The sequence below is a fragment of the Anolis sagrei genome, chromosome 4 (assembly GCF_037176765.1).
Source record: "Anolis sagrei isolate rAnoSag1 chromosome 4, rAnoSag1.mat, whole genome shotgun sequence".
NCBI lineage: Eukaryota > Metazoa > Chordata > Lepidosauria > Squamata > Dactyloidae > Anolis > Anolis sagrei.
In genome coordinates, this window is record NC_090024.1 from 236,646,340 (window position 1) to 236,934,697 (window position 288,358).

General features: G+C 42.2%; 1 protein-coding gene across 6 annotated transcripts; it reads right to left on the minus strand.

Moving 5' to 3' along the window:
* Positions 1–17,593: 17,593 nt before the first annotated feature.
* On the minus strand, positions 17,594–199,617 carry MYT1 (myelin transcription factor 1). Of its 6 annotated transcripts, none has more exons than XM_067468240.1 (24): positions 199,017–199,617; positions 126,706–126,806; positions 110,235–110,289; positions 103,105–103,135; positions 97,789–97,851; positions 94,047–94,297; positions 87,596–88,411; positions 86,555–86,689; positions 81,157–81,247; positions 77,645–77,758; positions 76,110–76,324; positions 71,720–71,844; positions 69,367–69,636; positions 66,651–66,805; positions 62,329–62,373; positions 55,072–55,134; positions 54,845–54,913; positions 47,923–47,985; positions 43,261–43,344; positions 31,137–31,358; positions 25,228–25,319; positions 24,146–24,249; positions 21,984–22,127; positions 17,594–18,948 (listed from the first exon to the last, which is right to left on the minus strand). In XM_067468240.1, the coding sequence occupies exons 3-24, from the start codon at positions 110,287–110,289 to the stop codon at positions 18,808–18,810; spliced, it is 3,348 nt and encodes a 1,115-aa protein (XP_067324341.1). In that variant the 5' UTR covers positions 126,706–126,806; positions 199,017–199,617; the 3' UTR covers positions 17,594–18,807. The 6 variants fall into 6 exon arrangements, with proteins under 6 accessions (XP_067324341.1, XP_067324339.1, XP_067324343.1 ...); XM_067468238.1 differs by having other exon boundaries at positions 71,720–71,925; XM_067468242.1 differs by lacking the exon at positions 62,329–62,373.
* Between the last annotated feature and the right edge of the window lie 88,741 nt (positions 199,618–288,358).

Genomic DNA, 288,358 nt, shown 5'->3' on the forward strand with positions numbered 1-288,358 from the left:
GGATTAGATTGTGATTTCCAAGAATCATGGAATCGTGTGGATTGTAGTCTTCAAGATCTTAAGCCTTCTCTGCCAAAGAGTGCTGATTCCTCACCAAACTACAAATCCCAGGATTCCATAAGCATTGAGCCAAGGCTCTATTTTGTCTCCCATGCTTTTTAACATCTACATGAAACTGCTAGGCGAAGTCATCCGGAGTTTTGGAGTTGGGCACCATCTCTATGCAGATGACACACAACTCTACTACTCTTTTTCACCTAACTCCAAGGAAGCCCCTCGAGTGCTAGACGAGTGCCTGACCGCTGTGACTGTCTGGATGAGGACGAACAAGCTGAAGATTAATCCTGACAGAGGTCCTCCTGGTCGATCGTAAACCAGACCGGGGTATAGGGTGGCAACCTGTGCTGGACGGGGTTGCACTCCCCCTGAAGTCACAGGTCCACAGTCTGGGGGTCCTCCTGGATTCTTCATTTACGTTTGAGGCTCAGGCGTCGGTGGTGGCCGGGAGGGCCTTTGCACAACTAAGACTTGTGCGCCAACTGCGACCGTACCTCGGGAAGGTGGATCTGGCCAAGGTGGTCCACTCCTTAGTCACCTCTAGACTGGATTACTGCAATGCACTCTACATGGGGCTGCCTTTGAAAACGGCCCGGAAATTTCAGATGATCCAACGGGCGGCAGCCAGGCTGTTAACTGGGGCTCCTTTCAGAGAGAGGTCATCCCTCCTGTTCAAGGAGCTCCACTGGCTGCCATTCATCTACCGGACCCAATTCAAGGTGCAGGTTCTTATCTACAAAGCCCTGAATGGTTTGTGACCCGCCTACCTGCGTGATCGCATCTCTGTATACGAACCCACACAATCCCTTCGATCATCCGGGGAGGCCCTGCTCTCGATCCCACCAGCTTTGCAGGCTCGATTGGTGGGGACGAGAGAGAGGGCCTTTTCGGTGATGGCCCCTCGACTCCGGAACTCACTCCCTAAAGACATCAGACAGGCTCCACCTTTGGCAGTCTTCAGGAGGAGCTTGAAGATGTGGCTGTTCCAGTGTGCCTTCCCGAAATAATGACCCATAGCACCTTGTCCTCTAAAGCACTTTACATTTCTTTAAGTCTGCTCGTATGCCCTTCCACAAACACCAGTATCACCTTCTGTTCATGTCCCAGCATTATTTCCAATTTTAAGTTAACATTTGGCCTCCCCACTGTTTTTAACTATGTGTTGTTTTATTGATAATGTTGTTTCTTATTGTCTATGTGTTTTTAATTGCTTGTATTGTTGTTATTATTGCTTGTATTGTTATGTTTGGGCTCAGCCACATGTAAGCTGCACCAAGTCCCTTGGTAGCGGGGTACAAATAAAGTGTTATTGTTATTGTTATTATTATTATTATTATTATTATGGCGGATAAAATGGTGTCAAACTGCATTCATTCTACAATGTAGATACATCCCCCGTTTTTACATGAGACATGTTGAGGGTTGTCCTTTGCATCACTCCATCTCCAGTGAAATTTCCAAGGGGCCATGCAGTTGATTCAATTGCAATGGTGTGTGCGCGCATTCATGCATATGCAAACACCTCTGTCCTTGTGGTATAGTCCCTGGAGGACTGTATCACATGCTCTTTCCCAGACATTCGAGCTCAGAGAAAAATTTGCTAAATGACTCTGATGTTCAGTTGGCAGCTGTTTCCATATGTAACTATTGGTTTTAAAATCCCATTTGTCGATGCTTGTGTCGGTAATAACAGGTTAATGATGATTAGAAAGTATATGGGACGATACTTAGGACACGATCCGTCATTTTTGTCTTTGAAGCAGAAAGAGATTGTTTTGAGGATGTTTCCCCTGAAAGGAGATTGGAACAGAGGTAAAGAGTTCTCCAAAGCAGACGTGATGCCTTCTTATACCGATTCAATTCCCTTCCGTACAATAAAGGAAGCCGGTTCCAAGCTGAGAGTGTTGTGCAAGAATAGCTCCCACGACTGCCGTCGGAAACACAACATCGGTGTTCAATTATTCAGCATGTTCAGCCAATTTGTTAAGAAAGGACAAGTTACATTGATCACCCCTGGGGCCATAGTACTATACTGCAAAATATATCAATGCAATGCAATTTAAAATACATATATGTTGGAAATATATATGCAAATAGGGATGAACTGAATTGTTTGAAGTGATAGGTATGGTTCTAGGGGTGGAATGAAATATATCTTTTAATACTTCTTTCATTATATATTGTTTCTATTTATGGTTTCCTACTTTCTCTACTGCGTGGGTACCATTTTTGTGAGTGTGTAATTTCTTCTTCCTGGCCTAGGAGAAGAATTTAAATGACCATATCTCAAGAGAGCTTTAGTTGTGCATTTTATATGGCAGTAGGCTGGACTAGATTGCCTCTTTGATCTCTTCCGACTTCCTTGATTCTATGAATCTAAGTACCCCTCCTTAAATTGCAAATCCCAGATGTCTAAATATCAGCAGGGATGTTAAACAGAAGATGAAGCAATGTGTTGTTGAAGGCTTTCATGGCCAGAATCACTAGATTGCTATGAGTTTTTCGAGCTGCAGGACCATGTTCCAGTAGCATTTTCTCCTGATATTTTGCCTGCATCTGTGGCTGACAACTTCAGGGGTCTGTTGGAAGTGAGGCAAGTGGAGTGTGTATATATCTGGAATGCCCAGAATAATATTGAGTATTTGTGCCACGTTTGGTCCAGATCCATCATTGTTTGAGTCCACAGTGAATGATAACTTCAAAATTCAATGTCAATGCCCACCAAACCCTTCCAGTATTTTCTGTTGGTCATGGAAGTTCTGTGTGCCAAGTTTGGCTCAATTCCATCATTGGTGGCATTCAGAATGCCCTTTGATTGTAGGTGAACTATAAATCCTAGCAACAACAACTCCCAAATGACCAAATCAATCCCCCCCAATTCCACTAGTATTCAAATCTGGGCATATTGGGTATTTGTGCCAGATTTGGTCCAGTGAATGAAAATACATCCTACATATCAGATATTTACATTACGATTCATAACAGTAGCAAAGTTACAGTTCTGAAGTAGCAACAAAAATAATTTTATGGTTGGGGGCCACCACAACTCAAGGAATTGTATTAAGGGGTCATGGCATTAGGAAGGTTTGGTGCCGAACACAAATTTGGGGTGCCCTGCCTAGGCAGAGACTGGCCAGACCCAAAAAGAGGATCAGGAACACCTGGCAAGACAGCAAACACCAAGAAAGATTTTTCCCTAATTTTCCCAAAATAAAGTCTCACCAAGTTGAAGAAAAGCCACCAAAGTTTTTATTTAATTCTAGCTGGAACAAATGACGACTGCAGTTATCTCACCCGGAGCCAACATAACCACTGGGCTAAGAAATACAATTTTTATAGAGCTGTCAAATTCAAATCTCCCGTGCCCATCCCCTGGACCAGCTTTGTTGTGATTGGCTGTGATGTCAGCAAGCTGGGAGGCAATCCAATGAGGGCCCTGGTCCTGCTTTGGTCGCTCAGCCAATGAGGTGGAAGGGAGGCGGGCAACAGGGAAACAATGAAGAAATGTCTAGGTGACTGGATTACAAATGACCAGTGTTTGCCAAGCGACCAAGCGATAGCTTTAGGCTCTCAAGCCTGGTCAGGGTTATTGTTCTGATCTTTGAATTAACATTTTTGTCTGGCCTCGAGAGGCCAGGTCCATTGTTTTACTGTCCTGCAATACTGATTTAATTATTTGAGTTAAAATTGGTTTCGGAGACTTGGGATATGACACAGCAGGGGAGGCAGCGACAATCCCCGGTTCCTCGCAGATGGGGGGATGTCCTTTGTGTTGGGTGATTCAGTAAATCCATAGACTCCATTGTCCTGGATGGCCTGGCCATTGGGCCCTCCAAGGTCCAGAAAAAAAGGAGCCATTTACTTATTGTCCATGCAAATGGTTTTTGGTCAAGTCCTTTCTGTGGGGATTAGTGGCTCAGGAAGTTGCTGGTTCATGAAACTGGTGCTTTGTTTCATAATTTTCTCATATAGACATACATACATATAAGGATATGGGAGCATACACAGAGTTCATGGGGAAAAGGGGGGATCATGCAGGGTTGAAGGGGAACTCATGCCAGCCCCCCAAAGTCCATCAAAGTTCATAAAATTTGCAAAAAGTTCATTAAAGTTCCTATAACGTTCATGAGAGTTCATAATAGTTATAGGGGATTATGGGATCATTCCAGCCTAGTGTCCTTGGCAAAACCACAAATTCCCTGATTCTAAACTATCTTTTACGGAGCCCTGGGCGCCGGGGGGGGGGGGGGGGGTCACCTCCTATTACAGGTTGAGAACCACTTCCCTAGGCCATGAATCGATGCATGTTAATGACAAGAAAAGGAACTTTCTAACAGTAAGAGCTGAAATTCCTGCCACTATTGTTGTGATGTCAAGGCAAACCCAGCCAGTTCTTATACCTGGCTTTCTGCCTAGCTCCAATTTCTAAATAAATATTCTTATAAGTGTTTTTGATCCAACTGAAATGCCCACCTCTCTGCCAATTTGCTACAAGTATTTAAGCAAAATAAGTGCCCCCGTCTAAGCTTTAGATCTCTTCTAAAAACAACAGCAAAGAAAGAAGAAATAATAATAAAAAACCCTCCATAGTCATAAATGTGTTCGGCTTTTTTATTGATGCCAGTAAAAACCACACACAACCCCCTGCAGCCTTCTTTTCATCAGAATCTTCCACTGAAGAGCACTAAAGAGAGTCTCTCCCAGGAATCACCATTATTCAATGAATTGCTCCACACTGGCACGAGGTGGGGTTCACTGAAAGGATAAGGACATTTAAAAATCATAACGAGCAAACGGTGTAAAGCTTCTCGAACAAAAGGCTCTGTTGTCTTGTGTTTATGCTGTGCTTTCCAGAGAGAGGAGTGTTTTCAAAAACCCGTCCTTGTCCTTGTAGTATTTTGATTCTGCAGACCCAGAGAACAAATATTTTTTAAACTCTTTAGAGTCTCAAAAGCTGTTTTGTTTTCCCCCAAAGCAGTTGAGAACTCGGGGCAGTTTAGAATGAAAAATATTCTGTTGTTGTGAGGAGCCGTGGGGCAGCTTGGTGTTCATTTCACAAACTGTTAACTCCCTCCTGTTGCTTTTCATGGAGATGCGTAGCTTTGGGTGAAGGAGAAATGGGACCTTATTGCATGGAGGTGGTGAATTGGCGCACAAACTAAATAATGACACGGGTTTTTTTTCGTGTCAGGAGTGACTTGAGAAACTGTAAGTCCCTTTTGGTGAGAGCGACTTGGCTATCTGCAAGGACATTGCCCAGGGGACATCCGGATGTTTTAATGTTTTACCATCCTTGTGAGAGGCTTCTCTCATGTCCCCGCATGGGGAGCTGGAGCTGACAGAGGGAACTCATCCACGCTCTCCCTGGATTCGAACCTATGTCCTCTCGGTCTTCAGTCCTTCAGCCCACTATGCCACCAGGGGCTCCTTATGACATTGGGGATGTTGTATGATACCAGTTGCCAGACCACCACTTCCCCACAATGAAGTAGTCAGAGGCTAATAGGCTATTGATGGGGAAGGTAAAGATAAAGGTAAAGGTTTCTCCTTGACATTAAGCCTTGTTGTATCCAACTGGGGGGTGGTGCTCATCTCCATTTCTAAGCTGAAGAGCCAGCATTGTCTGTGGATACCTCCTAGGTCATGTGATCGACAACTGTATGGAGTGCAGTTTACTTTCCCACCAAGGCGGTACCTATTGATCTACTCACATTTGCATGTTGCAAGGTCATGTGGCTGGCATGACTGCATAGAGTGCCATTACCTTCTGTTGGAGTTCAGTCTGTGATTGTGTCTAATGATCAGGGTATTCTGGATGTTGGGAATGACAATGAGGTTCCTCGGAAGCCTTTCCTTGGATAGATTCATGTCTAAAGTGGGTTTTTTTCTGATTCATGATACAAGTTTTGGAGTATTACCTTGGATAATTTGTACCTAATAATGATGGTTGCTATTGATGCAGAAAATGAGAATGGGATTCCTGTTCAAAGTGTCTTTTCTGATAAGAATGTTCTTGAATGGTTTGGAGATGATGGTGTGGTCCCTGGAAGAGCGTCTGAATTGCTACCAGAAAATTCCTATGACATTGAGCCTGAGTATAGTTCGGCACCTGGGCCAGCTGCAGAAATTAATGACCCAGTAGACAGAAGGCATATTTTTAATCAGTACAGGCAAACAACCCAAACTCTCAGATGTTCTGCCAGTCCGAGAGAAAGATTGATAACAGAGTCAAGGCTGAAATGAAATCTGTTCCTTGCCATTTGAGACAATGAGCAGATTAGTGGATAAAAGTGCCAAGTACAGAATCTGTAGTTTAAACGAAGCATTGTTGGAAATTGAGTCAAGACATCTTTTCTGTTCCTTGGAAGCCTTGCCTTGGCTTCCTTGTCTAAAGTGTTTTTTTCTGATTCATAATTCAAGTTTTGGAGTATTACCTTGGATAATTTGTTTTTCATGAACTCTGATGGACTAATTTCCTGGATGGTTTGTTCCTGATTATCTTTCTACCTAATTGGATTTACCTTATTTTTGTGGAGTGCCTTTTACTTCTACTGCTTTTAAACTATCTTCAACAAACTGCTTGCATTTCTATTCAGCTGTGTGGGCTTTCCTGGCCTGGAGTGCAACACCTTCCCACCGAAGCGATACCTATTGATCTACTCACATTTGCATGTTTTCGAACTGCTAGGTTGGCAGACAGGAAGACAGGAAAGCTTGGAGAAGATAATGATGCTGGGGAAAATGGATGGAAAAAGGAAGAGGGGCCAACCAAGGGCAAGGTGGATGGATGTTATCCTTGAAGAGACTGGCTTGACCTTGAAGGAACTGGGTGTGTTGACAGCTAATAGGGAGCTTTGGCATGGGCTGGTCCATGAGGTCATGAAGAGTCGGAAGCAACTGAACAAATAAACAAGGTTGGCAGAAGCTGAGGCTAACAGTGGGAGCTCACCTCACTCCCCGGATTCGAACCGTTGACTTTTTGGCCAGCAAGTTCAGTAGCTCAGCGGATTAACATGCTGCATCATCAGGAAAGCCCATCAATAATCCCCGATCACACCACAGTCCCAGGACTTTCCTTGTGCAATAGGGCCTATGGCTTCCATAGTGGCATACACAAATTAATTTTTTTTTTTACAGCAAAGCATTTTGCAGTTGCAGAGCTACTCTGCCACCCAGAAGTGTGGCTTTGCACTGCCAAGGCATCACAATTGCTCTATAACAGTGGTGGTACAAATTGTTCCTATTACACATTGTAGAATAGTGACTCACATGGTAATGATAGGTTGGACGCTGAGAAATCTTTTGGAAAAGGGCAGAGCATTAATATTTCTATAAATAAACATTAAATGATGAGTTAGACATCCGGGATGAGCAAATGCCATTAGATAAATTGTAGCACTTATTGAGAAAGTGGCTGTGATCATAAGCCTCTAGTTCAGAACTTTCCAATCTGTGTGTCACAACCTGTCAAGCCTCTTCTACACTGCCATATAAAATCCAGATTATCTGCTTTGAACTGAATTATATGGCAGTGTAGACTCATACAATCCAGTTGAAAGCAGATAATGTGGATTATCAACTTTGATAATCTGGATTATATGACAATGTGGAAAGGGTCTCGGTGTGTAGCTCGAACATAAGAAGAAATGACAAAAATCATGGAAATGTTTTTTATCTTTCAATTCATGTGATTTAATAATATAAATGAAAGGTTTTCATGAGATATGCTGAATCCCCTTACAGCTCATTATTACAATGTATGAAATATCTATTGGACCCCTTTTACTCAGCTGTATAAAATCCATATTGAACTAGATTATGTGACAGTGTGGACTCAAAAGATCAATTCAAAGCAGATATTGTGGATTATTTACCTTGATATTCTGGATTATATTGCTGTGTGGAAGGGCCCTTATAAAGAGTTGGTTTGACCTTCAGGTTGTTAGTAAAACCAAATTACGGTTTGGGATTCCCAGTTTTCCGGGCTAATTTAGCCCGAAAAACTGTGGGAATACTGTCTGGACTGCAGTATTCTGCAGTCCAGAACTGGAAATAGTGGGTTTATCATGGGCCTTTCAAGAAGGCATGGAATAAACCTACTATCCAATTAATTCACTACACACCAGGGTTTTCTTGGTTTGTAGTGAATTAATTTGTGACTCTCCAGAACGTTGTCTGGACAGCCCCTCCTTTATTGTGGTAGATACAGCAATAAAGGTACTGTCTGGATGGGCCTTAAGATAAGGAGAAGCACTAAACCGCATCTCCATCTACGAACCCACACGCTCGCTCCGGTCATCTGGGGAGGCCCTGCTCGTGATCCCACCTACGTCGCAAGCGCGCTTGGTGGGGACACGGGACAGGGCTTTCTCTGTGGCGGCCCCCCGACTTTGGAATGCCCTTCCAAAAGAGCTTCGTCAGGCCCCTACTCTAGCAGTTTTCAGAAGGAACCTAAAAACTTGGCTGTTCCGACGTGCCTTCGCAGATTAGGAATCCCCATCCCAAGTCCTAGAAGCACTTTAGCACAACCAATGTTGCTGCACACCGCATTTTTAATCCTACGTTCCTCCTGCCATCTCAGCACTTTTAACCCTGTACCCCATTGCGCCGGCCGAACCAGTTTTAATAGTGTCTGTCTTGATGTATTGATGTATTGTCATTGTTGTTATTTTGCTTAATTGTTTTGATTTGCTTTGTTTTGTTGTGTTATGTTTTCCTCCACCACACTCCATCACATGACGGTGTTTTTGGTTTAAATTGAGCAAGATTTATGAACCCAACTCAGTTTTTTAGAATCTAAATTGGAAAGGATAGAATCATAAAGTTGGAAGAGACCTCATGGGTCATCCAGCCCAACCCCCTGCCAAGAAGCAGGAAAATAGTGTTCCCAAGCACCCAGCAGATGGCCATCCAGCCTCTGTTTAAAAGCCTCCAAAGAAGGAGGCTTCACCACACTCCGGGGCAGAGAGTTCCACTGCTGAACACATCTCTGTTAGGAAGTTCTTCCTAATGTTTAGGTAGAATCTCCTTTCCTGTAGTTTGGAGCCATTCTTCCACATCCTAGTCTCCAGGGCAGCAGAAAGCAAAATTGCTTCCTCTTCCTTATGACTCCCCCTCACATCTTTATCCATGGCCCTCGTCATTTCTCCTTTCAGCCTTCTTTTCTGCAGGCTAAACATGCCCAGCTCTTTAAGCTGCTCCATACCCCTGATGATTTTAGTCGCCCTCCTCTGAACATATTCCATCTTGTCACTATCTCTCTTTTTTTGTGGTGCCCAGAATTGGATGCCATATTCCAGGTGTGGTGTAACCAAGGCAGAATAAAAAAGGTAAAGGTAGTCCCCTGACATTAAGTCCAGTCATGTCTGACTCTGGGGTGTGGTGCTCATAGAATAGAGGGATGTATTTCTGAAACTGAAAAGAGATAGCCATCAAGCAAAACCAGCAATTACAAGGCTTGTTAAATAAGGCAGCGTGGTGTCTCTTCTTAAAATGAAGTACAGCTGAAACATTTGTTGCATGTTGTTACTAACAGATTCATGTAAATGTCTGAAGCAGTCACTAGGTGGCAAGTTACACAAAGGGACCCTAAATTTGGTTTTGTGGCCCACAGTTTAAGAAGTTTTGCTTCAGAAGACCCTGATGGATGTCAGTGGATGATGTTACTGCTGTGTTTCTGATGATGAGAATGTAGCTTTTCTATCCCCTTTCACTCCCCAGGAGTCACTGATGGCCATAGCAGATCCTGCAGTGGCTAAACAACGAGTCCAGGGTGGAGATTTTGGTACAAAAATGGAGCATTGCTCCACCTAAAGTTCTGCCTCTGGTTGATTTGGTTTTACAGTTATTGAATCTACATGACAGGAGAAGTTCCTACCTTGATGGCACATGTTGGGACAAAGGAAGACCCTCAAAACTGAGGTACATCTACACCATAAAATTAATGCACTTCAATGCCACTTTAACTGCCATGGCTCAAAGCTATGAGGATCCTGGGAGTTGTCGTTTGGTAAGGCACCAACACTCTTGGGCGGAGAAACCTCAAGACCTTGCAAACAACAACTCTCTTGATTCTGTAGCATTTTAACTATGGAAGTTAAAGTGGTATCAAACTATATTATTTCTATGGTATAGATGCATGCTTGGTGGTAATTGTAAGATTGGTGGAAGTCTTCACAAATCATCTGCTTTCAGCTGAACTTCACTCCTGGTGGAAAATTAAGTGGTAAATCCTCATTGAGTCCCTGAAAAATTGTATTTCTGCTGCAGATACAATAACCAATGTCATTTTTGTGATGGTATCCAATTCCTGAGCAAAGAAGCTCACCACCATTGTAATACTGGTTGTGCATCCCTTATCCAGAATTCCAAAACCTTAAATAATTCTGAGATAGTGACATCTTCGTTTTCTGATGCAGTGCACACACTTTGCTTCATGTACAAAAGTATTAAAATATGGTATAAAATTCAGATTATTTGTACAAGGTGTATATGAGACTTGGATTTAAACCCACATTTAGACTTGGGTCCCATCTCCAAGATATCTCATTATGTAAACAGAAATATTTTAAATCTGAAAAAAACTAAAATAATGTTGACCCTACCCATTTTGGATAAGGGATACTCAACCCATACCGCAGAAGAACACATAGCCAAAGGTACACTCCCCCTGAAGACACAGGTTCGCAGCTTGGGAGTGATCCTGGACTCATTGCAGAGCCTGGAACCCCAGGTTTTGGTAGTGGCCAGAGTAGCTTTTGCATAACTAAAACTTGTGTGCCAGTTGAGCCCTTTCCTTGAGAAGCCAGACTTGGCCACAGTGGTCCACACTCTTGTTACATCCTGAATGGATTACTGCAATGCACTCTACATGGGGTTGCCTTTGAAGATTGTTTGGAACTTCAAATGGTCCAATGGGTGGCAGCCAGGTTTTTCACTGTAGCAGCAGACAGAGAACATACAATCCTGTTACATTGGCTTCACTGGCTACCAGTCTGCTACTGTGCACAGTTCAAAGTGCTGGCTTTAGCCTATAAAGCCCTAAATGGCCTACCTGTCTGAATGCATCTCACTGTATGGACCATCTAGGACAGCGTTTCTTAACCTGGGGGTCGGGACTCCTGGGGGGGTCACAAGGGGGTGTCAGAGGGGTCGTCAAAGACCATCAGAAAACACAGTATTTTCTGTTGGTCATGGGGATTCTGTGTGGGAGGTTTGGCCCAATTCTATCGTTGGTGGGATTCAGAATGCTCTTATATTGTAGGTGAACTATAAATCCCAGCAATGACAACTCCCAAATGTCAAGGACTATTTTCCCCAAACTAGTGTTCACATTTGGGCATATTGAGTGTTTGGTACATATCTAACATTGTTTGAGTACAGAGTGCTCTTTGAATATAGGTGAACTACAACTCCAAAACTCAAAGTCAGTGCCTACCAAACCCTTCCAGTATTTTCTGTTGGCCATGGGAGTTCTGTATGCCAAGTTTGGTTCAATTCCATTGTTGGTGGAGTACAGAATTCTCTGGTATTGTAGGTGAACTATAAATCCCAGCAACTACAACTCCCAAATGACAAAATCAATCACCACCCCAACCCTACCAGTATTCAAATTTGGGCATATCAGATATTTGTGCCAAATGTTGTGCAGTGATTGAAAATACATCCTGCATATTAGATCATTTACATTATGATTCATAACAGGAGCAAAATGACAGTTCTAAAGTAGCAACGAAAATAATGTTATGGTTGGGGGTCAGCACAATATGAGGAACTGGGTTAAGGGGTCGCGGCATTAGGAAGGTTGAGAAACACTGATCTAGGAGATTACGGTCTTCTAAGGAGGCCCTGCTCTTGGTCCCACCTCCTTCGCAGGTGTGGTTGGTGGGGATGAGAAACAGGGCCTTCTCAGTGGTGGCCCCTTGGTTGTGGAACTCCTTCCCCAGAAAAATCAAGTCAGCCTCTTCTCTCCTGAATTTCAGAAAGCAAGTAAAAACATGGCTCTGGCACCAAGCCTTTGGCCAATAAAGCAGTACAATAAGGGAAGATGGAAAATTTGTGCAATAATGACTGGAATGGCTTTCTGACTATGATTCTGGATTGCCTGGTCTTAATCATGTGTTTTAATGCTGGTATGTTTTTAATTCTAGTTTTAATGTATATGTTATTTTATTGTCTGTATGAGCCCCCGGTGGCGCAGTGGGTTAAAGCACCGAGCTGCTGAGCTTGTTGATTGGAAGGTTGCAGGTTCGATTCTGGGGAGCGGCGTGAGCTTCTGCTGTCAGCCCTAGCTTCTGCCAACCTAGCAGTTCGAAAACATGCAAATGTGAGTAGATCAATAGGTACCGCTCCAACGGGAAGGTAACGGCGCTCCATGCAGTCATGCCGGCCACATGACCTTGGAGGTATCTACGGACGACGCCGGCTCTTCGGCTTAGAAATGGGGATGAGCACCACACCCCAGAGTCAGACATGACTGGACTTAATGTCAGGGGACAATCTTTACCTTTATCTATGTTTCTAAGGCATCAAATTGTTTCCTATCTGTGAAACCTCCCTGAGTCCCCTTCAGGGTGAGAAGGGTGGTATACAAATGTAGTAAATAAATGAATACTCTCTTTTTTTCCAATGTGATTCTTTATTATTTAAATATGAACAGTATTCCTTCACATAAACAATTACTCAGTCATCACATAACTGACACACAAACATGACAAAATAAATATACAACAAGAGCACAGATCATTTTTATGTTTAATTTAAATATTAAATAAATAATAAATTACAGGTTTTCTTTTTTTTTAACCATTATCAGTGCCTGAAACAATAAGAACGCCGAGAAAACAAAAGAAACAAACAAAGAAAAGGAACCAATCTCTCTCTCGCTCTCTCAATCTCTCCCTTTCTGCATTTTGCCCCCACCCGAAACAAAAGCAAACAAAAAACATTATTTTTTTTCTCATTTAAAAAAGCACTTCAGTTATAAAATATCTTTAAAAAAATTCCCATTGGTAAAAGAATAAATAACAAAAATATATAAAAAATAACTTGGTTGCATCAAAACTACACGCAAAAGTTAGATTTTTTTTCTTTCATTTCTTTCCTTCTTAGAGGGATTATTAATGTTTTATTGATCAAAAATTTTCTATTACTTTTGGGATTATTTTTTTTTCTGTGTCTCCTTTCCTATCTCATGATGTGATGTCCAGTTTTTAAACATAAATATAAATTTAATAAATAAAACAGATTCAATAAATAAGTAAAGAAACCGAAACGTAAGGTGTTGCGAATATAAATTACATACATTTTCCCCCAATTAGGGTGCGCACGCACAGAAAGAGGACTCACTGTGTTTTTTCCCCCCCAAAAAATTATTTCCAGTACTTTTAATAGCTTTGCAAACTTGAATCAAATGCTTATTGGCTTTCCATGTTGGTCTACCTGGATTTTGAATAGTGTTTGAATAGAAAAAAAAGAAAAGGAAAGGCACCCCATTTGTTGAAAGTTGGAAAATCACCTTGGGGAATTAAATTCATAAACACATAGCCATAAACATGATGTTCCAGATCCTGGGCACTTGGTGCTGTGTCTATTTTGCCAAAGGGAAGAAACTGCTTTCCCTCTTAGCTTGATCCTGGGGAAAAGACTGTCTGGATAGACAAAAAACACAGTGAGTGCATTTCTATAGCGGTTCCACCACTCAAAAGTATGTGCATTTGGATGCACCCTCAAATAATTTACAGGATAATTCAGCTAACTACTCCCTTCCCCACAACCCTTCTTTTTCTTTTAAGGAAGTGCAATTTCTCTACGCTTAAATACTAAATGAGCTGCAATTATCACCAAGTTGGACTCTATTTACACATTGAAAGCATTGCATTTTTAAATACTTCATTTCAATCTTTTCCCCTCCTTCCTTTGCTTTCTTCTTTGCACTTTCCACAGGTTGACTATATCTGCCAAGCCAAAGAGCCCATCATTTTAATCATTTTGAGCACTCAGTCCTGTTTACTCCAATGACCAGTGCAGTGGTTTTTATATCCACCACCAAACTAGGCATCTGAGTAAAGTCACCCATGTGCTTCATTTGCCCCCCACTTGCTCCATTACTTGTTGGGCCCTTTCCATTGACTTCCAAAACTTTTCCTCCCATTTATAGCCTAAGTATATGCAGGATTAGGCTTTTAAGGCATTTTCACATGGAGGCTCTCTATGGTTGTTGCTTCAGGCAAGGTTTCCACATGAATATAAAACCCCCATTGGCCAGAACAATCATTCTACATTTCTAACTCCTCTCTTATCGCTTTGTTTCTGCTGTAAAAATGAGGAAACGGAATGAGAGGGTCAAAAGTTGACACTTTTTGAAACAAAGCCTCAGGATGAAAACGTTCTGAGAAACCCAACATTTCCACTTCAAATACAATCTCATTGGAGACCCAAAAAGTAACACTTAGACCAAGGTTTCTTAACTTTCCACCGTAAGCCCCTTGTATTCCCCAAAAGACATCTGTGATGATGGAGAAACCCAGTCAATCACAAAGTAAACACGAGCCAATACTGTGATGAAGTGGCTGAAAAAGCCAATGCATTTCTAGGATTCATCAATGGGAGCGTAGTTTCTAGATCTAGCAAAGACACTCTATGCAACTTTGGTCAGACCACGTCATGGATTTTGTGTCCAGGTCTGGGCAAAACAGTTCATGGAGGGTATTGCCAAGGTGGAACATATCCAAAGGACTGGGAATCCCTATGAAGAATGGCTTAGGACATGGGGTATCTTCAGCTTGGAGAAGAGAAGTTGAAAGGTGATGTGTTAACCATCTTTAACATCTGAAGAGATGCCATGGAGAAGATGGAACAAACTTATTTTTTCCTTCTCCAGAGACTAGGCCATGGAACAATGGGTTCAAATGACAAGAAAAGAGATCCTACCTAAACTACAGGAAGAATTCCTTGCTTGTAAGAACTGTTCGGGAATAGGAGAGGCTGTCTCAGAGGGTAGTGGGCTCTCATATTTTTCAACCAAAATTGGATAACCATCTTTTGGGAGTGCTTTAGTGTGTTTGGCAGTGGGTTGGAGGAGCCCTCAGTGGTGCAATGGGTTAAACCCGTGTGCCAGCAGGACTGAAGAGGTTCAAATCCAGGGAGGGCGCAGATGAGCTCCCACTGTCAGCTCCAGCTCCCCATGCGGGGACATGAGAGAAGCCTCCTACAAGGATGGTAAAACATCAAAACATCCAGGCATCCCATGGGCAACATCCTTGCAGATGGCCAATCCTCTCACACCAGAAGCGACTTGCAGTTTCTCAAGTCGCTCCTGACACGGAAAAAAATGGGCTGTCATTTTAATGTGAAGAACCACATCTTGAAAAGTATAAGCAGCACATTCGAAGCACTAAGTTGAACACAAGGGGCTCTTAGGCTCTTGTTTCCATAGAAGTTGTATTAATTTTCAATGAAACCAAGACTCCATGTTGTGTTTTCAGGGTAAAACCTGACCTGACTAACTATCCTACCTGTCTAGAAAATACATTTATACCTTTTATTTTCTTGGTAAAAAGTCCCATTGAGTTCAGTGGGCCATATTCCCATGTGAAATGAGCATCAGGTTGCAACCTCAGAATTTGTCAGGGGGTTTAGTTTGGAAACCAAATTATTGCCATAAGAAGTGACCTTTCAGCACCAAAAATATATATTTTAAGAACCCTTGCAGAATTTTTCCACTTGAATTTTATCAAACACCTCTTCTGGCTCTACGATTTGCTGGAATAACAGGTGTGAATGAGGTATGAACACGTGAAAGTCAGAAGGGAGAGATATGATGTCTTCTTTCTGATACTTCACAACTGTATTTTCATGCTTTCCTCTCTCTTGATCATCACTGCAGCATAGACAGTCTATGTCAGGGTACTATGAATCTGCTCCGTTCATAGTGCAGAATTAAAGTGCTATAATTCCACTTTAACTGTCATGGTTCCCTCCAATGCAATCCTGTGGGCTTGGTAGAGAGGAGCATTTAGTTAGGGTAATCCACAGGTCCATCAAAGTATAAATTCCAGGATTCCATAAGATTTTGTAACAGAAGTTACAATGGAATAATAGCACTATGAAGGCAGTCCCCGAGTTACAAACATCCGACTTACAAATGACTCCTAGTTAAGAATGGGGGTCAGACAACGGGAAGTGAGAGAAATCTACTCTTCTGAAGGGAAATTCACTCCTAAAAGAGCTATCATAGGGGAAAGGTGTCTCCGCTGAAGCTTTAGCACCAATTCTTGTTTCCACAACAAGCCAAATTTCTCAAAATCCAATTATCACAGGGACAGAAAGTGAGGTGAAATCTGCTGAACTGGGACATAGGCACAAAACAAACATTACAGGGGTGTTAGCTCTTCCCCTTGCTATCCAAAGCTTTTTTTTTTAAAAAAAAACCCCAAAAATTGATGAACCAACCTGGGCACAGCATATTATTTGCGAACACAGAAATGCTGGACCATTCTCACAACCACCATGTCAGAATACACAGAGAAGCCACTGCAATCCATAAACATGTGGACAATTTCAACAGAAAGGAGGAAACCATGAAAATGAACAAAATCTGGCTACCAGTATTACAAAAACTCTAAAATCGGGACAGTAAATAAAGAACAACACTCAAAAAGCAGGGGAATTCCAGACAAGAGACAATCAGGGCCAGCTAACACCTCCTGACAAAGGATTCCCCCAGGGAGGAAGCAGCCAGGCTTTGAAGCTACAAGGCTATTCAATGCTAATCTAAGGAGGTCAATTCCAACATTCATACCTGCCTCAAGCAGACAAGAGTTCTTTCTCCCACCCTGGACATTCGACAGATATATAACCCCATTTGCCTAGTTTCTAACAAACCTCACAATCGCTGAGAATGTCTGTCATAGATGTGGATGAAACGTCAGGAGAGAATGCTTCTGGTACATGGCCAAACAGCCCAGAAAACTAACAGCAACTCAATGATTCTGACCATGAAAGCCTTCAACAACATACTAAAAAAATGTTGCTGTTATTTTTAAAAACATACCTGTTCCGACTTCCAAACAAATTCAGCTTAAGGATAAACCTACAGACTCTTATCTTGTTTGTAACTTGAGGACTGCCTGTAATTCTGCAGCATTCATGGGTCCCAGGTTTTACTACAAGGAGCAATCCAAGGTCCTGAACTCATTCCCAAAAAAAAGTCCAGTGCCTGGAGTACCTCCTGTAATGTTCAAATTATCAATCACATTGGATTCACCATCCATTTGAGATGGGCACCACTAGCTATCACTGCCACCCACCATTTCCCTTAACTCAGTGTTAGACGTATGTCCTCAACATGGTAGTGACAAGCTTCAAAATAGTTGATTTTCTTCCAATTTAGAAGTGGTTTCCTAGAACCATTTGTTGACCCAGAGGCGGAATCAATATTTATATCATCCTCTTGTCCCTCTTACCTCCTTTTGCAAATCCAGCCAATGCGTTTGTGGGTGAAGGTGGTGCTGAAGAAATTCTTTTTAAAGAGACATTCACTTCACTGTGGTTCTTTAAGTGCACAGCGGACTACATATACCGAAGGGTTAACAAAACATACATACAAACAACCGAAACTAAAAGCAAGTGGTTCTTTGGAAGATCTATACCCAACTGTTCCTTTTGTAGAATGATGATCACTCAGTTTTGTGAAACGTTAACGAAAACGTAGAAAAGAAAGCTGAGAACCCAAAACCATGTATGTATCAGCCAAAGGTCCATAGTGAAGAGCAAACGGCCCTTCCTAGACACCTTTTTGTTCCTAATCACACTTTAAATGTGTCTCGCGCAATGACGCCTTGCCAGGCTTTGCGGCTACTCAACGATGACCACAACGACGAACAGAACCAGAACAGTCAGCAAAAGGACTTTCCAAAACTCATGTACACTGGACCATGACACACTTAGAATTCTTCCATACAAAATGTTCCAATGTTGGTCTGTTCATTAATAGCTATTATCATTTTTTTTTCAAAGACGGACAAAGGAATACTGTAGTTGCAAACTCCAAAAAAAGCTTCCCTGAGAACCTTTTGTAATTATTTTTTTCCATTGCGCTTTCCACTGGAGATCCAGAGCTGCTCTTTTGGAAAATAAAAAATAATGCTACTCTATAATACTTGTAAGAGTTTTTATGTCCAGTAAGTATCAGAATCCTTGATGGAGTAAGAATCCCCGTCCAGGCCGAGATGGACACATAGTCTGCAGCTCCAGCTTCACATGAACAATACAAGTCGCATAATGCATGTGTTATCTGAGGACACAACCAGGGGCAACATAGCGTTGTGGAGTCTGTTGTATTACAGATGAACACCTCGAATGCATTAAACCTTGGACTAATTCTACCGTGGAGCCTTCTTTGTGCCTATCGGCTGGTGAAGATCCTTGATTCTCATATGCATCCAAGCCCCACTTTGAACAGCTATCTTGCGGAACAGGACAAAACGTTGTAAGAAAGCCCCTGCCACTGGCCAAAGGGATGCCACCAAGTAAACAAAAACATCTTGAGTTCAGTTCTGTTTGTGAATGGCCTCTTGGTTACGGTTTGGTCCGTTGATTCATTCATTCGACAAGTTTTGTCACTTGTAAACCTGAAAATGCAGAGTGAAGGTCCTCTATATTCTTCCAGTAATTTGTATTTCTATTTTTTTTTACCTTCCCCCTTTTTTCTTCTGGTTTTCTTCCCACTTTTCTGTTGTTTCTCTGGACTTAGACCTGAATTCCTTTAATGGCCTGTTTAATACTTTCCAGCAGGTCCTTGTTTTCAGGATTCTGGTAGCACTCTTGGTTTGTGTACATGTCGGTAAGGGTGTTGACATATGCATCAAAGTTCTGCTCACTGATTGGCTCCTGGGTGCAAAAGAAAACAAAGGAAAAGAAGGAAACAATAAGCAAAACAACCCACGTGAATCCTAAATAGACTCAGAGGCACAAATAGAAATGCCTGCACTCAATTCAGGGCTCGGTTCAGGTGAGATCTATTTCACATACTCATGTATACATTGAGGAATTCAGAGTTTGAGTCTCCATTTGGCCATGGAAACTCACTTGGTGTCTTTGGGCAAGTCATACACTCTCAGCCTCAGAGGAAGACCTGGCTTTTAGAAAAAAAATTAAAATCATGGTTTTAGGACCAGGCCTACAGGCAATAGAAGTAAATGTATGCAGCATTTCTGAAAGACAATGACTGGAACGGTGATTCGACAGACGAGACTGTTCTATTGTTTTAATGATTGTTTTATTGCTCATGGATGTATTTTTAATTTGATTTATGTCTAATTGTAGTGTATAATTGTAATTGTTTGTACTGGCATTGAATTTTTGCCATTACTTATGTGTAAACCACTTTGAGTCCCCCTCGGGGTGAGAAAAGCGGTATACAAATACTGTAAATAAAATAAATAAATATATGTGTCTGGTCAAGTGAAGTAGATTGACCACCAGGTTTACCTTGATCTCAAGCATTTAGAAATAGTTTAACACAGGCTAGTTCTGCCCTAATGTTTCATGTTTAAGAGTTATTAATTAATATGTTGTAAGTATGAAACATTGTGGTGGACCCCTTCCAAGGGCAATTTCTAAGGTTAAATCAACTTTATTTTAAATTGACCGCCCATGCAAATTTGACGCCACCATGAGCTGGAATGCACCTTTGATTCCTTTTCTTCTGAATTCTCTGATACTTTAAGAAATATTAATACATGGCACATGGACACATAAACAAATGCAAGAGATATTTTAGCATCAATAATTATAAATTCACTATTGTGTTACTTATTAGGACATACGTTTCAGTGAAGTGAATGGGACCGAGTTCAAAATAATTGTATTTTGAAGCAAGACTTTTTTTTGGATCAAGCTGCTAGTTTCTATGCTTCATTATTGTCTGTCTGGCTGTGTTGTTTCACAATACAGGCTTAATGTGTTTAACTGGTGATAATGTGCCATAGAACTCAATTAACTTCTCAACAACAGAAAGGAGGTAATTAATATCTTCTTTCAGCTGTTCTATTTTCAGTGCAGCAGTCTCACCACCCCTAATTCCACAGCAATACTGTGGCTGCATGCTGGGCCCTGCTAGACCTTGTTATGTTAAATATAATATACTCTCTTCATGGTTGAGATTGTTCAGCTGACAGCTATTCGGAACAAAACGGAAGCTCCATGAGTTATAATAGGATCTGAAATATCTTTTTGATGCTAAAATCCAATCCTGTCCTATCTGCACTCATGCTGTCTTAACTTTCAAAAGGCCACATGGATTCTTGATAAAGGTCCTTTTATTATTTTCTCACCTACTTAGGCCATGAGGTGTGCTGCACCAACAAAAAACACAAAAGAGATTAGTGCACAATGATAGCAAAGGGAGAATGATAATCTAGTCTCCAGAAATATGATGGAAGGCTTAGGTGCCACTCAGTAGGTAGAATTCTGATTTTTTTAAATAGCGTTTAGATCAGGGGTAAGGGAAAATTGGCTGGCATGTGGTCTCATTTTGTGTCCCTCCCTTTCTTCATGTCAGGAGTTGGGTTTGGATTGGTTTGGGAGCAAAACTATACTGGTGCAAAGACCGGTAGCCAAGCTCCTAACTGAAGTTGGTCATAGGGAGCACACAACGCCCCTACTAAAGCAGATCTATTGGCACAAGCGTGGTTGGTGGGGACGAGGGAGAAGGACTTCTCGGTGGTGGCCCCCCAGCTCTGGAATGCCCTCTCCAGGGAAATTAGACAATCCGCAACATTGTCCTCCTTCTGTAGGGGCCTCAAGACCTGACTGTTTAAGCTAGTTTTTGAGAATGCCTAATCCCTGTTTGACCTAGGCAATTGTTATGCAGCCTAGCACTTTATCTCATGCCCTCTTTCCATTGTTAAAGATTTGCACTTATCCCATTCCCAGTTCAATTGTTTACAACAGGGGTCCTCAAACTAAGGCTCGGGAGCCAGATATGGCCCTCCAAAGTAATTTACGCAGCCCTCGCTCAGTGTCAACCTAAGTCTGAAATGACCTGAAAGCACACAACAACAACAACAACAACAACAACAACAACCCTATTTCATCAGCCAAAAGCAGGCCCACACTTCCCATTGAAATACTAATAAGTTTATATTTGTTAAAATTCATTTTAATTATTGTATTGTTTTTAAGTGTTTTTGCACAACAAATAAGATATGTGCAGGAATTCATGTTTTTTTTTTCAAATGATAATCTGGCCCTCCAACAGTTTGAGGGACTGTGACCTGGCCCTATGTTTAAAAAGTTTGAGGACCCCTGGTTTACAGCCTGGCCCCATTGGTAATGAGCACTGTTTTTCACTGATTGTTAGTTGTTATTTATATTCCTATATGTTTTATTTAATTTTATTTTAAAATTGTTTTCATTTTATGTTCTGTTTTTAGGCACCTTGCACCATGTGTAAGCTGCCTCGCGTCCCTTTGGGGAGATTGGTGGTGGGGTACAAGAATAATGTTATATTATATACTGCAAAACTATAACTCACAGGTTCCATAGTACTGAACCATGGCAGTTTAGTTGATGTCAAGCTGCATTAATTCTGCAGTGCATAAGTTTCCAGTGAGAATGGTGCCGAGTGAAACACCTCAAGACCAAAACAGATTTTGATGTTTCTAACTTACATGTAAGCCGCCCTGAGTCCCTTCGGGTAGATGGTGGCAGGATATAAGAATAAAGTTATTACTATTGTAGTATTACATAGATGTTATTTTCCACAATACTTAATTTTATAAAAAGTAAAAGGAATGGATGGCTTTAATATTTCTCCTCCCCTTCTGTGTAATATGCAAAGTCTTCCCTCCTCAGTAATGCTGTCTGAAATGGGTTCTTTGTCACACGGATAAAGACTAAGTTCATGCAATAGAGCTGCTCACCATGTGTGGAAGGCGGATATTGGCAAGACTTTGGATAAGAGTCTGGCTCAGCCCTGAGAGCTCAAGGAAGAGGGCTTCGTTCTGCTCCTCAATGATCTTGTTCTCCTCCTCAATGTTCTTGAGGTTCTTCTCCATGCTTGAGATCTGCAGGTAGGAATAGTGTGGGTTAGAATGGAAATGATCTGAATATGCCAAAGTTTCAAGAACACAGTGGGGATCCTCTCTCGAACCACCATTTTACAAATCTCCTTCCCCTATAGTTGGCTAAAACCAATGGTGGTATAGATACACATACATGACCTCTTTGCCTATTTACATATACTTTTGGTTGCTGCAGAGGGTGGCATTTCTTTTCTCTCTCTAAACTTAGCAAAACTCCCCACTCATGGCCATTTGTGCTTGGAGGAGAGCCAAGAGGGGGTAAATGAGAGAAATATCAGGCTATGCCTTCATAGCCAGATTAAAAAAATAGTTACATCAGTTGTTGAGACCTCCAGAATTGCAGACTCCAGAAAACTATGTCATTTCTTCATGTTTGATCAGAGGGATCAAACATGAAGTCAGATGCTTCTGTTATTGACCCTGGCCTCGTCCATCAAAACGACATAAATCACATAATAGTAGATAGCATGCCATAATAGTAGTAACATGCCAATTACTAATAGCCAACGTAACCTCAGAGGACACATAAATTGTGGACATTGTGAATACTGCTGTCAGTCACTCAAAACTAAACTACATTGAGAATTACAATACCACTAAATAGTTTCACTACTTGTACAACAGACAAGGTTATATATGTCATCCAATGCCCATGTGACCTTTTGTATGTTGGAATGACCACAAGAGCTTTAAAAACTAGAATTTTTGAACATTGCTCTCATATAAAAAATTAAGCCACTGAGTCCACCTTATATTCACACTCCACCTTATATTCACAGCTAGAGAACATGTGGAAAATGCACACATGTTCTCTAGCTTTAAATTTTGTGTTTTAGAAAAGATGTATATGAAGCCCCATATAGACATGAAGAGATACCTTTAACAAAGGGAGGCATTCTGGATCTTTAAATTGCATACTGTGCATACTGTGTTCCCCTTTGGACTTAATGATAAACTTGACTTCAGCTGTTTTCTGTAATCAGCCTTCACTTTATATGTCTTCCATCCTCAATATGATGTGCTTACTATTGAAAGCCTGACAGTAAAATCAAATCCATGTAACAGCGAAGTAAGTAACTATGTGCATACAACCTTGTATTTTGCAATCTGTTTATTGTTGACCATTCTCATTAGTATTAACTGCAATTGGGTGCTTTTCTTAGCATATCTATTATGTTCTGTTAACATCTACACAGGAATTTATTGAAAAAGTTACACTTTTGGTGAAGACAGCACAGAAACCTGATGAAGGGAAAGCTTTCCGAAACAAGTTTTAAAACAACCTGGGGACCCTTGTCATCTTTGTTTTGCTTCTTCAAGAACATTTTAGTTGAATATTTACTATTTGAATTCAAGATATAGCAGAGGAGAAAACCATGGAGCTTTGACTGGACTAGAAACCTCCCATGGGACTGAGAATTTACAACAGCATTTATCTTTGGTCTTTAACTCTGCTACTATTATGTGATTTATGTCATTTCGATTGTTTAGTCACATTAAACTGATGTTTACATACTTTAGAACAATTTAGAATCCATGTTTACAGCAGTAAACAACATTTGTTTTTTCTCTGTATATAGATATCTGTGATATTAGATACCTGGCCTCCTCCAGCCATGAATGTTTGTGTATGGGAGACTTCATCAGTTATGTAGTTGGTCTGAGAGTGGTAATAAATAGTAACATAGTTCTGTATGCAGAATTCCTCTGATATGCTGAACCATCCAGGATCATAGCCAAGGGTATACAAACATTTCCTCACATACCCAAAGAGCCACACTTTTCCCACACTTGCTGTCACCAAGATCTTTAATATATCTACTTCCACTATTACAAGGAAAGGCTACTGCCAGGAGACCCTGGATGATCTATTGCATTCTGACCAACAAATAAATAAGTTTCTTAAAAGCTTTGGGGACATTCCATTGACCTCTGTTGGTCTAACATTAACATACAAGCATAGGATGACTAAGGAGGAAAATGGATATGAATGCACATACCTGTGACTGCAGCTTCACCATTGCTGCTTCCATCTCAGTGTTGGATTCATTCAGCTCACTAATTTCTTTGTTTAACTGCTTAATCTCTTCATCGTTTTCTAGAACTGTAAGAATTAAAGGCAACAACTCAATGGAAACATTCACTTTCTCCCCACAATGGGGAAAAAATGAGTGGAAATGACGAATCCTTAGTCAAATATTTACATTGCTGTTGCATGGTCATGGCTGAGAAATGATGGGTCTTCCACACTGAAATATTCTATAAATCACACATGACAGGAAAGCAGGGGATATTTTAAACTACTATAATGGTAGTGCATTGGTACATTTCTAGTATTTCAAAGCTATGCCAGCTATATGTGCAGGAATGTGCATTTGTTACAATGTCTGATTTGTTCGAATATTTTAAATGATGCATTGAGAACTTAAACAGTATATTCAGGGTTATGGGAGATCATCAATGGACAAGAAATATTGGATATTAGAGCATTCTTAAAGCACAAATTAAGAAGGACTAATTTAATGTGAGAACCACTATGGTGTAATTGTGTGAGCATTGGATTAGTACTCTGAAGCCTAGGGTTCGGATCCCTGCTCAGTCATGGAAATCCATTGGATGACTTTGGATAAGTCACACCTTCTTGGACTCAGAGGAAAGCAAAAGTAACCCTCCACTGAAGAAATCTTGCCAAGAAAACTCTGTGATAGGTTTATTTAGGGGTCCTATAAGTCGGAAGTGACTTGATGGCACACAGCAACAAAATAAAATTCCAAATGGATTGTCTATTAATACAATTTATGGTGTGGGAATGCACAGGTTGTTTGTTCCTGCTGTTGGCATGTGTAATTCCCTGCCTCCCACACCAGCTCCCCTGGTTGATAGGTTGATAGGTTTCTGTGGAATGGGATGAACAATTGGGATACATAAGGATCATCTCAAATTTAGGAAGTTGATCTCCTGCACCCAGAAGTCTTCGGCTCTTTAGAAGCGGGATCCCAAATCCAACTGGGATGTGAATTTATAAAATTATTTTGCACCAAGATTGTACAACTTAGCCTGGTGATAAATGTCATTTACTTACCATCGCTGGTCTTGAATTTAGTGTTGAGAATTTCATCCCCTGAGATTTTTCCCTTTTTTCCAGCAAAAGTAGCTCTTGGACACCCTGAAAGGCTAAAGGACCAAAAAAAAAAAAAAAAAAAAAAAAAAAGGATTTGGTCAGAAATTCTGCATCATTCAAACCAAACAATAAAATCAGTACGGAAATTACATGCCACCTCTTAAGCAGCAGTGTACAGCCATTCCTTGCAATATGAAGTTCAACATTACTTGAAAAAAAGAATGTCAGTTCATACATTGACTTTGTCCTCATTGGCCTGACTCACTTGCCCTCTTTTGATTCTCAGGCCCCGTTTACACTGACCCTGGATTGACCATGATGCAAACTCTGGAACATCCCCCAAGGTGAAAAACACTGTAATCTTGGTGGAAGTTGTAATGCATCATAAAAACTCCTAGAATCAATTCTGGAATGAGACTTCGCCACAGTGTCATTATTGTGTAGCTGAGACTAGATGGCTGTCAATAGGAGATGGATGTGATCTTGCGATGTTCTTTACAGGATCTTTGATGGAACAAGACTACATTAATGAGTGTTTGAGGACTGGAACATCTGTAGGGAGACTAAGGTGCCGGTTTATAAAGCTATTGTCCTCCCAACCCTGCTATATGCCTGAGAAATGTGGACTGTGTACACACGTCACACTCAACTCCTGGTATTATTCCATCATTGCCTCTGAAAAATCCTACAAATCTCTTGGGAGGACAGGCAGACAAATGTCAGCATGCTGGAAGAAGCAAAGACCGCCAGCACTGAAGCGATGCTTCTACGCCATCAATTCTGCTGGACTTGACCACGTTGTCCAGATCCCCGATCACTGTCTCCCAAAGCAGTTACTATACTCCCAACTCAAGAATGGGAAACATAATGTTGGTGGACAGAAAAAGAGATTTAAAGATGGGCTCAAAACCAGCCTTAAAAACTGTGGCATAGACATCGAGAACTGGGAAGCCCTGGCCCTTGAGCGCTCTAACTGGAGGTCAGTTGTGACCAGCAGTGTTGCAGAATTCGAAGAGGCACAAATGGAGGGTGAAAGGGAGAAACATGCCAAGAAGAAGGCGCATCAAGCCAGCCGTGGCCAGGACCGCCTTTTGTCTGGAAACTGATGTCCTCACTGTTGGAGAACATGCAGGTCAAGAATAGGGCTCCACAGCCACCTATGAACCCACCATCAAGACACTAGACTTGAAGGACCAACATTCTCAGACTATGAGGGATCGCCAAAGTAAAGCAAGAAAAGTAACATTAATGATTATTTCCAAGTAGCAGTGGTCATATGAAAAAAGAATATAGTTTGGATTAGAGGTGAATTATATTTTTCTATTATGTGTTTTTGTTTGTTTGTATGTGTCAATGTACTTTTCTGGAGGTTCTGCACTGCCACAGCAACTTCTTTTGATCCGGAAACTGAAACTGGCAAATCTGGAAAAAGAATTGTTTTTGAAATTTGTCCCACTTTTTTTGACTTGAAATGTTTGCATAAGTTTTGAAAACCAAGTGAAAAGTGTGTTTTCCTTTCCCGGAAGAAGAATAAAAAGCCACTATTTCTCTAATTTCTGCTTTTTTATTATTGTTTCCTCCATTTGTTCTAAGAGGGAGAAAATGACAAAAAGAAAACATCTATTTTATGATCATTGTAAAATCGTTTCCCCGAGGCAGCTTTTTCAGTGGATTCTCTAAGCAGTGTTTTTTTATACATCCATCAGGAATTTGCCGTCATTCAGACAAGCTTGTGTTTGAATAGTTCAAAAACAGAAATGACACTCATCTGAAAGAAAGAAATTCCCTTGTAGGTTGCTCCATAAAAGATTCAGCTATAAAATGCAGATTTTAATCAAAGTGCATATTTTATGTCCCATAAACCTGAAGTGATCTTAATCCTGAAAACTGCTATATTGGGAAGATAGCCTGTTCTACTGTTCAGATAACTTGTCCAACTTCCCAATGGTGTAGCTACTGGGGGCGAGGGAAATACGAACCTTGCTCTCCCTATATCAATTCTGCCCCCCCCCCCAATGAAACATTCCTTCTTTAAATATCTAGCATTCCAGAGAGAGAAAACTGAAAACCATTGACACTTAGAACACTTGTATTTGCTATTTTTCTATTCCCTTTAGAACAAATAGATTACTGCAATGCGCTCTGCGTGGGGTTGCCTTTGAAAACTGTTCGGAAACTTCAGTTAGTCCAATGGGCGGCAGCTAGATTAATCACCGGAGCGTCATACAGGGAACATACCACCCCTCTGTTGTGTCAGCTCCACTGGCTGCCAATCCAGTTCCGAGCACAATTCAAAGTGCTGGTTTTGACCTATAAAACCCTATACGGCTCCGGCCCAGCGTACCTGTGCGAACGTATCTCCTTCTATATCCCACATTGGAGTTTAAGATCTTCTGGGGAGGCCCTGCTCTCGGCCCCACCTCTATCACGAGTGAGGCTGGTAGGGATGAGGGACAGGGCCTTCTCAGTGGTGGCCCCTTGCCTGTGGAACTCACTCCCTGGGGAAATTAGGTCATCAACATCCCTCCTCTCCTTCAGAAGGAAGCTGAAAACATGGATATGGGACCAGGCCTTTGGGTAATCTGGCAGACTGACAAGGTAATGACGACCAGAATTTGGAAAGGACTATGATAATGCTGAATGGACTTACGGATTTTAGAACTCGGTGAATGTTGGCCACTAGATTGGCTTTTTAGTTGTTATTGTATTAATTGAATGTTTTAACTATTGTGGTTATTGTTATGTATTTTATCTGTTGAATTGTTGGCATTGAATTGTGCCAGTTGTAAGCCACCCTGAGTCCCCCCTTGGGGGTTGAGAAGGGCGGGGTAGAAGTGCCTGAAATAAATAAATCAATAAATAACTTTGCCTGTTGTTATTGTTATTATTATTGTGTTGTCGAAAGCTTTCATGGCCAGAATCACTGGGTTGCTATGAGTTTTCCAGACTGAATGACCATGTTCTAGAAGCATTCTCTCCTGATGTTTCACCCACATCTATGGCAGGCATCCTCAGAGGTTGTGAGGTATATTGGAAACTAGACAAGGGAGGTTTATATATCTGTTGAAGGTCTAGGATAGGAGAAAGAACTCCTGTCTGTTGGAGGCAAATGTGAATGTTGCAATTCATCACCTTGATTAGCATTGCAAAGCCTTGCAGCTTTAAGACCAGGTTGATTCCTGCCTGGGGGAATCCTTTGTTGGGAGGTGTTAGCTGGCCCTGATTGTTCCATGTCTGGAATTCCCCTGTTTTTAGAGTTTTTTAATGCTGTTAGCCACATTTTGTTCATTTTCATGGTTTCTTCCTTTCTGTTGAAATTATCCAAATGCATGTGGATTTCAGTGGCTTCTTGGTAGTCTGACATGGTGGTTGTTAGAGTGGTTCAACCTTTCTGTGTTCTCAAATAATATGCTGTGTCCAGGTTGGTCCATCAAGTGCTATGCTATGGCTGACTTCTCTGGTTGAATGTGTTTGCAGTGCCTTTGGATTTGATGGAATACAACAACAACATGCAACACCAACTTGTCCATGAAGAGTTGATGCACATTTGGTCCCTAGCACAATACATTTCAAATAAGCTGGTGGTATACTGGTTGTATATGCTGGTGGTATACTGTCCAATCAAGCTCTCCGCTGTTAGGAATTGTGGGAGTTGAAGTCCAAAACACCCAGAGGGCCAAAGTTTACCCATGTCTGCTCAACAGGATACAAAGTCAAACCATCATGTATTATCTGTGTCACCCAGAAAATCTTCTCAATCTTCACTATCCACAATGCGATTAAGAGTCAACACAAATATTAACCTCTCACCAGTTTCTATATTGCCGAGACTGAATGTGGTTCTTAGAACATTTTATCTAAATTGGAAAAAGGGTGAATTTCCAGCATTCGGAAATTAGAAGCCAATGATCTTTCTCTGTCCTTGGAGTCACACCAGCTGTGTTTACACTTTTGAAGGAAGCAGCTAATTAACTCACTCTCCATATCATTAAAACATCCACAATAAGAAGGAGCTTAGCGTAGGTGATTTAGAAGAGATTCGGGCCATAATCTTGCTGGATTCCTATGCCAGACAACTCAGAGGTAACAGCTAGGAGCTTTGTTGGAATCTTGAAGCTTGTACCTCTTGGGCCTTCTCCAGATGTCCAAATCTTCTTTTCCATTAGTGGTTTGCTTAGCAGTGCAATCAAGCCCTATATGTTGACTATACTTGCATTGGAAACATAACAGTGAATATCACTGGAAGACCTAAACAAGCACACATTTTTTGGAGGGTGGGGATAAGTGAAGCTGGGATAAGAGGGTTTTACTGTTGAGGCTGGACAGCTACTTGCTTGGGTATTCTTTAGTTGGGGATCCTGCAGTAAGCAGTGCTTTGGATTTTATGGCCCACGAACAACTCTATGATTCTAATTTTTCTTCAAACCCAGCTCTGTAATTGGTTTCCTTCAAATTGATATAGTACTGGTGGCTGTGTGATGGTGGTTGGAGTCTAGAAGGATGAGTATGTTGTTTTAATGATGAGTGTTGGGGAAAAGCATTTAATTTCCTTGTACAATGTACAATGACAATACAGCTATTCTATTCTATTCTACTTTCAGACTGTGAACTGAGATAACATGTTCTATTTACTGCTTCCTACACAGTGAATTACCAAACAAGGAAGTATTAGTGGCATTCATGCAGGTATCCCTCTTTGGATGTGGAGGAAGAGGGCTATTCTATTGCACTTGTACTCCATTCCCAAACTTCAACTCCAGACCCTGACAGGAACAGCTCCTATTTTTCCTTACTAGTAGGGAGAAGAAGGAAGGGAAAGGCAATTCAGATCTTCCTCCTTTGGGAAGCAAAAGGAGCTGACTATACTTGCATTCCGTCTATGACCATATCTTGTTTCTCTTCCCTATCCTAGTCTACCCACTAGGCATGGATAGAGTTGCTCGGCTAACTCTTAGTTCATAATAATTTAGTTAAAATTATGTTTTTGAAGCTATATCAAAGCTTCTTAAAAACTGGAAGTCCCTTTGCCTTTCTGAAGCTTTTTCCACCATTTTTGTTACGACTCAGCAAGGGAGTCGGAAATGATTTAGCTTTTCCCTGCTTCTTGTCCCTGACCTTTGATCAAGCCAGAGAATCCAGTTTTAAACCAGAGAAGGATAGAATTTCCTGATCTCAGTTCAAGCCAGAGAAGCCAGTTTTAAACCAGAGAAGGAAGGAATTTCCTAGCCTCAGCTCAAGCCAGAGAATCCAGTTTTAAACCAGAGAAGGATGGAATTTCCTGGCCTCAGTTCAAGCCAGAGAAGCCAGTTTTAAAGCCAGAGAAGCTAGTTGTAAACAAGAGAAGGAAGGTATTTCCTCTAGTTGGTTTTCCCCACATCTGGAGTAAAACAACTACTTTCAAAGTAAAGACCACCCATGAAAGAGGAAATAATACTTTCAAGCCATTAACGAAAGGATTCGGAAATCTCAGAAGTATTGAAAATTTTGAATTTTTTTTCTTAGAAAATCGGTATTGACTTTAGAATTGAATCACCAGCGTCCTCTACATCCAAAATGAGTTTTGAACCATTTTTTAAAATCAACCAAGCCTACTACCTACTACTTAATGGTCTGAAATGCTTTCCCCATACCAACAGGAAGTTGCAACAGCCCTTCTTGTGGCTGGAAAGCTGCCAGAAGATAGGGAAACTGTGTCAACAGTGTGATGGTTGGAATTTGCAATATGAAAAAGCAACTTTTCCAGATGTTCCATAGGTATGGTATAATCAGGAAGAAATATAGAATCTGATAAGTTTGTTAGAGAATCAAGAAGGCTTTCAACAGCAATCTCACTGCCATGTTCTGCTTAATACTGCATGCACAATGCTTACCTTCTGTGGGTGAGGAAACTTCCATTTGCATGACCTGAGCCATCACAACCTGGGGTTGGGCAGGTTGGGCCCTCATTCTTGAGTGACTTCCACGAAAAGGAGGAGCCATTGAGAGACCCTTCTTTCTGTCTCCGGGCTGCGAGGGGACACCCTGAGGCACTGCGATGGGAGGCATATTTACCACTGATGTGTCCGAGCCCAACACAGCCAGGAACAGGGCACCTAGCGGGTAGAAAAGTGGACAGACATAAGGATGGAAACTCTGAACATATATTCCCCACCTTCCAAAAGGACACAGCTGATTAAAATTGCCAGAAAGTGGCAGTATGTGTGGGACGGTCCTAGTAACATGGTATCGTTCCCTCTTCCTTCTATTATTTAAACTGTTTGGTTGCAAAGTTTTGAATCTCTGCCTCAAGTCATAGAGTTAGAAACCAAAAGGGCCATCCAGTTTAATCCTCTGCCATACAGGAAAACACAAACAAAGCACTCCTGACAGATGGTTAAAAACCACATGAGAAGGAGACATCACCGAATGCAGCATATTCCACTGCTGACCAGTTCTTGCCATCAGGAAGTTTAGGTGCAATATTTTTCCTGGTGTTTGAACTGATTGCTCTGTGGCCTAGTCTCCAGAGCAGCAGAGAATAAGCTGGCCCCCTCCTCAATGTGACATCCTTTCAGATATTTAAACATGGTAATCATGTCCCCTCTCAGTTAGAATCATAGAATCATAGAATCAAAGAGTTGGAAGAGACCTCATGGGCCATCCAGTCCAACCCCGGGATTGTGGTGCAGCTGGCTGAGTGTCAGCTGCATTAAGATCACTCTGACCAAAAGGTCATGAGTTCGAAGCCAGCCCGGGCTGGAGTGGGTGTCCAGCCATTGTGTAGCCCGTTGTCGACCTTTGCAACCTGAAAGACAGTTGCATCTGTCAAGTAGGAAAATAAGGTACCACCTTGTGTGGGAGGCTAAATTTAACTAATTTATGAGGCCATAAAGAAAAAAGACTCCGGGGAATGTGGAATGCGGAAGAACTTCATCGGTGTCGTTGATGGACGATGAAAAGCAGCAGGTCCCCTGGTGGCCAGAAAAAGGTTAAATAGCCTTGATGCATTTGTCTGTTAAATGTTGTTTGTCAAACTGGCATTGAATGTTTGCCATATATGTGTTTACTGTAATCCGCCCTGAGTCCCCTGCGGGGTGAGAAGGGTGGAATATAAGAACTGTAAATAAATAAATAAATAAACCCCCTGCCAAGAAGCAGGAATATTGCATTTAAATCACCCCTGACAGATGGCCATCCAGCCTCTGTTTAAAAGCTTCCAAAGAAGGAGCCTCCACCACACTCTGGGGCAGAGAGTTCCACTGCTGAACGGTCAGTGGAACTCTCTGTCAGGAAGTGGAACTCTCTGTCAGGAAGTTCTTCCTCATGTTCAGATGGAATCTCCTTTCTTGTAGTTTGAAGCCATTGTTCCGCGTCCTAGCCTCCAGGGAAGCAGAAAACAAGCTTGCTCCCTTCTCCCTGTGGCTTCTTCTCACATATTTATACATGGTTATCATATCTCCTCTCAGCCTTCCCTTCTTCAGGCTAAACATGCCCAGCTCCTTAAGCCGCTCCTCATAGGGCTTGTTCTCCAGACCCTGAGGATGCCTGCCATAGATGCAGGTGAAATGTCAGGGGAGAATGCTTCGGGAACATGGCCATACAGTCCGGAAAACTCATAACAACTCAGTGATTCTGAACGTATCTATGGGGAGAACTGTTCCAAGACACACAGAAGACATCAGAACCTCTGAGGATTCCTGCCATTGATGCAGGGGAAACGTCAGGACAGAATGCTTCAGGAACATGTCCATACAGCCCGGAAAACTCGCAACAACTCAGTGATTCCAATCACGAAAGCCTTCAACAATATGTGCAAAATCTGAGAATGTATCCCCATAAATATGGAGGCTGTACTGCACATACAAGTCAAATAAAAAACATCAAAGCTGAGTGAGAGCAAAAATACACACACACACACACACACATATATACACAGAATTTTCAAGCCGGTGCACTTGCCCTACAATTCCTCCCACTTCCTCTAAGAACTGGTGAAAAGGACCAAGACCTGAGATCTGGCAACCCTAACACTTTTCTATAGAGTAGTGTTTCTCAGCCTTCCTAATGCAGTAAACACTTAATACAGTTCATGTTGTGATGACCCCCCAACCATAACATTATTTTTGATGCTACTTCATAACTGTAGTTTTGCTATTGTTACAAATCATAAATATCTGATATGCAGGATGCATTTTCATTCCCTGGACCAAATTTGGCACAAATACCCAATACTCCCACATTTGAATACTAGTGGGGTTGGGGGGGGGGGGGATTGATTTTGTCATTTGGGAGTTGTAGTTGCTGGGATTTATAGTTCACCTACAATCAAAGAGCAATCTGAATTCCACCAACAATGGAATTGAACCGGTCCTGGCACACAGAACTTCCATGACCAACAGAAAATACTGCAAGGGTTTGGTGGGCAATGATCTTGAATTTTGGAGTTGTTGTTCACCTATGGAAGTAGGTGCACTGTGGACTCAAACAATGATGGATCTGGACCAAACTTGGCACAAATACGCAATATGCCCAAATATGAACCCTGGTGGAGTTTGGGGAAAATAGACCTTGACATTTGGGAGTTGTAGTTGCTGGGATTTATAGTTCACCTACAATCAAAGAGCATTCTGAACCCCACCAATGATAGAATTGGGCCAAACTTCCCAAAGAGAACCCCTATAACCAACAGACAATACTGTGTTTTCTGATGGCCTTTGGTGACCCCTCTGACACCCCCTCGCGACCCCTCCAGGGGTCCCGGCCCCCAGGTTGAGAAACGCTGATATAGAGGCTAAGACCTCAGCAGTTACTTTTTTTCTTCTTCTGCCATTGTTTGCAATAGTTTAAACAGTTATGTCAATTATAAACACATCTAAAAGTCTGTTAGTGCTCAAAGCTGTAAAACAAACAAACAAACAAAAGAGTCAATGGGAAGCCACAGAGCCAACTGTTAAAGTAAGGCAGCAATTAAGAATGTCAAAAGATGGCTGTCAAAACAAATGCCAGTCTGTGCTTGACATTCACAGCCTACATTTCATTGTTATCATCATTATTTTATTATCCTTCCATAAAAAAATTCCCCACAACAACACAGGAGTTGACAGTCAGGGCTGCACCAGGATTATTTCATCCCCCCTTGGAGGTAATTTGAAAAAACGCTGATCCTGTTTTTAATCATCTGCAAATGCGGCACAATTCACTTATTGTACCGCTGCCAGCAGGATGCACACTAAATTCATAACAGCGTCACTGTTTATATGATCGCAAGCAAATTATTGAAACCTCAGGAGAAAAAGCGAACGAGAGGGAAAGAGAGATTGGGGAGAGGGGAAAGGGGGTGTGTGTGGAAAGACAACGATTAGCATGCGGCGTTTATGGCCTGGCCGTTACATATTTTACGCTGTTAATTTAACTTTCATTACACTTTTATTGTAAAAAATAAACCAGAGCCTTATTGTAGCAAACAGCTGGCTTGGGATGTGGGGTGTGCATGTGTGAACATGTTTTTAAAATTTATTATTGCTGTTTAATTGATGCTGTCGGAATGGTTGGCCCACTGAATACCTATCACCCTGAATTGCCTTCTCTCCTTTGAAGAGGGAAGAGAAGGGGCCAGGATGATCGGATGAAGTGTCAGTCTCTTCTTGGTGCGCCACTGCCTAGTTAGGAGCAGGACTCATACTCTTCCATGTACGCCGTGTGGTAAATGGTGTGAAGAAAGAGCAATAAGGCACTGGGGAGGGTATTAGTTTCTTCTCAGTGGCAGCGCTTAGTTCTCGGACTGCAGCCAAGCCGCTGTCTGCCACACAGATGGAGACATGGAATTACTATTGAGCCTCTTTAATACAAACCTGCAGGGACCTCCGAGTGAGAGGAATACCTTGTTAGGGAAGACAAAACGCCGCTTTCCAAAGACTAGAAGAGTTTGGCCACGGGGGAGTTGAAAGCTTGTCTCACTTTATCATTTCTCTGGGTGCATCTCTGCTGCAGAATTGATGCAGTTTGACACCACTTGTATTGTTATGGCTCAATGCTATGAAATCATAGAGTTGGAAGAGATTACAAGGGCCATCCAGCCCAACCCCCCCCCACCACCACCACCACCATGCAGGAACACCCAACCAAAGTCCTCCTGACAGATGGCTATCCAACCTTAAGCTGTATTTCTGGCATTGCAAATGGGTTGGTTGGTTAAGCGATCCCTCGTCCAAGTAAGATTGTCCTCCAAGTTCGGTGTCCTGGAAGTGGGTCTGTAGGTGACTGTGGAGCCCTATCCTTGACCTGTATGTTCTCCCACAGTGAGGGCATCGGTTTCCAGGTGGAAGGCGGTTCCCGTTGGGGTTGGCTTGATGTGCCTTCCTCTTGGCACATTTCTCTCTTTCGCCCTCCATTTGTGCCTCTTCAAATTCTACAGCACTGCTGGTCGCAGCTGACCTCCAGCTAGAATACTCAAGGATCAGGGCTTCCCAGTTCTCGGTGTCTATGCCACAGTTTTAAAAGTTGGCTTTGAGCCCATCTTTAAATCTCTTTTCCTGTCCTCCAACATTCTGTTTTCTGTTCTTGAATTCAGAGTAGAGCAACTGCTTTGAGAGACAGTGATTGGCATTTGGACAACATGGCTGGTCTAGCGGAGTTGATGGCAGAGGACCATGGCTTCAGTGCTGGTGGTCTTTGCTTCCTCCAGCACGCTGGCATTTGTCCGCCTATTTTCCCAAGAGATTTGCAGGATTTTTCAGAGGACATGCTGATGGAATTGTTCCAGGTGTTGAGTGTGATGCCTGTAGATAGTCCACGTTTTGCAGGCATACAGAAGGGTTAGGAGGATCCTCAAACACTCTGTACTTCATTCAGGCAGTGTTGTATTTCAGTGTGAATGTTGACTTTTGTGGAGAGGTGGCTGCCAAGGTAGCAGAAATGGTCAACATTTTCTAATGTTACACCATTAAGCTGTATTTCTGGCATTGCAAATGGGTTGGTTGATGACTGCTGGAATAGCACTTTGGTTTTCTTGATGTTCAATGACAGGCCGAGTTTCTCGTATGCTTCTGCAAAGGTGTTCAGAGTAGCTTGTAGGCCTTCTGAGTGCGCACAAATGACATTGTCATCAGTATATTGGAGTTTTATAACAGATGCTGTTGTGACTTTGGTTTTGGCTTTCAGTCTATTGAGGTTAAATAGCTTGCCATGTGTCCGATAGATGATTTCTACTCTGATGGGAAGCTTCCCATCAACAAGATAAAGTATCATAGCGATGAAGATGGAAAATAAGGTTGGGGCAACAACACATCCCTGTTTGACACCCGATTCCACCTTAAATGGGTCACTTTGGGAGCCATTGCTGTCCAAGACTGTTGTCATCATGGAGGAGCTGCAGGATGTTCACAAATTTGTCAGGACACCCGATTTTTGGAGGATGGTCCAGAGAGCGCTGCGATTCACTTTGTCGAATGCATTTGCAAGGTCAATGAATGCCATGTAGAGGTTGATTTTGTTCCCTGCATTTTTCTTGAAGCTGTTATGCAGTGAAGATCATGTCTACTGTTCCTCTGGAGGGCCGAAAGCCATTCTGGGATTCTGGGAGGGTGTTTTCCAATTGAGGTAAAGGTGGTTTGCAAGGATTCTTGCGAGGATTCTCTAGAGCAGACTATCATGGCGTATAGTGCCAGTGTCTCAACAAAGAACAAGTCTTATCTGTTCAGAGGGAGCCACGGTGGTGTAATCGGTTAAACCCTTGTGCCGGACTGCTGACCTGAAGTTTGGGTTGCTGACCTGAAGGCTGCCAGTTTGTCACTGTTGAATGTTTTTATGTTGAATGTTCTTATATTGTGTAAATGCTATTTTAGATTGTAAGTCGCTCGGACTTATTAAGAATTAAGAATTAAAGTGAAATGAAGTGAAGTGAAGTGAATCCACGAGACAGGGTGAGCTCCCATTTGTCAGCTCTACCTTGTGGGGACATGAGAGAAACCTCCCAGCAGGATGGTAACACATCCGGGTATCCCCTAGGCAACATCTTTGTAGATGGCCAACTCTCTCACAACAGAAGCAGCTTGCAGTATGTTCTCAAGTTGCTTCTGACACAATAAAAAAATCAGTTCAGAGAGCATCTTATTTCTTTCATATCTGTCGCCTACGGAAGGGGCACCAATAACATGTTTTCCATTCTATTTATGCATTACTATACAAATACAGTGGGTGCTTGGAACCCACTGGGATTTGGTTGCAGGGCCCTCAGGCCAATATGGAGTGTTGCTATGTGTGGGCAAGCCTTCTGAGCTTTTTATTTCGGCACACTTGCAGAATTTACAACTTGCACTCCTTTTTGGCACCATCCTTGTCCCTTCCAGGCTACCTATGGTTTGGCTTTTTCTGTCTTTTACCTGTTAGTTTGTGTTTGGACCCACTTGCTGAGAAAATAGCACCCTTCTAAATCAAGAATTGGCAAGCTTAAGTAACATGTGGACATGTTTACAGCCGGCATTGATTCTGCTGTAATTCTCCAGAAACCAAACAGAGAGGAAGTCAATGCCGTCCTGTTAGTTGCCCTGATGGGCTATAAACTGCACAACGCAGCACTTAACTTTGGCAGTGTGATCCATTTCTATTCTCTTTTTTCCCCTCTCCTCACAATATCTTTGGACCGTAGAATGGCCTTATGGATTATGCATGGTTCCACCTGCCTGTGTGATTTAAAATACAATGCTCAAAAAAAGTGAAGGTTTTTTTTTCTTCCCTTCGGCAGTTTGGAAAATTGGGGTTGCTCAATCTTTAATAAACTCTGCTTACTCCTGCTAATTGTGACACGGCTCATTGAATGCAAATGCTCTCCTTCCTGGGGATAGAAGGCAGAACAGATGGCTCCCAACGTCATCTGGTTCTTGCAAAGACCTTTGGATCACTTACAACATCGCGGTTACAGCGGATGCTTAAGTGTACAGACTCCTTGCCATGCTGTTTCCTTTCCTCCCAAACGAAAACAGGAAAATCCAAGGGCAGTAAGACAACAAGGGGGGAGGAGGAAGGATCAGAGCTGGAAGAACCGTCACAGTGTGTGGTACAGATGATGAAAAAAGTTATTAATGAGGAAGAAGAACATATAAGTGAAGAGAGGCTGCAGTGGTTTGTTTATTTATTTCGAGATTTTATATACCGACCCTCTCACCTTCAAAGAGGGATTTGGACCGGTTCACAACATTTGGCTTTGCCCTTCTTCTCCTTTCTCCCCATTCAGATAATTGAGTGCTTTCCATTTGACTCTTGTATTGTTTTAACTCAGTATTGTTTCAACCTTCCTAATGCCACGACCCCTTAATACAGTTCCTCATGTTGTGGTGACCCCCAACAATAACATATTTGTTGCTACTTCATAATTGTAACTTTGCTACTGTTATGAATCGTAATGTAAATATCTGACATGCAGGCTGTATTTTCATTCACCGGACCAAATTTGGCACAAATACCCGATATGCCCAAATTTGAATATTGGTGGGGTGGGGGGGTGGGGGCATTGATTTTATCATTTGGGAATTGTAGTTTTTGGAATGTATAGTTAACCTACAATCAAAGATCATTCTGAACACCACCAACAATGGAATTGAACGAAACTTGGCACACAGAACTCCCATGACCAACAGAAAATACTGGAAGGGCTTGGTGGGCATTGATCTTGAGTTTTGGAGTTGTAATTCACCTATATCCAGACAGCACTGTGGACTCAAATTATGATGGATCTGGACCAAACTTGGCACAAATTCTCAATATGCCCAAATATGAACCCTGGTGGAGTTTGGGGAAAATAGACCTTGTGACATATGTTCTGCAGTTGATGGTGCTTGGTAATGGAAGGGTTAATGTAAGTATTAGTTCTAAAGGGTTTAGTAATCTGTAAGTAAGAGTTCATGGGTGAAAGCTATTAAGGGTGGTGGTATGCAAGAGATGGGTTGCAGCTGGGTGTTTCTGGATATAAGGAGCTAGCCTTGGCACTGATCTTCGGGAGAAAAGTATTGTCATATTTTGGTGGTGGATGCTGCTGGTTTTCCCCCCAGGTCTGTTGGATTTTCGGTATCCTGACCGGTCTCCTGTAACCTTGGAACCCTGGAACCTTGGACTGGCTTTTGACTATGGCATAGACTCTTGATCCCTGGACTCTGTTATTGAACTCTCGGTGTTTGACCACTGGACTGGACCCTTTTGACTACGGAGTTGTTTTTGCTATCAGTTTTTGTTTATTCTGTGGCTGAATGCTATCTATATGTTTTATATTTTGGTCTATTAAAACAGCCATCAAGTAAGTGCTGTTTTAATTAAACCTTTTGATAAAACTGGGAGTTTGCTTCATCTTTACCTAAATAAGGCAGAGCCCTGGCAATGTGACACCTTGACACTTGGGAGTTGCAGTTGCTGGGATTTATAGTTCATCTACAAAGAACATTCTGAACCCCACCAAACTTCCCACACAGAACCCTCATAACCAGGGGTCTTTGGTGACCCCTGTGACACCCCCTCGTGACCCCCCTCTGGGGTCCCGACCCCCAGGTTGAGAAACACTGTTTTAACTTGTTTTACATATGTTTTTAGCTGCCTTGAGTCCCATTATCAGGGTAAAGGAGGGATGATGATACTCCTACCACTAAAAAAGGTAAAGGTTTCCTTTTAACATTAAGTCTAGCCATGTCCGACTCCATGGGAGCTGTGCTCATCTCCATTTCTAAGCCAAAGAGCCAGTGTTGTCCATAGACACTTTCAAGGTCATGTGACCAGCATGATTGCATTGGGTGTTGTTACCTTCCCAATGAAGTGTTACCTATTGATCTATTCACATTTGCATATTTTGAACTGCCAACTTGGCAGAAGCTGGGGCTAACAGTGGGAGCTCACCTTGCTCCCCGAATTCGAACCACTGACATTTCAGTCAGCAAGTTCAGCAGCTCCCCGGTTTAACCCACTGCACCACCGGAGGCTCCAATACTACTACTACTACTAATATTAATATTAATATAGTAATAATAGGAAGAAGGAGGTGGTAAAACCAAGATGGCAAATATTATGAAGAATACATAAATTAGGAAGAAAAATTATGATGGAGAGGCTACAGTGTTTTGCTTTTGCTAGAGCCCGTTGGGAAAGGCATGGATTTTGTTCTTTCACCCAATTAAATTAGAACAATAAAATCATAGAGTTGGAAGAGACCTCATGGGCCATCCAGTCCAACCCTCTGCCAAAAAGCAGGAAAATCATACTCAAAGCACCCCTGACAGTGCAACTAGTATTGCACTTTCAACTCAGTTTGCAGAAAGTGACAAACGAGCAATGTGGGATAAAAATAGGGAAACCTTTATATATTTAAAACAGTTGGAAAAAAGTGGGAGGTTCAAACTACAAGAGAGGAGATTCCATCTGAACATGAGGAAGAACTTCCTGACTGTGAGAGCCGTTCAGCAATGGAACCCTCTGCCCCGGAGTGTGGTGGAGGCTCCTTCTTTGGAAGCTTTTAAGCAGAGGCTGGATGGCCATTTGTCAGGGGTGATTTGAATGCAATATTCCTGCTTCTTGGCAGGGGGTTGGACTGGATGGCCCAGGAGGTCTCTTCCAACTCTTTGATTCTATGATTCTATGATTCTATGATTCTAGGTCAGATTATATTTTCTTTGCCACACTGGAATAGTTTGGGGGTATACGCTTTCACGACTAGTGTTTTCTTTGTTTGCATTGATTTGGTATATCTACCACAAATGGGATCCAGAATTTCTTAGACTGAAACAGCACTAACATAATTAAAAAGCAAATAGGTAAAAGCACACAGCATTTAAAACACAATTCAGAAGCATGCCAACAAAAGAAAATATAGTCTTCATCCAGTTAAAAGCCTGTTCCTGAGAGAGTTGAGTGGCCAAACGCCTGCATGAATATAAAGGTCTCTGTTTGCCGACACACAAACAAAGAGATGGGAAATTCTACCCTCCCACTCATTCAACATTAGTCTTATAAAAGAGTAAATGAACCAAGAGCAGGGAGGGTTTGCTGGAAACAGAAGTGTTGTTGTTGGTATTTGCTCTCAAGTTGTCTTCAACTTATGGTAACCCTAGAAACAAGAACTTTCCAAAATTATTCCCAATCATCAATGGCTCTGCTCTGATCTTGTAAACACGGGGTAGCCATGGTTTTCTTGACAAAAGCAATCCACCTGTACTGCAATCTCTCTTTTCCCCCTACTGCCTTCTACAGTATTCTACCATATCTTCCAATTGTTCCAATTGAGCAAGGACAGGCTAGATTAATTCTGTTTTCCCATCATTTGGAACAAAAATATAGCACTCTATCCATGTCTGGAGAGAGAATGAAAGTCTCTGAAATGGCAGGAACGTGCTGTAATGTAAAATAAACCACGCGTAGTCCACGTTTGATCAGCCCACACACTGCCTTGCCAGAGAAAGAAAATATGCCATGCAGATGAACAATGAAGAACAAGTAGTTTACTTTTCACAAATCTGGAACAACATATGCACAATGTGATCGGTTGCATCGACTCACATAATGTCCTTTTTATGAGAGGTTTAAAATAGTTTTTCTTTGTCCATTTGGATCAACTCTTTCAGCAGCTCATGAAGCAATAGCACAGACCAAACTCTCTCTCTCTGCTTCTCTCTTTTCCCCTTTGCCTGTTGAACACCTGCATAGGTCAAGCCTGAACAAAAAATGTAATAGTATCCAAAAGTCCCAGGCTCCAAAGTATCCCCCAGGTTGAGAAATGCTGCCTTAAGGACATCTAGTCCAACTACCTTCAACAGGGCAAGAAAATACATATAATCATCTCCCCAGGCATTGCTTCATACATCTTATTTTACAGTTGACACACACACACAGATTCCTTGCATACTCCAACAGAGCTCTGCTATCTGGCTGAACAATATACTTGAATTCCCATCATTTCACAGATGCTCGGTCTCTCTCCAATCTCTCTCCAATCACATGTCTTTCTTCAGACTCATAAAGACATTACATACTATGCTGCTTGTGTTGTGAATTGTGTAAAGAGACTGAGGATCTGAGAAATAATAGGAATCCAAGCATAATGCATATCTATACCACCTCCCATTTCACAGATCCCCAGTCTTTCTTCTACTTTGCATCTTTCCAACTTCACGTCCCTCTCCACCTTTGCCAACACAGTATGTACTACACCATTTTATATTATGCGACTTCATCATTCATGGATTTCAGTATCAATATAGGAGCCCTCAGTGGTTAAACCCTTGTCCCAGGCAGGACTGCTGACCGAAAGGTCGGTGGTTCGAATCCAGGAGTGGGATGAGCTTCCGTTTGTCAGCTCCAGCTTCCCATGTGGGGACATGAGAAAAGCCTCCTACAGGATGGTAAGACATCTGGGTGTCCCCTAGGCAACATCCTTGCAGACGGCCATCTCTCTCACACCACAAACGACTTGCAGTTTCTCAAGTTGCTCCTATCATGAAAAAAAAGTATCCATATGGATTCATGGAACCACTCCCCTATGGATACAAATGGATGGCTGCATTTGGCTGTAGCCTTCATGGTACTCTGATTGTAGCAACATCTGGATGAAAGTTCTGAGACTGATTTTCTAGTACGATGTATATTTTGTTTTCTGCTGATTTTGAGACTAAGACTTGGAGCAGTGGATTCAAATGACAAAAGAAGAGAGATTCTATCTAAACATTGGGGGAAAAACTTCCTGATAGTAAAAGCTGTTCAAAAGAGAAATATGCTTCCTGGGAATCCGGTGGAGTCTCCTTCTTTGGAGGTTTTTAAGTGGATGGATGGCCATATTTTTGGGGTGTTTTGATTGCGTATTCCTGCATGGGATTGGCCAGAAAGGCAACGGGGGTATCTTCCAACTCTATCATTCTATGACAGTTTTAGTTCAATGTCTTCTAAGAGCCTTGTATAGGTACATTAAGGTGTGGGAGCTGTTTCTTAAATATTGATGTTTTGTGTAAGGCATCCACAAAAAGATAATTTAAGAGACCCACTACTTACTTCATCAGCTCTGGATCCTCTTTGTCATCCTTTGTGGGGGTAATCTTGATTCCACTTTTCTTGGCACGAGGGCAGCCTGATAGACTATTTTTTCAAAAGAGAATAAGAAAGGGCATCATATTTGCAGCTTGTCCAGCAGCACATATGTTGGCATCAAACCTCAATCAACCCCCTCCCTCCTTTGACTTTGATTAATGGTTTGTCTTATCTCATGAACACACAATAGGAATAGGCAAGCTCCCAAAAGCACATATTCTGAATTAGAGTAGGAATGCAGGATAAACTAAATTTAGGGAGTGAAATGAAGAATGAGGGGAAGGAAAATATAAAGTTCTGGACTTGGTGCAAGGGATTTCCCACAATCTATAACAGGTATGGGCAAACTTCAGCCCTCCAGGTGTTTTGGACTTCAACTCCCACCATTCCTAACAACCTCAGGACCCTTCTTTCCCCGCCTCAGTTTCAGTGGAAATTGGAGGACCTAGAGATTCCTAGAGAGATTTTTTAAACCAAATTTCACAAAGGTCAAAGCCAGAAATGTAGAGGGTCAATTGTGTTTTGGTTTCTGGAATTCCTGATAATCTGTACTAGAAAACAACTGTTTCCAGGTGTGATATGTGTTTTGTAATTTCTAAACAAACTGGCAAACCACCTGAGTGAAATCACCACAGGATCACAATCACACAATTCCAAAAAATTGATACTACTTGATAAAGACCATATTGTCTGATGATACCCAACTGAGTTTTTGATTCAGATAGAATGTGAACCACTGATAGTTTAAAAGTTCATCTAATCACCTCTCAACAACAGTTTGCTCTAGGCACTGTCAAGCTATTATATGCTAATCAAGGTGGTCAGTTGAAACATTCACACCTAGCTCCAGCAGACAAGAGTCTTTTGTCTCACCCTGGTCATTCCACAGATATATAAACCCCTTTTCCTAGTTCCAACAGACCTCACTACCTCTGAGGATGCTTGCCATAGATGCAGGCGAAACGTCAGGAGAGAATGCCTCTAGACCATGGCCATATAGCCCGAAAAAACCTACAACAACCCAGTGTGGATTATTTTGCCGCTGTCCATTATGGTAGGAGAAACTGGACACACAGAAGCATCAATGCAGATTGACACCACTTTATCTGCCATGGCTCAATGCCATTGTATCATTGGAGTTGTATGTATTGTCAAAGGCTTTCATGGCCAGAATCACTGGGTTGTTGTAGGTTTTTTCGAGCTATATGGCCCGAAAAAACCTACAACAACCCATTGGAGTTGTACTTTGACATCTTTAGCCATCTCTGCCAAAGAGCGCTAGTGCCTCACAATATCATAAAACCGAGTTATGGCAGTTAAAGTGGGGGTCAAACTGCATTAATTCTACAGTATAGATGCACCCTATGGAAACACTGATTGTAAATGTGATATCCAAGGAATCGTGGAAGGCTTACTTTTTTGTGACATAAAAAAGAAGCCCTGCACCTTGTTAAAGCCCGTGGATGAGCAGATAATTGAACCTTTGCATATTTCTCTATTGCATAGAACCAGCACCTTTCTGCAAAACCCTCCCTCACCTCAACCCAGCAAAAAGGAACAATTTCTGCCTTTGATTCCTCCGGCATGTGCTTTGATCTTGATAATTCTGTTTCCCACACCTCACAAGGGGGAACGTGGTGGTGAAAATTAAGAAGAAAAAGAAAAGAAGCTGTTCACTTTGAAGGGGAGATACTTTGCAATTAATAGTGCCTAGATAAGAAGGCATTTGCTAGCAGGCAGCAGCTGTTAATGGAACTGTTCAAATGGGAGACTGTGAGGTCCCCATTAATGTTCACGGAAGATAATAGAAGTCATAAATAGGCAATGTTATTAACAGGAATTATGTGTCAGCTAAAATCTGACCCCTTTGTCTTTTATTTTGCTGAAGAGAGAGCTTCTAATCTGATTCTGGGAAATGTTTTCCTTTTAAAAAATCAGATTAGAGAGATGAAAGTAAGGCTCACTTGTTTCAAACTTAGGAACACTCTGGAAATACATCCATTGTGTTTGAGGAAAAAGACATGCCTGTGGGACTGGAATGATGACACATAAAATACACATACTGGATATGCATCTCTTTTGTTACATAGCTTGCATTGTGTAAAGGATCCAAGGAAGACAATGTGGGAGAAATAGACACAAAAATAATATGTTAATGGGAATGTTTTGTAGGTTCTTCTGGCTAAGTCGGTCATAGAGCTGGTAATGTTCTTTCATATCTCCTCTCAGCCTTCTCTTCTTCAGGCTAAACATGCCCAGTTCCTTAAGCCGCTCCTCATAGGGCTTGTTCTCCAGACCCTTGATCATTTTTGTCACCCTCCTCTGGACACATTCCAGCTTGTCAATATCAATCTTGAATTGTGGTGCCCAGAATTGGACACAATATTCCAGGTGTGGTCTAACCAAAGCGGAATAGAGCATGGGAAGCATTACTTCCCTGGACCTAGACTCTATGCTCCTATTAATGCAGGCCAAAATCCCATTGGCTTTTTTTGCCTCCACATCACATTGTTGGCTCATGTTTAACTTGTTGTCCATGAGGACTCCAAGATCATTTTCACACGTACTGCTCTCAAGCCAGGCATCCCCCATTCTGTATCTTTGCATTTCATTTTTCCTGCCAAAGTTGGAGGAATTACCATAGGTTATTTGCTATCAAGTTGAGTTGGACTCATGGTGATCCTATGAATGGGAGACCTATTATTCACAGCTCTGCTCAGACATTGAAAACTGACTTCTCCGATGGAATAAAGTAATCAGTAATGCAGTCTTCCTCTTTTCCTATTGCTTTCTACTTTTGTATGCATTGTTGCTTTTTCCATTGAGTCACATCATCTTGTGATATGTCCAATATATGAAAGCCTCGGATTTGTTATTTTAGGTTTTAAGAAGATTTAGGCAATTGCTTATCACTAGGCATGTGCAATCCGGGTAAACTGCAATCTATTTTGGTGTCCTGGATTTTAGTGGGGGTCCCAATCAGGAGGAGTTTTTTTTTTTGGAGCCTCCCAAATTCAGGAGGAGCTTTTGATCCGGCCCATTATTGGGGGGGGGGGGGAATGTCCAGGCTCCCCATCCCATCATTATAGGCATTGTTTGTCCTTATATCCTTAAGACCTCGATTAAAAGCATCAGAGTTAAGATACCACTCTCTCTGTGATCCTTCCCCTTCTGTCTGTAGAGGAGACCTCAGTTTAATAAAAAGCTTAAGAAACCTCACTTCATGGGAACCTTTTGCTTCTGTTTTTAGAGGAGACCATCCCAAGGAAGGAAAAGTAATCAACCTGGAGCTATCCTACACTGGGCTTCCTTGAAAAAGCCTTCTCTTTTCTCTTGATTTGCAGGCCCTGGCGTGGTGCCTTTTCCCACCTCATGCTTTTTCTTCTAGCAGCTGCCTCCCTTCTGCACTCCACTTGTAACCAAAGTCAGCTAGCAGTCAATGTGTAAAGTGAAGTGATAACCAATGCCTTTGAAATCAGTGGAATAGTGAATCTGGGTTTTAAAGGACCCATCTGAGGTCTAACCTTTAAAGGGACCTATCCAAGGTGCTGAATGTGTTTGAGGAACAGGCATTTTGCCAATTCCACTGGTCTACAGGCATCAGCAGCATTCTTTTATTAGCCCTTTAATGTAGTTTCTGCTTCAATTGCAGTTATATCTTTTGTATGTGTTTCAGCATATCTTATACCTTACATATTCCTCCCAGACCGGTGATGCCCTGACTCATTAACAAAGTTCATCATACCATTGGCCACAGTTTTGGACAGAACAGGTCATCTTCCTGGACAACATGTGCATGCAAAACCCATCCATTGCATAAAAAGCCATCATGTAGCAGAAGGTATAAAGTGCTAGATGAAGTAAGCTCCATTAAAGTCAATGGAGCTTGCTTCTGAGTAAACATTTATGAGATATCTCAGAGGAAGGAACTGATAAAACCACTTCTGAGGATTCAGTGCCAAGAAAATTCCATGAAATCTAAGGAGTTACCATACGTCGACACATGACTTGAATGCACACACAGAAACACACACACCACAAAATGTTTGAAAATGCCACGAGTTATTGGCAAATAAGCATCTTTCCACTTCCTTTCCACCCATTTTCTGTGCTATTTACTTTTTGGAGAAAGCTCTAGAATGGGAGTTTTGCATACATGTGTGGCAGCTTCACAGAGCCTGGTCACACATGTTTGCATATGGAAAGGATCACGAAATATTTGGCCAAGTTTAGACTGTGGATACTTTGATACTTTTGGAAGTACATTTTCTTTTCTAGTTCCAAATCACATTTCCTGTTTTTATGCTTTGTCCTGTGGCCAGTCTTTCTTTGCCTCACAGTTGGCAGGTTATCTGAAGGGCCCTCAAATACTTAGTTTTTACTGTTGCCTCCTATACTTTTTGCCTCACTCTTTGCCTGATTATTATTTATTTGGAATGCTTGTTCAGACCACGAGTCCCCCTATTGCTGCCTACAACAAAGGATTGAAAAGCCTACTGGAAATGCCATCTTCTGCCCTTCCTCATTCCCCTACATTTGCACCATCTGAAGCACCGTTGACACATTTTGCAATTCCGGATGAGCCCCCAGTTCCCACTAATATTTCCATACACCCATCCGACTTACCTCCTATGTGATGCATAATTTCCTGTTATATGACCGGAGCCATCACAGCCAGGAGTTGGGCACCTGGGAAATGACAAAAGAAAGAAAAGCAGTAAGGACTGCAGGCCAAAATCATTTCCAACATTTGGATAATATTATTTAGGGAAAAAGTCAACATAATACTAACATGGCTACACAACCAAGTAAATATAAATGAGTAAATGATTTCACGGACAATTGTTACACCATAGATTTTTGCTGAACAGTTTTCTGTCTTCCATGCAATATCATCAATAATTTGTCACTGAGGATGTTGCAGACTGAATGTGGATTTTCAAACATCATTCTGAATAGCCAGCTGATAAAAAAACAAAACAAAAAACCATCCACAAAAGCAAACATGGATAACACTCCTGTTTCCATCACCATCAAAAGAAGATGAGAAGGGTGGTACAAGCAAGGACTGTAAATGGCTGGAATGAAAAATTCAACAGTTTTCCCACACTCACTGTTACTAATTCAGACTTGAATGAATTTATAAATAACCTTTATAAAAAAGCGTTGGATGAGAAGCCTCTGTTCGAAGAAAACCAACAAAGAATTTGACATTAGTGACTGAATGATTCACTCATATGCTTTCCTCTTTAGTAATGACAGGTCCTTATGCCCTCTTGTTCCAGAGGTTCAATTTTTGGAAAGTAAAATTAGTCTTTCATTGCTAAACTTTCCATTTTTCCTGTGCAACTTTAACACACATTTCCAGTTATACTAACGATTTGTTGCTTCCTTTTGCTGTCAGAGATGTTAGTATTCCATTTCCCCATGGATAATAATGCATTCTTTACAATGATCCAATATTTATTCAAGATGCATCCATTTACTGTGTCTTTGTTCAATGGCTTATCACCATGTCTTACTCTTAGTGGGCTGGCAGGATTTCTTAGGTTGCTTCTGATACAAGTTAGCAAAAGACATTAACAATATTATGAAAAGGCACCGGGATTGTGGTGCAGCTGGCTGAGTGCCAGCTGCATTAAGATCACTCTGACCAAAAGATCATGAGTTCGAAGCCAGCCCGGGTTGGAGTGGGTTTCCAACCAATTGTGTGTAGCCTGTTGTCGACCTTTGCAACCCGAAAGACAGTTGCATCTGTCAAGTAGGAAAATAAGGTACCACCTTAAAGTGTGGGGAGGCTAAATTAACTGATTATGAGGCCATAAAGAAGACTCCAGCAAAGCATTCCAGAAGGGAAGCATGCGGGAAATGCAGAAGTGCTTCATCAGCATCGCAGATGGACGATGAAAGCGACAGCTCCCCTGGCGGCCAGAAAAAGTTAAATAGCTTCTGTGTATGTCTGTATATGTTTGTATGTCAAACATTGCCATATATGTGTACACTGTAATCCGCCCTGAGTCCCCTGCGGGGTGAGAAGGGCGGAATATAAATACTGTAAATAAATAAATAAATAAATAAATAAATAAATAAATAAATTTCACAGCATCCTAAAGCTCCACAAAAATGAAGTATGAACCCCTTATCCACAGATTTAATATCCATGGTCTCTCTTACCCAAGCTGCAAAAATCTTTCCCTGCAGAAGTGTTTGTGAGGCTCTCTAGATCCTCCAGTGTGATTCTATGGAACTCTTCCAGCCCAAGTATAGTTTTAAAAAGGATTTCAAATTATCCATAATTTCAGGAACCCATGAGGTCTTGGAATGTACCCTTCTGGATGGATACAAGAGTCATACTGAACATGCCCAGACAGAAAACCCATTGAAGGAAAGTCAGTTTTGAGGAGACAGCAAAACACCAAACTTTACCAGTTTACCATGGATAGGTGGAAATTTTTTTAACAGGGGCCTGTAGCTTTTGAACTATTCCAGAGTGACAGAAGCGAGGCCTACAGAATAAACCAACTTCAAATATGTAATCAAAATATTTATCAAAATGTTTATTTACATTTCACATAAAAATTGTCGAAGGCTTTCATGGCCGGAATCACTGGGTTGTTGTAGGTTTTTTCGGGCTATATGGAGAGAATGCCTCTAGACCATGGCCATATAGCCTGAAAAAAACTACAACAACCCACATCAAGATTGTTATAGAATTTGTTGACTGTCTTATAGACAGGTGTGATTTAGCCTAACTAGATATGAGAGGGTAATAATACAGTGGTCACAATCAACAACAACAACAACAACAACAACAACAACAACAACAACAAAACTAATATTAGTAATGTCAAAGGTATGGTGTTAGTAGGAATGGGAATTCAATTTTTTTTGAAGAACATGTTTTTCAAATGTTAGGAAATTCTCACAAGATGAATTCTGCTAAGATTAGAATATTTGCAGGTAAGGACTTATTCTACACAAAATGGTCATCTAGTTATTTTTCTCAGAAAACAGTTTTCTGTGTATGAAGCAAACTTTCTGCATATAAAATAATATTTTCGTGTTGAAATATAATTTTCTGCACAGAAAAAATAGATGTTTGCTATGGAAAAATGGCTGTTTTCTGCACAAAACATTGATGTGTTAATTTTTCGCAGAATAATTCTTGAACTTCAAAACTTGCAGCAGGAAGAAAATGGATAAAGTAACTTGTTATTTGGTTTGAGAAGAAATTAGCAATAAATTACCTCACTACATATTAGTTTGCTTCTGTGTAAAGTGAAAAAAGGTAAATAAAAGAAATTAAGCAGCACTTTCAAGACTAAAGGTGCATCTACACTGTAGAATTAATGCAGTTTGACACCACTTTACCTTCCATGATTCAATGGTATGAAATACTGGGAGCTGTAGTATGATGAGGCACCAACACCTTTAGGCAGAGAACACGAAATACCTTGTAAAACTTAAAATCCCATAATTCCATTGCAATGAATCAGGACAGTCTTTGTATAAAACAGTGTAGATGCACCCTAAGTGAAGTGTATCTGAAGCAATGAATTTTGTCTGATTCCGTAATTGTTCTTCCCATTACCATTTTATAATAAGTATTAAAATATACATTATACATTCACACACAGAGATGGAACCATTATTATCATGACTGGATTCCTGTATCACAGTTGTGAATGCACAACCTGGAGTTGCACACTTGTGATAGCTATGTTTTGATGGTCCCTACTTAGTCCCTAGTTTAGGAGCTACTTAGGAACAGTAAAGGTCCCCCAATCTCCACTTAACCGGGCAGCAGCTACTACAATTGGTGGGAATATGTTCCCACCTCTTCCCCAATGCCAGTCATCTCCAATGTGAAAGGAAATCATGATAGGGTTCCCATTTATGCTTGTTGTAATGAGAAGCACCTCAAAGGGGATAGAAACAGTAGCCAACTCCTTCCTCAGTGACAGGAGAACAGATATCTGTTGATCGCAACAACTGCTTCCTTGAAAATGTGGATGTGGAGGATCATGCTGGGGTTCAGTGCGCACTGCTACTATGATGCTTACATGTAAGGACCATAAAGTATTGACAACATTATGAAAATTTCTTGGCAAGTTTTTCTCTTCCTCTGAAGACAATGACTTGCCCAAGGTCACCCAGTGGGTTTCCATGGCTGATAATTTGTTTACATAAACCCATACTTTACTTCTTTCCCAGCAATCATTGAAACTTCTGTAGCCACCATCGATATTTCCTCAAGCTTCATTAACTCCTCATTAAGACACGTTGCACTTCCCAGGGCAATGATCTGAATTTAGCACTTTGTCCCACGTGCTAGTAAATAAACAAAATGCAAGTACATCTTGTTGATTTCTCCAAGCTGAATGACTCAACCTTTGATTATTTGGTAGCTGAATTAATGAGTTGACACCACTAAAAAAACTATGTGAATGTGATATGAATGTTCTACCTGCAGTGTTAGATCTGATCATGCGTTCACACATGCAAGTCACTACTTAATGCTGCAATGGAGAATATTGGAGGAAGTCACAAGCAGGGCTTTTTATGAACAAACTCTAATGAACATAAAGTTGTGTTCCATTCTACTTTTTGCTCACTTGCCAAAAATAATCCACCAGACATCTCTGAAGGGAGAAGAATGTTTTTGGACTGCAAAGAACTTACCTTTCTGGGGAAGTTAGTTGCTTATAACATATGAAATTCTGCTATTAAAATATGTGGAAAAAACCCCAACAATACTGGACTGATTGAGGCTTTCAGACATCATGAACAGCACTGCATGACCAAAGTCAAAGCATGGAAAAATGATTTTGGATTACAACTCTTATTATTCCCCAGCTAACATGGTGGTTATGTGTGCTTGAATCAAAATAACATTTTCAAGCTCTGACTACTGGTTGATAGCTCTGAAGAGTTCAAACTACATGTTAAACATGACTTTGACATCACAGTTTATGTCCAAGTGAACAAGTCTAATGGATGTCTTTGGGGATTCTTCAGAATCAGGGACTTCTTTTTGCTAACATTCAAATCCTTTACATAAATAATTTTGAATGATCCATTATTTTTCCATTGAATATGTATTTTGAAGGCTTTGTTTCCAAGCTGAATTATAGCAAGCCTTCCACCTCTGCAAGGGTTAGGGATGCAGAACCCCTGTAATAGTGGAAAACCTGTAAATAAAAAATAACCTTTAAGCTGAAATAACACCTCTTTGGGAATCTCTAAATCCTTCAATGTGACTCAATGGTCAACTTCTGCCAGAAGTTGTCCATAGAGTTATGTTGGAGGTTCTGCAGTGGTTCCCAACTTTTGGATCGCTAAGTGTTTTGAACTTCAACTCTCAGAAATCCTAGCTAGTTTACCAACTGTTAGGAATTGTGGAAGCTGAAGTCCAAAAGACCTGGGGAACCAAAGATTTGAAACTACTGCTCTAGAGATTTCTAGAGAGGTGTTATATCTAGGAATATTAATGCCCTCCAACTTTGTAGTCAACTTATGGCAGAAGTTGAACTTGGAATCACACTTGAAGACCAAAAGATTCATAGAGAGATCATATTGATCAAATCTGCAAATGCTATAGTGTTTACCTTCAAGTAAACACAGATAGTATTAAGGTAGACAAATATTTCTTGCCATGCTTTTCCTACATGGCAGGGAGCTGGACTAAATGGCCCACATGATCTCTTCCAACTCTATGATTCTATGAATGCTTCTGTTTTCTGGAGAACGTATTCTACCATCTTGTAGTAGACTGCATCTTGATATTCCTCACTGTTATGTGTTTTTGATAATTTCCTGCCTTAGACTCATTCTCAATCAACGCCATTCTTCTGGACTGAATATTAAAGAAGTGTGAATTCTTCTACCAACTCCAAACCACCCCATATTCCAGTTTAATGCACTCTGGCAAGTATTTTGTACAGATCTTGTTTATTGGAATAATAGAACATGAGGCAGATCTATGTTAGGAAAAAGACTGGATGATTGTTGCAACCAATTGAATATTCTGTCCAGGCCGACCAAGAAAGCAAACTCAGTCTTGTAACAGTTGAAAAATAAGTTTAAAAAATAATAATCACGTAAACTCAGATTTACCAAGAACAAGAGTTAAAGCAACCTTCAAGAATGAATATAAGAATGGGACCAGCAAAAGAACGATCGGATTTGCCTATACATGAGGGCTAGATAGATGCGTGATTTCAAAATTATTGAGTCCCCATTTCCTCCTCCCCTCCCTCTTTCAAATTACTATTATTTTTACTAATTTAACAATTACTAATATTATTTTTCAGTAACTGGGACTTGACATTAACATGCAACTCAAATGCAATTGACTTGATTCTGGGATAGTGTTGAAATAAACTCGATTCAGAGGAATAGCAACATTGAATAATATGTAGGAAGAAGTTGCATTGTCATCCATTTATTGTTAACAGAAATGAGTAAAACATGGGATGTATGTTCTCAACCTGACAAAAATGGTGTTGCTTTATTATGCAAGGAAAATACTAGTGATGTTGCAATCTCTAGAAGATCATGAAGGAAGACGTGGGAGGAAAAGAGGATAGCATATTTCCATGAGAGCCAATAAAAATCTGCCTGTGGTTCAGAGGAACACATGCGCAAATGACATTGGATCATAGATTTGGAAAGGATTAAAAGGGCAATCTAACCAATTCCCTGGCCAGGTAGGAATACACAACCTGGAGATGTCCACACATGTTTTCTTTTAAAGACCTCCAAAGGAGACTCTACCATCCTCCAAGACAGTCCAATCAAAATCAATTTGGTTTTATGGAATACTCTTCAACGTATTTTTTGGAATATTCTTCAACGTATTCAACAAAATATGGCCTATAGAATGTACACAGACTTTGTGTCCATTTTTCTTGCCTCTAAGCCTGACAGGGGGTCATTTTCTTTGCATTTTTAAATTTGTTTTTCTCTAAAATGCTCAAAAGAAGGTTAAGAGGGTATTTCCCACTGCATTTGGAAGTTACCTGGGTATCTTGAATGCCAAACAAAGATTTTGCAAATTTTTTTCAAAACCATTTTGGCTCCAAATGCCTTCTGGGATTGTGGGGAACATGCCCACCACATGCTGACATTTCTGTATGAATTTAAACATTTTTGAAACAAGAAGCAAATAGGAAGCAATGTCAATTCACTTCCTTTGTTTATAAAAAGTCTTCTCCTGGTCTCAGGAACATCTTGAAGGTTTCTCAATGATCCTAGAGGATCTTTGATGGCATTTGGGGCAAAAGATATATATATATATATCATGGAAGTTCATTATGTCCTTCATCTTCCAAAATTTGTCCTCCACTATTCTACAACATGATGCTTTCTCTTCTATTACAGATGTGTTTGCTGGCCAGATTAGGATAGATCTCATTAACAGGCAGGTTTCTGATTGGTTTTTTTTCTAAAGGAAAAGTGCAAGGAAAGGAGGAAGAAGCAAGAGCCATAGCAAAAGGGAAAGAGAAAGAGAAGAGGGAAGAGAGATTCCAGTTTAGCGCAAACATACTTGAGGTCAGCAGAGTGGGCAGCCATGAGATTTCTGAGGCTCTTGTCAGCAAGAGGGCAACCAGAAAGGCTGAAAAAGAAGAGATGGAATATTTGGGTAAGCTAAAAAAAAAAAAAAAGGAAGGGAGGTAAAAGAAAGGGGGGAATAGAACCAAAGCAACCATTTTTAAAGAGATTTTTAAGAGACTGTCAGAACCTGAAAGAATAGCGTAGGTAAGGTCAACTAACCTGCGGTGAGAAGCATAATTCCCCGTGATGTGTCCGCTGCCATCACAGCCTGGGGTTGGGCAACTGAACAAAAATAATTATGGGGAAAAAATGTGAGTGGCAAAAAAATTAAAGAAATCAGTAAGATTCATGCATATGTAAAAAAAAAAAATAAAATATAAAAAAGGAGAAGAAAATTCTTCTTCTGTAGAACTTGGGTGGAAGAGAAGTTACCAAAGGGCTTGCAATGAAACCCATATGTGGTCTTGAAATGAGGCCATTGGTCTCTAGTAAGACCTCCGTAACCATACTCATGATTTCACTTACCCACACCCAGGTGAAAATGATCTCTCTAGGAATTTCCTAATATCCTCCAAGCATTTTATGGTATGATCCCCACAGAAGTTACCATAGAATTGCATTGGCATACCTAGTGAATTCCTTGTGAGGTTAACTCTTGAGGAATTTCTACATCTTCCAATGCAACTCTATAGTATGCCAGGACCAGAATTCACGTAATTTAATAGCATTTGATTGTGTCCACAATTACAGGTCTGGCTGGCACCTATTCCCTGTGGGGTGATTTAAATGCAATATTCCTGCTTCTTGGCAGTGGGTTGGACTGGATGGCCCATGAGGTCTCTTCCAACACCTTGATTCTATGATTCTATGAAGGTATTACCATATTATGCTTTCATTCATTTTACATAGTCCTCTCATCCACCTTCTTAAGTGGCTGGGATATTCAATCGATTGTAAGGACATTCTACTCTCCAGCAAAAATAAAATAGGTATAACATTATTTTATTGGTATATGACCGGGGTACTTGAAGGACTGCCTGCCTCCATCCATATCCTATCCACCCATAATTTAGGATCTTTTTCTTTAAAAGATGTTCCAAGATATGGTAGGAATTGCAGTGAAACTACCAAAGTAAGGGACTTCTCAGTGGTGAAGGCCCGATTTGGAATGCTTTCAACTGAAAGGTTCATCTGCAATGATACAGCTGACTGTTTGGTTCCAGGCAAATATTTCAAGCTATATATAAATATCTGACTTTGGGAATCTAAAATCCTGTTGATTTTTAAATTTTATTATTACTGTCATTATGGTTTGCTTTTTACATAAGCCACATTAGGAATTAGGAGTGAAGGGTGGAGAATGAATGCCCCTAAGTCCTTAGGGAGATTGGGTGGGAATGTAGAATAGGTCATTCTAAGGGCCCATCCAGACAGGCCCATAACACAGGATCTGTCTGAATTTTTACTGGTATATATGTGTGTGGGGAGGGGAGGGAGCGGCAAACAATACTTCCGATAAATATGATTTAATTCAGAATAACTTAATCCAAATTAGTTAAATACCCATTGGATTTGGGCCTTCCTGAAAAGCCCAAATCTATTTGGGTATTGGGCCTGTGGGGGCTCATTTCTGCGTAATCCTGGGACTACTCAGGGGTGTTATGATGGCCAGGTAAGCTTAACTTTATTTTTATGGGGAAATGGGAGGAAGGCTTCATGGTGGCTGCATGTCCTCCCACTTTGAATCAGGATGGCATGTAGACACCTCCCTGGGAAAGTTCGGGGTTTATGGCCAGTGTGGGGACTCCAAACCCACTTTTAAAATCCGCTTTGTTGTGGATTTGGAGTCTGTCTGGAAGTGCCCTTAGTGGCTGATCCCTGAGACTAGAAGTCACTTTCTAAAAAAGGATTTCTGCTATACAGTAGAAATCTTGTAGCCAGTGGGGATATATTTTAAGACCTCCCATGGATACCTGAAACCAAGGATAATAGCGAACTCTATCTTTTGACTATATTTGTGCATAAAATCACACCGGAGGACCTAGATAGGCCTACAAACACTTCCTTGGGTGAAAATTGTGTTTCGGAGAATGGGTAAGTGAAACCGTGAATATCAAATCCATGGCTAAAGGAACAGCAATTGTATTTCCATCAAGAAATGAAAACTTTTCTATTCCAATAGGATTTTTAAGGAACAGCAATAGTGCACTGTGTTAAAAACGACTTTTAACCTTTTGTAAAATGGACTTTTTAAAATGACTTTTATTTTTTGTCTTTTTGATTGAAATATTTTCAGTGGTTTTAACTGCATAATGGCAGTCCATGTGCCAATGGAATTATTGATTGTGCTTTGTGGCACAGTGGCTGCTCCTTGCCTATTTTGCCAGGCAAAATGTGGATGTCAAAGGCTTTCATGGCTGGAATCACTGGGTTGTTGTATGTTTTTTTGGGCTATATGGCCATGGTCTAGAAGCATTCTCTCCTGACGTTTCGCCTGCATCTATGGCAAGCATCCTTAGAGGTAGTGAGGTTACCTCACTACCTCTGAGGATGCTTGCCATAGATGCAGGCGAAACATCAGGAGAGAATGCCTCTAGACCATGGCCATATAGCCCGAAAAAACTGACAACAACCCAAAATGTGGATGGTTTATAAAAATATGTCCTGTTATGTGAAAATAGATCATGTGTAAGGAAAGAGACTGTAATGGGATGCTGGGTGGTTCATCATACTGGGTACTTTCTTGTTGTATCTGTCCCCCTCTCTTTTTAATCTACAAGTACAGCTGGGAGAATGATGTTTGGTTTTCATCTATACTGTAGAATTAATGCAGATTGACACTATTTTAACTGCCATGGCTCAATACTATGGATTTGTAGTTTGGTGGAGCACCAAAACTCTTTGATAGAGAAGATGAAAAAACCTTGGAAGACAATTCCCATGTTTTCATACCATTGAGGCATGGTAGTTAAACTGAATTAATTCTACAGTGCAGATATGTCCTAAGTCATTATCCGGCTTATGGCCTTAGCCAGCCATATCCTCATGCAGAACATGAGAATGAAAGCATCCTCAAAGCTGGGGAAATGTGAACATTTTGGACTGCCATTCCCAGCATGCTGGCTTGGTGATTCTGAGAACTGTGGTTCAAAACATTTTCAAAGCTCTGATGGTATCCTCCTATATTTGTCCTTGCACCTGCTGCCTTTGGACCTGGAAGTTATTTTGTCTTGACATGGTTGACAGGAGGCATTTGGGAATAGGATAGGTAGGAGCTGATTTGGGTTGAGTTGCGGGAAAGTGGGGGAGAGGTAGCTTGAAAGGAGTAATGAAGCTCGAGGGAAGCTAAATGCATAAGCACATCTGGTCTTTTTCCAAGAGAAGCATCTTCAGTTGTATAATCCAGACTCCACCTTGATTGAGATTGTGTAAAAAACTCCCCTTCCTTCTGCGATGTCACTGGGGATCCACTACACGGTAGTGTTAATGCATTTTGATTTCACTTTAACTGCCATGGTTCAAGGCTGTGGAATCCTGGGATTTGGTGAGGCAACACCACTCTTTGAAAAAGCAACAGCAAAATTTGACAACTCCCATGATTCCATAGAATATTGCCACAGCAATTAAAGTGGTACCAAACTGCATTAATTCTGCAGTATAGATTCACCCTGGGAGTTGGAAGGTCTACATTGCACTCTAGTAGAGGTAGCTGATCTATGTTGTCATAAGGATCAAAAAGCATGCTTGCAATGAAATGGTGAGCCACATCTTTAGTTATTTGGCAAGGGGCAGTAGCTAAAGCCAACTGATGTGAGTGGCTTGCCTTAATACATCAATACATCAAGCACCCCTTATCCAGAATGCCAAAATCATCCAACATTGTCTATATGGATAGCTGGGATAGTGAATCCTTTGCTTTCTGGTGGTTCAATGTACACAAGCTCTGTTTCATGCACAACATTATTAAAATGAATGTGTTATAAAACTACCTTCCAGCAATGTTTAAATATGAAACACAAATGAATTTTGAATTTAGACTCTGCTTCCGTATCTAAGGTCCAGGCCCGTAGCCAGGATTTTGTTTCGGGGGGGGGGGGGCTGAATTTTTTTCAGGGGGGGGGGGTTCGGAGGGACCGAGTTTTGGGGGGGGGGCTGAGTCTGAGTGAAAGAGGGTCTAGCCTAGCAAACCTTTTGTATCATTACCCCAATACCCCCATGCATATGGGATATATTGAGTAGGGTGATCAGATCATGATATGAATAAACATAACAGTTTAAATAATGCACCAGTAAGGCCTTTTCACGAACCACCATGAGAATTTCGGGGGGGGGGGGGGCTGAAGCCCCTCAAGCCCCCCCCCCCCCCCATGGCTACATGCCTGCTAAGGTCCATTCTACACTGCCATATAAAATCCATATCATCTTTGAACTGGATTAAATGGCAATGTAGGCTCATATAATCCAGTTCAGAACAGTTAGTGTGGATTATCTGCTTTGATAATCTAGATCAGTGGTTCTCAACCTGTGGGTCCCCAGGTGTTTTGGCCTACAACTCCCAGGAATCCCAGCCAGTTTACCAGCTGTTAGGATTTCTGGGAGTTGAAGTCCAAAAACATCTGGGGACCCAAGGTTGAGAACCACTGATCTAGATTATATAATGGTGTAGAAGGGGCCTAAAATATCTCATTATACATATGTAAGTTTTCCAAAATTGGAAATATGGAACAATTCTGGAATCTGGCATTTTGGATAAAGGATACTTGACCTTCAGATAGCCAATTATTTATTTTAAAAAGAATTCCTTCCATTGGAACTTTTGGAATTTACAAAAGGATTTGCTTTCCACCCTCTTCTTGGATTTATAAAAACATTCTCCAAAAGCTACTCAATCCTATGATGCCCCCCCCCCAATTATAAATTAAGAAGGAAAATAAATCAACAACCTTTACCACAAATATTCAAATCAGAAAATCAGCATATGCGCTATATATATATATATATATATATATATATTCATTTGGATCTCATCTTTGCAGTGACCTTTTAGAACATTACAACAATGCAATCTGAAAGCTACAAATGAAGACAATAAAAACTGTACCATCTTTAAAAATTCACTGAAGTAAAATTGTCCATTTTAGCAATGCCTCTAATATTCAAGACCTTTAATTTGTTTGCAGTTTACAGGATTTAAATCGTTTATTATACAGAAACTCCAGGACAAAAGTAGAGAAGTGTAGTGAGTAATCTCTTTGGAAACAGAAATATCTGCTGTATTTGCTTTTTTTGCTTGCTGGTTTCCACCGGGTTTTACAGCTAAGTGCAGTCTTCGGAAGCAAACAAATTTGTGCCTCTGGGACACTGAATTATTATCTGAATTATTTATAACCAGTCACTATAGTCATGTACATGAGATGTGATGATGAGCAAGTCCAACATTTCTCCTGGCAGTTGCCTATATAACCAAGAGTTGATGTACAATTAAAGCATAGCGCTATGAAATATAGGACTGGGAGAAGAATGCATTGGGCACTTGGTATCCACTGGGGTTTGGTTCCAGTAACTGCCGTGGATGCCAAAATCCATGGATGCTCAAGTACCATTATATACAATGATGTCGTAAAATGGTGTCCTTTATATAAAATGGCAAAATCAAGATTTGCCCTTTTGAAATTGATTTTGAATATTTTCCAGCCATGGATGGTTGAATCTGTGGATGCAGAATCTATGGATACAGAGGACCAATTGTACCCATTGCTCAGGATGATGAAATCTGGAGCATTTGGATACATATGAGTGATGTCATAATACATGACAGAAATACATTTCTTTGAACAAAGCTGGATCCTTGTCATCCCAAGCCTGGTCTTCAAATATCTCCTGAAATTACTGGGAAAGGAAATTCATTTTCAAGGGCTAGGACATTTGACTGGCATGTAGAAGCCTTTGGGCTCAATTTCCCATAACTCTGTTCCCATACAATATTGTCTTAGGTAGCAAGGTTGGAAAGATTTCCAGCTGGCTTATGGGGAAGCCATTATTAAACAAAATTCAGGCTCCAGCGGTCTGATGCAATATGAGATAACATTTTTACTCATGTCTTAGGAAACTCAACCTTTCCACTCATTTTGCTTTTCCACCCCAAGCAGACCTCTGCTAAGCACTATTAGCTGTCCTTTCTCTTTTTTGTGTGGGTTACTTCTGATCAAGGGATCCCACAGAAAAGAAATCTGGTTTTAATTACTCTGATGGAATTTGAAAAACGTGTGTCAGAAATTGTTCAGGTAGCATATGATCTGAGTTAAACAGAATGAAATGGAGGCTGGTGGCTCTGATGGAAGTGGAGCAGTGTATTTGGTCCAGAGCTTGGTCCATATGTTAAAGGACATACCCAAAGTCCCAGAATCCCAACTTAGATTCAGCATCTCAATTGGCCCCTAAATTTTAAAGGTAGTGTGGATTGATCACTCTAGTGATATGAATGGTGATGCACCAGCTGTCAATGGCATGCGGGACTGTGTGATTTGGATCAAAACCATGGTGCTTGGAAAACAACACTTTGCCTTCTGTGCTGTTTTTCTGATGATAATCATCTGCTAGCAAATAGCCTTCTTTCTCTCCCCTCCTACTGTGGATCCTACATCCATAGACAGGAGCACATCCCTGCTAATTTGATTGCTTGGAGTTTGGGAAGGCAGGCCCGTAGCCAGGATTTTGTTTCGGGGGGGGGGGGCAAAATTTTTTTCAGGGGGGGGGTTCGGGGGGGGGCTGAGTTTCGGGGGGGGGGCTGAGTCTGAGTGAAAGAGGGTCTAGCCTAGCAAACCTTTTGTATCATTACCCCAATACCCCCATACATATGGGATATATTGAGAATGGTGATCAAATCATGATATTAATAAACATAACAGTTTAAATAATGCACCAGTAAGGCCTTTTCGCGAACCACCATGAGAATTTCGGGGGGGGGGGGGCTGAAGCCCCCCGAGCCCCCCCCCCTGGCTACATGCCTGTGGGAAGGTCCAGATTATCACCAGGAGAAGTCAACAGGCTTCCTCAAGAAGCCAACCTGCTAACTGGAAAAAACCCCACCTAAACATTTGGCAGTGGGATCCACTGCTGCATTGGTGAGTGGTGAAGTCTCCTCCCAGTGGTTTTTAAATAGAGACCAGATGGTTATCTGTCAGAAGTGCTTTGATTCCTGCACGTCAAAGGGTTGACCTTATAATTTCAACTTTATAATACCATGACTCACTAAAGCATTCTGCTGAAAAGGTCTGGCTACCTCTTTGTTGGGCCTCAATTAGCAGGTGAAGACCTTTGTATTCCTGGAAACAGACTTTTTTTTTTGCAAGGAAAGGGCTTTTCTTAGTGTAATCCTGAAGTTAGGATGATCCATGCCATTGCATTCCCCATTTCTGTGTATTGCTACGAAAGGTGGACAGTGAAAAAAAGCTGATAGGAAGAAAATCAACTCACTTGAGATGTGGTGCTGGAGAAGAGTTCTGCTGATAACGTGGAGTGCTAGACAGACAAATAAATGGGTCTTAAAGGAAATCATGCCTGAAGTTTGCTTGAAGTCAAGATGGCTAAACTGAGACTATCATACCTTGGCCATATCATGAGAAGACATGGCTCACTAGAAAAGACAATAATGCTTGGTAAGGCAGTAGGAAAAGAGGATGATCACAATCCAGAAGGATAGACTCAACTAGATAAGCAGTGGACCTGAGTCTGCAAGACCTGAATGGGACTGTTGGGGATATGGTGACCTATAGGGACAGTCATAAGTTGAAGTGGACTTGAAGGCAGCTAACAACAAAGCTGAAAACTTCTGTGATTTTGCCTGCTCTCTGCAAAGCAGATAGACCATGTTGGGAGAGGGTGGCTTCAGAGGAGTTCTAAGGGGGTGGTGTGTGGCTCAGATGAGCATAGGTCCACATATGAACCTACTATGTTATGTTGACCTGTACCAGACTGCATCCTCCATTGCACAATAGGACATTAACCAGATAGTGCTGCCAATTAGCAACTATGTGAGTGTAGATATACCCAATGCAAATACTGCAAGATCTCAGCATGCTTTTGTGCTGAAGACTATGTTTTGCAAACACAATGATTATTCTGTAAATTGTTCAGAGATCTTACAGTATGCAGTTGGGTAGAAATATTATCTGTGTGTGCACATCCCAAGAAGTGAAAAATAATTAAAAATGCACCAACACTTGCATAATCTCGTTGTGTAGGGGCAGTTGACAACATGGATAAAACATCTGAACTTTTTGTTTTTGCATCTGAAAATGAAATAAGTCAAAATGTACATTTCTATTAGATACCAATACACACCATACTAGTAGCAGTGCTACTGTTGTACCACGAGATTACATTCATTTACAGGGACTGTTTCTACACTGCAGAATTATGGCACTTTGATACCACTTTAACTGCCAAGACTCAATGCTATGGAGTTTCAGGATTTGCAGTTTTATGAAATATTTATGTTTCTCTGTCAGAGAGCTCTGGTGCCACAACAAACACTAAGATTCCATAGGATGCAGCTTTGACAGTTAAAATGATGCCAAAGTGCTATAATTCTACAGTGTGGATGTAGTCAGTGGGTTTCCATGACTGAACAAGCAACAAACCCCTATTCTCCAGAGTGGCAGTCTGATGCTCAAACCACTACATCATGCACTCTTAATGTTAATTTACATGAATTCCACCTTAGCCTACCTTAAGAGCCAGCCACTGGATTGGACGAAGGAGATCCATTCAATGTATTGTCGAAGGCTTTCATGGCCGGAATCACTGGGTTGTTGTAGGTTATTTCGGGCTATATGGCCATGGTCTAGAGGCATTCTCTCCTGACGTTTTGCCTGCATCTATGGCAAGCATCCTCATAGATAGTGAGGTCTGTTGGAACTAGGAAAAAGGGTTTATATATCTGTGGAATGACCAGAGTGAGACAAAGGACTCTCATCCTGGTCATTCCACAGATATATAAACCCCCTTTCCTAGTTCCAACAGACCTCACTACCTCTGAGGATGCTTGCCATAGATGCAGGTGAAACGTCAGGAGAGAATGCCTCTAGACCATGGCCATATAGCCCGAAAAAACCTACAACAACCCAGAGATCCATTCAGCTTGTAAAAACTGGAGAAGGCTCTTATATTTTATAGTGGTTGTGTAGATGAGGGAATTCAGTAGTTGTTGCTTGTCATGCAACCAGGTAACAAGAAACACCTGCTGAGATTTCCTCCTTTACACAGTCACTGAGGATACAGGATTGGAGCTTCCTGATATCAGATCCTGGTTCTGAGATTCCAGTTTTCATAGGCCATCTCCAGATTGGAGATGACGGTGCAAATCTAGTTTTGGTGAACTTAGATTCTGCCCCCTTAGCTAGCAGAGTATCATATTGCCATAATTTGCAAATCGTTCTATTGTCCCAACTTAGTTAGCTTTCCATTTCATTCCCAGTAATTGTGATACTAAGATCCACTTTCCATTTTGCTTTCCATTGATTAGAAATAAGGAAGTTAGATTAAATATTCATTTTCCTTCCTCTTTACTATAGAATTAATGCCGTTTAACCATCATGGCTCAATGATATGGAATTCTGAGATTTGTAGTTTGCTGTGGCACCAGCACTTTGTGGCAGAGCAGGCTAAATAACAATTAAAACCACAACTCCCCTGATTCCACAGCACTGAGCAATGGCCGTTAAAGTGCATTAATTCTACAGAGCACCTTAAGTGTGAAGGAATAATTCCCTTACTTCACCTTCATCGGAGAACAGCTCCTTTCCATTTTAATTTCCCAACTGGAAAATATGTTTTTCACTCTCCTTTCCTGAGATAGTGTTTGAATGACAAGCTGTAACAACGGTGGTTGAAACTGAATGAATAATGTTTATTAATAAAACATCAGGGGCAATCGACAGGTCTTAGGTTTTGGCCCAGAAATGTCACCGTCTGACATGATCTGCAACTGGCAACTCAGTACAGGAGCAATTTGCAGTTTTCATTCAGGCAAACCTACTTTGGGTGATCTACAGTCCAAAACCAGGAACTTAAAAGCCATTGCCGGGGTTTCCGTTGCCAATCCCGGGATGTTGGTTAGCAGAGGATGCATAATAGGAAACATTTCCAAATGTCGAAGGCTTTCATGGCCGGAATCACTGGGTTGTTGTAGGTTTTTTGGGCTATATGGCCATGGTCTAGAGGCATTCTCTCCTGATGTTTTGCCTGTTTCGCTCTGAGGATGCTTGCCATAGATGCAGGCGAAACGTCAGGAGAGAATGCCTCTAGACCATGCCCATATAGCCCAAAAAACCTACAACAACCCATTTCCAAAGGGTATTGGGAATCCTACTACAAGGAATGTCTGAGTGCCCTTCTATACTGCCATACAACCCAGATTATCAAAGCAGATAACCTACATTATCTGTTCTGGATTATATGAGTCTACACTGCCATATAATCCAGTTCAAAGCAGACAATCTGGATTTTATAAGGCAGTGAAGAAGGGGCCTGAGAATCCTATTGTGTTGTCGAAGGCTTTTATGGCTGGAATCATTGGGTTGCTGTAAGTTTTTCGGGCTGTATGGCCATGTCCCAGAAGCATTCTTTCCTGATGTTTCACCTGAATCTGGAGACCCTGGTGGCGTAGTGAGTTAAACCCCTGTGCCGGCAGGACTGAAGACCGACAGGTCGCAGGTTCGAATTCTGGGAGAGGCGGATGAGCTCCCTCTATCAGCTCCAGCTCCTCATGCGGGGACATGAGAGAAACTTCCCACAAGGATGATAAAAACATCAAATCATCTGGCCGTCCCTTGGGCAACGTCCTTGCAGACGGTCAATTCTTTCACACCAGAAGTGACTTGCAGTTTCTCAAGTCACTCCTGACATGATAAAAAAAAACCTAAAAAAATATATCTGAGGATGCCTGCCATAGATGCAGGTGAAATGTCAGGAGAGAATGCTTCTGGAACATGGCCATACAGCCCAAAAAACTTACAGCAACTCAATTCTATTGTTTGTTCCAAATCAGAATAGACCCACTGTATCAATAAGATTTACCTATGTCTGATTCACTAATCAGTAATTAGTGATTCACTAATCAAACATGGACTTAATAGGTAAACTATAGTTGGGAGTCACCTATTGGATTCTCACCATGTTTTGTGGAAGCTGTTTGCCATTACAATGCTTCACTGGAAAAGCTGTCCTAATCATAAAAATACTTAAGGGGAAGGTGATCCTTTTATAGTTATAATCAGATTAATGAATCCTAAGATTCTGGTACTTAAGTGGAGCATTCCCTCCTCCACAAGATAATTAATGGTATAGGAGACCACACAAAGCAACATCTCATCTTAAAAATCAGGAATATTTGGAACATCAGGTTTCTCTTTAAAGCTTTTTTCATTGAAGATCAAATAAGACTCTTGAAGTAGGAAACATCAACAAACTTTAAAAAAGAAACACCCAATTTATCAACAGGTTTTTTTAAACACTACATAATCATAGCACTTTAATGCCACTTAAATTCCTATGGCTCCATCTTAAACAATCCTGGGAAAGTGAAGGATACTTGGAAACTCCTGCCCAAGGGTTCCAGCGCACCACCAAACTACATATCCCAGGTTTCCACAGGAAACAGTCGTAGCAGTTACAATGTAATCAAAGTGCCATAACTGTGCAATGTGAAGAGCCCTAAATTGCCCCTTCTTTTTTTTTGCCCCTTCCCGTGTATGTTGCTTCTTACATGGCTTCATAACCCAAGCAACAAAACTCACGTAAGCAGCTCTTTCTTGATCTCCTTGGAAAGAAATTTAAGCTTGAAGTTGGTTAAGGTGATTTCCCCAGGATACTTCCTTTCTTCAAAATTTTCTTCAGGGAGTTCCTGGTCATCTGCTTCGGAAGAGGCGAAGGAACGCATTGCCGGCTCCGACTGGAAGAAACCAGCAAAAGGGTTGTGTAGCACATGGGAATGGTCGAGACATGAATACAGTGATCCCGCCACATTTGCGGTTTTGACTTTTGTGGATTTGGTTAGTCATGGATTGGAATGGAAATCATAGAATCATAGAATCATAGAATCAAAGAGTTGGAAGAGACCTCATGGGCCATCCAGTCCAACCCCCTGCCATTCAAAAGAATTCTAGAGGATTCTTTCTAGAATCCTCTAAGTCAGAGTTTCTCAAACTGGGGGTTGGGACCCCTGGGGGGTTGCAAAGGGGTTTCAGAGGGGTCAGCAAAGACCAAAATGAAAACACATATTTCTGATGATTCGGGAGGGGCTGAGTTTAATTGGGGGGGGGGGCTCAGGATCTGCCCTAGCAAACCTTTTGTATCATTATCCCAATACCCCCATGCATATGGGATATATTGAGCACTAGCTGTCCCCTGCCACGCATTGCTGTGGCCCAGTCTGTTGATCTGGAAAATAAAGTAATGAGAAAGTGTTGGTTTCTAATATATGTATTTTTGTGCTTGTGGGTAAACAGTATTTCTTGCTGTTTCTTTGTCAGTGTTGATGTGGAGAGTGTCTGGTTTGCCTCCTCTGGAACATGCAACATATCATTGTCTTTCTTTAGGGGTCCCTTTCAAATCTATGATACTATATCTCTGTGTGCGTAAATCATATCAATCTATCTATCTCTATGGCTGGATGGCTCTTTGATTATGTTTTCTTGCTCTGGTGAAGGGAGTTGGACTGGATGGCCTTGAGGCTTGAGTATTTTCTGTTGGTTTTGGGGGTTCTGTGTGGGAAGTTGGCCCGATTCTGTCGTTTGTGGGGTTCAGAATGCGCTTTGATTGTAGATGTACTGTGAATCCCAGTGACTACAACTTCCAAGTGTCAAGGTCTATTTCCCCAAACTCCATCTGTGTTTATATTTGGGCATATTGAGTGCTTGTGCCAAGTTTGGTCCAGATCCATCATTGTTTGAGTCCACAGTGCTCTCTGGATGTAGGTGAACTACAACTCCCAAACTCAAGGTCAATGCCCACCAAACCCTTCCAGTATTTTCTGTTGTTCATGGGAGTCCTGTGTGCCAAGTTTGGTTCAATTCCAAACTGATGGAGTTCAGAATGCTCTTTGATTGTAGGCTAACTATAAATCCCAGCAACTACAACTCCCAAATGACAAAATCATAATTTTTTGAGTGATGGTCACTCCCTGTGTGAGATGTTTTGTTGCCAAATTTGGTGTGATTTCGTTCCTTGGTTCTTTTCTTTTTAAGATACTCATTATGCACAGAGCCTTTTTTTTATATATAGATGGTGATCAGATCATGATATGAATAAACATAACAGTTTAAACAATGTACTAGTAAGGCCTTCTCACAGACCACCCTGAAAATTGGGAGGGTGGGGGGCTGAGGCCCCTCAACCCCCCCCCCCCCCCGGCTACGGGCCTGGTCTAAGGAATCCTTTTGGCAGAGAAGCCTGACGATCTCTCCACCTGTCCTTCTTTTTGGAAACAGACGGCGAATCCTCCCACCTAAAGCCCTCCTCCGTTGTGATTGCCTGGCCTCTCAATCGGGCTCTCAGCCAAGGAGAGGGCTATTTCTGAGTCTCCAAGCAGGGAGGAGAGAGCAGATGTGCTTGCCGCATGGCAGTGTGGTGTGCATGTGCAGGCAAGGGAGAGTGTTCAAGGCTGGAGGGAGGCTTGTGCTAGCGAGTCCTTTCAAGGCATGGGAGTTCTGGGTGGAAAGTTTGGCTGAATTCTATCATTGGTGTGGTTCAGAATGCTCTTTGATTGTAGGTAAACTATAAATCCCAGCAACTGCAACTCCCAAATGTCAAGGTCTATTTTCCCCAAACTCCACCAGTGTTCACATTTGGGCATATTGAGTATTTGTGCCAAGTTTGGTCAAGATCTATCATTGTTTCCATTCACAATGCTCTCTGGATACTATAACTCCAAAATTCAAGGTCAATGCCTACCAAACACTTCCAGTATTTTCTGTTGGTCATGGGAGTTATGTGTGCCAAGTTTGGTTCAATTCCATCGTTGGTGGAGTTCTGAATGCTCTTTGATTGTGGGTGAACTATAAATCCCAGCAGCTACAACTCCCAAATGACAAAATCAATTTCCCCCAACCTCATCAGTATTCAAATTTGGGTGTAGCAGGTATTTGTGCTAAATTTGGTCCAGTGAATAAAAATACATCCTGCATATCAAATATTTACATTACAACAGTAGAAAAATTATAGTTATGAAGTAGCAATGAAAATAATGTTTTGGTTGGGGGTCACCACATCATGAGGAATTGTATTAAGGGATCACGGCATTAGGAAGGTTGAGAAACACAGCTCTAGGTCCTCCAGTGTGACTCTATGTTCAGCTTCCACCAGTCATGCTGAAAGATCTAGAGATTTCTGGAGAGAATACCTTTCTAGAAACCTCTACTACATTATTGCAGCCCAATAACATCCAGAGAGCAACACATCCCCTTATTGCAAGCAATGTGAGAGCTGTGCGCTTTTGTCCCTGTTGTTATTTACCTCTTCTGGCTCCTCTTCCCGCTGCCGGTTTGGTTTGGTGTAGTCAATGGGGCCGTCCCATTCGTCCTGCCGGGATGTGTGGCTGGACTGGGGTGAGGTCATGGTGCTGCTTGTGGCACTGGTGCTGTTTTGGCGTTGGGACACATCTGGGGATTTGATGCTGGGGCTACTGCTGCAGCTGCTGCTGCTGGGGAAGGCGCTCTCTCGTTTGCGGTGCTTGTTCATGCTCAAGTCCAAAGTCCCATTTTCATCCACTTCAATGTCCATTGACTGAAAAAATTAAAACAACAACCTTGACTACACATTTGCAATTAACTCCTTTGGCACCTCTGCATCAAGACACCATAATTCAAGAAGCATCTTTTAAACAGAGACTGGATGACCATCTATTGCTGTGCTGTCGCACGCTGGGCCTGTGCATCAGACTGTAGACAGGACATAAATTCCGTGTGCCCAACGGGACGCCGGGGCTGCCTCAGATTAAAGGCTCTTGGATTTCCTTAAAACATAGTCTCTAGAATGCTTAAAGGTTCAACAAAGTTCTTTATTAATGAAAACAAACAGGTACTTCAAGGCTTTCTTAATAGTCTATTGGTTTTCTCAATCTTGTCCACAGGGAACAGGCACTATCTTCATAAACTGTAATTTAACTAATGGGGAAATCCTTAACTTCTAATCTGGGCAGTCTTTCTTTGCCTCTGTTGGCGTGGAGCCCCAACACCCAGTACCAAATACTTCTGGCTTCCGCGAGAGACCCTTACCAAGCAGAGCTTTGTAGACTTCCAGGGGAAAAAGGAGTTCAGGTTTCAGTGATGGCTGACTGAAGTCCCTCAGCAAAGGAGCTGTAAGGCTATATGATCCTCGGCCAAGCTGTAGGGCTGTATAACCCCGGCCAAGCTGTAGAAGACGAAGCTTTCTACAGGAGCTCTTGGTATTATGTCCTGCATGGAAAGCTCCTCTGTGTGGACTGACCCAAAAAGGCTCCTATTCCCTCTAAAAACCCAAAAAGGGGGCAGGACCAGGGAACCTAACTATAATTGACAGGTGGCTTGTCCTATGATTGCAGCCAAAAGAAGCCACCTATGTGCAGAGTCCCTGAAACTTAGGACTATAACAAACATTAAATGCAAAGCAAACAAAATTGGAGCTCCTGGTACAGCTGTACCTGCAGAATTGCAGTGGTTCTCAACCTGTGGGTCCCCAGGTGTTTTGGCCTACAACTCCCAGAAATCCCAGCCAGTTTACCAGCTGTTAGGATTTCTGGGAGTTGAAGGCCAAAACATCTGGGGACCTACAGGTTGAGAACCACTGATCTGTTGGAAGTGGGGGTTGGATTGGATGGCCCTTACAGTGTCTTCCAATAATTCTGTGATATATCAACATTGCATGTAATAGCAACACTTGAATTGCGATAGCTGTCAGGGACAATTTAAATGTGGATCACAGCATTGATGGGGAATTTGGGGTACATTCCAGTTCTACAATCCTGTTGGAGTTAAGCCTTTGATTGTGTTTCGGGATCAGGCTGCTTTGGATGTGGGGAATGATGTTAATAAGGTTCAAGATGAGTTTCAAGATGGCAATGGTTTGGTCAGTGATATTGATGCAGAGAATAAACAGGAGATCCCTGTAGTTTCCCATGAGAATGTCTCTGAGGGGTGTGGGGATGATGGTGTGCTTTCTGAATTGCTACCAAAGAGTTCTCATGAGAGAGAACATGAAAATACCTTGGCACCTGGCCCAGCTGCAAAAATTAATGAGCAAGTAGATAAACAAGCCAAGAGATAGATGAAAAGAGATCAGTCAAAACAGGAGAGCTGAGCAATGGCTTAGGCGCTCTGCCAGGCTTTGACAGAAAACAATAACAAAGCCTCAAGTAAAGAGAAACCAATTTCTGACCGCTAGTAACCTAGCTAATGAGGGGATAAAAGTCTCAAGTTTAGGATGTTTAGTCAGTGAAGCATTGTTTAGAATCACGTCAAGTTCTTGTTCATGGAGGCCTTGCTTTAAAGATTCATGCTAAGATATTTCTTGTTTCATGGTTTTGATTCTTGGATGTCATGATTGCTTACCGAAGCCCTGGATCAATTTATTCCTGATTTTCTGGATTATATTAGAGTTCTGCGGACTTTTGTGGTCTTTGCTGATCTCCACCTTGGACTAATTTGTTCCTGCTTTCCTTCTTACCTAATTGGATTTACCCATTTCTTTAAAGTGCTTTTTGCTTTACTGTTGTTTTTTTTTACTTATCTTCAATAAAAATATTGTTTTTTCCTATTCAACATGTGGTATTTAAAGTCAGAGGATTATGCCTGTCCTGGAGTGCAACAGATCTTATGACTCATGTGCTTACCTTGCTAGGCAGATCTTGCTGCTTGGTGCTGAGATTCTCAGGCATCTCCCAACAGCGAGTGGAGAGGTTCAAAATGGCAGTGGCAGCCATATGTGCAGCTTCGGCATCATGGGAGTAATCGAAGCCTGTGGATGAAGATGAAGTGCTCTTCACGTAACTGCTGGAGGGACTGTGGCCAGGGGAAGAGGCCTTTGGAAAAGGTTTGGCTGTAAAAAGGGAGTAACACAGGGCGGGTGATGTATGATGGTTGCCGTTTGCAAATAACTCAATCCAGTACAGTTGGCTTCAAGGTCAGGAGCCTCTTTTTGTTCCAGTTACATGTGCATGTCTGGGGGTGGGGGAGGCAGAGTGGGGGTGGGCAGGTGACAGAAGGAACTGGGACATAAGATCACAGTGAATGAAATGCACATTTTGGAAGGAGGGGTGGCTACTTGGTCTTAGGGGCTTAATAGCTAGTAGTGGCCATGAGATTTCGCTAGGATTTCTACATGACATCCAGAGACTTCCGATCGTTATTGGGGGTCAAGTGGGTTAAATTAGTTTGGCCCCAAGCTAAGGAAAGCAGAGGAATGCTCAAGAGCTTGGACAAAACTCCAGAGCAGCCCTGCACTTTGGGCACAGTGTGGACAGTACAATTGGGTCCAATGCAGACTGTTAGCACTATAGTGAGATCCAAACCTCTGGTGAGCCTATCATCCACACTGTAAACTTTTAGCAATTTGACACCAATTTAACTGCCACAACTCCATCCTATGTAACTCTGAGATTTGTAGTTAGTTATGACACCAGCGTTCTCAGACAAAGAGGGATAACAGTCATGGCACTTAATGTGGTGTTAAACTTATATAATTCCACAGTGTGGATACAGCAGTGGTTTGGGTCTCATGTGGATAGCTACCAGATCCATTGGAACTGTTTAGTTTAAAAGGACAGTAGTCAGATTTCTGTAGGATAGTTCAGAGCAGATACATAAAATGATTATATGAACATCTGTACAGTGGTAAAGCTGTTCATACAACCATTTTAGGTATCTGCTATGAATAATAATAATAATAATAGCAACAAGAACAACTTTATTTTTATACCCCGCCACCATCTCCCCAAGGAGACTCAGGGCGGCTTACATGGGGACAAGCCCAATCACAGTAAAAATAATAGCATTAAATTAATCAATAAAAACATAACACAAGCACAACAACAGCATCATAAAAATAATAACATGGCTGTAAACATAGTCAGGGCTGGGTCCGGGCTCAAGTAAATGCAATAAATTCCTAAGTAGAGCTGAGAGAAGGTGCAAAAAGTATCAATCTAGAGGGAATACCTCTGGCCATAAAGCATCAAAATTAGTGGAGGTGGGCAAACCTAAAGTGCAGGAACTTAGGTTAGATCGAGTCAGATCTCTAGTGAGCTGCCTGATCAAAGGAACAATGGAAAATTGAAGTTTTCAAATCTTCACAGAAGGTGGCCAAGGTGGGTGTGTGTCCAATCTCCTTAGGGAAGGTGTTCCACCACCGAGAAGATCCCCTCTCTCATCTGCATCAACCATGCTTGAGATGGCAGCGGAAGTGAGAGAAGAGCCTCTCCGGCTGATCTTAAGGCATGAGCTAGTTCATAGGGAATTAAGCAATCACAGGGATAGGCAGGTCCTGAACCGTTTACGGCTTTGCAGGTAATAATGTGCACCTTGAATTGGGACCGGAAACTAATTGGAAGCCAGTGGAGGTGTTTAAAGAGGGGGGTTGACCACTCCCTGTAGCTAGCTCTGGTTAACAACCTGGCTGCAGATCTTTGGACCAACTTCAGTTTCCGAGCTGTCTTCAAAGGCAGCCCCACGTAGAGTGTGATACAGTAATCCAACCTGGAGGTAACTAGAGCATGGACCACCATGGCCAAGTCAGACTTAACAAGGTATGGGCACAGCTGGAGCACAAGCTTTAATTGAACTATCCTACAGGGATCAGACTACTGTCCTTTTAAACTAAGCAGTTCCAATGGATCAGGTAGCTATTGCCCTCACTTGCTGAGAAGAGGGCAATATTACCATGCCATGCTTGTGGGACTACCTAGATGCATGTGTTTGGCAACCATGAGAAACAGTACACTGGTGGGAATGGACTGTTGGGCTAATCCAGCAAGCTTGGAAATGATCATGTAAACTGATGGGAGAAGGAGCTGAACTGCTGAAGAGTAGGTGTGGAGGGAGGGAAAAAGATTGATGAGCAGGTCTATATGGAGGTGAAAGGTCTATCTGCTAACTGAGTGCACCATCAAGTTCCCAGAACACTATAATCTTCTCCATTAAAACTGTATTGCTGTATGCCTCTGAGAATTCAAAGGAGTGTGGGGCAAATGATAGCTTCACTGCTTTGTTCTTTTTTCCTTTCCACATTCACCGGAATGTGTCTGGCAGGATGAAAACATGTAGATTTCAAATTGATGTCTGCCTCGAAGGAAACAAAATGCACCCCACACACACATTTGGAAAGCATTGAGTTTGCTTTCCATCAATAGAACAATTGTTCAGGGATGTCGTTATGGAGAGGAGGGGGAAATAAGGGCATTTTCTTCCAATAAGGATTCTACACTCTCTCCTGGTGAAATTCTCCAAATTTCCAGCACTTCAGTAACCTAAGGCATCATGTGAGCATTTAGAAATGCAGGTGAGACATCTAAAGAAAAGGAGATGGCAAAGTTGACCGAGGGTTTGTGAAACATAACACATATGAATTCTAGAAGAAAATGCTGTTCATTCTCTTCAGTGATAGAAATTTGGTGACTGAAGGAAAGTGTCAAATCTAGACAAGGTGTGTATGTGTGTGTGTGTGTGTGTGTGTGTGGGGGGGACTCATTTGGAGGGGCAATGCTTTTATTCCCACTCCCCATTCCTGTTTCACATGGGCATCTTTTTGCAAAACCACTGACCAATATTATATCACATTCTAGTATGATAAAAAGCAGAACTGAAGATGGGTCTGCAAAGACAATGACATGCTTGACTCTCAAATGCAAGAGTCTAAAGCTGCCCTTCCAACTTTTGTTTCAGACTTTGTGGTGGCTGTAGGGGCAGGTATCTAGAATTTAGAGTGGATATTGATAGGAAAAGGATTACTACTCCTCCATCTCTTTCTCTCTTCTCTTCCAACAGCTCTACCAATTGATAAAACCACTCCCATCAGCTGTTTTATCAGGATAATAACTATACAAATGGATAACAGGCTGTCTGCTTATCTGCCATTTATACAATCATAGAACAATAATAAAACTTTATTTATATTCTGCCCTATCTCCCTGAGGGTACTTAGCATAGAATTGGAAGAGACCACATGGGCCATTCAGTCCATACCTGATCACAGGAACAGTCAAATTAGTATGTTATGTGATAGGATATAAGAAAGTCCATAGCAAAATTTTGGATCTCATTTGTCTACAACTTTCTGATAAAACGTGATATTCATACTCAAGTAGAGGTCCCAAATAAGGAAGTTTAGAGTTGATTGTCAATGTATTGTCAAAGGCTTTTATGGCTGGAATCACTGGGTTGTTGTAGGTTTTTTGGACTACATGGCCATGTTCTAGAAGTATTCTCTCCTGATGTTTTGCCTGCATCTATGGCAGGCATCCTCAGAAGTTGTGAGGTTTGAGGTTGTGAGGTTGTGAGGACCTCACAACCTCTGAGGATGTCTGCCATATATGCACGTGAAATGCCAGGCGAGAATGCTTCTAGAACATGCCATACAGCCTGAAAAACCTACAACAACCCATTGATTGTCAATTTTTGTCTCTTCTGTTTTGGAAAATTCCTGTGTTGCTGTTGGTGGTGAAGCTTGCATGTGACTTCATGTGATACAATTTCTCAAGATGATAGTGCTACCAATTCAAACTTTGGCTTAACTCAATATCGGTCTGGGCAGTGCCTGAGAATTTTCCTGGATATATATATTTACAGGCAGCATCTAATCTGCTCCTTATTGTACTGGAATGTAGGGTTTTAAGTTGATTAACAGGAGATGTAGTTGGAAGATAAATAAAGGTAGTTCTTGAGATAATAGTTGGCTCATGGGATTTAATGCATACAACTAAGTTTCTTTAAAAAAGGGTTACAATTTCATGGAAGATGAGTCTGTTGATCAAGGACTGCCAAACAAGACAGTCCAATAGGAAGAGGCAGCATGCCTCTAATTCCTCATATTTGAGATAAACAACATGGGAAGGCTGATCATTTGCTTCTGCACCTCCCTGAAATATTTAGTGGACTCTTGCTGGAAACTTGATCTAATGGGCAATCGGAGCAATCCAAACAAATAACACTTAATGTCACAATCACAAGGAATTACAAGACACCCTTCAGGGCCTCCCAAACTGCCGTCCATGATCAGCCCCAACTTACATTTAAAGGCTTTAGGTGAGGTTTCGCTAGTCTGAATCTTTGGGGCAAGCATGCGTTTGCCAAAAACCTGAGCATCAAAACTTGCATAATCGAAGGTGACCTTGGAGTATTTCTCCAGCTCCTTGGCCAAGTTGGCCCTTGGCGTGGTGGGAACCATATGGGGCCGGTAGCTCCCATACTGAGGCACCTCCAGTTGCTTCACAAAGCACATCGGCCTGAGGAAGAGGAAGAGAAAATGCACATTTTTGTCAATCTGTTTCCATCTGTGGATAAATTCTTATGGGGCAAAGTCTTAGGTAGAATTATTCTGTGGGCAGGTTGATCCGTGTTTTGAAAGACAACAAGTGAGTTCTCAGTTTTGTAAAGTTTTGTTAGAAGCAAAATAATTTACAGAGCGCCTTCTGGAACTGCTTGGTACAGATCTGCAAATTCAACTGAATGTGGATTGCCATTCTCCATATTATCAAATGCTTTGGATTCCAGCATGGCAAGGTGTTGAACCAGATGAAAAGATGGTCCCTTCCAAATGAGTTAGGAGATCATGTGTCTTCATTGTATGGTGCAGTTTTGTTTTCAAAAACTAACATGAAACTCTCCGTTATGGACAACATGATTGTGATAATAGTGGCAATGGCTACATGATTGTGATAATGTTTTCACCGTTTTTAATCTATTGTTTTATTACTGTGTTATATTTCTGTTATATTTGTCACATTTGTTGCGGCATCGAATTGTTGCCAGTGTAAGTCACTCTGAGTCAACCCCCCCCCCCCTTGAGGGGTTGAGAAGGGTGGGGTAGAAATGTTGTAAATAAATAAATATATTCTAATACCTGTTGTGGATACCGTAACCATGAATTATACTGAACCTTATACTTGGGCCAGAGGCATACCATAGAATTGCATTGGAGAATCTTGAGGGGCCCACAAACACTTCTGGACTGGGGATATTTCTTTTGGAGTGTGGTTGAATGAATCTGTGGATATCAGATCCAGGGATAAGGCACTTGCACTGCATTTTAAGCCATCATCCTATTAATCCAGGCTATGTCGCACTCCTAAAGGATCACAGTGGAAGAAGCTCAAAGGACAGATCATTTTGGGTTACCATGAACCAGAAAGAGAAGCATTTGATGGTGGCTTTCCAGCCCCGCTGCCTCACAATGTCAATATAATAGCTGTAATTCTCTGGCAGATTGCATTGCAATGTAATCAGTATGGATGCTGCTCGGTGCACTGTTAAAACCCCTTTGGCCTGTTGTTTCAACATTAATTGATGCTCCAGAAGCCGTTCCCTGTCCTGCGTGCCCTAATGAGAAGCATCAATTAAATTCTTACCGTCTGTTTTTCTAACATTTGGCAATAAGGAAAGCATTCGCAGGAACAAGACATGCTGGTAGTGGAATATAAGGAGGGAAACTATTTCTACTTTGAGAATTAATTATATTAACATCAGTGGGAGTCTGTGTTGGTGGAAGAAATAGGAGAAGAAAACCAGCAGTTTGGGATCCATGTTGTCCGACTTCAGTGACCAACCTGAGTATCCGATCAGAATTGGAGTTATTCTTTGAAGGGTCACCCGTCAAGGGTTGCTGCTTTTCGTGGGATTTGGCAAGCTTTTCAGCAGCTGCAATAGGGCACCCGGATAAGCTGTTGGTTGGAAGGAAAGAAAGGAAGAAATGATAGAAAAAAGAAGTGAGAAAGGTTGATAGGAAGGACGGAAGCAAGGAAGTCAATACAAGACTACTGTAAACTTGGTTTTACATTCTACTACATAGAATAAATTAAGTTTTGGACAATCCATGATGCTACCCAAGAATCTAGAAATCAGTGAGATAGCATCAGAAGATAACACAGTCCAATAAAAATCGGTGTCTTGGTTTTTAGGCCTATTCTTGGGGGGTTTTTTTGGCGGGGGGGGGGGGGCAGCACTGATTCAGAAAATTGCATTGGATGGACCACATCAGCTCTGATTTCTTAGATATGATGCGTCAAATAGCTGGAAAGTTTTTATTATAATAATAACTTTATTTTTACAACCCGCCTCCATCTCCCCGAAGGGACTCGAGGTGGCTTCTATGGGGCCAGGCCCAATAGTACACTTAAAACATAACACATTAAAATCACATCAACAAAACAATAACAGAAGCAATATCTATATAAATAAAAATGTAATGTTCATTTGTGGGATTAACAGAACTCAAAAACCACGGGATGAATTGACACCAAATTTGGACACAATATGCCAATGTATGTCCTTCACTCAAAAAAATGGTTTTGTCATTTGGGAGTTGTAGTTGCTGGGATTTATAGTTTTTTAAAAAAAAATTATTTAAAGAAATATTTTTATTGAGTACTGAATCCTACACTACTCCTATCTTTGAAACTCAGTTGACTATAGGTAACAGAAGTCACAGATAGCAAAACATCAGATGAGGTTGGAACTATGTAATATTTTCATGCTATGATTTACTGAAACTGGGATTTATTGTTCACCTACAATCAAAGAGCATTCTGAACCCCACCAATGATGGAATTGAACCAAATTGGCACACCGTTCTCCCATGACCAACAGAAAATACTGGAAGGGTTTGGTGGGCAGTGTCCTTTGGTTTTGGAGTTGTAGTTCACCTACATCCAGAGATCACTGTGGACTCAAATAATTATGGATCTGTACCAAACTCTACACGAATACTCAATATGCCCAAATGTGAACACTGGTAGAGTTTGGGGGAAATAGAATCTTGACATTCGGGAGTTGTAGTTGCTGGGATTTATAGTTCACATACAATCACAGAGCATTCTGAATCCCACCAACGATAGAATTGGGCCAAACCTCCCACACAGAACCCTCATGTGGGCCACAGCAACGTGTGGCAGGGGACGGCTAGTAATAGAATAAACAACAACATTAAACAATATATAAAACAAAACATCAGGAACACAACTAGTGAGTAAGGTGCAGTATTAAAAATAGTAAAATTTATCAATAAAGGTTGGCGTGAAACAGTGGTAAAGTACTTAATGACAGATTTGTGTGTGCGTCCTAACTGGGACCAGCTATCCAAGGAATTGTCCAGTCGAAGGCTCAGTGGAACATTCAGGTCTTTAAATCCTTGTGGAAAGTGGACAGGGAGGGTGCTAGATGGATCTCTCTGGGGAGGGAATTCCAGAGCTGGGGGCCCACGACTGAGAAGACCCTTTCTCTCATCCCCATCAATCATGCCTGAGATGGAGGTGGAACTGAGAGAACAGCCTCCCCAGAAGATCTTAGAGATCATGTGGGTTCGTAGGGGAAGAGGCAGTCATGAAGATAGGTAGGTCCCAAACTGTTTTTATCATAATTCTGTGCTTTTGGTATGAAATAAGTAGATTTTCATGCAGTACACTTTTCTTTTAATTTTTAATATGTTTCCTTCCTGCGTAAGATGTATTAATTTAAACATTACATTAAAATATCCTGATTTTTTATGGGTGAGCAGAGTGAAAAGTGGAAGATGTCACATTTTATGTATCTCAAAAACTAAAACTGATAGGGGAAAACTGGTGCCATTTTTGGAATCAGCAGGTCAAATATACCCAGAAACAGGCCCAACATTAGAGGCACCAAAATGTGTGTTGGCCACATAATGTGGCATGGAGCAAGTAGTGTCCCTTTTTTAAATTCTGCTGTTAGGATCCTATTTATGGCAGTTGGATGCTTTGCTGACTTATTTAATAATAATAATAATAATAATAATAATAATAATAATAATAACAACAACAATAATAATAATAAAATAAATAAATAATGCACTTTATTTATATTCCGCCCTTCTCCCCTAGGGGACTCAGAGCAGATTATGTCTGTTAGCAGACAGAGGCAAACACTCAATGCCTTACAGTCACATACAATGAGACACACAAACACAGAGAAGGCAAATGCTGCTCCTTTTTCATTTCTGGCTTCTGGAGGCAGTGCTCAGTTCTTCTCCATTTTCAAGCTGAGGAGCCTGAGTTGTTACTTCTTTTTCTAAGTTTTCTAAGATCTACAGAGACACTCGCTGGGACACCTCAGCAAGTGAGAGTCTAAAAGTGGCAGGCTCAAACCCAGAACCTCAATCAATGGCTGATACCAAATGAGAGACTCCCCCCTGGGCACACAGAAGACTGGGCGACTTGGAAGGCACTGAACAGACTGCACTCTGGCACCACGAGATGCAGAGCCAACCTCAAGAAATGGGGCCACAAAGTGCGAGTGTGGAGAAGAGCAAATCACAGACCACCTGGTGCAATGCAACCTGAGCCCCACCACATGCACAATGGAGGACCTTCTTGCAGCAACCCCAGAGGCCCTCCAAGTGGCCAGCTACTGGTCAAAAGACATTTAATCAACTACCATTGTTGGCTCATGTTTAACTCTGTTTTGTCTGTTTGTTAAAAATTTGTTAAAAATGTAATACAAATGTCTGGTTGCTACTGACACAATAAATAAATAAAATAATGTGGCTGGAGCATCTTTAGCCTTGCTCCCGTCTAAGTGGTACCTATTTATCTACAAACATGTGCATGTTTTTGAACTGCTAGGTTGACAGGAGCTTTGGCTAACAGCAAGAGCTCACCCCATCTTGAGGATTTGAACTGCTGACCTTCAGTTCAGCAGCACAAGGTTTTAACCCATTGCACCACCACAACCCCTAGTTGGGTTTTCTCCCAGAGTACCTATCACAGCAAGAGTCACAGATATTTTCTGTTCCCAGAAGTGCTGAATCTCAGTTTGTAGGTCTCAATATTTCATAACCTTTTCTTTTGTTTTTAATCCTGCAGGCCATGCCTTAACCACAAGATAGTAGCCACATCTCAAGGTTTCTATTTATGTTTGTCCCAGTGGCGATAGTGGTTAGAGTTGACCAATACATTGGTGGGTTTTACCAATGTATTGACTCACCATTCCACAACTGAATCCATGAGTTCACTCTATTTGGTATTAAAATTAATTTAATTTGGTTTTATACAACCTGCACTTTAGTGATGTTGGCATGAAACACCTCTGCTGAATTCGCACATACCTTCGGTGAGTATTGCGGTTACTGTTCACATGGCCTTGTCCGGTGCACCCAGGGGTTGGACATTTTAATACATTCTCATGCATGGCCAGGACTTTGCAATGCGGAAGGAAAAGAGAAAATTGTGAAAAAATCAACATCATTTTTTTTAAGGAGAGAAAACATATCTCATGATCTCAGCATTACCTGCTTCCATATTTTGAACTCATCATAGAAGATATTATTTATTTATTTACTTCATTTCTACCCTTCCTTTCCCAACCTGGGAGGGAACTCAAGGCAGCTTACGAATCAAGCAAAAATTCAATGCCACTGTAGAATTAATGCAGTTTGACACCACTCTAACTGCCATGGCTCAATGCTATGAAATCATGAGAGTTGTATACAAGTACTTAGAATCATAGAATCATAGAATCAAAGAATCAAAGAGTTGGAGGAGACCTCATGGGCCATCCAGTCCAACCCCATGCCAAGAAGCAGGAATGTTGCATTTAAATCACCCCTGACAGATGGCCATCCAGCCTCTGTTTAAAAGCTTCCAAAGAAGGAGCCTCCACCACACTCCGGGGCAGAGAGTTCCACTGCTGAATGGCTCTCACAGTCAGGAAGTTCTTCCTCATGTTCAGATGGAATCTCCTTTCTTGTAGTTTGAAGCCATTGTTCCGCGTCCTAGTCTCCAAGGAAGCAGAAAACAAGCTTGCTTCCTCCTCCCTGTAGCTTCCTTTCACATATTTATACATAGCTATCATATCTCCTCTCAACCTTCTCTTCTTCAGGCTAAACATGCCCAGCTCCTTAAGCTGCTCCTCATAGGGCTTGTTCTCCAGACCCTTGATCATTTTAGTCGCCCTCCTCTGGACACATTCCAGCTTGTCAATATCTCTCTTGAATTGTGGTGCCCAGAATTGGACACAATATTCCAGGTGTGGTCTAACCAAAGCAGAATAGAGGAGTAGCATGACTTCCCTAGATCTAGACACTATGCTCCTATTGATGCAGGCCAAAATCCCATTGGCTTTTTTTGCCGCCACATCACATTGTTGGCTCATGTTTAACTTGTTGTCCACGAGGACTCCAAGATCTTTTTCACACGTACTGCTCTCGAGCCAGGCGTCCCCCATTTTGTATCTTTGCATTTCGTTTTTCCTGCCAAAGTGGAGTATCTTGCATTTGTCACTGTTGAACTTCATTTTGTTAGTTTTGGCCAATCATCTCTCTAATCTGTCAAGATCGTTTTGAATCCTGCTCCTGTCCTCTGGAGTATTGACTATCCCTCCCAATTTGGTGTCATCAAACTTTATTCTTCTCAGCTAAAAAATTGCTGGTGCCTCACCAAATGAGAAATCCCAGGATTCGATAGCATTGAACAAATAGAGGGGCACGAGCTCACCAGCACTCCAAATGCACAAATGTAGATGCACCCATTGTCAATGGCTCAAATATCAATTGACCACTATTGCAAATAGCACAGTCTTTGCTAAGTGGCAACATTGGTATTTCCACCATTGGAGTTCAGATGATTCAGTGGAGAACATTAGCTGGATATGAGCAGTTCTGATATCCTTGTAGAAAGAGAGAATACATATGTTTATTTTTAAGTGATCTTTCAAAATGAATTTTCCCCCTTTGCAACTTCATTACATTTTTCCTGCCCATCTCGTTCAGGTACTTTTATGTGATTGGAATTGTATTTGCTTTTATCCATAGACTTTGATGGTTTTTTAAAAAAAATTTTAAAAATGATTTTAATCCTACTGCCTCCTGTGGCGATGACCTTACAACCAAAGAAAATGATGTGTTTAACTTCTTCTCAGAAAGTACATGGCTAGCATTTTTATTTGATTTGATTTATTTTTTTTAAAAAACACACCACACATGAGAGAAATAACAAGATGCCCCCTTGTCTTGTGGTTTCTCTCAGGTCTGTCCCCTTTGAAATGAACTGATAAGGCAGTATTTTGCATTATTGGCATAAGCACACACAGTAAGGCTTGTGAGGCTGCTTAAACATGTATTTCTGAGCTATAAGTACTGGTACCTATGTTTAATTGTTGGGAGCAGACTAGTACGGACTAGTCTGATTTTTAAAAGTTCTTGTAAAGGCTAGCAATGATGTGTTGTTGAAGGCTTTCATGCCTGGAATCACTGGGTTGCTGTGAGTTTTCGAGGCTGTATGGCCATGTTCCAGAAGCATTCATAGAATCATAGAATCAAAGAGTTGGAAGAGACCTCATGGGCCATCCAGTCCAACCCCTGCCAAGAAGCAGGAATATTGCATTTAAATCACCCCTGGCAGATGGCCATCTAGCCCTTGTTTAAAAGCTTCCGAAGAAGGAGCCCCCACCACACTCCGGGGCAGAGAGTTCCACTGCTGAACGGCTCTCACAGTCAGGAAGTTCTTCCTAATGTTCAGATGGAATCTCCTCTCTTGTAGTTTGAAGCCATTGTTCCGCGTCCTAGTCCCCAAGGAAGCAGAAAACAAGCTTGCTCCCTCCTCCCTGTGGCTTCCTCTCACATATTTATACATGGCTATCATATCTCCTCTCAGTCTTCTCTTCTTCAGGCTAAACATGCCCAGCTCCTTAAGCCGCTCCTCATAGCGTTTGTTTTCCACACCCTTGATCATTTTAGTTGCCCTCCTCTGGACACATTCCAGCTTGTCAATATCTCTCTTGAATTGTGGTGTCCAGAATTGGACACAATATTCCAGGTGTGGTCTAACCAGAGCAGAATAGAGGGGTAGCATTACTTCCCTAGATCTAGACATTAGGCTTCTATTAATGCAGGCCAAAATCCCATTGGCTTTTTTTGCCGCCATGGCACATTGTTGGCTCATGTTTAACTTGTTGTCCACGAGGACTCCAAGATCTTTTTCACATGTACTGCTCTTGAGCCAGGCATTGTCCCCCATTTTATATCTTTGCATTTCGTTTTTCCTGCCAAAGTGGAGTATCTTGCATTTGTCACTGTTGAACTTCATTTTGTTAGTTTTGGCCCATCTCTCTAATCTGTCAAGATTCTCTCCTGATGTTTCTCCCACATCTATGGCAGTCATCCTCAGAGGTTGTGAGGTCTGTTGAAAACTAAGCAAGTGAGGTTTATATATCTGTGGAATGATGTCCAGTGTGGGAGAAAGAACTCTTGTCTGCTTGAGGCAGGTGTGAATGTTGTAACCGGCCACCTTGATTAGCATTTAATGGCCTTGCAGCTTCCAAGCCTGGCTGGTTGCTCCCTAGGCGAATCCTTTGTTGAGAGACATTAGGTACTTGTCTGGAATTCCCCTGCTTTTTGAGTGTTGTTCTTTATTCACTGTCCTGATTTTTTTTTTTTAAAAAAATGGTAGACAGATTTTGTTCATTTTCATAGCTTCCTCCTTTCTGTTGGAATCTTCCACATGCTTGTGGATTTCAGTGGCTTCTCTGTGTCCTCTAACATGGTAGTTGTTAGAGTGGTCCAGCATTTCTGTGTTCTCAAATAATATGCTGTGACTTTAAAATCAGGACACTAAATTAAAAAAAAAACACCCCAAAATCAGGGGAATTCCAGACAAGAATTAAACAGGGTCAACTAACACCTCCAAGCAAAGGGTCCCCCAGGTAGCAATCATGCAGGCTTTGAAGCTACAAGGCTATTCAGTGATTATCAAGATGGTCAATTGCATCATTCACACCTGCCTCGAGCAGACAAGAGATCTTTCTCCCACCATGGACATTCAACAGATATATAAACCTCACTTTCCTAGTTTTCAACAGACCTCACAACCTCTTAGGATGCCTGCCATAGATGCAGGCGAAATGTCAGGAGAGAAAACTCACAGCAACCTAGTGATGATGGCTGGGATTCTGCAACAACTATTTTGTTGGGTTGTATTTTGTTGGGTTGTTGTAGGTTTTTCCGGGCTATATGGCCATGTTCTGGAGGCAATTTTTCTCCTGACGTTTCGCCTGCATCTATGGCAAGCATCCTCAGAGGTAGTGAGGACCTCACTACCTCTGAGGATGCTTGCCATAGATGCAGGCGAAATGTCAGGAGAAAAATTGCCTCCAGAACATGGCCATATAGCCCGGAAAAACCTACAACAACCCAGTGATTCTGGCCATGAAAGCCTTCAACAATACATTCAACTATTTTTTTTCTTGTTGTCAACCACCTTCAAGTCAGCTTTGACTTATGGCATCCCTATGAATGAAAGGCCTCCAAGGGCTCTTCCAGACAGAGCCTGTATCCCAGGTTTTCTGCTTTAAACTGGATTATATGAGTCCATTCTGCCAGATAATCTGGGTTAAACAGAAAACCTGGGATATAGGCCCTTTCTGGAAGGGCTCCAAGTCTACCCATCTTCAGTAGCCCTTGATCAAGTCTTGCAGACTCAAGGTCATGGGGTCCTTGATGTTCACATATTAATCTACTTCTCTGTCTCTATCTACTTCTCAACCAGATGACTCCTCAGATCTGGGACTGTCTGGAGACAATGCTTGTGGGTTTCTATCAGATTATATAGCCTCCTTGGTTTGCTGAACTAGCTGCTTTCTTCCTCTTCTTCACTTTCACATATATCATGCTTTACCTGGATTGTCCCATTTTCACGAGTGTCTGAGCTTCAAATCTTTGTCACTAATGCGTTCCTTCAAGTTGTTTATTTGTTATGGTGGTCTAAGGCAACCCTATGATGGGGTTTTCTCTTGGTAAGATATGTCCAGAGGGGTTTATGATTGTTTTCCTTTGAGGCAGAGGCCATCCAGTGAGTTGCTATGGCTAAGTGGGGAACTGAATCCTTGTCCCCAAATCTGCTGTCCAACACTCACATCATGACACCAAATTGGCTGCAAATCTACCAACAAAATATTAGCCAAGATCCTATCTTAATCATAGAATCATAGAATCAAAGAGTTGGAAGAGACCTCATGGGTCATCCAGTCCAACCCCTTGCCAAGAAGCAGGAATATTGCATTCAAATCACCCATCCAGCCTCTGTTTAAAAGCTTCCAAAGAAGGAGCCTCCACCACACTCCGGGGCAGAGAGTTCCACTGCTGAATGGCTCTCACAGTCAGGAAATTCTTCCTCAGTTGTGTGGTGCAAAACTCTTTACATGGGATGACAGACTGATTGTGCCATGCAACCCTTAGGGTGAATGGCAATATTGTGTAACTCAGCACACAACTGGATGCACCACAGTATGCAACTAAATACACAGCTGGAAAAGTTCTTGGACACTTTGAGCAGAGACAGACAGCTCAGCACGGGTTGAGAACGCCATGGTTGGTGCAACTCTGTTTCCATGAACCTGAATAGAAAATGGACACTATGCATCAGATCCAGAACTGGATTAATTCTACAGTGTAGATACGCCTTTCGCAGCCTAGTTGTGTTGTGTGAGTTGTCCCACCAAACCCTTCTTACTCTCTGGAGGGATCCTGTCTTTGTGCGGACAGCCGGACAAACTGCGATGGTGAGGGTAGAGCCCTGTCACATGACCCGTCCCATCACAGCCGGGAGTTGGGCATTTGATCTCACGCTTCTCTGGTCTCGATGGATCTGGAGAGAAGTGGAGAAGATGTCGCAGAATGAAAACCATGGGCCAAACAGAGGCAAGCAACATTTCACCAGAGATAGTCAACAACACAGATTGAAATCCTCCTTGTTTCCCTGCAAACTCATCACAAGGATTGCCTCCAGGGAAGAACCAATACATTGAATTGGTTTGTTCTTTTAGATGGCATTTCATTGGCAAGTCTCTGAAAGAGTCATGGAGTTTTCTAGGGGAACAGGATAGGCACATTTGGACTAAAAGAGTATGGAAAATGGAAACTGATGGGGAAAAGCAGTTCTGGGAATATTACCATTGTTGCCTTCTCTGCTTACAATATAATAATATTGTAATATAGTAATACTAATATAATAAATATAATTACTACTGATAAAATATGGTAATATACAATATCCTGTTTTATTATTGTATATTGTTATATTTTTAAGTTGTAATGTTTTTGATTGCGAGCTGCTTTGAGTCTCCATATGGAGAGATAATGCAGGATAAAAATAATACAACTGATACAAGAAGACTGGCCAATGTTCCAGATGGATGCTAGTTAGGAGATTGAGGTCATCTCCATTATCTGTCTCCCTATTTTTTTTTACTATTCTGATGTTTGGGTGCTTTTTCAAATATGTGGAGCTCCTGGGGAAGTGTAGAGGCCAAACTTCTGCATTTTGAAAATTAATTAAACCTACCCAATGGTATGCTGTTGTGTTCTACTATCTGAGCTGGTGATTACTACACATCCCTTTCCGTTTTCCCTGGAGCTGAACTGCCAGCAATGGAGAATTTGCAGCCTGGAGATGTTCCCTGAAAACTGAAGATTCAGGTCCAGACTTTGAGATCTGGTTGTGGCTCCCAGGCCCTTCCTACCCTCAGGTACTTAGTACAAAGTCCTCACTTACCTTTGCTGTAGTAGCTCTTCCTGATGGAGTCCAGGGCTTTGTTCTGCTTCTCCTCAACCTGGTAATGCTTCACATGCTCCCCCATCAGTTGCTGGCCAGGCTCCTTCACTACCTTCACTTGTTCCGCTTTCAGCGCAATTGCCTGTTCCAAGAGCCCCAGATTCCCCCGGGTCATCATGTCGTACATCTCCGATTCGTCCGTCACAGTGGATTTCTGGGAATGAGAATCATCGTCCTTGTCATCGTCTGACCTCACTTCCACAATTACAGAATACTCCGGCTTGGGACTGACAGTCGGTCCTTCACAGTGTGTTTTGGGGGAGTCCTGAGATGTATGAGGAACTTCTTCAGAGACCATTTCAGTTGCACTTTCCTCCTCCTCTTCCTCCTCTTCCTCATCTTCATAATCTTCCTCCTCCTCCTCTTCCTCCTCTTCATGCTCCTCTTCGTGCTCCTCTTCCTCCTCCTCTTCCTCCTCCTCTTCATCTTCATCTTCTTCGTCTTCTTCCTCCTCCTCTTCTTTTTGCAGTTTTAATGATTCCTCACAGCTCACCTCACCGTCTCGATGTTCCAGGCACAAATCACTGCTCCGTTCACTGGTCAGCTCAATGACTTCCTCGGCATCTTCCGTCTGGATGATTATCTCCTTCTCACATTCCTCCTCCCCTGCTTCTTCCTCTTCCTCTTCCTCCTCCTCCTCTTCTTCCTCTGTTGCCCCTTCATGAAGTGAATCGACCTTTTCGCTAACGCTGGAGACTTGCCCGTCACTTTCAGATCTTTCTTCCTTGGCTGCCAGATTGTCTTCTTCTGCTTTATCTAGGATGAAAAGAGAGGGGTATCTTCTTATTGCATAGGAACACACAAAGCTGCCTCATTCTGAGTGAGACCATTGTGCCTTCTAAACCAGTTCTGTTAAGTTTGAAATATTCTCCAACTGGCCCAATTTGACAGGGATGGTCTTGATTCATTTTCTGTCGTACCACTTTTTCAGCTGCTTTTTCCTCCTCCTCCCACCTTCCTCATTTATCCAGAGAGTACTTCTGTTCCTACAAGCTAAGTTCAAAGTACACACATAGTTTGCACTTAATTTACTCATCAGGTAGAGAGGGGAAGACCCAGGCAAAAGCAAATTACCCAGTAGGCCCAGGCAAAAGCAAATTACTTCAGCAAATCCTAGCGTGTTTATTCTTCCTCATTAATAACTTTTGCCATTTTAAGCACACTCCGATTTTGGCTGGCTGCTTTTGCCTTGGCTTTAATATATTTAATCATATTGGAGGGTATGTTCTAACTGGCAGCAATAGGTCTCCAAAGTTTCAGGTGACCATACCTGGGGATTTCTGATTTTCTTTGAGTACCATCGATCCAAGTACAAACTACAGGAAAAGGATTCCACCTCATCATTCCTGACAGTAAAAGCTCTTTGACATTGGCATACACTGTCTTGAAGGATGGTGGATTCTCCTTCTTGGGAGGTTTGAAAAAAGGAGACTAGACGGGTATCCACCAGGAATGCCTTGATTGTGCACACCTACATGGCAGAATGGGGTTGGATTGGATGGCCCATGACAGAATGGGGTTGGATGGATCTCTCCTAATTATATGACCAGGGCTAGATCTGCTTCCAAAATCGGACAAGATTGCATTCAAGATGGTACAGTATATCTTGAGAGCCATTCTCATTGGCCTTGAGCTGGCCAGATGTAAAAGTAACTACAGTTTAGCCATATGATTCAGCCTCTGTGAGCGTAAATCTGAAATGGAGATGGCAAGAGGTATATATGGCATTGGTCCAGACTATATGACAGATCACATCTCCCCACATAGAATCAAAGAGTTGGAAGAGACCTCATGGGCCATCCAGTCCAACCCCATTCTGCCAAGAAGCAGGAATATTGCATTCAAATCACCCCATCCAGCCTCTGTTTAAAAGCTTCCAAAGAAGGAGCCTCCACCACAGAGAGTTCCACTGCTGAATGGCTCTTGCAGTCAGGAAGTTCTTCCTCATGTTCAGATGGAATCTCCTCTCTTGTAGTTTGAAGCCATTGTTCCGCGTCCTAGTCTCCAGGGAAGCAGAAAACAAGCTTGCTCCCTCCTCCCTGTGGCTTCCTCTCACATATTTATACATGGCTATCATATCTCCTCTCAGCCTTCTCTTCTTCAGGCTAAACATGCCCAGCTCCTTAGCCTGCCATGAGCCTGCCAAAACCACTGAGCTCCATAGGAAAGGTTCCTTTCTAAGTCCTATCACATTCACAGGTAGAGTTGATGGAAAATGAAAGAAAGTGGGTTGTTGTGAGTTTTCTGCACTGTATGGCCATGTTCCAGAAGCATTCTTTCCTGATGTTTCACCCACATCTATGGCAGGCATCCTCAGAGGTTGTGAGCCTGTTTATATATCTGTGGAATCCAGGGTGGGTGAAAGAACTCTTGTCTGCTTGAGGCAACTGTGAATGTTGCAGTTGGCCACCTTGATTAGCACTGAATAGCCTTGCAGCTTCAAAGCCTGGCTCCTTGTTGCCTGGGAGAATCCTTTGTTGGGAGGTGTTAGCTGGTCCTAATTGTTTCCTGTCTGGAATTCCTCTGTTTTAGTGTTGCTCTTTATTTACTGTCCTGATTTTAGAGTTTTTTTTTAAAATACTGGTAGCCAACTTTTGTCCATTTTCATAGTTTCCTCCTTTCCACATGCTTGTGAATTTCAATATCTTCTCTGTGTAGACTGACATGTGTAGACTGTGTTGACTACACCAAGAAGCCATTGAAATCCATAAGCATGTGGACAATTTCAACAGAATGGAGGATGCCTGCCATAGATGTGGGCCAAACGTCAGAAGAGAATATGGCCATATAGCCTGAAAAACTCACAGCAACCCAGTAATTCCTGCCATGAAAGCCTTTATCAGCACAATGAAGGAAAGCTTTCTCAGTGGCTGCCCTTGGGTTCTGGAACTCCTTTCCTAAAAAGCTCGAATGCCTTCCTTCTTGTATTCTTCCATCAGCAACTGAAAATGTTTCCTTTGAGCAGGCTCTTAGAATTGGAGGCTTTATAGGAAAAGGCTTAAATGGCTGTATTCTTCTAAATGGTATTTAACTTTTTAAAAAATCTTATTTTAATATGTACGTTTGGAATTCAGTATTGGACTTGTGTCTATGTAAGTGGGCTTACACCTGCAGAGAATTGAATGAAGCAGTTCTACAATGTGATTATTCAGCAAGGAGCCCTTATGACATTCCCTGATAGAGGAGCCAGTGAAGTGGCCATTGCATGTATAGAATCATAGAGTTGGATGAGACCTCATGGGCCATCCAGTCCAACCCCCTGCCAAGAAGCAGGAAAATCACATTCAAAGAACCCCTGACAGATGGCCACCCAGACTCTGTTTCAAAGCCTCCCAAGAAGGAGCCCCCCACTACACTCCGGGGCAAAGAGTTCCACTATTGAACAGCTCTCACAGTCAGGAAGTTCTTCCTAATGTTCAGGTGGAACCTCCTTTCTTGTAGTTTGAAGCCATTGTTTGTGTCCTAGTCTCTAGGGCAGCAGAAAACTAGCTTGCTCCCTCCTCCCTATGACTTTCTCTCACATATTTATACTTGGCATATTGATGCACAAGTGGTCAATGCACAATTGAAGCCCATTGCATATATGGACCTCCTGATTCCCATCTGGACAATGTTTAAGGACCACCAATTTGGCTCAGTAGAGCCCAATGCACATCAAGACACCAGCTAGGAAGTGCAGATGTGCATTGGTAGAGTCCAGTTCACATTGAGTACTATTGCATCTTTGCATTTCCCTGGGATAATTTGTTAGCACCTATACTATATAGTGAAATATGTGTACATTAACACAACCTAGACTCAACGGCCTATGTTTTTAATATGCTTAATAGTTTAATTCGGTTTTAATGTTAACTTCTTGCATGTTTTAATTGCAACCTTTCAAATGTGTAAACCTCCTGGAACCCCAGGCTTGGAAAAAGGGCAAGATATAAATTAAGTCAATCATCATCATATTCTTATAAATGGCTAAATAGTCAATTTCAAAGATTTAATTGAAACCCACATCTAGCTATGAGAGTGTAGTTGTGTTTGTGCATATAACATTCAGGAATGGCAGGTAAACGGGTAGTTTTCTCTCCAAAAATTGCTCCCTCTGATGAAATGAATGTCAACGGTTGACATTTATTTTCCCCAGGATGCGGCCAGAAGCCATCCGCTAGACACTTGTGTGCTTTGTCTTGTGTTTTTCTAGAACAATATTTATGTGCTGGAAACATTAGGCAGAAGGTTAACGCCAATGAAGGCATTCATCATTAGCTACATTTACACAGAGAGAGCATTGAGGCTAGGTTCCCGAAGCTACAAAAGCAGCAGATGGGGTGTGAGTGAATAGAATATTTCTATCTGGAGTTTGCTTAGGATGTCGCTGGATCCTAAACTAAACTGGGATGATTTGGATAGATTTGGGAGATGTCCAAATGGAGACAGGGTTCCTCCAAAACAGCCTGAATCCAAATGTATATTTGCCCAGAGCTTTGTTCATGATTTATATTAGAAGAAATAAATATTGAGAATGGAAGTCTACAAAACGTGATAACATTTCTCAGCAAGGTCTCCATGTAAAGAAGGTGCCAGTAAAGGGACATAAGGGGAAGTCATTGTGATTGACAGCTTTATCTTCTCATCACAGTGAATAATTTCAGCAGGACTCTGCAAACCCTAACATGATATGGAAGGAAAGATGAACCAATTTACTGCAGGACTATTTCAATGCCAGGCATTATTTCATAGGACTCTTTCCCAAAAGAAGCAATGTCAGAAGAGTTTTCAGGACTCCATGAGACCCAGAAGAATGTATTCTTGGATTTGTACTTGGAAAATGGTAGGTTTTCAGATTTTTCTGCCTTGCCTGCAACTATATGTTCCACATCCTATCACCCAGTCTCCCCTGTTGCTCTTTGTGTGGTTTGATGTCAAAGGGAGCTATTTTTTTGTATTTGAGGACAAGCCATCTACTTCCAGAACAGTAAACACCTTCTACTAACTCGCTGATATGCAGACTGATTCATAGAATCATAGAACCAAAGAGTTGGAAGAGGCCTCATGGGCCATCCAGTCCAACCCCCTGCCAAGAAGTGGGAATATTGCATTTAAATCACCACTGACAGATGGCCATCCAGCCTCTGTTTAAAAGCTTCCAAAGAAGGGAGCCTCCACCACACTCTGGGGCAGAGAGTTCCACTGCTGAACGGCTCTCACAGTCAGGAAGTTCTTCCTCATGTTCAGATGGAATCTCCTCTCTTGTAGTTTGAAGCCATTGTTCCGCGTCCTAGTCTCCAAGGAAGCAGAAAACAAGCTTGCTCTCTCCTTCCTGTGGCTTCCTTTCACATATTTATACATAGCTATCATATTTCCTCTCAGCCTTCTCTTCTTCAGGCTAAATATGCCCAGCTCCTTAAGCCGCTCCTCATAAGACTTGTTCTTGATCATTTTAGTCGCCCTCCTCTGGACACAGAAATGTGAAGTAAACATAAACATTTGATGGTTGAAATATATGCAAGCAGTCCTCGAGTTGCAAACATCCAATTTAAGAATGGGGGTGAAACAACAGAAAGTGAGATAAATCTACCCCTTGGAAGGGAAATTCCTGGAAGAGTTATCATGGGGAAAAGGTGTATCCAATGAAGCTTTAACACCCATCCTTCTTTCCACAAGTCAATTTTTTTCAAAATCTACTTTTCATAGGGATAGAAAGTGAAGTGAAATCCTCTGAACAGTGGAATAGACAGCAAAACAAACACCACAGGGATGTTAACAGTTCCCTATGATATTAAAAGCTAATAGATAGATAGATAGATTTAGCTGGCATTACACTTAAAAATGTACCTGTTCTGACTTACATGCAAATTCATCTAAAGAACAAACCCACAGAACCAATCTTGTTTGTAACTCAGGGACTGTCTGTACTAGATTCATACAGCACTTGGAATCAGTAGCCAGATATTTTAAAGGAAAATAATATTGTTGAAGGCTTTCATGGCTGGAATCACTGGGTTGCTGTAAGTTTTTCTGGCTGTATGGCCATGTTCCAGAAGCATTCTCACCTGATGTTTTGCCTTCATCTATGGCAAACATACTTTGCAACCCAGAAAAGAATATTTTCTTCACAATATTAAGAAAAAGGGAAGTTATCCCATTATAACACCATCCAATTCAAACACAAATATCAACTGAAAATGTTTCTGCTTTCCAAAGCTTTGGGAATGTTAGTTTGACATTGTTTTGTAGTCTTGTATGTTTTGACTACATAGGTTGGCAACAACCTGAAGGCATACAAAAACAACAGTTTCTATATTACTTAAAGTGGCTGCAAATCTTGATCATAGATATACATTCTGTCTGATTCTCAGCAACAACAATAAACCCTGTGGTTACTAAATGAATGATGTACCTTCTTGTGGGAGAGGGCTGTTGTAGGCCTCCTCTTGGTCTATCGTCTCAGCCTCTTCCTCCTCCAGGGTGCCTTCCGAATCATCCGTCACAGAATCCTCTTTCACCCCAGCCTCATCACTTCCATCACTGTCCACGTTGTAGCCTTCATCCAGGGCTAGCTTAAGGGGGTGGGATTTCCTTTTGGATGCTGGATGGTCTGCGTCTGCATGCTCAAGCTTCCTCTTCTTTGCAAGTGGGCAACTTTGTAAACTAGAAGATGGTTGGAAAGGAGGGAGGAAGCGTACAGAGAAAAGAAGGTTTCATTGTAAAGGATACTCTAAAGGTAAAGATAAAGGTTGCCCTTAACATTAAGTCTAGTTGTGGCCAACTCTGGGGGGTGATGCTCATCTCCATTTCTAAGCCAAAGAGCTGGCAATATCCATAGACACCTCCAAGGCCATGTGGCCGGCATAACTGCATGGAGCACCATTATCTTCCCACCTGAGCAATACCTATTGATCTATTCCAAATCTGTCCAAATCTGATCTATGTCCAAATCTGTCACTCCTTTCCACTTGTCACCAAGGAGGCTGTCCAGACCCTAAACCGGTGCTTGGCTGCTGTGTCGGACTGGATGAGAGCTAACAAATTGAAATTGAATCCAGACAAGACAGAGGTCCTACTGGTCAGTCGTAAGGCTGAACAGGGCATAGGGTTTCAGCCTGTGTTAGATGGGGTTACACTCCCCCTGAAGACACAGGTTGGGAGTGATCCTGGACTCATCGCTGAGACTGTAATTCCAGGTCTTGGCGGTGGCCGGGAGAGCTTTTGCACAATTAAAACTTGTGCACCAGCTGCGCCCGTACCTTGGGAAGTTGGATCTGGCCACGGTGGTCCACGCTCTTGTTACATCCCGATTAGATTACTGCAACGCACTCTACGTGGGGTTTCCTTTGAAGACTGTTCGGAAACTCTAACTAGTCCAGCGGGAGGCAGCCAGACTGCTCACCAGAGCGTCATACAGGGAGCATACCACTCCCCTGTTATGTCAGCTCCACTGGCTGCCGATCCAATTCTGAGCACAATTCAAAGTGCTGGTTTTGACCTACAAAACCCTATATGGTTCCGGCCCAGTGTATCTGTCCGAACGGATCTCCCTCTATGTCCCACCTCGGAGTCTAAGATCTTCTGGGGAGGCCCTGCTCGTGACCCCGCCTCTATCACAAGTGAGATTGGTGGGAACGAGGAGCAGGGCCTTCTCAGTGGTGGCCCCTCACCTGTGGAATTCACTCCCCGGGGAAATTAGATCAGCGACATCCCTCCTTTCATTTAGGAAAAAATTGAAAACTTGGATTTCGGACCAGGCATTTGGACATTCTGGCAGCTAAAGAAAGGACTTGACGATGGAATTGACAAAACGGAATTGAACTATGGAACTCTGAACATGAGATTAGTTTTACTGATTGTGTTATGTATTGATTATTTTAATTCGCTAATTGTTTTAACTGCTGTTTTGTATGTATGTATATCTTGTGTAGGCATCAAATTCTGCCTTTTTGTAAGCCGCCCTGAGTCCCCCCCCCCCGGGGGGTTGAGAAGGGCGGGGTAGAAGTACCAGAAATAAATAAAATAATAAATATTCACTGATTGGTTGGCAGAAGCTGGGGCTAACAGCAGGAGCTCACCCTGCTCCCCGGATTTGAACCACCAACCTTTTGGTCAGCAAGGTCAGCAGATCAGTGGTTTAACCCACTGCACCATTGGGCCCCCCATAAGGATAGTCTGCACACTTCATATCGTTTATTGGTCCCACATTGTGTTCATCCTAACCCTGATTTGTTTTTGAAGGATAGTCTACACACTTCAAAAACAAATTGAGGTTAGGATGAACACAATGTGGGACCAGTGAACTATAAGCAGCAGAGAACTTGTCTATACTTGCAACATCCCTTCCCCCCACAACAACAACAACAACAACAACCCCAGGTTCACACTGAATGGGAGGCTAGCTGCATTCATGAACTATAGCAACTTCTGGTGAGTTCTTTAGGTATTTTTGTTTTAAACTTACTTTCACCAGCTTTACCCAAAATTGCTGGAAACTCCAGGCTATCCTGCTGCCTCAATATAGGAACATAGAATGAATTACGACTGTATCACTGCCATTCCTGGTCATCACAGGCCTGACCTCTTCCTTCTAATGTCAGCAGACATGCCTGTGATGACCCGGAGCTTTCATGGAGCTTCATGGCTAGCTAGGAAAAGGAGCAGTGGTGACACAGAGGAGGTGAGAGATGGCCTTCCCCAGCAGGACAGATGCACTCCTGGACTGTCTGAAAAGCATCTTGCATGGTTGTGTTAAATCCAGGGCTACTCTGGTACATTATTTACACCTGGCTAAACTGTCCTATGTAGATGAGCCCATAGTCACTAGGAACTGCAGCAGCAGCAGCAGATAAACATATTTCCTGAATTAATGGGATGGCAATTCATTACAGGGTCTAGTTTGAATCCTAAGTACTGAACTGATGCAATTCTATAGTACATTTCTGCTTCAGTCAAAATATAACTCATGGTCTCAGACATCCATGGTGTGCGTATGACTTGGAATATATTCTTCATGGATATGAGGATCATACTGTATATTGGTTATGAAGGATTAATTGTTGTTGAAAAGTAATTTCTACATTGATACCTTATAAATGTAGTGTCATCATGCATGGGCATGCATTGCACATGGATGTGCATCACACAATCTTGTGCACTGATGTAGAATGCCCATTATTCTACAATGCATGCATAGGCATGCATTGCACATGGTGTGTATCACACAATCTTGTGCATTGATGTAGAATGCCCATTATTCTACAATGCATGCATAGGCATGCATTGCACATGGTGTGCATCACACAATCTTGTGCATTGATGTAGAATGCCCATTATTCTACAATGCATGCATAGGCATGCATTGCACATGGTGTGCATCACACAATCTTGTGCACTGATGTAGAATGCCCATTATTCTACAATGCATGCATGGGCATGCATTGCACATGGTGTGCATCACAATCTTGAGCACTGATGTAGAATGCCCATTATTCTACATCTCCAGACCCTTGATCATTATTAAAATGATCAAGGGTCTGGAGAACAAGCCTTATGAGGAGCGGCTTAAGGAGCTGGGCATGTTTAGCCTTAAGAAAAGAAGGCTGAGAGGAGATACGATAACCATGTATAAATATGTGAGAGGAAGTCACAGGGAGGAGGGAGCAAGCTTGTTTTCTGCTTTCCTGGAGATGTGGAACAATGGCTTCAAACTACAAGAAAGGAGATTCCATCTGAACATGAGGAAGAACTTCCTGACTGTGAGAGCCGTTCAGCAGTGGAACTCTCTGCCCCGGAGTTTGGTGGAGGCTCCTTCTTTGGAAGTTTTTAAGCAGAGGCTGGATGGCCATCTGTCAGGGGTGATTTGAATGCAATATTCCTGCTTCTTGGCAGGGGGTTGGATTGGATGGCCCATGAGGTCTCTTCTAACTCTTTGATTCTATGATTGTATTTGTACTATGCCACAATTCTTTACTGAGAAGGTGTTGTACAACTTCTGTGTAATTTCAAGTGTGATGTAGATTCTCTAAAACTGTCACGAATGTGGGATCTCTTTCCATTAACACACCAATATGTCTCTCTTGGGATGGATGCAATTGTATTCAATGAGGACAAGAACAGCGGCAGAGGAGCTGGGAATGGGCATCGTAACTCACCTCCTGTGTCTTGCGTACTTTCCCCGGATGTGTCCTGATCCGTTGCATCCTGGAGTAGGGCAGCTATGTTAGAAGGGTAACATAACCAAGAAATAGAAAAAAGGCATGACTTCAAGGGCAGAAAAAGAATGATTTACAGATCAAAGATCTCAATTATGGAGGAATGTTTTGAACCAACCCGACAAATCCTATGAAACCGAAAGAAGCCACCTAAACACCCTGCACACGAAAGGATAATTCCCTTTCAAGAGTTCATCTCTTCCCTTTGAATTCCACCAGAGAAGGGCAACGCAGCGGCTTTGCAGTTTGCTAAAAATTAATGAAATGACTCACCCCATTTAATTAAATGAACGGTTCATTATAGTTTTATGAGTATGTTTAATTAAAGATTTGCATGTGTTAGAGCAAGGCTTTTAAAACCAAACAACTCCCATATCCACCTCAAACGGATGGGGCTTTTATTTTGTTTATACATTCCTTACTGACATTCATGTGCATGTGTGTGCACACAGACCAGGGTGGACTTTCCAAACAATTGTATGACTTGCAAAGAGTGTTGAGCCCACAAAATCCAAGATAGTGATATGATAGTATTTCCTACTAATTTTAGTAGGTTCATGTTACCATAACATTTATGATGGGTTTGCAATTCTCATACCATATTATTCAATATTGGCACTGTCATTTGCTGTCAAGTCTGCTTTGACTTATGGAGGTCCTATGAATGAGGAGCCTCCAAGATCTCTGGTCATCAACTGCCCTGCTCAGGTCTTGCAAACTCAGGACTTTGGTTTCCCTTATTGAATTAGCACACCCCTAAAGCAATCTTCCTACTGCCTCCTACTTTCTCTGGCATGATCATCTTTGCTGTTGCGCATACCCTGCTGCTGAGTATGCATGCCCGGTGTGGAACACATCTCACCACACTAAAACACTGGATGTGGCTCTTAATGAGACATGCCGCATTATCACGGGGTATCTGCGCCCTACACCACTGGAGAAATTACACTGTCTAGCTGGTATCACACCTCCTGACATCCACTGGGAAGTAGCAGCCAATAGTGAAAGGACCAAGGCAGTGACATCTCTAGCCCATCCCTTGTTTGGGTGTCAGCCAGCACGTCAACAACCTAAATCAAGAAATAGTTTTCTAAGATCTACAGAGACACTTGCTGAAACACCCCAGCAAGCAAGAGTCCAAAAGTGGCAGGCTCAAACCCAGAACCTCAATCAATGGCTGATACCAAATGAGAGACTCCCCCCCTGGGCACACAGAAGACTAGGCGACTTGGAAGACACTGAACAGACTGCGCTCTGGCACCACAAGATGCAAAGCCAATCTTAAGAAATGGGGCCACAAAGTGGAGTCCACGACCTGTGAGTGTGGAGAAGAGCAAACCACAGACCACCTGCTGCAATGCAACCTGAGCCCTGCTACATGCAAAATGGAGGACCTCCTTGCAGCAACACCAGAGGCACTCCAAGTGGCCAGATACTGGTCAAAGGACATTTAAACAACTACCAAGCTTGCAATTTCTGTGTTTTGTCTGTCTGTTTGTTTTTGTTAAAAATGTAATACAAATGTCTGGTTTCTGATGACACGATAAATGAAAATCTTTGCTATTGAGACACATCATCTCAAAATATGTCCAAAGTACAACAGCCTCACCTTCACTTGTAATGAGATTCCAGGCTTCATTTGCTCTAAGACACATCTACCTGTCATTTTGGCAATGCATAGCAGTGCATCCCCAGTACCACATCTAAAGTATTGACCAGACTTGACCATGAAGAGTTTCCAAGGCCAGACAGTACCCGATGTTTTCAAAGTGTTGTGGCAACTTAATTACCACATCAAACTCCAGATCCCAAGATCTGGAGGAAATTATGTCAGTGGGTTCTTGTGGGTTTTTTCAGGCTATAGAGCCATGTTCTAGAGGCATTTCTCCTGACGTTTCGCCTGCATCTATGGCAAGCATCCTCAGAGGTAGAGGTCTGTTGGAATTAGGACAATGGGTTTATATATCTGTGGAATGGCTGGGGTGGGGCAAGGAGCTCTTCCCTGCTGCAGTTAGTTACTGAACATTCTCACCCTGGTCATTCTACAGATATATAAACCCATTTTCCTACTTCCAACAGACCTCACTACCTCTGAGGATGCTTGCCATAGATGCAGGTGAAACGTCAGGAGAAAATGCCTCTAGACCATGGCCATATAACCCGGAAAAACCTACAACAACCCTGTAATATTATTGTTTAAATCTATTTTTATAGTCTTGGGGAAGGCTCCATAATAGTATTTGAGACAGCTTAGCAATACTAGTTCGTTGTGCTGTTTGTACAGGGAGGACTATAGGCAGTTTACTCCTTGTCCTTGGGCTGAATACTAAGAAATGGTGGGAGTTGAAGTTTAACAAGGTATTTAGACTTCTCTGCCAAAGGGTGCTGGTGCCTCCCCAAACTAGAAATCCCAGGATCCCATAGCATTGAGCCTTGGAAGTGAAAGTGGTGTCAAATTGCATTCATTCTACAGTGTCCAGCCAGTGTAGATCCATGCTCCTTACACAACACTCAGAACTCCAATGCTCCCTCTGACTGTGCTAATGTCTTTCTTAAAAACCCATGGCATCCTTGAATTTTGTCACACTCAGACATAGCCCAGGCTTCAATTAGTCGATTAATCGTCCAGTTAATCAGGCAATTAGTGGCCAGCTGCAGCATTGGCTGTGTGCAGCCCTGCGAGCTGCCCCCTGAAATATGTCACAGGCTTCAATTACTACCACCTCCGCTCATGTGCTCAGCTATAAAACAGGCAAGTGGAGCGCCTGCCGCTTTCTCTAAATGGGTACCTCAAGAGGAAACAGCAGGTGCTCGGAAGAGAAACACCTTCGGTAGCTGGGTCACGCGAGGTCCAATTGCATTTGATGCAGGGGGCCTTTCTTAATCAAAAGGGAAGGGAGAGACAACCCCTTTCATTTGCACCATACTATGAATTCCTTCTCACTGGAGTGTTCGCTGTGTTTTGAACAGCGCTCGCAGGTTTCCTGAGCATATAATTGATACCTACTGGTGAGCTTACAGTCTGCAAGGTTTCCTTCTGTTTTTCTTATCTCTAACTTAGTGTGGAGGAGGAGAGGGTCAGGTTAAGGATTGTCGGGTACCTACAGAACATCCAAATCTTAATGCTGTGGGAAGCAAAGGAAATAAAATCTAAAAGTGTTCCCCAAATGGTTGAAAAAAAATCAAGAAACTCTGATGGGAAGATTCCAGGATTGTTCAGACTAAGATCCACTCAGAGGAAAAGTGTTCTTGCCGTACATCAAGGGAACCACTGACCGCATAGGGAAGCTGATGAGGAAACACAACCTACAAACTATCTACAGACCCACCAAGAAAATCCAACAAATGCTCCATTCACCAAAGGACAAGAGGGATCATCTCATCTCTGTAAGAGTCTACCATAAACTATGCAGCTGTGGACAAGTCTACTTAGGGACCACGAAATGCAGCATTTCCCAAACATGAATCAAGGAACATGAAAGGCACTGCAGACTACTTCAATGAGAGAAGTCAGCCATAGCAGAGCACCTGATGAACCAACCTGGACACAGCAGATTATCTGAGAACACAGAAATGCTGGACCACTCTCACAACCACCATGTCAGACTACACAGAGAAGCCATTGAAATCCACAAGCATGTGGACAATTTCAACAGAAAGGAGGAGACCATGAAAATGAACAAAATCTGGCTACCAGTATTAAAAAAACTCTAAAATTATAATTGTAAATAAAGAACAACACTCAAACACAGGGGAATTCCAGACAAGAAACAATCAGGGACAGCTAATCACCTCTCAACATTTCCCCAAGCAGTAACAAGCCACACCTAAAAACTGTCAGGCCATCAAATGCTAATCAAGGTGGCCAATTGAAACATTCACACCTAGCTCCAAGAGACAAGACTTCTTTCTCCCATCCTGGACTTTCCACAGATAAATAAACCCAATTTTCCTAGTTTCCAAGAGACCTCACAACCTCTGAAGATGCCTGCCATACATGCGGTCAAACGTCAGGAGACAATGCTTCTAGAACATGGCTGTAGAGCTCGAAAAACCTACAACAAATCATTGCTCAGAATCATAGAATCAAAGAGTTGGAAGAGACCTCATGGGCCATCCAGTCCAACCCCATTCTGCCAAGAAGCAGGAATATTGCATTCAAATCACCCCTGACAGATGGCCATCCAGCCTCTGTTTAAAAGCTTCCAAAGAAGGAGCCTCCACCACATTCTGGGGCAGAGAGTTCCACTGCTGAACGGCTCTCACAGTCAGGAAGTTCTTCCTCATGTTCAGATGGAATCTCCTCTCTTGTAGTTTGAAGCCATTGTTCCGCGTCCTAGTCTCCAAGGAAGCAGAAAACAAGCTTGCTCCCTCCTCCCTGTGGCTTCCCCTCACATATTTATACATGGCTATCATATCTCCTCTCAGCCTTCTCTTCTTCAGGCTAAACATGCCCAGCTCCTTAAGCCGCTCCTCATAGGGCATGTTCTCTAGACCCTTGATCATTCTTATATTCAGAAATATAATTTTCTAAATATTTATGTACAGAAATACATTCTGAAAAAGATGTTTCCAATGCAGACAATGCTGTACTCAGAGAGTTAGGATGCATCTACACCAGACAGACGCAAACTTTGGCCCTCCAGGTGTTTTGGACTTCAACTTCCACCATTCCTAACAGCCTCAGGCCCTTTCCTTTTCCCCCTCAGCCGCTTAAGCTTAAGCGGCTGAGGGGGGAAAGGAAGAGGCCTGAGGCTGTTAGGAATGGTGGAAGTTGAAATCCAAAACACCTGGAGGGCCAAAGTTTGCCCATTCCTGATCTACACTGTAGAATTAATGCAGTTTGACACCACTTTAACTACCATGATCTAGTGCTATGAAATCACAGGCAGTTGTAGTTTTGGAAGGTCTTTTGCCTTCTCTGCCAAAGAGGGCTCTGCCTTTCCAAATTATAACTCCTGGGATCCCATAGCAGTGAAAGGCATGTCAAAATGCATCAATTGAACAGTATAGATGCAGTCATTGAGTTTGCCCTGATACATTCAAATACCATCAGATAAGTATAACTGACACATGTGAAAGACTCAGGCTAGATCAAAGACCACATAGTTTCTGTATCAGGAAACACCACCCAAGATGCAATAGTTCTCAGTCAGGACAGTGCACATGCTTTACCGAATCATTTAGTGGGGATGCATCAATACAATGGATGTCTGATCTTTTGTGGGAATGAAAGAAATTTTTTTTTTTCCTTACCTCACCTCCTGACCGATGAGTTCTGTAGGTACTGCAGAGAGTGACAGATGAGGAGAAACAGGTAAAACAGAAGAAAATGCCGTGAGTAAAACTAGAAATATCAATTTTAGTATTGTCGAAGGCTTTCATAGCCGGTATCACTGGGTTGTTGTAGGTTTTTCTGGGCTATATGGCCATGTTCTACAGGCATTTTCTCCTGACATTTCGCCTGCATCTATCGCAAGCATCCTCAGAGGTAGTGAGGTCTGTTGGAAGTAGGAAAATGGGTTTATATATCTGTGGAATGACCCGGGTGGGGCAAAGGACTCTTGTCTGCTGGAGCTAGGTGTGAATGTTTCAACTGACCACCTTAATTAGCATTTGATGGCTTGGCAGTGCCTGGGGGACTCTTCTGTTGAGAGGTGATTAGATATGTCTGATTGTTTACTCTCTGTTGTTTTGCTCTTGTAATTTCATTGCACAGATATATAAACCCATTTTTCTACTTCCAACAGACCTCACTACCTCTGAGGATGCTTGCCATAGATGTAGGCGAAACGTCAGGAGAAAATGCCTCTAGAACATGGCCATACAGCCCGGAAAAATCTACAACATCCCATCAATTTTAGTGATTTTGGAAATGTGGAACCAAGTTTTTCACCTGCCAAACCTTAGCCAATAAAAACTGCTTCCCAACCTTATTATTTCAGAGCTGTTACTGCAGTGATCCAGCTCACTGGTCCATCAATCATCATCGCCATCAGTGAATTTTTAATGGAAACACTGTTTTCAGGGTGTGTTTGGATTCTATTTGTTACTCATTATTGGTGTGGATATGGGAAATTTAGCTTGCTTACTCAAACTGACAAATAGGAGGGAAGGATGGAATATTATATTGGAGTATAGTGCATGTGTGAAACATTGCTTTGCAATGTTTATTGTCATGTCTTTTGCATTCTTTGCAGAATTTCCAACTTGCAATATCTGAATTGGACACTTGGGGGTATTGGAGAGCACTTTCCTATATTCTCCAATGGCACAATGGTCTTAATGAAATATCCTTCTGGAGTGTAGTAACAACAAGTCAAAACCTACCGGATTATTATTATAATGATATAATAATAATAATAATAATAATAATAATAATAACAATAATAACAATAATAACAATAATAATCATATACTTTATTTATATTCCGCTCTATCTTCCCGAGGAGACTCTGAGCAGATTACAAAATACATATATGGCAAACATTCAATGCTGTTATACAATTAACAACAAAGACAGACAGTACATAGAGGCAAGTCTTCTTTTTTCATCTCTGGCATCTGGAGGCTTGCTCGACTCAGCCATGGGGAGGTGCTGTCATTCCATTTTTCCACACTATGGACACCTTCCTGATCAAATTGCTGACATGCCTTCAGGGGCGCCTTCTGCCTCTCCGCCAAAGCAGTACCTATTTATCTGCACACATTGCTGTTTTCGAACTGCTAGGTAAGCAGAAACTAGGTCTGACAATGGGAGCTCACCCTGACCCACAGCTTGAACTGCCAACCTTTCAGTCAGCAAGATTTTCTGTAGCAAAAACCACCAAGTTCAACTTAAAGGGGAAAGTTTAGCTTAGTGATGCTGGATACACTAGCAGTTGTGTGTCAAGCACAATATAGTTACATCCCCTGAAACATGCTTTGCTTTCAAGGAACACTGCTAGCATGAGCTATTTTGCAATTACGGAGAATTTTGCTGGCAGAATATTTCAAGATCAAAAGATAAGTAGTAGACTAGAAAACACAGATGGCCTATGACAAGCCAATGTATTAAGTGTGATAAGATTTCAAAGCATGCTGAGATATTCTGCTTTCCTAGGTGTTCAGACTGATTGGGGCACTCTTAAAAAGATCTGGACTTCAAGCAGTTTCCTTTCATGGAGCATATTTTACTGAACTAAAGAAGCTAAATTCTTTGAGCACAATCCAGCACCTCTACATCTCATTAGATACAGTAGGAGGGATTCAAATGCGCACTTAACTCTACCGTTGTAATCAACACACTCTGCTTTAATTGAGTCATGCTCCTCAAATTCTTTTGATTTTTTGTTGTTGGTGGAACTAGAGTACATTTTTGTTGTTGTTCAATGTCTTCAAGTAACTTCCAATTAATGGCAACCCAAAGATGAAACCCTCACAGCGTTTCTCAGCAAGATTTGGTGAGCTTGGTGAGTTTGTCAATGCCTTCCTCTGAGGCTGAGAGTTTGTGACTTGCATAAAGTCATCCACAGGGTTTCCATGACCGAGCAGTGATTCAAACTCTGGTCTCCTGGAGCTCTAATTTAATCCTCAAAAACTACACTACACTAGCTTTTATGAATGTGTTTTCCCCACAAATGCATGTTTAGACCAAAGAGATATACCATGAGAACATGGAGTGATTAAACGTAGTGGGTGGAAGGAGATACAACTTTATTTTTGAAACAGTTTTTCCTGTGAGCCACCCCGAGTTCCCTAGGGGAGATGGTTGGCAGGGTATAAAGATAAAGTTATTATTATTATTATTATTATTATTATTATTATTATTGACACAAAAGCACAGTATGTCACAGCAAATGAGATCTATATGCTGGATTTCGTATCACAAAATCACAAGTCGAACACTTCCCAAGCGTCTAGGACTGTGTGAAGTATTTTCAAATGATGCGCGCAGATCCAAGTCAGGTGGCCTTTTGCAGTTGACAGATCGTGATTTTGTCGATGTTTATTCTTTCCAAATGCCAGCTGAGATCTTTTGGCACGGCACCCAGTGCGCCAATGAACACTGGGACCACCTGTACTGGTTTATGGCAGAGCCTTTGCAGTTCAATTTTGAGGTCTTGATAGCGGCTGAGTTTTTCCTGTTGTTTTTCGTCAATGCGACTGTCACCTGGAATGGCGACATCATTTTTTTTGTCATGTCAAGGGTGACTTGAGAAACTGCAAATCACTTCTGGTGTGAGAGAATTGGCTGTCTGCAAGGACGTTGCCCAGGGGATGCCTGGATGATTTGATGTTTTTATCATCCTTCTGGGAGCTTCTCTCATGTCCACACATGAGGAGCTGGAGTTGATAGAGGGAGCTCATCCGCCTCTCCCCGGAATCGAACCTGCGACCTGTAGGTCTTCAGTCCTGCTGGCACAAGGGTTTAACCCAGTGCACCACCGGGGGCTCCGGCGACATCAGTAATCCACCAGACATCACGATTGTGGAAAAGAAAAAAGTCTGGTGACATCAATAATCCAGACTTTTTTCTTTTCCACAATGGTGATGTCTGGTGTATTGTGTTCCAAAACTCTGTCAGTCTGGATTCGAAAGTTCCACAATATTTTTGCATGTTCATTTTCCATGACCTTTGTGGGTTTATGATCCCACCAATTCTTTACTGCTGGCAAGTGGTCCTTGTGACATAAGTTCCAGTGAATCATCTGGACCACAGAGTTGTGTCTTTGTTTGTAGTCTGTCTGTGTGATTTTCTTGCAACAGCTGAGGATATGATCCATGGTTTCATCAGCTTCCTTGCACAGTCTGCATTTTGGGTCATCCGCTGATTTTTTCAATCCTGACCTTAATTGCATTGGTTCTGATGGCTTGCTCCTGGGCTGCAAGAATCAGGCCTTCTTCTGTCTCCTTCTTCAGTGTTCCATTTGTGAGCCATAACCAGGTCTTCTCTTCAACTTTTCCTTCAGTCTTCTCAAGGAACTGCCCATGCAAGGCTTTGTTGTGCCAGCTGTCAGTTCTGGTTTGTATTGCTGTTTTCTTGTACTGACTCTTTGTCTGCTGTGCTTTGTGAAGTTTCTGATTATTGACTTCAATTAAAGCAGCTCCTTGGCTTTCCTTGACATATTCTGCCTTCTTCTGTCTCCTTCTTCAGGGTTCCATTCATGATGATGATGATGATGATGATGATTACAATTATTATTATTATTGTTATTATTATTATTATTGAGCCCCCTTTGAGGTTGGGAAGGGCAGGGTATAAATATGATAAATAAATAATAAATAAATACATGAGCTCCTCACCATTCATTTTAACAGAGTTAAGTAAAAACTTAAGTAGAGAGTGGAACAGGAATCTGGGTCTCCCCTGCAAACACCCCTGATGTTTGCAGGGTACACAAGAGAGTAAGGAAAATTGGGTTTGAGATCTCTGTGTGTAATAGTTGAATAAAGCAAGTCAAATGCACTATTTTCAGATACCAGCTGAAAACAGCACACCGGGTGAGACCGTTGTGCTGTTTTCAGCTAGTATCTGAAAATAGTGCATTTGACTTGCTTTATTCAACTATTACACACAGTGATCTCAAACCCAATTTTCCTTACTCTCTTGTGTACCAGACACAATTCAATCAAAAGACAGGAAGCCAGATTTAAACATCATCATTTAGATCTCAGTTGTTGAGAATCATTTTTTTAAAAAATGTTCAAGGTGAGAACCTGGCATCCCGGTCTGATATGTCAGGCTTCCTTCCTTCTGCCAGGTGGGAGCACAGAGGCATTTTGCTTTCAAAGTCAGAAAATAAATAGCAATCAAGCTTTGAATTAACAAGTCATTTGTCTTCAAACCCCTTCCCTGAGACAGCCTTGTTTGCTTCGGCAACATGCACAGCCTCTGTCTGGCTGCCTCAGATGTATGACTTCAAAGCTTCGGGCCGAGCGCATGCGATAAAAGTGATCTGAAGCTATCAAGATTCCTATGAAGCAGAGTATGCAAGGCTGCCTTTTCAAGAGGAAGAAGGGGTGGGTGGAAGGGGGAAGAATCAGAAGGTGGGTTGGAAAAGTACAGTGCTGGAGTGTCCAAGTGTGTCGCAAGATGAACAGATTATCTGGTGAAGTTGGGGAAGATTTGTATATGTATATGTGTGTGTACATCAGAAGGAAGCTAAGTACGATCTGTGGGCTACAAGTGGACCCAGGAACATTTTTTATAGTTGTGAGCCACTTTGTCTCTTGATGAAGAGAGAGAAAAAGGAGGATACTACTATTAAGTCTGTCCAGGAGAATGCGAACATTTTTTTGCAATTTCTTTTAGTGCTCATTGTGAAATTACTTTTGCTTTGTAGTGGCCCCAAATGCTCTATAAGGTCTATCTGTTAGATGGCCTGGCCTTAAGTCATATGTGCTTCCTCCACCTCCAATCTGTGTTTCACATTTCCAGGGTGAAACTCTAATGCCTACACATCAGGGACAAAGTACGGATACTTTTACACCTGGACAGCTGAGGGCCAGACAGAATGACTCCCAATAAATACTGTTCCATTTAGACTTCAATCTTGTATGATTTTGGAAATAGGGCTAGGCCTGGTTACAATCCTAGGGTTGGAAGGGACCCCAAAGGTCATCCAGTTCACCCCCATTCTGCCATTCAAAAACACATAATCCAAGCATTCCTCGCAGATCGCCAGACAGACAAAGATGGAAATGTTACTTGGAAGATCTGTGCTTTAAAGGTAATTTTTGATATGTGTGTGTGTGTGTGTGAGAGAGAGAGAGAGTATCCATCTCTCTCTCTCTCTCTCTCTCTCTATATATATATATATATATATATATATGGGTGTCACACTGGTGCAATGGGTTAAACCTTTGTCCTGCAGAACTGCTGACCTGAAGGTTGGCAGTTCGAATCTGCAGGAAGGATGAGCTCCCTTGCTCTTAACAACTTAGCAGTTTGAAAACGCAAATGTGAGTAGTTCAATATGTACAGCATTGGCAGGAAAGGCATAACACATGCAGAACAATCATGTCAGTCACATGACCAAGAGATGACAACGCAGGCTCCTCAGCTTGGAAATGGAGAACAGAACGTCCCCCAGAACCAAAAATGAGCACCTCCGCCGAAACCGGAATTGAAAGGAGAAGCCTTTGCCTTTGTTTGTGTTTGTGTGTCTCATTGTATTGTCACAAGGCATTTCATGTTTGCCAGTATCTGTTTATACTGTAATCTGCTCTGAGCCCCCATGGGGAAAAGGGTGGAATATAAATAAAGTGTACTATTATTATTATTATTATTATTATTATTCAGTTCTTGTGGGTTTTTTCGGGCTATATGGCCATGTTCTAGAGGCATTTCTCCTGACGTTTCGCCTGCATCTATGGCAAGCTTCCTCAGAGGTGAGGACCTCACCTCTGAGGAAGCTTGCCATAGATGCAGGCGAAACGTCAGGAGAAATGCCTCTAGAACATGGCCATATAGCCCGAAAAAAACCCACAAGAACTGAGTGATTCCGGCCATGAAAGCCTTCGACAATACATTATTATTATTATTATTATTATTATTATTATTATTATTATTATAAAACAACAAGATGAGTCCACAGCAGAAAAGATCACTCTGCTGGCTGTTGTATTGGATCACACATTGGACACTTCCCAAGTGTCTAGGACTGTGTGATTTATCAGCGAATAATGCGTGAAGATCCCAGTAAGGTGGCCTTCTGCAGCTGGCAGATGGTAATTTTGTCAGCACCGATTATGTTTAAGTCCAGGCCAAGGTCTTTAGGCACTGTACCCAGTGTGCCGATCACCACTGGGACCACCTTGACTGGCTTGTGCCAGAGTCTTTACAGTTTGATCTTTAAATCCTCATATCATGGCAGCTTTTCCAGTTGTTTCTCTTCAATCCTGCTGTCACCTGGGATTGCAACATCGACGATCCATACTTTTTTTAACACTATTATTATTATTATTATTATTATTATTATTATTATCCATTCATCCCCAAGAGAAGCCTTTTTTAAAAAAAACAGGAAGTAAAGATGAAGTTACTTCCACCATTCACTTCCTCTTGTCAAAAAAATTAAATGTATCTTGTGGCCTTAACATGACCAAGGAAGACTGAAAAATGCATGGCAATGCCTCACATGCTCTAGAGCGCATTTGGGTAGAAAGAACTTTGGGTAGGGGTATTTGGCCATTCAAGTTCTACCAAACATTCTATAGTTCCCACCCCTGGTATACAGTGTTTGAACACAAACATGCACATGTTCAAAGGCACATATATGAAAACTAAAAACCTTTGGCCTTGGAGATAAATAGTTTTAGATGACTCGCACTGAGACCCATTGATGGGGTTGATTTGCTTCCCATACATATTTCCACATGAGGAAAAATAACAAAGTGCTCACCTCTGATTGCCTTTGATCGCGTGCGTGCTCGCTTGTCGTCATTCTCTAAACTCATCTGGAATCAAAACAACAGAATTAACATTTTAGTTAATGAAAACCATTTGCAATCAAAGCTAATGGGCCTCTGGAAACCATGAGCCAGGGGTGCACAAAAGAGATGGGAAAGATCTAAGCCACGAGCCACCTGAGAAATAGCTTCAATGCAGGGCTAATAAACAAGAAGACCACTTTGTTGTTACAATTTCATATGGGGTTGGCAGAGACTTAGTTTGCCACTTGACACCCTGCTGTGCAGAGGCAACTCTACCTGGCAAACCACTTGGGTGAACAGACTTGTTTTGAAGTTCTGATTGTCTCCATTTTAGTGTCCTAAAATGAACCCTTCCCACACAAAATATATGTTGTTTAGGGCAAAGATATTTAAAATTTCCACATCTGAGATATATTCATTGGACTACTGAGGAAGTAGTCTTGAACCTCTGATGCTTCAGATCCATCTAAACTCTGAGAACTGATCATGTTGGCTAATGCTTCTGGGAGTTGTAGTTCAAAACATCTCACAGGTCAAAGGGTGTGGACCCCTGAATCTACCAAGGCGTTCTCAAGATGTTCTAAGCTTGGTGGGTGTGCTGTCAGGCGCTGGGCCTGTGAAAGAGTCTGTAGGCAGGATGTGTTTTCTATATGCCCAGCGGGACACCGGGGTGCCTCGGCTGAGAGGCCTTTCGGATTTCCCCACACAAAGTTCTTTTAAAGACAGAAAGTTCAACAAAGTTTTTATTGTTCAATATTCAATAAATCAAACATTCAATAAATCAAACAAATACTTCAAGGGTTTGAATCAACTGGTGGCTTGCTTAAATCTTGTCCACAAGGGACAGGCAACTTTCTTCATAAACTGTTTCTTCCTTTTACAGGGGAAATCCTTGACCCCTCCCTGGGCAATCTGACTTAAGCTCTGCTGGTGTGGGCCCCTACACCCAGTCCAAATTGCGTTATGGCTGCTGCGAGTGGTCCTTACCAAACAGAGTCCTTTAGTAGATTTCCAAGAGGAAAGAAGGCTTTCAATTCCCAGCGAAGGCTGGCTGTAAAATAGGGCTGTCCAACCACGGAAAAATTTGTTTCTAAAATCGATTCGTTTTTTTGGGGGTTTTTGCGTTTCGATTTTTAAAAGAATTCCGAAATTTTTCTTTTAAAAAGTTCGATATTTACGAAATTTCATAAATTACAAAACAATTACGAAACAATTACGAATCGATTCGTTAATGGCGGACGCGACCGTGCAATACGCTAAAAAACCTCCAAATGGGACAGGGGGAACTTCTGAAGCTTCCCTCTCCCTCTGTTGTTGACTGTTGGTGTGATATTTATATTTTTTTTCACTGATTAAACAAACAACAACTATAAAACTTGCCCCAGACATGCGGAAATAATAACGAAACGATTTCAAAACGATAACAAAATGAATACATAACAAATTCGAAGTAATTACGAAATGAATTTAAAAATTCGTTTCGTTTTTTAGTTGCTCCTGAATGGTTCGTTATCGCTTCATTATAAAAAAAAACGAATTTTTAACGAATTACGAAATTACGAAACGAAACCGCCCAGCCCTCCTGTAAAACCGTGGAGCTGTATTTCTCCAGCAAAGAGCTGGCTGTAGAGTTGTGGAACTAAATTCCCTAACAAAGGCTATGCTGTAGTTCTCTGTAGAGCTGTGGGACTGGATCCCCCCAGCAAAGCTGTAAAAGACGAAGCTTTCTACAGGTGGAACTGATTCACGTCCTGTATGAAAGGCTTCTCTGTATGAACTGAACTAGAGGTCCCCTTTTTCCCTCCTTAACCCAGAAAAAGGGGTGGAAGTAAAGAACATAATGATAATTGATGGGTCATTGGCCCTATTATTGCAAAGCAAGGGAAGCCACCTTATTGCAAAACGCATGGAACTTTGGAATACATGCAAACACTCAATAGAAAGGAAAAGAAGTTGGAGCTCCTGGTACAGCCGTACCAGGACACTGGGAGACTTTATTTGTCCATGATCATCTTTGATTTTCCCCAGAACCATGGAATCTATCGGCCAAAGGCTGGAGTAAATTAATTTGGAATCAATTTGGAGTGATGGATGTAGATCTAATGCATGGCAGAATCCTCTGGAACATTTTACACAAAATGAGAAATTTCTCTTGGAAATGCTTTTCACTATATTCTAAAATAGACTTGAAATGCAGATCTGCCATGGAAATAAATGGATGATTATTTACTCTCTCTCAAAGAACATTTTGTACTGAAAGACTCCTGACAACCAAAACTGAGATGGAGTTATTCTCTAAATATGGCAGTGTTTGCAGAATCCTGCCCAAATATTTGACATATGCCTTTGACACCTGAGATTTAATTTCAATACTACATGTTTGGCTTCCATATTTGATTTCAATATTTGATATTTGACAGTATAAGATAGCAGGCATGTAATGCAGTTCTGTATTTGACAGCTGACAGCTGAAGAGGTTTCATGCTCTTCATCTGAAAAATAAACCGTAATAACCAAGAAATGCCAACAAATCCTCTTTTTGCTTTTTTTAAGGAGGCCCTGAATATTTAATTTTGACAAATAATTTTGCAATTGAAAAGAACTCTGTAGTTGGAAATTTAGGGTGAAAGCTCAATATCTAGAGAGAAAATGTGGTTTATTTGGGGATGTACATTTCATCTCTGTTGTCTATTCAGGAAAATCACATTCAAGCTACCCCCTCTGTTTAAAGCCTCCAAAGAAGGAGCCTCCACCACACTCCAGGGCAGAGAGTTCCACTGCTGAACAACTCTCACAGTTAGGAAGTATTTAGCTATGTGCCAGTTCATTGATTTTTGTGCTGTTTATTAATACTTTGTATTTACTCTATTGATTCAATAGGCTTTCTCCATTTGGGAAGAACTAGCAGGACTTGGACCCATATCTCTGGCATGTAGGATCCCAAGTTCAGTGTCCCACTAAACAGTGTCCAGCAGTTCCTGTATGCTGATAGAACTCCCCTGTGTGATAGATATGCATAAAAATGACATTGTGGAATGAAATGGGGGGAAAGGGGAGGAGGGAAAAGGGGGTGGTGAGGGGGAAATGGTCAAGCCAAGGGCAGCAGCTGGAATGCGAGCCTCATGGAATGGCACGCGCTGCTTCCCCTCGCTGTCTCTTTGTTGGCAGAGCATCTTAATAAAAACAATGTGTATTGCTGTCCTATTGGCACCGAGTCATGACTCAGTGCCAGCTGCCAGCCATGTGATCCGTTGTTCTTCAATGAAGTGGAGGAAGGGAGAGGAGAGGGAAAGAGAGGCTATTTTGACATGATGATTCTCAATATATTCACAACACAAAGTCATCTGGGCTTTCTTCCCTTTGGGCACCCCTGGGAGTTGAGAGCCTCCAAAGAAGGCAAAGGCCTTCACTAGAGTTTCTTAGAACCAGGAGGAATTGGAAGCGATGTAGTTTTAGACTTCAGGTGTTAAAGGAGCTGTTCCAAGTGCTGGATTGATTGAGGAATTAGGGTTCATCACCTCGGAGAGCTCATTTAAAGTCTAGAATCACATAGAGTTGTTTATCTGCAGCTCAGGGCCTTTCCAGACAGAATATCAAGGCAGATAATCCACAATATCTATTTTGAACTGGGTTATCTGAGTCCACATTGCCATATAATCCAGTTCAATGTGGATTTTATACAGTGGAAGGGGCCTCAGATATGAAAGTTAGTGTACGCCTCTGTTTTAGCACCTATGGTTAACTAGAATTCTTTGGTGAAAAAAACATGAAACTAGATTAAAACTCTTTCAATTATTAGAATAAATAAAAAGTTTTCTGGAACACATCCAGAGGAGGGTGACAAAAATGATAAAAGATCTGGAAGCCATTCCTCTTAGGAAGGCATTACCATGGCGTATCTTATAATCAGACCAAAGGACAGCCAAAAAGGTCTGGATTCCAAGCCTTATGAGTACTGGCTTAGGGAGCTGAGTATGTTTAGCTTAGAGAAGAGAAGGTTGAAAGGGGACGTGATAACCATATTTAAATATTAGAAAGGATGTATTTTCGAAGGCTTTCATGGCAGGAATCACTGGGTTGTTGTAGGTTTTTTCGGGCTATATGGCCATGGTCTAGAGGCATTCTCTCCTGACGTTTCGCCTGCATCTATGGCAAGCATCCTCAGAGGTAGTGAGGTCTGTTGGAACTAGGAAAAAGAGTTTATATATCTGTGATATGACCAGGGTGGGACAGAGGACTCTTGTCTGCTGGAGCTAGGTGTGAATGTTTCAACTTTTGTTGAGAGGTGATTAGATAGATGTCTTTGTTTGTTTCCTCTCTGTTGTTGTGCTGTTGTAATTTTAGAGTTTTTTAATACTAGTAGCCAGATTTTGTTCATTTTCATGGTTTCCTCCTTTCTGTTGAAATTGTCCACATGCTTGTGTATTTCAATGGCTTCTCTGTGTAGTCTGACATGGTGGTTGCGAGAGTGGTCCAGCACTTCTGTGTTTTCAAATAAAATGCTGTGTCCAGGTTGGTTCATCAGGTGCTCTGCTATGGCTGATTTCTCTGGTTGAAGTAGTCTGTAGTGCCTTTCATGTTCCTTGATTCATGTTTGGGCAATGCTGCTGTGTTTGGTGGTCCCTATGTAGACTTGTCCACAGCTGCATGGTACACGGTAGACTCCTGCAGAAGTGAGAGGATCCCTTTTGTCCTTTGCTGAACATAGCATTTGTTGGATTTTCTTGGTGGGTCTGTAGATAGTTTGTATGTTGTGTTTCCTCATCAGCTTCCCTATGCGGTCAGTAGGCCTGTTTGATCAAGAAAAAATTTGTTTCTAAATTCGATTCTTAATTGGGGTGTTTTTTTGTTTCGATATTAAAAATATTTACAAAACTTACCAAAAAAATGTTTTGTTATTTACGAATTTTCGTAAATATTTACAAAACATTTTAGAAAAAAATTTTTTCTTGATCAAACAGGCTAAGTGTGAATGTTGCAGTAATGGTCACCAATGGCTTTCTCCCACCCTGGACATTCCATAGTATTAGAGATGATAACTCACCATTTGCCTAGTTTCCAACAGACCTCTGAGGATGCCTGCCATAGTGGGCAAAATGTCAGGAGAGAATGCTTCTGGAACATGGTCATATACAGCCCTGAAGTCACACAAGCCGGATGGCGCGCGGAGGCCGCTTGTGAGCGCGCGCGCGCCATCCAATGGGCTCCGGCTCCTGCGCCCCCCTCCTCCTCCTCCTCCTTCTCCCAGCTGGCGCGCGCGCGCTCACAAGCGGCCTCCGCGCGCCATCCGGCTCCGGTTCCTGCGCCCCCCCTCCTCCTCCTCCTGGGAGGAGGAGGAGGAGGAGGGGGGGGCGCAGGAACCGGAGCCGGATGGCGCGCGGAGGCCGCTTGGATGGCGCGCGCGCTTACAAGCGGCCTCCGCGCGCCATCCGGCTCCGGTTCCTGCGCCCCCCCTCCTCCTCCTCCTCCCAGGAGGAGGAGGAGGGGGGGCGCAGGAACCGGAGCCGGATGGCGCGCGGAGGCCGCTTGTGAGCGCGCGCGCCATCCAAGCGGCCTCCGGCTTCTGCGCCCCCCTCCTCCTCCTCCTCCTCCTCCTCCTCCTCCCAGCTGCACTTCCTGCAACACAGCTGGGAGAAGGAGGAGGAGGAGGAGGGGGGGCGCAGGAACCGGAGCCGGATGGCGCGCGGAGGCCGCTTGTGAGCGCGCGCGCCATCCAAGCGGCCTCCGGCTTCTGCGCCCCCCTCCTCCTCCTCCTCCTCCTCCTCCCAGCTGCACTTCCTGCAACACAGCTGGGAGAAGGAGGAGGAGGAGGAGGGGGGGCGCAGGAACCGGAGCCCATTGGATGGCGCGCGCGCGCTCACAAGCGGCCTCCGCGCGCCATCCGGCTTCTGCCACGGTGCACTGCTGGTGCTGGGGTTCTTGGGAGCGCCGGATTGGCTCCCAGGCTCCAGCACTGCAGCACCTCTCAGCAGCAGCCTCCATGCCATTAACGAGCGGAGCTTCAGCTCGTAAAATACATGGGGCTGCTGCTTCGATATTTTTAAACCCTTCCGGGTTTAAAAATATGTTTTGATATCGCGTCGGATATTCAAAAAATAACGAATAAAAAACGAAAAACGAATTAACGAAACAAAACCGACAGGCCTAGCGGTCAGTGGTTCTCCTGATGTATGGCAAGAACACTTTTCCTCTGGGTGGATCTTCGTCTTTATTCTCATGGCTTGTTCTCGGTCTTGCAGCTCCTCTGATGTCTGAGGTGGAGTCTCCATTGGCCTGTAGAGCCCAGTTTAGGTGGTTCAGTTCATCTTGGAGGAGGTGGGCTTCGCAGATTCTTTTTGCACGGTCTGCCAAGGCTTTAATGGTGCTTCTTTTTTGACTTGGGTGATGGTTGGAATTTTTATGTAGATATCTATCTCTATGTGTGGATTTTCTGTTAGAAAGGGTTTTATATTGAGGAGGGTGGAACCTGGTTTTCTGCTGCTCCAGTGACTGAGTCATGGAGCACCAAATTCAAATGACAGGAAAGGGAATTCCAACTAAACATTAGGAAGAACTTCCTAAAGGCAAGAATGGTTCAGTAGTTGAGTATGCTGCCTCCAAGTGTGGTGGAGTCTCCTCCTCTGAAGTTTTGGCTGGATGCTTTGATTGTGACAGAATGGAGTTGGATTGGATGGCCCTTGGGATCTCTCCCAACCCTATGATTCTATGAGTCTATGAATCCCTCCTGTCCAGATTCCTCTTTTTAAAGCATCTTTTCTCCTGCACTTCACAAGAGGAAAGCTGGTGGAGTTTCCAGGATCTGTTTTGTTTCCAGTGCTGATGGATGACAAAGAACCTCAAGAGTGTCGTCTGTGAACCTGTGTCTCAGATGGAATTTCCATGCATAATATCCCACCACCCCCTTTGCTGTAATGTGAGCACTAACACCGAATGATTTATCCTGTGTGATTTGCGTGTGAGGCCTTTGGAGAGGGGGAGGGGAACAGAATAAAAAACAGGGGTAATTTATGCATCCTGTCAGCCCTGGTCTTGCCATGCCATTGCCTTACGAGCCCCGCGTTTATTGCAACCTTCCCAATAACCCAAGAAGACAATTACTATAATTTCTATTTTTAAAGCCTCCATTCCCACCGGACTGATGGCTCACATTTAAAATGTGGAGAGGAGCAGGTGTCAAAAGGACTTCATTACATTTACGAGCCTTTCAAATATGCCATTCCTGGTGTTAGCCCGAGTTAATGCCTTCCGATGCACGCCTCACAATAGAATTAATATTTTTGATCGCTGGATGGCTAAGTTTATTCCCCCCTCCCTGCGTAATGAAATCCAGAATTGCTTCCTTTTTTCTGTTTTGCCAGAGAAATTGGCAAACATTCTCCTGGTTTTTCAAGCATGCCTGGGCAATTGAGTTCACACAGAAAAATGATATTTTTAAGAACAAATGGAACAAACAAAGAGAACAGAAAAGGTTTGAGAAAAAATATAATGGTTCAGCATGGAGGCTGCTACCTCCTTTGGATGGATGTCAATAGCTGTGGCTTTCTCTTTTATCAGCGTCCTCTTTCACCATTTGTAATTGAGAAGCATAAAAAGCAAATGGAGAGTGTGATTCTTCCTTCAGAAGAAAGGCATAGAGAACGAGTGGAATTGATTTATAAACTGCTCCGAGTCGCCTTTGGGCTGAGAGGGGCGGTATAAATATGGTAACCCCTCTGCAATGCCAGCAATACAGCTTAATGGTGTAAAATTAGAAAATGTTGATCATTTCCACTACCTTGGCAGTCACCTCTCCACCTAAGTCAACATCGACACTGAAATACAACACCACCTGAGCTCTGCGAGTGCAGCATGTTTCCAAATGAAGCAGAGAGTGTTTGAGGACATCTGTAGAGATACCAAGGTGCTTGTCTATAAAGCTATTGTCCTCCCAACCCTGCTATATGCCTGCGAAACGTGGACTGTCTACAGGCGTCACATGCAACTCCTGGAACGATTCCATCAGCGCTGCCTCCGGAAAATTCTGCAAATCTCTTGGGAAGACAGGCGGACAAATACCAGCGTGCTGGAAGAAGCAAAGACCACCAGCATCGAAGCAATGGTCCTCCGCCACCAACTCCGCTGGACCGGCCACGTTGTCCAGATGCCTGACCACCATCTTCCAAAGTTGCTCTACTCTGAATTCAAGAATGGAAAACGGAATGTTGGTGGGCAGGAAAAAAGATTTAAAGATGGGCTCTAAAGCCAACCTTAAAAACTCTGGCATTGAGAACTGGGAAGCCCTGGCCCTTGAGCACTCCAGCTGGAGGTCAGCTGTGACCAGCAGTGCTGCAGAATTTGAAGAGGCACAAATGGAGGGTGAAAGAGAGAAATGTGCCAAGAGGAAGGCGCATCAAGCCAACCCCGACCGAGACCGCCTCCCACCTGGAAACCAATGCCCCCAGAACTGAACTTGGAGGACTATCATCCTCAGACTACGGGGGATCGCCTAAGTAAAGTAAGTAAGTAAATAAATATGGCAAATAAATAAATAAATAAACAAACAAATGTAGATCTCCAGTAGCAACACTTTCTGATGGTATTTATTTATTTGTTTATTTACTTCATTTGTATACTGCTCTTCTCAGCCCTTAGGCGTACAAAAAACACTGAATTTTCTGTGTCATAAATTAGTTGAGATGCTTCTACCCTTTTCCTTTGGAAAGCTTCCTTTGGCTGCCAATAAATTGCCGGGGCCAATTCAATATTCAGGTTCTGACCTACAAAGCCGTAAACTGTTCGGGCCCCACCTATCTCCGCGATTGCATCTCCCCTTATGAACCAGCACAGGCCCTAAGATCTGCCAGGGAGGCCCTCCTTTTGCTCCCACCATAATCCCAAGTATGGTTGGTGGTGACAAGGGAGAGGGCCTTCTTGGTGGTCGCCCCCCAACTCTGGAATGCCATCCCCAGAGAGATAAGACAAGCCGTCTCACTGTCTTTCTTCTGCAGGGACCTGAAAACTTGGTGGTTCCTGCAGGCCTTTGGAAATGATTAGTTCCAGGCACTTTATCCATCTCCCTGGCCCGATGCTGCTCATTGCTCTAGAGCAGTGGTTCTCAACCCGTGGGTCCCCAGGTGTTTTGGCCTACAATTCCCAGAAATCCAAGCCAGTTTACCAGCTGTTAGGATTTCTGGGAGTTGAAGGCCAAAACATCTGGGGACCCACAGGTTGAGAACCACTGCTCTAGACCTTGCCCAGCCCTGTCTTAGTTGACTAGATCCACTTTGCAATTCCTGGACATGGGTAATTGAATTCCTGTTGATGGAGAAATACTGATACTGTTTTAAATGTTGTGATTGTTTTTATAGAATTTATGTTCATGTTTTAAAATGCCTATTTTTTAATGGTTTTTGTATCATTCGGCAATTGAATGTTTTGCCTATGTTGGAAACTGCCCTGAGTCCTCTCAGGGAGATAGAATGGTTAAAAATAAAGATGATGATGATGATGATGATGATGACTACATATTTCTGATCCATCTCCAACTTTTAAAAGGAACCTAACAATCTTCAGTATGGGACACACTTTTAACTTTATTTAGAAAAATATAAAGTTTATGTTTATTAAAAATGTGAAGTTTGATTGTATTTCTAACGTGTGTGTGTGTGTGTGATGTAATTTGAAAAGTATTTAGCTATTTTCTCAGCTATATAAACCCAGTGGGTAACTGGGGTGACATCACATTCTCTCAGCCCCAGAGGAAGGTCATGGCAAACTCATTGTGAACAAATCTTGGTTGCAGTGGTGATTGGTGGCTACCATGCCGGTTAGGCTCTAAATCAGTGGTTCTAAACCTTCCTAATGCCGTGACCCCTTAATACAGTTCCTCATGTTGTGCTGACTCCCAATCATAACATTATTTTTGTTGCTACTTCATAACTGTAATTTTGCTACTGTTATGAATTGTAATGTAAATATCTGCTATGCAGGGTGTATTTTCATTTACTGGACCAAATTCGGCACAAATACCCGATACACCCAAATTTGAATAGTGGAGATTGTTTTTGTCATTTGGAAGTTGTAGTTGCTGGGATTTGTAGTTCATCTACAATCAAAGGGCATTCTGAACTCCGCCAATGATGGAATTGAACCAAACTTGGCACACAGAACTCCCATGATCAACAGAAAATACTGGAAGGGTTTGATGGGCATTGACCTTGAGTTTTGGAGTTGTAGTTCACCTAGATCCAGAGAGCACAGTGCACTCAAACAATGATGGATCTGGACCAAAGTTGGCATGAATCCTCAATGTGCCCAAACTGAACACTAGTGCAGTTTGGGGAAAATAGACCTTGACATTTGGGAGTTGTAGTTGCAGGGATTTATAGTTCACTTACAAAGAGCATTCTGAACCCAAAAACGATAGAATTGGGCCAAACTTCCCACACAGAGCACCCATGATCAACAGAAAATACTGTGTTTTCTGATGGTCTTTGGTGACCCCTCTGACACCCCCTCACAACCCCCTCTCCCAGGGATCCAGAATCCCAGATACAGAAATGCTGCAATAAATCCACTCCAGGTTAAGGGAACTATTCAAGCTCTTCAATCTCATGTACAGAAAATGTTCAAGATCTTGGATAAGTTATTTAAAGTTGGGTCTAAAACTCTGTGCACCATTATACTGGCATGGAAGTCACTTGCTGCCACTAGAAGGCTGGACTATAGTCAGAAAAAAAGGTGGCACCTCCCTCTGCCATCCCATTGACCACCCATTAGTTGAATATGCATACACTGGATGATCAAAAGAAATGGCAGACATTGCACCTCCTAGTGGTTGCACATTTTCTTCCCCCCCTTAGCTATCTCTTCTTAAAGGGGACCAAACCAAGGCCCATCATGCATGGAAGAGAAAGAGCTGTGAAAGAGAAGGGAGGAAGATCCTTAATTGGGTGGTGCAAAGAAACCCAAGGGGAGGAAATGGAAATGTACCCTAGCAAAAGGAAAGATATTTTGCCTCTAGCCGTAGCATGCATGACTTTTAAGGAGGCAGGTTTTGTTTTTAAAACCTGCATGGAATGACATTGCTATTGCACATCCGTTTTGTAGCTCCAAGCCATTGTTGCATAGATATCTTCTGAATTTCCTCCATCTCCTCCCCCTGCTTTTTCCCCCTTTAGGGTCTTCCCAGCTGCTTGATCTAAGTTTTCCTGACATCCCACCTCTTCTGAGTCTCATTCACAGCTGAATTAATTGGAAGTTTGCTTTTTTAATCCTTCCCCGACCTTCACTGTTGTTAGAAAAAGACTCTGTGGATGTGGCATGTGTGTAGCATTGACCAGATTTGCATCCCGGGAGCATGTCTCCTGACATTTTCTCTCCCTCCCTTTTTTGTGGCCTACCAAGGGATGCAGTTCACCCCTCCTAAGGCTTCAAATTAGAAATTACTGCTGTGTAATAAACAAACCTAACGAAGTTGGCTTGTCAGTTTCCATTTGCAGAAGTGAAGGGCGCAAATGAAACATTTAACTACATGCAATTGAGAGAGAGCTTCCTTCTGGGAGAGAGGAGTGGATCGGAAGAGCTGCTACAAGACATTGGAATGGTTTTGCACCTCAGTTGCAGAGTTGGCACTTAAGCGGGAGGGCAATGTAGCAAAACAGCATGCAGTCTTCTGGTCAACACGGAGCTCCAAACTGAGGCAGCTGACAAATTAATGGAACAGGAAATCCACGCCAGGTTTTACAGATGCTTTAATGGACCTCTCCAAGATGTTGAACCTATCTACAAAGAATATTTTCCACTTTCATGGGAGTATGAGGTGAAGGACACCTATGAAAATGGAAAAGACTATTGTTATCTGAGAAAACCAGGAATTTCCAAGTTTTCCAGCATGACTCTTTGCCAAGCTGCCACCATAGAAACATGCTGGAGAGCCTAGAGCAGTGTTTCTCAACCTGGGGTTCGGGACCTCTGAGGGGGTCATGAGGGGATGTCAGAGGGGTCACCAAAGACCATAAGAAAACACAGTATTTTCTGATGGTCATGGGGATTCCATGTGGGAAGTTTGAGCCAATTCTATCGTTGGTGGGGTTCCGAATGTTCTTTGATTGTAATGAACTATAAATCCCAGCAACTACAACTCCCAAATGTCAAGATCTATTTTCCCCAGACTCCACCAGTGTTCACATTTGGGCATATTGAGTATTCGTGCCAAGTTTGGTCCAGAACCACCATTGCATGAGTCCACAGTGCTCTCTGGATATAGGTGAACTACAACTCCCAAACTCAAGGTCAATGCCCATCAAACCCTTCCAGTGTTTTCCACTGGTCATGGGAGCCAAGTTTGGTTCAAATCCATCGCTGGTGGAGTTCAGAATGCTCTTTGATTATAAATGAACTATAAATCCCAGCAACTACAACTCCCAAATTACAAAATCAATCCTCCTCCAACCCCACTAGCATTCACATTTGGGTGTATTGGGTATTTGTGCCCAGTTTGGTAGTGAATGAAAATGCATCCTGCATATCAGATATTTACATTACGATTTACAACAGTAGTAAAATGACTGTTATGAAGTAGCAATAAAAACAATATTATGGCTGGGGGTCACCACAACATGAGGGACTGTATTAAGGGGTCATGCCATTAGGAAGGTTGAGAACCACTGGCCTAGAGATTCCAAGAGAGAATGTATTAAGGCATCTGTAAATAGTCAGATCTGCAACAATTAGACCTGTAATTATATGTGGATAGGTCCTCTAACAATTAGATCAGTGGTTCTAAACCTTTTTTTTTTTGACCAGGGACCACTTAACCAGAGACCACTTTGACCAGGGACCACTCTCCAACATTAGTACCAAGAAGTTTTTTGTGAACTTTAGATTTGGTTTGGTTATTTGGGGTGCTGATTCAGAAAATTGCATTGGATAGACCACATCAGCTCTAGTTTCTGATACAGAACATATGCCAACCAGTAGTCGCCAACTGCTCACCCACAGAAAACCATATTTCACAATCTAGAGCTGATGTAGTAGTAGTAATCTTTCATGGGTAGGCAGCCTCTCCCCTCCCAACATCTCTGTTGCCTCGGCACTATAAGAGGGTTTCACAAGACCATTCGCTCTTGTTGCTACATGTTTTTGAGACAACAATGTAGTAATGGTGAGGCCGCAGCCCACATTTTTGTTCTTGTGGACCACTGGTGCTCAACGGACCACAGGTTGGGAACCACTGATTTAGATTAACATCTAGAGCAGGTTTGCATTAGGAAGGAAGCCAATAGTTGTTGAGGTCATTCAAAGAAAAGTGGCTTTCTTTGAGTGACCCCAACAAAATTCTCTTACATCAATATGATTCCTCTTTGGGTTTTCAGCACTGTTGAAATACCCTGGTTGTGATGGAGTAGCTCTGTGCTTTGAGAGCTGTTCCAAAGGGAGAATTCCCTGAAGTGCTGCTTCTCCTGTCAATGCCACATTTGGATGCCAAATATCACACCTGGCAAAACTCTATGCAGGGGACCTCTCAGGGGTGGATCAAGTCGGTTGAAGAGAAGCCGTGCTTGGGCTCTTGCCACTCTATAACTCGCAGACAGTCTTTGGACAGAGGCTGTCTCAGCTGCCTTAAAGGGAGACCATCCCTGCCATCATGAGATGGGTCCTTGTTACCCGGGGGACACAGGGCACCGTGTTTCAGCAGGACCAAGATAAGGCCGGAAGTTTTCTCCTCACAAAAGCCTCCCCTGATCTCCTGGCAAGAGAATATCAGCCTGAACTTTTGACAGTTCCGTCTTTCCTTTCCTTTTCGAAAAGTTGCAGCTGGATCCCTTTCCTTAAATACCCTCCTGTGTCCAAACAACAGCGCCTACTTTCTTTTCCCAACTTACTTCCCTCTCACTAGGACTTTTAATTAGGCCTTCATTCATCATGAATGGAGTTCATTCAACACGCTACAGCATCTCTGGCTTTCACCTGTCCCGTCAGGAGCATCTTCTTCTTCCGAGAAGCCTCTGTCTTTGGGAGCAAAGGAAGCCTTTTGTGAACTAATTCCTCAATTGAGAGCTTGTCCGCTTGGTATTTATTGTGCCTCTTTATGGTGTGGGAGAAGCAAAAGCTCTTTGGTGAAGACCCTAGGGATTTTCCAAGCAACATTAGAGTGACTTGGTGATTGGGGGAGGGGGGGGGGCAAGGAAGCAATATGTGATAAATCCATGCTGGGTTTTGTTCCAAAATTTTAAAGGCATGCTAAAGGGGTAGACAGACACGTCTCCAATATTATTCAGTGCTTTGAATAGCACAATTTTTTTTTCATGTCAGGAGTGACTTGAGAAACTGCAAGTCACTTCTGGTGTGAGAGAATTGGCCATCTGCAAGGACATTGCCCAGGGGACCCCCAGATGTTTTGATGTTTTACCACCCTTGTGGGAGGCTTCTCTCATGCCCCCCATGGGGAGCTGGAGCTGACAGAGGGAGCTCATTCACACTCTCCCCAGATTCAAACCTCTGACACGTTGGTCTTCAGTCCTGCTAGCCCAAGGGTTTAATCCATTGCACCACCATTGCACCACCAAGGGCTCCTAATAGTACATTAAAGTTCAGACTAAAATCCAGAAAGTGTTTACATCGTCTTAAGATACAGGAGGAACCAAACACTCCATTTTCCTCCCTTTTTCTTTCTATAGCCATAAAATTACAGAGTTGGAAGGAGCTTCGTGGCCAGGTTCAAGTCTTTAGCCAAAACATCTCTAGCAGGTAACATTTTTTAAAAAGACATCAGGAGAAGGCAACCACACCAACTCTCTAACCCAATAGTTCCATTACTCTTTTTGTCAAGGTGTTCCTTTTCATAATAAATTGAAATGTACCATTTTGTATTTCAGACCATTAGACCTGCTCCGTTTCTCTGGGGTAGTAGAGTAGAGGTCTGCCCTATCCTCTCTATGAAAGCTCAAAGAAGAAAGGACGAAGGGCCAAAAGCTTTCGAGGAAAAAGGCTTTTAGAAACTCACTATAGGATCAGATGTTTAGCCAAAGTGCTTTCTCCCTCTCTTGACAACATTAGAAAAACAGGATGAAAGAGAAAAAAAAAGCAGAAAAGGAGGACCCAGCAGTGTGATGCTGCAGCAAAGAAGGTGAATGCTATTTCAGTCTGCAAGTTGAGGAAAGAAATGGCCCTGTACTGGTCAGGCCTAATCTGGAATGCTGTGTTCAGTTGTAGGGGTCTCATCTCAGAACACAGACAGTTTGGCACATGTTCACAGAAGGCTCATAAGAGGTAGGACAACAAAACCTATAGTGAGGGATTGATGATTCAGTTTGGTGAAGAAAAGACTGAAGGGACATGAGTGTCCTATTTAAATACTGCAAAAACAAAAACAAACAAACCAATGGTTGTGTGTGCAACACAAAAGGTGTTGTAGCCTATTAACATACTCAGTGGTTTCTGAAACAGTGGTTATGTGTGCAAATGCAGGTTGTATGTGAAAATGACAATTGCCCATTTTCGTGTAAGGTTTACTTGGAGTTCATCTATGCTGTAGAATTACGTTTGCATGTATGTATATGCATGTGTGTGTGTATGTATGTGTGTGTGTGTGTATCAGGAGCCCCCAGTGAGCTGCTAAACTTGCTAACCAAAAGGTCACAGTTTTGAATCCGGGGAGTGGCATGAGCTACCGCTGTTAGCCCCAGCTTCTGCCAACCTAGCAGTTCAAAAACATGCAGATGTGAGTAGATCAATAGGTACCGCTCCAGTGGGAAGGTAATGGCACTCCATACAGTCATACTGACCACATGACCTTGGAGGTGTCTATGGACAGCGCCGGTTCTTCGGCTTAGAAATGGAGATGAGCACCAACCCCCAGAGTCGGACACGACTAGACTTAATGTCAGGGGAAAGCCTTTATCTGTGTGTGTGTGTGTGTGTGTGTGTGTGTGTGTGTGTGAATGACCAGCACCAAGCTGTTTGAAATCACTTTAACTACCATGGCTAATTGCAATTGGATCATGGGAGCTGTAGTTTTACAAGGTCTTTATCCAACTTTGCCAAGGCATCCTGGTGTCTTACCACACTGCAACTTCTAAGATTCCATAGCATTAAGCCTAAGCAGCTAAGGTAATGTCAAACTGCATTAATTCTACAGTGTAGATGCACCCTAAGTCATGTTTCAAAAGCTTCCAGATCTGTGCATCTAGGTTCCCTAACCAATGAGGTACCAGCATTTCCTGCTATGGCTGGTATTTAGTTATGCTGCCAATGAGCATGGAGAATTTGTTAAACTCCTTTGACATATAGATATATTAACAGATCCATCTCTTCTTCCACTTTTTTTCTTTCCAAAGCTCATCTAAACCACTAAATTGCCATTTCTCTGGCTCCTGGTCACGTGAGGGAGCGTTGCATGTATTATGACATTCTCAAATTTGCTCATTTTAACCGCTGCTTCCCTTTGAGCCTTCTCACCTTGATGTGCCTGCTGTGGAGGCTTTTTGCTGTCTCGCAACTGCTGATCTTTTCTCCGCGGGTCCACTTTTGACTCAGCAGTTTGCCTCGGAACTCATTTTCTGAGGAGAGAAGAGAAATATAGCACATCAGCAATGCAGGTGGGGCAGGAAGGCTATGAGCAATACTCAAGCACGTGTCAAGCAAAGGACTTTTGGGGGTGATACCAGTCAAGATCCAATAGAGATGTCTCCTGCTTTTTGAAGACCTGCCTTAAAGAACATTTTGAACCATTCCCCAAGTTGTATATTCAATGCATGGTGCACTGTTTCACAATTTATTACAATAAATCTGAATTAAAATTCAACCAATTTAAAACGCAACTGAATAAAATCAAATGAAAATTCAATAGAATTAAAATGCAACTGAATTACAAATAAAACCACTTTTAAATGGAAGCATAACATCTGGCTTCATATTACAGTCACATCAATAACGAAGAATAATTGGGTGATATCAGGGGCGGCTCGTCCATTACGCGAAGTAAGTGGTCGCAGAACACTTTTTTTTGCCAGGGGCGCAGAGGCGCCTCTGTAAATGCCCCTCAACCACCACTTGAGTAGCGCCCCCTCAGCTCACAACAGCCCTAGCAGTCCGGGGAGAGATTCGGCTTTCTTGCCTCGCTGCTGGGCGACCCTCTTCCCAAAGGGGCTGAGCCCTTGAGCCGCACCTAGCCCCTCTCGTTCCTGCTCCACCCGGCCACCAGGTGCGCAAGCAAAGCCAGCGCTCAATCGTTCTCCACGTTCGATCCCTTTCCCATGACCGGTCCCTTTCCCTTTCCTGATCCCCCGGTGCTCCACCAGCCTCCTCTCCTCTCCCCAATCCACAGGTGGGCCAAGGGGCGGAGCCGCCACGCCTGGCCCACTTCGGGTCCGGAGGCGTGTCTGAAGAACCCAACGTGCACACCAAAAGTCGCCTCTTCTCCTGACTTTTTCTTCAGCCATTGGGACTGAGAGAGAGAGAGAGAGAGAGAGAGCCCCTCCGGCTGGAGGTATCTCCCACCTCCGCTCCCTCCTTTGTTTTTGTGCCTACCTTCAGGAAAGGTGAGCATCTCCACCTCTCTCTCTCTCTCTCTCTCTCACTTGGTCCCAATAGCTGAGGAGAAAGTCAGGAGAAGAGGTGACTTTTGGTGCACACGCCGGGGTCTTCAAGCATGCCTCTGGACCCAAAGCAGGCCAGGCAAGGGAGCAAGTGCAGCAAGTGTAGTTACTGGGATGTATAGTTCACCTACAATCAAAGAGCATTCTGAACTCCACCAATGATGGAATTGAACCAAATATGGCACACAGAACTCCCACGACAAACAGAAAATATATATCAAAGATTGGTGGGGGGGGGGGGGGGCAAAATACTGTTTGCTTACCGTTGAAAATTACCTAGGGCCGCCTCTAGGTGACATTTATACTGTGTGTGAATTTCCACATGAGGAGTAATGCATGGATTGTGATTTTTTTTTAAAAAAAACCTTAAATTGTATTATAATATCATGTGAAAGAACCACGCAACTGAGGCCAGATCTACACTGCCCTTTATCTCAAGATCTGATCCCAGATTATCTTCTTATCCCAGATTATCTGACAGAGAAGACTCATTTAATCCAGTTCAAAGCAGATAATCTGGGATAAGATCCTGGGATATAGAAAAATGTGGATCCAGCCTAAATGCACAACCACATGTGTATTCTATCCATGTGTGATGATCTATTCATCCATCCATTTATCATCTATTGCAGTAGATCCCAACCTGTGATCTGTGGACCACCAGTGATCCAAAAGAATGAAAATATGGTCCATGGCCTCACCATTACTACACTGTTGCCTCGAAACCATGTGGCAACAAGAGTGACTCGTCTTGCTAAACCCTCTTATATTGCTGAGGCAACAGGGATGTCTGGAGGGGAGAGGCTGACTACCCAGAAAAGATTACTACTATCACATCAGCTCTAAATTATTAAACATGGTTTTCTGTAGGTGAGCAGATCAGAACTATGGGATGGCATAGGTTCTGTATGAGAAACTAGAGCTGATGTGGTCTATTAAATGCAGTTTTCTGAATCAACACTCCAAACAACCAAACCGAATCTAAAGTTGACCAAAAACTGATTTGTAACCCTTTTCATACTAATGTTGGAGAGTAGTCTGTGGTCAAGTGGTCCCTAGTAAAAAAAAGTTTGGAAACCACCGATCTACTGCAGTTCCCTATCACTTCTCAGTCCACTATTTAAAACATTACATGCAAAAATAAAAGCATATTAAAAACAGATTAAAACTATTCCTTGAAAAGCATTTGACAAACCACGCACAATTCAAACATCTTGAATAGTCACACCTGGTTGTGATCCTAGGTAAGGAATAAAGGTTCAGAGAAGACATGTTTCAATATTTGAAAGGTTGTCCCATTGAACATGGATCCAGCTTGTTTTTGGCTGCTCTTGAGACTAGTCCACAAAGGGGCAATGGATTCAAATGGCAGGAAAAGAGATTCCAGGAACCCTTTCACATTACATAATTAGAACATTACGGCTTTTCTGTAATTCCAATGGGATCCTGGAGTTTGAAATTTAGAGAGGGAGTGAAATACCATAAAGCCAATAGATCCTGTCTGATCTTGGAAGCTTAGCTTGGTACATGGATGAGAGACCACCAATGAATGCCAGCTGCTCTAGGTTATATTTCAGAGGAGGAAACTGGCAAAACTACCTTTGAGGATTTCTTTCCTAAGAAAACCCTTTGAAATTCAAGGAATCACTATTAGTCACGCACATGAACGCACATTTTGACTTCTCAGCTAGAGAATTCTAATCCTTTCCTAAACTACAAACCCCAAGATTCTCTAGGCTGCAGTCATGGGAGTTTAAGTGAAATTGTAGCGTTGCAAGTGTGCCCTATGAATGAGGCCCCAAAACATAAGTTGAAATAAGTGCAGAATCCTATCATTCTTTCTTGGAGGTTGCACAAGAATGTTGTCCTAGAGCAGCGTTTCTCAACCTGGAGGTTGGGACCCCAGTGGGGGGTGTCATGAGGGGTTTTTCAAAGGGGCTGCCAAAAGCCATCTCTGCCTGTCCCACTCTTCCATTTTGGAAACAGACAATGAATAATGTATTGTCAAAGGCTTTCATGGCTGGAATCACTAGGTTCTTGTGGGTTTTTTCGGGCTATAGGGCCATGTTCTAGAGGCATTTCTCCTGACGTTTCGCCTGCATCTATGGCAAGCATCCTCAGAGGTAGGAGAAATGCCTCTAGAACATGGCCCTATAGCCCGAAAAAACCCACAAGAACCTAGACAATGAATATTCCACCCTAAAAGCCCCCCTCTTGCTGTGATTGTAGGTGAAATATAAATCCCCACAACTACAACTCCAAAATGTCAAGGTCTATTTCTCCTAAACTCCACTAGTGTTCACATTTGGACGTATAGAGTATTTGTGCCAAGTTTTGTCCAGATCCATCATTGTTTGAGTCCACAGTGCTCTCAGGATGTAGGTGAACTACATCTCCAAAACTCAAGGTCAATTCCCACCAAACCCTTCCAGTATTTTCTGTTGCTCATGGGAGTTCTGTGTGCCAAGTTTGGTTCAATTCCATCGTTGGCGGAGTTCAGAATGCTCTTTACTTGTAGGTTAACTATAAATCCCAGCAACTACAACTCCAAATCGGCAAAATCAATCCCCCAACCCTACCAGTATTCCAATGTGGGCGTATCGGGCATTTGTGCCAAATTAGATCCAGTGAATGAAAATACATCCTGCATATCAGATATTTACATTACAACTCATAACAGTAGCAAAATTACAGTTACGAAGTAGCAACAAAAATCATTTTATGGTTGGGGGTCACCACAACATGAGGAACTGTATTAAGGGGTCACGGCATTAGGAAGATTGAGAATGACTATCCTAGAGGCCACCCCCACATGGGAGCTTAGCAGTCAGACACAACTTTAACCACCATAGGTTTATCTTATAGAATTGTGGGATTTGCAGTTGGCACCAGAGGTATCTGACAGTGAAGGGTAAATGTTTCACCAAACTAGGAATCTCAAAACTTTGAGCTATGGCAGCTAAACTGTTATAATTCTGCAATGTGAATTCAGCCAGGTGGTCAACAGATGAGAATGAAGCACTGCTACTTCCTTAGCTGATTAGTTGTTATGAATGTAAAATACAACTCTTGCATAGCATAAAGCTGGTGTGGCATTCTACCACACTACCAAGGAGGATTTGAGTCTAAAAATGTGTGTTCCTGTTCCTGAGTTTTTTTGGAGGAAGGGAAGAGGTCTTCCTATTCACCCATACAAGAAAACTATGTCCAGAATTTCAGACTTGCTAGAGTCAGGTTTTACAAAATTCAAATGCATGGTTGCTAGGAGACAGCCAGATCCTCCATCTCTGGACTGGTCCAAGGTGTTTTGCAGCCTTAGGCACGGAGTTTGGCAGCACGGCTCTGAAAACTGCCATTGTGTCCCAAAGCTCTCCAAATTCTGGAAATGCTCTCTAATTACAAAGGAGACCATCAACCCAGAAAATCCTGAAGCAGCAGGCAGTCTTGGGCTGATACACTAATTTCTTCATTTGCTTATGACATTTACATTTTCCCCTCTTCCATGTGGAACTCAAGGCAGCACACACAAGACTTTCCAAGTAGTGTCTCATCTACTTGGAAAGCTCAGGCCCAGAGCTTCTTAGCTTTAGAAGCAGCAGTAAAAAGTAATAGCTTTGATATAATTGGGATCATGAATCCACTCTAGGTTTTTTTTTTTTACTGTGCAGTCACCCCTTCACATCTTTGGATATAACTTTAACAAATTTGATTGAGGAATTTATTTATTTATTTATTTATTTATTTATTTATTTATTTGACTTGTATACCGCCACTCCCAATTTGGCTTGGAGCAGTTTACAGCAGTAGATTAAAAACAATACAACCAACTTTAAAATACAATAAAACGAGAACAGACATAGTCCCGAGTTATTCACCCATCGAAAGCTTGTTGGAAAAGAAAGGTTTTACAGGCTTTCCAAAAAGCAAGTAGCTCTCGGATGGTTCGGGTTTCAACTGGCAAGGCATTCCATAAATAAGGGGACACAATCGAGAAGGCTCTCTGCCTAGTAGACGACACATGGTAAGTCCGGATGTTGGGGACTTCAAGCAAATTTTGGTCTTCGGACCGAAGTAATCTCTGGGGTTGGGGTTATCTCTCAAAATCTCTAGGTCCTCCAATGCAAATGTATGATCAGTATCCTCCAATGAGATTCTATGTCAGGCATCCTCAAACTGTGGCCCTCCAGATGTTTGGGCCTCCAAATCCCAGAATCTCTGGCCAATGAACAAGCTGGCAAGGGCTTCTAGGAGTTGGAGGCAGTCTGAGGATGCCTGTTCTATGTCAACTTCCAACTGAACTTCACACCTTGTGTTGGCTTGTTGGACATGGAAGTCTACCTCATCAGCTGTCTAACTTTCCCTATATATACGAGCCATTCTAGTGGTATCCATGTACCTTGTGGCAATTTTACAATGATATCTGGATCCTTCCTGCTCTCCCACACAATGATATCAGATGAGGTGCCTGGGTGTCATGCAAAAATATGCCAATTCCAACCTTCTCACATGTCAAATGTCAACATGGGATGGGAACTTTTAATGCATTGCAACACCTATTTATCTCCCCCCCCCCCCAAAAAAAAGATTATATCCTCTAAAGGAGACCATATTCACAAGCAAGAAGCTAATGAAGATATGTTGGAGGCAAGGGTGTGTGTGTGTGTGTGTGTGTGCATATGCATTGTCAAAGCTTTCATGGCCAGAATCACTGGGTTGTTGTGAGTTTTTTGGGCTGTATGACCATGTTCCAGCAGCATTATCTCCTAACATTTCACCTTAATCTGTGGCTGGCATCTTTAGAAGTTCTGTTGGCAGTGAGGCAAATGGAATGCATAAATACTTGTGGAATGTCCAAGGTGGGAGAAATAACCCTTGTTACAGGTCACACCTCCCAAACAGAGGGTGCCTCCAGGCCACAAAGGCCAGGCTACCTCTATGCAGATACCCTCACTGATTGACTTTGCAGCTTCATGGCTACTCAATGCTATTTAAGCTTGCTAATTGCAACATTCACACTTTCTTCCACCCTGAACATGATTCCCCATTTATACACACTCCACTTGCTTCACTGCCAACAGAACCTCTGAAGATGCCAGCCACAGGTGCAGGTGAAACATAAGGAGAAAATGCTGCTGGAACATGGCCATACAGCCCCAAAACCTCACAGCAACTGAGGGATAGATATAACATAACAAGACCAAATATACAAGAACATACTTTTATACACAACTTCGTTGTTCCATTCTATCTCAGAATCAGTGGCACGGATGGTGGTTTCCATATAACACTCATAAAGACACATTTAAAGGGTGGCTACAGGATTACTTACTAATGATCCAGGTTGACCTTTTGACATGGTGAATTGGGGTGATTGTTTCACATAGCAGTGGAGGGTGCATTTTATGCCAGGAAAGCAGTGAATTCATCCTAAGGTTTAATCTTAATTTAAAAGACATTATTCAATGTGCTGAACCTGTTTTGAGTCCAGGGTTGACTAGCTTCCTAAATCTTGGGGCAGATTTGGTTCCCCACTACCAGTGGTTTCAATCTTTCTCTGTATTCAAAGAAGTGCCTTGAGTACTCTATAGTGCTAGATATATTGTTTCTTTCCATACATTAGACAGCTGCATATGAACTAAATGCCTCTCATTGTTCTCATCCTGAATTGTTGAACCACCATGGCATTTCGTTTGGACTGGCTTCCATAAAAAAGCTGATTTGTGCTCCACTTGCAGCAGGACTTTGGCAGTTGACAAGTCTACTAAAATAAACACTGTCTTCTTTATATCTACATCACCTATACCTATATTTATATCCATATCAACATCTATTTATATCTCACTATACTAAATGCATCATTATTCTGGTGGTATCCACATACGTTATGCCAGTCTTACAAAATTACCCTTGAGGTATTCATTTGTCTTCCTTTAATGTAGACATACAAGACCTATTAAATGTTAACAAGGAGTTCACAAGGGAAAGAAGACAAAGAAAATTCTCTTAACAGCCCTTCACTACTCACAAGGGGAGTCTTCTCAGTAGGGAAAGATCTAGATAACTCGAAAACAGGGGTCAGTGAAGCTCCACTTTCTTCTTTAACCAAAGGTACAAAAATTCCTAGCAGTGTAAAGGGTGAAGTATTTATGAAATGCTTATAATTCATTTCCACAACGATCAGGTTAAGTGTTACCTGGACTATATAATGATATATTAAAGTTTTGCCTTTAGGATTATATCTTGGATGACTGTACACCAGGCATCACTTGATGTTATGGTCATTGGAGGGATAATTGTTTGTAAACTTAGTGACAGTGTGCTCAGTAACTCTCCGAAAATGTGTGAATTATCTCAGTGGAAAAGCTCTGAGTACAAGTCATAATTCACTGTTGAAGTCAGTAGCTCCATCAGAGTTGCATGTAGATTTAAACAGTCGGCCACTGATATCCATTAGGGATTTAGAGATGCCAAAATCCATGGATGCTCCAGTTCAATTATATACAATGGCACAGAAAAAATATATTCTTCATATAGGATGGCAAAATCAAAGTTTGCTTTTTGGAATGTTTTACAGGGGACTATTTTCAAACCATGGGTGTGTTACCATTGGTTTCTGCAGGGGCAGACACATTCACATTGACAAACAGTGTGCACCTGTGTATGCAACAGTAGTGTTCGTGCAACTCCATTTCCATGACCTTGAACTGAATGCGGACATTTCACACTGTGCTAAAGTGTCCACCCACTTCAGCAAAGAATGCAAGCTTGCTTGCATCAGATGCCAGCAGGACTCTGGCCACCATGTGAGGATCATCATGCATATCTGAATGCCCTCCTGCAGAGTCTGATGCTGCAGCTCCAGTGAACAATCTTCAGACTCTACCAACATTTCAATTCACTTCCTTGAGATGCTCTGACTTGATTACAGCAATATTCTCCTTACGGATCCCCTTGCTTTACTCTCCACACTGCCTTAAAGGTTGCTGGCTGGGGTTGCAAGTTCAGTAGCATCCCATTTCTTGAGATTACAGAACCCAAATATGGATCCTTATGACAGGGAGGGCCATTGTGATGTCAGGGGGATGGTCCTGGTGATGTCATAACGCTTACAAGGATTGGGAGGGGGGATGAAAATAGTCCTGGTTCAGCTGACTATGGAAGCAGGGATGGGGGAAATATGGATAAACAGTGCATTTGGTAACATTGGTAACATTTGGTAACATGGCAAATCAGAGCTGAGAGAAGGGGCAAGTTTGACACCTAGACAGCATGGAAGTTTTTCTAGGCCCTTTGCTGCTTGCAAAACAGTTGCATTAAGAAAGCCCATGGCAGTGCACCAGTTCTTGTCTAACTCAAAATATCTTGCAAGGCCCAAGTAAATGGATCACCTCTCCTTGCTCCTGGCTGTTTCATGGGCCAACATAGTCGGAGCCCATGAAACAGCCAGGAGCAAGGAGAGGTAGAATATTGAAGTGTGTTTTGAGTGATGAGTTACCAGCCCTCGGACCATTGCCTGAATTCTCCAGAAATGGTTGTGGTTTCCCATTCATTGGGAGACCATCGAAGTATTTCCTTTGATTCCAAGATTAATTAGAATTTGGTGCCTTTAGGGTAGTTGGGCCATTCAGCCAAATGTAGAATAGCCCAACATGAGGCTAATATTCTAACCCCGAGTTTTCAGGGGAGGACATTAGCGCTAAAGAACATTTTTTGTGAGTTGCATCAGGTCTCATTAAAATCTGAGCATCCATCTCTCCTCGCTCGTAGTTGACACCAGGGCTCACTCATCCGCAGTCCAAGGCACTCTCAGAACTTTCCTCCAACACCACAGTTCAAAAGCATCTATCTTCCTTCGCTCAGCCTTCCCTAAGGTCCAGCTCTCACATCCGTACACATAGACACATAATTATACATGAAAACAAAGGGGGCATTATTAATCGGACTGTTTTTATTAATTGTTGGATGGGTTTGAAGTTGGGTAGGGAGCAACGTGATGTGGATCAAGGCCAAGGGACAGGTATTAACCAGTGATTGACTCCTCAGTGCATGCTTGGGCATAACCCCTGATCCACCTGGCAATATGTTTCCATAGGTTGCTCATCCTGGCCATCCCAGGGGCACACTGGAGAGCTCTTTTTTATTTCAGGAAGCCTCCCATTTAGAAATTTGATTTAAAATCTGGCCATTGAAATTTGAGTGGTAAGCAAAAACACTCTGAAGTGTCTGTCTACCACAACATCTGAATGAATTATGAGTTCAACTGTAAGAACAGAGTTTCCACCTAAAAATTAGAAAGAATGTCCTGAAAATAAACCTCAGAAGTTTGCAAGAGAGAGAAAACTCCTACTTTAACTCCAAGCCCTTTACACAGCTCTCCAAGCCTTAGAACCTAGGGGACCTCCCAGAGACCTGCAATTCACTCAAAATGGGGTGCCAAATATTAATCTCCCCTCAATTCTGCTTGTAACCACCTACACCATCCTAGTACACTCAGATTTTCCTCATGTATGAGATGGAGTAATCTCACATACAGGAGGAGGGGATTTCTATCAGACCATATCCTGTCTGATTTTGAAAGCAAAACAAATGTTTGAATGGGAGACCACCAATAAATACCCGGTGCTATAGGATATATTTCCAAGGAAACAACAGGAAATCACCTTAGTATTTCTGTCAAAGAAAATCATACTGTGAGCATAAGTTGACAGGCTACTTGAAGGTGCACAGACACACAAACACACATGTGCCCTGTTGTTCCTTTCTCTTTGATAGCTGTCTTCTCGATCCCATCTTCATTTTAAGCTTCTTGTTCTTCTAAACCTCTTTGTGCTCATTTCTTACATTGAACATGATAAGGAAGTAAATCCTCAATTATTCTGTCCTTGCATGGAAGGACAAATAATGACTCAATTTTTTTCTCCCTGCTGGGGGATATAGAGTGAGTATTTCTGTATAATGTTCTCTTGATATTTGGTGTCTTGAAATGTTGTGGATTTTTATTCTGCACAGAACATGTGGCTTAGGGTTTTTTTTTGTTCACACACACACATTTTTTACACAATAAGTATGTTGGGTTGTTGTAGGTTTTTTCAGGCTATATGGCCATGGTCTAGAGGCATTCTCTCCTTGGCCATATAGCCCAAAAAAACCTACAACAACCCAGTGATTCCGGCCATGAAAGCCTTCGACAATACAATAAGTATGTTTCCTGTTCAGAAAACACTGTTTGCACTGTGTGTTTCTCTTGGCAGAAAAATCCTCTAGGACATTTGAAAACTGGGAGAAATGCACACAAAGGTATCACTGCTTTACCATCCTCTGTAAATAATTTCTTAAATGCCAAGAAATATATTTTTGAATGGAAATGAAGTGTATTTTCCCATACCTGTGATAATATGTACACTATGAGAATCTGTGCAAATGTCTAAATTAGCAATTTGTGTAGAAGTTTTCACAGAGTACAAGAAGGAACTTGTCCAGAAAAAGGTGACTGATATAAACAAAGTTTTGAAAATGAAGCCTGAGAAGAAGCAACTTAGGGAATTATAGTATTATAGAATCATAAAGTTGGAAGAGACCTCATGGGCCATCCAGTCCAATCTCCTGCCAAGAAGCAGGAAAATCTCATCAAAGCACCCCCGACAGATAGCCACCCAGCTGGATATGTTTACCTTGGAGAAGAGAAGACTGAGAGTTGACATTAAATATCTGAATGGACATTTTGTGGAAAATGAGTGAGGTTGTTTTTGATGCTCTGGAACCAAGAACATAAATTAATGGGGTCAACTGTAAGAGCAGAGTTTCCACTTAAACATTTGAAAGAACCTCCTGACTATAATGACTTGTCCGAACATATCTCCTGACATGAAGCATCATGAAGTTTAAGATCTTCAGGAGAGGCCCTGCTCTGGATCCCACCACTATCGTAAACATGGTTGATGGGGACGGGAGACAGGGCCTTCTCAGTAGTGGCCCCCTGCCTATGGAATGTCCTCTCTAGAGATATCATATTGGCCACCTCCCTCTTGTCTTTTAGAAGGAAAATCAAGACCTGGTTGTGGGACCAAGTGTTTGATCAGTGAGCAGCAAGTGGAAGAAGATCACACAACTTATGGCAATGAATTGACCTGGACTAGTTTTTGGATTTTGATTTTAATTTATGTGTCTTAATTTTAATTGTTGTTTTACTTTTTAATATTTTGATTGTACTGTGGTTGATAGCATCGTATGATGCTTTTGTTAGGCCACCCTGAGTCCCCCTTTTGGGGGGAGAAGGGCAGGGTATAAATATAAGAAATAAATAAATAAATAAATAAATAAATAAATAAATAAATAAATAAATAAGAGTTTGAAAGAAGGAGAGTGATGGACACTCCATCCTTGGAGGTCTTTAACCAGAAGTTGCATGGCCATTTCTCAGGAGTGCTTCAGTTGTATGAACTTGTACGAGAGAGTTGGAGCAGATGACCCTCTCAGATTCTTCCAACTCGATGACTCTATGATACACATGTTGTTTTAATCTTCTCAGTCCTTTTCTAACTTTTATCTTAAAGATTACCCGTTTATTCTTTCTGTTCCTCATTTATGTCCTTTTTCCTATAAAGACAATCTGCTTTCAATCTCCTTTCAACTTGAATTCTGGTGTGATTCTATCATAGTATTTTATGTCTACTGGCTTCCTTACAATCACTGGCAGTTATTGGCTTCCATAAACCTATTTTAGGGATGTTTTTAGCACCTTGGAGAGTTCCATTGGAGTTTGGACTAAAATTCAGAGAGGATTCATAGCACAGTTCCTGAAGAACAAAGCTCCTCATTCCAGCTTTTCCTTGATCTCACTTCCTTTCCCACAGATATGCGTTCATCATTAAGCATTGAAACACTGCATGTTTGTTTCTAACTTTGGATAGTACCAAACCTTAATTGGCACATCACATAAAAAGAATGAAGGTAATAGCAAGAAGACATTGGGCAAATTTTCTAACTAACTACGTTGAAAGTCTCATCCACCCTGGTCTATCAGGGAAAGTGAAATCCATGATTACAAAACGTCATTTCTGAAGCGGCTTAAGCTGTCCTCTGCCCAGCAGCCTTTGTCTTTTTACTCTCTGAGCAGAGGTTGCAGCCACTTTTTGGGATTGCATTTTCACATTATTGCTGGATTTCATCATAATCTCTTTGGAACACTAGCATGATAGTTTTAATGTCTGGTGGATCTCTTTAATTCTCCATTCCCTGCCAGCTTTCAGCTGAGCATCCAGCCCTGGAGTGAATGGCCCACAGCAATGCCAGATCTTTCTCCTAGAAGAGGATATACGTACCCAGATATGTCATGCACATGGACCCTCATGTCCAGGTAATGGCAAGTATTGTAGTATTGTTAGTGAAATGTCCAACAACAAATTGTGAATCTGCTCTGAGTTTTAACCTGCATGGTAAAGGACCTGTGCAACTTACTGAACCTGTTTCAGAGATAGGATCCAGCTCCTTTGAAGCCTATACCAAAATCTGTAATGGAACCACTAGTCCCCAGATAAAATGAACGTGGGAGAAGGGAAGTATAAGTGTCACATTGAGTTTTCTCTGTGTACAACGATAGACTAGGCCCAGTTGCATGTTCAATGGCTCTATCTAATGATAGGGCTGGCCCTGTATGGACCTGAGCAGGTGCTTGTTGTAGTCGCCCCATTGAATCACGTACAATAGGATCCCTGTACCTACAGAACCAGTACTCAGTTTCACCTATCTGCACTTGACAAAATATGTCATCTGTAGGAATTTTCTAGATTCTCCAGGTGATTCTATGATATGCTTTTTCCAACAAAGAATTTAGCTGGAATCATAGTATCACAGAGTTGGAAGAAACCTCGTGGGCCATCCAGTTCAACCCCCTGGCAACAAGTAGATAAATTGCATTCAAAGCACCCTCAATAGATGGCCATCTAGCCTCTGTTTTAAAGCCTCCAAAGAAAGAGCCTCCAGCATATTCTGGGGCAGAGAGTTCCACTGCTGAACAACTCTCACAGTCAGGAAGTTCTTCCTCATGTTCAGGTGGAATCTCCTTTCCTGTAGTTTGAAGTCACTGCCCCATGCTCTAGTCTCCAGGGCAGCAGAAAACAAGCTTGCTCCCTCCTCCCTGTGGCTTCCTCTCACATATTTATACATAGTCATCATGTCTCCTCTCAGCCTTCTCTTCTTCAGGCTAAACCTGTCCAGCTCTTGAAGCTGCTCCTCATAGGGATTGTTTTCCATACAATTGGTCATTTGAGTTGCCCTCCTCTACACACACTCCAGCTTGTCAACATCTCCCTTCAATTTTGGTGCCCAGAATTGGACACAGTGTGATTCCAGGTGTGATCTGACTAAGACAGAATAAAGGGGTAGCATGACTTCCCTGGATCTAGAACCTATGCCCCTATTTATGCAGGCCAAGATCCCATTGGCATTTTTAAACTGCCGCATGATATTGTTGCCTCATGTTTAACTTGTCGTCCACAAGGACTCCCAAGAGCTTTTTCACACATACTGCTGTCGAGCCAGGCATCATCTCACTTTCTGTATCTTTGCATTTCACATTCTGTATCTTTCTCTATCTGTGTAGCCACATTCTGTATCTTTGCATTTCATTTTTTCTGCCTAAGTGGAGTATCTTGCATTTGGCCCTGTTGAACTATAGCAGTTCTTCTCAACCTGGGGGTCAGGATCCCTAGTGGGGTCGTGAGGGGAGTTTCAGAGGGGTCACCAAAGACCATCAGAAAATTTTATTTCTACAACTCCCAGAATTCAATAACAGCCCCCCCCCCCCCAACCCTACGAGTCTTCAATGTTGGCCATTTAGGAAGTGTGCTAAGTTTGGTGCAGATCCACTCTGGGCTGGATTCAGAGTACTCTTTGATTATAGGTTAACTATAAATCCCAGCAACTACAACTCCCTAATGTCAAGGTCTATTATCCCCAAACTCCACTAGTGTTCACATTTGGGCATATTGAGTATTTGTATCAAGTTTGGTCCAAATCCATCATTGTTTGAGTCCAGTGCTCTCTGGAGGTAGGTGAACTACAACTCCAAATCTCAAGATCAATGCCCACCAAACCCTTCCAGTATTTTCTGTTGGTCATGGGAGTTCTGTGTGCCAAATTTGGTTCAATTCCATTGTTAGTGGAGTTCGGAATGCTCTTTGGTTGTAGGTTAGCTATAAATCCCAGCAACTACAACTCAAAAATGACAAAATCAATCTTCCCAACCCCAAATTTGGGTGTATTGGGTATTTGTGCCAAATTTGGTCCAGTGAATGAAAATACATCCTACATGAAAATACATCCTACAGCCCCTTCGTTGCTGGCGTTTCGGAAGAAGCTTAAAACCTGGCTCTTTGAGCAAGCGTTTGGCTAATCAGCGCAATCGAACATAGGATGATGGTAAATTGAACATAGGAACGGCACAAGGATTATGAGACTGGATCTTGCTTGTGATCGAGGCACTATGTATGATTGTTGTGTGTTTGCTACTGTGTATGCTGTGTTTTAATTGTTATTGTTGTGTTAATTAACATTGTGTAAACCGCATTGAGTCGCCTAATTAGGTTGAGAAACGCGGTATAGAAATAAAGCAAATAAATAAATATCAGATATTTACATTATTATTCATAACAGTAACATAATTACAGTTATGAAGTAGCAACAAAAATAATTTTATGGTTGGAACATCACAACATGAGAAAGTATATTAAGGGGTTGCGGCATTAGGAAGATTGAGAAACATGGAACTAAAGGATCGTGCCAATTCCTACAGAGGATACCTCTTTATGGATTTTCTAAAGATTGATTTATGGTGACGATATGGTAAATTCTGGCAGAAGGAGTTCATTTCAATAGCTATTATCCCCAAACATGATGGGAAAAGAGAGGAAAAGAAGGAAAATGGGAAAATAGAAGTCACACTACTGGTTTTTAGCAATGTATCCAAGTTTGTATTTTTAGCAATGGCACCTAATTACTTTCATGCCAGTGCGGTACTTCATCTGATCCAGGCTTTAGTCCAGATTTTAAAGGTGCACTCCAAAGTATTGAATCTATTTTGGGGATATGGTTCAGCACCATGGATAGCAATTTCAAAGCACAGATTAAAGGCTGGAATGAATTCCCCATCAATTGATTTAGGAAGCCAGCAGCTATCACTTTCTGTTAACAGCTTCTTCTCAAGAAATTATGTGTAATTCTCCCCCTTATTTCTAGAGAGTGGCTGCTATCGCTTTTACCCCGGTCAGATATTACATCATATTTACTAACGGAGGGAGCATGCTGTATCTCTATTACACAGTTGTTAAACCTCAATTAATAGGTTTTAATGATTAGCCATTAGTGGTGCAATATACAGTTTAACATTCTGTATTAGGATTTAAATTAAATGCACGCTTCAAGGGCTAAATTTTCCAGGCATCGCTCAGTGCGTCGCTTAAGTAAATAATATTCACAAGGGACAGAAACTATAGACGTGTAGCTTCTTTCTGAAGGAATAGGAGGGGAAAAAACCTAATTCAACAAAGAGCAATTAGGCATTGAAGCTTTTCACAACAAAAAACACACAAGCAAAGGGTAACGCTGTATTAAGAAAATGAGTCCTGCCTTGTTTTATTTTACCCTGTAAGATGCCTGGATTAGCTATATATTATAGGCAGGCATGTAGCCAGGGGGGGGGGGGGGGGGCTCGGGGGGCTTCAGCCCCCCCCCCCCCCACGAAATTCTCATGGTGGTTCGCGAAAAGGCCTTACTGGTGCATTATTTAAACTGTTATGTTTATTAATATCATGATTTGATCACCATTCTCAATATATCCCATATGTATGGGGGTATTGGGGTAATGATACAAAAGGTTTGCTAGGCTAGATCCTCTTTCACTCAGACTCAGCCCCCCCCCCCCCGAAACTCAGCCCCCCCCCCCCCGAAACCCCCCCTGAAAATTTTTTAGCCCCCCCCCCCCCCCCGAAACGAAATCCTGGCTACGGGCCTGATTATAGGCATTGGATGATGCATCTTATCATGCATGTAACAATGCTTGACTTGGCCACAGTGGTCCATGCTCTTCTTACATTGAGAATAGATTACTGCAATGCATTCTACATGGGGTTGCCTTTGAAGACTGTTTGGAAGCTTCAAACAGTACAAGGGGTGGCAGCCAGTTTTCTCACTGGAGCAGCAGCATACAGGGAGCACACAACTCCCTTGTTACGTCAGCTCCACTGGCTGCCAGTCTGCTATGGAGCACAATTCAAAGTGCTGGATTTAGCCTACAAAGCCTGAAAGCGTTTCGGCCCTGCTTACCTATCCAAACATATCTCCCTCTATGAACCATGACGGAGACTAAGATCTTCTGGGGCGGCCCTGCTCTTGGTCACACCTGCTTCGCAAGTGCAGTTGGTGGGGACGAGAGACAGGGCTTTCTCAGTGGTGGCTACTCAACTCTGGAATTTTCTCCACAGTGAGATTAGATCAGTGCCCTCCTCACTGGCATTCAGAAAGAGAACAAAACATGGTAATGGAACCAAGCTTTTGACTAGTAAAGTAACACAGTGCAAGAAGTAAATATAGAATATGTGTAATCAACACCTGGAATGGCCCAGTCTATGAGTTTGGATCATGTGATTTTAATGTTTTTATTAGGTGTTATTAATTTTTATACTTCGTTTAAATGTCCTATTATCTTATGGTGAATTTATCCAATTGTATTGTATTATGCTTTGTGAGTCCTAGTCATGCTCTGAGAACCTTGACTTCTAGATTTTTCATTATCTTGGCCACTCCTCTCTTGGAGGAAGGAGAAAAAGCTCCACTGGCTGCCAACTTGCTACCGGGCACAATTCAAAGTGTTGGCTTTAGCCTATAAAGCCCTAAATGGTTCTGGCCCGACTTACCTGTCTGAACGCATCTCCTCCTATGAACCAGCTAGGACATTAAGATCACCTGGGGAGGCCCTGCTCTCGGTCCCACCGGCATCACAAGCACGCCTGGCAGGGACGAGAGACAGGGCCTTCTCAGCGGTGGCCTCTTGGCTGTGGAATGCCCTTCCTACAGATATCAGATCTGCCCCCTCCTTATTGGCATTTTGGAGGAAAATGAAGACTTGGTTCTTCGAACAGGCATTCGATTAGGCAGTGTAATTGATTACAGGAACATAGAATAATGGATGATGAGATTGGATTCTGATTCTATTGAAGAGGCATGAATGATTTGTCATATTGATGTTTAATTGTTGTTATGCTATTGTTTTTAAATGGTCCAATGGTTTTGCAATATGTGCATTGAAATTGCTGCTGTTAACCGCTTTGAGTCGCCTAAGGGCTGAGAAAAGTGGTATATAAATGAAGTAAATAAATAAATAAATAAATAAATGTGATAGGAGGACAAGCCAGTTTGGAGATAAAGGTAAAGATTTCCCCTTAACATTAAGTCTAGTTGAATCCAACTCTGTGGGGTGGTAGGCAAAGGTTTTTCCCTGATATTAAGTTCAGTTGTGTTTGACTGTGTGTGTTGGTGCTCATTTCCATTTTTAAGCTAAAGAGCCAGCGTTGTCCGTAGACACCTCCAAGGTCATGTGGTCAGCATGACTGCATGGAGCACCTTTACCTTCCTGCTGGAGAGGTACCTATTGATCTACTCACATTTGTATTTTTTCAAACTGCTACGTTAGCAGAAGCTGGGGCTAACAGTGGGAGCTCACTCTGTCCCATGGATTTGAAACACCGACCTTCTGGTCAGAAAGTTCTGCAGCTTAGTGGCTGAACCCACAGTGTCACCATTGCCACAATTTGTAAATATTTTTTTAAATTACATTCTAGTGAGGTATGAACAGAACAGAATAGAACTGCTTCTTTTGATCTGAACACTATATTCCTGTTGACGCAGGCCAGAATCACACTGGCTTTTTTGACTGCTGCATCACACTGTTGAGTCAGGGTTAGCTTGTGGCCTACTAGAACCACAAGATCTTTTCACACATACTGCTCTGATGCCAGGTGTCACCCATTCTATATTTGTGCATTTCATTTTCTCTGCCTAGATCAGTGGTTCTCAACCTTCCTAATGCCGCGGCCCCTTAACACAGTTCCTCATGTTGTGGTGACCCCCAACCAGCAAATTATTTTCATGACAACTCCACAACTGTAATTTTGCTACTGTTGTGAAGCATAATGTAAATATCTGATCTGCAGGATGTATTTTCATTCACTGGACCAAATTTGGCAAAAATACCCAATACACCCAAATTTGAACACTGGTGGCATTGAATAGGGGATTGATTTTGTCATTTGGGAGTAGTAGCTGCTGGGATTTATAGTTCACCTACAATCAAAGAGCATTCTGAACTACACCAATGATGGAATTGAACCAAACGTGGCACACAGGACTCCCATGACCAACAGAAAATACTGGAAGGGTTTGATGGGCATTAATCTTGAGTTGTGGAGTTGTAGTTCACCTACATACCGAGATCACTGTGGACTCAAACAATGATGGATCTGGACCAAATATGGCACAAATACTCTATATGCCCAAATGTGAACACTGGTGAAGGGTTTGATGGGCAGTGATCTTGAGTTTTGGAGTTGTAGTTCACCTGCATCCCAAGAGCACAGTGGACTCAAACAATAATGGACCTGGACCAAATTGGGCATGACAATCAATATGCCCAAATGTGAACTCTGCTGGAGTTTGGGGAAAATAGACCTTGACATTGGAAGTTGTAGTTACTGGGATTTATAGTTCACCTACAATCAAAGAGCATTCTGAACCCCACCAAGATTAGAATTGGGCCAAACTTCCCACACAGAACCCCCACAACTAACAGAAAATATTGTGTCTTTGGTGACCCCTCCGATACCCCCTCACGACCCATCCAGGGGTCCCGACCCCCAGGTTGAGAAACGCTGGCCTAGATGTAGCAGCTAACATTTATCTCTTTTTATTTACATTATGCTCTTTTCTCCCCAATCTTTCAAGCAGGGCTGTAATAGCCGAAGCTTTTCCATGACACATCAGGGACTGCCCCCCTTCCCACCCCATATTCTTCTCATTCCTAATCGACATAAGAAAGAGGGCGGGGGCGAAGCTGCTGATTCAGACAGGTCAGATCTGGTGTGACTTCGCTCTAGAGCGGATGTTCCCGGCTCAGCAGAAACACGCCTCCGAGGTGTTTTCCGCTGACAGCTGAGCATAATCTAGTTCAAATCTGCTGGCACTGGGTGAAGGAGGAGGGGGAGGGAGGGTAGGAAGACAGCACAAGGTCTCCTTTCAGGGCACATCAAGGGGAAATAAAAGCTCATTCTCTACCTCTCAGCTGCTCTTTTAGCATCAGCAAGGCCTTCCCTGTGATTTATGCATGCCTAAACGGAGCGCGCCCCTCTCCACATGATCAAATAGGACAGAGAAGTTGCATTTATTCTGATACTATTCTATGAAGCAACATGCTTACTCTGGTTAAATATCTTTCAAGTCTATCTATCATTATGTATCCATTTACCTACTTACCCACCACAATGCTAAATTCAATTTCTCATTGCAAATTATGGTACAAACATAACTAACTGGCACCCTGCAGATGAAGATGCGAATGGAATTAGATCTTGGACACATTACTATTGAATGCTATTTTCCAGAATTACCGTGCCTACTGGTCTTGCTGGCTTGAGGGATCCTGGAAGCTGTAGTCAACAAAGTGACTTTTCAAGCTGCTGGAATTCAGAATACAAGAACTGGAATTTGATTATTCACTCATTTTCACATGCTTTCCATAAATGCTCCTATCTGCTTCCTCTATATCTGCCTAATGTCATAAACAATATTTTTATGTTATTCATTGCCTTGGGAGTCCTGGCAGGTTGACAGATGATACAATCAGTAAATCAATCAAATATATATGGATGTCTGAGATGAAGCCTCTGGAGACCTGAGTTCAAATCCTCACTCAGTCATGGAAACTCACTGGGTGACCTTGGGCAAGCCATACTACTTGGACACAGAGGAAGGCAGGGGCACATTGTAACCTCATGATAAATTCATCCTAGTGTCACCATATGTCTGGAATGAACCGAAGGTACACAACAATACAGTCTTTTCATGTATATTAATGGTTCTGATGCTTTTGAGCTGTGGTGCTGGAGGAATGTGCTGAGAGTGCCTTGGACTGCGAGAAGATCCAACCAGTCCATTCTCCAGGAAATAAAGCCCGACTGCTCATTGGAGGGAAGGATACTAGAGACAAAGTTGAAGTACTTTGGCCACATCATGAGGAGACAGCAAAGCTTAGAGAAGACAATTTTGTTGGGGAAGGTGGAAGGTAAAAGGAAGAGGGGCCGACCAAGGGCAAGATGGATGGATGGCATCCTTGAAGTGACTGGAATGACCTTGAAGGAGCTGGGGGTGGTGACAGCCGACAGGGAGCTCTGGCGTGGGCTGGTCCATGAGGTCACGAAGAGTCAGAGGTGACTGAACGAATGAACAACAACAATGGTTCTGACTTCATAAACTGTTTAATTCTCTTTTCTGTAACATTTATATTGGTACTTCTTATAGATCTTTCCATACAGTTTAAATTGGCATTTATAGTGTGTTATAAGTTGCCTTGCATCCCATTACTAGGAAAAAGGTTGGGATATATATATATATATATATATAACCCAAACCCAATAAAATAAATAATTAACAATAAATATTGACCAGGATTCTACATCTGATTTGTTCGGTGCCAATTTGCAGATGTGTCATTAAACATGGGTTGTGCCACTCCATACTTCTGCTGAATACAGACCTTGTCCAGTTGGCTATATGGGTTTCCTAATGGTTCCACTTATTTCTGGGAAAGCACAGTGTCTGTTTCTGCAATCCTAGAATCATAGAATCAAAGAGTTGGAAGAGACCTCATGGGCCATCCAGTCCAACCCCCTGCCAAGAAGCAGGAATATTGCATTCAAATCACCCCTGACAGATGGCCATCCAGCCTCTGTTTGAAAACTTCCAAAGAAGGAGCCTCCACCACACTCTGGGGCAGAGAGTTCCTGCTGAATGGCTCTCACAGTCAGGAAGTTCTTCCTCATGTTCAAATGGAATCTCCTTTCTTGTAGTTTGAAGCCATTGTTCCTTGTCCTAGTCTCCAGGGAAGCAGAAAACAAGCTTGCTCCCTCCTCCCTGTGGCTTCCTCTCACATATTTATACATGGCTATCATATCTCCTCTCAGCCTTCTCTTCTTCAGGCTAAACATGCCCAGCTCCTTAAGCCGCTCCTCATAGGGCTTGTTCTCCAGACCCTTGATCATTTTAGTCACCCTTCTCTGGACACATTCCAGCTTGTCAATATCTCTCTTGAATTGTGGTGCCCAGAATTGGACACAATATTCCAGGTGAATCGAGCGATACACCAAAGGCACAGAAAGGTAGCTATGCCCCATCCAAGCATATGTGATGAAAGGTGCAATTGCTGCACTTTCAGAAATCTTCTTAATGAGTGTGAACTGAATACAGACATTGCACTATGGCCAAAAGAAGTACAGCTGCATGTATAAAAAAACTTGTGAGTGCAGAAACTATTGACAGGATACCAGCTAGTCCTTCCAGTTCAGGATCATTCCAGGCTTTGAGATTTCTAGGTCAAAACCAAAACAGTCCCTTCTGATACTATACATTATCCACTAAGTCCCAACTACAGTTGCTCACAGCTTGTCATTCAAATACACCCACGTATGTACCCACACAGAGAAAAACATGTTTTCCTATTTGGAAATTAAAATAGACATTGGTGTTAAAATATTGTTCTTAGCTCAAGGTGAAATGAGGGAATAATTTCCTTGTGTTTATTTTGAGATATAGGATAGGGAACTTTGAAGTTAGCTCACTTGCAGAGTAGGGTGGAGGGTGAGTCCTGGCACTCAAATGTGTGGGTAGCTATCTAACTAAGTCACTACACAGAATACTTGGAGAGCCCTTGCTAGTTGCAGTAACAAATCAATTAAGCTTGGCACAATTGTATCAAACTGCTCAGTGAGCTGGAGATTTGCACATGATCCTTCCCTCTCACCTGGAGCAGAATCCATCAAAACTGGAGAATGTATACCCTCATCTTCCACCTGGAGAGGAACCATGAAAACTGGAGACTTGGGGCCAGGCCATGAGATTTGAAAACATTATTGCTACCAGCCTTCAAGAATTGAAAATGGAGATCAGGAGACCCCACAAATTCATCACATTCATCACACCAACATACAGTAGTCGGTAATTTTGTGCCAGCTTTTTCAATGGAAGTATGCTTCCACTTATGCATTGAATATCTCCTGGTCCTCAGGTTCCCTTCCACAACTCCCAATTTTGCACCTAGTTGGTCACTTTTGGATTTGGGCTGTAAAAGTAAATTACTAGCAAGATACAATTTAGCAGTTGTTTTTCCAGCGCCGGTAAGGTTAAAAGACATAATAGTAGTAATAATACCACACGAAAGCCTCAGCCGGAGCAACTGGCAGAAACATGCCATTTGCATTTTTAAGGAAATACTTCTTTGAGACAGCCTGGGTGAAAGGTCGGCATTTGCATATAAATGGAAAAGAAAGTGTATGATGCTGGAAGTTACATCTATATCATTTTCTCAGCGGTGAGCTGCTGTTTTGGAGATTAAGGGACACGCTTTGCATCTCGCCTTTTATTGAAGACAGAAGGTGGTAGGAGAGTCAAATGGAGATGAAATCACATGGAGAGGGAAGCTGCGGTGAGCCCCGGCATTTCTCCCCTCTCCTCCCAGGCCCACAAATGTTGCAGAGGGCCAATTCATACTTGACTTTTAGAAATTCAGCAATGAAAATCATCCTTGCTGAAGTGCCCAAAGTCAGGGGTTGTGCTTTGAGATGGGCCAGTTTTCCTGCATTTCATTTAGAAGTGGCTCCAGTTTAATGGGTTTTGCGTGGAAACCCTAGCCATCTCATAAAGATAAACAATGGCTACACCCAAGGTATAGATTTTCAAATATCTCTTTTCTTCCCAATGATCATTTAGCTGGCAAAGTCCACACCAAGATGCCGTTTCCCAGCTTTGAGGTTGGTTTCTATCTTTGAAGGAACTAGCCTAACAGGTTCAGCACCATGGACAGTCTAAAATGAAACCACAAGTGGATTCATGACATCTCTGATTTAGAAGTCAATGACTGCCTTAGTCATTGGCCTCATATTCCTGTTCCAATTGTAGGATATGACTGAAATATCAACCCTACAGTATCCTCCCAGGAGGGGTACAAAGCTAGGATGAGCCCTGAAACTGAGTAGGAAGGCAAGCAGACAGTAAACAATAACTTTAAACAAAGATCTGTAAAGTCCCAGTGCTTTTAGTCCAACGTACTCACAGGACTGGTTGAGATAACTAGAAATTATTTCAGATATCTTTATTTTATAGAATGCCAGAGCTATGCAAAGTGTGCATTGAGCAATATCTAATGCACATGTGGTAATTCTTATCTAAGGTCTTTGTGACCTCTGCAGAATGTAGACAGAGATTGATTGTTGTATTACAAGGAAGTTCTCAAGGTCTGGCACTGGATCTGCTTCCGGGCCCAATTCAAAGTGCTGGTTATTACCTATAAAGCCCAATATGTTTTAGGTCCTGCCTATTTATGTGAAGACATCTCTCCTTATGAACCTGTTTGGGCCCTAAGATCAGCCGGGGAGGCCCTCCTCTCAATCCCATCTCTCTCACAAGAGAGGTTGGTGAGGACGAGGGAGAGGTCCTTCTTGGTAGTGGCTCCCTGACTCTGGAATGCCCACCCAAAGGAAATTAGACAAGCACCCACCCTCATAAATTTCAGTAAGGAGTTGAAAATCTGGCTATTTAAGAAGGCTTTTGATAATGGCTAAGTGTATCAACTATGTTATCGGACAAGAATTTAAATTGTTATTAGAACAAGAATTTATAATGCTGGATACCCTGACCATAAGAATTGACTGTTTTTAAATGGTGTATACACACACACACACACATACACACACATACACACACACACATACACACATATGCACACACACACATACTGTTTTTAGAGTGCTAAATAGTCTTTCAAACTGTTTATTTATGTTTATGCCATCATGCTATTTTGTTTTTATTAATTGATTATGATTATTATTTGTGTTTAATTATTTACTGTATTCATTTGCTTTGCTGTAAGCTGCCCTGAGTCCCTTAGGGGAGAGGGCGTGGGAAATAAATAAGGTTTAACAACAACAACAACAACAACAACAACAATAATGTGTAATCAGGTTGGTGGCCCTGGGCACATGATATTGAAATTACAACATTTCTAGCAAAGCACAAATGGCAGAGCTTCAGAAAAACAATACAGGGTATGGGTGAAAAGTCAGTCATTTACAAAACAGAGTTAATTAGGATAATTACAAGAGACCACTTGAACTTATAATTCTTATTTATGCCAACACAACAGCCTTGCAGAGTTGATCCACACAGTCACGTGTAAGCTAAAACCCACAAGGAATTGTCAAAGGTGAAGTGATGGCATGTGGAGATATCTTCCCCAATTCTGATATTTTTTTTTTAAAAAGCAATAGGAAATTCTTCTGAGTTAAATATGGAAGCCCGCAGTCCCAAACCAAGAGTGTTTTCTGCATGGATCTTTCTGCTTTCTTGCTACATCTGTCATGAAAACTTAAAATATAAACAGAGGCCAGGAGCAAAGAAAAATGTTAGCTCACTACGAAGGCTCCGTTGCCACTGCCAGCTTGTCGTCCCAATATTGAGTCCCCTCTTCCTTCTGTCAAATGAGAAGTGAAAACTTGACACAGAATGTGTATCACGCGGAGTCAAAGAGACAGAAGCAATAAGGCGTAATGAGGAGGCAAAATCGCTCTGAAATCAGCCACCCCCCCCCCCCTTGGGGTGGTTTCACACTTCCCAGTGCCCTTTGACAAGAAAGACATTTTCTTCGATGGCAGGAATAGACACGCTGACAAACACACATAAAGGCACATGTTGGAAACCCAACAAAGCCCCCCCCCCCCCCCAACTTATAACAATCCACTATTTCACATTCTTTCGGACCAATGGGAATGTGATTCCACCAAAACCCAACCAAATACAGAAAGATGTTGAAATGTATTTTCTAAGTACAGGCAGTCCCCGAGTTACAATCATTTGATGTACGAATGACTCATAGTTACAAATGGAGATGAGACAGCAGGAAGTTGGAGAAAATCTACTCCTAGGAAGAGAAATTCACTCCTGTGAGAGTTACTCTGGGGAAATAGTGTCTCAAGGGTAAAGGAAAAGGTTTTCCTCTGACATTAAATCTAGTCATTTCCAACTCTGGGGGTTGGTGCTCATCACTATTTCTAAGCTGAAGAGCTGGCATTGTTCATAGACACCTCCAAGGTCATGTGGTCAGCATGACTGCATGGAGTGCCATTACCTTCCAGCCAGTGTAGTACCTATTGATCTACTCACATTTGCATGTTTTTGAACTGCTAGATTGACAGAAGCTGGGGCCAACAGCGGGAGCTCACCCCACTCTCTGAATTTGAACCAGTGACCTTTCAATCAGCAAGTTCAGCATCTCAGTGGTTTAACCCACTGCATCACTGGGGGCTCCGAAAGGTGTCTCAAGTAAAGTTTTATTACCAATTAATGCCAATCTTCAGATATGGGGATACAAAGTGGAATCCATGACATGCGAGTGTGGAGAAGAGCAAACCACTGACCACCTGCTGCAATGCAACCTGAGCCCTGCCACATGCACAATGGAGGACCTTCTTGTGGCAACATCAGAGACACTCCAAGTGGCCAGATACTGGTCAAAGGACATTTAATCAACTACCAAGCTTGCAAACTTTGTGTTTTGTCTGTCTGTTTCTGTTTTGTTAAAAATGTAATACACCTGTCTGGTTGCTCCTGACACGATAAATAAAATACCAATTATTGTTTCCACAACAAGCCATTTTTTTAAAAACCCGGTTATCACAGGGATAGATAATGAGGTGAAATCTTCTGAAGAGGGGCACAGAGAGCAAAATAAACACCACAGAGGTGTTATTCCTTCCTAGGCTATCCAAAGCTTATACACACACAGGCTGGAGTTAAACTTAATATGTACCTTTTCCAACGTAGAAACCTATTCAACTTAAAAACAAACTTACAGAACTTATGATAGCCATGTATAAATCTGTGAGAGGAAGCCACAGGGAGGAGGGAGCAAGCTTGTTTTCTGCTTCCTTGGAGACTAGGACGCAATGGAACAATGGCTTCAAACTACAAGAGAGGAGATTCGATCTGAACACGAGGAAGAACTTCCTGACTGTGAGAGCTGTTCAGCAGTGGAACTCTCTGCCCCGGAGTGTGGTGGAGGCTCCTTCTTTGGAAGCTTTTAAACAGAGGCTGGATGGCCATCTGTCAGGGGTGATTTGAATGCAATATTCCTGCTTCTTGGCAGGGGGTTGGACTGGATGGCCCATGAGGTCTCTTCCAACTCTTTGATTCTATGATTCTATGATTATCTTGTTTGTAACTTGGGGACTGTGTGTGTTCATGGAAACAAAGTCAGTTTTGCTCCTTAAAGACTATGAGGATTGTCATGCTTAGTTAGGAGAATTCTTTAGTGGCTTATAGTGGCTTAACTAGGAGTAAAGGTTTTAAAAGTGTGGTGTAGTAGTTTGAAAGTTGGTCTAAAACTCTGTGAACTAAGGATTGAATCCCTGTTTGGCCATAGAAACTACATGGATGACCTTGAGCAAGCCTTAATATCTCAACCTTGGAGCAAGGATTATTTATAACTGGGAGACCACCTCTCAAGGAAATTCTCCAGTGCATCCAGTACACTCCAGTGCATCTCTGTGCAGGAGGTGAGCACTGATAACCTAGACATTCCTGGAGAGATCTTATATGAAGCTATATGGAGAAGGCTTTTCTAGGTATCTGTAGGTTATACAACACAACTCTACAGCCAGTCTGAAAGCTCTGTGAGTATTTTGAACTTCCACCATGAAGACATCAATACAGGAGACACCGCAACAAGTCACAGACAAAATAGTTACAATACTAAATATGAATGAGTTCATTTTTCTCTAATTTAGTGTTATCCAGATGGCTTAACTACAATTCCCATTGGCCACACATGCTGGAGGTTGCTGTCCAACACTTGGGAAAAACACCAGGTTAGGAAAAGCTCATTCAGATTATGAGACGATATGATAATGATGGCTGTTGCAGAAGCAGGGAAGAGGAAAGCACAATCCTCCAAGAGCACATAGCCCACAGCATTCTGTTGGCAAAGTCAGAGGCAGCCAGGATGCCTTTGGCTTGCTGTAGGGAATCACTCTGAAGGGGCTTAGAGAGTTCCATTTAGTCCTGAAAGCGTTCAGGTGACAAAAGCACTTTATTTTGGGAACGAATAAAATCGGTGAGCAAACACAAAAGGGTGGCTGTTTAAAGAGATATTGGCTGAGATCCGACCTCACAGTCCACTTTTTGGAACTTTACATAGCCATAGTTATGTCGCAGAAATGCAACCAAACCCTGGATGGAATTCAAGGTGGGACTTATGTCTTTGTAAGTTAACTAATATTAATAAGAACTAAGCCTTTTCATCATGTCTGTATTCAGTTAGATGTCACTGTGATGTTACTACAGATGGACATCTGTTACTTAATAGTGGAATGACTGATGTAACATGGCTCAATGTGCAATGGGCACAAATGTAAACCTGGGTGGTCATTCAGAGAGAAGGTCCTGGAGCACAACAGGAGTACCTGCATATTCTCCTGCAGTGAGATCATTGGTTTCCATACGGAAGGTGGTCCCGGTCTGGGTTGGCTTGACGCACCTTCCTCTTGGCACGTTTCTCTCTTTTGCCCTCCATTCGTGCCATTTTAAATTCTACAGCACTGCTGGTCTCAGCTGACCTCCAGCTAGAGTGCTCAAGGGCAAGTGCTTCCCAATTCTCTGTGTCTATGCCATAGCTTTTAAAGTTGGCTTTGAGCCCATTTTTAAATCTCTTTTCCTGTCCTCCAATTTTTTGTTTTCCGTTCTTGAGCTTGGATTAGAGCAACTGCTTTGGGAGATGGTGGCTGGGCATCAGGACAACGTGGCTGGTCCAGCGGAGTTGATGGCGGAGGATCAATGCTGGTGGTCTTTCCTTCTTCCAGCATGCTGGCATTTGTCTGCCTGTCTTCACAGGACATTTGCAAGATTTTTCGGAGGCAACTCTGATGGAATTGTTCCAGGAGTTTCATGTGACATCTGTAATTGTAATTCTATATTGTTGTGTTTTCACATGTTTTATGTAATTATGTTGTTGTTATTGTTTGCGTTTTCGGTTTTATTTTATTGTAATTTACTGTTTGGGATTGGCCTCATGTAAGCTGCTCCGAGTCCCCATCGGGGAGATGGTGGCGAGGTATAAATAAAGTTTATATTATTATTATGTTTCGCAGGCATATAGCAGGTTTGGGAGGACAATAACTTTGTAAACAAGCACCTTGGTTTCCCTACGGATGTCCTATAGTATGTCATAGTAACATAGACTGTGATGTAGAATCACTGCCCCTTTCAGTGTCTTGTGAAGATGTACATTTGGGCACGATGCTCCAGTTCAGTTGAGGCACTTCTAATGTAGATTAGGCTTTCCAGTTGTGCTTCGGCACTTTCTAGCTCATGTTTGGTGCCCATTGTACATTGGGTCATTGCACTTCAGGTCGTGTTAGTTACTCCACTATTACACAATGGTAGCAATGTCACAGTGAACTCTAGGCAAATACAGAAGTTGAAAAATTGCTCAATCCAATTTTGTTTGCCCATCAGACATTTGCAAAAATGATAGAATGTCAGCAGTCATCATCCCCAGAGAATAGTCAAACCAGGGAAGAGGTGGTTCATTTATTGAAAATGTTCATGCCCCTTGTAAAGTCTACTCTCTCTTAGCTCCTTTTTTGTGACTGTGATGGCAGCACTCAAAGCATGGAAATCTCTTTTAAGCTGAGATCATGAAGTGTACTTGTGTAGCGTAAATCTAATCTATGCTCATGTAGTTAAGTGGTGACTGAGTGACATCTTCCTTTGGCTGAATACCAGAATTGTTCGACCAATTGTCTATCTATGAATCTGCTTGCTTTTACTGCAATCCCAATAGATCAAGTGGCACATTGAAGACCTTGACAAACAGTGACACGCCAACTGAGAATGCACCACTGAATGTAAAACAGTTACATTTACAGAATTCTGCTTTTGTGTTTGGGAATAAAATACATATGTTCCATCCTGGCCAAAAAAAAAAAAGTACTATCATGTGCATAAAGGAATTTGTGTGCATCTAAAACACAAAGAAGATGCAAAACTTGATTTCTTTCTCTTTCTCATATATTCGGTCTGTGTATGTAAATATATTCACACACACAAAGACAAGCTTTGGAATAAGAATTGTAAGCAATGGGCAAAATTCTCTATGACAATTCAGGTTGCATAACTCAGATGCATCTACATTGTAAAATGAATGCAGTTTGACACCACTTTAACTGCTATGGCTCAATGCTCTGGAATCGTTTGGTCAAGAGAACTCTATAACTGGGTTGACATTTTTTTTTCATGTCAGGAGCAACTTGGGAAACTGAAAGTTGCTTCTGGTGTGAGAAAATAGGCCATCTGCAAGGAAGTTGCCCAGGGGACAACAAGATGTTTCGATGTTTTATCATCTTTGTGGGAGGTTTCTCTAATTATCCCAACACGGAGAGCTGGAGGTGTCAGAGGGAGGTCATCCATGCTCTCCCAGGATTTGGACCTTTGATCGGTCGGTCTTCAGTCCTGTCGGCACAAGGGTTTAACCCACTGCACCACTGGGGGTTCCAGTTGACATAATAGAATCATAGAATCATAGAGTTGGAAGAGACCTTGTGGGCCATCCAGTCCAACCCCCTGCCAAGAAGCAGGAAAATCACATTTTAAGCACCCCCGACAGATGGCCATCCAGCCTCTGATTAAAAGCCTCCAAATAAGGAGATTCCACCACACTCCGAGGTAGGGAGTTCCACTGCTGAACAGCTCTCACAGTTAGGAAGTTCTTCCTAATGTTCAGGTGGAATCTCCCTTCCTGCAGCTTGAAACCATTGTTCCACAACCTAATCTCCAGGGCAGCAGAAAACAAGCTTGTCCCCTCTTCCCTATGACGTCTCCTCACATAAGTTGGAGCAGATTTGAAGGCACATATGAACAGCAAGAAAATGTGACACATTTTCTTGTTGTTGTTTATTTGTTCAGTTGCTTCTGACTCTTCGTGGCCTCATGGGCCAGTCCACGCCAGAGCTCCCTGTCGACCATGGCTACCCCCAGCTCCTTCAGAGCCAAGCCAGTCACTTCAACGATACCATCCATCCATCTTGCCCTTGGTCGACCCCTCTTCCTTTTTCCTTCCATTTTCCCCAGCATCATTGTCTTCTCTAAGCGTTCCTGTCTTCTCATGATGTGGCCAAAGTACCTCATCTTTGCCTCTACTATCCTTCCCTCCAGTGAGCTGTTGGGCATTATTTCCTGAAGTATGGACCCATAATTTTACATTTGTACCCAACGGCGCTCCATGCAGTCATGCTGCTGAGCTGCTGAACTTGCTTACCGAAAGGTCGCAGGTTCGAATCCATGGGGTGGTGTGAGCTCCCACTGTTAGCCCTAGCTTAACAGTTTGAAAACATGCAAATATAAATAGATAGATAAGTACCACTCCAAAAGGAAGGTAACGGCACTCTATGCAATCATGCCAGCCACATGACCTTGGAGGTGTCTACGGACAACGCTGGCTCTTTGGCTTAGAAATGGAGATGAGCACCACAACCCAGAGTCAGACATGACTGGACTTAATGTCAGGGGACTACCTTTACCTTTACCTTTACCTTACCCAACTTCCACTAAAAATAATGTTCAAAGTTATTTACAAAAATCCCTAACAAAATAAATGATAAAAACTATTGTTACCACAGGTTGTAATTGTTGTTGCTTATTTGTCAATAAAAAATGTGGGAGGATGGAACTGTTGCCCATTATATTGAATGCCTAATAGGGATTCTGTGTTGCCAGTTTGTAAACACTTTGATTGCATAGAGGAGAACCAATGTGCCCTTGGTCAGCTTGGATTACTCACTCGAAGTATTGCGATATACCAATGGCTTAATTTGCCCCCAGAAACTCCCAACATGCTCCCTGATTGGTTGGGATCTTTCAAAGAATGCACCCAGAAGGAGGGAAATGGCAGTGAAATAGGAACAAGCCAGAAAACTATGATGATCTGGAAAAACAAGGGCTTTTCAGGGAAAAAATGGCTCTCTCAAGAACACAATGTGCATCTTGAAATATATTCATGATTGAACATTTGGCAGAGACCTACGTGTTGATATTTTTTTCGTGAGACGGGCTGGATGACCAGAATGGTACACAGTGTTCCAAATGTGGATGGAGCATATATTAATATCATACTTAAAATTATATATTTGTTTCCTTTCTTGGTAATTCTAAACACAAATTTTGCTTTTGAAGCCATTTGAAAACAGCACGTAGGTGTTGCGCAGGGAGGAAAATATTTTGACAAGCAAACTTAGCAGGCTGCTACGTGAGAGAATCGGAAAGCCATGCAAACGGAATGCAAGAATTCAAAAGCAAAAAATCTTGCTTTTGAGGAATTCTTGTTTCTTTTACCAACCCCTTTCTTTTATCAAATCAAAAAGCCCCTCCTGGGTCACCTGCAGATTAAGCCAATGGTACTTCTGGATTTAAGTGCTGTATGTATGCACCCACCTCCAGAGATATCTTGTGTACGTTGCAATAACATTCACTGTGGGAGGATTGTAAAGCTGCCTTACAAATCCGTATGTGCCCAATAAACCTGACTTTCTTCTTAAACCAGCAGCGAGCACTTAGATATACAGGGCTCGAGCCTCCAGGGGCAAAAGGAGATGATTCACTCTCATTTCATCAGGCCATGCAGCTCTGAGCTCAAAAGATACGTGAAGTAATCCAAGAAAATAGTGTTTTGTTGCTGTTATTATTAATGTCATCAAGTTGAATTTGACCGTATGAAGGAGAGAACTCCAAGTTACTCTATAGCATCAACATCCCTGCTTAGGTCTCGCAAACTCTGGACTTTGGCCTCCTTAATTAAGTCTCTCGATTTGCAATGGGGTCTTACCCCTTTCCTACTGCTTTTTCAATTTCAGAGTGGAATATGGCCTGTGAGACACCCATGGTCATGTCATTTCTGACTCTTTGTGACCTCATGGACCAGCCCACGCCAGAGCTCCCTGTTGGCCATCACCACCCCCAGCTCCTTCAAGGTCAATCCAGACACCTCAAGGATGCCATCCATCTATCTTGAGTCTAGACTACCCAAGCTCTGGCTTCTCCTGTGTACACCATTACAGGCAGCAGCAATAGTAATAATAATAATAATAATAATAATAATAATAATAATATCTTGCCCTTGGTCAGTTCCTCTTCCTTTTTCCTTCCATGGTCATGTCTACATGGGCCAAATAAAGTGGACAGACCTTGCAACTGCTGGGCGAAGTCCACATGATGCACAGCTGGATTCGCAGCAGAAGTGCTGCTTCCAGCTTTTGATCTACAACAAGGAGAACTGGAATTGACTGGGATTAATCCCAGTGTTTCTGAAGTATAAATGGATTAGGTTGAATCTGGCTTGATCCAGTGTCCTCAAGTCAATATATTCACTATTGTATCATTAACTAGAAGTTGCTCCACAGCAGAGCCTTGTTGGTGGTGTTGCTTCTGCTCTTCACATCACTGGGGATCCTGTTGTCAGAAAGGCCCTGCTAGGGAGTTGGTTTCAGTCAACAAAAGAACAGTGGTGGCCTCAATACACTCTCGGCCTGTCCACCATCTGGATACCAAAGGGTTCTGGGAATGCTCCTGTGCTGCATTCAGAGCAGCTCTAGAAGAACATACTCTGGATAGTTTGGGTAAAAGTAGATGCAACCTATTTATCTTCTGGTCCCAATTCAAGGTGCAAGTTATTACCTACAAAGCCTTGAATGATTTGGGACCCACCTACCTTTGTAACCACATCGCCCACCACAAACCTGCACAATCTCTTCGATCCTCTGAAGAGGCTCTTCTCTTGCCCCTTTCCCTTATCACAGGCTCAACTTGTGGGAACGAGGGAGAGGGGCTTCTCCACCGTGCCCCCCCCCCCACTTTTGGAACTCACTATCTAGGGAGATCAGGCAAGCCCCACCTTAGCTGCTTTTAAGAAAGATCTAAAAACCTGGCTCTTCCGATGTGCCTTTGGAGAGTGACCATTCAACCCATCTGGTCCTTTTAACCTGTAGCTGCCCTCAGAATAAAGCACCTTCCCCTGTCCCCTACTAAGGCCAAATCCTACTACTTCTCCCTGTTGGACTCCTCTCTTACAAATGCACTTTTATCCCTATCTTGCCCAGGTTTTTAACTTTTTAATATTTTACCTCATACATTTGGCCCGCCCCTGTGTCTGATTTTATCATGCTATTTTATATTGTTGATTTTATTTGTAATTTCATATTTTGTTTTGTTGTATTTTTGTTATTGTGTGTTTAATTATGTTGTATTATTTTGGGTTTGGCCTCATGTTAGCTGCCCCGAGTCCCCGCTGGAGAGATGGTGGTGGGTTATAAATAAAGATGATGATGATGATTTCTCAGTCTCCTCAAAATATGAAAAATACTTGGTATTCTTGGGGAAAGTGGATTCCCATGTTGTTCTTTTAACAACTACTACATGAGGTACATGCCTTATTATTATGGAAAGGTCCAGCCCAGAACTTTCTTATGCTGAATAGGAGTATGGCTTTTCCTCATCTAAACTAGAGATCTAGTCTGAGGGGGGACACACTCCAGAAGTCTAGACTACCCAAGCTCTGGCTTCTCCAGTGTGCACCATTACAGGCAGCATTTTTGGTGACCAGAAGGGAATTCTGTTGGTCATCTTCTGGACTGTTTTGTGGAGGTTTTCTTGCCTTGTGTTGACCCAAGTACAGAATTTTGGAGTGTTTTCCTCCAGTCCCAAATGGGTTTCCTCTGCCAAAATATTATGGGGTCGCTGAGTCCTTCGGGCATTTGTGGCATCCCAGAAGCTGCATAGGAGCAATCTGAGAGTCACATTTCCACACTGCCCTGGAATAATGTGGGAGATATAGCAAGGGAAAGCTAATAAACCAAGCTTTCCTCCACCAAATACAGACATAGGGTGTTGGAACGAAAACAGAATTTGACCTGCTTGTGATAGATAATATTTTTCTGGGATTTTGAAAGAAAGAATAGAAGGAGGTGATGGAATTTACTTCTCCCACAAAGGAATGGAGGCACATAATAGTGATGGAGAAATCTAATCAATCAATCAATCAATCAAATAATGTATCGCTTTTCATCCTGCCAGGGCCACTGGAGTAGTATATAATAAAATATTAAATCTTTTCTTTGCTTTTTTCAATTGAAAAAGACATACACACAGTTCCTTCCCAGCTGGACCCAATTTGAATTACTTTGTTTCATAAACCATCATTTTACTGTATCATCTGGCCTATATCCAATGCTAGTCCTAAACCAACTGAATCAATGGAATTTACATAAGTATTGATTTACCATTTGGCAATTGATTCAAGCAATTGGATTTCCTTCCTCACTGAGTGTTAGGTCCTGTTTCTGATTTTGCTCCCAAGCTTCTATAACAGGCATGGGCAAATTTCGGACCTCCAGGTGTTTTGGACTCCAACTCCCACAATTCCTAAGAGCCTTAGGCCCATTCCTTTCCCCCCTCAGCTGCTTAAGCTTAAGAGTAAGCCTGAGGTTGTTAGGAATTGTGGGAGTTGAAGTCCAAAACACCTGGAGGGCCGAAGTTAGCCCATGGATTGTTTGGGTAAGAGTAGATGCAACCCATTTATCTTCCAGTCCCAATTCAAGCTGCAGGTTATTACCTTATGATCCTAGTCCCTGTATGTGTTACATTATGTGTGTCACATATAATGAACTACACAGTAACATCAATTTTAAAGTATTCCCCAACTGTCCTGATTGACCCGGACTGTCCTAATTAATCTTCTCTTGGCCCATTTTTTTCAGCTGCCCTGTTTCTATCTCCCACTCCCTCCTTTGCCCTTTTTCCATTGTAGCAAACTGCTCTAAGTTAACTCAGCAGGTGGAAAAGAGAGAAGACATTGATTCTTGACCTTCCCTTTTGGCTCAGACAGAAGCAAACTGCTGCAGCCTCTCAAGTTTGTGAGTTAATTCCAAGTAATAACATGCTCTAGCTCAGTGTTTCTCAACCTGGGGGTCGGGACCCCGGGGGGGGGGGGGGTTCACGAGGGTGTATCAGAGGGGTCGACAAAAACCATCAGGAAACACAGTTTTTTCTATTGGTCATGGGGGTTCTGTGTAGGAAGTTTAGCCCAGTTCTCTCATTGTTGGAGTTCAGAATGCTCTTTGATTGTAGGTGAACTATAAATCCCACCAAATACAACTCCCAAATGTCAAGGTCTATTTTCTCTAACCTCCCCCAGTATTCACATTTGGGCATGCTGAGTATTCGTGCCAAGTTTGGTCCAGATCCATCATTATTTGAGTCCACAGTGCTCTCTGGATATAGGTGAACTACAACTCCAAAACTCAAGGTCAATGCCTATCAAACTCTTTCAGTATTTACTGTTGGTCATAGGAATTCTGTGTGCCAAGACTGGTTCAATACAGTCTTTGGTGGAGTTCGGAATGCTCTTTGATTGTATGTGAACTATAAATCTCAGCAACTACAACTCCCAAATGACAGCATCAATCTCCCCTTCAACCCCACTAGAATTCAAATTTTGGTGTATCGGACATTTGTGCCGAATTTGGTCCAGTGAATGAAAATACATCCTGCATATCAGATACTTACGTGATGATTCATAACAGCAGCAAAATTGCAGTGGTGAAGTAGAAACAAAAATAATGTTATGATTGGGGGTCACCACAACATGAGAGAACTGTATTAAGGGGTCGGGCATTAGGGAGGTTGAGAACCACTGCTCTAGCTTAACCACACTTTGATGTCGTTTGGTCCCATATATCCAATCTTCATCTCTAAAATGTTAGAAGGCATAGGGCTAACTACCCTGAAGGCACCAGATTCCATCTTAAAAGCTAAGGAGGGTCAGTTCTTGTTAGTACTTGGGTGGAATACCTCATGCTATAGGCTATATTTCAGAGGATCAAGGGTGTTCATTCTACTCCTTTATTCCGCCTTGGTCAGAACACACCTGGAATACTGTGTCCAATTCTGGGCACCGCAATTTAAGGGAGATTTATTTATTTAGTACATTTCTATACTGCCCCTCTCAGCCTTCCAGCGACTCGAGGCGGTTTACAAGGCAAGTATTCAATGCCACCAAGGACACAATTACAATATACAATATAAAAACATCAGCAACAATAAAATCAAACATTATGCTATTTGTGTATGATATTTGTTTTAATTGCTCTGTATTGTGTCTGTTATTGCTTGTATTGATGTATTGTGGGCTCGGCCTCATGTAAGCCACACCGAGTCCCTTGGGGAGATGGTAGCCAAGTATAAATAAAGTATTATTATTATTATTATTATAAAACATACTTCAATCAATAATCATTAAAACAATGTCCAGTTCCTCCATATAGTTATTCCATTATTATATCAATTGCTCCATATTTTCAAATGCCCGCTCAAATAGCCATGTCTTAAGATTATTCCGGAATGATGGGAGAGAGGAAGCCAATCTAATCTCCCTAGGAAGGGCGTTCCATAGCCAAGGGGCCATCACTGAGAAGACCCTGTCTCTCGTTCCCGCCAACCGCACTTGTGATGATGGTGGGACCGAGAGCAGGGCCTCTCCAGATGATCTTAAAGTCCTTGCAGGTTCATAAGGGGAGATTCGTTCGGACAGGTAAGTTGGGCCAGAACCATTTAGGGCTGTTTAGATGTTGTCAAGCTGGAATGTTTCAAGAGGATTGAGACTAAAATGACCAAGGGTCTGGAGAAAAAGCCCCATGAGGAGCGGCTTAAAGAGCTGGGAATGTTTAACCTGCAGAAGAGAAGGCTGAGAGGAGACACAATGAGGGCCATGTATGAATACATGAGGGAAAGTCATAGGGAAGAGGGAGACGGCTTGTTTGCTCGGGTACGACTGGACTTAATGTCAAGGGGAAACCTTTACTTTTTATTAAAGTAACACAACTAATTTTTTTTAATTTCCCAGCAAAAGGGGGATGCTTCATTTCACTGCCTTCTCCTCTTGGCCCTGGTGAAATTCCATCCATGAAGTCAAAGCATCCAAACCGGCAGATGCCTGCAGTGTTTTGAATTTTTATTCCTCTGAAAAGAGGAGGAAAAAAAATACCCTCTGCGTTTGGGATCCTGCCAGTGCGTTGGCACCATCTGCCTCTCCCCTGCTGCTCTTCTTTTTTGCGCCATAACCTTGCCTTCATAGGCTGGCATTAATATTTTACCCAGCATGCCCAAACAAGATGCAAAGAATGTGTTCGACGGCAACCTTTCTCTCCAAAAGGTATAGCCCTGTTAATAATGAAAGCTGTTTCGCTCCGCAAAGAATATATTGAGCACGTGGCTCTTTCCGGGAAAGGAGGGGGGTCTGAACCATGCTGGTTGTTTCCTCTGTGTTATTATCCCCACAAAACATACATACAAATCAAGGTCATTTTCCAGTTCCCTCTCTCCTTGCTAGTCAACAGCTATGGTTCAACCCTTCAATTAGGCTCCGTGGGGGATTCACATCCATTGCCTTGGCCAACTAGGGATTAAATGGGACACGCACAACACACATACATAGCCAAGGTTAGGCTGGCTCCTGCCCAAGCTCAGAGCCAAAGGCCAAGACCAACCTTCCAACACAGAGTTTCAAAAGACCGCGAGTTCATACAAGGTCTAATAGTAAATGTTTCCATAGTAGAGGCAAAACACAACAGAATGAGGTGTAATAACAGACACATGGGTTGGAATCTAATTTGTGTGTATGTTTCTCTAGAGAAGTGTTTGGACATTTTTGCCTGTTGTTGTTGTTGTTGTTGTTGTTGTTGTGTGGATTAAAAGGTGTTTACTAACAGCTCCTCTTCATCCTGGAGAGAAGTGACCAGTGGGGGGGGGGGTCATAAATAGGGTTCTTTCCTGGGCCATTCAGGGCCATTCAGCGTCTTTATCAATGGCATGGACAACAGAATAGAAGGCATGCTTATCAAATTTGCAGATGATACCAAATTGGGAGCGATAGCTCCAGATGACAGGATCAGAATCCAAAATGACATTAACAGATTAGAGAGCTGGGCCAAAACTAACAAAAATGGATTCCAGCATGGAGAAAATAGTCAAAGGTCTGGAAACCAAGCCCTATGAGGAGTGGCTTAAAGAGCTAAGTGTATTGTCTACCTTAGAGAAAAGAAGGCTAAGAGGGGACATGATAGGCTTGTTTAAATAGGAGGCAAGCTTATTTTCTGCTGCTGATGAGATTACCAAAGAGAGCCCAGCAAATATTAGGAAAAAACTTCCTGATGGTAAGAGCAGTTCAACTGTGGAATATGCTGCTTTGGAGTGTGGTGGAGTCTCCTTCTCTGGAGGTTTTAAAGCAGAGGCTGGATGGCCATCTGTCAGGAATGCTTTGATTGTGTGTTCCTGCATAGCAGGGGGTTGGACTAGATGGCCCTTGTGGTATCATCTCTGTGATTCTATGGGTTTCTAATTCTATTATTCAAAGTCATTTCTGACATACGGTGAGCCTAAGATGACTCTATCACTAGGGATGCATCTACATTGTAGAATGTATGCAGTTTGACACCACTTAACAACCGTAGCTTAATTCTATGGAACTATGGGAGTTGTAGCTTTACAAAATCTTTAGATTTCTCTGCCAAAGGCCCTGGTGTGTCACCAAAGTAGAACCAAGACAGTTAAATTGGTATCAAACTGCATTAATTCTAGACTGTAGATGTACTCAGGGACTCCTTTGTTGTAACAGTTGCCAGCCTGTTTCTGGGCTCAATTCAAAGTGCTGTTTTTGACCTATATAGCCTCTAGGTGGTTAAACTGCTGAACTTGCTGACAGAAAGGTCAGCGGTTCAAATCTGGGAAGTGGGATGAGCTCCCCCTGTTAGCCCCAGCTTTCGCCAACCTAGCAGTTTGAAAATATGCACATTTGAGTAGATCAATAAGTCATGTTTTGTTGGGAAGGTAACGGTGCTCCATGCTGGCCACATGACCTTAGAGGCTTCTATGGACAATGCTGGCTCTTCAACTTAGAAATGGAGATTAGTACCACCCCCCAGAGTCAGACACGACTAGACTTAATGTCAAGGGGAAACTTTTACCTTTACCTAGCCTTATGGTTTTGGTCCAGGCTATTTCAAGGACTGTATCTCCCTTTATGAGCCCATTACAACTTTAAGAGCACATATTTTAACATATATTGTTCCCAATGCATTTTTAGCTGCCTTGAGTCTCTTTATTGAAAGAATAAAATAAACTAGTGCATGTTTTCTTTCTTTCTAAATAAAAATCCCACATTTTCACCGACTATGGCAACAGCATTTCCCATCAATCCAAAGCTTTTATGCTGGTTCAGCAGCCACCACAGCATCACGGTTCATCAAGTCCCATAAATTAATGTGCATGAAGGATTTCCTTGTGCCTATTCCAAACATAGAGCCTGATATCCAACATTGGGGTAACATAGCATAAACTTTCCAACATGGAGTTACATAGTTAGGTTGGGCAACCTTTGTGTTGAATAACAATAGTGTGCAATCGAACTAGTACACCAAATATGCATCTGAATCCACAACCAAGTGGGATGCATTTCATGTGCAATGTGCACCACTGCCAATTCCACCAAATGTGTGGCTTTAGTTCCACAAATCTGAACTCAATGTGCTTGTTCACCGTTACACAAAAAAGGAGCTTACAAATGCATGACCTACAGTAGCAGATAATTCCCAGAATGACTCCAATTCTCCATATTTCTGTGAGAGAAAGAGGGGAAGGACTGAATCTCCTTTCGGTGTCATTCATAATGTTATGAATTTCCATCTCACCTCCCTCTCCCACTTAGCTGTCTTTGCTCTAACTAAAATTCCTCAACCTCCTTGGTTTCTCTGCAAAGAGAGAGCGATTCAGGCCTTTGATCATTTGAGTTTCTTCCCCCTTTCATTCTTTTCCCTCCTCAGCGCTGTGATATCTGTCTTTGAACTGTGGCAATTGCAAATGTACAAAGCATTCCAAACAGAATTATATAATGGTACAGCAATACTATTTGATTTTTTCAGCCCCTTTCTTACAAGGGAGAAGGAGGGGATACAGCGGAACCACCAATCCATATGCGGCACTGGTGGTTATGCCAAAAATTGCAAAAAGTGGAATCAAGTTATAAGGGATGTCAACTGAGAGAGGAGACAGCAAAATCAGAGTTTGGAAAAGTCACTTTTGGGGGGATTGCAATGGGAAGGATACCCCTTCAAGACTTGACCATGTGGAGTGGTGAATTATAGGGACTGTAGCCATTTCTCCAGTAACTTTTCCCCAAGTTCTGCCCTTCTTGAGCTAATGGACTTAAGGCGAGAAAATATAGTTTCTCTGACATATTCTGAGAACAAACCCAGCTTTATTTCCCTATAAAGAAGAGTATCACGGTTTCTTTATAGCACATTGTAACCATAATTACAACAAATGTTTATTATGCAAAGTGATATGCATATTTTACCTCTGTGATATAGATAAATGACACACAGAATGTTTAAGGTTCTGTAGTTCCTGCTTCTTATTCCCTTACTGTCTTCAATTGGCAGGAACAGTCCTGGTTACTTCTTTGTTATCCCACTGTTTCAGCAGCATTTAAAATGACCCAGTTTTGTTCTACTTCACCCCATTGGGTTCAACTTATTTCACTTGCTACAAAGAAAGTGTGAAGCATTTTTCACTCACTTAACTCAATGTTCTGGGGAGGAGAGGAGAGGATTTTGTCCTTCCTGCAGATTTATTTATTTATTATTTACTAGCTGTCCCCTGCCACGCATTGCTGTGGCCCACATGGGGGTTCTGTGTGGGAGGTTTGGCCCAATTCTATCGTTGGTGGGGTTCAGAATGCTCTGTGACTGTAGGTGAACTATAAATCCCAGCAACTACAACTCCCAAATGTCAAGATTCTATTTTCTCAAAACTCCACCAGTGTTCATTTTGTACATATTGAGTATTTGTGTAGAGCTTGGTCCAGATCCATCATTGTTTGTGTCCACAGTGATCTCTGGATGTACGTGAACTACAACTCCAAAACCAAAGGACACTGCCCAACAAACCCAGTATTTTCAGTTGGTCATGGGAGAACCGTGTGCCAAGTTTGGTTCAATTCCATCATTGGTGGAGTTCAGAATGCTCTTTGGTTGTTGGTGAACTATAAATCCCAGCAACTACAACTCCCAAAAGACAAAATCAATTTTTTTAGTGAAGGACATAGATTGGGTTGTTAGGTGTCTTGTGTCCAAATTCGGTGTCAATTCGTCCAGTGGTTTTTGAGTTCTGTTAATCCCACAAATGAACATTACATTTTTATTTATATAGATTTACCATATTTATATCCTGCCTTTCTCAACCCCACAGGGACTCAAGGTGGCTTACATATATAGGTAGCAATTTGATGACTTGCAAACATACATAGTAAAATAAACATATACTTTAACAACAATCATTAAACACATACCAAACCTAAAACCACTTATTTAAAATCATGTTATCCAAAATCATAGTCCATGGCTGTTCTAAACTGTCATTGCACCATTTCATATTTTCTAGTGGGTTACTAACTGAACACTTGATCCCACATCTATGTCATTAGCCTTTTCCTGAAGGTCAGGAGGGAGAGGGCTGATCTAATTTCACTAGGGAGGGAGTTCCATAGCTGAGGGGCCACCACTGAGAAGGCCCTGTCTCTCGTCCTCACCAACCACACCAGCAAAGGAGGCAGGACCAGGACCAGGACCTCCCAAGAAGATATTAACCTCCTAGCTGGCTTATAGAGGTAGATACATTTGGATAGGTAAACTGGGCAGAATCCAGATTCAAAAGCACACTTGTATATCCTTCCGCATTAATACTTTTTTTCCCATCTTGACCGCAGTTTGATGTTCTTTGGCCTCTGTCTTGGTTTTCATCTGTGGAATATTGGAACTTATGCTGGATGTGGTAGGTGGTATTTCAGAAGGGGGAACTGGCAATCCCACCGTGAGTACTTGTTGCCTAGAAAAACCCTATAAAATTAATGGGGTCATCATAAGTCAGTGGGTGATGTTAATGCACAGGCATGCACAAACTGTGGGTCAGTTGTGGCCCATTGACCACATGCAACTCTCAAAGGCATTATTGTAGTCTATTGATGTTTTGTTGCCTTCTGGAAGCTCCCTTGGAACGTCTTCAGTTGCCCATCCTTATGGTATAGATTCCAGGTGAAGAGGCAAACTTTTTGATGGATTGGAGATAGGGAAAAATGTTATTTTCCTGGGGCCTACCAGTTCTTTGCTTTTCAAACAAGGAGGGATCTGGATCCCCTTGTCAGGTACCATTGCAACATCAAAGCAATGGGATCACCCTGCATGTGGACATGCCATTGCCCAATTGATTATATGTGTCTAATTGGGAGCAAATCAATCAGATTCAGTCTGGAGTTGTTTGTGGGACAGGGGAGTGGGCTTCTAATGCTGACTGTAAAAGACAGGCCCCAGTATCTATATCCTAAGTTCCCTTTCAAAGTGGTAAAAAAGGAGTAGATGGAAGAAGAACAAAACCCGAGCTCCATCTTGTTCAGGACCCACTAGAAATGGAACCAGTTTGCAGTAAAACATGCTGCAGATACCATGTAACTTGGAAGACTGCTTGTCCAGCCTTAGAAGGAGACCATGCATGGACTATTATTTGAGATAGGTGTTGCTTTGACCCCAGAAGCAGACTTAGAGTGTATTAGAACCATATTACTTTCTGAAAGAAAATATTTCTCTATACCAAATGCTTCCTAGCATGCAGGAAAAGGCACCTTCACTGGGTTTTTCCCCAAATAGGAAGTAAAAAGAAGTAATAGAATCACAGAATTATAGAGTTGGAAGACACTTCTGGTGCTACAGTATAGAGTCCATCTCTATTCTGCCATGCAAGAATACACAATCCAAGCCATCCTGGCCACTAGTCATCCAATCATGGTTTTAAATCCTGCGAACATGGAGACTCCATCACACTACGAGTGTTTCATTATTGAGCAGCTCCTACTGTCAAGTGGTTCCTCTTGATGTTAGGTGGAATCCCTTTCCTATAATATGAATCTGTTTCTCTTTTGCACTAGGCTCTGAAGCAGCAAAAACAAGCATGCTCCATACTTCAATATGTCATCCTTTCATATATTAAAACATATTCATATCCCTTATCAATCTTCTCCGCTGCAAGCTAAACATACCCAACTCCCTCAGCCATTCCTCATAGGGCTTGATTTCCAGACCTCTGACAATTTTGGTTGCCCTTCTCTAGAAAACTTCCAACACATGGCGTCATATTAACTTTTAGTCAACTAGAAGTCAACTTCTAGGGTGCATTTACACTATAGAATTAATGCAGGTTGACATCACTTTAACTGCTATGGCTCAATTCTGTGAAATCCTGAAATCAGCACTCTGGCAGAGATGGTTAAAGACCATGTAAAACTATAACTCCCATGGCTCCATTGCATGGAGCCATGGCAGTTTAAGTGGGTGTCAAACTACATCAAATCTACAGTGTAGATCAGTGTTTCTCAACCTGGGGATCAAGACCGCTGGGGGGTGGTCACGAAGGGCTGTCAGAGGGTTCACCCCTTTGTGACCATGACACTATTTTCTGTTGGTGGTGGGGATTCTCTGTGGGAAATTTGGCCAAATTCTGTCATTTGTGGGGTTCAGAATGCTCTTTCATTGTAGGTGAATTATAAATCCCAGCAACTAAAACACCCAGATACCAAATCTATTTTCCCCAAACTCCACCAGTGTTCACATTTGGTCCAGATCCATCATTTTTCTACAGTGTTTTCTGGATGTTCACCAAGAACTACAACTCTAAAACTCAAAGTCAATGCCCAGAAACCCTTCCAGTATTTTCTGTTGGTCACGGGAGTTCTGTGTGCCAGGTTTGGTTCAATTCCATCATTGCTGGAATTCATAATTCCCTTGATTATAGGTTAACTATAACTCCCAGCCACTACAACTCCCAAATGACACAGTCAATCCTCTCCCCAACCCCACCAGTATTCAAATTTGGGCGTATCGGGTATTTGTGCCAAATTTGCTCCAGTGAATAAAAATACATCCTGCGTATCAAATATTTACATTACAATTCATAACAGTAGCAAAATTACAGTTATGAAGTAACAACAATTTTTTTTTGTCGTGTCAGGAATGACTTGAAAAACTGCAAGTTGCTTCTGGTGTGAGAGAATTGGCCGTCTGCAAGGACGTTGCCCAGGGGACGCGCGGATGATTTTTGATGTTTTATCATCCTTGTGGGAGGCTTCTCTCATGTCCCCGTATGAGGAGCTGGAGCTGATAGAGGGAGCTCATCTGCCTCTCCCTGGATTCGAACCTGCGACCTGTTGGTCTTCAGTCCTGCCGGCACAGGGGTTTAACCCACTGCGCCACCGGGGCTCTACAAAAACGAAAATAATGTTAAGAACGAAAATAATGTTATGGTTGGGGGTCAGCACAACATGAGGAATGCAAACGAAATGCAAAGATACAGAATGGGGGATGCCTGGCTTGAGGGCAGTACGTGTGAAAAAGATCTTGGAGTCCTCGTGGACAACAAGTTAAACATGAGCCAACAATGTGATGTGGCAGCAAAAAAATCCAATGGGATTTTGGCCTGCATCAATAGGAGCCTAGTGTCTAGATCTAAGGAAGTAATGCTACCCCTCTATTCTGCTTTGGTTAGACCACACCTGGAATATTGTGTCCAATTCTGGGCACCACAATTCAAGAGAGATATTGACAAGCTGTAATGTGTCCAGAGGAGGGCGACTAAAATGATCAAGGGTCTGGAGAACAAGCCCTACGAGGAGCGGCTTAGGGAACTGGGCATGTTTAGCCTGAAGAAGAGAAGGTTGAGAGGAGATATGACAGCCATGTATAAATATGTGAGAGGAAGCCACAGGGAGGAGGGAGCAAGCTTGTTTTCTGCTTCCCTGGAGACTAGGACGCAGAACAATGGCTTCAAACTATAAGAGAGGAGATTCCATCTGAACATGAGGAAGAACTTCCTGACTGTGAGAGCCGTTCAGCAGTGGAACTCTCTGCCCCGGAGTATGGAGGAGGCTCCTTCCTTGGAAGCTTTTAAGCAGAGGCTGGATGGCCATCTGTCAGGGGTGATTTGAATGCAATATTCCTGCTTCTTGGCAGGGGGTTGGACTGGATGGCCCATGGGGTATTGACACATCAGTATTTCCACTGCTTTTTTTTTGTCGTGTCAGGAGTGACTTGAGAAACTGCAAGTCGCTTCTGGTGTGAGAGAATTGGCCGTCTGCAAGGACGTTGCCCAAGGGACACCTGAATGAATTGATGTTTTTATCATCCTTGTGGGAGGCTTCTCTCATGTCCCCGCATGAGAAGCTGGAGCTGATAGAGGGAGCTCATCCGCCTCTCCTCAGATTCGAACCTGCGACCTGTTGGTCTTCAGTCCTGCCGGCACAGGGGTTTAACCCACTGCGCCACTGAGGGCTCTACGAAAACGAAAATAATGTTAACAACGAAAATAATGTTATGGTTGGGGGTCAGCACAACATGAGGAACTGCATTAAGGGGTCGCAGCATTAGGAAGGTTGAGAAACATTAATGTGGATGTATCCATTGGCAGGGGGTAATCTGGAGGCCAACTTTTTGGTCACTTTGTTTTGGAAAGTATGGCCTCCCTTGGTTGTAGTGGATGTTTGGGTATATTTTAAAAACATTTTAAATTAATATGGGTCTTGAGGGGCTGTGTAAAAAAATGATGGTGGGAGCAAGGCTTTATGAGACCCTGCGGCTGCTTTTTCTCCACCCGTTCCATCAAGAAATGATCTCAATTGTTCCATTTGGAAGATCTGTGGGTTGTTATTTTTTTTTGTTGTTGACAAGTCCTGTGTGTAATATTCTTAAAAACAGAGCTAACAGATGTCTTAGGCCCTTCCACTCTTATTAATGAGAATATCGCAAGAATGGAAACGAGGTCAGCACAATGCTCAATACTTTGTTTAAAAAGTCTCGGGCTCCTTAAAAGAGTTCGACTAATCCCAAACATGACAGATGTATGAGGCAGTTTTGCTCGAGGGGGGAGATTAAAATCCCTCCTTTCTGATTTGCTCTTTCATTCAGCCTGATTAAAATATAACATGGCAGGAAAGAAAAAAAAATGTTGCGTTGTTTTTGTTTTTATCATCTGCCGGCTTCAAAATTAGCAGAAAACAAAAGAGAGAGAAAGAGAGAGAGAGTAAAAAGGAGAACTTTGGTCCAACAAATAAAATAAAATAAAAATCTAAAATGACCGGGAAAGGTCAGGATAGTAGTAAAAAGGTTGATAATTTCTTTAAAATAGGAAAAAGTGGATTTTTTTATTTAAAAAAATCCATTTTCCAGTAACATTAAAAAAAATGGCAAGACAAAAGGGAAAAGTGGATGGAACACCGCAGACAGGTTAGCAACAAAGCCGGCTGCTTAAAAAAGGAAAAGATAAAACGGAAGCCCTTTCCCCCAACAATATTTTTCCATTTGAAAGTGTTTATTAATCTATTCTCTCTGAAGCAAAAAAGGAGAGAGAGAAAAAAGTTCAATGAAATACAAAGATCAAAGATACTTTAATTCAGGTGAAAATGATTATTTTTTTCCCTCCCTCTGGGTTTTTGATTTTTCTCTCTCCCCTTTTTAGAAAAAAGAGGAAATGGTAAGAGAGTACTGCCGTTTCATTATTCCCTTTTTAAAAGGATTCTGTCAGCTGCCACACCAATTCTGCACAGCGCCCATTCCCCACCCCACACAAAACCCAAATGTAACTTTTATAGAAACCGGCAAGACACCAATGCGGATATATCTACATTCCACAAGGATATTGCTTAGGTACTGCTTCAGCTGCCATGGCTCTGTCCTGCATCATTTTGGGATTTGCAGTTCCATGAAGTACTGGAGTGCCAGACAGCTATAATGCTTTAAAGCAGCATTTTTCACCCCAAGGATCGGAACCCCTATGGGGGGGGGGTCACGAGTGGGGTGTCAGATGGGTCACCAAAGACCACCAGAGAACACATATTTCTGATGGTCTTAGAACACCTCTTCCCATCAGGAAGCACTTCCTAATTCATGTGGAAACTCTTTCCCTGAATATTTTTTTTTGTTCTGTGAGGAGTGACTTGAGAAACTGCAAGTTGCTTCTGGTGTTAGAGAATTGGCCATCTGTAAGGACATTGTCCAGGGAATGCCCGGATGTTTTGATGTTTTACCACCCCTGTGGGAGGCTTCTCTCATGTCCCCACATAGGGAACTGGAGCTGACAGAGGGAGCTCATCCATGCTCTCCCCAGATTCGAACCTCCAACCTGTCAGTCTTCAGTCCTGCTGGCACAAGGGTTCAACCCACTGCACCACCAAGGGCTCCTGCTTTGTCAGGAAGTACTTCCTAATATTCAGGTGGAAACTCTATTCCTGCCATTTGAACCCATTGCTCTTTCTTTGGACACATCCCAATGTGTTAATATGAAGTGTAGCATAGTTTCCTTCTTTGGGGGATTTTAAACAGGGGATGGATGACCATCTACTGAGAGTGCTTTGTATATTGCTCCGTAACAGAATGGGGGTTGGACTGGATGACCCTTGTAGTGTCTTCCAACTCTATGAGGCTACATTTCTATGCCATTTTGAAATTATTAGAACCTGCCTTCCTGAGCCATAAGCTATTACAAGATGAACTTTGCACAGAGTTACATTTTGTGTGCCACCTGTGATGCATTGCTGAGCTGCAAATTCACAGGTTGAGCAGGTGGGAAGCAAACACATTTCAGGCCCTACTGGTTCAGGCTATATTTGTTCCTGAGCGATAGCCATATGCAGTGCTTTCAGTACCTTGGCAAGCAACCAAAACCCTCTTAGCCATTGATTCCAGATGAATTTAAACTCACACTAATATTTTCCTCTCTTTCCTGGGCTTCAAAAACAGCCTCCCTTGACACTTACTTCACAGTTGGGTGTGTGAAACAATATATAGCATTGTTTGTTTTCTTGCCAGGAGTGACTTGAGAAACTGCAAGTCGCTTCTGGTGTGAGAGAATTGGCCATCTGCAAGGACGTTGCCCAGGGGACACCCGAATGTTTTTATGTTTTACCAGCCTTCTGGGAGGGTTCTCTCATGTCCCCGCATGGAGAGCTGGAGCTGACAGAGGGAGCTCATTCTCACTCTCCCCAGATTCGATCCTCTGACCTGGTGTGAGAGAATTGGCCATTTGCAAGGACTTTGCCCAGGAGACACCTGGATGTTTTGATGTTTTACCAGCCTTGTGGGAGGCTTCTCTCTTGTCCCCGCATGGGGAGCTGGAGCTGACAGAGGGAGCTCATTCTCGCTCTCCCCAGATTCAATCCTCCAACCTGTGTGAGAGAATTGGCCATCTGCAAGGACGTTGCCCAGGAGACACCAGGATGTTTTGATGTTTTACCACCCTTGTGGGAGGCTTCTCTCATGTCCCCGCATGGAGAGCTGGAGCTGACAGAGGGAGCTCATCTGCGCCCTCCCCAGATTCGAACCTCCAACCTGTCAGTCTTCAGTTCTGCTGGCCACTGCACCACCAAGGGCTCCTGCTTTGTCAGGAAGTACTTCCTAACATTCAGGTGGAAACTCTATTCCTGCCATTTGAGAGAATTGGCCATCTGCAAGGACATTGCCCAGGAGAACCCGGATGTATTGATGTTTTACCAGCCTTGTGGGAGGCTTCTCTTATGTCCCTACATGGGGAGCTGGAGCTGACAGAGGGAGCTCATCCTCGCTCTCCCCAAATTTGATCCTCTGACCTGTCTGTCTACAGTCCTGCTGGCACTAGGGTTTCTAGTGCCAGCAGGACTGTACAAGTCGCTTCTGGTGTGAGAGAATTGGCCATCTGCAAGGACGTTGCCAAGGGGATACCCAGATGTTTTGATGTTTTACCAGCCTTCTGGGAGGGTTCTCTCATGTCCCCGCATGGGGAGCTGGAGCTGGAACTGACAGAGGGAGCTCATCCTCGCTCTCCCCAGATTTGATCCTCCGACCTGTCGGTATTCAATCCTGCCGGCATTAGGGTTTAATCCATTTTTCCACTGGGGGTTCCATATAAATAGTATTTAAGTGCATGTAAAATGTCCCAGTCATCAAAGGCCATTAACCATCACCAACCCCGAAATTCCAAATTATACAATAATTTAAGCAGGATAGTTGTTGGCGGTACAATATTGTAAAATGTTTGTCAATAGCCTTTGATGCCAGTTTACCTTCCCAGGGTTTAATATAATCCATCCCCTTGCAAAGCTTTTTCTTTTCCCTATCCAACCTATCTTAGTTCCTAGTAATTAACCCAAACTTCTCACTTTCCATCCCTGAGTAATGGGAGGCTCTTTTTTCCTCTGTTGATTTCACAGCTTCTGGGAAGCCGTTTTGTTTATCAGGATGAGTTCATCTATTTCCCACATTTCTGGAAAGGTTTTCTTTTTCTTTCGGTTACTGTAATTTGATTGGGCAAAGTAATGCCACGTGTCCTTGCCGGCTTATTATCCGGGAGCCCTGAAACCCAAGAGATAGCCCTTGTGACCAGAAGTGGGTAAATACATTCTGGCCAACGGGAAGTAAAAAAGAAGTCAATTATTTCCCTTTTCAACAACTCCCAAAGCTGGTGCTGCAGAATTTTCTTTTCTCATTTCCATAAAAATGAGTTTTATTTCTCCTAGGAAACAAATAGTCATGAGGCTGTGTTTTGTCTATTTAAAGAATGGAGGGGAGGGAAGTGTGTGTTTTACCTCACATCCCTCTGTGATCCAGTCCTAGGGGCCATGATTTCAGCAGAAATTGGTGACTTACATATCATTGGATTCTAGAAACAGAGAGTTGGAAGAGACTTTAAGAGTCAGCCAGTCCAACCACATTGTGCCAGGCATCAAGACACAATCAAAGCACTCCAAGCAGATGGCCATCCAACCTGTCTTTCAAAACTTTTAAAAGAGACTATTATTCTCTAAGGCAGGGGTTGTGCAGGTACAGCTGTACCAGGAGCTCCAATTTTGTTTGCTTTGCATTTAATGTTTGTTATAGTCCTAAGTTTCAGGGACTCTGCAGATAGGTGGCTTATTTTGGCTGCAATCATAGTGCAAGCCACCTGTCAATTATAGTTAGGTTCCCTGATCCTGCCCCCTTTTTGGGTTTTGGAGGGAATAGGAGCCAATTTGGGTTCAGTCCACACAGAGAAGCTTTCACACAGGACATAAAACCAAGAGCTCCTGTAGAAAGCTTCATCTTCTACAGCTTGGCCAGGGAGAAAAAGCCCTACAGCTTGGCCGGGGTTATACAGCCCACAGCTTGGCCAAGGATCATACAGCCTTACAGCTCCTTTGCTGAGGGACTTCAGTCAGCTATCACTGAAACCTGAACTCCTTTTTCCCTGGAAGTCTACAAAGCTCTGCTTGGTAAGGGTCTCTCACGGAAGCCAGACACAGTTGGTACCGGGTGCAGGGGCTCCACGCCAACAGAGGCAAAGACAGACTGCCCAGATTAGAAGTTAAGGATTTCCCCATTAGTTACATTTATGAAGATAGTGCCTGTTCCCTGTGGACAAAATTGAGAGAGAGCCAATAGACTGTTAAGAAAGCTTTAAAGTACCTGTTTGTTTTCTTTAATAAAGAACATTGTTGAACCTTTAAGCAATCTAAAGACTCTGTTTTAAGGAAATCCAAGGGCCTTTAATCTGAGGCAACCCTGGCGTCCCGTTGGGCACACAGAATTTATGTCCTGTCTACAGTCTTATGCACAGGCCCAGCGTGCGACAGCACAGGGGTCCTCATACCTTTTAAACAGAGGGCCAGGTCACAGTCCCTCACACTGTTGGAGGGCCAGATTATAATTTGAAAAAAAACAACATGAATGAATTCCTATGCACACTGCACATATCTTATTTGTCGTGCAATACAATAATTAAAATGAAGAACAATTTTAACAAATATAAACTTATTAGTATTTCAATGGGAAGTGTGGGTCTGCATTTGGCTGATGAGATAGGATTGTTGTTGTTGTGTGCTTTCATGTCGTTTCAGACTTAGGTTGACCCTGAGCGAGGGCCAGGTAAATGACCTTGGAGGGCTGCATTCAGCCCCCGGGTCTTAGTTTGAGGACCCCTGTTCTAAGGCAATGCATTCCAAAATCAAACAGCTCTTATCATCAAGAGGTTCATAGAATCATAGTTGGAAGAGACCTCATGGGCCATCCAGTCCAATCCCCTGTCAAGAAACCTGAAAATCACAGTCAAAGCACCCCCGACAGGTGGTCATCCAGCCTCTGCTTAAAAGCCTCCAAAGAAGGAGTCTTCAGTGGTTCTCAACCTGGGGTCCCCAGATGTTTTTGGCCTACAACTCCCAGAAATCCCAGCCAGTTTACCAGCTGTTAGGATTTCTGGGAGCTGAAGGCCAAAAACATCTGGGGACCCAAGGTGGAGAACCACTGGCTTAACAGCTCTCAAAGTTAGAAAGTTCTTCCTCATTTTCAGGTGGAATCTCCTTTCCTATAGTTTGAAGCCATTGTTCCACATCCTAGTCTTCAGGGCAGCAGAAAACAAGCTTGCTCCCTCCTCCCTATGACTTCCTCTCACGTACTTTTACATGGCTATCATGTCTCCTCTCAGTCTTCTCTTCTTCTGGCTAAACATGCCCAGCTCTTTAAGCCACTTCTCATAGGACTTGTTCTCCAGACCCTTGACCATTTTAGTTAATCTCCTCTGGACACATTCCAGCTTGTCAACATCTCCCTTAAATTATGGTGCTCAGAACTGGACACAGTGTGATTCCAGGTGTGGTTCTTCCTAAAGTTTAGGTGGAATCTCTTTTCCTGCAGTTTGAATGCACTGCTCTGTGTCCTAGTCTCTGGAGCAGCAGAAAACAAGCAGGTTCCGTCTTCAATATGACATGCTTTCAGCTACTGAAACATAGCTATCATGCCCCCTCTTAACCTTTTCTTCTTCAAGCTAAACATGCACATTTCCCTAAGTGGAGAGATCTAACAGTGGCCTTCACAAACACTCAGTTACTGTAAGAAAATACTTATTTTTCCAAACACTTTTACTGTGGAGTGAAACTCTTGTAAACTGGGCAAAAATGTTCCCATCCATACATAAGATGAATATAAAATATGCACAATCAAATTTTGTACTTCTTTTGGAATAGGCAGAGTTTTGCTTCCATAGCTTAGCTTCTTTAGTTCAAACATCAGCACAAACAAAAAGGTGCTAAAACTCTCAGCAACTTAAATAGGTTTTGTAAATTTACGTTGCCATTACATTGGCATGCTTACCCGCTCTAAAGTTCCATCAGATTAATAGTTATTTATTATCTTGTTTTTCAGGCTGGAATGTGTCCAATGAAAAATGAACAAGATGTACAATGGTCTGCAAGCCAAGCTTTACAAGGAACGACTTGGAGAGCTGGGGATTCTTAGCTTGGAGAAGGGAAGAGTAATTGCTGACCTGATAGTTACCTTTCAATATCTGAAGTGATATCAGGCAGAAGAGGGAGTGAGCTTGTTTTCTGCTGCTCCAGACAAGCACACAAACCAATCACTTGGAGGCTTTTAAACAGAGGCTGGATGGTCATCTGTTGGGGGTGCTTTGATTGTGCTTTTCCTGCATGGCAGGGGATTGGACTAGATGACCAAAGTAGTCTCTTCCCAAATCTATGATTTCAAATTACAAGCAAACAAGTTTTACCAAAATGTTAGGAAGAACATCTTGCCTGTAAGAACTATTTGGAAGTGGGATGCAACTTCTCAGAGGGTAGTAGGACTTTCCATCTTTGGTGGTCTTTTAACAACAATGGGATGGGATATTATTTATAGTTAGTATCCCTTTAAAGGCAGAGGGTTAGGCTAGATCAGTGGTTCTCAAGCTGTGGATCCCCAGGTGTTTTGACCTACAACTCCCAGAAATCCCAGCCAGTTTACCAGCTGCTATGATTTCTGGGTGTTGAAGGCCAAGACATCTGGTTGAGAACCACTGGACTAGATGGACTTTGTAGTCCCTTCTAGTCCTTAGGTACCATAATTTGCTTGATATAAAATGACTTGTTGTGTGCCTTCCTTTAAGCCGTTTCCAATCTATGGTAACCCTAAAGTGACCCTATACCAGAGTTTCCTTGGCAAGATTTTTTAGTAGAGGTTCTTCATCACTTTCCTCTGAGGCTGAGAGAGTGTAACTTGCCCCAGGTCACCCAGTGGATTTACATTGTTGAGTAGGGATTCAAAACCTGCTTTCGAGAATTATAGTGCAATGCTGAAAACATTCCACTGAGGTGTCTCTCCAAGACACATTCCAACTGAGATAAAACAAAAAAATGAGTGAAATGATATTTAGATCATTACAAAATGTCCATTTTAATGACAAGATAGCTCTTTGGGCTTTGAGTGTAATGTTTAGCTATTAACTGTTTGGAGGGAAAATTGAAGAAACTTTTTGGGGGATGAAATTTGGAAAACTTGGGAATAAATGAGTAAGGGAAGAATTGGATGTATTACTTTCTTGAGTGTCTTGAAGTGTGAAAATGAGAAAGATACACAGGTTGATGGGTTTTCTTTCCCTCTGCTATCCACCTTTCCAGGCTATTGAATGAAAAGAATGTTTTGCATGAGTTGGATGCAGGATCGTTCAATGGCTGTTTGGTGGTTAGCCCTCTTTCCTTATTTTGTATTAAACACAGAGCTATGATAGTGTTTTTAAATTGGCTTTCAATATGTTGGAGCTAATATGGCAGCAGTGGTGATGCCAAAACATATGCCATTGGGCCTCTCTCCTCCTAGAGCCCTTTTACACAAAATGTCAAGGTAGAAAATCCTACAACATCTGCTTTGCACTGAGTTATCTGAGTCCACACTGCCATATATTCTAGTTAAAATCGGAAAATGTGGGATTTTATTTAGTTGTGTGAAAGGGGCCTCTGCTGGTCCTGAACTAATGCACACCAAGTTTCCCTCTTGCCTCTGCCTTTGCACATGTGGACAAGTGATAAAGACCCTGGTCCTTTGGCCTCTTTGTGGACAAGAGAGCTCTTTATCCTTTATGATAAGGATGAGGACACTGGGCACTGGATGCTGAGTTGGGCTTCCATTCAAGTGCAGTTTAACACTCTTTTCCTTCCCCCTTTCAACAAAAAAAAAAAAACAACTATGTTGATGATTCTGAGTTTAGCCTTACAAACTCCCTTGAAGTCTTGGCTTTGAGGAAAAAATAACAAGAACAGGGGAGATGGTAGGAAGGAAGCGAGTTTTTGCCCTTGCAATGGAAGTGGAGTTGAACTTCACATTCATTCCATAGCAGTCATGGGCCAACTTGGGTCCTCCAGGTGTTTTGGGCTTCAACTCCCACAATTCCTAACACCCTACCACTATTAGGAATTGTGGGATTTGAAGTCCAAAACACATGGAGAGCCCAAGTTGGCCCATAACTGCTCTACAGTGTAGACAGGGGCGGCTCAACCCATTACACAAAGTAAGCATTTGCAGTATAGTTGATTTTGCTCAGGGGCGCTCTTGAGGCACTCTTGGGGGAAAATAGACCTTGACATATGTGAGTTGTAGTTACTGGGATGTACAGTTCATCTACAATCTAAGAGCATTCTGAACTCCACCAATGATGGGATTGAACCAAATATGGCACACAGAACTCTCACGACGAATAGAAAATATATATCAGTGATGGGTTGGGGGGGGGGCAAACTACTGTTTGCTTACCATTGAAAATTACCTAGGGCTGCCTCTGAGTGTAGATGCTCTTCAAGACTTAAAGAAAAGAAAGTTAGCTCCCTTTCTTTTTCCTTTCCTCTTCCTCTGCAGATGCATAATGGCCCCTCCTATCTGCATGATAAACCATGGCTCATTTTGGGCTGGAGTTTTACGGAGCTCCGGCACTGCAGAACCGCTCGCCCCAGCTGGTTTATTTGCCACCACAATCGTTTTCTGATGCTTCCTGGTAGGAAATCACCTGCTTCTCCTTCCTTCTTTTCACGGGGCTCCCTCCACCTGACTGTGGACTGTCTTCGCTACTTTCACCTCCACAAATGCCATTATTCCCCTCCAATGTTCAAAGTACAGGAGAGGGAGGGATAAAAAGGAATGGGGAAAAAGCAGAATCTTCAGGCACCTTTATACCATGGACAAATTGATTTTTTTTTTGTATTAACGTGTGAGCTTTACAATCCAAGTTAATTTGTACATGTAGCTTGAGCATCCCTTTATCAGAAATGCTTGGGATTGGAAGTCCTCTGGGTTTTGGAATGCCTGTATTTGCATCTATACAATGGGCTATGTTTGTTGGAAATGGGGCCTACGTCAAAACATGAAATGCACTGATGCATCTTTATACAATAGCTTGAAGGTAATGTTACAAGCAATAAACATTGTGCATGTAACAAAGTTTGTGCACTGGGAACCATCACAAAGCAAAGGTGACACTGTTTCAGGACTCCATGTGGAAAATGTTGGGTTTTGGAATATCTTGGACTCCAAAGAAGGGATGCTCAACACCTAGCCCTGCACATTTGTGGGATCAGCAATAGGCTTCTTTGGAGTCCCTTGTGAACCTTCTCCTCTGGAGGTTTTTAAGCAGAGGCTGAGTGGCCATCTGTTAGGGATGCTTTGATTGTGCTTTTCCTGCATGGCAAAGTTTGTATACATTTAACCATCAGAAAGCAAAGGTATCACATATTCAGGCATGGGCAAACATGGGCCCTCCAGTTGTTTTGGACTTCAGCTCCCACAATTCCTAACAGTCTGCTGGTTGTATTGTCGAAGGCTTTCATGGCTGGAATCACTAGGTTCTTGTGGGTTTTTTCAGGCTATAGGGCCATGTTCTAGAGGCATTTCTCCTGATGTTTTGCCTGCATCTATGGCAAGCATCCTCAGAGGTAGTGAATTTGCCAACAGACCTCACTACCTCTGAGGATGCTTGCCATAGATGCAGGCGAAACGTCAGGAGAAATGCCTCTAGAACATGGCCCTATAGCCCGAAAAAACCCACAAGAACCTAGTCTGCTGGTTGTTAGGAATTGTGGGAGTTGAAGGCCAAAACACCTGGGGGGCCCAAGTTTGCCCATGCCTGATGTTGATGCACTCAGTGAATCAAATTCTTAGATCCAGTTAATACATGCAGCAGGATGCAATGGTCAAAGTGAAATGGATGCTCTTTCAGTGATGACATTTTGTATCATATCACTATGAAAATAAACTCTTTTCCTATTGAGCCTGCAATGAAAAGTCTTTATCTAAATAACCCATTTCTGGAAGTGGAAGTTATGAAAACTTTCCATTGCAAAGTAAGGCACTTAAGGGAAGGAGGTATCCATCCATCCCTCACACCAAAAGCCTCAGTTTGAACTCCATCGTTTCCAGAGAGGTGCTGAAAGATGAGTGTTGTATAGACAAGTACACTACTTAGTAGCCAGGGATAAATAATATTTTATTGGGGTAGTGTGTTTTCCAAATGGCTGCTCATATTTTTTAAATGTATTGTTCCATACTTGCTGTTTTTATGTTGTAATCATGTTTTTTATAAGGTTGTAACCCACTGTGGGTCTATGGATAAAGTGAATTATCAGTGTAATGAATACAGATAAATTCAGGATTTGGTAGTGTTCCCTTTTTATGTTGCATCATATTCTTGTGACCTTATGCAGGGGGAAAAAACCCTCCTCTGCAGTGTTTACACGTTGTGAGGAGTTTCATGGTCTGATTTTGACAAATTATTTAGACGCACAAGAGGAGAGTGATCATTTTTTGCAAGGTTACTACATAATTATAGCAATCATAGCTATTATAACTATAAGGTATTATAATAAAAGAATCATAATAATTTTTAACTGCCATGACTTCATTCTGCAGAGTGCTGGGATTTGTAGCTAGGTAATGGACCAGATATTTCTGTCAGAAAGTCCTAAAGAACACATCAATCTACCATTCACAGGATTCTATAAGAGAAAGCTATAGCAGCTAAAGTGATATCAAACTTGGATCATTGTGAAACTTTGTTGTTTTGTGTCCAGGTTATTTCCAACTTATGGCAAACCCTATCACATTTTTTTTCTGTGGCTGAAGTCCCTTTTACACTACCATATAATCCAGATTATCGGAGAATATAATCCACATTATCTGCTTTGAACTGGATTGTATGAGTCTAAGTAAAGGTTATCCCTTGACATTAAGTCTAGTTGTGTCCAACTCTGGGGGTTGGTGCTCATCATTTCTAAGCCAAAGAGCCGGCATTGTCCGTAGACACCTCCAAGGTCATATGGCTGGCATGACTGCATGGAGCGCCATTACCTTCCTACAGAAGCAGTACCTATTGATCTACTCACATTTGTATGTTTTTGAACTGCTAGGTTGGCAGAAGCTGGGGCTAACAGTGGGAGTTCACCCGTCTTCTCAGATTTGAACTGCCAAACTTTTGGTCAGCAAGTTTAGCAGCTCAGTGGTTTAACCCATTGCGCCACCAGGGGCTCCGATATGAGTCTACACTGCTATATAATCCAGTTCAAAGTAGATAATCAGGATTTTATATGGCAGTATAGATGAGGCCTAAGGGTTCTATTGCCATTTTTTGTGAGTTTTTGAACTTTTTTCCAGGGATTTTGAAGTTTGAGTGGAGGGGAGCAGAGATGAAGTGGCTTGGCATTACCTAAGGATGAGAAATCACACAAATTTCATATCCACAAAATATCCACAAAATCACTGACTGGTGATTTTGTGGATATCCCACATTCTCTCAAAGGGAGCTGGGGGCCTGTACTAATAACCCAGTTCTACAAATGTTAATTCCTTATGGGATTCAGAAAAGTTTGGAGTTTTTTTGGACCACATTTTTCAAATTCCCCCAACTATGCTAGCTGGGCAACTCTGGGAGTTGTCACTCAAGTAAAGAGCTATTCCAAATATTTTGAGACTAAGTGAGGGGAAGAAATGAGTTTAATTAGTCTTGTGGGGAATTCTCCTAATCTTTTCAGACACAGTTTGGCTTCTTTCAAGCTAGTTTTCCGAAGAGAAGGAGGAGGGAGAGGAGGAATCAGTGGAGAACGGTAGCTCCCACTTGAATCTTTTGAATCTACAGTTTGTAGAAGCTTTTATGGTGTTGTTCTATTGTCAAAATAGGTAAAGTAGGGATAATGCCTTTTACATTTAGATTAGAATCAAACAAATTTGTTTTCCCAGTGATATGAAAACTACCAGTCACTAGTTGAAGGGATTGAGGAAGAGGAAGAAGAGGAGCAATTCTAAAATGCTGAGCAAAGGTTCCTCAATGAAGATGCTGCAAATGCAATTGTCAATATTTCCAACAGGAGAGCACTGAGAATGTTTTGGAATGCATTGCAGGAATGAAGTCTATCAGATCTGGACATCTTGAACTGTGTGTGTGTGTAGGTTAGATTGCTATCCAGGTTCTTCATCTCAGAAGATGGATACCACCATGGTAGACATGAACAAATTTGCCAACAGACATGTCAACATGAGAATGGCTCGTTTCTGGACATCTCCTCCCCTAGACCTTGGAATGTGTTTTGACTTGCAAACACAAGTCAACTCAGAGGAACAGACCATAGCCCAGTGGATCAAAGTTTGAAATCATAGAATCATAGAGTCATAGAGTTGGAAGAGACCTCATGGGCCATCCAGTCCAACCCCCTGCCAAGAAGCAGGAATATTGCATTCAAATCCCCCCGACAGATGGCCATCCAGCCTCTGTTTAAAAGCTTCCAAAGAAGGAGCCTCCACCACACTCTGAGGCAGAGAGTTCCACTGCTGAACGGCTCTCACAGTCAGGAAGTTCTTCCTCATGTCCAGATAGAATCTCCTTTCTTGTAGTTTGAAGCCATTGTTCCTTGTCCTAATCTCCATGGAAGCAGTAAACAAGCTTGCTCCCTCCTCCCTGTGGCTTCTTCTCACATATTTATACATGGCTATCATATCTCCTCTCATCCTTCTCTTCTTCAGGCTAAACATTCCCAGCTCCTTAAGCCGCTCCTCATAGGGCTTGTTCTCCAGACCCTTGATCATTTTAGTCACCCTCCTCTGGACACATTCCAGCTTGTCAATACCTCTCTTGAATTGTGGTGCCCAGAATTGGACACAATATTCCAGGTGTGGTCTAACCAAATGACCATGAAAGATTGGGGAGCTGGGCCTAAGACTAACAAAACCAGTTTCAAGAGATGTAATTACAAAAAAAATGAAATGCATAAATATAGATTGGTGATAACTGACTTGAAAAGATCTAGGAATCTTTGCAGACCACAAACTAAACATGAATTTACAGTAAGATGCAGCAGCCAAAAAAACCCCCACAACAACCCTGATACAATTCTGGACTGCATCAAAAGGAGCATAGTAACTGTATTCTGCTAGGAGCTGCTATGACGTTGCCAATGATAGGTGTCTGTTATGCAGTAGTAGCCACTGGAGTGACTGGTGCACCACTGACTGAAGTGATGAGCATCAATGCACCTTGGGGCACTCCTTGAGACATATCAGGACACTACCTAGGAAATGCCGAAGCACAACACAAGGACTACATGCACATTAGAAATGATGCCCAATACACACCATAGCAATTTTGCTTGGATAAGCATATTTGAAATTAAGTAATAGGACTTTTTGTGAGTGTAAAGTAGCTACAGAGTCATATGTAGATGGTGATGTAGTAACCAGCCAACAACAGCATTTATTTAGGTTGTCAGTCTACACCCCAGTGATGGGACATAATTCTCTGCATGTTGTGACTGGGTTGTGGTGCAGCTGCTTGGGAGTCAGCTGCATTAAAATAATTACTGACCAAGAGGTCATGAGTTTGAAGCCAGCCTGGGTCGAAGTGAACTACCAGCCTTTTGTCTAGCTTGCTGATGACCTTTGCAGCCCGAAAGACAATTGCATCTGTCAAGTAGGAAACTTAGATACCGCTTATGTGGGGAGGCTAATTTAACTAGTTTACGACACCATAAAAATTCTCCAGCAGCATGCAAAAGAATGAGGAAGTACTCCATCGGTGTCACAAGTTGATAGTGAAGTGACAGCTCCCCCGGTGGCCAGAATTCAAAAAGCATACTCTCATGAAGCTGGAACATTAAATAGACTCTGTGTCTCTGTCTATATATGTTGTGTGTCTACGGCATTGAATGTTTGCCATGTATGTGTGCATTGTGACCTGCCCTGGGTCCCCTGCGGCGTGTAAAGGGTGGAATATAAATACTGCAAATAAATAAATAAATACATACATAAATAATATGTTGGCTTTGATGCACCACCCTTCTGTTGAATGACAGTGTTGCACAACTTAAGTACATACCTATTGGTCAACCAAACAGATAATGAAATGTGTCTCCACAAGTATCGTCATGCACAATGGCTCCACATGTATAATTCAAGTTCTAAAATGGGCATTCTGCATTGGACACAAATGCCAGCTCCTTTCTTAGGGGACCTTACAGGTGCATAAAATAATAACAGATATTAAAGCCAAGTGCCAAGTTAAAAGAGTGATTTAAAAGTATAACAAGAAGGGAAAAGGGAAAGTATAGCTTCCTCCAAGGAAGGCTTTTTCACAGCAGCCACTTGGCAGCCAAAAACCCATCTGAATAAAGAAGTCTTTGACTGCCAGTGGAAGGAGAATAGAGAGGGAACCAAGACTAGCCACCAAGAAAGCTTTGCCATACATCTTCACCAAACACATTAGTGAGGCGGAGGTGAAGGAAAGTTTTCCTTTCAAGATGATTAAAATCACATACAATTAAACTTTATAAAGCAGTGTTTCTCATTCTTCCTAATGCTGTGACCCCTTAATACAGTTCCTTATGTTGTGGTGACCCCCAATTATAAAATTATTTTTGTTGCTACTTCATAACTGTAACTTTGCTACTGTTATGAATCGTAATGTAAATCTCTGATATGCAGGATGTATTTTCATTCACTGGGCCAAATTTGGCACAAATTCCCCATCCACCCAAATTGGAATACTGGTGGAGTTGAGGGGGATGGATTTTGTCATTTGGGAGTTGTAATTGCTGGGATTTATAGTTCAGTTACAATCAAAGAGCATTTTGAACTTCACCAATGATAGAATTGAACCAAACTTGGCACACAGAACTCCCATGGCCAATAGAAAATAATGGAAAGGTTTAGTGGGCATTAACCTTGAGTTTTGGAGTTGTAGTTCACCTACATCCAGAGAGCACTATAGACTCAAACAATGATGGATCTGGATCAAACTTGGCATGAATCCTCAATATGCCCAAATGTGAACACTGGTGGAGTTTGGGGAAAATAGATCTTGACATTTGAGAGTTGTAGTTTCTGGGATTTATAGTTCACCTACAATCAAAGCAATGGTATTCCCCATAGCCACCTACGGATGTGAGAGCTGGAACTTAGGGAAGGCTGAGCGAAGGAAGATAGATGCTTTTGAGCTGTGGTGTTGGAGGAAAGTTCTGAGAGTGCCTTGGACTGCCAGAAAATCCAACCAGTCCATCCTTCAGGAAATAAAGCCTGACTGCTCATTGGAGGGAAGGATATTAGAGGCAAAGATGAAGTACTTTGGCCACATCATGAGAAGAAAGGAAAGCTTAGAGAAGACAATTATGCTGGGGAAAGTGGAAGGAAAAAGGAAGAGGGGCCGACCAAGGGCAAGATGGATGGATGACATCCTTGAAGTGACTGGGTTGACCTTGAAGGAGCTGGGGGTGGTGACAGGTGACAGGGAGCTCTGGCATGGGCTGGTCCATGAGGTCATGAAGAGTCAGAAACAACTGAATGAATGAACAACAACAAAAACAATCAAAGCCAGACTTCCCACACAGAAGCCCCATGACCAACAGGAAATACTGTGCTTTATGATGGTCTTTGGTGACCCCTCTGATACCCCCTTGCTACCCCCCCCCCCCTTTGCAGGTTCAGAAACACTGTTATAAAGGTAGCATTGTGTAGAATTTTAGCATTTGACAATGATTTTTGTGATCAGGGTTTGAATCCCTATTCAGAAATGGAACTCCACTGGCTGTTCTTGGACCAGTCACACACTCTCGGTGTCTGATGAAGACAAGAAAAAAAATACATTCTGAACAAAGTTTGCCAAGATAAGCCATGCTATGGCCTTAAAGTTACCATCAGTCAGAAACAAGTTGAAGGTACACAATAACAACACAACCACTTGACTTTATGAAGGGGGATGGGGCTGAGCTAAACTCGCTACAGCTGCTATGGGACCAGCCTTGTATTTAGGCTAATATCTAGTCCATCCCTTCTCCTCCTTTCCTGCTTTCAAGCCACTATGTACTCAGCCTCAGCCATTCAGAAGATAATAACAACAGCCTACCTTAAGAGTTGCTGCAGGGCTTGCCGAGGTAATGTATGTGAAGCCCTTTGAAAATTTGACATTGAATCTATAAACGCTAAGCATTGTTAGCTGCACTATGGATCACATGCCACTTGGGCAAGGAAGCCATTACGTTTAATAGCTTTAGAATAATTCTTTCGAAGGGAATCCCATTGGAAGTTTAGAAAGAGAGACCATCCTTTTCTGGGTTCTCCTAAGCCATTAAGAAAAGGAGGACTTCTTCGTTGTCTTCCTCTTTCAAAGCATCTCTCCCCAGGGGGATAAAAGACATTTCTTCTGCACGGCAGGATCAAATATGAGCGCTGCGCCGGCAAAGCTGCATTTCTGATTACTCTCCATAATGCTTTGGTCCAGTTTTCCTAGCAGTTAAAAAGGTTACTAAAGAACCTTCAAAGGAGATTAGATCATGGTCAAACAACAACAGCATTTGCGGAATGAACTTGGATTCGTATCTACTGGGGGCATATTTTGCATTTGTGTGCATTTTGGGGGAAGGGGGGAAGCAAAGTCAGAGTTGATTGCTTTGAAGAAGGAAGAATGCTTCTAAGGAGGTTCAGAAGCTACTCAGTCAAGAGAGAGAGAGAGAGAAATGAACCTTTCAGCCTGATCCGTGACCTGATTAAGCTGAAGTCCTTGCATTTAAGCTGATCTCATCCCTCTTTTATCACATCTCATAACATTATTCATCATTATAATGCTAAGGGCTGCTTCCAGGATGCATGCTGGTGGCTTGATTTCTTGACTTTTCATGCGAGGAGGGATTTGGGTGGTCTGGATCACACATGCTCTGCCATTTATTTGAACACTGCTGGATGAAGTGATCCTTGGTGTATACAAACAGATCTATCTACCCAGAAGGAAGAGAGAAATCCATGGGACTTCCCAATACATTTCTTGTGCTTTTATTCTTTCTAATCTTCTCCATGCCTTTGCTGCTTTGTCTTTTGATTTATCTCTTAATTATTTTAATAATTATATTGTGAATTTGCAATTGTTTTGGGGAGCTGCCTTGAGTCCTGCTCTGGGAGAAAGGTGGCATATAAATGCAAGAAATAAACAAGATGGGAATCTAAGGGGAACTAAGTATATTTGCTACAAAACATTTGGTCACCAGGACTGGAAGTTAGGCACTGTTTTCCGCATGTGAAAGTTCAGCACATTATTGTGATTTGAGGGCTGGACTGTGACTCTGATAACAAGGATTTTGGAGTCCTCATGGACAACAAGTTAAACATGAGCCAGTGATGTCATGCAGCAGCAAAAAAAGCAAATGGGATTTTGGCCTGCATAAATAAGAGTACAGTACCTAGATCTAGGGAAGTCATCCTATCCCTTTACTCTGCCTTGGTCAGACAACACCTGGAATACTATGTCCAATTCTGGTCATCACAACTGAAGGTAATTGTTTACTCTAAGCTGGAATGTGTCTAGAGGAGGGTGATTAAAATGATAAAGGGTGTGGAGAACAAGCCCTACGAGGAGCAGCTTAAAGAGCTGGGCATGTTCAGCTTGCAAAAGAGAAGGCTGAGAGGAGACATGATGAGGGCCAGGTATCAAGATGTAAGGAGAAGTCATAGGGTGGAGGGAGCAAGCTTCCTTTCTGCTTCCCTGGAGACTAGGATGCGGAACAATGGCTTCAAACAACATGAAAGGAGATTCCACCTGAACATGAGGAAGAACTTCCTGACTGTGAGAGCCGTTCAGCAGTGGAACTCTCTGCCCCAGAATGTGGTGGAGACTCCTTCTCTGGAGGCTTTTAAACAGAGGCTGGATGGCCATCTGTCAGGGGTGCTTTGAATGCAATTTTCCTGCTTCTTGGCAGTGGGTTGGACTGGATGGCCCATGAGGTGTCTTCCAATTCTATAATTCTATGATAGTCCATTGCAGGGACCTTGGGCAAGTCACACACTCTCAGCTCCAGAAAACTGCATGATAAGTTTGCCTTAGAGTCCCCATAAATTGGAAATGACCTGAAAGCACACAATGATAACAACAAAAGTCCACCTATGGAAGCAATGTGATGTTTTGATCTGATGTGGAATGGTCTGCATGCAGTCAAAAGAATGCAATAGTTGTGCATGTGGTGCAGGCATATTTGACTGTGCATTAAGCTGCACATTTGACATGTGGTTTCCATTCAACAGAAATATGGCAAACCATGCTATGTAACTGACATAATATTGGAGATATAAGAAAAGGGAAGATTTATAATTTGAGTGTGCTATGTTTTGTTATATTATAGGTCATCACATAAGTGAAAGAAATGCATTCTCTCACACACGGAGGGACTCTATATTGATACTGATAGAAATGGTAATTTTCCATATTTCTCAAACCTCCCATTGAAACCGCCTTTTAGTTTCTTGTCTTTTTTCTTTTTAATTGTCTTAACAAACTCAGCGTTTTAGTGTTCTAGGATGAGTGGGCACTGTGATGGGCTTCCACCAATACAGTTTTTTTTGATCTTCTGCTCCTCTCAATCCTGCAAAGTTTATTGCCACTTTTTCAGACAAGAATCAATCAGAAATATGAGCAGGAAGTAACTTCATGAGTTTTCAGCTGATTTCAGCTGCTTTTGATTTTGTAAGGTGGGTGAGTTGTATGTAATAGAAAATAACAAATGAGTTTTGGATTGTTGTGGTGTCATTTGGGGTAGATTGTCAGGTGATGTTTTTCCAGCAGCTCAGGAGACTTTGCAGGTTTGGAGAGGTAGTTGATGAGTATGAAAAGACTTTGGGGATTGTACATTTTTCATGCCTGTTCTGTTGCTGTGTGCTTTCAAGTAATGTAATAATGCTAAGGTGACCATTATGGAGTTTTATTGACAATATTTGTCCAGAAAAGGTTTGCCATTGTGTACTTGTGAGGCTGAGAGAGCGTGCCTTGCTCAAGGTCACCCATTGAGTTTCCATGGCTTATTCAAACCTAGATCACCAACAGTCGTAGTCCAAGAATTAAACCACCGGAGGCCCCGGTGGCGCAGTGGGTTAAACCCCAGTGTTGGCAGGACTGAAGTCCGACAGGTTGCAGGTTCAAATTCGGGGAGAAGCGGATGAGCTCCCTCTATCAACTCCAGTTCCTCATGCGGGGACATGAGAGAAGCCTCCCACAAGGATGATAAAAACATCAAATCATCCGGGCATCCCCTAGGACACGTCCTTGCAGACGGCCAGTTCTCTCACACCAGAAGTGACTTGCAGTTTTTCAAGTCGCTCCTGACATGACAAAAACAACAACAACAAAAAAACCCAAACAAACCACTGGAGCAAACTGACACAGTCCTGTTCTAGGGGACTCAAAAACTCTTTAAGTTTTTGATTCTATAGCCTTTCCCATTGGGAATTAAAAGATTCATTCACACTGTTGTAATTCAGTTGTGAATCAAACAGAGTTTATCCCTTGGGAGCAGAAGCATTCTGTCTTTTGAATTAATTTTTAAAAAATACAGCACATGTACTTGTATATAAAATGGTGTAAGGCAATAGTGGAAATGGTGGTATGCTCTGGATATGGTATGCTTTGGATTCCTCTGAGCCAGGAAGAGGAGAGAAAAAAAGGAAAAGGAGAGATGGCATGGCAGTCATACTTTGAAGTCACACTTTGTAGCAGCAGTGCCACTTCCCAACCAAAATGTGGTCTTAAGTGGGATTTGGCAGTGGCATTTCTTGGTGACGGTCTTTAGCCGTACCTGAAGTAGAGCTCAAAACAAACAAACAACCCCCCCCCCCCAAAGAAAAACCCACAGCCCCTTTCTCCTGCTTCTTCTGTCAGCAAATCCTGGATCACATTCAGCACCTTTCCTCTCCAGGTCTTTTGCAGTTTGGAACTAAGTAATTGCATCTAACTCCAACAGGAACAGAGATGTGGCTGCCAGCTGCCTGTTTCCACCTTTAAGTAGGTGGCTATGGCTCTCCTGCTCATTCATTTGGCAAGATAGAGATGTAAAATAGCAGAAAGTATGGATTCCCACCATTTCACATAGACTTGCATCACTCTCCAACTACCCCTCTATCTTGCCTTGCACTTACAGTTCAGGTATGTAAGTGTTGCAGTGCCAAAAGTTTCAGATTTTGAAGCATTTCAGATTTTGGGATTCTAGACAAGGTTATGTCAATCTGTATTCCATAGTTGCATTCATCCATGGTACTTTCAGCATACAGGAGTCTCTTTTTGCAGTTGAATTCATCTTATATCCTAGCCTTGTGGCCACAATGAATACAGTCCACTCTCCACTTTCATTGAGGTTAGGGGTGCAAACCCCACACAATAGTGGGGAAACCAAGAATACCACAGGACTATGCTTTTTCCTGAGAGAACAACTCTCCATAGAATCACAATGCTTAGAAAAGTATTGTTTTTAAGAATCTCAAGGTCCCCCATCACAACTTTATGCTGAAACTTTATGCTGGATGTCCTAGAGAGTTCCATAAATGATTCAAATCTGTAAAGGTGAAACCCACTAATGTGAATAAACAACTGTATATACAGTGGCCCACTATGGCTGTCTGGCTCTTAATATGAATATATGCTGCTGTAAAAAAAATCACCCTCAAATCTCAATGGTATTGAAATAATGATTTTCTGCAATTTCCAATTTTGCTTTTCAGGGGAAGTTTGGGGAATTTGCACAGTCATAGAACATCACAGGGAACATCATTGTCTTACCTATGTTGCAATGACAAATTGTTGGGAAGATGGGATGGAATTTGGGAGACTCAAATGGAGAGAGGTCAGCTCTAAATCCAAAGCCACTGCCACTAAACATGCTTTTGGGACTCTTTGAAACTTGGAGGAACTTGACGAAGTGCCATTTTAACCTCTTTAATAACTCCAAAAAGGAACCCGATATTACTAAAGTTTCTTGTAAGGGAAAGTTGTATTTTGACCCACTGGGAGGGAAGGAGAGCTAAAGAGAAAATTAAAGCACGTGATTCCATCTCTGAGTTCAGTGGTGAATCTTAACAGGCATCTAAGGGAGAAACAAACTCTTCTCGCTTTCTTCCAAGATGAAGCATCCTGGATTCTTGTGTGGTATGCTATTTATACCAGGCTAAATATAGATCTAGAGTTGATTAGCAAACCTTCTGATTTTTTTAAACTTCCCAGGGTTCTCCTGGGGTGAACAAGCTGGCCTGCTTTCAAGACTCTGAGTCTTTGCCTCTCAAGCCAAGGGTTGACTTTCAGATATTCATCTTTTTCTCTACTATGAACATGAAGAAAACTCAGAAAATGGCCAGAGAAAGGGAAATGACATTGCTAAATGCCTTAAAAGCAGTTTGTGTATCCCTCTCCTCATATTTCCTACTCACTGTCTCATATTCTGCTCTCTTTATAGATCCCAGATCTAAAGAAAAACAATGTTGTTTTCCCTGCTGCCTCCCAGCGAACACATCACCCTCCGACTAATAGCCTGCCTTCGGAGCAAGACGTACGTCATCACAAAAGGACGGCACAAAACAAGCCCCCGACAATCTTTGTTTTGAGCCTTCAATGGACTCCCCCCTTTGCATCCCAGCCAAAGCAACTCTTAAACTTTAATCCTGACAACTACCTCCTTCTTTCGCCTTCTACTTCTTTTGTCTGCCATTAATTAAAGTGGACATATGGAAGAAGCTGATAATAAGGACAGATGAGCCAATGAGAGAATGAGAGAGAGAGAGAGAGAGAGAGAGAGAGAGAGAGAGGCTGTTTGTAATTACTGGAGGGGTGAACTTCAACCAAAGTGGATCTCCAGGAAACCACAAGCAAAAGAGTGTGTGTGTGTGTGTTTGTGCACACAAAGCAATAAGGCACAACTGGGAGAGCTGTGTTATCAGTCGGCTGAGTCATAAAGATGCCCTTTAGTTCTTTCCTTTTCAAACGTAGGAAATGGCTGTCATGAACAACTCAAAAGGAGGCCTCAGCTGGCCCAGCTTGGAGATAAAAAAATAATAATAATTGGCAACTGGGATAAATGGAAGAGTCAACAATTCCTCTCCCGTTCAACAATGGAGGCTCCCCCAGGCAAACTAACGGATGGCTCACAAAATACTCAAAGGCTTGCTGTACACATTTTCATAAAATACTTTGCTCTTCTGTTCAATACTTGAAAGTCACACATTGTCAACAATGGAAACCTCAGTAAAATTCTCCCTCAAAAATACCGCAATAGCAAGGGACTGAAACTGACTCAAGTGGGACAACCGTAAAATCCATTTCTGAAACATTTTTATTTCAATACTGATAATTTTGGAGAGGGAAGATGACGGTGGCAAAACAACCAACCCATCCAAGCAATCACAACAGTATACTCTAGAGTAGATTTAGAAGTACACAAAAGATCAGATACAATCAAAATAACAAACCTTAGAACACGTTTAGAAGGAACAGGAGGAAAAACAATCCCCTCTTGATAGTACTTGACCATTTTAGATGTTAGGGAATTTAAATAAGGTAAAAAGTAGAATGAGCTTAAATCAGTGTCTCCAGTTTCCTTTCCTACAAATCCATGCTGCCAAGTAACTTACTTCAAAAATGTCTGCCACTTTTAAAAATGCACTTTAACTTTTAAGCTTTGCCTTCTTCCTCTTAATACAAAAACAGTGAAGGACCACCCAACTCTAATTGACTTAAGGAACTAACAGGGAAAGAGAGACATGTGGGAAATAGTCAATTGATTTCTCTGTCAGTGCTTTCTTCCCAATTCTTTTCTCCACAGGCCAGAAATAATATTTACTCTTCCATAAAAGTCTGGATTGTTGTTGGGCTTGGGTTGTTTTCCCCCCTCTGTGTGTTGGGTTAGTGGGAGATGGGAATCTTGCAATCTAAAGATTACACAACAACAACACACCTGCAAAGGTAGTGGAAAATGAACACATAAAAATATTGTGGGACTTTCAAATCCAGACTGACTAAGTTCTGAAACACAATACACCAGACATCACGATTGTGGAAAAGAAAAAAAGTTTAGATTATTGATGTTGCCATACCAGGTGACAGTCGCATTGAAGAAAAACAACAGGAAAAACTCAGCCATTATCAAGACCTCAAAATTGAACTGCAAAGGCTCTGGCATAAAACAGTACAGGTGGTCCCAGTGGTCATCGGCACACTGGGTGCTGTGCCAAAAGATCTCAGCCAGCATTAAGAAACAATGAACATTGACAAAATCACAATCTGTCAACTGCAAAATGACTTGGATCATTCAAAAATACATCACACAGTCCTAAACATTTGGGAAGTGTTTGACTTGTGATTTTGTGATATGAAATCCAGCATATAGATCTCATTTGCTGTGACATACTGTGTTTTTGTGTCAATAATAATAATAATAATAATAATAATAATAATAATACCAATCATAAATCAACAGCAAAAAGTAAGCTACAGGTGTGGTATAACACACAAAAGATATTCCAGTGTGTTTCCCATACTCATGCTACCAGGAAGAGGAATACAAGTTCAGTGTCCCTTATCCAGAATTTCAAAATATGAAATACTCCAAAATTATCTACATGGATCAATGAGAGATTGACACTTCTGATGGTTCAATGTACACAAACTTTGGTACACAAATGATTAAAAAAAGCACTGTGTACCTTCAGGCTATGTGTAGAAGGTGCATATGAAGCACAAATGATATTGGGTCTCATTTCCAGCACATCTTATTATAGAAGTATTCTAGAATCCTTGAAATCCAATACACTCCAAAACTGTCTACATGGGTTGAAGGCAGAGTTACAATTTTGCTTTCCAATGGTTAAATTTAGACAGAATTTGGTTCACAAAATTCTTCAAAACATGGTGTACTAGATTCCTTTTAGGGGATGCATATATGAAAAATAAATGAATGTCATGTTCAGACTAAGTTCTCAATCTCCAGGATATCTCATTAAGGGCATTTCAGTAGTTTAAAATCCATGGAAAAATACTCCAAAACTTCTGTCCCCAAGCTTTATGGATAAATTGCTCTCTGGGGTGTAAATATGAGAAATATATGAATTTAGTGTTCAGACTAAGTTCCCAATCTCCAGGATATCTCAGTAAGGGCATGTAAGTAGTTTAAAATCCATGGAAAAAATACTCTCAAACAGGCCAGTAGCCAGGATTTTGTTTGGGGGGGGGGGGCTGAGTTTGGTTCAAGGGGGGGGGGGGGATGAGTCTGAGTGAAAGAGGGTCTACCCTAGCAAACCTTTTGTATCATAACCCTAATACCCCCATGCATATGGGATATATTGAGCATGGTGATCTGATCATGATATGAATAAACATAACAGTTTAAATAATGCACCAGTAAGGCCTTCTTGCGGACCACCATGAGATTTTTTTTGGGGGGGGGGATGTAGCCCCCCAAGCCCCCCTGGCTACATGCCTGCTCCCAAACTTCTGTCCCCAAGCTTTATGGATAAATTGCTCTCTGGGGGTGTATATATGAGACATAAATGAATTTAGTGTTCAGACTAAGTTCCCAATCTCTAGGATATCTCATTAAGGGCATGTAAGTAGTTTAAAATCCATGGAAAAATATTCCAAAATTTGGAGGGGGGGCTGAAGACCCCCAAGCCCCCCCTGGCTACATGCCTGCTCCCAAACTTCTGTCCCCAAGCTTTATGGATAAATTGCTCTCTGGGGGTGTATATATGAGACATAAATGAATTTAGTGTTCAGACTAAGTTCCCAATCTCTAGGATATCTCATTAAGGGCATGTAAGTAGTTTTAAATCCATGGAAAAAAATACTCCCAAACTTCTGACCCCAAGCTTTATAGATAAGGGACACTCCACCTGTAAGGAAGCAAATAAAGGAGAAGAGAGGAGACTAAAAACTTCCTCCGGCAAGCAGGACCTTTCAGCACCAAGGACAGCTCCAGCTTCCCAAGCAAAGTGAATGGAGGCTGAGGCAACAGCAAGTCCTACCGAGAACTTGCCTTCTTTCACTCCCCTAAAGAAACACCTTCTTCTCTATACCATGAATGTATAAACAGGCAGGGATAGAACTCAACTCCATTGGTGCAATATGTATTTTTTCCCGAGGAATAATAATGCCGGCAAACTTTCCAGTTGGCTCAGAGACCCCGAATCGGAAGGCTTTCTCCCACCCTTCCCCATCCTCAGGTCCTCCTACCTTTCTCCTTCCTCTTCTCCCTCTCTTTTGGACATCTTTCTACTTTCGGAATAGGAAAGGAAACAGAAACTCCCGGTCTCGGATCCAGGGAAGAAGGGGAAACAACCCACCGAGGAGGAAAGCTGGGAGGCGAGAAATAAACAACAAAAGGTCTGCTCTCTCCAGAGAGACGCAACCTCTTCCGGACAGGCAGATCTATCCGGATATAGTCATATATTCCACACACACACACACACACATACACATACACACAGAGGGAGCCTTAATCTCTCTTTCTCTCTCCCACTAGACACTTCTCTCCCAACCTTTCCTATTAGAAACATTGAAATTATATCAAAAAATATTCCCCAGCTGCCTTTTGTCCCTTCAGACAAACAAATAAATATAAACATATGGACTTACCTTGTTGTTGTTGTTGTTGTGTTTTTTTTTGTCGACCCCCCCTTCCCAAAAAGCCCAGCCTATTGTCCGTCCCTTTTCAAAATGACATCACGGAAAGCAATGGTGAAATTTACATGAAAAGGGGGGGGGGCAGAAGAGGAGGAGGAAGAAGAAGAGGAAGAGTAGGAGGGAGGGGGAGAGAGGTTGGAGAGGCGGAGATGGGAAGGGGGGAGTGTGAAAGGGGGAGAGGAGGAGGAGGAGGAGGAGGGGGAGAGCGAGCCAATGCCCACCCCCCTTCTTTCTTCCCCCACTCTGCTCTCCCCACACTTCCTCACAAGGGGGACATGCGTGGAAAGCCGGGCTTGGTCGCTTTCAATTAAATCGCTGAGAAGTCTTTTTAGTGGCTGAACTCTGGAAAGGCAGCCACTCACTTAATGATCGCTCTCATTAATGGGGATGGCTTTGGGGGAGGAGGAGGAGGAGGAGGAAGAGGAGGAGGAGGTGGATGCAAAGAGGAGGAGGGGGGTCTTTTTCTCTTTTTTTCCTCCTTCCCTTTGTAAATACACTACCCATCAACCCTTTGGGCTTGCACTAGATCTGTTTACTCTCGGAGGTGAAATAAATCTACAGGAGGGGAGAGGAGGAGGAGGAGGAGACAGGCAAGGAGGTGCTGACTTTTATTTTTGATTTTTTTGGAGGGGAAGGATCCCAAGAACAGATCCCCATTTGACAGGAGAGACAGATCCCATCCCTTTAAAACCCAATCTATAATTAATATCTAGCTTGGCTGATGAGGCGGAGGGGGGAGGGAAGGCAAAGGAGACAAAAGGGAGGCAGGAAGGTTACAACTGTCAACTTCATCCCCCCCCCCCTCCGCCTTTCCTGCGGATGGTACAGTCCCATAATTTCTAATAGCAACAAGCAAAGGAGTGACAGATGCCCTGGCTTAGGCGAGCAGCAGAGAAAGTCCTTTGCAAGGTGGTCTAATAGGGAGGGAAAATGACCCAGAGTCACCAAGAAAGGTCTAAAGTGCCAACATCACTCTGGGTTGTTGTTGGCCTTTCCTTGTTTTCCCTCTCCCTGTGTGTTGGGTTAGTGGGAGATGGGAGTCACCATAATCAATAATAATAATAATAATAATAATAATAATAATAATAATAATTAGGTTCTTGTGGGGTTTTTTGGGCTATAGGGCCATGTTCTAGAGGAATTTCTCCTGACGTTTCGCCTGCATCTATGGCAAGCATCCTCAGAGGTAGTCACTACCTCTGAGGATGCTTGCTATAGATGCAGGCAAAACGTCAGGAGAAATGCCTCTAGAACATGGCCCTATAGCCCAAAAAAACCCACAAGAACCTAGTGATTCCAGCCATGAAAGCCTTCTACAATACAATAATAATAATAATAATAATAATAATAATAATAATACCAACCATAAATCAACAGCAAGGAATAAGCTACAGTTGTGGTATACCATGCAAAAGATACCCTAATGTGTTTGCCATACTGATAGGAAAGTCTCCTGGAGTTGCAAAGTAACTCTGGATACTTGCTCCTCCAATTCCACAGAAGGAGAGAAGTTGGCTGTTTCTTGGCGTTTCCTTCCACTAAGTTGTCAGAGAGAAACTTTCTTTGCAACACGCTTCCCAACTCTTTCCCTCTACTGGAGAAGGAGGGAGCTCTCCTCATGCTGAAACGATTGTTACAAGAATTTGCTACAGCTCCTGCTTGTGAGAAGAGAGAAGAGGAGCTGTCCAACAAGACCCAATCCACCCAAATATGCAGCTGAGAAGCTGCCTTCTGGGGATGGAGAGGAAGTTTTATGCTAGAGAAGTGAATTAGTGGTTTTTGATGCAGGGATGCTGAAAGGGCAACCAAACATAGTGTGTACATATGGATATATGTGTGTGTGTGCAGGAACACATGAAGCGCTTTCAGTCTCCTTGCAAAGAGAGAAAGTGGGGCCAGGAACCACTGACCGCATAGGGAAGCTGATGAGGAAACACAACATACAAACCACCTACAGACCCACCAAGAAAATCCAACCAATGCTACGTTCAGCAAAGGACAAGAGGGATCCTCTCACTTCTGCAGGAGTCTACCAGATACCATGCAGCTGTGGACAAGTCTACATTCTCCCTCACAAATACTGCAATAGCAAGGGACTGAAACTGACTCAAGTGGGACTTTATGACACGTAGGTCTGGGTAGTTGATTATATTGGAATTCTTCCTGTTTGAAAAAGGGGAGTGCAATTTAAATATAGCCAATTGCTGAAAGGCAATTTTTAGTTGACTCTTTAGTTGACACCAAATGCAGCATTGCCCAAACACGAATCAAGGAACATGAAAGGCACTGCAGACTACTTCAACCAGAGAAGTCAGCCATAGCAGAGCACCTGATGAACCAACCTGGACACAGCATATTATTTGAGAACACCAAAATGCTGGACCACTCTCACAACCACCATGTCAGACTACACAGGGAAGCCATTGAAATCCACAAGCATGTGGACAATTTCAAGACAAAGGAAGAGACCATGAAAATGAACAAAATCTGGCTACCAGTATTAAAAAACTCTAAAATTACAACAGCAAAACAACAGAAAGTAAACAATCAGGCACATCAAATCACTCGCAACAAAAGAGTCCCCCAGGCACTTCCAAGCCATTAAATGCTAATCAAGGTGGTCAGTTGAAACATTCACACCTAGCTGCAGCAGACAAGAGTCCTTTGCCCCACCCTCGTCTTTCCACAGATATATAAACCCATTTTCCTACTTCCAGAAGACCTCACTAACTCAGAGGATGCTTGCCATAGATGCAGGTGAAACATCAGGAAAAAATACCTCTAGAACATGGCCAAAAAAACCCTACAACAACCCAGTGATTCCGGCCATGAAAGCCTTTAACAATACAATAATAATAATAATAATAATAATAATAATGAACTTATGTCACAAGAACCACCTGCCAGTAGTAAAGAACTGGTGGGATCATAAACCTGAAAAGGTAATAGAAAATGAACACACAAAATACTGTGGGACTTTCGAATCCAGGCTGACAAAGTTTTGGAACACAATATGCCAGACATCATGATTGTGGGGGGGAAAATGGATTATTTATGTCATCATACTGGGTGACAGTTGCATTGAGGAAAAACAACAGGAAAAACCCAGCCGCTATCAAGACCTCAAAATCGAACTGCAAAGGCTCTGGCATAAACCATACAGGTGGTCCCAGTGGTCATCAGCACACTGGGTACAGTACCAAAAGATCTCAGCCGGCATTTGGAAATAATAAACACTGACAAAATCACAATCTGTCAACTGCAAAAGGCCACTTTACTTGGATCTGTGTGCATCATTTGAAAATACATCACACACTCCTAGACGTTTGGGAAGTGTTCGACTTGTGATTTTGTGATATGAAATACAGCATATAGATCTCATTTGCTGTGACATACTGTGTTTTTGTGTCAGAATAATAATAATAATAATAATAATAATAATAATAATAATGTATTCATGCATAAAGGTACCAATACTGCTTCTTCATCCATGCACTTCTTGCATCAAATTCTGCATTGGACAAAGATACAACAACAACAACAACAACAACAACAAAACTTCATCTGTATACTGCCCCTATCTCCCTGAAGGGACTCAGTGCAGTTTCCAACATATAAGGCAAAGATTCAATTGCCAGAAAGAAAACCATAAAGACGACATCAAAATAAACACACCAACAGTATAACACAGCCTAATTTAACTTAACAAACACAATAACAACAACTAAAAACATCATATAATACCCAAAACCTGTTAAACACACTAAAAATATTGAAAACCCATTTCATTGTAGCTCCATCAGTAGAGGATTAGCAAACCAATGGCCAGGATTACAAAATAAATGTGGCCAACTATAGAAGGGCTGGGCAAGGGTAGTGCAAACAGCATATCATAGGGCCAGGGAAGTGGATGAAGTGCAGAACAGAGTGCTATCTGACTACCTAGGTTCTGGGCTTAGGGACTAATCATTCTCAAAAATTTTCTGGAACATCCAGGTTTTCAGATCCCTATGGAAGGAGGACAGTGAAGGGGCTTGTCTAATCTCCTTGGGGAGGGTGTTCCAAAGTCAGAGGGCCACCACTGAGAAGGCCTCTCCCTCATCCACACCAGCCATGATTGTGACAGTGGTGGGAGTGAAAGGAGAACCTCCCTGGCAGATTTTAAAGCCCACACCGGTTCATAGGGGGAGATGCGATCCCGAAGATAGGCAGGGCCTGAACTGTTTAGGACTTTGTAGATCATAACCTGCACCTCAAATTGGGACTGGAAACTTATCGGAAGCCAGTGGAGCAGCTTTACCAACAACAACAACAACAACAACAACAACAACAACACAACAGTTATCTGCCTCCACTCAAGGCTTGAAGGCTGATACAGCTGTAAGGTACCAACACTTTGAAAGAATCATGGAGTTGGAAGAGACCCCAAGGGCCATTCGGTCCAACTCCATTGTGTCAGGGAGGAATACACAATCCAAACTTTACTGCTAGATGGCCATCCAGCCTCTTCTTAAAAGCCTCCAGAGAAGGAGGCAGCATCCTTCCTTGGAAGCTTTTAAACAGAGGCTGGATGGCCATCTGTCAGGGGTGATTTGAATGCAATATTCCTGCTTCTTGGCAGGGGGTTGGACTGGACGGCCCATGAGGTCTCTTCCAACTCTTTGATTCTATGATTCTATATCAGACTGTCAAACAACTTTTCTCCTCAGGAAATGTTTTCTACTGTTTGGGTGCAATCATTTTTTCGTACAATCTGAATTCATTGCTCCATGTCCTAGTCTCTGGAACAGATATGGGCAAACTTTGACCCTCCAGGTGTTTTGGACTTCAACCCCCAAAATTCCTAAAAGCCTCAGGCCCCTTCCCTTTCCCCTGCTTAAGTGGCTGAGCTGGTGGGCTAAAGTTTCCCTATGCATGCTCTACAGCATGAGAATACAAGCTTGCCCCTCTCTGGATTATTCCAACCTTTCAGACAAGTTTATTTATTTCTTTTTATTATTATTATTTCGGGCATTTCCATTCTGTCTTTCTCACCTCCGGAGAGGGACTCAGGATGACTTACAGCAGGCAGTCATTAGATGCCAAAAAAAAAAAAATACATTAAATCACACAGTTACAATTAACACAATTAAAACAATTATAAGCATTCAATTAAAAACGGTTCAAAACATAATCCGAAAAAGTCCTTTGTAGACCACTAAAACATTCTTTTCCCAGTTAATCAATTTATTGCACAAACACTTGGTCCCAAAGCCAAGATTTGAGTTTTTTTCCCCCGAAAGGTCAGGAGGGAGGGGGCAGATCTAATATCATTGGGGAGAGAGCTCCACACCCGAGAGGCCACCACGGAGAAGGCCCTGTCTCTCATCCCCACCAGTCATGACTGCATTTAGCTTGTGGTTCCTATTGCATTTGCCATTATTTCCAGAGAGCATACTCCCTGGGGATGATGGGAGCTGTCACCCAATACATTTGGAGGGTACCATGTTGGGAAGGCTGCACACTACTTATTTGTAAGATATGTGGCACAGGCATTTGTGTGTGTGCATGTGAATTTATTTTTTTAAAAATGAATCTGATGTAATGTTTGGAGAATTCAGCCCACTACTGTTGATTTCATCATTGTATGGGAGAAAAAGCAATTCCATCTTTTCATCAGAAAAAGTTCTGGCGAGACTCATTAAAAAGAAACCATTCTATGACTACTGCAGTGAGCTCATTGTGTGGAGTTTCTAAACAATTCTGGAATGCCTGTGTTTAGTGATTTATACAAAATTCAGCTCAAAGAATGGATGTGTCACAGAGGTTGTACTGAGTTTAAATCCCTTTTCTCCCATAAACTGAATAGTTTAGCCCTAGGCAGGTCCATATCTCTCTGTCCAGGACTTGCCTGATCAAATACGTTATCCATAGAATAGAATCATATAATTATGGAGTTGGAAGGGAACCAGCTAGGAACTTAAGATCTTCTGGGGAGGTCCTGCTCTTGTTTCCACCTTCATCGCAGGCACGCCTGGTGGGGATGAGAGACGGGGCCTTCTCAGTGTTGGCTCCTTGACTATGGCATTCTCTCCCGAGGGATATTAGATCAGTTCCCTCTCTCCTGATATTCCGAAAAAAGTAAAAAAAACCTGGCTCTTTGAACAAGCTTTTGGAAATGCAAAGTAATAGATAAACATGGAACTATGAATGAGTGAACTTAGACTATGCTTCTGGAAAATGAGTTAACAGGAAATCACTGGTGATTATATGTTTTTAATGTTTTTATATGGTTTTTATAATGTGTCCCAAATGTTTTTAATTGTGTTTTATGACTGTTGTGACATCAGATTGCTGCCAATTTGTAAGCCACCTTGAATCACTTTTGGGCCGAGAAAGGCAGCATAGAAATACTGTAAATAAATAAATAAACCAGAAAGGTTATCTAGTTCAATCCCCACCCATACAACTAAAGCATTTCTGAAAGGTGGCCAACACATCTCTGGTTTAGGACCTCTAAAGATGAAGAGTCCTCCATTTTCAAATGGCTCTTACAATCAAGAAGTTCTTGATTGTAATGTGGAATCTCTTTTCTTCCATTTGGATTCATTGGCTCATGTTTTAATCTATCGGACAGCAAAAAAACAAAAACAAAAAAACCCCAAAAAACCCAAGCTCACTCAATATTTACATTCCTTCAGATTATTATAAGTAGCTATCATGTGCAGGTTTATCAATATCCTGCTTGAATTATGGTGCCCAGTTGCCCTGAGTTGGGCATAATATTCCAGGTGAGGTGTGACCAAGGTAAAACACTACAATCATGCTATTCTGCTGATGTCACCCAGAACTGAATTGGGCTTTTTGGCTGATGTACCACAGCTTTAGCCTACAGTTGATGCATTCATCATAATCCAAAGCAGTGTAATGGATGAAGCTGGAAAAATCAGACTACAGTCGTTCAGCAGTGGAACTCTCTGCCCCAGAGTGTGGTGGAGGCTCCTTCTTTGGAAGCTTTTAAACAGAGGCTGGATGGCCATCTGTCGGGGGGTGATTTGAATGCAATTTTCCTGCTTCTTGGCAGGGGGTTGGACTGGATGGCCCATGAGGTCTCTTCCAACTCTTTGATTCTAGGATTCTATGAACTTCCCACTCTGTCTTAATATCCCCTGAGTAAATGTGGAGCAGTCATAGAATCATAGAGTTGGAAGAGCCCTCATGGGCTATCCAGTCCAACCACCTGTCAAGAAGCAGAAAAATTGCATTCAAAGCACCCCCAACAGATGGCTATCCAACCTCTGTTTAAAAGCCTCCATAGAAGGAGCCTCCACCACACTCCAGGGCAGAGATTTCCACAGTGCTCACAGTCAGGAAGTTCTTCCTAATGTTCAGGTAAAATCTCCTTTTTTGTAGTTTGAAGCCATAGTTCTGCATCCTACTCTCCAGGGCAGCAGAAAACATACTTGCTCCCTCCTCCCTATGACTTCATCTCACATATTTATGCATGGCCAACATGTCTCCTCTCGGTCTTTTATTCTGCAGTCACTATTTTTTGAAGCCTAATCCACCTCACAAGGTTGCTGTGATAGTAAAAGAGAGGGATATAACTCCATGTTGTAATAACAGGCTGAAATGATACAAGACCTAACATTTCCTTCCTTATGGACAGAAAGCATTGCAATTATTGACCTTGTTCTAGGGCTTCTCTACAGAATGCCAAGTGACTGTACACAAAGTGCTTCCAAAACTTGGCTATTACATCATTGGTTGACACCAAACATCTTCACATTTAGTGGTTTAAGTATTAGGCTAGGACTCAAAGACTGGGGCTTTTGGTTGCATATTTAGTTGCAGAACTAGTAACTTGGTACAGTTACATGACATTACTGATTGTGTAGCAGCATTAATGCATACCTCTACATTTGGAGATTCAAACCATGCAACTCTGATGCAGGATATTGGCTAGCATGGTTCCATTAAGTTGATATCCCTTGATTTGAACACCTTTAATTGCTAATGAACTTTTGCATGTATGATTGGCTGATGGATCATTGCAACTTCTGGGTTGCTGTAGGTTTTTCGGGCTATATGGCCATGGTCTAGCGGCATTCTCTCCTGATGTTTCGCCTGCATCTATGGCAAGCATCCTTAGAGGTAGTGAAGTCACCGCACTACCTCTGAGGATGCTTGCCATAGATGCAGGTGAAACATCAGGAGAGAATGCCACTAGACCATGGCCATATAGCCCGAAAAACCTACAACAACCCAGTGATTCTGGCCATGAAAGCCTTCAACAATACATTACAACTTCTTTTTTGAAGTTCAGTCCATTATTAGCCACTCAACTGCTTCATTTGGTCTAGTTAGAACTACCTAATTATTAAAAAGGGGTTTTGAAATAGCAAATTTCTAGACTTTTCTCCCTCCCCATAGACCTTGCCATGAATGACAGTCAAGAGCATAGAGGCAGATGAGATATTAAAACATTGTGTGTACGTGTGTGAGAAAGAGCAAATGACATTTACAAACTTGTTTGGCAGTTCTTGTTACTTGTTTTCCTTACACTGATGGAAATGGGAAACAACTGAGTCTCACTTGTCACATTGTTTCAAGTTCTCCATTGACTCTGCTTGCTTGCTAGTATTTAAAGCTTTTCAGAACACCCTGCAAAGTCTTGCAATGGCCCATTTCAATTGTGACACCCCTCCTCCCTTTCTTGCAAGCTCAGCCATTAACATAAAAGGATGTGTTCAGCAGAGAGTACTCCTAAAAAAAATTCTATCTCCTTTGACCATGCTGCGAAGACAGGGATATTTTACATCCTAAACCTCTGGCATTCAGAAATTCTATTAAAGCCTTATCATCAGGCAGCAGGCTTGGTGCTTTAACTGCATTGCATTGTTCTGCATTCAAGATAGGATCAAAGGGAGGAGAAAGACAGGATCAACTTTATCCCATGAACAATGCCCGATGGTCCCATTGACTGCTATTTAATTCAGATCTGTAATGTGCCAACTTGGAAAAACAAAAGCAAAATATTGTGGAAAATAAGAGGGGTACCAGAGGGTCTATGTGTATAGACATAGACAAAGTCATACATTTCCAATTATAAACACACAGGACCAAAAGACAGACACTCTTGCAAATACAGTCACATTATTGTTTCTCAAGAGAACTCCAAAGCAGAACTGTATTTTGGTGTTGTTGTTGGTTTGGTTGCTGCTGCTACTGTTGTTGTATCACTGGAAAGTGACATGCTATGAAACAAGAGTTGGTTGAAATTATATTCAAGTACTTGGGACCACCTTGATAACAGAATTAATGGCAGGATTCATTGGCCGGTGGAGCCAAGCTATAAAACTGTAATTTTTGCAATGCTATTTCACAATTTCTTCACATTAAATCATTTTGGGTGCACAGCTAGCACAGTGGGTCAAACTTCTGGAAGGTTGGCAGTTCAAGCTGTGGGATGGAGTGAGCTCCTGCCATCAGCCCTAGCTTCTGATCACCTAGCAGTTTGAAAACAACAATGTGAGTAGATAAATAGGTACCGCTTAGGTGGTGAGGTAAAAGGTGTCCCCAAAAACACACCAGCAAAATTCATTTAGGAAAGCATCCACGGACAACGGCCTCCTCAACGTGGAAAATGTACCTCCCCATGGCCGAGTCAAGCAAGTCTCCAGATGCTGGAGATGAAAAGTGAGAAGCCTTGCTCTGTCTAACTTTGTTGTTAATTGTGTAATGGCATTGAATGTTTGCCATATATGTATTCTGTAATTTGCTCTGAGTTCCCTAGGGGAGAACGAGTGGAAAGTATATTATTATAAAGTATATTTTGGGATGTGGCTGTTGTGAGACATCACATGCATATGCATCATATATACATGCTTGACAGTGTATTTCTATAGACAGCTACTTGGTACAAAACAACTTAGAAACCTCTGTTTTCTGGAATTGTTTTCTGTCTGTGATTGTGTGTGTTTACAAGTCAGCTATTTACTTATGGTAATGAATTTCTTAGGAAAGGAATATTTAGAGGTGGTTGCAATTAGATTTTTCTGGATATGGCTCACCACACCTGCTATTTCCTTATTGTTCTCTTTCCAAGTACTTACCAGACCTGATCCAGCTTGGCTGTGAAGATCAGACAGAATCTGATCTTTTTAGGGTATGGGGGCTCTTTTGATAAATGGAGGCAAGACTGCAGCCTAATTTTTTTCTACTGAAATTGCTTGAAGTAAAAGAATACTCTTATGGATTACATTGTTGTTGTTGTGGTTGCTACTGCTGCTGTTGTGTACCTTCAAGTCATTTCTGACTTATGGCAAACTTAAGATGAATCTCATGTAGTGATTTCTGGACCTTTTTTTCTTGTCAGAAGCAACTTGAGAAAGAGCAAGTTGCTTCTAATGTGAGAGGATTGGTCTTCTGCAAGGGCTTTCTCCAGGGGATGCCCAGATGTTTGATGTTTTTACCAACCTGTGGGAGGCTTCTCTCATGTCCCCTCATGGGAAGCTGGTGCTGACAGACAGGAACTCACCTTTTGGTCACCTGTCCTGCTGGCACAAGGATTTAACCCATTGCACTACCGGGGGCTCCTTTTCTGGGTCTGAGAGTGTGTGACTTGCCCAAAGTTACCAAATGGTTTCTATGGTTATTATTTTGTCTAGTTTTTCAGTACATAAAATATCTGCCAGTAATACTAATATAAATCCATGTTGCCCAAATGAATAATTCATTCTCTTGTTCTCTTCTACTGGTGCAAAAGTTTCACAAAGTTTACAAGTAATGTGTTGCCCTAAGTTAAGTTACAAGTGACTTTGGGGACTAACAAGGGAGTAACACTCTCCTTTCTCCCCATGTTTTAACATTTAAGCTGATACATTATTTCAAGCATAGGCGGTGAAACAGGAAAGTACTATTTTAAAGTAACAATACTTTCAAATGGAGGGTTTTAATGGGTCATTTTGGTGGGAGTTTGGCCATTCTTCTATTTTTTGTTAAAGAAGAAAAATAACATGTTAGTGACACATCGCTTGTGAAATAATGAGTACCATCAGCACTAATGTGTTGCATTTTTTCAAAAGTAGAAAGGAATGACAGCATGTCAGAGAGTTTTGAATAAGGTTCCCAGCTGTGCCATTTTGTCCATGAAACAACTCCAAAGGATCTTGGCAAATAATTCCATCCAAATTATGACTGGACCAATTATGGTCCAGTTTCAATTCTGAGCTGAAAAGTCACAATTTCAATGAAAACGTCAGTCATGAGAATAGTTGTTTCTTTGGGATACTGATTTATGAATAGGTGTGAAATCCAGGCAGTGGAGAAATTCAAAGGGAAGTGAGTCAACGCATGTGGTGCTGGGGAAGAGGTCTATGGATACTGCAGTCTTCTAGAAGGAAATATGAATGGGGCTTTGACCAAATCAAGCCTGAACTCTCATTAGAACTGGAGATGACTAAATGGAGGCTGTTGTACTTTGGGCAAATTATAAGATGATGTGACCCATTGGAAAATTGGTTAATGCTTGCTAAAGTGTAAGGCAGTATGAAAAGAGAAAGGCCACACTACTAGAAGAATGATTCAGTCAAGGAATCCATAGGAATACAAGACCTGAGCAGGGCAGTTACAGCCGAGCACCTTCTCTAGAGTAAGAAAGTCAGAATTTGCCTCCTTGACTTAGATGGAGTGTGTGTGTGGCATTCAGGTCAAGAAAGTGCATGCGTCTGCCTGCACCCAAATCCCTCTACTCTAGAGTAACAGGTAAGATGCTTCCTTAAATCACATGCCTGTCTTCAGTTGAGTACCTCTCTTCTAGAGTAAAGCAACTTAAAATCCTGAAATGATGGAAAGGGGAGCCTGGGGAGCCTGGGGAGCCCCCCCCCCATAATGGGTTGATAGAAAATGGCTCTTTCAGCACCCCAGAGCGAAAACAGATATCTGCCCTCCTGATTTTGGGTGGCTCCCAAAAACCCAGATCCCCCCCCCCCCCCCACTGAAAGCTGGGACACAAAATGTCTCAAAGTTTACTCAGAAAGCACAGCCTAGCTTGGGCTTAACTTGTAATCAATGCTCAAGTGAGCCATAGTTCAGGAAACATTTGCCCCTATGGTAAGCCCTTGCCTGGAAATGAATGAAAGCACAGCCTTGTGTAGCAAAGTGTGACTTACTGATGTGCTGCCATGAGATCTACAACCCGGAGTAATGACTCCATTCTGAATTGAGGAAAGGAATGAACAATTCAGCACTAAGAGAAGGACAGCTCCATACTGCTCTCCTGAAATTTGCTGTTTGGCATCAAAACTGTGAAATAGCTGTATTGATCGGACAACTATTCTCTAACTCTCCTTCAGAATATTTCATAATCCTTTCCAGGAGTTCCTGGATATTTTCCTATAACTTCATTTTATTTATTTTTTTAAGAAAAGAAAACAATGGCGGCAAGAAAACTTTTGCAACTCCCCCCTCTCTCCCCTCTTTGAAGTTCATTTTCCTTCTATGTTAGCCATCCAGAAAAAGAAAAACCCATCCCGTAGTCCATATTTCAAACATAATATTTTAAAATGAGTCAGAAAATGTTTTCAGGGGCATGTGCAAAGGAACAAATGCAAAAAAAATTTTTGTAAAAAATAAACTAATCATTTGAATTTGAGCATTTTTAAATGAATATTTTAAAAGAGTAGTTCATACTCACATCTATAGCTGAAAGAAGAATTCAAGGACTGGGAGATTCATTCAAAAAAATCCTCAACACTTACACACACACACACCACTCCCGTCACCCCCTGAAATAAATGTTTTGGGCTTTGTGCAGATCACTGTAATTAAAAGAACAATGACTTTCCCCAAAGCCAGACGTACAACTGTGAAGCTGTTTTGATGCCTCTTAGAAACTCCTTTGTCATTTAGGCCTCAAACTTAATGCATTTGAAATTGGGTACCAACTTCGCTGCTTGCCAGCTGGAAGAATGGAGGAGAGAGAGAGAAATGGGGAGAGGAGAAGGGGGGCTGAAATGGAGAAAGGGTGGAGAGAGAAAGAGAGGAGAAACAGAGAGAAAGAGAGAGAGAGAGAGAGAGGAAAGGCCTCCCCCTTCTTTCCCTCCTCCTTATTTCTTTGTGGAAAAGAAAACCTCTCTGTGCAGATGGGGAGACTTGCCTTAATGCCTCAGACGACAATTAAGAATCTTATGCCAGGAGGAAATAGCCCTGCATTAATATTGTATATGGAACAGCTGAAGGGCTAGAATACATTCTGCCCAGGCTAGGCCCCTAGCAGATGGAACAACAAGAGAGGAGTAAGGGGGAAGGGAGGGAGGGGGGAGGGAGGAGGGGGAAAGGCCCATTTAATAACCCCCTTCTCCCTGAGATTTATACAATCGCCCCTCAGGAATAAAAATGTCCTTTGTCTACATGAAATTTACAGTTGGAAGTTGATCTATTTAATCAGAGGATTTCCCTCCCCCATTTGCAAAGCTGGCAACTTTCCCCCCCTTTCAAATGATATTACAGTAATTCCGCCGCTTCTGTCGTATGACTGACGTACCCTCAATCTCCTCCCCACTTTCTTCAACCCAAATGCCCAACATTTCTCTTTCTACACTCTTTTAAAAAAGAGCTCAATTGGTTTAGGATTGTGGAATCATCATCCAGTTTACATTTGAGAATTTTATAATCTGGACCTAGAAGGAAAAGAAACAAAAATATAGAAAGAAGGAAGGAAGGAAGGAAGGAAGGAAGGAAGGAAGGAAGGAAGGAAGGAGAAAAAGTGGAAAGAAAGGCAACTTAAAAGAGTGTTAACATTTTTTTCATTTCTTTACATAAGCAACATTTCCAAACAGAGCATTTATGGAAGTAAGAACATAATTTGATGCACTGCAATTAAAAATGCCTTTAACTAAGTTCTTGTGGGTTTTATCGGGCTATATGGCCATGTTCTAGAGGCATTTCTCCTGATGTTTCGCCTGCATCTATGGCAAGCATGAGGATACAATGCCTTTAACCTCACCTCTGAGGATGCTTGCCATAGATGCAGGCGAAACATCAGGAGAAATGCCTCTAGAACATGGCCATATAGCCCGAAAAAACCCACAAGAACTTAGTGATTCCAGCCATGAAAGCCTTCGACAATACAATGCCTTTAACTTCTTCATCTTGTGTTTTAAACCCTTCCAAGTTAAGCATCTTATTTCTGCGTAAAGTATATTAGTTGCAAAGTACCCTCCCTCTTGCATCTATCACAAAACTGATGGATGCAATTAAGACTTTGCTGACTGCATTTGAGAAGGGGGTGGAATCGTATAACACACTCCTCTCCCCCCCCCCACAACAAAACAAACACTGGATCTGATTTTTAATTTGGTTTTTTTTAATCTTACCATCTAATTGGCATCTTGTTGATCCCTCTTCAGAGGCAGATTAACACACACACCCCTCCCACACACACAGCTCAACAACACAAAAGCCAGTAATTCCCAGTTGTTGTGTGGTATCCTTTTCATGACATGCAACAGATACACCAATGAATGGTAGTAAGTAACCTATAAAGCAGAACAAGCAAGTACCAACAGCAAAAACAAAACAAAACAACAGTTAGAGAGGAAAGTTCAGTTTGGTTTGGTTTACAGAAAGCACGCACCTAGGAATGTTCCACAGAGCTTCATTCTTGCTTGCCTTTGGCTTCCCCCCCTGAGCAACTTGGGACAACAACCGGCAAAACTCAAACACAACAGTTCAAGTCACTCAAGAGATTTCATTTCAGGAAAAGTTAACAGTCCAGAGCAAAAACTTATGCAGGCAAGAGGCCCACCGAGGAAGACGCTCCAGCCAATGGGAGCTTCCCAAGCTGATAATTGCAAATTGAGGCGGCCAATGATGCAGCCAATGAGAGGCCTTGCAGTTCCTGAGCACACATAACCCAACTGCTTTTTGAGATAGGAGACAATGGGATGGAGCTGAATGAAACAGAAAGGGAAAACATATGAGTGCATGGGGAGAGCAGCGGCCCTGAGTAATGCATAGCCCACTCCAGGAAACGCTTGGGGGCTGGGATTTATGCAGCATATCTGCTCCTCTTCCAGCACAGTGTTGCAGATTGGATGGGCTTTCTGCTTTACTAATATATTCATAGATCAGCACAACAAAAGCAGACAATACAATCCTAGGAGTTGGAAGAGACCACAAGAGGGTCAGGTTAAATCTCCACTAACTGCACTGGTGTAATCCTAGAGTCACAGAGTTCAAAGAGACCCCAAGGGCCATCCAGACCAACCTCTTTTTTCCTTGCAGGAATAGGCAACTAAAGCACTCCTGACAGATGACTACCCAGCCTCTGCTTGGAAAAGGAAATTCCACTGGACACCCAGGCAGCATGTGCTACTGCTGAACAGCTCTTATCATCAGGAAACATTTTCTGCAGTTTGAATCTATTTATCTGTATCCTAATTTCTAGAGAAGCAGCAACCAAGCTTGCTCTCTCCTCAAAATATCATTTCAAATATTTAAACACAGCTATCGTGCTTCCCTTCATCTTATCTTCTCCAAGCGAAACACGCATACCCAACTCCCCAAGGGCTTGATTTATAGACCTTTAACCAATTTGGTTGTCTTCCTCTGGAAAATTCAAGCTTGTCAATATCCTTCTTGAATTGTGGAGCCCAGAACTGGATACATGGTTATTCCAGGTGACGTCTGAGCAATATGTAATAGAGTAGCAGTATTACTTCCTTTGAGCTAGACACTAGATTTCTGTTGACGCAGCCTACACCTTTTTTAGCTGCCTCCTCACACTGTTGACTCATGTTCAGCTTGTAGTGTACTAAGACTTTCAACATTAAAGCTATGGAATAGGAAAAGATTTCACCTTGACATTAAGTCTAGTCAAGTCCGACTCTGGGGGTTGGTGCTTATCTCCATTTCTAAGCTAAAGAGCTGGTGTTGTCCATAGACACCTAAGTCATTTGGCCAGCATGACTGCATGGAGCACTGGTACCTTCCTACCAAAGCGGTACCTATTGACCTATTCATATCTGCATGTTTTCGAACGGCTAGGTTGGCAGAAGCTGGGACTAACAGCAGAAGCTCACTCCACTCCCTGGATTCAAACCACTGACCTTTTGGTCAGCAAGTTCAGCAGCTCAGCGGTTTAATCCACCATGCCACCAGGGGCTCCTAAGCTATAGAATAGTAGCTGCTTTTCTGCTATAGCATGAGGCATCCACTACTTGCTTCTGGGACCATTTTTTGGCTGTATGATAGATGTTGAAATGTACCACAATGTAGCTGCACTCCACGCCACTCCAAGGAGTCACTTATTGGGCAGTGAAGCACATGACCATCTGTCAGGAGTGTTTTGATTGTGCTTTTCCTGCATGGCAGTGGGTTGACCTGGATGGTCCATGTGGTGTCTTCCAACTCTATGATTCTATGATATGTACACCACATGAACATCAAACATCAAACATGATCTCAGCTAACATACAAAGGGAACTCTTTCTTCCTTCATTTTAGCTGCATAGTTAGCTTTCCTGATGATATGTTACATTAAAATAATGTAATTATTTCCTCTCTTTTTTATAAAGTGAGTTTGTTAATCACTATAAAAACTCATTTTGTTTAACCCAGAGATCGTATGAAGCTGATTGTTTCTGCTTCCAATATCTGGCTGCAATAATCCTATCAGCAACCAGTCAATTGTCACGGCGTATTGAGTGAACTCTGTCTCAATTATTTTTGTTTGCTGGCTTGCATGTTTAGTCGCATGTATTTATACCCCACTGTTCAACCCTGAAAGATTCCCAGAGTGACTAAAAATGAAAACAGATTAAAAAAAACCCATCAACCAATCATTGCATTAAAACAGCAGCACAGATAGTATGGAATGTTAAAGCCCCATGAAACTAGCAGCAGTAAGATTGCAACACACAGCAAACAGCCTCCAAGCAATCTAAAAAACATATATAGACAAAGATGGATCTTTGATTGTGTGTAGAGTAGTAGCATTCAATCTTTGGACATGCAAATCTCTTGAACTTAAACACACAGAAGCCCAAAAAATCTCAGAAACATGCCCAATGATCAGGGATTCTGTGATCTAAGAATACCTAGAGAATAATGGCTCTAGTAAACATGTGCTCATGTTGAAATGCTAACACCAAACAGGTTCTATCTCATCTCAAATTACAGAGAGGTACAGAATGTGTAGAATAGTTTTTGAGAATAATTTTGGAGGGCTGAATCGGTTTATGTGAAAATATGAATGTATCCGGAGCCCCTGATGGTGCAGTGGGTTAAACCACTGAGCTGCTGAACTTGTTGACCAAAAGGTCGCAGGTTTGAAACCAGGGAGTGGCGTGAGCTTCCCCTGTTAGCCCCAGCTTCTGCCAACCTAGCAGTTCAAAAACATGCAAATGTGAGTGTATCTTCAGGTTTTAGACTTTCAGGGCAACCTGTTATGGGCTTTTGGGGGACTGAGAATGTGTGACTTGCCTAAGGTCACCCAGAGGATTTCCATAGTCAAACAGGTAATCAAATCCTGGTCTCCATAGTTAAAGTTCAATACTCAAAACACTAAGTCACTGTCACATTGGCTATACAACAAGATACCACAAAATCCAAAATGCACAAAGCAGTGATATCTTTATTAGCCAACCAAAGTTGCACAAAATATATCATGCAAGCTTTAAAAACATTGTAGAATCATAGGATCATAGAGTTGGAAGAAACCTCGTGGGCCATCCAGTCTAACCCCATTTGCCAAGAAGTGGGAAAATCACCTTCAAAGCATCTAGCCTCTGCTTAAAAGCCTCCAAAGAAGGAGCATCCAGCACACTTCGAGACAGAGAATTCCACTGCTGAACAGCTCTCACAGTCAGGAAGTTCTTCCAGATGTTCAGGTGGAATCTTCTTTTCTACAGTTTGAAGCCATTGTTCCATGTCCTAGTCTCCAGGGCAGAAGAAAACAAGCCTACTACTTCCTCTCTATGACTTCCCCTCACATATTTATACATGGCTATCATTTATAAATGTCATCACTCACTTCTTCACTGGGCAAAGATGTTAATATCATGCAGTAGAAGAAAATTGACAATGTTAAAAAAAAGATAATGGTAAAGGTTTCCTCTGACATTAAGTCTTGTCATGTTTGATTCTGGGGGGCTGGTGCTCATCTCCATTTTAAAGCTGAAAAGCCAGTGTTGCCTGTAGACAGCTCCAAGGATATGTGGCCAGCATGACTGCATGGACTGCTATTACCTTCCCATAGAAACGGTACCTATCGATCTACTCACATTTGCATGTTTTTGAACTGCTAGGTTGACAGAAGTGGGAGCTCACCCTGCTTCCCGGATTCGAACCACCAACCTTTCAGTCAGCAAATTCAGCAGCTCTGCTATTACCAGGGAGCCCTTATAAATCCAATGTTATAGTCACAGGATTATACTTGGTCTCAGATGTCATTTCTGTTGTAGGTTAAGATGGTGCATTGTGATATAAATGCAGGCAGAAACTGCTGACCTTCTGGACCACGTAGAGACCCAGAAAAAAGGATAGTAAAACATAGGAAATAAAATTTCAAATCCATTAGCAACAGAAAAGTAACTTCAACTGAGATCCATGCTAATGCTGTCAGATGTGAGGCTGATTGTGCCCTCTTTAGGCAGAGAATATTAAGTTTCTTAAGAAATCACTTTACTATTACAGCCGGAAAAACGTATGTGTTTTGTATGTTAAACCTGCAAATTGTGGTCCAATTGAAAGAGTTTTACTGTTGCTGGAGCAAGAAAACTGAAAAAGTTATGTTTCAGTCCCTTAGCTCCCTCTTGTTAAAGGTTCCTGTGTTGTGACTAAATTTGAAATCTTCAAATAAAGGAAAATGTATTTATTCAATCATTTATTCATTCAACTTGTGTCCAACGTTCTCCTGGAGTAAGGTCCAAGGTGGTTTTGTGGAAAAAATAAGAAAAATTAAAAACAGTGCTAAATAATAATAATAATAATAATAATACTTTATTTGTACCCCGCTACCATCTCCCCAAGGGACTCGGTGTGGCTTACATGAGGCCGAGCCCACAATACAACAATAAAACAATAGCAACAGTAACACAAACAATAAATAAAACTCATAAACAGAAAACAGCAATAAACATTAACAATAATACAACGACGTTTAAAAACCTATGGCAGGGCTAAATTAAAAATTTTTTAAAAATAATACTGGGCATGACCAGGTGACCTATAAACAGGATAGAAATTTTGGAAAGGGATAGAGCATGCAGACAATCCTAAATCACTACTAAAGTGTGTTTAGGGACATATTGCTGGGAGTTTCCTTATTCTGGGAAGGCACACTGGAACAACCACGTTTTCAGGCTCCTCCTAAAGACTGCCAGCGTTGGGGCATGTCTGATGTCCCTGGGGAGGGAGTTCCAGAGTTGAGGGGCCACCACTGAGAAGGCCCTGTCCCTCATCCTCACCAATCGTGCTTGCGATGGGGGCGGGAGCGTGAGCAGGGCCTCTCCAGATGATCGAAGAGATCGCATGGGTTCGTACACAGTGATGATTAAAAACAACATGGTGAAAGATAGGGCATCTACCCCTTTGTGGACAGGATCCTTGGAGAGGTGCGACCCACCACATGCATCCTAGACCCCTGTCCATCCTGGCTGATAAAAGAAGCCAGAGGGGGTTTGGCAGAGTGGGTGAAGGTGGTGGTTAATGCCTCCTTACAGGAGGGCAAGATTCCAGCGAGCTTAAAGCAAGCTATTATCAAACCGCTGTTGAAGAAACCATCACTGGACCCCACTCAATTAGACAACTATCGGCCAGTTTCCAATCTCCCCTATTTGGGCAAAGTCATGGAACGTGTGGTGGCAGCACAACTCCAGGGGTTTCTGGTAGACACTGATTATCTTGATCCGGCACAGTCTGGCTTTAGACCGGGACATGGAACGGAAACAGCCTTGGTCGCCTTGGTAGATGATCTGCGCAGGGAGCTAGACAGGGGGAGTGTGTCCCTGTTAGTTCTGCTGGACCTCTCAGCGGCCTTCGATACCGTCGATCACGGTATCCTTCTGGGACGCCTCACAGAGATGGGACTTGGGGGTACTGCTTTGCAGTGGCTCCAGTCCTTTCTGGAGGGACGGTCCCAGAAGGTGTTACTGGGTGACACCTGGTCGGCCCCACAGCCATTGTCATGTGGAGTCCCTCAGGGATCAATTCTGTCCCCAATGTTGTTTAACATCTACATGAAGCCGTTGGGGGAGATCATTCGGAGTTTCGGACTGCGATGTTATCTCTATGCAGATGATGTCCAGATCTGTCACTCCTTCTCACCTGTCACCAAGGAGGCTGTCCAGACCTTGAACCGGTGTCTAGCTGCTGTGTCGGACTGGATGAGAGCTAACAAATTGAAATTAAATCCAGACAAGACAAAGGTCCTACTGGTCAGTCGTAAGGCCGAACAGGGTATAGGGTTACAACCTGTACTGGATGGGGTTACACTCCCCCTGAAGTCGCAGGTTCGCAGCTTGGGAGTGATCCTGGATTCACCGCTGAGCCTGGAACCCCAGGTCTCGGCGGTGGCCGGGAGAGCTTTTGCGCAATTAAAACTTGTGCACCAGTTGCGCCCGTATCTTGGGAAGTCTGATCTGGCCACGGTGGTCCATGCTCTTGTTATATCCCGAATAGACTACTGCAACGCTCTCTACGTGGGGTTGCCCTTGAAGACTGTTCGGAAACTTCAACTAGTCCAGCGAGCGGCAGCCAGATTGCTCACCGGGGCGACATACAGGGAGCATACCACCCCCCTGCTATGCCAGCTCCACTGGCTGCCGGTTCAATTCCGAGCACAATTCAAGGTGCTGGTCTTGACCTATAAAACCCTGTACGGTTCCGGTCCAGTGTATCTGTCCGAACGTATCTCCCGCTACGTCCCACCTCGGAGCTTGAGATCTTCTGGGGAGGTCCTGCTCTCGACCCCACCACTCTCACAAGTGAGGCTGGTGGGGACGAGGAGCAGGGCCTTCTCAGTGGTGGCCCCCCACCTGTGGAACTCACTCCCCGGGGAAATTAGAGCATCATCATCCCTCCTCTCCTTCAGGAGGAGGGTGAAAACTTGGTTGTGGGACCAGGCCTTTGGGCAACCAGGCAATTAAAGACCAGCAGGATGGACAAAATGGTATTAAAAGCGGAACTATGAGACAGCAAACACTGACAATGTATGGGAGGAATTTAGGTTTGTATTGATTTTATTGATTTTATTGATTTTTACTGGAATAATTGCATGAAGCTGTTAGTAACTATGAAATTTTACTGTAAGTTGTGATGATTGTTGTGATGTTGGCATCTAATTGTTGCCTTTACTGTGTAAGCCGCCCTGGGTCCCCTTCGGGGTGAGAAGGGCGGGGTAAAAGAACCCCCAATAAATAAATAAATAATAAATAAACTCTGGAACTCCCTTCCTAAGGAAGTGAGAATGGCTATCTTCTTGCTTCCATTTGTAGGGATTACAGTTCAAAGAATCTATCAGTCAAGATTGCCAGCAGCCATGCAAGGTTTGGGAATGGAAGGATCATGAGAGTTAGCCAAAAGTGCAAAGGTGTCCATGTTCAATTCAAAAGACCCACAATTTAGCCTCTAGCACAAGTATGGGCAAACCTCAGCCCTCCAGTTGTTTTGGACTTGGACTCCCACCATTCCTAACAGCCTCAGACCCTTTCCTTTCCCCCCTCAGCTGCTTAAGCGGCTGAGGGGGGAAAGGAAGGGGCCTGAGGCTGTTAGGAATGGTGGGAGTCCAAGTCCAAAACAACTGGAGGGCTGAAGTTTGCTCGTGCCTGCTCTACCACCTCTGTGTGTGCACACACATTTCAAAAAGGATCTCAGGTCAAAAAGGAAGATCCAGGGACTCTGTAACATCAGTGCAACTCAGATTAGTCAGTCTCAGGCTAAAGGGACCAATGGTCTGATCTGCAATAAGGGAGCTCTGCCTGGTCCTTGAAGTATTTCTTGGAAAGGAAAGTTCCCTTCTGTGGCCTGTGGAGGCTGTGCGCAACTGTTCAACTCATCCCAGCCCTCTGGCAGAATAAGGCATTTCAATGTGAGGCTTTGTTCTCAGTGGAGGGGCACCTATTGTGGCTTCAAAAAAGAAAAAAAAAAGGAAAGTGAAGGGCAACTCCAAATCTCAAAAGACAGATGGCAACCATGAACTCCAGCTGAGAGGAGAAACTGGCGGTGGGCCAGCAAAGCGGCGAAAGAACCTATAAATGTATTCCTTTAGAGAAAGAGAGAAATTTGGTTCATTCATATAACCAAGGGTGAATCATAGATAACAGTCTCTCTTAGGCCTTTGGTTTATATCAATGGAAACTAGAGTTTGGGGCTGCAAAGGGGAAGGAAAGGGAGATGGAGAGAGGGAAAAGGTTGGAGAGATTTTCCTTTTGCTTGGCTTAGGGCCCTTCCACACAGCTATATTTATTTATTTACAGTATTTATATTCCACCCTTCTCACCCTGCAGGGGACTCAGGGCAGATTATAATGCACATATATATGGCAAACATTCAATCCCATGTATAAGTACAACATATATAGGAAATTTAACATTCCAGCTTTTCCAGCTTCATGAGGGTATGCTCGGTTCCAGCCACAGGGGGGAGCTGCTACCTCACCGTCCACTTGTGACACCGAGTACTTCCTCATTCTTCTTCACACTGCTGGAAGGTTTTATGGCTCGTAAATTAGTTAAATTAATCCAGAATTAGTTAAATTACTCCACATAACCCAGAATATCAAGGCATAGAACCCAAAATATTCTGGGCACACAGAAGACTGGGTGACTTGGAGACATTGAACAGACTGCAGTTGTTTCCAACTCTGGAGGTTGACGCTCATCTCCATTTCTAAGCTGAAGAGCTGGCATTGTTCATAGACACCTCCAAGGTCATGTAGCTGGCATGACTGCATGGAGTGCCATTACCTTCCTGCCTGAGTGGTACCTATTGTTCTACTCACATTTGCATGTTTTCGAACTGCTAGATTGGCAGAAGCTGGAGCTAACAGTGGGAGCTCACCCCACTCCCTGACTTTGAACCAGCAACCTTTCAATCAGCAAGTTCAGCATCTCAGTGATTTAACCCACTGCATCACTGGTGGCTCCGAAAGGTGTCTCAACTAAAGTTTTATTACCAATTAATGCCAACCTTAAGAAATGGGGCCACAAAGTGGAGCCCACGACATGCGAGTGTGGAGAAGAGCAAATCACAGACCACCTACTGCAATGCAACCTGAACCCTGTTACATGCACAATGGAGGACCTTCTTATAGCAACACCAGAGGCACTCCAAGTGGCCAGCTACTGGTCAAAGGACATTTAGTATAATGCCAAGTTTTTAACTTTTGTCTTGTTTTTTTTAAAAAAAAAACATTACAACTATACCTTCGATTCACTTCTGACACGCTAAAAAAATAATATCTGCTTTGAACTGGATTATCTGAGTCCACATTGCTATATAATCCAGTTCAATGTGGACTTTATACAGCTGTGTGGAAAGGCTCCTAGTTGGCCAATTTGTCTTGAGAATACCAAAATGGTTGGGCAATCTCTGCTAGGGACCCCTAACTTGAAGAAGCAAGGAGAAATAGTTAGCAACTTTATTCTGACGGCAGAAAAAAATCTTTGAAATTTGCCATTTCCAAAGTAGATTTGAAAGGTGGGGCTTATTCTGTACTAAATATGCATCAAAAGCTTTTGTGTAGACTCCTTTGCAGAAAACAATAACAACAATTACAACAATAAATAAAAGTCTGGGACTCAGGGTGGTTTATACATGAAATAGGTTACAATCAAAATAATAAAAAGGCAACTTCAAAACTAATTTAAGCTACTAAGCATATTAAAACATATATTGTTAAAAATATTTCAAAAAGTAAAGCAATATAATTCAAAACAATAGAGCTTGTATCTTTCTTTAAAAGACACCCATTCTGAAATAATAAAAATGTGTTTTCCTGCCAACAGAAAGGCAGCAAAGATGGGGCTGTACTACAAAGGGAATCCCAAAGTCTTGGCAGTGAGTTGGGGGGGGGGGGGGAATCTGTTTTCTACACTGGAAATCCTGTTTTCTCCTCCCCACCCCCTGCCCAAACCATCCATATAGACAGAATAAGCTCTAAACTGTGATGATTCTCACCAATCAGATTTTCTAATACTCAATAAACACTTTTTCAATGACCTCTGCCCTCAATCCCTACCGAGTTTAAGGTAGCAGAAGCAAAGTTCTGCATATATGCCAATGTGCATGAAGTTTGTGCATTACACACAGACAGGCATTGCACATCGCATAGGCGGGTATACAGACAAATTTCATGTTGCCATTCATGAGGTGGCTTTTCACACCACTGTGTAATTCCATGAGCATAAAAGATGTATTGTTGAAGGCTTTCATGGCCAGAATCACTGGGTTGTTGTAGGTTTTTTTGGGCTATATGGCCATGGTCTAGAGGCATTCTCTCCTGATGTTTCACCTACATCTATGGCAAGCATCCTCACTACCTCTGAGGATGCTTGCCATAGATGCAGGCGAAATGTCAGGAGAGAATGCCTCTAGACCATGGCCATATAGCCCCAAAAAACCTACAACAACCCAGCATAAAAGATGCTCCATTTTCTGTTACATTGCTTCTGTATGCTCATTACACAAAGGGCAGTTGTGAGTCCATGCAGGTTTGCAAAATGCCTTCTGCGCAGTCAGTGAATTGGCTTTGCTTTCTGTGGAGGTTTATGCACCACCCACACCCCTCTTTCCAAATGCCATGGATAATTTGAGTGAGTGTAGAAAAAAAGAAAGAATCAAATGTACAATTTGAGGGACAGGTGGTAAGTGTAATAAGAGTGAAACACAAAGCTGATATTTACTAAAGAGGAGTTTAGAGCCATTTATCCCAGCAGGGATTGACTATGCTCTGTGTTTTCTTTGGCTTGCATTGGGAAGAAAGGACAGAGAGAAAGAAAAGAAAAGAGGGAAATGGAATCATCTCATCTTCTTTATCCAGGTCTCTTTGCCAAAATGGAGTTTTAGGTGAACATGGTTCTTCTGAGGTTATCATAAGATCTTTAGGAAAACTTCATACTGCTGTATGGTCCTCTCTGAGCCAAGAAAGATGAAAGCCAAACAAAAAACCATGTCTTGGATGACATACAATAAGGATTTTAGGATCAGTCTTGCAAGTTGCAACATTGCCAGGATACAAGGCAGGCCTAGAAACCATGAGGAAATGCCAGGAGATGCCTCAATAGCGGCCAATGTGGTACAGCAACTAGAAAAGAAATAAAGGAAGCTCAGTCAGATCACCCAATAGATGGCTGTCCTGATGAAGTCTGTGGATGCTTCTGGAATGACAACCCATTTTGCAAAAATATACCTGAATGATATCATCCCCATCCTCTATGTCTCTGCTTTTATCTCCAGACTCCTAATGACAGAGGCTAGAAAAATCAATTCTCGTACAGCACTGGCCATGGTGGTCTGAAGTTGGAATCTTAAAATGTACATGCATAAACATTAGTCTACATGTGGGGCCACAGCTCTGGTCAGTGACAAATACTTAATGTTAGAGCTCAGGGGGAAAAATTAAAGGTGTATCTACAGTGTAGAAGTAATGTGATTTGACATGCCATGGCTGAATGCTAGGCCTGTTTGATCAAGAAAAAATTTGTTTCTAAAATCGATTTGTAATTGGGGTGTTTTTTTGTTTCGATATTTAAAATATTTACAAAACTTTCCAAAAAAATGTTTTGTTATTTACGAAATTTCGTAAATATTTACAAAACATTTTGTAAGTGTGAATGTTGCAGTAATGGTCACCTTGATTAGCATTGAATGGCTTTCATTTCTCCCACCCTGGACATTCCATAGATAAACTCCATTTGCCTAGTTTCCAACAGAACTCTGAGGATGCCTGCCATAGATGTGGGCAAAATGTCAGGAGAGAATGCTTCTGGAACATGGTCATACACTCATACAGCCCTGAAAACTCACAGCAAAAGAGCCTGGATGGATGCAGCCTTCAATTTGTGTCAATCAGATGGTATTGGTCTCATCTCAGGCGGGCCACGGAGGCAGAGCCGGCGCTGCAGGAATCCCCACCCCGGCTCCAGCGCTCCGGCTCCGGCTCCTGCGCCCTCCTCCTCCTCCTCCTCCTCCTCCCAGCTGTGTTGCAGGAAGTGCCAGGAGGAGGAGGAGGAGGGCGCAGGAGCCGGAGCCGATTGGATGGCGCGCGGAGGCCGGTTGTAAGGGTGAGCTTGGATGAGATTGGATGGCGCGCGGAGGCCGGTTGTAAGGGTGAGCGCGCGCGCACCATCCAATCGGCTCCGGCTCCTGCGCCCTCCTCCTCCTCCTCCTCCTCCCAGCTGTGTTGCAGGAAGTGCCAGGAGGAGGAGGAGGAGGGCGCAGGAGCCAGAGCCGATTGGATGGCGCGCGGAGGCCGGTTGTAAGGGTGAGCGCGCGCGCGCCATCCAATCGGCTCCGGCTCCTGCGCCCTCCTCCTCCTCCTCCTCCTCCCAGCTGTGTTGCAGGAAGTGCCAGGAGGAGGAGGAGGAGGAGGAGGAGGGCGCAGGAGCCGGAGCCGATTGGATGGCGCGCGGAGGCCGGTTGTAAGGGTGAGCGCGCGCGGGCCGGGCGCCCAACAGGCAGGGGCGGTGCTTGGCTCACTGGGTGTGCGCTCGCGCCGCCCCTTCGCCCCGCCCGCCCCATTTACAAAACGGGCGAAAGCTCGTAAATACTGTGGGAGTTGCCGTTTCGATATTTAAAAACCCTTCCGGGTTTGAAAATATGTTTTGTTATCGTACCGTAAATGCAAAAATTAACGAATGTTTTACGAATTACGAAATTAACGAACGAAACCGCACAGGCCTACTGAATGCTATGAATAATTACGAGAGATATAGTTTTATAACTTTAGCCCTCTTTGCAGGGGCGGCTCAACCCATTACGCAAAGTAAGTATTTGCAGTATAGTTGATTTTGCCCAGGGGCGCTCTTGGGGGAAAATAGACCTTGACATATGCGAGTTGTAGTTACTGGGATGTATAGTTCACCTACAATGAAAGAGCATTCTGAACTCAACCAATGATGGAATTGAACCAAATATGGCACACAGAACTCCCACGACGAACAGAAAATATATATCAGTGATTGGTTGTTTGGGGGGGGGGGGTGCCAAAATACTGTTTGCTTACCGTTGAAAATTACCTAGGGTCACCTCTGCCTCTTTGCCAAACTACAAATTTTAGGAATCCTTAGCACTGAGCCATAACAGTTAATGTGGTGCGAAACTGCTTTAATTCTCCATTCTTATTAATGGGGTTTTCTGGAACTTGTAATACAAACCTCAACCAACTTTTCCTAGTTAATTGTTTGTGAACACAGCTCTGGGAATGTTTAAACACCTAACAGCACAGCTGGAAAAGTCACTGTTTTGGGCTACTTGTCTCATGTTGGATTTGGGCAATTGTTATTCAAAAAGCAACTTCCCCAAGCTCTCCTTCAAGATACTAGCAGGAATGCAACTTCCCATTCCTCCTGCCACTTCTTTTCCTATTATTTGTTTTATTTATTACATTTACCCTACTTTTTCTTTAAGGATCTTGTGATAACTTCCCTGAGTCCCTTTGAAGAGACAGGGCAGGATAAATAATAATAATAATAATAATAATAATAATAATAATAATTATTATTATTATTATTATACATATAGCTCTCCTTCACCTCAGTGTAGCTTCTCAAGATCCCTCTGAAATAGTTCAAGCTGGGAAAAAGTAATGTGTGTGCAGAGACAAGGGAGACTAATACAACAATCAATGCAGCATAATGGAAGATGACAACAACAAAAAGGAAGAACAAGGGACCTCTTCCACAAGATCTGAGAGATCAAAGGGAAATTTTGTCACATTGCCAGGGCTCTAGCTTGTTTAGGTAGAGATGAATCAAAACTCCAAGTTTTATCAAACAGTTTAATTAAAACAGCACTTACTTGCTGGCTGTTTTAATAGACAAAAATATAAAACTCAGAGATGGCACACAGCTACAGAATAAACAAAAACTGATAGCAAAAATAACATTGTAGTCAAAAGGTCCAGTCCAATGGTCAAATGCCAAGAGTTCAATAACAGAGTCCAGGGATCAAGAGTCTATACCGTAGTCAAAAGCCAGTCCAAAGGTTCAAGGTTCAAGGTTCCAGGATTCCAAGATTACAAGAGACAGGTCAGGATACTGAAAAATCTAACAGACCTTGGGGAAAAACCAGCAGCATCCACCACCAAAAATACAACAGATACTTTTCTCCCAAAAATCAGTCTCAAGGTTAGCTTCTTAAATCTAGTAACACCCAGCTGCAACCCATCTCCTGCACACCTCCACCCCTAATTGCTTTCACCCACTTACAGATTACCAAACCCTCTAGAACTAATACATTAACCCTTCCATCACCAACCATCAACTGCAGAACATATGACAAATTTACACCAACAGTTGAAGTTCTCTATTCGCAGAACTAAAATCTGTCAGCAAATATGGAGAACAAAACATTGCCTCCATAGATTGTAAATATTTTCCAGAAGGCTAGCTCTTGGGAGGGTAGCTATAAAGCAATTAGAAAAGATCCTGAAGTGTTAAGATATAATGTTGTATATTACAGTTAGGTTTGTTCATGCCATTGTATTTCTAATTTCTGCATGTGATTGTGTTAGCTGGACAGTGGAGAAAGCTGATAAGAAGAAAATAAACTCATTTGAAAGATGGTGCTGGAAAAAAGATCTGTGGATAGTACTGTGGGTTGCTATTAATGAGTCAAATAAGTGAGTCTTTGAGCAAATCAAGCTCCAATTCACCCTAGAAGCCAGGATGACAAGATGGAGACTCTTATACTTTGGCCATATCATGAGAAGAGATGACTCACTAGAAAAGACAATAAAGCTTGGTAAAGCAGAAGGAGCAGGAAAAGAGAAAGATCAAATTCCAGGTGAATATTTATTTATTTCTCGTGTCAGGGCAGCCAGTCAATTATATTACATTTCTAACAGAACAAAGCAAACAAACAGAGAAAATACAAAATGTGTGAGTTTGGTAGTTGATTAAATGTCCTTTGACCAGTATCTGGCCACTTGGAGTGCCTCTGGTGTTGCTGCAAGAAGATCCTCCATGGTGCATGTGGCTGGGCTCAGGTTGCATTGCAGCAAGTGGTCTGTGGTTTGCTCCTCTCCGCACTCGCATGTCGAGGATTCCACTTTGTAGCCCCATTTCTGAAGGTTGGCTCTGCATCTCGTGGTGCCAGAGCGCAGTCTGTTCAGCACCTTCCAAGTTGCCCAGTCCTCTGTGTGCCCAGGGGGGAGGCTCTCATTTGGTATCAGCCATTGATTGAGGTTCTGGGTTTGAGCCTGCCACTTTTGGACTCTCACTTGCTGAGGCGTTCCAGCGAGTGTCTCTGTAGATCTTAGAAAACTATGTCTGGATTTAGGTGAATAGATTCCATTAAAAAAGCCATGGTCCTGAGTCTGCTGTTGAGGATACCGTGACTTGTAGAGTTGCCATAAGTCAAAGTTGACTTGATGACATTTAACAACAAACAACCTCTTGGAGAGGTCTATTCAGTTATATCCAATAAAGTTGTAACCTTTTCCTATTGAACAAAATGTAAATCTTGCTCAATGTTCTGGCTGTTGGTTCTGTAAGGGGCATTCAAGCCAGTGAGGTTGATGTCTGCTGATGGAAAGTCACCACTGGACACAACCCCAGAACACCATAGTAAGAAAAGTTCAGTACTATTAATTTCTTTCATGGATTGATTAATGTTTTAAAGATCTATCACATTTCACTTCCAAGCTTAAAAGATCCAAACAATTGAATTTTCTAGCCATTTTAAATTTAGGGTCATGGTTGAAGTCACGCACCAGCTCAGATTTAGTACTGATGGTCAAATCAAATCTGATGTAAATACATAAAAATGTTGGCTGCTGGTGGTAGAGAATTCTATTCAGTTCTAAAAAAAAACATTGAAAGCATATATTTGAGCAATTGTTAATCCTTATCTTCAATACCAGTGGAAACTCAAAGTGGAAAAAGTGGTCATTGTTCTGAGCTCCTCTTCTGAAAATGAGAGGTGACATTGTTAACGGCTCAATGCTTGGAAAATGACTATAACAATTATATTGCTGGCAATTGCAAACTTTTGTTCTTCTGCTGTCTTTAGCCTCCTGGGGCTTTAATGGAAGAGAGCTAAGTAAGTAGCTCTTCACTTTTCTCTATTCCTGCAGCCACAGTGACCAGCTTTCCTGCAAGATCACTTCACACCTCCATTTAGCGCATGTTTTTCATGCATGGGGGAGATTGCAAACTGACACACTTCACGAAAAACTCACGCGGATTGAATTGTTTTTTCAGAAACATTTTTAAAAGAAGAGTCATTCATGGCTTTTACAGAAAAAAGTGTTTTTATGGAGCGGTGAAGGGACAGAATATGCTCAAAACACACAGTGATATTGGAGATCAAGGTAGAGGGCAATGGAAAAAGCTGCATCTAACTACTGGGAGGACCAATGTGATGCAATTAGTAGACTATTGAAACAAAGGAAGAGTTGGGTGTCAAATCTCATCTCTGTCCATATAGCTCAATAGTAAGTCAAGCCAAACCTAACCCAATGGTTTTCAAACTGTACTCAGGTGGGCATAGTTGCTCAAGGGGGCATAAGAAAAGTCATCAAGAAACTACAGCAAACTTGTGTGTGCACCCTGAAAAAGTATCGTGCTAAGTGTCTTCCTTTGGTATGCTTTTGGAGGATCTTCTCCATTACCTTCCCCTTCCTGGTGCCCTGATCTGGGTTGATTGCTCTGTCTGGATGGTTTTCCAGGAGCGAAAAAGGAGAGTGTTACGCAAAAGCAACCCAGAAAACTGCTTTAAGCTTGAGGTGCACAGAGGCCAGTCTGTCTGTCTTGGAAACACTTCATAGCCTGAGGATGATGGTCCCCCAAGTGTCTTGGCAGTCGGTCTATAGGTGGCCATGGAGTCCTATTCTTGATCATGTTCTCCTTCAGTGAGGACATTGGTTTTCAGATGGATGGTGGTCTGGTCAGGGTTGGTCTGATGCACCTTCCTCTTGACACATTTCTTCCTTTCTCCCTCCATTCATGCCCCTTCAAATTCTGCAGTACTGCTGGTCACAGCTGACCTCCAGTTAGAGCACTCAAAAGCCAGGGCTTCCCAGTTCTTGGTGTTTATGCCAGTTTTAAAGGTTGGTTTTAAGCCCATCTTTAAATCTCTTTTCCTGTTCACCAACATTATGTTTCCCATTCTTGAGTTGGGAATAGAGTAACTGCTTTGGGAAATGGTGATCGGGCATTTGGACACATGGCCAGTTGACTGGAGCTGATGGTGTAGGAGCATTGCTCTAATGCTGGTGGTCTTTGCTTCTTCCAGCACACTGATATTTGTCCATCTGTCTTCCCAAGAGATTTGTAGGAATTTCCAGAGGCAGTGCTCATGGAATCGTTCCAAGAGTGTGATATCTATAGAGAGTCCATGTTTTGCAAGCATATGACAGGGTTGGGAGGACAATGGCTTTATAAACAAGCTCCTTGGTCTCCCTACAGATGTCCTGGTCCTCAAACACTCTCTGCTTCATTCAGAAAAATGCTGCACTCGCAGAGCTCAGGTGGTGTTGTATTTCAGCGTCAATAAGGAAGGAGGCTGTTGCAAAGGTCCTATATAGCTACCTTTTTGTGTTCTGCTGTAATGCCTTCCTCCAATTACAGACAGAGCTAAAAATGACTTCCATTTTTAATTCTTTTTCTGTTCATTTTGTTTGACTGTTCCATCATTAGTAGACCAGGCATGCACCCATTAGTGATCGCAAAGCAGTCTCATGTGAAGAGGGAAAGGGAAATGAAGAGTGGATGTGGAGGGCACAAGATCTCAACACTAATGGAGGGCGAGTTATGACTATAATCATAGAATCATAGAGTTGGAAGAGACCTCATGGGCCATCCAGTCCAACCCCCTGCCAAGAAGCAGGAATATTGCATTCAAATCACCCCTGACAGATGACCATCTGTTCAAAAGCTTCCAAAGAGGGAGCCTCCACCACACTCCGGGGCAGAGAGTTCCACTGCTGAACAGCTCTCACAGTCAGGAAGTTCTTCCTTTTGTTCAAATGGAATCTCCTCTCTTGTAGTTTGAAGCCATTGTTCCATGTCCTCGTCTGCAAGGAAGCAGAAAACAAGCTTGCTCACATTAGAATCATAGATTTAGAAGGAACTCCAAGGGTGATCCAATCCAACCCCATTCTGCCATGCAGGAACACACAATCAAAGCACTCCCAACAGATGGCAATCCAGCTTCCTTTCAAAAAAAACCAAGTGAAGGAGTCTCTACCATTCTCCTAAGCAACATATTGTACTGCCAAACAGTTCTTACTATCAGGAGGTTCCTCCTAATGTTTAAGTGGAATCTCTTTTCCTGCAGCTAAATAAATGAAATATTTTGATTCATATCTGAAAACCAGTCTTTCTCAGCAGGCCTATTCAGATTATTTTTCTATTATGAATTTTAAATTGTGATTTCTAACTGTGGACCAACTGTTTTAATATGTATTGGAGTGCATATTTGCTGCAGAATGAATGCAGTGTAACTTTGCTTTAACTGCCACAACTCAATGCTAGAGAATCCTGGGAGTTGCAATTCGGGAGGTCCAAGCAGTGCTTGGCAGAGATTGTAAATCAACAAAGGAGACTATAAAACTACGATGCTTTATAGTATTGAGCCATGGCAGTTAAAGTGGTATCAAACTGTATTAATTCAACTGTGTAGATGCACCTTTGGTCTTATATGTTCTTTTAAACTGATGTGATGTGATATTAAAGGGTGCCATGTGTTACATTTTAATTTGTTCCTTGTCTCAATCCTTGGGGAGAAGGTGGCAAATTATTATTAATAAAAATGGGTTGTTGTAGGTTTTTTCAGGGTATATGGCCATGTTCTAGAGGCATTCTCTCCTGACGTTTCACCTGCATCTATGGCAAGCATGATTCTATGATTCTATGAGAAATAATCATAAATAGGTGGTAATGGCCGACAGGGAGCTCTGGCGTGGGCTGGTCCATGAGGTCACGAAGAGTCAGAGACGACTGAACGAATGAACAACAACATGAGAAATAAGGATCTGGTAAGTAGTACCAGACACAGGTGGATACATGCCCTATGATGCACTTTATCTCATCCTGTAGTGAAACTCACTCCATTGTTTGTCCCATCTGAAATCTCCCACCAGTCACATTACTCTACTCATCCATCTCACGCAGGGTTTTTTAAAATTTCATAATTTTATCCCTTGTTACTGGCCTAGCCATCATGTTCACTTTACTATTTATTTTCATTACCTATGTTTGACTTTGCATTGATTTGCTGTTTATTTTTATTTGATGTATCAATAGGAGCATAGTGTCTAGATCTAAGGAAGTAATGCTACCCCTCTATTCTGCTTTGCTTAGACCACATCTGGAATACTGTGTCCAATTCTGGGCACCACAATTCAAGAGAGATATTGACAAGCTGGAATGTGTCCAGAGGAGGGCGACTAAAATGATCAAGGGTCTGGAGAACAAACCCTATGAGGAGCGGCTTAGGGAACTGGGCATGTTTAGCCTGAAGAAGAGAAGGCTGAGAGGAGATATGATAGCCATGTATAAATATGTGAGAGGAAGCCACAGGGAGGAGGGAGCAAGCTCGTTTACTGCTTCCATGGAGACTAGGACGCAGAACAATGGCTTCAAACTACAAGAGAGGAGATTCCATTTGAACATGAGGAAGAACTTCCTGACTGTGAGAGCCATTCAGCAGTGGAACTCTCTGCCCCGGAGTGTGGTGGAGGCTCCTTCTTTGGAAGCTTTTAAGCAGAGGCTGGATGGCCATTTGTCAGGGGTGATTTGAATGCAATATTCCTGCTTCTTGGCAGGGGGTTGGACTGGATGGCCCATGAGGTCTCTTCCAACTCTTTGATTCTATGATTCTATGATTCTATGATTCTATGTTATTATTTACTGTATGTGTTTGGTATTGATTTCTTTTAATTGTTGTGCTAGGCTTCATGTTAGCAGCCCCGAATCCCCTCTGGGGAGATGATGGTGGGGTATAAATAAAGATTATTATTATTATTATTATTATTATTATTATTATTATTATTAGGTCCTTATTATTGTCACAGTTTGTTTCTGTTAAAAATTAGGGAAATCAAAAGATCAACAGTGCCACATAGGAATCCCAGATAAGGTATTCATTGCTACAGCTGAATTAATGAGACTGATCTTTTGCTGTGTTCATGACCCTTCCTACAGCTCACATTTAAAAATTAAAACAATTGAAACAGCGCTCACATAGTGAAAACAATGAGCTTATTTTGGTCCCACCATCCTGCTGTCATGGAGACTCCGGGTGGTACTCTCAAAAGAAGTAAAAAAAACTGAAACCTGCCTCTTCAACATCTCACTTAAAGTACTGTAAGGGTTTTCAAGTGACATCTTGTATTATTTTTATTATAATACAAGTCTACCGTATACCATACAGCTGTGGACAAGTCTATATAGGGACCACCAAACGCAGCAGCCTTGCCCAAACACGAATCAAGGAACATGAGACACTGCAGACTACTTCAACCAGAGAAATCAGCCATAGCAGAGCACCTGATGAACCAACCTGGACACAGCATATTATTTGAGAACACAGAAATGCTGGACCACTCTCACAACCACCATGTGAGACTACACAGAGAAGCCATTGAAATACACAAGCATGTGGACAATTTCAACAGAAAGGAGGAAACCATAAAAATGAACAAAATCTGGCTACCAGTATTTAAAAAAACTCTAAAACTACAACAGAGAGGAAACAAACAACGACATCTAATCACCTCTCAAGAAAAGTTTGCCCTAGGCACTGTCAGGCCATTATATGCTAATCAAGGTGGTCAGTTGAAACATTCACACCTAGCTCCAGCAGACAAGAGTCCTTTGTCTCACCTTGGTCATTCCACAGATATATAAACCCTTTTTCCTAGTTCCAACAGACCTCACTACCTCTGAGGATGCTTGCCATAGATGCAGGCGAAACGTCAGGAGAGAATGCCTCTAGACCATGGCCATACAGCCCGAAAAAACCTACAACAACCCAGTGATTCCAGCCATGAAAGCCTTCGACAATACATTCAAAACATTATTTTTTAAATAGCCCAATGGATTTAAATTATAAGGACGGGATTCTACCTCAACATCACAAGAACTTCTTGGATGGATTGGCATGCTTGTAGGATGGTGGACGTTCCTTCTTGAGAGGCATGTAAACACTAGTTGAATGCTCCTCTCTTGAAGATGCTTTAGCAGTGGATCTCTGCATGACAAGGGGTTGAACTGAGTGGCCCTTGCAGTCCCATCCAACTCAGCTATCTTTTCAAATTAAATTGGGACAGCTATCTAGGTAGGTACATTGCTTTTCCTTTTATTATCTTTACTTTAATAACATGTGGCTTTTTATGTATTCTAATGGTACCTACTTCTAAGAAAGTGGAAAAATCTTACATCAAGACCAAATAGTATAAACACATCCCTACTCGTAGAGTTACACTCTAAAACTTTGGGTTGTTGTGAGTTTTCTGAGCTATATGGCTTGGCCATGTTCCAGGGAACATGGACATACAGCCCAGAAAACTCAAACAACACAGTGATTCCAGCCATGAAAGCCTTCTACAATACTTTAAGACTTTATTTTTTAGCACTCTACTTGAGAAATGGGATGGTTCATTTTAATAAGAGTTAATGCACAGTGCTTATTTTTACCCATGTGTAAGTTGACTCATGTTTTTGGGTTTGATTTTTAATACTAAAGCAAGAAACGGTGGGAGAGAGAAGTAAAAGAAATTTTAGCCATGTTGCGCCCTGAAGCAATGCTGTCGAAAGCAGAGTTTCATGAGATTATTGAGACCAATGTCTACCACTGTCTCCTCAGCCGATCCACATAAGTTTCCCAATGAGTATGGCTATAATTCTTAAAACAAATGGTCCACCCATGCCACCCATTTCCAGGAGCTTTCAGTCAACAGCTTCCAGGAACACTGAGACGTCATTCAGTTATCAGACTTTCCAGCTACTCTAGATCATCCTGTGAGCAATCCATTAAAATGATGTGATCGGGTAGGTAGCTTGAACATGGTGTCCAGAATGGAAAGTACAGCACTCCAAGGGAAAAAATTGCACAGTCATTTGTTCCTGTTTCTCAAAGCAATTTCCTTTCTTTCTGCAAAAGAACAAATAGAGAAAATGGACAGTTTTGTGACTTGGAGTCTCCTAAAGCAAAGATCAGGACAGTTTGCAGCTTGCTTGGGATCAGAAACTGAACCTAAATGAATAAACCATGCAGACCATGGTTGGCTGGAGTGAAATATGACAGACATTAGAAAAATTACAGTTTTGGACCAGTTGAAGATTGTGAATACAGCTCCATACAGAGCGCATTATAATAATTGAAATGGCACCAAAGTAAGATTAGATATCTCCAGAAGTAGTTGTCGTTAGTAAGCTAGTTTTAAGTGTACAAATGCATGGCTGACCACTTACAAACTTCTTCCTTCAAAGAAGGATTAACTCATTTATTTATTTATTTATTATTTACAGTATTTATATTCCGCCCTTCTCACCCCGCAGGGGACTCAGGGCAAATTACAATGTACACATATATAGCAAACATTCAATGCCAATGACACACAACTGAAATAGACAAACAGTCAGAGGCTATTTAACTTTTTCTGGCTGCCAGGGGAGCTGTCGCTTTCATCGTCCATCTGAAACACTGATGAAGTACTTCCGCATTCCCCGCATGCTTTTTTTTGCTGGAGTGTTTTGCTGTAGTCTTTTTTATGGCCTCGTAAATTTGTTAAATTAGCCTCCTCACACATAGGTGGTACCTAATTTTCCTACTTGACAGATGCAACTGTCTTTCAGGTTGCAATGGTCAACAACAAGCTACACAATTGGTCGGAAGCTCACTCTGACCCGGGCTGGCTTCGACCTCATGACCTTGTGGTCAGAAGTGATCTTAATGCAGCTGACACTCAGACAGCTGCACCACAGTCCTGGTGCTCATCTAAAGTATGGCCTGAATCTTTGTTTCTCAGTTGACGTATGATTGACCACTATATATCTAGATTTTGCTAGAACTCTCTGTTCTAGAAAGCTCAAGAGAGTGGACCAGAGTTCTCCAATCCAGAACTGTAATACATCTACCCAAACTAAAGTTCCTAGTATTCCATAGGAAGGAATCACAGTGGTTAAAGTGGTATCAAACTGAACTAATGCTATCCTACAAGGAGTGGCTGAAAGAGCTGGGCATGTTTAGCCTGAAGAAGAGAAGGCTGAGAGGAGACATGATAGCCATGTATAAATACGTGAGAGGAAGTCATAGGGAGGAGGGAGCAAGCTTGTTTTCTACTGCCCTGGAGACTAGGATGCAGAACAATGGGTTCAAACTACAAGAAAGGAGATTCCACCTCAACATTAGGATGAACTTCCTGACTGTGAGAGCCGTTCAGCAGTGGAATTCTCTGCCCCAGAGTGTAGTGGAGGCTCCTTCTCTGGACGCTTTTAAATAGAGGCTGGATGGCCATCTGTCGGGGGTGCTTTGAATGTGATTTTCTTGCTTCTTGGCAGGTGGTTGGACTGGATGACCCATGAGGTCTCTTCCAACTCTATGATTCTATGATTTTATTGGAAGTTTATTCTAAGAGAACATCTTTAGTATCATGCCTGTGCCATCACACTCTAAAAATATATCTTAGTTATTCCCTGTGGTGCCCTAGATTTTAGGATTCTGATGCAATCCAAAACAGAACTTGTAAACCTAAAATCTGCCCACTTGATTTACAAATGCTATTTGGGAACAATGATCTGTTTCATTGTCAGAGTCACTCTTTTTTTTAAACTCACCTTCCCCCTCTTCCCTTCCTTTGCTCTAGCTCTTTTGGACAGCAGCCAAATTGCCCATTAGTGATCATTGTCCCTTGTCAATTACCAAGAGACGTCAAGCCTGGGGACAGAAAGTAACATTTCTTAACTGTGCTCTCACATTACAGAAGCATGATTCACATCAGTGTTCTACAACATTTCCAGAACTTGACATGTGGCATTTGCTTCCTGCCAGGAGTGGTGACCAAATCGAGAGCTGGAAGGAATTTTCAGAGGGAAAGAAGGAAATATATATATTGGATTGAGTGGTAGGCTGGCACCTTAATCCCTACTCAGCCACAAATTGTAGTGTTGGAAGGCCATCCAGTCCAATCCATCCTGCCATGCGAGAAGACACAAAGTACTCATAACAGATGACTATCCAGTCTCTGCTTAAAAACCTCAAGAGAAGGAGACTCCACCATGCTCCTAGGCAACATATTCCATTCTTACTGTCAAAAGGTTCTTCCAAATTTTATGTGGAATCTCTGTAGTTTGAGTATGTTGCCCTGGGTCTGGAGCATCTTGTCAATATCCTTCCTGAATTGTGATACCCTGAAATGGGCACAGTATTCCAAGTGTCTCAAGGAAAAGGGGATCTTAAAATGTTGGGTTTTCCAACTGGAAATATTGTCTAGTGTAATGGATATTGACTACTATATGATAACAACTTACTTTTGCTCATAAATTATGTTGAAATCATGGGTTGCTGGAGTGCAACTACTGTGATTTCTTCTCAATGGCTATGCCAACTATGGCTGATGGCACTTGCAGTGTAAGGGCAATATAATTCCCACCATAAAGATCAGTCTTTGATACTCCTATCAGCAAGAGCACCAGCCCTTATTGCTTGCAGTTACTGCTGTTCTGTAAGTCAGAATGAGATGCTACTTGTATACTTAACTGGGAGTACCATTTCTAGGTGTAAAGATTACTGCAGATGCAGACTGTGGCCAGGAAATCAGACGACGCTTACTTCTTGGGAGGAGAGCAATGTCCAATCTCGATAAAATAGTAAAGAGCAGAGACATCACACTAGCAACAAAGATCTGCATAGTCAAAGCCATGGTATTCCCTGTAGTAACCTATGGATGTGAGAGCTGGACCTTAGGGAAGGCTGAGCGAAGGAAGATAGATGCTTTTGAACTCTGGTGTTGGAGGAAAGTTCTGAGAGTGCCTTGGACCACGAGAAGATCCAACCAGTCCATCCTCCAGGAAATAAAGCCCGACTGCTCACTGGAGGGAAGGATACTAGAGACAAAGTTGAAGTACTTTGGCCACATCATGAGGAGACAGCAAAGCCTAGAGAAGACAATTATGCAGCGGAAAGTAGAAGGTAAAAGGAAGAGGGGCCGACCAAGGGCAAGATGGATGGATGGCATCCTTGAAGTGACTGGACTGACCTTGAAGGAGCTGGGGGTGGTGACGGCCGACAGGGAGCTCTGGTGTGGGCTGGTCCATGAGGTCACAAAGAGTCGGAGACGACTGAACAAATGAACAACAACAACACATCTACACTGTAGAATTAATGCCGCTTGACACCACTTTAACTGCCTTGGCCCAATGCCATGGAGTTGTGAGATTTGTAGTTTTACAACAGAGTTTTCAATCTTATATGAAAGGATGAAATAAGCAAAGATTTGGATCTGTGTTCTATGCAGCAGAATATTTAATCCTTCTAGAACTGTGCAAGAAGTAATGTAATAGAAATACAGAGTAGGGGCACTTTCTTTACCAGAAAGGTCTTCCGTTCTGCGTTTTTCTTCTTCAAGCTGATTATTAAATCATCACCCTTTCTCACATTTTTTTTGATATTGCTTCATGTTAAGAATACAGAGCAATAACAAGCCTGGGTTGTTGAGTTCCACCTGATAGGCACTGTCAGAGCTGTCAAAGGGTGGTGACAATAAACATTTCAGCTGCCTATCAATTTTGCTGCAATAAAAAAAGTCTTGACCCTGAAAAAATCAAGTTCTTCTATAATGAAAGCTTTGTCTCAAAATATTTGCATTTTAGCTGACAAGGTTTGCTTTCTGTTGTGTGTGTTTTTCTGAAATATAGTCATAAACAATCTGCCTGGAAAAGAAAATCGAGACTACTAGGAACTCACAGTAGGAGTTGATTTTTCCTCCTCAGTAACTTTCTCTCAGGGAGCCTTCTCCTGCAATTTATTCTGATACATATGACATTGGGAACCTTCACCATGTGTCCATCTTTGCATGTAATTATGGAAAGAGGCTCTCTACTCAGTTTATAAAGACATTTATTTCTTCAGCTATGATTTGCCTAGATCAAGATGGGAAAAGTGCAGACTCTGGACCTCTTATTCAGCAGATCTTTTGGTTTCTGAAGTATCACCTGAGATGTTTTGGGGGAATGTTGAATTGAAGTGGTTCCTCAAAAAAGAGGAAAAATGCAACACACACACAAAAGGCACACAAGAAGATCCAGAGTCATTTTGACACCATTGGTATAAAAGAGATAGAACTTAAATACATATTTTGTGGTTGTAGTGGGGAGAGATTCCATCTCTCTGTGAGTCTGCTCCTCAACATGCCATCAAGGTGTCAACTGTAAATTGAAAACTTCAAAACCCATGATGTTTTCTTTGTTAGTTCCTGGAAGTTGATATTTCTGAATCAGTGATGAATAAGAGCTGTCCAAGGTACTGAAATCTATGTTGTTTGGAATGTAGATCTCAGCATCTTAGATAACTGCTAGGCCTGGGTAACAACGGAAAAATTTGTTTCTAAAATCGATTCGTTTTTTGGGGTTTTTTGCGTTTCGTTATTTAAAATAATTACAAAATTTTCCTTTAAAAAAGTTCGATATTTACGAAATTTCGTAAATGTGAAAAAAAATTACAAAACATTAACGAATCGATTTCCGAAACAATAACGAATCGATTCGTTAATGGCGGGCGCGACCACGAAATACGCTAAAAAACCTCCAAAAACTTCTGAAGCTTCCCTCTCCCTCTGTTGTTGACTGTTGGTGTGATATTATAATTTTTTTTCACTAATTAAACAAAAAACAACCATAAAACTTGCCCCAGACATGCGGAAATAATAACGAAACGACCTCAAAACAATAACGAAACTAATACAAATATGAAATACGAAGCATTTACAAAACTATTTAAAAATTCGTTTTTTAAAAAAATTGCTCCAGAATGGTTCGTTATCGTTTTGTAATTGAAAAAATTAACGAATTATTAACGAATTACGAATTAACGAAACGAAACCGCCCAGCCCTAATCCATCATCTGGATTAGGAGGACTCCCCTTCAAGATCAGAGCTCCCTAAACTCTAGTCCTCCAGGATTATGGACTCCAACTCTCAGAAACAACTGGCCAATGATCAGAGATTCTGGAACCTGAAGTCCAAAATACCTTGAAGCCCAGAGTTTGGAAAACACTGTCCTAGATCCTTCTGCATATTGTCTGCTTAGAGCAACAGTTGGAACCATTCATCAGATATCATGTAGTTTCCAGCATTCTCCCCCATTGGCTATGATAGCTAAGGCTGATAGAAACATGCCCCATGATTTTCAATCTTGACTTAGAGGCTGTGTATTATAGCTGATCAAACATGTCTATGTGTTCATATGCGCTAAAAACTATTCTCTCTCTGAAGCTGCCCTGTGTGTGCAAGGGCCAAGTCTGGATTGTATGTAAAGAAGCTGAAGAAAGGATTACAAAAGGGCCCTTGAAGTTGTCTATTAAGAATTGAGATCAGGGGCCAGACTGAGAAGGCACACAAGGTGGGAAAAAGATGAGATAACAACAAAACAAAAACAGGGACATAATGACTTAGACCAAGACACATCAGGACCATGTGCTCACACAGAAAAACCTAAAGTCAACTCCAGATGAAAATATACATTGTTTCTGGTGTTGTCACCTTTCCCCCCATCCTCCAAGCACCAAAACCTTTAGATTTAGAGAGGAGACATGGTAGCCATGTTTAAATACGTGAGAGGAAGTCATAGGGAGGAGAGAGCAAGCTTGTTTTCTGCTGTCCTGGAGACTAGGGCATGGAACAAAGGCTTCAAACTACAAGAAAGGTGATTCTATCTGAACATTAGGAAGAACTTCCTGACTGTGAGAGCCGTTCAGCAGTGGAACTCTCTGCCCCAGAGTGTGGTGGAGGCTCCTTCTTTGGAAGCTTTTAAACAGACGCTGGATGGCCATCTGTCGGGGGTGCTTTGAATGCAATTTTCCTGCTTCTTGGCAGGGGGTTGGACTGGATGGCCCACGAGGTCTCTTCTAACTCGATGATTCTATGATTTTTGTGTCTCTGCTCCTCATACCCACAGTATGGCATGAGACATTAGGATTGTTCTCTTACCCATCCCCAAAGATGCCTCTGTCATCAGCTTAGGTTCTGGCTCCATTTTGTACTTGGAACCCACTGTTGGGGTTCAGCCTGCATGTGAACCTGAACCTGATTCTCTGATTGTATTTCCTGATGTAACTGAACAGGCTACTGAACATGAATTTGTCCCTGAAGGTTTGGAAATGGTTGAAACTGTTGATTCTGAGGTCAGTGGCTTGGAAAGTGAAACTACGCATCCTGATGGGAATGTTTCTGAATCAAGCGGTGATAGATCTCCAGAGGAGCTAGCACCTGCCTTTTTTAATGAGGATAGAAAAGGACAGATTTGGAAAAACAGGAGTGAATTGCAGAGTCTGTGAAGGTCAAGCAGATTAAAGGAAAGGGAGGCACAGGCTTCCAAGTCTGGAGGCGTGTCCCGAAACAGTTTCTTTAGTTTTAAGTGTCTCTCCCAGGGCTCTCTCGTTACATCAAGCATTGTTTAGACCGAGGCATTACCTTGGCAGATTTCCCGGTTTCCATGGCCTGCATTCCCAGAGGCTTCTAGTTTCCAAGTACGGTTAGTGAGATGCTAACAGGTTCCAGGTTTTTCTAGTGTTGCTTTTGGAATTTTGATCTAGTTCATAGATATTCCTGACTGCTGAATTTTACTGTGGCTCTTTGGACTTTGTATTTTCCTCTATTTTGTAACCATTTTTTATCAATAAAAAAGGATTGTTTTTTCCTACAGTCAAGTGTGGTGGATTAATATCTTATGGTCTTGTTTCCTGATCTGGGTTGCAACACCCACTCCCATTGAACCGGGGGGTGAAATAAAGGTTTGCTCTGTGATAAAAAAACAAACAAACACCCATCCTTATTTTTCCCCTCACTCCAAAACATTGTGAAAAACCTGGCTATCACAATTAGAAGAAATTTCTAGTTATGGTTTTCAGGTGATTTTCACTTCCAATCCCGTCTTTCATGGGAACACATGGGGGTGACAATAGGCCCTCATATCTGTCGCATTTGTGTACATCAAGGGAAAAGTAAACAGTTACAGACTCATCCGCCTCAGTTCTCTTCCTTGATACCTCTGTGGGCAGCGTTCTCTCAAAATCTTCCATCTTGGCTTGAGTCAATGGCCAGTGATATTAAAATTCATACAGGATCTGCATTCTAATGACTGAAGGGATAAATGTGTGGGGGAAGACGTTCTGTTCACAGTTTTTGTTCCCTTCTTTTGCTCTCTCCCACAAGGGGCAGATTCAATGGCAGAAAATTATCACTTGGCCGCGAAGAAATTCACAGTGTTGGCCAGTGGGTGGATTTCACAGTTTTCTTCTCTGAAAAGCTGTGTTCACTGGCAAACGTGAGGGAATAAATATCTCCCCCACTGGCACATAGCCACGAAAGCTTAGGAAAATATCACACTCTGTGCATGTGCCAGGAGAGGATGTTGTTATCAAAGTCACAGAAAGATCTGTTTGCTCACCTCTGTTTGGATCAGGATTAAAAAATATCAGGAAGAGCCAATCAGGGCAAGGGCAGCAAAATGGTGTGGAGAACGGCTTCTGAACAAGAGCAAAGAGAAAACTTACATTGCCTTTTCTTTTTTAAAGTCGATGGCAAAATGACATTTCCCTTAAAGGTTGGCGTGTTCTGAAGCAATGAACAGTTAAGTAAGTAACAGAAGATGCCAAATAGCTCTGGGTGAGTCAGGGCCAAGACGTAAGCCTTGTTTACCAAAAAGCGGAGGGTAGTGTGTCATGCTAGTTTGAACTCATTCTCCTCTGGGAAAGGATGACTCACGGACCACTTTTAGCATTATTCTAGAAGGATAGGAAACTCAACAAGGTGGCTCTTTTCCTTGTTGCTTGGACCAGATGAGAGGACATTGGCCCTGTGGTGTGGGGCCAGAACTTAGAAATTACTTTCCAAAAGAAAGTATTTATTTACTTACTTACTTACTTACTTCATTTATATACCGTTTTTCTCACCCCTGGAGGGACTCAAAGCAGCACAAATTCAAAACTTGTGTGCCAGCTGCGCCCGTACCTTGGGAAGTCTGACTTGGCCACGGTGGTCCACGCTTTGGTTACATCCCGTTTAGACTACTGCAACGCTCTCTACATGGGGTTGCCTCTGAAGACTGCCCGGAAGCTGCAGCTAGTCCAACGCCCGGCAGCCAGACTACTAACGGGTGCTGGGTACAGGGAGCACACCACTCCGCTGTTACGCCAGCTCCACTGGCTGCCAATTAGCTTCCAAGCACAATTCAAAGTGCTGGTGTTAACCTATAAAGCCCTAAACGGCTCTGGCCCTGTTTACCTCTCTGAACGTATTCTCCCCTATGAACCATCGAGATTATTAAGATGGTCTGGAGAGGCCCTGCTCTCGGTCCCACCAGCCTCGCAAGCGCATCTGGTGGGGATGAGGGACAGGGCCTTCTCGGTGGTGGCCCCTCGACTCTGGAACTCTCTCCCACTGGAGATCAGAACCACCCCTTCTATCCTGACATTCAGGAAACAGCTGAAGACGTGGCTATGGAGACAGGCATTCAATGAGTGAGCCAGATATGGATGGAGGATGATGAACAACGAGTGACGACTGACCGTTGTAGTTAATGAATGTAATTGCTATTTTAATGTTTTATTGTAAAATGAATTATTATGTTTTATTAACTGTTTGTGACATTATGGTTGGAAACCGGTCTAAGTTCCTCAAGAGAGGTGAGAAGGTCGGTATATAAAACTTTTAAATAAGTAAATAAATAAAACATGAAAACCTAACATAAAACAACAGTAACATAAAACTATCAATTAAATCATAAAACATAACTCCATTTAAACATTAAAAGAAAGGGATTAAAAACATATTTAGTTATGTAAATATGAAAATCATATGATCCAAAAGCATGGTCTAGGCCAGGGGTTCTCAACCTGTGGGTCCCCAGGTGTTTTGGCCTAGAACTCCCAGGAATCCCAGCCAGTTTACCAGTTGTTAGGATTTCTGGGAATTGAAGGCCAAAACATCTGGGGACCCACAGGTTGAGAACCACTGGTCTAGGCCATTTATTTATTTATTTCCGTCACTTTTACCCCGCCCTTCTCACCCCCGGGGGGGACTCAGGGCGGCTTACAAAGGAAGGCACAATTCGATGCCTTGTCAAATATACATTAAAGTATTCCAGTATCAAATAGACACCGAGAACTGGGAAGCCCTGGCCCTTGAGCACTCTAGCTGAAGGTCAGCTGTGACCAGCGGTGCTGTAGAATTTGAATAGGCATGAATGGAGGGCGAAAGAGAGAAATGTGCCAAGAGGAAGATGCATCAAACCAACCCCAAACAGGATGACCTTCCACCTGGAAACCAATGCCCTCCCTGCGGGAGAACATGCGGATCAAGAATAGAGCTCCACAGTCACCTACGTACCCACCGTCAGGACACTGCACTTGGACGGCAATCTTACCCAGACAACGAGGGATTGCCTAAGTAATTAAGAATCAAATGACAATTGTACATAGTTCATTAAAATATATAAAACATTGCATTCACTATTAAATTCACATATCCTCAATCATAATCTGGGGCTGTTCCAAAGATCAATTGTACATATTTTGAGGCTATTGTTGCACTAGAGATTAATCTCCAAAGGCTTGGTCCCAGAGCCAGGTTTTCACTTTCCTTCTGAAGTCCAGGAGGGAGAGAGCTGCTCTAATGTCACTGGGGAGGGAATCCCACAGCTGTTGAGCCACCACTGAGAAGGCCCTGTCTCTCATTCCCATCAGATGCACCTGGAACGGAGGCAGGATCAAGAGCAGGGCCTCGCCGGATGATGGTTCCTAGGAGGACATACGTTCTCAAAGGCAAGCTAGGCTGGAATCATTTAGGACTTTATAGGCTAAAGCCAGCAGACTGGGAGCCAGTGGAGCTAACATAATAGGGAAGTTGTCCGCTCCCTGTACACTGCACCGGTGATCAACCTGGCTGCTGTCCATTGGACCATTTGAATGGACATTGTGATAGCTCCAACTGGGAAGAGGGGTGTAGCATTCCTTATTTAACAACACAAAAACAATTGAATATGCTGGAATTTGAACCAGCATTTTTGAGAGCCAAGTATAGAATGAGATCCATATCCACAGGACTGGTACCCACAATTTCATTCACATGCACCTGGCAAAATATGTCCTCTCCTGTTACTTTCTAGGTCATCCAAGCAATTCTATGGTATGTTTCCACCGATATTGACTCTAGAATTGCAATGGAAGATGAAGTGATGCCAAAAGAGGTGACCTCTCTAGCTATTTCTTAAGTCTTCCAGTTTGTCTCTAGGTATGCTTCCACCAAAAACTATTCATTCAGTTGGGTTTTGTCATGCATGCAAGAGATGTCCTGAAACATACCCCTTGTAGATACAGGGATAATACTGTATGTAAAGTAATTGGTCAGGGTGGATGCAACTCACATCTGGTTTCTCTTCCATCTTCATTTTTAAAATCTCAATTTCTTTTTGTTCCAAATATGAAACAATGCAGGAAAATGAGCAGCATGCTTTCAACCAATTGGGGCTTGAGCGGAGAGGCACTCAATCAATCAGATGGCTCGCAAGCGGCAAGCCTTAGGCAGTGTCAGCTTTTGCCCCACAGAGACTCTCTCGGCTGCAGCCCTTCCTGAGTGGGCTAATGGCTCCACTTCTCTCGCAGGACTAGCACGCCTTGCACTGGCTTGTGCTGCCATCAAAACCATGCAGTTTGCACTTGCTGTGAACCCTGCAGGGAAACCCAAAGAGTACTAGCGAGAGATAATTACCAGTCTCAGGAGGGGGCGGTTAATTAATACTCAAGTAAAAAGCACTTTTGGTATGTCAAGGGATGCTGCGTGAACCACAGAAAGCAGGAGAAGCTCCTCGTATCATGAATTTGGTCTCTAATCAGTTCCAGGAAAGAAAGAAAAATGATAGTAAATAGGAACTATTTATAGGGAGCGAGTTACAGAGAGCATATAATTCCCTTATTAAAACAACTTCACCAGATACTGGTATATTTCTATGTACAATTTAAAGTTCTGGTCATGACCTATAAAGCTCTACACAGATTGGGTCATACAACAACAACAACAACAACAACAACAACAATAATGCTTTTTCTCAGTATTGAGACCCAAAGTGGCTCAGACTTAAAAACCAATACAATTAACATATACAAAAGCTAAATATTAAATGGACTCAGATAATTTTAGCTATCTTGACCAGAGATTGTTACAGCAGGGTCTCCCATTGGAAAGTTTGAACTGAAAAGTCTCGACTACATCTCGAGTATAAACCAAGAATATGGTGCCAAATTTTAAATGATTATTGATGAATAGCTGTACTTGCCATGCGTTGCTGTGGCCAACCTTCCCTCCCTCTTTCCCTTCTTTCTTTATCTCCTTCCCTCCCTCCCTCTTTCCTTCCTTCCTTCCTTCCCTTTTTTCTTTTTTTCTTTCTTTCCTTCCTCCCTTCGATTCTTCCCTTCCTTCCCCCCTTTCTTCCTTTGCTACCTATTCTTGGACTGCAACTCCCAGCAGTCCTCCTGATCTATCTATTCTATCTATTCTATCTATCTATCTATCTATCTATCTATCTATCTATCTATCTATGTAATCTACCTATCTGGAGGATTGCTGAGAGTTGCAGTCCAGGAACAGGAAATTGGAAATATGCAGGGATTGGGATTCTCTCAAAGAAATCCAAGGAGAAGAAAGCTTACAGCTTGTAAGCAATACATTTGGTTATCCTCCTCTCCTAAAGGGCCTGGTCTAGGGGATGCTGGGAGCCGTAGTCCGGAAGAGAGTGTGGATATGCTATTGTGTGTTTTGTTTGCCGGGAGAGTCGTTTTTGCGTATGTGCTGTAGCGTCTTTTTGCTTTTTTGGCTTCTGCTGTGTTTTTCAGTGTTTTTATGAGCAATGGTCACTTGTTGGCCTGATAGGTGTATTGTGTCTAAATTTGGTGTCAATTCATTCAGTGGTTTTTCAGTTATGTTAATCCCACAAACAAACATTAAATTTTTATTTATATAGATAACAGCACTTACAAACTGGGAGTCAAAGCTGCTTAAAAGTTAAGCATACAAAATGTCCAAATTAAAATAGAAGCAAATGTTTAACAATGAACAGATTATTTATGGTAGATACACTTTTTTCCTTTTAGATAGCAATTCTTTCAAATTTCAACCTCTCAACTTGCATGTAGAAGTCCCTGAACAGACTCAGAAGTGGAGTGGGCAAATCAAAAGTCAACCTGGCACAATGGTACTAGCTAAAAGAATCCTCTACCTTCTACGTACGACTGTGGAGCAGAACAGACAACTCCTCATCTGTGTGCTTGTCCACAATGTCATGCCTCATGTACAGATGACGAATTGTTTAAAGCTACAGACGATGCAGTCACTGTTGCCCGTTTCTGGTCAAAACAAATTTAGCTGCTTGTGCTTATTCTATTTTTATCAGTTTTATACTTATTTGTGCAATGCTTTTGATATGAAATAAATAAATAAACTTAAATATGGGCACTGTTTGAATAGTAGTCAAGAACGCTAATTTTGAGGCAAATGCTGGTATGATTATTTGCATCATGGAATAACAGAATTCTGGAGTTGAAAGAGATGGCAAGGGCCATCCAGTCTAACCCCATTCTGCCATGCAGGAACATACAATCAAAATACTCCCTACTGATTGACATACAGCTTCTGCTTAAAAACCTCCACAGAAAGAAACTCTACAGGACTTCTGGGCAGCATATTCCACTGTTGAATAGTTGATACCATCAAGAAGCTCTTCCCAATGTTTAGGAGGAATCTCTTTTCCTACAATTTGAATCCATTGCTCCATCTCCTAGTTTCCAAAGCAATGGAAAAGAAACTTGCCCTCTCTCAATGTGACAAATATTGAAACATGGATATAATGTCACCTCTCACCTTTCTCTACTCCAGGCTAAACATACTAATTCTTTACAGCACTCCTCATAGGCTTTGGTTTCCAAACATTTGGCAATTTTGGTACATTTCTTCAGACATGTTCCAGCTTGTCCATATCCTTCTTGACTTGTGGTGCCCAGAACTGGACACCATACTCCAAGTGAGGTCTGTGCATTAGACTAGGAGCCAGAAAGACCAAAGTTTGAATAGTTTGGCCAAGGAAACCTGCTGAATGAACTTAGAGATGCCACACTCTGTCAGCCTTAAAGGAAAGCAATAGTAATCTCCATCTAAACATTTATAAACATAACATTTATAAACATAAATTTGTCATAAGGTCTCCAGAAGATGGAAATGACATGAAGGGATGCGACAACAAAGTTTTGAGACATAAGTTCTGTGCTGGTACAGCTGTACCAGGAGCTCCAACTTTATTTGCTTTGTATTAAATGTTTGCTTGCAGTCCTAGGTTTCAGGGACTTTGCAGATAGGTGGCTTCTTTTGGTTGCAGTCATGGGGCAGGTCACCTGTCCATCATCGTTAAGTTTGGTTCCGCCCCTTGCTCAGGGCAATTGGGAAGGGAAGGGAGCCATTTTTAGTTAGTCTCAGCAAGGAAAACTAATGTATAGGACATGTGCAAGCTTCCCCTGTACAAAAGCTTCAACCTTTAAGAATTTCCAGGAAAACAACCCTAAAGCCCAAAGAACTCCAACTGGAGAACATCTAAGCCTTTACTGGTATGTCCACTTGGCATTCAAGAAGCAGTTCGACCTGGTAGCGGAGCCCACATCAGTAAGGGTTAGATTACAGTCAACCTGGGAGAAGTTAAAAAGGGGATTTTCCTTTAAAGAAGAAGTTATTGAAGACAGTTGCCTGTCTTTCGTGGGCAAGATTAAGAATTCACCAGTTGCCTAAAAGCTTGGAATCATTTGCTTAACTTTACTGAAGACAAGAGAAGTTTCTGTTTGATTGTTCATTAATAAAAGACTTTGTTGTACTTCACAAGCCATCTAAAGACTATATGTGATGAAAACCCTCTAAGAACTTCTCTTTAGGCCCCCTGGCTTCCTGCTGGGCAAAGGTTACACATCCTGTTCTAAAGGAAATTCTTTACAGGCCCAGCGCACGACAGAACAAGTTCCATTTTCCTGATGAATCCCTATTCATTTTTTTTCTATCCGCACCAACTTCATCCCCTCCCCAGTTTGGAATTTCAGCTTGGAACTTGGCACTGTAGCTTGGATGACAACCAAGAACACTCTGATTTAAAGCCATTAATGTCTTGATTAGTTATGGCAGCCAGAGACAGACACAGACACATGCAGATGTGTTCTTTTATTATTATAGTTCTTTTGTTATTATGGTTTTAAAGTTGACTTATTGCCCACTTTTCACTAAACAGCTCAGGACAAGATAGGTGGCTCTTAGTGGTAAAATAAAATAGTGGGTTTTTTATTTGTGCTGTTTCCACTTTCATGGAAATCTTGGACCTAAAACCTAGTCAATGTGCAAGGTTGACTGTATTCATTCATACTAAAAATAAATTTCCAAGCTCTGCCTGAGTCATAGGAACAGCTTGTAAGGTGAAAGGCAGGTGGGACTCTATATAACTGGGGAAAAGACTATCTTGACTTTTTGCCCAAATACTCAAAAACAAAGGAAGGCTTTACAAACAAAAGCATTTCTATGGCAACTGAGCCACTCCTAGATTGCAACTGGATATTCAAACAGCAAATATTGGCCTAGATGACCTGATCGTGTATCCTCCAAGTGATTTCTCCATGTGTTAATTCTTAATCTCAGCTCCAGATGGTTTGGGTCTAGAACAGACTTACTTACATTTTTTACTTACTTGCCTTGAACTACCACACTAGAGCTCTTGAGAAGGGAGAATTCTTATGTCTTCCCCAGACTACAAAACACAGACCAGACCTATGGCAGTTAAAGTGGTGTGTAATTGCTATAACTGAGATTAATTTGGCAGAAACAAATAATCCTGACACAGAATTGCATCATGAAAGTTGTAGTTTTTGCAGGCCTTGAACTTTCTCTGCCAAAGAGCACTGGTGCCAAATTACAAATCTCAGTATTTTGTAGAATTAATCCATGGTAGTTAAAGTGGTGTCAAACTGCATTCGTTCTACAGTAGGCATGGGCAAACTTTGGCCCTCCGGGTGTTTTGGACTTCAACTACCACCAGCTATTAGGAATTGTGGGGGCTGATGTCCAAAACACCTGGAGGGCCAAAGTTTGCCCATGCCTGTTCTACAGTGTAGATACAGCCTTAATTTCCTCTTTGTTTGCCACAATTCACACACAAATTGCCACAATGGATAACATTTTGTCAGTTTCTGAATTATTTTTAACATTTTCCTTGCAAAATAGGACGTTCCCTAAAATATTATGTTTGCACAGAATACTGCATTTGTGAGTGTATTTCTAAAACAAGGCCCCTCCTCACCCCCAAACCCTTCCTTTTCACGTATTTAACAGGTGTTGTTTTTATTCTCTTATCTGTGTTGCTATGGTGCATGTGCCAATGTTGCTGCCATAATTTGGTTCATCCACAGCACACTTTGAAGAACAGGGAATGCAGTTGTGTGCTTATCTTATCAGCAAATCACATTGAAAAGTATGGATAGTCTGGTAAGTTTCCATTGTACTAGGATCATTTAGAACTGTCTTCAAAATCCCCTTTCCTCATATGTCTATAATGCAAATAGAGCATTAAAAGTTCCTTTTTTAGCTTTATTTTTTGTCAAACTTTTGTTAGCTTTTGTGCAGTTAGTAATAACACAAGTGGTATAGTTACCTTTTATTTGGAGGTAAACTCTTCTGGAAAATGATGCTGCATTTATCATCTGTTTGATAGGCAACTAATGATGCATCTACACTGTTGAATTAGTGCAGTTTGACACCACTTTTCCTGCCCAATGCTATGAAATCCTGGGATCCCTTATTAATTCCATCTCACAGTTTGATCAACTTTCCAAAGAAAGAGGTGTAAATCCTTGCTCGCCATATAATGTCTGATTATTCTTAGAATCATGGAATCATAGAGTTGGAAGAGACCTCGTGGACCATCTAGTCCAACCCCCTACCAAGAAGCAGGAAAATTGCACTCAAGGCACCCCTGATAGATGGCCATCCAACCTCTGTTTAAAAGCCTCCAAAGAAGGAGCTTCCACCACACACCAGGACAGAGAGTTCCGCTGCTGAACAGCTCTCACAGCCAGGAAGTTCTTCAGATGGAATCGCCTTTCTTGTAGTTTGAAGCCATTGTTTCGCGTCCTAGTCTCCAGGGCAGCAGAAAACAACCTTGCTCCCTCCTCCCTATGATTTTCTCTTACATATTTATACATGGCTATTATGTCTCCTCTCAGCCTTCTCTTCTTCAGGCTAAGCATGCCCATTTCTTTAAGCCGCTCCTCATAGGGCTTGCTCAACAGACCCTTGATCATTTTAGTCGCCCTCCTCTGGACACATTCCAGCTTGTCAACATCTCCCTTCAATTGTGGACACAATATCCCAGGTGTGGTCTAACCAAGCCAGAATAGACAGGTAGCATGACTTTCCTGGATCTAGACACTAGACTCCTATTGCTGCAGACCAAAATCCTGGTAGCTTTTTTAGCTGCTACATCACATTGTTGGCTCATGTTTAACTTGTAGTGCATGAGGACTCCCAAGATCTTTTTCACATGCAGTGCTCTCCAGCCAGGCATCCCCCATTCTGTATCTTTGCATTACATTTTTTTCTGCCTAAGTGGAGTATCTTGCATTTGTCACTATTGGACTTCATTTTGTTAGTTTTGGCCAATCTCTTAATCAAGAATACTTTATGCTATATCTTTCCCTACTTATTTGTGTTGGGTTGGCCATGCAGGAGAGCACAAGAGTTCTGCAAAGCACCAAAACACACCTTGCAAATCTTGTTTATTGCCTCTCTTGGCTTCTGAGATGTCAGCCGGCATTGACTACCATTTAACTTTCAGGCATGTTTTATCATTCTTTATCTGAGAATTTAACACCCTTCTTTCCAATCTGCTGTTCAAGGACTCTTTGGAGTGGCTGGCAAGAAAAAAGAAGAAAAGACATTTAAATAAGTGATAAACCATAAGACCAATAAACCCAGCAACACACGAAATAACAAAGTGTGCTGTGTTTTGTTGTTTGAAAACTGACAAATCAACCAACAATACAGACTTAAATCTGACAAAGATAAAATCCTGGTGCGAATACAAATACTTTAGCTGAGGATGAAACAATACCAGAAGAGGCACTAAGTAAACCTCTATGGGGAGCAAATGTTTAAGTCTGATGTGTCACTACCAACTAGTCCCTTTCCATGTTAGTATTGAGTTGGTTTGGGTTAGGGTGGATTAAGTATAATCATGCTATTGGTGATAATTTAGCCAACATCCCTGGATTTGGATGGCATTAATACATTTGTGGAGCCCCCGGTGGCGCAGTGGGTTAAAGCACTGAGCTGCTGAGCTTGTTGATCAAAAGGTCGCAGGTTCGATTCCGGGGAGCGGCGTGAGCTTCCACTGTCAGCCCTAGCTTCTGCCAACCTAGCAGTTCAAAAACATGCAAATGTGAGTAGATCAATAGGTACTGCTCCGATGGGGAGGTAACGGCGCTCCATGCAGTCATGCCGGCCACATGACCTTGGAGGTGTCTACCGACAACGCTGGCTCTTCGGCTTAGAAATGGAGATGAGCACCACACCCCAGAGTCAGACATGACTGAATTTAATGTCAGGGGACTACCTTTACTTAATACATTTGTGCCTACAGATTTCTACAGTAATGTTTCTACCCTCTAGCTAGAAATGATCGGATCTGTCTTCGAGATCTTATGAAGTCAATGTTCAGTTTCTGAATGAGATTTCACAATCCCTCTTCTTGCCCCAAATGGGGTCACATTTTTCATTTTCAAGTCTAGTTGGACAACATTTCCAAACACCAGTAGGTTGCTGTGAGTTTTCCGGGCTGTATGGCCATGTTCCAGAAGCATTCTTTCCTGACATCTATGGCAGGCATCCTCAGAGGTTGTGAGATCTGCTGGAAACTAGGCAAGCAGGGCTTAAATATCTCTGGAATGTCCAGGATGGGAGAAAGAAGTCTTGTCCGTTTGAGACAAGTGTGAATGTTGCAATTGGCCACCTTGATTAGCATTGAATAGCATTGCAGCTTCAAAGCCTGACTGCTTCCTACGTAGGGGAATCCTTTGTTGGAAGGTTTTAGCTGACCCTGATTGTTTCCTGACTGGATTTCCCCTGACAACCACCATGTTAGACTACACAGAGAATCCACTGAAATCCACAAACATGTGGACAATTTCAACAGAAAGGAAGAAACAATGAAAATGAGCAAAATCTGGTTACTAGTACTAGGACAGCTTTTTGAGCAACACACACAAAAAAAGAAACAGGGGAATTCCAGACAGGAAACAATCATGGCCAGGTAACACTACTCAGGAAGCAGCCAAGCTTTGAAGCTGCAAAGCTATTCAATGGTAATCAAGGTGGCCATTTACAACATTCACACTTGCCTCAAACAAACAAGAGTTCTTTCTCCCATCCTGGACATTCCAGAGATATATAAGCCCCACTTGCCCAGTTTCCAACAGACCTCACAACCTCTGAGGATGCCTGCCAAAGATGTGGGTGAAATGTCAGGAGAAAATGCTTCTGGAACATGGCCATACAGCCCGGTAAACTCACAGCAACCCAGTGATTCTGACCATGAAAGCCTTTGACAACTCTTACTAGTATAGCCAATAGTGTGGTGTTCTGGGTGTTGCAGTCCAACAGCTTCCTGAATGCCTGTTAACAATGCACAGTCACTCTTCCATAACAATGGATTCTATATCCAGAGATTCAACCACCCACAACATGAAAATACTTTTAAAAACTCCAAAAAGCAAACCTTGATTTTGCCTTTTTATATAAGACTAGACATCCCCTGCCACGCGTTGCTGTGGCCCACATGGGGGTTTTGTGTGGGAGGTTTGGCCCAGTTCTATAGTTGGTGGGGTTCAGAATTCTCTGTGATTGTAGGTGAACTATAAATCCCAGCAACTACAACTCTCTAATGTCAAGATTCCATTTCCCCCAAACTCCACCAGTGTTCACATTTGGGTATATTGAGTATTTGTGTAGAGTTTGGTTCAGATCTATCATTGTTTGAGTCCACAGTGATCTCTGGATGTAGGTGAACTACAACTCCAAAAACAAAGGACATTGCCCACCAAACCCTTCCAGTATTTTCTGTTGGTCATGGGAGACCTGTGTGCCAAGTTTGGTTCAATTCCATCATTGGTGGAGTTCAGAATGCTCTTTGATTGTAGGTGAACTATAAATCCCAGCAACTACAACTCTCAAATGACAAAATCATTTTTTTTAGTGAAGGACATACATTGAATCATAGAATCATAGAATCAAAGAGTTGGAAGAGACCTCATGGGCCATCCAGTCCAACCCCCTGCCAAGAAGCAGGAATATTGCATTCAAATCACCCCTGACAGATGGCCATCCAGCCTCTGCTTAAAAGCTTCCAAAGAAGGAGCCTCCACCACACTCCGGGGCAGAGAGTTCCACTGCTGAACGGCTCTCAGGAAGTTCTTCTTAATGTTCAGATGGAATCTCCTCTCTTGTAGTTTGAAGCCATTGTTCCGCATTGGGTTGTTAGTTGTCTTGTGTCCAAATTTGGTGTCAATTCGCCCAGTGGTTTTTGAGTTCTATTAATCCCACAAACGAACATTACATTTTTATTTATATAGATATGCCATTTTACATCATTGTATATAAGGGATGAGCATCCATGGATTTTGGTATCCACAGTGAGTTCTTGAACCAAACCCCAGAAGGAACCAAGGGCCCACTATAAATCCAATTGCTAGCCTTAATTAGAGCAGATCTATTGAATCGAAGGCAGAATGGTAAGTGCCCACTTATTGGAACTCCTATTGTTGTTTGGGGCCTTTGCTGTTTGGGGCTAGCAGTTGGGTTCAGGTCCTTAGATGTAAAACTAGCAAAGCCAGATGACTGAATACACCCTGGGAATGGCAGCTGGGAAATCCTGGTTTCAAATCTAATCACAAGCAGATGGTCTTGAACAAGCTGTTCTTCATTGCTTCGGCCTTCAACCTGCTCTCACCTTCCAGCTATATCTGAATAATAGCATTGTTCTACTTTGCAGGGTTGTCCTAACTTTAAATCAAGCAAGATGCACATTGGCAGAGCCGCTGAGAGTACACTGGAACACCACTCAGTGTTATGATTGGTATCACAATCTTCTATTTATCCTGCATTCTGATGGGTCTTGAAATCATGTGTGTGCATTTGTGTTCTATGTGTTGGAGAGACAAGCTCAAGCAAGAGAGAACGAACCAGCATCTCAGGTTGAGCGAACGTCATATATTTCAGACCAGCTCTATTTAAATGAGTTTGGAATTGTAGTTTCTCCGCAGCAGATGGCTTTGGAAATAATGAAGGCTAAGCAATGCAAGGCGTCCCTTCTCTCCTCCATGCATCCACCCCCCACCCCTTCCCTCCCCAAACCACACACCCGTTCCAGTGCTCTCTTGTTGCCATGGCAGACCATGAGGCTGAAATGGATTCCGCTTATTAAATTTGCGAGCTCTTGTATACTCGGAATGAATGGCGCTCAGTCATAAAGAGGCCCAGCCTCCTCATCATGACACTGGGGTAGGTTTTTTATCTTAGAAAACCAGGCACTTGCACAAAAGCAGGCGAAGGTCTCATTAACCTATTAACAGCGACCTCGGAGAGTTCAACCGCGGGGGCTTTTTAAAGCTGAGTGCAAGGTGTTTTCTAGGAATGCTAATAAAAGCCAACACTCCTGTTGAGAGGCGCTAATAAATGGTTGTTTATTGGCTCGTGGAGTATATATATACATATATACACACACACACATATACATACACACATACACACTCACACACACATATATATGCATGCATTTATGTCCTGGGTGATTGGAGCACCACCATCTTTCCTCTGTATGTGCTTGTAATGTGTTATGATCTATAGTTCAGGAGCCCCCGGTGGCACAGTGGGTTAAACCCCTGTGCTGGCAGGACTGAAGACCGACAGGTCACCGGTTCGAATCCGGGGAGAGGTGGATGAGCTCCCTCTGTCAGCTCCAGCTCCCCAAGCAGGGACATGAGAGAAGCTTCCCACAAGGATGATAAAAACATCAAATCATCCGGGTGTCCCCTGGGCAATGTCCTTTCAGACGGCCAATTCTCTCACACCAGAAGCGACTTGCAGTTTCTCAAGTTGCTCCTGACACGATAAAAAAAAATCTATGGGAAACCATAGGAGCAGCCTAGAAGAGGACACAGGTGGATGGGTTGAGTTATAAAGACCCATCATGTTGTTGTTTTTTTTGAGCCCCCAGTGATGCAGTGGTTTCAAGCACTGACCTTGCTGACCATAAGGTAGTAGGTTCAAATCCGGGGAGCGGCATGAGCTCGCAATGTTACCTCCACCTTCTGCAAATGTAGCAGTTTGAAAGCAAGCACATGTGAGTAGATCAATAGGTTAGAGAGATGGGCCAAAATTAACAAAACGAAGTTCAGCAGTGACAAATGCAAGATATTCCACTTAGACAGAAAAAATGAAATGCAAAGATACAGAATGGGGGATGTGTGGCTTGAGAGCAGTACGTGTGAAAAAGATCTTGGGGTCCTTGTGGACAACAAGTTAAACATGAGCCAGCAATGTGATGCAGTGGCAAAAAAAGCCAATGGGATTTTGGCCTGCACCAATAGGAGTCTGGTGCCTAGATCTAGGGAAGTCATGTCCCCATGCTCTATTCTGCCTTGGTTAGACCACATCCTGGAAAGAAGTAATGAGCAGAGTGCCATCCACAGGGTTCCGTCCTGGGCCCGGTCCTGTTCAACATCTTTATTAATGACTTAGATGAAGGGCTAGAAGGCATGATCATCAAGTTTGCAGATGGCACCAAATTGGGAGGGATAGCCAACACTCCAGAGGACAGGAGCAGGATTCAAAACGATCTTGACAGATTAGAGAGATGGGCCAAAACTAACAAAATGAAGTTCAACAGTGACAAATACAACATACTCCACTTAGGCAGAAAAAATGAAATGCAAAGATACAGAATGGGGATGTGTGGCTTGAGAGCAGTATGTGTGAAAAAGATCTTGGAGTCCTTGTGGACAACAAGTTAAACATGAGCCAACAATGTGATGCAGTGGCAAAAAAAGCGAATGGGATTTTGGCCAGCATCAATAGGAGGCTAGTGCCTAGATCTAGAAGTCATGCTCCCCATGCTCTATTCTGTCTTGGTTAGACCACACCTGGAATATTGTGTCCATTTCTGAGCACCAGAATAGAAGAGAGATATTGACAAGCTGGAATGTGTCCAGAGGAGGGCAACTAAAATGATCAAGGGTCTGCAGAACAAGCCCTATGAGAAGCAGCTTAAAGAGCTGGGCATGCTTAGCCTGAAGAAGAGAAGGCTGAGAGGAGATATGATAGCCATGTATAAATATAAGAGGGGAAGTCATAGGGAGGAGGGAGCAAGCTTGTTTTCTGCTGCTTTGGAGACTGGGATGCGGAACAATGGCTTCAAACTACAAGAAAGGAGATGCCATCTGAACATTAGGAAGAACTTCCTGACTGTGAGAGCCGTTCAGCAGTGGAACTCTCTGCCCTGGAGTGTGGTGGAGGCTCCTTCTTTGGAAGCTTTCAAACAGAGGCTGGATGGCCATCTGTCAGGGGTGCTTTGAATGCAATTTTCCTGCTTCTTGGCAGAATGGGGTTGGACTGGATGGCCCATGAGGTCTCTTTCAACTTTTTGATTCTATGATTCTACTGCTCTGGCGGGAAGGTCATGGTGCTTCATATAGTCATGCCAGCCACATGACCTTGGAGGTGTCTGGAGCTCTTCGGCTTAGAAATGGAGATGAGCACCAACCCCCAGAGTCGGACACGACTGGACTTAATGTCAGAGGAAAACCTTTACCTAACCTATTGTGTTTTTGGGCTTGGGGCAGGACATTTTTTTGGCCTTTTAAGTTCCTTCTCCTGTGTTTTTCAGTGTTTTTATGAGTGATGGTCACTTGTTGGCCTGATAGGTGTATTGTGTCCAAATTTGGTGTCAATTCATCCAGTGGTTTTTGAGTTATGTTAATCCCACAAATGAACATTACACACACACAGAGAGAGAGAGAGAGAGAGAGATTGGGCAACGTATGTAGAAAGATGGATGGGTAGATATGAAGTCATGTAGGCAGATAGATATGTTGGTATGAAGATAGTCAGAATGGGTAGATGTACAGACTCATTGACATCGCCCCGCTTTTGTCCTCTGAGCAAATTACAAGGCCTTGCTGTCAGAAGCGTAGTGGCTGATGGCACCATTCCATAAACTCCAAACTCGATTAGAATAACAAAGGCCCCTGCCACACTTCTGGGAGGAGAGACCCCCCCCCCTCCTCCAGCCCTGCCAGACTGCCGGCATCATTAAATAAGTGGGCACAGCTAATGGGCTTTAGAGACTCAAAGGCTCAGCTTTGCTAAGCCCAGCTGTCATTGAAAGAAGTGTGTGTGTGCGTGCGGCTTTTAAAAAATATATAACTAAAAAGTGTCCAGACCTAGCAATTCTACTTTGTCTCTTTCTCTCACCCTGTGATCCCCCCCTTTTAAATGTTTGAAAAGAGAGGGGGGTTTAGGAGTCAGTCTGTGTGAAGTACAGAGCAATCACTGTGAAACAAAAGGAAATGAATCCGCAGGGCTAATTATATGGGGGCATAAATCCAAATAAGAGAATGGCGGTGGAGGGGGTAGGAGTAGAGAAGAGGGGGTGACCATGGGGCTAAAGAAAATGCTCAGTTGGTACATGACACATATGCATAAATTTCTTCCCCCAAGATAAAGGAGCCAAGAAGTAGTGGGAGGTTTTTGGGAATGTCCCCAAGTGAGTCATTCTTTGGACGACTGTCTGTTTGGAGCCGGCCTCATTCGCTGGGTTTCCTCCTCCATCACTTTTCTCCCTCTTTTCATTGAAGCCTTGAGTGCAAATGGCGAGCCAGAAGAGATGGAATTCTACTGTTCTTGGTACTCAGTGAGAAGAGCTGTAAGAATTGTTTTGGGTTTACATCCTTCAGGTTTGGTGAACTATGAACAAATTAGCACCTAGAGCAGTGGTTCTCAACCTGGGGTCCCCAGATGTTTTTGGCTTTCAATTCCCAGAAATCCTAACAGCTGGTAAACTGGATGGGATTTCTGGGAGCTGTAGGCCAAAAACAACAGGGGATCCCAGGTTGAGAACCACTGACCTAGAGCAACCAGAAGATTAGAAAGGTAAAGGTTTTACCCTGACTTTAAGTCCATTTGTATCTGGCTCTGGGGGTTGGTGCTCATCTCCATTTCTAAGTCGAAGAGCCACCGTTGTCCATAGACACCTCCTGGTTATGTGGCCGGCATGACTTCATGGAACGCCGTTAGCTTCCCACCAGAATAGTACCTATTGATCTACTCATATTTGCGTGTTTTTGAACTGCTAAGTTGGCAGAAGCTGGAGCTAACGTTGGGAGCTCACCCCACTCCCCGGATTCGAACCACCAACCTTTGGTCAGCATGTTCAGCAGCTCAGCAGTTTAACCCCCTGTGCCACCGGGGCTCTTAACCAGAAGATTAAATTTATTTTTAAAAAATAAAGCCTGGAATCCTATATTGGTTGCATAGTGTAACTATCCACTAGCAATTCGGTTGCCAGACTTGGGCCCAAGTCTCTAGTTTTTATGAGTCATCTCCAGGCAGAAGATGAGGGTGCAAATTCTCCTGTTTTATGGAGTTCAAAACGGGGCAAGAAGAAAAGGTTGTGTGTAAATGTCTACCACACTTTGCTAAAAAATTGAAATGCTCAATTGATTCATTGCTGCCGCTTGCAAAGACTCCTCAAAGGGTCTATTCCAGAGTTTTCCAAACATTTCATGTTGGTGACCCACAGTTTTTAGATGTGCATCATTTCATGACACAGTAATTCGGTTTTACTAGCCCAACGGAAGTTAAAGCAACCCCTTATAAGGAATACAGATACATACATAACTTATAATAACAAAATGTATGGGGGCACAACATACCTACTGAAAAACTTAAAATATATGATTTATTGCTTACCTCACAAAGACTAAGAGGTTTGTCATTATGCTTGTGTGACATATCTAACGCATTGCAGTTGACACACTAATGTGCTGTGACACACAGTTTCGAAAGCTGGTCTATGGATTTCCCGAGCTTCTGCCTTCTCTATCAATACCTCCAATACATCTTTAGCAATTGTTTATCTCCTTCAGGGCACCTCTTTGGTAACCTCTGGCAGAAGTTGATGATTTCAGCATGATTCTCTACTATCCATGGTTCAAAAACATAACATCTGCAGATATGGGCATTGCATTGTACAAAGGAAATGAAGAAGTGAAAAAGAGAGAAGGCAGAGCAGAGGGTCAAGGGGATGGACAAGAAGCAATCCAAGAAAAGAGTCAAAAGAATCATAGAATCATAGAATCAAAGAGTTGGAAGAGACCTCATGGGCCATCCAGTCCAACCCCATTCTGCCAAGAAGCAGGAAAATTGCATTCAAATCACCCCTGACAGATGGCCATCCAGCCTCTGTTTAAAAGCTTCCAAAGAAGGAGCCTCCACCACACTCTGGGACAGAGAGTTCCACTGCTGAACGGCTCTCACAGTCAGGAAGTTCTTCCTCATGTTCAGATGGAATCTCCTCTCTTGTAGTTTGAAGCCATTGTTCCACGTGCTAGTCTCCAGGGAAACAGAAAACAAGCTTGCTTCCTCCTCCCTGTAGCTTTCTCTCACATATTTATACATGGCTATCATATCCCCTCTCAGCCTTCTCTTCTTCAGGCTAAACATGCCCAGCTCCTTAAGCCGCTCCTCATAGGGCTTGTTCTCCAGACCTTTTAAGAAGTAGCTAGGATATGAAGCATAATCTTTAGGAGAACAGTTTTGGGAGAAAGCTTGCCTATAGTATAGACCTCTGCAAAGAACTACGTACTTGCCTGAAACACAAGAATAAGAGAAAAGTGTTCAGCTTGCATATCCAAGGTTAGATAGAATTAGAGAAATCTGTTTACTGTTTATGTTTCTCTAGTTCAATAGGGAAGTTTTCCCTTACATTTTAGGATCTAATTATACAATCTAAAAAATTAAAAGTTTTTGTTGTTTTCATATTAGATTAGTAAACATTTCGAGATGCTATTTTTGCTGTGGGTTGCAGTTATTGGTTTTCTGCCACATTCCTAAAGCCTTACCACTTTACTCAAAAGACAATTCATTTGTGGAAATCAAAGTTTAGGGCTGTCTTGGAAGAAACAATCTTACAAATAAAGACACCCACCTGGTGATAGCAAAAAGGTACTGGGGAGATAATAAGGGCCTTATTAGAAATGACTTTTTGTATTGTTTCTCTCATCCTTGTGAGAGAAGAAAGTGGATTTGGAGTGGATTTACCACTCCACTAGCATTGCAGTTGTTTTTGTCAGTGTTCAAATCACAGAATTATAGATTTGGAAGGTACTGCAGTGACCACTGAGTTCAATCCCAAACCATAGAAGAATACTGAACTGTCAACTGCAAAAGGCCACCTTACTTGAATATGTGCGACTCATTTGAAAATATATCACACAGTCCTAAATGCTTGGGAAGTGTTCAACTTGTGATTTTGTGATACAAAATCCAGAATATCTATCTCATTTGCTGTGTCATACTGTGTTTTTAGTCAATAAAATAATAAAAACAGTAATAATCTCCCTCTATGTCCAGCCTTGTAATTTAAAATTGTCCGGGGAGGCCCTGCTCTTGGTTCCGCCTTCTTCGCAAACGCGTTTGGTGGGACGAGAGACAGGGCCTTCTCGGTAGTGCCCCCCTCCCACCTGTGGAATGCACTCCCTAGCGAGATTAGGTCATCTTTATCCCTCTTCTCTTTTAGAAAGAAGCTAAAAACATGGGACCAGGCATTTGGACAGTAAGTTTGGCAGCAATTATAATGTTTTGATATCTTACTATGACAGGCTTTGGATTGGGTTTTTGGTCGTTGAATCAGATTTGGATATGGAGATATGGTGAATAATAATGTTTTAAATGGATTTTAACTTAATGTTTTATTTATTTATTTATTTATTTCTTATTTAAACTTATATGCAACCACTCCCTTAGGGCGCGAAGCGGCTTACAAAACAAACTGGAATCTAACACAAATTAAAACAACAGATCAAAGGTCAAAAGCCTGTTGAAACAGATATGTCTTACAAGCCCTGCGGAAGGCTGATAAGTCCCACAAGTCATGAACTTCTGGTGGCAGAGTGTTCCAGAGCGATGGTGCCACTACTGTACAGGCTCTGCGTCTAGTTGCTGTTAGACACAAGGTTTTAAAACTGGGAACTTCCAATAAATCTTGGTCCTCAGAACGGAGAGATCTCTGGGGTTGGTAGGGAGTGAGGCGGTCCCTTATTGTGTAATGTTGTGTGTAACTGTGTTTGTATGCTGTCAGCATCAAATTGCTGCCGTTGTAAGCCACCCTGAGTTCCTCCTCCGGGGTTGAGAAGGACGGGGTAGAAATGTTGGAAATAATAAATACATAAATCTTTATTTTTACCCTGCTGCTATCTCCCCAAAGGGACTTGGGGTAGCCCACAGAAGCACTCCAAGTGCCAGACATAAAATAAACAATACATAAGCATATAAAGCACTCCTAAGAAATAGACATGCAATTTAAAAACAGAGTCCATTACTCTCCCAAAAGCCTACTCACCTCTCCAATAGCTCTCTCTGTTCCTAATATTTAAGTGGAAACTCTTTTCTTCTCACTTGAACCCGTTGCTTTGTGTTCTAGTCTACATAACAGCAGAAAACAGCTGGATCCATCTTCTACATAACAGGAGAGACTTCAACTTGGTCACTTCATCTGACTGACGTTATTAGAAAAAGATGGTGGGAAAGGCTTTGCCTACCTTGAATTGAGAAATACTTCTGAATATTGGGAATGATATACTGGGTATTGCAATTAAATAAATCTTACAGGAACAGATAGTGCAAAAAGGGACTGCAATTGTTTAGGTAAGGGGATACTTTTAAGATTCAGCAAATTGTGGTCCACTTTATACCCAGTCATATAAGTCTGCTTCTTCCTTCCAAGTTGTTGTACAATCAAGTGGTCAGCATATTACACACTCCTGAAGGGTCCATGTGGCAAAGAAAGAGCTTCGACTATTTCCCTGTGTTCTGCTTTTGAGAAGAAAATAGAGCTCCCTCAAATTTACTGCAATAACCCCCAAAACAAACAAAACAAAATCCCAGTGGTAGGTACAGTCAGCCCTTCATATCCATGAATGCTGCAAGTTGCACTGGAGGAATCCCACTGAAGCATTGCAGCATACCAAAATACCTGGGAGTTACTCTGGACTGTACTCCGATTTCAAGGAAGCACTGCTTGATTATCAAGCAAAAAGTGGGTGTTAGAAATAACATTGTGTGAAAGCTGACTGGCACAACCTGAGGATCACAGCCAGATACAGTTAAGACATCTGCCCTTGCCCTTTGCTACTGTGCTGCTGAATATGCATTCCCAGTGTGGATGTGGCTCTTAATGAGACATGCTCCATTATCACAGGATGTCTACACCCAACACCTTGGAGAAATTATACTTTTTAGCCAGTATTGCACCACCTGATATCCATTGGGAAGTAGCAACCTGTAATGAAAGGACCAAGGCATTGACATTTCTGGCCCATCCTCTGTTCAGATATCAGCCAGAAAGCCAATGCCTTAAATCAAGAAATAGCTTCCTAAGATCAACAGAGTCGCTTGCAGGAACACCTCAGCAAGCCATAAGTGGCAGATTAAAACCTGGAACCTCAATCAGTGGCTGATACCAGATGAGAGACTCTCTCCTGAGCTCACAGAAGACTGGGTGAGCTGGAAAGCACTGAACAGGCTGTGCTTTGGGACCACAAGATGCAGAGACAACCTTGAGAAATGGGGCTACGAAGTGGAGTCCACGACATGCCAGTACGAAGAAGAGCCAATCACAGACCACCTACTACAATGCAACCTGAGCTCTGCCACATGCACAGTGAAGGACCTCTTCACACCAACACCAGAGGCACTCTAAATGGCCAACTTCTGGTCAAAGGATATTTAACATAATGCCAAGTTTTTAACTTTGTTTGTGTTTTTAAATACATTATAACTGTGTCCTCAATTCACTTCTGACATGATAAATAAATAAATATCCATGAATTCCATCATTCACATCTTACAACTTAAAACAAAAATCCAAAAAGGAAACCTTGATTTTGCTATTTTATAGAGGAGGCACTATTTTGCTATGTTATTTTATATAACGGGACCATAAACTTCAGTGGGTTGAGTGGGTGGGCTGTTCCTGGAACCAAATCCTAGGGGATATCATGGACTCACTTTATATTTCCTGCCTCTTTAAAAAAAAGGGATTAAAAATAAATTAAGCAAGTGAAGAATAAGGTGTGGTGGTATCTGTTTTCCTCCGCTCATACTTTTCTGTCCATAATTAATACACATTTCTCCCATTCTTTTCTAGACATACAATTACGACGATGTTGAAGAGTTGGAGTCAATGCTAGGTGGTCATGGGGCTCGCTCTACTTGGTTTGAGATTTTAATTAATACAACAAAGGCAGAGTGCACTACAGCGAAGAGAACCCGCATATTTCAGGAGTGGATGTGAAATTGTGTCTCTACAATGTAGAGGCCAAATCTGACATCGAATCTGTGCTTCGGGGGTGCAATCCTTTCCCCTCCAGTACGAGTGCTTCCAAACAGACTGCTGTCCCCTCCCTGATGCTTCTGTAGTGAGAAAGGAGGAGTTCTGTATATGAGCTCTATGTTCCTGATGCTCAGCACTTGAAGTAGAGAGAATATATCTCTGTTTTACATGGAAATAACCTTTCCATCACCAACAAGGGAGAGCTTCCATTGTTTCCCAAGGCCATGCTTTGGGGAAGACCATAGTGTTTCAAGAAAGGACTTGAAACAAGTGCAAACAGGAGCAACATTGTTTATGGATGCTTTCATAATCAAGTGGAATGTTTGTCAAAGCCATGCCGTGTAATTATTTGGCTGTAATCATCCATCTGACAAAGAAAAATGTAGAAATGGATATCGAACCATATTTTGGACATGGAGCCAAAAATGGGCTGCTCAAGCCAACCCAGATAGAAACAAGTTCTGGCAACTGAATTATCCACAGGCTAGCAATTTGGGCACCTGGCAAGATCTGTGCTCTAACTGAGGTGATGGTGTAATATTTCAAGGAAATCAGTTATTCTCACCACTGGGGGGACTCAAGTTGGTAATCCTGTATGGATGAATGAGGTTGGACTGGATGGCCCATGGGATCTCCTTCCAACTCTATGACTGGACTCCAATTTCCTCTCAACCAGTTCAAATCCAATCTGACCCACATGAGTTTTGGAGGATATTAAAGAAAGATGTTCCTTTTCCAGCAATATCCCCCACATCTTATCTGATGTATTGCTGTGAGGCGTGCATTTTCCCAACAGTAATTCCAAGGTAAGATCACTGTTGGAGTTCAGCATGTGATTCTGTCTAATGATCAGGGTACTCTGGATGTTGGGAATGACAATGGTGTTTCTGTAGTTCATATATCTAATGATGTGTGTATAATGATGAGGTTGCTCTAGTTCAGGGATCCTCAAACCTTTTAAACAGAGGGCCAGGTCACAGTCCCTCAAACTGTTGGAGGGCCAGATTATAATTTGAAAAAAAAAACATGAATGAAATTCTATGCACATTGCACATCTCTTATTTGTAGTGCAAAAAACACTTTAAAACAATGCAATAAATAAATGAAGAACTATTTTAACAAATATAAACATTAGTATTTCAGTGGAAAATTTGGGCCTGCTTTTGGCTGATGAGATAGAATTGTTGTTGTTGTTGTTGTTGTTGTTGTTGTTGTTGTGTGCTTTCAAGTCACTTCAGACTTAGGTTGACCCTGAGAGAGGGTCGGGTTAATGACCTTGGAGGGCTGTATCCGGCCCCCAGGCCTTAGTTTGAGGACCCCTGCTCTAGATGCTGGGAATGACAATGGGATTCATGTTCAAAATGTATTTTCTGATGGGAATGTTCCTGAAGGATTTGGGAATAATGGTATGGTCCCTGGAAGAGGGCCTGAATTGCTACCAGAGAATTCTCAGGACTTTGAGCCTGAGAAAAGCTCAGTACCTGGCCCAGCTGCAGAAATTATTGAGCCAGTAGATAGAATCATAGAATCATAGAGTTGGAAGAGACCTCATGGGCCATCCAGTCCTGCCAAAGAAGCAGGAAAATTGCATTCAAAGCTCCCCGACAGATGGTTATCCAGCCTCTGTTTAAAAACTTCCAAAGAAGGAGCCTCCACAACACTCCGGGGCAGAGAGTTCTACTGCCGAACAGCTCAGAAAGTTCTTCCTGATGTTCAGATGGAATCTCCTTTCTTGTAGTTTGAAGCCATTGTTCCGCATCCTAGTCTCCAAGGCAGCAGAAAACAAGCTTGCTCCCTCCTCCCTATGACTTCCTCTCACATACTTATACAGCCTTCTTTTCTTCAGGCTAAACATGCCCAGCTCCTTAAGCCGCTTCACATAGGGCTTGTTCTCCAGACTCTTGATGATTTTAGTCACCCTTCTCTGGATACATTTCAGCTTGTCAACATCTCCCTTCAATTGTGGTGCCCTGAATTGGACACAGTATTCCAGATGTGGTCTAGCCAAGGCAGAATAGAGGGGTAGCATGACTTTCCTGGATCTAGACATTATACTCCTACTTATGCAGGCCAAAACCCCATTGGAAACACAAAATAAGACATGGTGTGGAGTATCAATAGTGCAGGATATCCCAGCAAATAGATCAAATAACTTACAGCCTTGGACAGGAAAGAAATTAATAAAGTCTGCCTCTTCTAAAATCAGAAGAGCCTAATTTTTGAGAATTCAGATCTTCAAATGCAACAGCCAGCTGCCAACAATCTCATCTTTCTTTCTTTCTTTCTTTCTTTCTTTCTTTCTTTCTTTCTTTCTTTCTTTCTTTCTTTCTTTCTTTCTTCTTTTGACCTACAGTGGTAGCATATTTGCAATTGCTTGCATGATATTTTGCAAGTAACTAGTAGAGGTGTGCACGACTAAAACATCAGCTTTGTTTGTCTTATCTAAATTTGTGTGACCCCTGTTTTGAGTCTAAATTGTTTTGAAAAAATTGTAAGGTATGTGTCGGATCTATTATGGAGTTCCTAACGTTTTTCATTTCATTGTTCGCCCATTTGCACCAATGGGGACACTAACGGAGCTCCTTCCTCTTTCAGCTTTATGGCCATCAGGATGAAACTTGCTACAGTTGTAGCATACATTTACTATTTTAACCCCCCCCCCCCCCAAGTTTCAGAACGTTTCACTCATCCACTGAAAAGGCTATTGTCTCACAGATTTTATATTTTATCTATACAAACATGTTTGAGCCTAAGAAACATGTCTTCCTTTATTTCCTAGGAGGCCATTGACTTTGATCAGCTGAGCTGCATTCCTTATTTGTATGTTTTCATGTATATATAACATTTGTCTTACTAGGAGGGAAACAAAAGTGGGCAGAACAAATAAATAAATCTCTGTTAAGGGTTGGTTGGTTTATTTGTGGTGTTTCATTTTCACTCATGATTCATATCAAAATATTTAACCATCACATTTGGTGTGAATCTCAATATCTTCTTGTACCCAAATAAAGGTGTATGGTTATATATTTGTGAGGCATTGAATTTTTGCTATTTATTCTGTTGTACACTGCTTTTGAGTCCCCATGGGGTGAGAAAAGTGGTATAGAAATACAATAAACATAACCAGGGCATTATTTTCCCCAAGTTTCAGAAAAATTCGCACATCCACTGATTTTTAGGGAATGTTTAAGGGTTTTCCCAATTTCTTAAAAAACCCCATATGAGGTACACTTGGAATTTCTCCACAGTGAGAGAAGAGGAGCAGAGCATCATTCTTGCCATCTTTCAGAAAGATCCACTCATTAACTGATTTTTTTTAGGATTTTTAAAATGTTTACTACTACTACTACTACTAATAGGAGCCCCCGGTGATGCAATGGGTTAAACCCTTGTACCAGCAGGCCTGAAGACTGACAGGTCAGTGATTTGAATCCAGGAAGAGTGGGTTGAGTTCCCTCTGTCAGCTCCAGCTCTCCATGTGGAGACATGAGTGAAGCCTCCCACAAGGATGGTAAAACATCAAAACATCCGGGCATCCACTGGGCAACGTCCTTGCAGACAGCCAATTCTCTCACTTCAGAAGCGACTTGTAGTTTCTCAAGTTGCTTCTGACACACACACACACATAATACTAGTAATACTAAAACAATAAAAATACTACAGGACTAACAGAAGACCAGTTAAAATGAATTTTGGGAATGAAACAGAGTTATGTTTGAAAGATACTTAAGTTAGCTTGTCAACTGGCTGTGGGAATTATAAAAATTGAGTGTATCCAAATGGCTAAGCTCTCCAATGGCTTAAGGGGAAGAAACAATGAAGAGTTTGTTAGAAAATGGGGACTTACCTTTGGGTATTTAAAAGAGATGACAAAAACAGATTTTGAAATAGCTGCAAGAGGAATTTATTAATGTAAAGATCAGGATAGAGTTTTTTAAAGATACTAGTTCCATATGGTGTGTTGTCGGACATCATGGGTGGTGAAGATTGTATGCTTTTTTCTTCATATACCACAATAAAAGTTTATACCAAAAATAATCTGTTGTGCTGATCCAGAAGGTGGAAGATGGGGAGATATTAAATAATAATCTAAACACACAATAAAATTGAAAATGTGTGTGTGTGTGTGTGGCTGGGTGTCCACTTATACAGACATGCTCCTGCCTCCACAAACAGCTATAGCACCCATTGCTCAGGAGTCACCAATGGCCCTCCCTCCAACGACATTGCAGGTTATTGTAAGCACCATGAACATGTCAAGGAGCCCTGCCAATGTCCTCCAAAAACACCATACTGCCCACCACTCAAGTGAAGGCTTTCCTACAGGGACAATTTCATCCTAGATTTTATGTGTTTCCTTCACCACCGACATCCCAGTGTTCCTTAATCTCCCAATTGGTGTGGAATGTGCATGACCCTGCCCACTGCCTCTCTCTTAATCCTTTCCTATTATTTTCTATGACAAACAGCAAACAGGAATTGATCAGCAACTGAACATACTAGGGAGGTTTGGTGAGAATTCACCATGATTTATAGGAGTTGTATGGACTGGGATGTATAGTTCACCTGCATCTAAACACCAAAGTGGGAATTGGAGCAAACTTGGCCCACTGAGCTTCCATGACCAGCAAAAACTACTGGAGGCCTTTGAGGGAAATTCACTTTGATTTGGGGGAGTTGTAGTTCACCTACATCCAAATATCATGTTTAAATGGTTGCATGCATAATTTATAGGAGTTGTATGGACTGGGATGTATAGTTCACCTGCAATGAATGAGCACTCTGAACACCAAAGTGGGAATTGGAGCAAACTTGGCACACTGAGCTTCCATGACCAGCAAAAACTACTGGAGGTCTTTGAGGGAAATTCACTTTGATTTGGGGGAGTTGTAGTTCACCTACATCCAAATATCATGTTTAAATGGTTGCATGCATAATTTATAGGAGTTGTATGGACTGGGATGTATAGTTCACCTGCAATGAATGAGCACTCTGAACACCAAAGTGGGAATTGGAGCAAACTTGGCACACTGAGCTTCCATGACCAGCAAAAGCTACTGGAGGTATTTGAGGGAAATTCACTTTGATTTGGGGGAGTTGTAGTTCACCTACATCCAAATATCATGTTTAAATGGTTGCATGCATAATTTTTTGTGCTGCATTGGGTTCCATATTGTGAGTTATGGGAGATATAAATCAATGGAACAAATGAAAAAGGAAGGGAGGGACGGGGGAGGCAGGGAAGGGGGAAGACAACTCTATTTGGAAACCCTATAAAAACAGATTTGAGGGCCACATGTAGCCCCTGAAGCGCACACACCACGCCTGCATGTCAACATAGATCTCCTTTTCCTGTGAGTAGGAAGAAAGATTCTCCTTTACAACATCGGAGATCACAGCATTATTGTCACAGACTATATGAACAAGCATTTCTTTGATTTCCTCCTCCCTCTGGGATAATTGGTATTTGATGATTTAACTGGTTTCCTGCTGCTTAATATTGTCTCTGGATTTGTACTTTTTATTTTATTTATTTTTAACTTTCTTTTAAAAGAAAATTATGGCAGCTTTAATGAATTATTTATGCTGTCTTTATTACCAAAGCTTTGCTGAAAGGGAGTCATTAGAAAGAATAAAAATCTCTCAACTATCCCTTTTCAAAAAATGATAGTGAAATGAAGGTCAGCAAAGAGAGGATACAGAGATGGTGTAGCTCAGTCATCTGACTAGGACTCAGAGATAGAGTTGTGCGTGGCATTCATTTCCCCATTTCATCCGTTCGTTTGCTCCTTTCACTCCCTTTGGGAGCACGTAACAGGAAGCCCCCTCCTGGTACAAAAATCAGCTTGACACAAAAGCAAGCAAGAGCTGATAACTGGCTCTCCCTCTGATTTCGTGACCACGTGGCGCTCCTAGGTTGACTGAGCTCCAGGTCATCGGCTCTTCCTTCCCTGGGCCTCATTGAAATGCCTCTTGGGAAGCTGTGTGGCTTCTGGTGCTGTTGAGAGAAAGCAGGTGCACCTGCCTCTCATCTGGAGTAGAACATCTTTAAGAAGCATTCATAGAATCATAGAATGAAAGAGTTGGAAGAGACCTCATGGACCATCCAGTCCAACCCCCTGCCAAGAAGCAGGAAAATTGCATTCAAATCAGCACTGACAGATGGCCATCCAGCCTCTGTGAAAAAGCTTCCAAAGAAGGAGCCTCCACCACACTCCAGGGCAGAGAGTTCCACTGCTGAACGGCTCTCACAGTCAGGAAGTTCTTCCTCATGTTCAGATGGAATCTCCTTTCTTGAAGTTTGAAGCCATTGTTCCGTGTTCTAGTCTCCAAGGAAGCGGAAAACAAGCTTGCTCCCTCCTCCCTGTGGCTTCCTCTCACATATTTATACATGGTTATCATATCTCCTCTCAGCCCTCTCTTCTTCAGGCTAAACATGCCCAGCTCCTTAAGCCACTCCTCATAGGGCTTGTTCTCCAGATCCTTGATCACTTTAGTCGCCCTCCTCTGGACACATTCCAGCTTGTCAATATCTCTCTTGAATTGTGGTGCCCAGAATTGTGGTAACCAAAGCGGAATAGAGGGGTAGCATTACTTCCCTAGATCTAGACACTATGCTCCTATTGATGCAGGCCAAAATACCATTGGCTTTTTTTGCCACCACATCACATTGTTGGCTCATGTTTAACTTGTTGTCCACGAGGACTCCAAGATCTTTTTCACATGTCCTGCTCTCGAGCCAGGCATTGTTCCCCATTCTGTATCTTTGCATTTCGTTTTTTCTGCCTGAGTGGAGTATCTTGCATGTGTCACTGTTGAACTTTTTGTTAATTTTGGCCCATCTCTCTAATCTGTCAAGATCATTTTGAATCCTGCTCCTGTCTTCTGGAGTATTGGCTATCCCTCCCAATTTGTTGTCATCTGCAAACCTGATGATCATGCCATTAATCCTGGTCTTCTCTACAAAGGGAAAGGATCCAGAACGAGTGATAACTCTGATGCTTTTGAAATCCAGTTCTTAATGAAAGATAAGGAGTTGGACAAACAATCCCAGAAAGAGTGGTATCTTTAATCCTCCCAGTGTCCATCCTCCTCCTCCACCACCACCAACACAGCAGCAACAGCCAGGATCCCATAGGCACACAACAACAACAACAGGAACAACAACAACATAAACTAGAACACCAAAACAACAAGAAGTATACCATTGCAAATGCACAGGAAATGCATGGGAGCTGAATAATCAAAAGTCCCCATCTCTTCAGCACAAAGCATAGCGAGTTAGGGACATGCTCTTGAGTCTGGTTAAAAGTGAAAGGTGGGGGGAACATACCATGTGTTTCTCAAAATTGCATGGCATTAGTTTTGCTCTCGCAGCAAAAGCAGGGATATTTGGACCTCTAGAGAGTATAATAGCCCTTTTGAATAATCATTGTCCGGCCACCTGGACTCTGGGAGCCAGCAGATTTCTCGGCATCTACCAGTCACACATGTTGGAGGTGGCCTAGCCAGACTTCCTTTCTTCCACCCCCCTCCCCATCCCCGGCCACATTTCCAGCAAGCTGCCCCTGTAGTAGATGGTGCTATGGATGTGTGGAAGCATCTGTATGCAAATCCCATGCCATCAGCATGAAAGGAAGAGGAACAAACACAGCAAGATTTCATTTGGAAATTAACTGTGGATCTTGAAGATGGCTGTTTTTGTCATAACTCATTTGAAGTAGTTTGCAGCCTAAAACAGGAAAAAGGAGAGAAGGCAGATGGTTAGGAATCACCCAGATTTTAAAGTCCATAGAACAACTCAGAAAACAATACAAGACATTGTATTGTATATTCCATCTTAGACCCACAATCAAGGCAAGGAGACCCACTGTAGACAACTGGGAGAAATTACAAGGTGAGATAAAATATAATGTTTGCAATGTCGGATCATAAGCAACACGACCCAGGTTTTTTATCTGCAAAGTTCTGTGAGAGACTCAGGACTCACCAAACTCATGGCATTGCTGTGAGAATAAAATATGTGCGGGACAGGCATGTGCCTTGCTTTCAGCTCTTTGTGAGACAGGCAGAAAAATAAATGTAATCACTAGCAATTAAAGGGAAATAACATTTCTGCTGAATCATGTTTCGAGGTGTCACTTTAAATGCCATGATTCAATGCTATGGTATCTGAGGATCTGTAGTTTGGTGAGGCACTCTATGGCAGAGAAGACCAAAGTCTTTGTAAAACCACAATTTCCATGATTCCATAACAAAAAGACATGGAAGTAAGTAGTGCCAATTGTAGATGAATCCTTAGTGGCTGCTGAAACCTGTCCAGAGTCACAAACAGATATTGCACTTTCACAATCTAACTCTACAGTCATGTAGTCAGTTACACAGTGGTTAGTAGACCTGGGTAACAACGGAAAAATTTGTTTCTAAAATCGATTTGTATTTGGGGGGTTTTTTTTGTTTCGATATTTAAAATAATTACAAAATTTTCCTTTTAAAAAGTTCGATATTTACGAAATTTCGTAAATGGTAAAAAATTAACGAATCGATTTCCGAAACAATAACGAATCGATTCATTAATGGTGGACGCGACCGCGAAATACGCTAAAAAACCTCCAAAACCTTCTGAAGCTTCCCTCTCCCTCTGTTGTTGACTGTTGGTGTGATATTATAATTTTTTTTCACTAATTAAACCATAAAACTGGCCCAGACATGCGGAAATAATAACGAAACGACCTCAAAACAATAACGAAACGAATACAATATCGAAATACGAAGCATTTACAAAACGTTTTTGAAAATTCGTTTTTTTAAATAATTGCTCCAGAATGGTTCGTTGTCGTTTTGTAATTGAAAAAATTAACGAATTATTAACGAATTACGAATTAACGAAACGAAACCGCCCAGCCCTAGTGGTTAGGCTTAACAATATTTAGGTTGACTATTAGGCTTGTGCATGGATTTGGAGTGATCAGTTCCCTTCTGCCATTATGGCTTGTTCAGCTTGGTCAGATGGCCATAATGGTAAGGGCTCAGCTGTCATGTTTTTTTCTTCTATAATGGAACCATGTGGCAGCCAATGCTCCTCCCACAATACATTTTGACCCCCCCCCCACCTAGTAGATCATACAGGAGTGTTTTTTCTAATAAGGGGACAATGCTTGCTTGCTGCTGCTGCTGGTTTCTTCCAGAAAAGAAATTCCACAAAATCGGGATCACCCAAACATGATGATACTTGGTGGACTAACAGTGGTTGATGTGATCTCCAAGTGTGGCCATTTTCTTCCCGATAGCCCTAAAAATGACTGGAAGGGAAACCCAGGAACACCCCCCCCCCCCCATTGCCGCCAATGGACCAGATCTAGCCACATTTTTTGGCTATGAACTGAAAACAGCTATCCGGTTTCCTGCCCATTTTTGTGTACCTCATGGATAAAGCCATTAAAGTTCTGACTAAAACTTGGAGTAGATTCACAGCCCCACTGATTTAAGAGGCACCAGCTGCCACTGAAAGGTAAGTAGTTAAACAAGCTTATAAACAAACATAAATCTGGGTTTTTGTAGGTTTCTTTGGGCTATATGGCCATGTTCTAGAGGCATTCTCTCCTGACGTTTCGCCTGCATCTATGGCAAATTACCTCTGAGGATGCTTGCCATAGATGCAGGTGAAACGTCAGGAGAGAATGCCTCTAGAACATGGCCATATAGCCCCAAAAAACCTACAACAACCCAGTAATTCCAGCCATGAAAGCCTTCGACAATACATTAAACATAAATCTTTTTTGGAAGGAAAGTCAAAAGTCTTGGAACAATCTACTAAGGGCCAAATACATCTGGGATGGAAGTGTGGGTGGCAGAGATGGTTGAGGATCCTTTCCTTTATCTCTTTCTCTTTCATTCACTCCTTTCTTTTACTGCCATTCTCTTGCCGAATTCCTAAATTCTCTCTGTTTACTAGCCTGCTTGCAAGGGGACAAATCACTCTTGCTGAGATTTGGACTGATTGCCTGTAAAGGACTTTTGAAATTAGACTCATGGTGTAATTCATTTTCCTTGATTAATTACACTATGTAATGTGAATTTTGTTCCTTGGTTATAAATGTCATTTTCTAATTGCCTCTATCATAAAAACATGCAAAAAGTTTATTAAATTGCAAAAACTTTGTTGCGGTCTGCACATTGAAAGGTTAAAAATGGCATATTTTCATTAAGGGAAATTGCAAAGTGTCTAGACTGAAGGAAATAATAATACTACCCTCAGCCACAACAATGAAGTTTCCGAAGTGTAATAAGTACTTTCAAAGTGAGAACCACACAATTGAACAGGAAACAACACATTCAAACCAGGGACAGAAAATATTTCAAATTTTGTTACATAACATTACTGCACAGCATGGAGGATAAGATTGGGAGGGGCATGCTGGGTACTGTTTACCTCTAAAATATGTATTAAAAAGAAGATACCGTGCATTGGAACTAGGTGAGGATTGACTGAGCCAGTAGCTAATGGGCAGTGAATCTGCTCCAAGCTTTAGTCCAAAATGTAAAGGAGAGACCCAAAGTGCTGAACCCTGTCCTTCTAATATAGTAGTTCTCAACCTTTGGGTCCCTAGATGTTTTGGCTCTCAACTCCCAGAAATTCTAACAGCTGATAAACGGGCTGGAATTTCTTGGAGATGTAGGCCAAAACATCTGGGGATGCACAGGTTGAGAACCACTGTATAGCGAGTCCCTTGGATAGCTATTGTAAGGTTCAAGTTAAGCCTCAGAGTGGATTCATTTTCTCACCAACTTGGGATTCTCAAGTGACCTCTAGATTTAAGCTACATACAGAGAGGATGGAGACAATGTCCAAGAGACTAAATCAGCTACTAAAACATATTTACCTAAAAAATATCTCCTACTCCCCTCTCACCAATCCTAACTTACTGTGAATAAGTTGCTGTGAGCAACATGCTGGTTAAGATGAACCTGACTGACGTTCCCACCCACTTTTCATAACTCACTTTCTGGAGTCAAAAGATTCAGATAGAGAGCAGGAGGTGCCACCCAGGAATCAAAAGTCCTGGGAATGATGATTCCTCTGAGTTTGCAGAACCAAGGGCTGAGACTACCCATACCCATTGCCTTCATTCATCAAGCAGCCAAGAGACAAAAAGAGATTGCATTATTCCAGTGGCTGTTAAGTAGGAGACAGTGGCTCAGTTAGGCACCTGGGGTGTGGAGGTAGCTGCTTATAAATCTCCCAGCCACTCTCTGCTAGCTTTGTTGCTTTCAACCATCTGTTTTGGTGACTAGTAGTGGTCTTAGACAATCTGACATTTATGTTTTCCAACTTTGGACCGGCTATGAATTATTGGGTTTGTTTATCTAGACTTCTGACTTGCTCAATGACTTCTGAGCCAATCTACCATTTCTCCTTCCAGCTTGATGGATAATCTATTACATTCCTGGACTGAATTCACTCTTTGAAAGGTCTTACAATCCAACTACCTGGTTTCTGGGTCACCTAAGCGTGGCTTTCCTAAGTGTGATCCATAGAACCATAGAGTTGGAAGAGACACTGTGGGCCATCCAGTCCAACCTTCTGGCAAGAAGCAGGAAAAACACTTGAGATGGTCATTTCTGTTTTTTTCTTATTATATTTTATAAGTTTGTCAGATTGTCGTAAGCCAGCGCTTCTCAACCTGGGGGTCGGGAATCCTGGGTTGCAAAGGGGTGTCAGAGGGGTCACCAGAAAACACGGAAGTTTCTGCTGATCATGAGGGTTATGAATAGCAAGTTTGGCTCAATTCCATTGTTGTTGGGGTTCAGAATGCTCTTTAATTTATTGTAAGTGAACTATAAACCCCACCAAGTACAACTTCTAAATGTCAAGTATTATTTTCCCCAGACTCCATCAGTGTTCACTTTTGGGCGTATTGAGTATCTGTGTCAAGTATGGTCCAGCTCTATCATTGTTTAAGTTCACAGTACTCGCTGGATACAGGTGAACTACAGCTCCCAAACTCAAGGTCAATGCCCACCAAGCCCTTCCAGTAATTCTGTTGGTCATAGGAGTTCTGTGTGCAAAGTCTGGTTCAATTTCATCATTGGTGGAGTTCAGAATGCTCTTTGATTGTGGGTGAACTATAAATCCCAGCAACTTCAACTCCCAAATGAAAACCAATCCCCCCCCCCAACCCCACTAGTATTCAAATTTGGGTGCATCGGGTATTTGTGCCAAATTTGATCCAGTGAAAAATACATCCTGCAGTTCATATATTTACATTGCGATTCATAACAGTAGCAAAATTACAGTTATGAAGTAGCAACGAAAATATTTTTATAGTTGGGGGGGGGGGGGGTCACCATAACATGAGGAACTGTATTAAGGAAAACATTAGGAAGACTGAGAAACACTCTTCCTAATGCCAGTATGAACATGAAGTGATGATTTATGGAATTAATAACTACATATTATGATTTGGAAAAATGTGCTATTTTAGGCAAGCTTTTAAATAATACAAGTTCTATGACAATTGAAATCATGAGTGTGACTAGATATTACATGTTCTGGTGGTATAATGTCTGCTAGCATCAAGACGGCTCCCAACTTTAGAAACATATCTAAGAATCCAGCTTCCTCTTGTATCATTAAACAATGAGTACATTACCCTATGAAACCTGGCAAGAATCAACTGACGACTGGTCTATATCTTACTTATTTTTAATATCAAAATATTGACAGCTATTTCAGCGAATGGATTACATCTACAAAGAAAGAATCATTTGCTAATAATATTCAACTGGTTGTGGACTTTAACCTTGGATAGAACTAATCAGCCATCTGTTAATATTTTTTTTAGATGCTAAGAAGGATTTTAATAAATCTGGGTTTCTTATACCCTGTTTCAATGTTTAAAAATGGATTTTAAAAAAGCCCTAGGTACTGAATATATTGGGGTATGATCAATGCTTTTTAAAAACCCTTTTTAAAAAATATATTGAAATGGGGTATAAGTCTCAGATATCATTTCTCTCACTATACAATTTGTGCTTGGAATTTTTAGATAAAATTTCAGGATCGACGGATTTGTGCATTTATTTATTTATTTAAAAGTTTTGTATACAGACCTTCTCACCTCTCTTGAGGGACTCAGACCGGTTTCCAACCATAATATCACATACAATCCATAAAACATCATAATACATATTACAGTAAAACATTAAAACAGCAATTACAATCAGTAACTATAATGGTCAGTTGTCACACTAAAATCGTTGCTCATCATCCTCCATCCATATCTCAGGGTGTTGGCTCACTCGTCAAATGCCTGTCTCCATAACCAAGTCTTCACCTGTTTCCTAAGTGTCAGGATAGAAGGGGCGGTTCTGATCTCCAGTGGGAGAGAGTTCTCTGTGTAGAATTTAAATAATGTTTTTGCAGATGATCTTTTCATGATCATTATAAAGCCTCAGGAGTTGATCCCTGTTTTGATGGAGTTGATTAATAATTTGAGTAAAATATCTGCATATTCAATTTTTTTTTCATGTCAGGAATGACTTGAGAAACTGCAAGTAGCTTCTGGTGTCAGAGAATTGGCCGCTTGCAAGGATGTTGCCCAGGGGATGCCCAGATGTTTTTTATATGTTTTGTTATGCTTGTGGGAGGCTTCTCTCATGTCCCTGCATGGGGAGCTGGAGCTGACAGAGGGAGCTCATCTGTGCTCTCCCTGGATTTGAACCTCCAACTTGTCGGTCTTCAGTTCTACTGACATAAGGCTTTAACGCATTGCGCACCAGGGACTCCTGAGTATTCAGTGAACTGGTCCAAGTCAAAAATATTGTCAAGTGGCAAACAAAGCAAACTGTAGCATGTTTAAAGCATGGTAAGTTCAATATCCCTCAAATTCTATTAACCATTTGGGTATAATTACCCAGGGACCTAGATGATTAAGATTAATGTAAGTAAGCTGATAAAAGATATTGCACAAGATTTGGAGAGTTGTGGGAAGGCTTAAAGATTAGTCCATGGGGGTAAAGTAAACATGATTAAAATGAATGTTATATCTAGCATTCCTCTATTTACACCTTACAAGTACTGACAACAATTAAATGATTTTAAAGGAATTTTTAATGGGGGCTTCTCTCATCATAAATTTTCAAAAATAAAAATGATGCCAGCTAATCACCTCCCAACAAAGGATTCCCCAGGCTGTAAGAAGCCAGACCGTGAAAACTGCTAGGCCATTAAATGCTAATCAAGGTGGCCAAATGCAACATTCACACTTGCCTCCAACAGACAAGAGTTCTTTTCTCCCACCGTGGACATTCCACAGGTATATAAACCCCACTTGCCTAGTTTCCACAACTTCTGAGGATGCCTGCAAAACGTCAGGAGACAATGCTTCTGGAACATGGCCATACAGCCTGGAAAATTCACAACAAACCAAATTCATACCAGTTTCAATCAAAGAAGGAGGGTTCAGTCTTCTGGATCTTTTTATAGAAGGAACAGGCCAGTTTGGGACTGCTTCCTTAAATCAGATACTTGGTGTTGATGTTGCATTTTTGCCTTTTTAAATTTTATAGAAATAGTGTAAACGACCTCTATCAGCTAAATGTCAATATTTACAACCAAAACATCTGTTACAATACAGACTTGGCTCTTCAGCTTTGAGTGTATCTAAGCTTCCATTAATATTAGAGATATTAATTAATTAAGGCCAAGCAAGTATCCAAACCAACTCTATATCTATATCTGTTCTCTGTAAATAATTGTAATATATGAGATTTATCACAATAATGAAATAGATAATTGGAATATCCAATGGACATTGGGTTTACCATCCATAATGACTGTGGTTATAGATCTTTTGTTATATCTTATCTAGCAGAAATGGTCGTTTCAGGTATATTGGTTGCCACAATGTTTAAACAAGAAAGAGCAAATCAGCAAATAGTTGGAGATGTAATACTGCTAATATTTCCTTCATGCATATGCTTGGGAATATATTTTTGGGAGGAGGTGGTAATCACACAAGTCAATTTGGTTTTGGAAAGTTCCTTGATAGTCAAGGATCTACTTGTTCTTTTGGGTATTTACTAGGGCTGGTCAATTCGTTTCGTTAATTCGTAATTCGTTAAAAAATTCATTAATTTTTGAATTACGAAACGATTACAAAACTTTTTTTTTAACCTGGAAGTGTTTTTAAATATCGAAACGGCAGGCGCCAAAAAATTTTGTATTTCCGTCCATTTCGGAAATACGTAAGATGGCCGCCTGCCGATGCTTGCTGGGAGCTCTCCTCTCTCGGCGCCGGCTTAGCAAGCGAGCGAGAGGGCGAGCGAGAGGGGCGAGCGAGCGGCGAGCGAGAGGGGTGAGCGAGCGGCGAGCCAGAGGGGCGAGCGAGCGGCGAGCCAGAGGGGCGAGCGAGCGGCGAGCGAGCGGCGAGCGAGAGGGCCCGCCAGAGTGAGTGCCTGCCTTCCCTCCTTAATAATAATTTTAATTTCTCCTCCCTATTTTACTAAATTAATAATTAAATTTAAAAAATATTTTAAAAATATTGGAAAAAAAAGGGCGCCATCTTTACAAAATGTTTTGTAAATATTTACGAAATTTCGTAAATACCGAACTTTTTTTTTGGAAAATTTTGTAATTATTTTAAATATCGAAACAAAAAAAACCCCCAATTACAAATCGATTTTAGAAACAAATTTTTGTGTTGTTACCCAGGCCTAGTATTTACCTGTTTCTTAGAATGTAACAAGTGGCATATGAAACCTGATTCTTTGCGCTCTTTGACTGCTAAAAGATTGAAACTTTGTAATTGCAAAGATCATTTTGTTGACCTGTGATATAATGGATAAAAGATCCAAAAATGTACACAAAGTTTAAAAGAATGATGGATAGATGGATAGACATTTTTTAAAAAAAGATTGGACATATTTGGTCAACTTTTACAGAAATGTATATGAATATTTTCTCTCCTTCCACATTTTTATTTCTTGCTTTTCTCATACTGGAAGATAGTTGTATGCAATCAAAATTATTTTTGTATGTAAAGAAATTCAAAAATTGAAAAGCTGCCTTCTAGTCAACTTCAATGTATAGTATTGTTCTTTCACGTTTTTTGCACTACAAATAAGATATTTGTGTGCATTGGAATGTGTTTAAAAATTTCAAACTGTAGTTCGGACCATCAACCTGCCTCATCTTGAAAAGTTTGTGGACCCCTGCATTTGGTGTGTTTGGGAGATTCCCGCTGCTATAGTTCTAGTCACAACCCTGTTTCAGGTTGAATAGTATTATTTTTCAAGCAAGGAGTTTAGTGTTGCTATGCTGTTGCACCTTAGTTCTTAGCATGGTCAACTGAATGCACAACCAAATGTATATCCAAGCGCAGAGTGGATGTGCAATCAAATGTGCAACAGAATGCATACTCAATTGCTTTACAAGCTGTGCAACTGAATGTTCATCCATGAGTGCAAAACCACCACATGCAGAACTCTGATCTACAACATTGAGGGAGATATACAACATTGAAGTAAATGCATATATTGCATACTGGACAAAACTGTCAAGTCACATTCATTGGGGGACTTATATAATAATAATAATAATAATAATAATAATAATAATAATAATCCTTTATTTGTACTCCGCTACCATCTCCCGAAGGACTCGGTGCGGCTTACAAGAGGCCGAGCCCAAATACAACAATAAAACAGCAGCAACAACAACACAATAACTCAAAAAACAAAGCAATAACAATTAACAACACCCAATGACGCAATTAAAAACAATAGCAGGGCCAATTGTAACAATTAAAATTAAAAAGTGCTGGGCATGACAAGGTGGAGTGTTTGGAGGGGGATGGGCATGCAGATATCCTGGATCTCTGATAAAGTGCATTGGGACATAATGCTAGGAGTTTCCTTATTCTGGAAAGGCACACTGGAACAACCACGTTTTCAAGCTCCTCCTAAAGATTGCTAGCGACGGGGCTGCCTGATGTCCTTAGGAAGAGAGTTCCAGAGTCGAGGGGCCACCACCAAGAAAGCCCTATCCCTCGTCCTCACCAATCGCGCTTGCATATGCATAAGACACCAACAGGATTCCAATTTCTATAACTATGCCAGCATTAGAGGGTGTGCAACTCTTAATAGGATAGCTTGTGCAACTACTAAGAAAGTGCAACTGCTATTACAAGAGGATTTACACAAGGAAAGCCACAGCAGAACTCTATCTTTTAATTGCAATTGGATTTACAACCTGTCTTTTTTTTAAAAAAAATGCTCCAAAGGCACTCTATTGATGACCTCAACCTTTGGCCTCAAAAGGATTTCTCTCAACAGGGGATAGAAATGAGGGCCACCCATCCAGATGAATCAAAGCTCTTTCCAGTTTTCACAATCGTCTGGCACAAGTACAAGAGGAGGTGGAGTTCTGCCAGAGCTTCAGAAGTCACTTTTTTGATCTGAACTCAGAATAATGTTTGCCTTTATTGGCCTGCTATTCGAGAAGCCAACAATGTCCTGCAAGAGCAAGGCCAGGGGTGAAAGGGCAGCTCGTCATTCATGGGGGTTTTGCCCTTGTTTACTCTCTCCCTTGCTATTGACCTTTGTATCTGCTGCACCATGAACTAGTATCCTTTTTTTTAAAGGCCCTTTAAATGGAAAGTTCAGTCCGAGTGAATAGAAAGACACCTTCTGGGAAAGATAATTTACAGTATATAACATCTGCTAGATTGTGAAGAGTAATTTGTACTCAGGTTTTAAACTACATAAGCATTTAAAAAAAAAATAAACCCCAAAGAGCTCAGCTCACTTTTGTAAAAAGAGACTCTTTTAAATGTTCAAGTGATATTACTAAACTATCTGGACCAAGAAATAAATTGAAAGCCAAAGGTGAAAAGCAAAGTTTACAATTTCAGATTTAGGCACAATTTTTTTTCAAATACACATTGTCCCCAATTCCCGAAAGGATTTCATGCCCAAGTGAGTTGTCTGGTACCTTAAACACTAGGCATTGTTAGGTTTGGTCGGAATCTTCGTAATTCGTAATAAATTCAGAAATACTTGCTTTTTGAAGCGTTTTATTTATTTATTTACTATGCTTGTATACTGCCCCTCTCAGTCCAGAGGCGACTTGAGGCGGTTTACATTTGGCAATCAATGCCCCACAAGATAAAATACAGTCAAAAACAATTACATATAGTATAAACTGTATAAAAACAATAACAATAAACAATTAAAATCATAAAATACGGTTCTCCGCATTTCATCATTAAAATCATTTTCCATCTCATCGTCCTGTCTCAATTAATCAGTTATATTGCGTCTGCAAATGCCTGCTCGAACAGCCAGGTCTTAACTCTCTTATGAAATGTCAGGAGGGAGGGGGCCGATCTAATGTTCCTAGGGAGGGCATTCCATAGCCGGGGGGCCATCGCTGAGAAGGCTCTGTCTCTCATTCCTGCCAATTGGATCTGCGAAGATGGCGGAATCGAGAGCAGGGCCTCTCTAGACGATCTTAAACACCTAGATGGTTCATAGAAAGAGATGCGTTCAGACAGATAAACAATTTCGAAGTTTTTAAGGAAACCGGAAGTCCCTTTGCCCTTCTGAAGCTTTTTCCGCCATTTCTGTTCCGAAGCAGTGAGTGAGTCGGAAATGATGTTTCCCCACTTCTGGTCCTTGGCCTTGGCTCAAGTGGATGAATTTCCTCTCTCTCTCCTCTCCCCTTGCTTCTACCTGGAGTCTGGGCAAGCATTTTAAAACAAAGTGGTGAATTTCCTTTCTCTCTCCTCTGAGTGCTTCACTGGCCCCTGGGCGTGCACTCTCAGCCCTCTTTCCCCTCGCGCTTGCAAATGCCAGGGCGCCTCTCTCTCCCTGTGTTCGGAAGTGCACACAGGAAGAGGCCCTTGGAGCGCGCATTCAGGGTCTGTGCTCCACCTCCTGGCCACTGGGTCTCCTCAGCCAGTCGACCTCATTTATGGCAAAGTTGCCTCTGGCTGAGTGAAGCGGCTGGCGAGTGTGCTCGCAGCTGCTTCCTGCCTCCTTCCTCATGGTTCTTCTGTCCTTCCTGGGCCCATCTGGGGACCAATGGAATGTCTGACCTATGCCATGTTGCTCCCACAGCTCCCAAAGGTCACCTTTGGCCTCCTTCATCATGCTGGCTTGAACTGGGCACGGAGGACAGACCTCCACTCACACTGACCTGCCTGCCTTCCTGCCTGCCTAAACTAGGAGGTTATAACTCCTCCTCCTCCTCCTCCTCCTCCTCCTCCTCCTCCTCTTCTTCTTCTTCTTCTTCTTCTTATTATTATTATTATTATTATTATTACTATTATCATTTTTAAGGCTGGGTGGCCTTCTGTCAGGGGTGCTCTGATTGTGCTTTCCCTGCATGAAGATAGAAGGGGATTTATTATTATTATTATTATTATTATTATTATTATTATTATTGAGGCTGAGTGACCATCTGTCATGGGTGCTTTGATTGTGCTTTCCCTGCAGGAAGGCAGAATGAAGGGGGTTGGACAAGATGGCCCAAGGGGTCTCTTCCAGTTGGTTGTTGTTGTTGTTGTTGTTGTTGTTATTATTATTATTATTATTATTGAGGCTGGGTTTGTTTGTTAAAAAAAATGCAGTGCAACTGTTTGATCTGCTCCTGACACGATAAATAAATAGGACTCTTCTGCCTCTTTTATACCATGGAGAGCTGTGCATGATGGCCGGAAGGAGCGTAACTCACGTGATGAGCTCAGTGCTCTCCATGCTTGAAGAGAGGCTGACATGTCCTATGACTGGGAAATTTCTCAATAAGGTGGAAGTTCATCCTAATGTTTAGGTGGAATCTCCTTTCATGTAAATTGTATCCATTGCTCTGTGTCCTAGTCTCTGGAACAGCAGAAAACAAACTGATGTGATCTTCAGTATGACATCCTTCCAAATATTGAAACATGGTAATCATGTCGCCTCTCAGTCTTCTCTTCTCCATAGCCATCTGTTGGAAGTGCTTTGATTGTACTCCTGCATGGCTGAAAGAGATTGAATTAAATGGCCTTGCGGTCAATGTATTGTTGAAGGCTTTCATGGCTGGAATCACTGAGTTGCTGTAAGTTTTTCGGGCTGTATGGCCATTTTCCAGAAGCATTATCTCCTGATGTTTCACCTGCATCTATGGCAGGCATCCTCAGAGGTAGTGATGTCTGTTGGACACTAGGAAAATGGGGTTTATTTATTTGAGGAATGTCCAGGATGGGAGAAATAGACAACAGACAACAGACAAAAATGGAACATGACCATACCGCCCAAAAAACTTACAGCAACCTGGCCTTGTGGTGTGTTCGAACTGGCTAAGCATTCCTGCCTTGTACTTCAGCTTCAGTGATTGAATCAAACCATTTATAATATAGTCCTCCTCTTTTCTGTCTGCCTTGTGCTTTATTCACTGTTGTTGTATTTTCCTTGCTTTGACAATTCATGAGTATCCACCTTGTGTTGGAAACGGTGACTGATTCAAGGTCATCCAGAAAGGAGCAAATTGAAACCGAGCCTCCCTGGCATAAATGCAATACTAGTCGTAATCAGCGCATCGTGCTAATTTTAATTTAAATGACAAATTACAGTCTGGTAACATAATGCAATCCAATGCAGCACCAAAAGCACACAAGTCAAGAAAAAGTATTGGGACTGGAAGATTCTGTATGGATCAAAATGGAATTTTATGGAATGAATTCCAAAATTTCATTGCAAATCTTGGATTCACATAACAAGTGGTTTCTTCATTCTTATGAAGTATTAGTATAATACTGAATGAATTTTAAGGAACTGTCTCACCGTGTTCTTCTTTCCCAGTATACAGGGATGAGATCTTGTGCTAGGATTTTGAATATTTGCATCATACTAACACTGAAGTTATAATTTTACTTCTATAACCTCAAATTGCAGGCAAATATTCCCAAACAGACAAAAAAAGTCTAATTGCTTCTGTAAGTCACAAAGGGAATTTTTGATACTGTGTTTTTGCATACTGATAAGGTATGTAATTCTTCACTAAATTTCTTCTCAAAGGAAGCAATGAGTGATTTTAGATATTTTCTTCCCAGTAGGAAACCACATCATTTCTGAATTCTATTCACAAGGGGGGACTTATTCTGTGCGAAATTCATATGTTGTAGTTTTGCACAGAAAACAGCATTAATTATGCCAACTAGGACTTCTGGAAGTTGCAACTGATCAGCATTTTGAGAACTGCATAAATTCCACATCTACGTTTAGGCAAGATCAGAAATGCAAAGATTCAAGTTACATTGGAATCAGCTATCTCACAATTCTGAATTTCTAGGCAGCACTACAAGTTTCAGAGATGATTAATACCATTCTTTGGGTTAAAAAGTGCTTTCCTTGCTGTCTTGGGTTGCTTTCTTTCTCTATAACCACAAGAAGTTATAGGATACTTTTCTATTATTATCACTAGATATCTTCATCTGAGCTCATACAACTGAAGCTTAGATATGATTTCAGTACTAGGGATGGAAAACATCTTAATAGTTACTCATTTTTCTGGTGGGATAATATGTTTCCTGGCATCTAGGATGCCTTCGTAAAAATAATAGAATGGCATGAATATTTTTTGCAAGTCATAGGGAGGAGGGAGAAATCTTGTTTTCTGTGTCCCTGGAGACTAGGACACACAACAAAGGCTTCAAACTACAGGAAAGGAGATTCCACTTGAACATGAAGAAGAACTTCCTAACTGTGTCAGAGAGCTGTTCAGCAGTGGAACTCTCTGCCCCAGAGTTTGGTGGAGGCTCCTTCTTTGGAGGATTTTAAGCAGAGGCTGAATGGCCTTCTGTCAGGGGTGCCTTGAATGTGTTTATCCTGCTTCTTGACAGGGAATTGGACTGGATAACCAACTCTTTTTTTCTGTAATTCTATGATTCTGTTAAAGTCATCTTTGGTTAGACTACCTGGAATATTGTGTCCAATTCTGGGCACCACAATTCAAGAGAGATATTGACAAGCTGGAATGTGTCCAGAGGAGAACGACTAAAATGATAAAAGGTCTGGAGAACAAGCCCTATGAGGAGCGGCTTAAGGAGCTGGGCATGTTTAGCCTGAAGAAGAGAAGACTGAGAGGAGATATGATAGCCATGTATAAATATGTGAGAGGAAGCCACAGGGAGGAGGGAGCAAGCTTGTTTTCTGCTTCCCTGGAGACTAGGACGCGGAACAATTGCTTAAAATTACAAGAGAGGAGATTCCATCTGAACACGAGGAAGAACTTCCTGACTGTGAGAGCCGTTCAGCAGTGGAACTCTCTGCCCTGGAGTGTGGTGGACGCTCCTTCTTTGGAAGCTTTTAAACAGAGGCTGGATGGCCATCTGCCAGGGGTGATTTGAATGCAATATTCCTGCTTCTTGGCAGGGGGTTGTACTGGATGGTCCAACTCTTTGATTCTATAATTCTATGATTCTGGGGAGTAGTTCTATGGAAAAATATATGTGATTTTTTTTCCTGTGTAAGCATCTTATGGATCTTGCATTTGAAATGTTTTCCTTGACTAGGAAATAGTGTATTTTGTACAGGAAAATATCACAAGTGGCCTTGTGTCTGAAACTGAGAGAAGGACAGGGTATAGTCCAATTAATTAACATAATCATCATAATCCAAGGCTGTTTCTCCCCCTGGCTCACCCAATGGGAAAGGGGCAAAGGATCTGGAAGGCTATATCTGTAGCCTTCTAGATCCTTGGCTGTCTTCCCTGATCCCATTATTACCCCCCTTGCTACTGGAGACACCCCATACAAAACCAATTCAAAAACAGCAGCCTTTCCTAAGGCTGCAGGAAGAACAAAAATGGTTACATTATCCATTGTCCCTTGTGCAAATGAATAATTTAACACAGCATATTCCTAATACTGAGTCAGAAGGTCCTTCTCCAGCTGATATCTGTTCTGGTTGACAATGGCTAGCCATGGTTTCAGGCTGGAACATTTGCCAGCATTACTTGGAGCTATGGGAGACTGAATGTCATTCAAAGCTTCCTCTGAATAATAACCCTTCCAAGATTCCCAGGAATCTCAACTGGGCTCCCCTGTGTCACATCCCATCATATGGTTTCCAATGTCACATCACTGTAGAATCATGCTACAGAGTGTATTAAGTCAATGTACTTCCCATAGGGAAAATATATGATTAAT

Bases quoted from the DNA above. Each gene is read 5' to 3' on its own strand.
- MYT1 (XM_067468238.1), bottom strand. From the start codon at position 110,289: ATGAGTTTAGAGAATGACGACAAGCGAGCACGCACGCGATCAAAGGCA. The intron at 76,325-77,644 runs GTTGGTCACTGA...CCTCTTCCTCAG, and splicing joins AATTCTGATCGGATACTCAG to GCCGATGTGCTTTGTGAAGC. The intron at 55,135-62,328 runs GTGAGTTGATTT...ATTTTTGTTCAG, and splicing joins TCTCCAGCACCACATCTCAA to TTGCCCAACCCCAGGCTGTG.